The sequence below is a fragment of the Eumetopias jubatus genome, unplaced genomic scaffold (genome assembly GCF_037043125.1).
Source record: "Eumetopias jubatus isolate StellerSeaLion01/CBP00866 unplaced genomic scaffold, mEumJub1_p1.0 scaffold_5, whole genome shotgun sequence".
In the NCBI taxonomy this organism is placed as follows: domain Eukaryota; kingdom Metazoa; phylum Chordata; class Mammalia; order Carnivora; family Otariidae; genus Eumetopias; species Eumetopias jubatus.
The window spans coordinates 132449353-132737710 of NW_028274811.1; the positions used below are offsets into that span (position 1 = coordinate 132449353).

The 288358-nt window shown below is 34.1% G+C and overlaps 1 pseudogene; it reads left to right on the forward strand.

The window, feature by feature from the left end:
• Window positions 1-17301: 17301 nt before the first annotated feature.
• LOC114204804 (actin, cytoplasmic 2 pseudogene) lies at window positions 17302-19081 on the forward strand (annotated as a pseudogene).
• The last annotated feature ends 269277 nt before the right edge of the window (window positions 19082-288358 follow it).

The window sequence follows — 288358 nt, forward strand, 5'->3', positions numbered from 1 at the left end:
GAGATTGAAAATTATCCATTCAGAGCTTCTCTTTTTATGGGGAGAGCTTCATTTTAAATCGCCTCTATCATCAAGATATTCACTACCATGTCTTTGAAACAAAAGTAACCTGAGAGTCAAATTCACATATATCATAAGTCATCACTAATAATGTGGTCTATTTATAAAATAACATCCAGTAGTTTAATAAGCTATCCTAAGTAACCATAGGTTAAGTGCTTTGACTAAATTTGGAAGATGCAAATACCTCTCAAGGTATCCAGAGACATCCAAATTTATCTTGATTCTGATTTTAGGGGGACCGTCTCTTTTAACACTGTATGAATATGTGAGTCAAATTGGCAGCAGTATTGAGAATCAATTATGTTTCTGAAATACACATATTTCAGTGCTAGAAATCCAACTTGACACCATAAAATTGTGATAGGAAGGAAAAAAATATTTTGATTTGACTATTAAGAAATAATTTTCATAATTAAACAGAAAGTGATTAAAATGAAAAATAACTGAAATATTTACTGTAGTTTTTTTTTTTTAAATCACCATTGTTATATTTTAGTGAACAGAAGACTCAGTTTGATGGAGAAGGTAATAGTTTAAGAACCACTCATATCTGTAAACAATCAATTCCTAGCGATTGGGATTCCTTACTTGCCAAACTGGACTATGTCTGACTAGAACTAACTTGTACAATCTTGTCAACACAGCCTAACCTCTGTCATTTTGGCAAAGTCAGCAATTTGAAATAATGAAGATAACAAATACAAAACTATTAGAGTGTCACAATTAATAAATTAAATCCCATGGAGTATAAAGAAAAAGTAGAAAAATTGAAAAAAATGAGAGAGACATTTGACACTAGTTAGAAAAAATACTGTGGGGGTGCCTGGGTGTCTCAGTTGGTTAAGTGACTGCCTTCAGCTCAGGTCATGATCCTGGAGTCCCAGGATCGAGTCTGCTTCTCCCTCTGTTCCTCCCCCCCTCATACTCTCTCTCTCTCTCTCATTCTCTCTCTTTCAAATAAATAAATAAAATCTTTTAAAAAAAGAAAAATACTGTGAAGAGTCTTCTGCTATAATACAATAAGATCCAGGGAAAGATGCTTTAAATTATTTATGACTAGTAAGAAACTAAGAGGAAAAAGGAATTAGGTAAAACTGAAGAAATGCTATGCACTAAATTCTATCCTGCCAAAATTTATATGTTGAAGTCCTAACTCCTTTTAGCAGTATAGCATGCCTGCTTTTCAACTAAAAATTATAAGGCATAATAAGTGGCAAAAATACAATTTAAAGAGACTGAATAAGCATCAGAACCAGAGTCAGATATGGCAGAAATGGTGGATTTAACAAACTGGAAACTAAAACGAATAAGCAAGCAAAAAAAGTATGATTAATACCCTAGGGATTCCAAAGGAAAAAGTGGACAACATGCAAAAATAGATGGGTAATGTAAGTAGAGGTGGACATTCTAAGAAAGAACCAAACAAATAACAGAGTTCAAATACACTAAACATAAATGAGAATGTTTTTGGTGGGAAAATGCCTTTTGATGCCTTTAATAATAGACTAAATAGAATTAAGGAAAAAAATCTCTGAGCTTGAGGATATTTCAATAAAAATTTTCAAAATTGAAAGAGAAAACACACTAGAAAAAAAAAAAAAGAGAAGAGAATATACAAGCCCTGTGGGAGAACTACAAAAGGTAAAACTATATATAATAGGAATACCAGAAGAAGATGAAGGGAAAAGAAAAAATACATGAAGCAATAAAGACTATTTCTCCAAATTAATGCCAGACACCACAGATGCAGCAGCTCAGAGAAAAATGAATGGGATAGATGTAAAAATAACAAAACAAAACAAATCCAGACATGCAAAAATTATGTTGTATAAAGTAGTGATAAGCCTTATTAGATGTGAACATGTCAAATTTCAGACATACCAAGAATGTACTCATTAAAATCATTCTGCCATGAAGAGTGTTGGTGAATCTAAACTTATAGATAGACTTGACAGAACTTGCTTATACAAAGCTTTGCTTTCCCCATTGATATGGTGTCCTATTTCAGTGTTATATCAAGTTCCTATAAATGTGTCAATCTATAGATTAAATTCTAATTAATTGAGATGTCTATGTTTGTGCCATCCACATTATTTTTATTATCTAGCTTTATAGTAAAGCTTACTATCTAGAAATGAAGCAAGCCCCTTCCCATTCTGTCTCAATATTTTCTAGCTAATTATGTCTCCATTAATATGCTGTATAAACGTTTCAATTAGCTTATAAGTTTCAAGGATAAAGTCATTTAAATATATTTTTAAAGTTATTTTTAATTTACAGATTCAATTGAGTATATTGAAATTTTTATGGTATCTTAGGATTTATGTAAATGCTTTCTCTCTCAAATAATTCCTAATTTTCTTCAAGTTTTTGAAAATTTTAATACAACTTTGACATTTGTTAAGTATCTATGTCCCTATATTTTTGTTGCTATGTGCTACTGAAACTGTTAAAATTACATTTTCTAATTGGTTCACAGTAAATGTAAAACTTGTTGATTTTTTATGTTATCTTCTAACCAATAACATTACAATATTCTGTTAAAATGTTAGTTTGTTTACCTCTTGGGGTTTTATGGAAAAGAACATTATCATTCACATAACAAATCGTTAATTTTTTTTCTTAAAATATTATGATTAAATTGGTTTTTCTTAAGATATTGTGTTATTTGGCCCGGGATTTAACATATGTGTTCATACTATTTTTATATATTTTAAAATTTTAAAATAGCATGTATTTTTTTAGCAGATAGATCACAAAGAAAAGTGAAGGTCTTCCTTAATGAGAAATTATCTGAGCATGATTTCTGATGACATTTATATTTTTAAAATCTTCTTAAATATATTAAGAGGATAGATCATATGTCAAGTGCTCTTAACACACACACTTGCATGCACACAAAACAACACAAGGAAGTTTTTGGATGTGATGAATTTGTTTAATTCTTTGATTGATGACAGTTTCACACGTGTAGATATATGTCCAAACTCATCAAAATGTATGCATAAAATATGTACAATATTTTTGTATACAAATTACATTTTAATAAAGCTTAAAATAGGAACATTCAAATATCATATTCTCCAACAGAACTTTAAAAACCAAAACATAAAAAATATTATGTACTCTTTAATGCCAGTAAATCTTAAGATCTCATTATTTTCTTATACTGGAAATTACAAAAATTAACCTAAGAAAAAGGAATAGCTAAAATAAGTAATAAACTGAACAAATAATATTACCATACCCAAATTTTTAGAAGTTCCAAAAGTAGAGTTTAACAAGTGAGTTATCTCAAATGTCTAATAAATAGAAGTTACAGAGGAATATCTTTTAAAAAGAGACTAGTGTCAAAACACCCAAAACTTGGTACACATACAAAACAGTGAAAACTACAGACTGATCTTCCAGGCAAAATTTACATAATTACCAGCAAAATATTTTACTAAAATGTTAGTTAAATTATGTACTATTAGCAAGTAGAGTTTATTCTGGGAATAAAATAATAACACTTTACTTGACATAATGAACTGGACCATAAGTTACTAGTAAATATGGACCAAAATGGACTTATTTAGTATTACTTAAAAATAAGCTACTATTCTTTTTAAATCATGAAAAAAGTCAACTTAGTGTTATATTTAAATAGAAATTTTTATGAGTTGGTTATCTGTTTATCCATTAATTACTCTATCAACCTATCTATTCAATCATCATTGGGTTTCATATAAGAAATAACTAAAATAATTAAGTGTATCTTCTTTCCAAATTATACTTTTATTATGGTCAATAGCAGAATATGATTTTTTAAAAATCTGTGCAAAATCATTTTAGAGTTTATCAAGAAAAAAAGGCATTTAAATTAAAAAAAATAGAACACAAAAATAAACATCAACACACATACACATTTACACACACATACACCTACAACACAAATCATCAGCAACAACTGGACCTTTGAATAAACAGACCAATAATATTTTCTAGGAGGAAGGAAGTGTATCTATTGAATGACTTTAAGAAAACATCAAGGATAACTAATGACATATATAAATCCAGAACCTGTGAGTATGGTTTCCTAGATAATGACACATATGCTATTTTTTAAAAAGTGGGGCACCCGGGTGGCACAGTAGGTTAAGTGTTGGACTCTTGGTTTTGGCTTAGGTTGTGATCTCTGGGTTGTGGGATTAAGCCCCACACTGGGCTCTGTACTCAGCACAGAGTCTGCTTGAGATTCTCTCCCCTTCTCCCTGTGCCCCTCCCCCCACTCTCTAAATAAAGAATTAATGAATGAATAAATCTTAAAAAGAAAAACACTCTCTGGAATTAGAGTGGAGATGTTCCATAACTTAAATGCTCTCTGCATTGGAAGAGGTTATCCCATGAACTCCACTTAACAGACATCATGTGTGATTTTAGGTAGGAGGAACATACCTAGGTAAGGATCTGAGCAATAGCTCTTGATGATATTGTAAGATCTCTAATTTACATGTGTGTGATTTCACAGTCTGATCATAAGTGGTACTCATGTGAAAAGGTGTGGCATTATTTGTTTGTCCTGCTTGAGTTTTGTATTACTTTTTTTTGTTGAATCGGTTCAAATATTGTTTTATCCCTACCCTCTTTCTGTCTCCTATTACTCCAGTTATACACATATGAGGATGTTATGCCATGTTCCCCATGTTTCTTATATAGTTCACATGTATTTAATGTGTAGTTCACACATAATTCACTTGTAGTTCAAATGTAGCTCATTTTGTAGTTCACATCTTTTCTTTCCATGCTTCTATTTGACCAACATCTTTTAATATCTATTTCCCAGGTCACCAACACAGCTTTTAAGTAACTGTTAGCTATTAAACATATCTTAACGTCCTAAGATACAATATTCTAGAGAGTCTATATTCAGTATTCCATATTCTATAATAGTCAGCATTCTAGTATACATTCCATGTTTCTGGTGAAATTCTCCATTTGTCTTTTACCTCCTTTTGCATGTTAATCAACTCTTTCAGACTGTGTTCTTTTAACTTCAAAATAGGTATTCACTTTTGCTCTGTTCCTATTAACAATTAATTTTCTTCATTTTTTTCCTTGTCTCATGGAGCTGTTATCTTATTTTTTAATTGAACTTAATGTTAAGTATAAAAAATTATAAAGAAGTGCTGGCTGATAGATGCAGGTAATCTTGGTCCAGTCAGAGCCTGGGATGATTTGAGTCTGGGTTTTAGCTTTGTAAGGGCTGCTCTTTTCCCTGTTTGCTTTACTCTCAAGATATAGCATTTCAGAAGGCTCAACTGAAACCCTGGAGTGTTTAATATGGCCTCTCCTCTTTGCCTGTTTCTGAGTTCCAATTTTTATGTCACCAGCACAGTAAGATTGCCAATATTTCTGCTTAGATGTTTACTATCTCAGCTGATGCTTTCAGCATGATCTCTAGTCCTTTATTCCTAAAATCATATTTCTGTCTGGGTTCTTGGTTTCTGAAGTTTTGGCTGCTTTGGTTGCTCTTCAGTGCCCTGAAATTTCTTTTGTTTTATAGTAATTTATTTTTTTTAATTTATTATGTGGCTTTGGTAGTTGTCCACAGTAGAAATTTTGCTCTGACAAATCTAGTTCATAATAGCCAAACTGGAAGTATTTGTTTTTACCCAATTGTTTTCCCTTTTTAATCAATTAAAAAACCATTTTTTCATTTCCTTAAAATTAAAGAAATGTAATTGCATTCTTTATATTTGACGTTTGTGGTTATCATATACTTTTCTGTGAAGTTAAAGATTCTTGCAAACAAAACAAAACAAAACAAAAGCATAACTAAATAAAAATTTCCAGGCTAGTATTTGATTGTCTTAGAGTTGAGTTGGTTGAGGACTGAAAACTTGCTTACATTATGTTTTATATTGAAAAGATACTTAACAAAATACAATACCAATAATTTAAAACTTAAACCTCTCTAATATCTAAGAAAAATATAACTCTGTCCCAGTGATTGCTAATCCTTAGCAAGATGTTTTCCTTTCCTTGAACACACAGTTCAATTAGATCTCCCATCCCTCTTGCTAGCAAGTAGAACAATACAAATAAATTTTAGCCAAAGGAATGTGCACAGAATGAATATATGATCACTAAATATTACCCATACATATTTTCCACTGTCTTTCATGTGCGAGGTGATGATGTTGACCCTACAAAAGGAGCATAGACCCCTCTGTTACCACCTGTAGAGGATTCACTTCACCTGCACTGCAATATAGTATGAACAAAGTCATAAACTTGTATTGGATTCAAACACTGAGGGTTAGAAATACATTGCTATAACACTTAACATAATATATTAACCTATTTATATGATAAATACTAACTCTTCTAAATCAACTTACATAGATGCTAATATTTTTCTGTACCTCTTCAGAATTGCTGACCAGTCCCAAAACATTAATACTGAGATAACCATTTTAAGAAAAAGTGATGTCAAAATACAAAATTAAATTCATAAATGTGTTAATTAACAAAACAAATATTTATTAAACAGCTAGTATATAAGAGGTGCAAGGCAAAACACTAGAGATTTAGCATAAACAAATAAAATTTCTGTCACTCTGGAAATTACATATTATTTGGGGAAATTGAACAAGGGACTTTGAGAGTCATATATATTAGAAAACATGTTCCTGACTTAAAACATTATACAAATTCCATAAACAATCTGTTAAGTAAATAGTTTAAAAAAATTCTATTTATTTCTAGTCATCTACTTCAAAACAAACAACAAAATATTTTTTTAAGTTGTTGGTGAGTTTCAACATTTTATTTAACAAAAGATAAATGTTGTAAGTCTTCTTTTTGGTTATTTTGAGTATAAGGAGACATTAAAAATATAGTGGTGATATCACTCTTATTTTTGAGACCACCATAATCAGTGTCTCAACTGAAGTGCCTCTTTTCTCTGATTTGTTTTTGGAGAATAATTTTGGTTGAATTGAAAAAATTGGGGCTCAGATTCTAATCAAAGCTGTGTAATAAAAGACATGAATCATTCGCTAGTTTAGAGCTACATTTCCACTGCTGAATCGCTCACACTAGTGGGTTTTCTGATAGAGTATTAGTTGTTCAGGTACATTTCCCCAAATATCTAGCTTCTATATTCATGGGTTTCTCTAAGCCATATATACATTATTAAAAATATATGTTTTGCAAAGAAACAGAATAAGCGAATTATAACTTAATGTTACATTATCAGTGTTCAATGTGCAATCTTTACGAAGTAGTTTTTAGCTTTCTTTGTCATGGAAGACTTCCTCAGAAAATTTACCAGTGTAGGCTTTGCTTGAAAAGACAAAGTAACATTAATAGCAAGTCTCCTTCTTTTTTCTTCAAATGAAATCAAGTAAAAGTGAGAGAGAGAAACAAGAATATGTAACTAGGACTAGAAATAGGAGCAGAAAAAAGGAAAAAAGAAAGACTAGATTAGATAGGAGCAGGAAAAAAGGAAAGAAAGAGAAAGAAAGAAAGAAAGAAAGAAAGAAAGAAAGAAAGAAAGAAAGAAAGAGAGAGAGAGAGAGAGAGAGAGAAAGAAAGAAAGAAAGAAAGAAAGAAAGAAAGAAAGAAAGAAAGAAAGAAAGAAAGAAAGAAAGAAAGAGAAAGAAAGAAAGAAGAAAGAAAGGGGGAAAATGGCCATATGTAGACCAAACTGCTTTTCAACAAGATACATCTATAAGAAGTTTGGTTAACTGACATGCTTTCTTGGGACAGACCTTGGCCAATGACTGAGAAAGCAATAATAACAACCACCCTGCCTTTCTTGAGTGACCTTCAGACGATGACTGTGGCAAATCACTCATTCCAGGGCCTAACCATTCCACCCCAGGCAGGATTTTGCTCCATGATTTTCCTCCTTGGGGCTGGAAGAGACTGACAGGTCTATCTTGTGGTTTGAGGGATTCCCCATACATTCCTGTGTCTTGTGTATTGCATTGCTAGTACTACTCCCCAATATATTTTCTGTGCCACTAACTCTCTCCGTATCTACTTCCCCAAAAAAACACAACCTACAACAACCATCTTTTGAATTAGAAGGAAATTAAAGCCCACAAAAATAAAATTGATCTCAAAGTTTCATTGCAGGGATCAGAGTTTAAAAGGATTAACTTTCCTTATTATTATCTTCTGACATCAATACAACAGGTTGAAAGACTTGATTAGGTATGAGTTGCTATTATGTTTGTATCAATTTCAGTATTTTTAAATGGATTAAAAACAACACTAAAATTCCTGATGCCTGGTGAATCCGCTCCTAGCTTATCACTTGTGATGTTATTTTATTTTTCATATTCTTAATGTAACATTATTTATGAACTGATACTTTGTGACTACAAACTAAGTAAAATGGTATGCAAAAATTATATTGAGATAAATTTCCACTGTAAATAGACCAAGTGTTCAGGAAAAGAGAAAACATGCACACAAGTAAGACTAGAGAATTTTGATGTTTTTTAAAACTAAATACATAAACAGAAATAAAAGAAGCAACTCACACTTTATAATTTCGGAAAAATCTGACACATAATGCCAAATACCTCTTACTCTAGGCAGAAGACATAACTAATATTTATTAGCCAGTGTCTCTTTCTCAGAGGCACACAGTAAAAGACAAACTAATATCTAGGAAACACTAGAGACAAAGAATCTGGGACCTAGTTTTAAAGTAGAGAAGCCTGGGGCACCTGGGTGCCTCAGATGGTTAAGCATCTGCCTTCTGCTCAGGTCATGATCTTCAGGTCCTGGGATCCAGCCCCACATCAGGCTCCCAGCTCAGCAGGGAGTCTGCTTCTGCCTCTCCCCTTGCTTGTGCTCTGTCTCTCTCTCTCAAATAAATCTTTAAAAAAAATAAAATAAAATAGAGAATTCTAAGTCCTAAAGTACAATGATGAATGCTTCTCATGGCGCTGATAGATCCATATCGATAATATTTAGATTTCATCACACTTCTCCAGCTAGTGATTTGAAACATACTGATCACATTACATATTAGTTGTATAAAAATGCTGGAAATATCAGAGAAGGATTTTCAGTGGTTGCGATAGAAATAGCCTTATTTCACCCAGCACTAGATATGCTCTTTCACTGTACTACTGTAAAACTTCAGTAGCAGAGAAATAGACTTAAGGAATTAGTATTGATTCTCATACACAATCATCAAGTTATTGTCATGACAATGAACCATAGCTACAATTGTGTTCTCATTAGAAATGATACAGCAAAGCTCCTCACATCACACCACAAGCACAGCCGCTTACTCTTCTTACATGCAAAGCCGTAAGAGAAGGATGCAGTCAATAAAAGCTTTATATCTTGTCTGGATGCCAACTGCAAATTGGATATGGACTAGAAAATTGACCAAAGTGTTTGTCAGTCTTTATGACCTGTGCACAAATTGTCAAATTGATACATTCATCTTGGGCCAACTTCATTGAATTCTGTCCTGCACCCCCTAACACACAAACACTCTAGAAATCAAATGGATTATCCTAAGTGGTTGTAAAATGTCATGTGAGATTATTTGAGTAAAACAATGTGATTCTACTACAAGAATAATAATATAATGAATGCAATAAATTTCAACAGAGATTAAATCCATACACCAAAATACTGTAAACAAGATAATTCACATTTCTTCCATTTGTTCATACAAATAAATAAAAAAAGAACAACTTTTGGGGCACCTGGGTGGCTCATTTGGTTAAGCATCTGCCTTCCGCTCTTGTCATGATCTCAGGGTCCTGGGATTGAACTCTGCGATGGGCTCCCTGCTGAGCAGGGAGTCTTCTTCTCCTTCTCTGCCAGCCCCTTCCCCAGTTTGTGCTCTCTCTCTCTCCCCCTCCTCCTCTTTCTCTCTCAAATAAATAAATAAAATCTTAAAAAAAGACAAAGAACAACTGTTCTACAGTGGTTGCTAAAGTTTTGTAAACTTCCTAATAAAGGGGTGTGCACCTTATAATTGCACTTTCAATTATGCACAGGCTATTTGTAGATACAAAATTACTACCTTAAATGAATGTAAATATCATTTCCTTATCTTAGTGAGAGATACATTGACTTGCCTGATAACACCCAAGTCAAAGGAGCTTATTTTTTCAAAATTAATTATATTTTCAAAACCTAAAGTTAGAGGTTTACTTGTCCAATATTTCTGAATACTACTGTTTTAAAAATTCCATCTCTGACCAGGAAAACATTTCAGAGGTCCCTTAACATGAGCTGATTTTTGGTAAAGTGAACAGGATCACATTTAGCCTGTCAATAAAAGAAAATAAATGTTACGGCAGAGAATAACTCTGTGCTGAAAATTGTGAGTGGTAGTGCTGTTATTGAAAATAAAATAATGTGAAATCTGATTTCACTTGTGTGTCAACTGTGTTTCTATAGTTATATCACAGTATTTTTTTTTCCTAAGCCAATTTAAACTACTTTGGATTTCATTATATTGGAACTTCCTTATTTTTCACATTTCTAGTATCTTCCAAAGAAATAAATAATTCAGTTGAAGGTTGGAGTATGCATTTTAAAATGGTGTGTGAAATGGAAAGTGGGGTATATATGTATTTTGATTCATGAGTAAATGTCCAAATGCCATGTTATTTGAATTTTTGCCGAGATAATTTTGTTTTAATTATATAGTGAAGTTAAAGAGATACTTAAATGAAATAAATTTTTAACCTGTTTTCTCACTTTAGCTTAAGTTAAAAAATATATTGTTATCTGCTTATTAACTAGCTCTAATGGTAGATTAAAAGCATGCATAATTTTCCTTCATGATGGTTTTATTTAGTTTAAGGAGTATTTCCATTTCTTCTTTTTTTCTTTTTTTTTTTTTTTGATCTCCTTAAAGGGAAGAATAATAATTACCTGATTATATATGTATTTTAAAAGTTAATTAGAAGCACCTCCGTGGCTCAGTCATTAAGCATCTGTTTTCTGCTCAGGTCATGATCCCAGGGTCCTGGGATGGAGCTCAGCATCAGGCTCCCTGCTCGGTGGGAGGCCTGCTTCTCCCTCTCCCACTCCCCCTGCTTTTCTTTTTTTTTTTTTCTGCTTTTCTTTTTTAATGATCTCATATAGTTCCAAAAGAAAATCATGAGAGAGAAAGAAATTAAAACTCCCATATATTTAAATCTCACATGTTAGTAAATTCTTTTTAGATGGAAAAAATAACTTGATTTTTATAGACATGAACTGATGAAGAACACTGAAATGAAAAAATGGAAATGAACAGATTTGCTGCAAAAACTTTAGAACAAATGTTTTCCCTGTTGGGGGAAAAGAAAGATAGTATTCTTTATTTCCTAAACACAAATTTTTTCTTAATTATTTACCTGTCAAATTTGTATGTTGAAATATTTATTTCATTAGCTGGAAGAAATTAATTATTCGATCATAATACATCTTGATGCCTCCACTGAAGTAAGCATGAAATAATTTGTTTCTTTTTTTTTAAAGATTTTATTTATTTATTTGAGAGAGAGAGAATGAGAGATAGGGAGCACGAGAGGGAAGAGGGTCAGAGGGAGAAGCAGACTCCCCGCTGAGCAGGGAGCCCGATGCGGGACTCAATCCCAGGACTCCAGGATCATGACCTGAGTCGAAGGCAGTCGCTTAACCGACTCAGCCACCCAGGCGCCCCATCATTTGTTTCTTTAAACACAAACAGTGAATCCCTCTGTGAACCAAGTCAATTCTTCTTAGTAGATTACTGTAAATTACTTTTAATTGTGTGCATCTACTGAGTTATAAGGCAGTAATTCATAGAAAATGAGCATTTTAAAAAGTTTTACGATGTGTGTTACAAACATTTTCAGAATTCATCGTTTGGCATGATAAAATAAATTTTTACTGAAAATGTTATATCTTCCTATCAGTCTTTTAATTATAAAATAATTCCAGTGAGAAAAATAATTTAAAGCAGCTTATTTAATCAGAAAATACATTCCTTCTCAGTCCTGTGGCCTCAATGATCTTACTTTAGTACCTTCTATATGGAAACTTTTTTCTATTTATTTGCTTTATGTTGCCTCTCCCAGAAGAATGTAGGCATCTAAGTGTTAACAGGAAAGGTTCTTAATTCAACATTTTATTACCATCACCTTGTTAGGTTCCTAGAATACAGTGGGTAGTCAATAATGTGTTTCATTTTTTAAAAATGAATGAATGAGTTTATGACAATAGCTGTTGATAGTCCTTATGTCTAAGAAATTTAATAAGACTTCTCAACAAACATGAAATTAAGGGCTCAGAAATTAAGATTTTTGAGAGGAAGAGAGTTTCATTTGGTCTTATAATGAATATGCTTCCCTAATCTTAGTATTGTCAAGAGATATGTGCATATGGAATTATGAGCTACTTTCTTAGCCCATTTATGAAGTATATTTTTTATCTCATTTTCCTATATGTTACTGTGATACTTGCTCCAATCAGGAAAAAAAAAAACCTGATGGACAGAAGATCTGACTGTTATTTGCCTCAGTAAGTCTCTTGCCAATCCTCAACTCTTACCAACTTCAACTCTAAGGATTAGATGGTGACAGAAGGAGCTTCCCTGAATAGGTTTTCAGCAAAATTTGCATAATTTGTTCTGTCACTAAGCATTATTTTAAACCTCAGGTCCTGGTTTGTGAGTATAAAGGGGGATTGTTTCTCTTTCTGATTTTGAGACATGACCAATGCTAAAAGATTGGTTGGAGCAAAATGCCATTACCCCTGCCATGAAATGAAATGGTATATGGAAGCACTTCCTGATCCAGAAGAGCTTGCTGAGTGTTTTATGTCCTCTATAATTAATGTAAATACTTAAAATCCTTTCTTTAGAAAGAGTACAACTGGTACATGTTAGTAAAACAGTGATATCTCCAGTCTTAAACTGTCTTATACAGAAAAATGGGCCCAAAAATTCTCCTGCTGGAAAAATATAACCAAATCCCAAAGGTCTAATGGTCAGGCAAAAGTATAAGGTAAAATTAAAATATTTGCAATTGGGGGCGCCTGGGTGGCTCAGTCGTTAAGCGTCTGCCTTCGGCTCAGGTCGTGATCCCAGGGTCCTGGGATCGAGCCCCACATCGGGCTTCCTGCTCTGCGGGCAAGCCTACTTCTCCCTCTCCTACTCCCCCTGTTTGTGTTCCCTCTCTCGCTGTGTCTCTCTCTGTCAAATAAATAAAATCTTTAAAAAAATAAAATAAAATAAAATAAAATATTTTCAATTGTCTCACATGGAATAAACTGGAATCCCATGTTAAATATATCCAATAGATTTCACTCATGACATATTCATGAAGACAAAAAATCTAGTTAAAGAGTTATTCATTCATCCATTCAATTCACAGATGTTTTATTGAACTCCTCTCACATAGCACAGAGAAAGAATGTTGAATGAGATACACACATTTTTACCTCTCTTCAAACTTACAATCAAGCTGAGGAGACAGATAATTCATAGAGGGAAAAAAACACAAGGAATTTTCATGCAGTCATTAGTTCTATGTTGAAACTAAAAACATGGGATACATAACTGCAAGGTGTGGGAAGACTTCTCTTAGGTGGTGATATTTATCAGAGACCAACATACTAAAGAGTTATCCATGAAAATATGTGGGGAGGTACATTCCTAGATGAGGTTATAGTTAGTGCAAAAAACCCTATGGCAGAAATCAGTTGTTTTTTTTTTTTTTTCTGGGAGAGAAAGGAGTGAATATGCTAGAATCCACTAGTGAGTGAGAAGAAAAAGAGTAGAAGGTCTGGAGAAAGAAGTCTGGAAAAATAATCAGGGAGCAAATGGCTCTATGTATGACAAAAGCACTTCTAATAAATAACTCAGGAAGCCTAGCTGCTCAGTCCTGCCTGGAGTGAAAAACTGTTAGGCTTTCTTTACCTCTCATTTCAAGAAAAGCATGGCTTTCTGGGAGAATCTGACTGGGGAGTACTAGTTTGAGAACCAAGAGAAAGAAAATAATTACAGCTAATTTTCCTTATTCATACCATCTCTGAGGAGAGTGGTTGAGAACCAAACCTATGGTAAAATGGAGAGTCAGTCTGAGGTGGAATACTTCTGTATTCTGAGAATCATAACCTGGCAGGAATTTTGACATTTTTAGGAACTATCTTATTCCATAGTTGTAGGTAAAACTGGGGACTCCATACTCTTATGTTTTGTTTGAGTAATGAGTGCAAAATAAACAAGCATGTGTTTTAAGTTTGAATGCCAGAACTGTTCAATTTTTACAGCATACAAGGTCAGATAAAATTTCCCTCTGTCATTTGGTTATGAAAGAAAGCAGGATATGTCACTCCAATATTTGCCTCTTTGACATAAATCTTATTTTGAACTGAAAGCAATTAAGGAGTAAATGCAGAAAAAGCTCCTCCTTTTCTGCCTAAAGGCAGGAAATAAATTCTCCTGGAGACAGACTCTTATCAGCCCAAAGACTGCACCGGAGGAATCTCCAACAAACCTTGTTAGACTAACCCTTATCTTTCTAGTTACTTCACCATTTACTACCCCAGCCCAAACGTCTTTGTCTTGTCAATTCTTCAAAAATTTATTGCCTCTTTGTTTAAGAGGGATAAAAGCTTCCTGATCTGGTCATTTCTCCAGGTCTTCATTATCTTGTGATGTACATGTAAAAATTTAATAAAATTTGTATGCTTTTCTTCTGTAAATATGTCTTTGTCAGATTAATGTTCAGATGTAGTCAGGGACCTTAAGAGGGCTGAGGAAAACTTCTTCCTCCCCTACAGATACTGAGTCCTTTTATTGAATTCTGTACAAAACCTGATTGAATCCCTTTGCGATCTCACAAAGGGGCTAGTCCATAGAACACCAAAGCCAAATTGTACACCAATGAGAGAGACACATTTTTTCCCATAACTCCTATGTTAGTTTCTGAATAATTTGAGATAGGAAAGAATCCAGTAAAACGTTCTATATTTCCACCATTCTTTACTGAAATTCATGTAAATTAGTGTAACAATGTGCATTAAAATGTAGTCTGTAGTCAGGTTGGCTGAGAAGCAACCAAGAATAACCCCTTACTCTCTGTGTAAATTGGAACTTCAGTTTTCACCTCATGGCAGCAGCAGGGTAAATTAAATGAGTTAATATCTAAATATCTAAAATATTTAGACTATGTTCTATTACATAAAAAAATGTAAAATTTTTGTTTTGAAAATAGCATCAAATTGGAGAAACATCACTAAGTGAGTTATCAGAATACCATGTAGAAATTTCAAAGTAGGATTTCAAAGGCTTTTAATCTAAGGAGATAGTAAATGAATCAAGGTGTAGAGATTGAGAAAAGGTTTTGGAAGAAGGATATCTTTGGTGAAACACTGTGCTATGATTCCCAATCTATACGAGGAGGGAGTAATTACCTCTAATAAAGCACTGTCCTCCTTTTAGACTTAGTGAGTGGGGCATCAAAGACCACTAGAAAGAATCATTTATATCCCTCCTAAAATTTGGACATGTATCTCCCTTGAAATTTAGGAAGACAAGCTCTGGAGTGGTGTTTGATACATAGTTGACTTCTAACCAAGAGACAATCTAAAGTTGCCTATGATGGCATAACATAAGGGGCTTAGAATATGGGCTAGACTGCACAATTTTGAGAGCTGGTTAAGCAGTTAATGTAATACTCATTTTTGCAATAGTATCAGGCCTAGAGAGGAAAGGTACCAGAACAAACTGCAATGAGTGAGGACAAATAGAATGTTCATCGGTCTCTCATGACTTCTTTAATTTCTACATTATAAACTGGAGCTCCTCCCTACAAAACTTCAAAGAACTCCTGGCTCAGGATTTAAAGTTATTGAAGGAGGACATCTATTGGATGCTAAAGGAGCTCCATTTTGAGATGCTAGCCCAAGCCAACAGAGTTTCTAGACAAATGCAACAGAGGACAACAAATGCAAGTTGCAACAATGTCTGTTCTTACTTCAACCTTCACAGCATAATAATGGATGCTATTTCACCTCTGTCATCCAAATGTCAAGAAAATTTGTCTTGTAGTCCACCCCAACCCAGAATTATAGAGGGAAAGATATTTTGAAAATCGAATTTCAAGTTAATTATGTTGACATGGTACAAAGCCATCATAGGGCCTGCACTAATGCATAAGGCTGAACTCCCTTTTGATGGTTGGTCAGAGTGTTTGCATCTTGGAGTATTATCAGCTTTCTCATTTGCTTTGGTTTTTAGTGAAAATTTCCTAGCAAGGGAGGAATTACAGAGCTATAAGAAAATCTGCCACACTTCATTCCATGAAAGCAGATGAAAACATTTGAGCCATGTGCTATTTGGGAAATTGTGGGTGTCATGTTTTGAATGCAAATTGATGTCTTAATTATGAGATTGGACACATATAATTAGCAAATTGATGTTGTATGTTTGAACCATAATGTGATCATTATTATTAAAACATTATTATTACTTTAGAATAATGAAGAATTTATGGGGATGTCCAAATTTTTCATTAAACTACAGGGAAGTTAACATTCCCTCCTGAAAAAACCTTAAAGACAACATGAAGTCAAAAATAAGGCTTTTTCTGTATTATTTTAAATAAAGCATACTTAATGCAAACATTTTATCTGAATATAAATTAAATAATGTTAACATTATATTTTCTAGCTCACCTTTTGCTACTGATCAATATTTAGATTATCAATAACCATTCCAGGCTTTCAAACAATTTTAGAATGGATATTGAAGACTCAAAATTGCTTCCCTTACTCTAACCATTGGTGTAGAGTCTTCTTCACTTTTGACTGCTTTGGGAGGATTGGTAGAGAAGCTTCCAAAACCTACAGATTACCTGTTGCTAACAGAGGATACTTAAAATTCTATCTTCTGGGGCGCCTGGGTGGCTCAATCATTAAGCATCTGCCTTCGGCTCAGGTCATGATCCTAGAGTCCTGGGATTGAGCCCCGCATCGGGCTCCCTGCTCCCCGGGAAGCCTGCTTCTCCCTCTCCCACTCCCCCTGCTTGTGTTCCTTCTCTTGCTTTGTCTCTCTGTCAAATAAATAAATAAAATCTTTAAAAAAAAAAAAAAAGGTCTCACTCGCCGCAGCCGGGCCGCGCTCCACGTTCTCCCGCAGCTCGTCCTTCGCGTGCACTGCCGCACCTCCACCGACCGCAATGGAAGAGATCGCCGCGCTCGTCATCCACAGTGGCTCCGGCTTGCGCAAGGCGGGCTTTGCTGGGGATGACGCCCCCCGGGCCGTGTTCCCGTCCATCGTCGGGCGACCCAGACACCAGGGTGTGATGGTGGGCATGGGCCAGGAGGACTCCTACGTGGGCGACGAGGCCCAGAGCAAGCGGGGCATCCTGACCCTCAAGTACCCCCTTGAGCGCGGCATTGTCACCAACTGGGACGACATGGAGAAGATCTGGCACTACCCCTTTTACAACGAACCGCGAGTGGCCCCCGAGGAGCACCCCATGCTGCTGACCGAGGCCCCCATGAACCCCACGGCCAACCGCGAGAAGATGGCCCAGATCATGTTGGAGACCTTCAACACCCTGGCCAGGTACGTGGCCATCCAGGCTGTGTTGTCCCTGTAGCCCTCTGGCCGCACCACTGGTATTGTCATGGACTCTGGGGATGGGGTCACCCACACTGTGCCCTTCTACGAGGGGTACGCGCTGCCCCACGCCATCCTGCGTCTGGACCTGGCTGGCCGGGACCTGACGGACTACCTCATGAAGATCCTCACGGGGCGTGGCTACAGCTTCACCACCACAGCCGAGCGGGAAATCGTGCGTGACATCAAGGAGAAGCTGTGCTACGTCGCCCTGGCTTTCGAGCAGGAGATGGCCACGGCTGCGTCATCGTCCTCCCTGGAGAAGAGCTACAAGCTGCCCGACGGGCAGGTGATCACCATCGGCAACGAGCGGTTCCGCTGCCCGGAGGCTCTCTTCCAGCCTTCCTTCCTGGGTATGGAGTCCTGTGGCATCCACGAGACCACATTCAACTCCATCATGAAGTGTGACGTGGACATCCGGAAGGACCTCTATGCCAACACGGTGCCGTCTGGCGGGACCACCATGTACCCCGGCGTCGCCAACAGGATGGAGACAGAAGGAGATCACAGCTCTGGCGCCCAGCACGATGAAGATCAAGATCATTGCTCCTCCTGAATGCAAGTACTCCGTATGGATCGGGGGCTCCACCCGGGCCTCACTGTCCACCTTCCAGCAGATGTGGATCAGCAAGCAGGAGCATGACGAGTCAGGCCCCTCCATCGTCCGCCGCAAATGCTTCTAAATGGACTGTGAGCAGATGCGTAGCATTTGCTGCATGAGTGAATTCCGGAGTATAGGTTTGCCCTGGCAAATGTATACACCTCATGCTAGCCTCATGAAACTGGAATAAGCCTTTGAAAAGAAATTTGTCCTTGAAGCTTGTATCTAACATCAGCACCGGATTGTAGAACTTGTTGCTGATCTTGACCTTGTATCCAAGTTAACTGTTCCCTTGGTATATGTTTAATACCCTGTACATATCTTTGATTTAAACCCTTAGCACATGCGGCTCGGTCAGTTCGTGGCTGAGGTTGAGATCACGTTGATGGAAGAGAAATCCATTGATTGGAGAATCTGCAAGACCATGAGGCTCTTGATCTGTGCAGGGTATTAATGTCTAAGAGCTGCCTATTCCAGGATTTCTCTGGAGGCTGACAAGAGTCCTGAATGAGTTGTCATTTCTGTCTTGCCAGTCTAACAGGGTTGGGAAGGTCCGAGCCTTAAGACCCACTTTTCCTTTCTTACCCGATGTTTTCCTGCCAGAACACCGTGGGTTGTTAATTGCCTTGAGTTGGAAAACGGTTTGCATTTACAACTGTAAATTTATTCATCCTTTTAATTTATGTAAGGTTTTTGTACACAATTCTCAATTCTTTAAGAGATGACAACAGATTTTGGTTTTCTACTGTCATGTGAGAACATTAGGCCCCAGCAACGCGTCATTCATTGTGTGAAGAAATAAAAGTGCTGCAGTAAAAAAAAAATAAATAAATAAAATTAAAAAATAAAAATAAATAAATAAAATTCTATCTTCTGTTTTGATCCTCCTTAGCTGAGGTTATTACTGGATCCATAAGCAGTGAACTGCAGATAAAAGGAAGAATTTTTACATTAAGAAGATGACAAAATAGAACTTACTTTTCTAATACCTGGTTCATCAAGACTTGGTGGATATTTTTAAAATACTCTAAATTAATTAAGGACTAGTAAAATATCTAAAGCCTCATACAACTTAAAACATAGATTTTTTTTTAAGCACTTTGTAAAGTATATATCCAATAAAGTTCTGAGGTTAGAACTGTTATTCTGGCAATAAAGACTGATTGTGGAATAAAACTACTTGATAATTGAACCTGGAGAATTATGTTGTGAAGTTTCAGCTAATTACTGGGAAATGTATTTTTCCCTCTACAAAGCAAGTTTAACTGATTTTTTTAATTCCCAGATCTCTTTTTAACTGAGACCCAACATAGTCTCTCGTCCTCATAGTAGATATTAAAACTTACACTAAACAAATGCTTATAAGATATTAAGAAGAAACATGGAATAATGCAATCTCACCTTCATTGATATGATCTTCTTTATAACTGTTTAGAAGTAATAATTTATCCCATTATTTAAAAAGTTTAAGTCTTTTTTCTGCTAAATTTGTAACCATTTTTTATTGGATAATTCCTCCAAGATAACACAAAGTTTTGGGTTGTGAAATATAACTCAGTGTAAATAATAGATTTTACCCAGCACCAAATTCCAATAATGATTCAAGAAATCAAGGGATTTCTTGTAGGTTTTATAAGCAAACGCCATTTGAAGATGAAACTTTTTTCTCTTTCTTTGAGAAGTCCAAGCCTATCAGAAAAAAAGTTCATAAAATGCTTTTTCCTTGTACAACAGGATGCATTTGGGTTTTGGATTTACCTTATAAGTTTCTTTCTATAAAAATATGGGGATCACTAAAGAGCCATTTCAGTTATCAGGCATCTCTGATTTATAACCCATTTGTTATTTTGCAAGACTGGCCCCCATTCCCTGGCCAGCTATGTCCTCTATAATTCTGATTCCACATGTATTTAAATAAGCAGTCTTAACATGCTTTGGATGTATTGCTAAAAACATCATAAAGATAAGAATTTTCCATTCATTAATATCATTAGTAGTCTTACCAGGAGGTCTAGCAGTAGCATGTTTGTAAGGTTGTTTGATTAGATCTTTCATTTTTCTAAGGCATTCCATACTGCAAATTTTTGTCATTTTTTGTTTTTACTTGAATGAAAATTTGGTACCTTGCAAGTATCAGACATGCTTAAACATAGTTCTTCCAGCATAGACCTTATTTGTTTGTTTTATTATGGTAAAGTCACATAAGATAATATTTGCCATTTTAATAAATTTTAAGTGTATAGCTCAGTGGCATTAAGTATATTCTCATTACTGTGCAACCGATAACACCATCCATCTCTAGAACTCTTTTCATCTCTCAAAGCTGAAACTCTATGCATTAAACAATTACTCCCCATTGTTCCTGCTCTCCCTTTCTCCCCACCTCTGGCAAACACCATTCTACTTTCTGTCTCTGAGTTTGTCTATTCTGGTAGCCCAAATAAGTAGAATCATAAAACATTTTCCCTTTAGTGTTTGGCTTATTTCACTTAGCATTATGTCCTTAAGTTTCATCCATGTTTTAGCATGGATCAGAATTTCACTCCTTTTTAAGGCTGAATATTGTTCACCATATGCAAATACCACATTTTGCTTATTTATTCATATGTCTATGGACATCTGGGTTGTTTCCACATTTTGACTATTTTGAATAATGCTGCTATGAATTTGGGTGTACACATATCTGTTCAAGTCCCTGCTTTTAATTCTTTTGAGTATATACCCAGAAGTGGAACTGATGAAACATGATAATTTTATGTTTAATTTTTTTAAGGAATCACCACATTGTTTTCCTCAGTGGTTGCACTTTTATTTTCCACCTGCAGAGCAGAGTTTTAATTTCTTGCCATTTGTTAGTTTCTCAGTTTTTTTTTTGTTTGTTTGTTTTGCCTTTTTTTAAATAATTGCCATTCTAAGTAGTATCTCCATGTACTTTTGATTTATAATTTCCTAATGATTAGTGATGTTGAGCATCTTTTGATGTGTTTATTGGCAATTCATGTATCTTCTTTGAAGAAATATCTACTCAATACCTTTACCCATTTTTAACGGGGTACTTTCTTTATTGTTGAGTTATAGGAGTTCTTTACATATTTTAGATATGTAAAGATATTCTGGGTACTTAAAATCCTTCATCAGAAGTATGATTTGTAAATATTTTCTGCAGTGGGTTGCCTTTTTCTCTGATGCACAAAAGCTTTTAATTTTGATGTAATCCAATTTCTCTATTTTTCTCTTCTTGCCTGTGCTTTTGATATCACATCTTAGAAATCATTGCCAAATCCAATGTCATAAAGCTTTTAGACCACATTTTGGATAAGTTAACAGGAGTAACATATTCAGTTGTTTTTCAATATTTTTACATTTACATAAGCCATTGATTTTTTTAGGTAAGAATTGTTAATGAGCAAATTTTAATAGTGACTATACTTACAGACAGTGATGTCTATAATACCATCAGGAGAGGCAGTATTAAATAGTAATGGGCTCTTTTTAGATTGTTTTAAAGGGGTTATGTGGTAGCATAAGGATGTATTCTTTATTATCTTCAACAAACCTACATTTGTCTACCACACTTCTAAATTATTTGCTATAACAAGAACTATAACTCTAAATTATTTGCTAAATTTACATATGCCATGGCTTTGTTTCCTTGAACAGGAATTAACTTGAATAAAAAGTAATTACAGGGGCGCCTGGGTGGCTCAGTCGTTAAGCGTCTGCCTTCGGCTCAGGTCATGGTCCCAGGGTCCTGGGATCGAGCCCCGCATCGGGCTCCCTGCTCCACGGGAAGCCTGCTTCTCCCTCTCCTGCTCCCCCTGCTTGTGTTCCCTCTCTCGCTGTGTCTCTCTCTGTCAAATAAAGAAATAAAATCTTAAAAAAAAAAAAGTAATTACAAACTTAATTTGAGTGACATTCTACAAAATACATGGCCATTACACCTTAAATCTTTTAAGGTCATAAAAATCAAGTAATGTCTGCGAACCTCTCATGTACCAGATTAGACTAAGGAGACATGATAATTAATGTAATGTGATATTCTGCATGGAATCTTGGAATAGAAAAAAAAAATTGTGGAGAAAATAATGAAATCCAAATAAAATCTGGATTTCTGTTAATATTAATGTACCAAAGCTGGTTTCTTTGTTGTTGTGCACCATGATAATATTAGATGTTAAAAACAAGGGAAAATGAGTGAAGGGTATATGGGAACTCTCTCTATTATCTTTGCCACATTTCTGTAAATCTAAAACTATAATCAAAGTAAAGGTTTATTTTTTAAAACTTTACATACTTATATGCACTTTATTCATACATATATAATCATGAAAAATTAAGGATTTTAGTAAAATTATTATTGATTTTGGTAGAGTCTCTTCACCGTTGTCTGTTTGAAAATACCAGTCCATATAACTAGTTATTGCAATTGTTTAGCTTGGCATAGAGTACACAAATGGTTTATCTTGTAGAATACATAAGCAATATTATTTAAAGCTAGACATTCTAAAATATATTGTTGAAACTTTATTTTGAATGAGGAACATTTAGATTGAAAATTAGCTTGAACCTTTTTTCTATTATAAAGTGTAATGTTACTGGTGCTCTGTGATATGAGGCAAAGTTTTTGTGGCTTCTATGGTTGAATGTTTGCTTGCTCAAGCAGATCAAAGGCAATATATTCTGAGAAATCTTCTGAGTAAAGGAAGGATTGACTCCCTTATAGGCACATACATCTGTTAAACAACTCAACTTTAACAGAATGCTATCATTCCACCTTCACCAATTTCAGTTCTATAATTCATTCAAGGGTTCTTAACTGTCTTCAAGTAACAATACAGTATAGGTATACCAAGCCCAAAAGCTATCTGTACATCATTTTCTAGAGTAAATACTGATTAATCAAACTCTGATATGTAAACGCAGGACATACATCACATAGATAAACATATACGTAGACATTTTTTTTTCTATACAAGAGGTTGTATACCAAACAGAAGAATAAGATTATCTAGAGCTAAATTAAAAATAGAAGGGTATGGGTGTTGCTAAAACTTCAGTGGTGGAGGAAAAATCTCTATTTAGGGAGGAATGATTAAATGACCTACCATTTTTTCCCCATTTGTGTATGTATTGAGTTTGCTGCTGGTTTATGTCAGGTTAGCAGAGAAATACTCATGCAGGCTGACTGAATTTTACACCCAGCCCCTATATATGCATATCCCTAGCCTTCCAGTTTTCCTCTTTTGTTTTTGTTTTTGTTTTCTAAGTGGCATTTGATGCAATGTTTTTAACAATGAAAGTAACCACTACATATTTCATAAGAATTTTGTCAAAGATAGTTTTATCAATCAGGGTATTGTTTATGAATACTTGTACTTTTGTAATGTCTTTGTACTTATCCAAAGGTTATTACAATTGTGTATGTAGCTAAACAGGTTTGTTTTTGTTATTGTTTTGCAGCAACATCACATAAAGCTAAACTTGAGCCCATTCAATAAAATCACACTGTGCATTTTAATCCTTCTCCAATCTGCAGTTTATATCTCAACTTTACCTTTTCAACTTATTTCCTCTCATTTTTAATATTTGTTATCCTGTTTTGTATTTATTTTCCTGCTTAGAAATAACCCTAGGCTCAGTCTGAATCTTTTTTAAGAGAAATGCAGGTTTTTAATTAAGCTTAAACAATGTAAACTCTAGAGATCCGACATTTTCCCTCCTTGTGAAAGCATCTTTTCCCACATAGTTGTTAAAAGTCTTCTGTTATCTGAATAAATCAAGAAATCTATAGAGATTCATGAAATGTTTATGCAAACAAGAACATTTTATATAAGAAACTCACACAAAACTTTCAATGTTTTTCTTTCTTAAAAATAGCACCTTTTAACCTTTGAATGAGAGGTAATAATTTTAAGACTTTCTAAGCAGGTGAAGTCTAGTAAATATTGCCTCTTAAAGCAGAGGTAAATTTTTGGAGTATAGGGATGAACATAGAAATGTCTCTCCTTTGGTAAACTTTGGCCCTAGAGTTAGCACAAAGTCAGCTACCTAGCACCAGAGTTAGTAGCCTTCTTAAAGACAGAAAGCATGGATTCGATAGAATTGAGCTTTTCATAAGCCAATCAAAAATGTCTAGCCTTACTCATAGCCTAATTATTTTGTTTCTGTTTATTTGTTTTGTTGTTTTGTGTGTGTTGTGTTCTATGTTTATTCTGAGGTTGATATTGAAGAGCATGGCTAGATATTTTAAAAAATCCCTAAGATAATCTAAAACTCTGATTACAAGTACAGATGAGACTTTTTACCAAAGAGTTGTATGCTCTAATGCACTACTTCGTAATGTCAGAAAGAGGGATTAGTTTCAGATTGATCATTTCTATTGTTGGGCCTTGTGCAGAGATGGGGAATATTCTCAGATATTCACTTTGTTAATCCTCTGACTTTTGTCTTTAAGAGCTTTTTGTTATTTATATTGATCCTATAAATCTTTCTATGACCAATTCACTTAAAAAATACTCAAAATGAATTTATTGTTCTAACCTTGTACATTGCAGGGATTTAAAAGAGGTTCTCAACATTTCATTAAAACTGCTTACTACATACTGAGATCTGACATATTCATAATTTAAAATAATAAAAGAATACAATGTTAGCCATAAATACCATAAATTCTGGGGCACATCAGAAAAGGTGATTTTTTTTTCTAGATCATTTTGTCTGTGACTCTTGACATTTCACTTAAAATTCATTCTAGATAAAAGAAATGGTATGAAAGAAAACATGTTAACTCTAATTGAGAAATCATAACTGAATACTGTGGATCTGATTGGTTAGATAAGTGTTCATGGATTTACAGATGTGTCTGGTCTGGCTCTAGTAAGATATCTTATGTATACTCGGATAAAAAAGGAAAGGAGGCTAATTTCTATGAGAAGGGGAAAACTTTAAAAAAATATGGACACTACTAGAGATATTAAGTGAACTGCCTGATGAGGATAGAAGGTACCAGGCAGGCGAGATAACTCACCGTAAAACTTTATGCAAATGGACACTGCATGAAAAAGTTCACAAGGCTCACTACCTGGATTCTGACCTCAGGCTCCTCTCAGCCCTTTAGAATATATGTCAACATAAAAGGAGCATGAATATTAATTTCACATAGATTCCTTCAGGCCAGTTGACACAGAGCAAGAATAACATTACACGTTTTCTCCCAAGAAGCAGTGTTGAACTACTATTCATGCTATACTCAATATTAAATGTCCGGGTTGGAGAGAATACAAATATACAAAAATGTGATTGGAGAGGTAGTCAATATCTTTTCAGTTATTTAATTTGCTTTTATTTTACTTGACTATTTTCTTTCTTCTTCTTTTTTTTTAAAGATTTTATTTATTTGACAGAGACACAGCAAGAGAGGGAACACAAGCAGGGGAAGTGGGAGAGGGAGAAGCAGGCTTCCCGCTGAACAGCGAGCCCTATGCGGGGCTCGATCCCAGGACCCTGGGATCATGACCTGAGCGGAAGGCAGACACTTAACGACTGAGCCACCCAGGCATCCCTATTTTCTTTCTTCTGTAGATCACTTACAGAAATGAGTTAATTGTGATGAGCAAGAATTTGGGATGATTGTCAAAATGGAAACCTGGATGCTATAGCTCCTGAGGTTTTCTGATTTTTTCTTTCCTACTAATACTAATCCAAGTGTAAGTTTCTTTTGATATTTTATCTCCCCAAAGTTGATTTTCTTATATACTCTATATTTCTCTTAGCAAACTGTGTGGGACATAATTAGCCCTCAAACTCGCTGGTTCTTGCATCTCAGGATGTGCAATATTAACAATTTTTTGTCCTCTGATTTGGCTTCAACTCTAGAAAAAACAGGAGGGGCATCTGGGTCGCTCATTCAGTTAAGCGTCTGCCTTTGGCTCAGGTCATGATCCCAGGGTCCTGGGATCAAGCCCCACATCGGGCTCCCTGCTCAATTGGGAGCCTGCTTCTCCCTCTCCCTCAGCTGCTCCCCCTGCTTGTGCTCTCTCTCTCTGTCAAATAAACAAATAAAATCTTTAAAAAAAGAAAAAACAGGAAATATTCCATTTAGTAGCCTACAGTAATAGAAACATGGGAGGTAAAATGCAGAAATTTAAATGTAGTAACTATAACGGTTATATTTTGCTGGCTATTCAGCTATTTTTCTTGAAACATTGAGTTTTGAAAATCACTTGGAAAGTTCTCTAAAATAATATCCTGTTACAGTTTTATTGATATATATTTTTTTATTAATTAATTAATTTATTTGAGAGAGAGAGAGCTGATGGGAAGAGCAGAGGGGGAGGAGTAGAAAGATAAAGAATCCCAAGCAGACTCTGCACTGAGCATGGAGTCTCATGTGGGCCCCATCTCACAACCCTGAGACCATGACCTGAGCCAAGACCATGACCTAAGCCAAAACCAAGAGTCGATGCTTAACCAACTGCGCCACCCAGGCACCCTGACACATAATTTCTTAATCTAAAAATACTTTTTTGCCTTAAGATAATCTCATAAATGAATTATGAGATTTGATATTAAGTATGAATTCTTTACTGCTCTGTCCAAAAACAAAGTCTCTCTTTAGGCACAATAAAAACTAGATGAATTCAAGAATGAATGAGTGAATGAATGACCACCATCACATAGTGTGAAGGCTGCAGGAAGCAGATGAATAACTAGGCAAACGCAATTTTGTGTTACACATGTACAGACTTAGAAAGTTGAGGATTCTGTGGGAGTAAAAGAGGACAATTAATGCACACTATCAGATTAAAGAATATTATTGTTAGTAATACAGGTGAAAAGGGAGTGTGTTTGGGCGGACAGGTGCTTTCAAGACAGAGATCTTTGCAAAAGTCCTTAAGTGAGTTCATTTAAAGCATTTTCTAGAAACTGAGCATTGATAAAGAGAGCGTCAAAAAAAAAAAATAAAAAATAAACAGGATATAGGACATCATGACACTTTTCTATGCAGTCTTCACCAGCTCATTGAACATATGTTGATGTTACTTGAGAGTGATTAGAAGTTTATAGGAAAGCCAGAAGAACATGATGTCATGTTAAAAGATGGGATGCTGAGTACTTCTGAGTGGTGAATTAAGGACTGATGGTGATCATTATACATATCCACAGACTTTTAATAGCCTTCAAAATAATTTTCCAGTGTCATAGTGGTGTGCCATTAAGATGTCCACATTTATATGGTAGTGAGTTGAGATTAAGTATGTGGAAAGTAAGTGAAAACAGCTCATGCATGCATGTTTTAAAAAGTTTTAGTGGGACAAAGATAAAAGAATAAGCAGAGAACAGTGACAAACATAGGATAAAAAGAGAGCTATGTTGTTTTTCTATTAGTTGGTTTTACAAAAGAGATGTGAACTGCTCATGTTTAAAATAATATTGGAGATGGCAAATGGTACCATAAAACAAAGAGAGAGAAATAGAAGCAAGTAGGAACATGATCCAATTAAGAGTTATTTGGATTAGACTGAGGATTGGATTAGACTGAAAAAACCACCTGTTTTACTGTGAAAACAGTTTCAGTGAGAAATACCAAAAATGGACATGTAAGTTCATCAGTAAGTATGTTGGTAATAACAATGTGTATGCCTGTCTGTATCTGTGTTGCTTTTATATAGCTTCTCCTTTTGTTTTGAGGAAAAAATGCAGAGTTGCTGCTGAAAGATAAATATGGGGTAGGAGATGTTTGGGTGAAATAAAAGATGTACAATAAACCGTGTGGAGCATAAGAGAGATGAACACACTGAGAGAGGAAAAAGTTTTCCTGGTTTTTAAACTTTTGTTTGTGTTAGATATCCTGAATTTATAATGGAACCAATCTTAGTTCCTGAGTGATTTTCTCTAATAATTCTTTGCAGCTTGGGCACAGGTAAGGAAATGTGATAAGGAGTTAAGATCCAAAATACATAATGAACTTACACAACTCAACACCAAAAAAAATCTGATTAAAAATGGCCAGAGAACCTGAATAGACATTTTTCCAAAGAAGATATACAGATGGTCAACAAACAAATGAAAAGATGCTCAACACTACTCACCATCAGGGAAATGCAAATCAAAATCACAATGAAATATCACCTTAAACCTGTCAGAATAATGAAAATCAAAAAGACAAGAAATAACAAGTGTTGGCAAGGATGTGGCAAAGAAAGAACCCTTGTTCATTGTTGGTGGGAGTGCAAATTGCTACAGCCACTGTGGAAAACAGTATGAAGTTTCCTCAAAAAATTAAAAATAAAACTATCATATGATCTAATAATTCCACTACTAGGTATTTATCTAAAGAAAATGAAAATACTAATTAAAAGCTATATGCACTCTTGTGTTTATTGCAGGGACTATTTACAAGACCCAAGATATGGAAGGAACCCAAGTGTCATTCCATGGATGAATGAAGAAGTGGTATACATATACAATGACATATCATTCAGCCATAAAAAGGAATGAGATCTTACCAATTGCAACAAAGTAGGTAGATTTATAATTGGAATATTGCCAAAAAGGTAGGAAAACAGTGGTGCAAGTTGGTTTCAAGAAAGAGATTGGCTGAAATTTGGTTGGAAAATAATCTAATAGAGGAAAACAAAACTGTCAAGGAAAGGAGACTGGTAAAGGCAATTAAAAAATTGATGAAGTGCGTCAAATGAGAGGGTAAAAGTATGTGAGATTTCTGTGGAAGAGTTTATGTGGTAAAATTTAGTGTCTCTGAGGATAATGTATTGAGTTATCACACATATCAAAAATAATGAGGTTAAATATCAATTACCTATGTGGCTGCTGAAGGGACCCTGAGTTTGAGATACAGACAGTATGGTGTGTCATCTTTTAAAAGTTGTGGATGTATAAGGAAATAGTAGTAGAAGTCCAGCTAATGGGTGTAGGGAAAGTATAACCGCTATGGAGTGAGAGTTGGGAAGACATGTTTGACCAGGAAAAATTTTGGTTGGTCAGTGAACAAGAGACATACTGTAAGAGGATAGTCACAGTGGAGCTCTGATGAGGGTGGCCTCGTGTTTCTGCATTTTAAAGTTTAGTACTCAGAAAGGGAACCCTGTGATGTTCGCTCTGGACTCTATGGCTCTAGTCTTAAGCAGAGAGAATGAAAACCAACACTGTGTTTTCCATCTGGTCAGATAATGCTGGAGAGAACGATTTAAAGCCATGATGCCCTTAAAAATCAATGTTCTCTTAACATCAGTTTACATTCTGGGTTAACTCACTCAATATATGTATACATATGTTATACATATACAAACCTATATAACAAAAACAATAATAAACTTGGTATTCTGTATAGGAACAGTAATTAAACATTGACCTTGGGTAAGATACTAAAGATAAAGATGCTGAAGGCCTTGGATGTTCCAGTCTTTCATATGCTATTATTAGTGAATATACATCACAATATTATCATGCTATTTTTATCATTCCCATTTTAGAGATGAGGAAACAAAGGTGATGACTCAAACTTACTCAAATGAGTTACAGTTTGAACCAGAACAATCTGGCTCTTACATAAAGTACTATTTCTATTGTTCACAAGTCACCTTTCCAAAAGAAAGATGAAGCAGACACTATTCTTGCTTTCACGGATCTCACAATTCCATTTAGGCCGACTACATATTAAAATCTAGAGCATGGTTTTCATCCTGATAAATATTGCATAAAAGCATAAAGTTTCTGTGTATATTTCACAGTTCAGTATGGAAACAGAGTATAATGGATAAGGCTTAAAATTTAGACTCAGAGCACTGGCTAATCAACCAAGTATCTGTGTGACCTTGGGCAGGTTACTTATGTGCTCATATAAAAAGGAATATATAATTCATGCCTTGAAAAATTATTTAAAGATTGTAAAATAATGGGTATAAAACTTTTATTTTAGTGTCTTGGAAATAATAGGTATTGAATAAATGACAGTTCACTTTAATGGCAATTAAAGACTACTATGAAATGAACTCAATATTTAAATAGATTTCTTATATCAGTACATGTGTTCATTGACAATAGAAGGAACATCATGTAAAAAGTTTTTGAAATGTTTTATTATTTCAGAATTTATGTAAATGCCATGTCTCTCCTTTCCCTATATTGATCTTATGTATAATTATTATTTAGTTAAATGTCTTCATTATTTGATTTTAAGTCTAGTGTTATATAAATTTCAACTGAATCACATTGCTTGATATAAAACAAAAATCATAAAATTCGAATCAACCTTTGGAAATCCTAAGATAATATACATAACTTTTAATGTCAAAGTCTAATGGTATAAATTGGCTCAAATGGCCATTAATTAATATTTGTGTCAGTTTGTTAGATCCAACTGTCAAGAGGGTGAATAACTTTTACTTATGTGGAGCTATATCTTACACATATATGGATTGTATCCGTATAAATTTCTCAGTGTGCATTCAAAGGATTTCACATATCTAGGATGAGCAAGGAAAGAAAATCAAATAGAAATAATCATGAACATACTTAGTTTATAAGTCGAGAACAATCAGATTCACAGGTGAATTAAAAATGTTTTATATGAGCATCAAAATTTTAATTATTAAAGTATAATTAAAATTTTAAAATAAAAAAATAAATTATTAAACTAAACCAAAGTACACACTAATTATGGCTTGGAGATTTACTTGATTTTATCTTTACATCTTGTAGAGTGATTTCAAACAATAGGGAATGTGTCTTCTGAAAAACATTTTACTTAAATTCTTAATACTAAATACACTACTATGAAAGATACATTTTTAGGGTGCCTGGGTGGCTCAGTTGGTTAAGCAACTGCCTTTGGCTCAGGTCATGATCCTGGAGTCCTGGGATCGAGTCCCACATCGGGCTCCCTGCTCAGCAGGGAGTCTGCTTCTCCCTCTGACCCTCTTTACTCTCGTGCTCGCTATCTCCCATTCTCTCTCTCTCAAATAAATAATTAAAATCTTTAAAAAAAAAAGATATATTTTTAGAAAGGAAATAAGTGATAACTTTTTAAATTTTTATGCATAAAAATTTTTGCATAGTTAACTCTCCTCTGTATCACACAGTGTAGAATAGGAAGAAACGTTTGAAATACAAATAATGGTGTTGATCCCAATAAGGATTTTAGTATCTCACAGAGTAAACTAAAATAGCTGAATTTGGAGTAAAAGAGACATTAAGAAAAGATTGTTTCATCTACTCTTTCTCTACCAGGCATAAATCCAATTTAGAGTTCTTTGTTGTTGATGCCTAAAGTAATATGCCTGCTAGGTATCCTGGGAATCAATCAAAGTTTCTACTGTCCTTGGAAAGATAATGACCCAACTGTGAATATTTAAAAGATACTTTACCTGTCTTTAATTATTTTTCTTTTTAAATCTGAACAAAATTTTGTTCATACTTAGAGAAAAATTGGAAAATCTGAATGTAACATGTATAACATTCTAAATTCTAGCATATTTTTGCTTTCAAAATTTTGTACCAAACCAACTAATTGCTGGACAGGTGAAAACTGTATTTGGCAATGAAGAAAAATTTACACTTAAGAAGATATGTGTTTATGCTATCATTTGATGAACAATGCATTTTTATTTCCAGGGTTTGAATCACATTCACAGTACGTCCAAGTTTCTGTTTTGCATACTTTTTTTTTTTAAAGATTTTATTTATTTATTTGAGAGAGAGAGAGAATGAGAGATAGAGAGCACGAGAGGGAAGAGGGTCAGAGGGAGAAGCAGACTCCCTGCTGAGCAGGGATCCCGATGTGGGACTCGATCCCGGGACTCCAGGATCATGACCTGAGCCGAAGGCAGTCGCCTAACCAACTGAGCCACCCAGGCGCCCTGCATACTTTTTTTTTTAATCTAGAGAACATCTGGTATGTTTTCAAAAATAATTTTTTACTTTATCTTCAACCACTTAAACTAATGTGAGACACCTTATTCCTTTATTCATTTTGTGGAAACTGCTACATATTCCTAATCTATTGCTTTGCTCACCTGAACAAAAAAAATTATTAATATTGTAGAGAAAATTCTCTCCATTACATTCTATTGAATTATAGGAAACCATCAAATTATGAAAATATTGTGAAATTGAAAACTGTATTGATTTAGATTAAAATTCATAATCTAAAATAGCATGTATAAATATTTTAATAATGTATTATTCTTTCCAGTGTAGTGTTTTAATGTTTCATAAATAACAGTAAAATTTGGTTAAATCATGAGCATACAATTTTTTGACATCTTTAAATGTAGGGAATTACCTGCAGAAATTCATGTTTCTCTTATGTGAATAAAGCAAGATGGCTAGGTCAAAATGCCAGGTAAAATATAGTTTATTTGACCATATGAAAAGGCAGTTATATTTAGCTTTAGATATTATGCCAGTTGATTTTCTATGGCTGTGTTTTTCCCTTCAGCTGTGCATTTGTGGATTTAACAAGGGCAATTTGGAAGGGTAGGCGGTTAATGAAAAAAAGACAACCCACATATCTTATCTTTCTGAAGTTAAACTAGCAAACTGAATTTTTTTTCACTTTTGTTTTAACTCATATTATATAATAAAATATTTTGAATTCTCTGGCAAGAATCATGAAATGCACAGAAGCTTGATTTAGGGATACCACAAACACAGTGGCTGAGGTCTTTCCATGTCAGACAGGGGAAAGGTCTATACTTTCCTCTACTCTTTCAATCCATTTGGTATATATGCAGATTAACATGGAGATTAAAACATAAAGCTTCTATTAAGGATCTTGACCTTGTAAACTGAGTGGCAAACCTAGAAGATGGCATAGAGTAGAGCTGAAAGTGCAAACTCTGCACTTTGACACCCAGGCAGTTCCAACAGTTCTGAACTGAGAACCACGGGCATGTTATTTAACCACCTGGTACTTTATCTGTAAAATGGATGTAATTTTACTTGAACTTTTCTCAGAAAGGTGATATGAGGATGAAACAATTTATATGTTATTTATAACAGTACCTGACATATAAGAAGCTGTTGCTGACAGTGAATGATTATTATTTTCTTAATTAGCTAGCTTGATGTAGAAAGTAAAGTACCACTGTCAGGCCTCAATATGAATCAGAATCACATATGATTTCAGAACTACCATTTTTAGCTAACTGTAACTCATATTCACAGGAGGCTGAAGTGAACTCATCAATTAGATCAAATCAGGAAATCAGTAAATTCATTCAAAAGGGAAAAAATTAGTTGAAACTTACATGGTGCTCCAAAGTCATAAAAAAGTTACTTCACTCTCCTCTACTTCTTTTTGTTCTCTTTTTAGAGAGGGAGAGAGGGAGAGAGTCTTAAGCAGACTCTGCACTGAGCTTGATCTCACAAACCTGAGATCATGACCTAAGACAAAATCAAGAGCCGGACACTTAACCGAATGAGTCACTCAGACGCCCCTTTCCTCTACTTCTTGAAAGCTGTATAGACCCTTTGAAAAGAGATCCTAGGTCACCAAATTTTATTCATTTTTTAATCCCAAATAGGTAAAAAAAATGCAAATAATTTACAAGCTAACAGCACAGGCAGAAAAAAGTTCAATTTCAAAATATTACTTTCCTATCATTACAATACAGAATATTTCCTGAAAGTCCAAGATTAGAGACAAAAGAAGAAAAAAGATAAAATCATAAGTTCTTAATATTCTTGTGTAAACTATATGTCTGTGTGTGTATGAATTTGACATGTTTTACTAATATTTTCTATAAAAATAGCATATGTTCAATGAAATAAAAATAATTCCATTATAATGCTCATTCTATTTTAACAAGAATTTCAGGAAGCACATCACTGTACTCTGAAACTAATCCTCTCCTATATAACCTGGGATTCCCTTGCCTATATACAATCCCACTCAATATTTTCAATTTTCTCTTCACAAAATCTTTCATTCTATTTCTTTTCAAATATCTATAGGTGGGCTGTTTTAAAAAAAATCAGTGTGTGTGTGTGTGTGTGTGTGTGTGTGTGTGTGTGTGTGTGTGTGTGTTTAAATATATATACATTCACCTGTCTTTGGTAGCCCTTAGTTACCATTCTACTTATTTTTCATCGTTCAAAATCAAATTCCTGAGAGTGAGTAATCTATAACGGTTGCCTCTACTTCTCAAGAGCCTGTCAGTTTAACACCAGGAATCTATGATCACTAATCAGCAACTTTATGAACTCCAACAATATTTTATCAGTCTTTCCTTCCTCAACTCCTCATAGCACTTAACTTGATTATTTAGAATTCAGTATTTAAGAGCCTGACTTTGACAGACAACAGTCTTTAACTTACTCTCTGTGTAAACTTAGGAATGTTACACAATCTCTCAAGATACACATCCCTCATTATTAAGGAAAAAATAATTCATACCACATATATTTTAAGAAATAATGAAAATTTTCCAATTAAGGGAAAACATTAAATGCTTAATAAATTGAAGCCATTATAATTATTGTGGTTATTATTAATGTTATTATTGACCATATTATCTACCTTTGAAATTTTTCCTTTGGCTTTTTTGATGCTATTTTCCCCTCAACTCTTCTTTTAATTTATAGTTTTCTCAGAACAATCTTTATGCCTACCACACTATATCTGTGCTGGATATTTTCTTGTGATCTTTCCAGATTCTTTCTTGACTATTCTTGAATCAACTCTGTGGTCTGGAGCTCTGACTTTAATTGATAACCTCAATGGTCTCCCTGGCACCTGGCTATTAATTGGGTTTAAGTAAGTTAGGGTATTTATTCTCTTGCCTGCCCCAGGCAGATCACTACATGTTTACTGTGTCCCTCTACCAAAGGTCAAGGTTGATGGGCAGCCCTATTCCCAAAAAAACTTCTTCCCTTTTTTCTTCAGGTCTATGGTAGCAGAATTCCCTACTATTATTGTCCCTGGGGACTAACCTATTTCTTGCAGTTTTTATAGTTCTCCCTACACATTTAAATAGATCCTTTCTTAAGCAATCCTATTACCCATTTGAATGTGTTCTTTCCAATCAGAACTCTGACACATAGGGAAATTGATACCAGAATGACATAGAAAGATAGACCTCCATAGGAAGTGTTGGATCAGTTATCTGAGACTGCCATCTATAATCTACAGTTTGGCTGATTTCATGCCTAAATTCATGGCTGTCTGGAGTAAGGGAGGCTGAATGCTAGAATCATTTTGCTTTTTCTTAGAGAAAGAAATAAAAGACTTAGATAGATGAAAATGTTGGGGCATTTAGCTAGCTCAGTCAGTGACGTGTGCAACCCTTGATCTCAGAGTTGTGAGCTCAAGCCCCATGTTGGGTGTAGAGTTACCTTATAAGTAAAATCTTAAAAAAAAAAAAAGAAATGTTCAAATGAAACTATGATATTATTCCTATCCAGCTGCCTCCTAATATAACCTCCAGATGGTCTGGTGGTTATACCCTCTACTTTTTGTTAAGGAATCCATTGGAGAGGTGGCCACCAACTTTGCTGGAAAGATCTATGGTAGAAGGTGTTCTATAGGCAGAGATGAAGGTGGATGAAGCCACAGTAAGGTTGTATTCCCAATTTTAATGGAAATATTGGGATTGAGGTAGAAGACAGGTTTTATGCTTACCCAGCAAAGGTATGGGAATTAATTATAGCAAATGAGAGAATAAAAGTTGTTCTCATAGTGTTTTGACTAGCAGGGATCTGATAATGGCTATTTAATGATGTAGTCTGTATGAATGAAATGGACGGGCAGCCAAGATCCTGTCTGATATACATGATCAGAAAGTTTCTAAGTCTGGAGAGCAGAAAACTAATAAGATGTCATGCATTGGATATAATCTGACCTGTCCAATCATAAAGCTGAACATGTGGAGCATGTTCTATTATAAAATAGAACTGGCAAAAATTAAACCAGACTTGAAGACAAACTCTACGAGCAAATGTTAAAACCAGTAGTATAACTAGCGCCCCAGCTGGAGGTGGTGAGAAGCCCTAACTCTTAGTATTTGTTAATTTCCATAATAGAATACTTCCATTTGGTCAATACTTGGAGACAGTAAAGGATGTACCTAATTGTTTCATGGGAGCCTGTGCAAGGCAGCTCCAGCACATCACTTGATCAGACTCATATGATACATGCTAAACTTGGCCTCTTGGTAGTTTCCCATCACTAGTCAACAGGACTAGCTTACAGATTGATGAAATGTTTAATAATCAAATATATCAGGGGTTGGCGAACTATGGCCTGTGGACTAAATCTGCTATACCATCTGTTTGTGTAAATTAGGTTTTATTGGAACATGGCCACATTTGTTTAGATATCTTATGGCTGCTTTTGTGCTTAGACCCACAGAGATAAGTAGTTGCGATGGAGACCATATAAACCACAAAGCCAAAAATACTATCTGGCCCTTTACAGAAAAAATTTGCTAATTCCCAAAGTATGTTAAAAACAAAATGAAACAAAACAGAATTGTTTTAAAGTTTTGTAAAGATGCCATTCAGCCTTTTTATCCTGCTACTTCAGTCTTGATCAAAGTTTCTATGGACAAATTTGTCATCTTGGCAAAAATGGAGCTATGCATGTGTTGATCAAGATCTTCCTGAGTGTCCAGTTTCCCTAAAACATTGGCCAACACTTAGCCCCTCATATAATACTATTCCTAAAGGGCCTGGACAATAGATGGATTATGTTGGATCATAAACAGGGCAGCAGATTATCTTCCAAAAAACTCATGACTTTGGATGCAGATATGCCTGCCTTCCCTGCAGTGTGTCTGTCATCATCATCATCATTATTTTTGGAATTATAAAATACCAACCAAAGATATTCTTTATGGAGAAAGTAGTGGGACAATGTACTCAAGCATAAGGATTTAATTTTTCTAGTGTTCCATCACTATAAAGCAGTTGGTTTGATAGAAGAGCAGAACGTTCTACTAAAGGTTTTATATCATCTCACTTAAAAGACACCTGGAAAGCTTTCACTGTGTGCCTTAAACCAAAGGCCCGTATGTGTTGTCATATCTCCATGGGCAGATTGCACGGGTGTGAACCATGAAGTGAATTTGAGAGTGGCCCTCCTCATTATGACACCAAATAATCCACTGAATAAATGTTTGCTTCCTGCCCCACAGCTTTTGGTTCAGTAGATGTGAAGGTCTTATTATAAAAGGAGGAATGCAACTATTAGCCCATGCATATTGCCTTATTTTTCTGTTAAATTGGAACTTAACTCTGTTTTCTAACCTCAAACAACAAATAGAAAGTTTGTTACCAAAATGATAGATCCCAATTTCCAAGGAGAGTTTAACTGATCTCATATATAAAAGTAAGGAGGGCCAAGTCTAAAAGCCAGAATATTCAGTGAGAAACCAGTCCTAGTTAAAGTGTAGCTATCCAAGAAACACAGGATGCTAAAGTTTCAGATCTCACAGAAATAAAGGAGTAAGTCACAACTTCTCCTATTCTATTCTGCTAAAGAACTGGCAGAATTTAAGGAAAAATAGAAAAGAAGGAACTTAACATTATCAATTTATACTTTGTATCCAGATACAGAAATTGGTACCAAAAAAGCTCTTTTTTATTTATTTCTTTTTCTCTTTTGTCTCCAATGGCTCATGTGAACATCACTGGTGATTAACATTTTAAGACTGAAGACAGAGTATGAATTAATTGATTTTACAATGCAACAGTTGATGCATGATACAGTACATGCTCTGTATTAGGAAAAAATGTTTTACCTCATCACAACACAGTAATTGGTAGAAGTCACCTATGCTGGATTATTTCCATTTGAATCTTTATAATTATGCCTCGTTTTTTTTTTCCTCCAACTACCATGTCCAGTAAAGGTAACTTTTCTGGATTTCATCAATGAGTTTCCATGTCTCCTAGCTTCCACATGAATTTGCCCAATAGAATTACTGGCAGATCAAAAAGTGGAAAGAAAGTAAGACTGCTACCAGTCTGTTATGCATTGGAAAACCCAATTTTGTAATATTTCCAAATTCTTATAATTTCTCTCTCCCTGATTAGAGCTGACAGGATTCTGCTTTTGAGATTTTCTCAGTTCCCTTTAGTTACATAAGATATGTCAAGGGCTAGAAAAAAATTTTAGGTAAATTTAAAAAAGGAATATTTTAATATAAATTGTGTATCCCTACCTTGTTTCAGGTACTATGGAAATTCTTATGGTAGCCATGGTGACAAAATTTTCATAGTTCCTACCATTATTGATCTGACCAGCTAATGCACAAAACAGACCTTAAACAAGTCACAACCATTCTATGTGAGGAGCTGACCACATAGAATAAAAAATAGAGTCTAGAGACCTAGTTATGAGATCACTGCAACAGTCCCAGCAAGAATTGATGTGTAAAAAGACAAGCATACTTGCTAATACTGGTATTTTTTACAATGTCCTGGAAAGTGCAATAAGATAAAAGGTGTATAAATATTGAAAATGAGACAGAGTTATTATATTCAGTTGATATGCTTGGCTGCAAAGAAAATATTAAAATTGAATTCAGTAAGGAAGTCAGTTACTATCTGAATAACTTTCTTTTTTACAGAAAATAAAGAGGAACTACAGTTGCAATATACTAGTCACCAAACAAAGATGGATGCAGGACAAAGGAAAGGGAGCTCTGGTGAGGAGGCCTGGATAAGGCTGAAGCCTTTACAGAAACAGCTACTATGGTCTAAACTCTGTGAACTTGCTTAGAAAAAGCAGGAGTAAGGATTTTGTATGTTTTACTTAGAGACAATGGCTTATGTAGGAGAATCCCCTTGACTAAATGAAAACACACACACACACACAAAGTTCTTTGATTAGAATTTCCAGTATAAATGATTAATTCTTCTCAAATGATTTTGTAAGTGTAATCATATTTAGATCGAAATCTCTAACCCAGCTCAATCACTTTCCATAGTTATATTGATTTTGGTTAAAATATCAATTGAGCTATTTGCCCTGCGGCATTTGACTAAATTCTCTGATCCAATCTCCTACATGGTATCTAATCACCTTTTGTGGTGATTAGAAATTTATTTATTTATTTTTTTGTGTGGCGATTAGAAACTTAAAGTGTAAATAAGAGCACATATATAAAATAGCTAGTATAGTGTTAGAAACTCACAAAGTACTTTCTCTATGTTTATATTGTCTTTTCCTCCATAAGCTTCATGAATGAGAAAACTAACTGCCCATCAAAACCTGTGCTTTTCCTCACAGAGATGTCTACAGAATGCAGCTACTCAACCAAGAACTATGTTCCCCAGATCTTGCTGGAGCCTTGTTAGTGGTCCTTGCCAGTGGTATATCAACATACCACTGTACAGGAATGCTCTTCTGGACAGGAATGCTTAAAATCAGTATGCTGGACTTCCAGTTTTAGCTCCAGCATGGTGGATCTTGGAAGTTGTCATTCCTGGACTCATAACAACAACAACAGAAAAGATGAACAAACTCAAATCAATGACTTTTCTTGGATCCACTAGAGAATTGTGGTCACAAAGCACATGACAACCCTAAAATCTGGAGAGAAAGGTGAATTCAGATAATTGCAGCCAGATTATTCTTGCCAAGAGCAGAAGATGCTGGAGCCACAAACTAGTACAAATGCTTGAACAGTAACACTGATGAATTCTAGAAGTGAAATGTAGACTATTAGGAGAGTGGGGAGCTCTGGGCTCAGTTTTAAAGATTCCCACACTTCTGCAGATTTATCTTCAAGAACCCAACCAGATTATCAAAGTGAATCCCCAAGAAAAGCTCTGTAATTTCTGTCAGGGTGATGGGAAGGTAACTGCTTGGAATTGCCTAGAGCATTCTGTATAAAAAAGACCTACTCAGTAAGGAAAAACACTCAGAGGTTTATCTGAGTTAGCAAAAGAGAAATTACCCAACTCTGCTCCCTCTAAACTTTCTGTCTCACCCAAGGTAGGGAGGCAGGGTAAGTGCTTCTGAAGGTCACACACAGGAACAAAGCCCCACTAAAATACTGCAACTTAATCATAACATTGCAGAATGCTTCTATGTCCCCCACACCTTACTACCAAATCAACAGAGTTCAAGTTTAATAATGGCAATTGTAGATGAAAGAGATTCAAGACACTGACTTCATTTAAGGAGGAGTTCTTGGGGAAGCCCTAGACAAGAAAGGAGACAAACACAGGACGTTAGGGGAATTTTGAAACCTCTGGCATCTACAGCTAGAGCAAACATTAACCCCAGGCATACTCCTAGTCAGATAAACTTAAAACCTCATGCTAAAAAGCCTTTAACCTGAGTTGCTATTACCAAAATACATTATGTTCAACTTTAAACAAAAATTTACAAGGCATTACAAAAGACAAAAAAAAAAATCTAAGGAGAAAAGGAAATCACCAAAACCATATTCGTGTGTGACGTATATTTTGGGATTATTGGACAGGAAATTTTAGATAAATGAACATGTTAAGGATTCTAACGGAAAAATTATACAACATGTAAGAGTATGTGGATAATGTAAGCTGTTAAGGGAATGAAAAAAGGCACAGATTGGGAGGAAAATCATTAAAACACATATATAATAAAGGACTTGTATCCAAAACAAAGAACTCAAAACTCAACAATAAAACAAATAACAAACAAAAGCTTAAAGATCTGAAGAGGACACAGATTTAAAGAGTTATGAACCAAAGAAGATATGCAGATGGCAAATGAACATACAAAAAGATATATGATATTTTTCATTAGAAAAATACAAATTAGAATAACAACAGCGATACTACCACACACCTAACAGAAAGGCTGAAATAGAAAAGCCGACAATAGGAAATGCAAGTAAGTATGCAGAGCAATAGTAACTCTCATTTCCTGGTGGCAGGAATACAAAATGGTACATGCACTCTGGAAAGTAATTCAGTGATTTTTTTTTACAAAGTATATAGTGTTGCCATAGGATCCATCAGCCATAATGCTTGGCGTGAACCCAAGTGATTTTAAAAATTATGTCTATGCAAAATCCTGCACGTCAATATTTTCTAGCAGTTTATTCACAATTGCCAAAAGCTAAACACAATCATGGTGGAGGAACAAACTATGATTACATCCATGTGATGGAATATTTGTCAGTAAGAAAAGAACTGATTTATGAAGTCACATAAAGACATGGATGGACCCTAAATGTATATTGTTAGCTGAAAGAATTCAGTCTGAAAAGGCCACATACTATATTATTTCAATGATATGATACCTGGAAAAGGAAAAACTATAAACACAGTAAAAATGTGAGTGAAGAGAAGGAGGGAGTTGATTATGTGAAACACAGGGGATTTTTAGGATTGTGAAACTATTTTGTGTGATAATGTAATTGCAGATAAATTATACCACATGTTTGTCAAAGCTCTAGATCTTTATAACACAAAGTATAAACCTTAATAAGTGCACATAAAAATCATTCAGAATAGAAAGCCAAATAATCTAAGTCTATCACAAATATATAGAACAATCTCCTGAACAGAGTGGGAAAGAGGCAGGAAGGTGCTAACCAGCTGACCTAAGAAATTTGAAAAAGAATGAATTCTGTAAGACTGAAGAAAAATAAATAAATCAATAAAAATAAAAAAGTACATAAGCACTGTTCTTTTGTTGATAAAGTTGCTTCTCATCAGGGTACAGGTTAACAGATCTAGTACCGCTATACATGTGTCCTGAAACTGAACAGTTAAATAAATACATGGGAGCCAGATTTCTTACTGGAAGTTCCCAGACAAACATAAGAAGGAGACTTGGAGAATCAATGCGGTAATGGAGTAAAATTGAGAGACCGGTATACACTCATTTTTAGCTTACTTAGACACCGAAGTAGAAATATATTTTATATACGTTTTTATACGGAGGCCAAATGCATGTGTATTTCCTTGCTTTGTCAGTTTACAGAGTCTAAAAGCAAGATTCTAGTAGCAAACAGCACACCTAGAATTAAAATCTTGGTTTCTAATGCTATTCTCCAATTAAAAAAAACACTGCTCTTATGTTTGAATGACCGATGCTAAGACTGAGGCAGGAAATATACATGATGAACCTAAATATTTGGCACTACAAGTATTGCTTACAATGCCAGAAAGCAACACAGTGCTAAATAAATAAATAAACAAACATAAATAAATAAATACAAAACTTAATTGATGGAAATACATAAAAGGGACACAGCAGGAGCCTGCTCAAAGAACACCCAATGGCCAAAGCTGGAAATTTTGAGTAACAAAATTAATAAAGAAGTAATGGACTATAACCCAAAGGATAAGCTAGATATCCATTAGCTCATATTGATAAGTAAATAATTGAATAAATCTATGTGGGAGAACAGACAAATCTCTCTCATGTAGAAGAATTATAAATAATTTATGTGGAGATGCTGCCCTCGAGGAGAGAGAATATAAACCTCTATTCCATAAATGTGAGCTGCACTAAGTTACTTCCCTCCAAAGAGTAAAAATGGAAAAGGAAAAACAGGGTGACTTTACAGTGGAGAAACCTAGCAAATACTACCTCAGCCAGGTGATTAAGGTCAATATAAGCGGTGATAAATCATGATGATAGTAGATACTCTTGATAGGACATGATGAGATAGACTTTTTCCTCTCTGGTCTTCCACCTTAAAATCCATAACCCCAGTCTAATCAGAGGAAAAACATCATCTAAATTACCATAGAGTAATATTATAAAATACCTGATCAGTCAAGGTCATCAAACACAAGGATATTCTGAGATATGGTCACAGCCAAGAATAGCCTACAGAAAACTGCAAATAAATGCAATGTGGTATCCTGTGTGGGATTATGGAACAGAAAAAAGATATCTGATAACCTGAATAAGTATGACTTTGGTTTATAATAAGGTATCAGTATTGGTTCATTAGTTGTAACAAATCCTGTAGTAATATGAAGTGTTAGTAGAGGAAACTGGGTGCAGGGTATATGGGAACCCCCTGTACTATCTTCTCATTTTTTCTGTAAATCTAAAACTATTCTAAAAGTAAATGTATTTAAAACAACAACAGTGTGTCTAATGCTGTTAACCCTGTTAGTTAACAGAGATCTTTTGAAGGCCTATGAATCACAAAACAGAAGGAACCTCAGTCCCTGAATCACCATACAGGCATTCTAACAGGAATCTTGCTTGCAAACATTGCATTATTACATCAGCATGAAATAAGTGTCTATTGTGTTATGCCATGAAAATCTGGGAATTTATTTGTTCTAGCAGCTAAAATCACCGTATGAGATACAATCTTATTATGATGTTCGCTTTAATATATCTGGCTTCCTGTATGTCTGGTTTTAGACTGCAAATACTAAAAGGCAAGAATATATCCAATAACTGAGTAAATGTATCTGGATGTAAAAGATAAAAATATAAATTTGGGATTTATTTGATCTTTCAAAAAATAAAATTGAGCCAGTTTTATAAGTTTGGTAGGCACTGTGTGTTAGTCACTGGGGATATAGTGATGAACAGAGAAAATATCTGCTCTTATCATTAGTATAGCAAAGTCATCTGGAAAGAGGGAAAAGAATATGGATCTGAAGGGAAAGGAAAATAGGGAAAGGAGGAAAGAAGTGATGTTGGAAAAGAGAACAAGAGCCCCGGGGGTATCTTATCATGGGTAATTCTTGAACAAGAGAAAGTACAAAAGTAAAATCTAAAAGACCTTTTTCACGTATTTCTTCCACAAATTCCCTGTGTCAATTTCAAAATGCAAAAGCAATTATGTTCTGGGGCGCCTGAGTGGCTCAGTTGGTTAAGCAACTGCCTTCGGCTCAGGTCGTGATCCTGGAGTCCCAGGATCGAGTCCCGCATCAGGTTCCCAGCTCAGCGGGGAGTCTGCTTCTCCCTCTAACCCTCCCCGCTCTCATGTACTCTCTCTCTCTCTCTCATTCTCACTCTCTCAAAATAAATAAATAAATCTTTGAAGAAAAAAGCAATGATGTTCTGAAGTGGAAGAGCTTTAAATAGTGTCAAGAAATATTTAAATATTTATTTCCTTAAGATTTTTTGCACATGTTGGCGTATCTATAACTTCTAGAAGGAAGATATATTTTGAATGGTAGTATACAAGGGGAAAGGGGGAAAATAATAAGTCATCTTTAATTTACATATGTGGGTATCTCATAACATAGGCTTTAAATGCCTGTATTCAACAGACGAGTAGTGAAATACCTCCTAGAAAGAATATGATGTGTTTTTACAATCAATATAAGTAGGTACCTATCAGTGAAAGAAAATAGACATTATTTTCACACAGTTGTGGAGTTTTTTTCTACTAATAGGGAAAAAATGATTTCCTCTAACTAGAGCCATATTTCATATTAGGCAAACATGTAAAACAATTTGTCTGTAATATCTAATTAATTGATAAAGGTGAGTTTGTTTAAGGAAGTCACATTGTGACCAACAACTCACTTGAAAATTAAGTAAAATAGAATATATTACTGTATGAAGAAACCAAGATATGATAGGATGATTAAGCCACATGTGAAAAATTAACTTTAACCCCCTTCCTATATGAGCTTTTGTTTTTCATGACATGTGACTACATAAGAAAGGCTGTTTATAAAGACACATTTTTATGCATTCCTTGTTATACTTAATCTCTTAAGAGATAGTTTAAAAGTGGGAATCCTTATGTTAATGGAGACTATTCATGGAGCTCTTAAAGTGAAACAAGAAAAATACTACTGAAGTTCAGGTTTCTTAGGAACTTGTTCTAAGGAGAAAATAACTGAGTGAACTTTTTTTTTTGAAATTGCTTTCATGAGCCCTTCATACAGACAGTGTCTCTGAGTAAGTTCAGATAAATTTCCCAGAAAAAGAGAAGAATGACCTTACACAATCAAGAAAATGAATAATTTTAAAAATTTATAAGCTAAAATATGACAGTAATTTTCTCAAGCAGTCAGGCACATTGCCCTCTTATATTACCGGACCCAATGAATTATGAATGTTGGCTGAATAAAAAGCCGGAGGGTGACAACAGAGCCTAGTTTTGTCATTTGCACTTACAGAATGTCTACGGCCCTAGTAGGATTTCCGAATCTAATCATTATCACCGGCTGCTAAGGACACTGGGAAATACATGACGAGTTACTTAGGGGGTGGGGTAGATGAAATACTAATTGCTAACTATGATAATGAGTCTAAAACGTGTAGACAAGTTAGTTTTTTGAACATGAGCAGCCAAGCTCCTCAAACTCCCACTGTCCTAACCTATCTGAAAACAGAAGCAAAAATCAAAACGAAAATGCACTTTTTGGCATACATCTCAGCTGCAGGAATTATGAGTAGGAAGAACAGGTGTTCTGAGAGATTCTACAGTGCTTCTGTTGCTAAGGAGACCACTTTCATCAGTTCAGAAAGGCTGATAACCTGGACTTTGGCTGTCAAATTGATATCAACAAAGGTTGGAATTGATATAAACATGCATACACAAATGAAAAGGACATAGGTAGTTTTAAAAATAACTCAATGATAAGGTTGCATTGAGAGATAACTGGTAAAATAGTTGTATATTAAATGAGAATAGTTGCATAATTGCTAAATAATTTGAAGCAAATTAAACTGAGCACATAATTCCAAAACAAAAGTATAAAAATAAAGTTAATTTATGTCCGTGATCTCAGTGGAAACACTGTTAATGGAACTAATGACATGTATGTCTTAATAATTACACAATAAAACTCAAGTTATTTTTTACATGAAGTTAGTTATATAAAATAGAGAAATGTGAATACTAGATAACTTTATTAGACATTAATAAGTACTAATTCATAATTTCTTGTGCATGTGGAATATCAGACAAAGAAGCATCCATGAATGATGTGATATAACCGGTATTGTAAGGGGCAAATATGATTAATAAGGCATATGACTTCCACAAAGATTTTATGCAAATAAAATGTTTGTGGAGTATTACAATCATCTTTGTTAGACCATTGAACTATTGCTTGAATGATGCAGTATTGTATTTTTTTCTTCATAGCATCAAGCAATGTAAAGATACATCAGAAATTAGAAACAAATAGGAAGTAACAAGCAAGTATGACAGAAAAAAAATCTTTCCTCCTCAGGTTTGATTAGTGCAAGATTTACCTTTAAAATATCAAGGAATATTATCAAAATTTAATATTTGTAGTCTAATAGCAAAGTATGATTATATTGTATTATATTGGATTGTAATGTACTATATTCTATAATCTTTTTTGTACAGAGGCATTGCATTTTTTACTTTGTGCCATTTCATCATTTGTTTTAGAAATAGTTATATAACTTTGGCAAAGTTTGATAGAGCTGGCACATCTGCAGACAATGGTATGATTTGATATTTATAAAGTATCAAGTTTTCTAGAAATATATGTTTCTAGTTTCCATGGAAATTGAGTAATCACTAAAGCTGATTTTTATTTATCTTCTTTTACTGGAATCGAATAATGTTATTTATAAGGCTGTTTTTTAAAAGTCTGTGACAGTTAACTCTTTAATTAACCATTTTATAAAATTAAAAGCCCTTTGCACATTTATAAAGTCAACACATATATTTTAAACCTATACCTGCAAAAAATAAAAAATCCCATATTTAATTTAAATGCTCAAGTGGAGGGGCGCCTGGGTGGCTCAGTCGGTTAAGCATCTGCCTTTGGCTCAGGTTATGATCCCAGAGTCCTGGGATCGAGCCCCACATCTGACTCCCGGCTCAGCGGGAAGCCTTCTTCTCCCTCTCCCTAGGCCCCTCCCACTGCTTGGGTTCTCTTGTGCTCTCTCCCTCAAATAAATAAATAAAATCTTTAAAAATAAATAAACACATACATACATACATACATACTCAAGTGGAAATACTTAAACTGGTGTATTTTTTTTCTTTTTTCTTTTCTTTTCCTTTGTTTAATTTTGGTTTACTACTTGGCAAAATGAAAATATTAATGTAAACCACTTCATAAGTTTGTTGTAAGAATTAAATGAGTTTATACAAGTACTGTATTTATAAATGTGCCTTGTGTGTATTTAAGTGCTATGTAAACATTTTTTACTATAATGCAAGCTCTGTGAAGGAAGAGACTCCTAAGAATACCTGGCATATATTAGATAGTAAAATTTGTTAATTGACTATATTATGTAATCTTTTTTGTAGAAAGAGAAATTGCATTTTTTACTTTGTGCTGTTTTCATCATAAAGTCATATGTTTTAGAAATAGTTATAAAATTTTGGCAAAGTTTGACAAATTTTGAGTTTATCAATTATTTTTCTTCAATAAGAAGAAGTTTTTAAAATAGTAAGTATAAAATAGGAATGTCACATTTTCTACCAGTGGTCTTCAAACTGGGAAAGGTGCAACTCTGCATTTACAGAGACTTTCCAAGGTGTATGTAGGTAGGCATGGATAATCATAAAGAACGAATTTTCAAATAGCCAACTACAGTAACTATTCCACATTACAAAAAAATAAATCTGCCTACGGTGACTTGGAATTTTTCTATTTCCCTTTTACACAAAAAAGTCTTTATTTCTCTTATTCCTAATTAGTACCATGGCCTTTTCCCTTCATTTAAAATATATCCTTTGTATTATAAAAATGCCGACATTTTATTACTCAAATTGTTTCTGCCTTGGTCATTAGGAAATCCTTCAGTTTGGCTCCTAGGTTTCTTCAGTATGCTGTCTTCTTCCTTCTTCCCCTTTCCCTTTTCCCTCTTCCCCTTTCTTCCCATTCCTCCCCCCCTCCTCCTTTGCCAATACCCCACCCCTTCCTCTTCCTCTTCTTTCTAATCATGTTCTTACTTTCTGGAACCAAGAGATGTTCCAGACATCTCGTATTATGTATGTCTGCCTCAGCCTTAGAATCAACTACTTTGACAAGGAACCCTGGTTCCTTTTACTGCATAATGGTGCTCAGAAACCAATGTAATATATTTACAATTAGATGGAGAAAATTGAGGAATGTAAGTGAACTCTTTGTACAATTTTGCAATTTTTATAAGCCTAAATATTTTTAGTAAAGTTTTAAAACATTGATGTTGACTGCAAAGAACTATTCAAAACTTTAGACATAAAACAAGAGGATAACTGGATGAACTTTACAAAATCATACTGGGGTGTACAAACAGACACAGGCAAGAATAATTTGCTCCCTGGAAAAATCACACTGAAATCACTTGATAATTTTTAAATTATCTAATAGCAAATATAATCTGAAATGTTATGGTGTATTACAAATAATGCATTAGCAAGGTTTGTATCTATTAGCAAGTTCATTTTAGCATGGCTTTGACTGACTGATGATAAAGGCTACATCCTCAACTTCTGCTTTAGACAAGCTTCACTACCAAACTGATTCTCTAATAAATGAGTCCATTTTTGACATATGCTAATTCTATTTTTATTTTTATTAGACTCATGGTTTTAATTTTTTGAAAATTAGATCTTAATATAATAAATCTTTCATTAGTTAAGTCACTATAAACCCATTAAAGTCCTATCTCCTTTTTATACATATTTTGAATAAGGAAGAAATTATCATTGAAAATGCAATATTTCAGTCTTCATTAATATGTTACAAATTCAGATACCTTCAAAGTGGGGCAACAGGAGTGCTGAAATTTTAAAATTAATTTCTTGCCTCTTTCATTCCTCCTCAACTGTTGTCAAAGTATGAAATACACCTGATGGAGAGGTTTCTGTGAGCCAATAATAATGTCTGTAAGAAATATTGAAGAAAATGTGCTTTTATATCATACAGACCCAGTGTTGTGTCTATCTATTGTTGAAATAGATTTCAAAAGTACAATGGTCATCATGGGGATGCATATTAATACATTTATTTTAATTGAAACCTTATAAATATTTTCCCCCATATTTCCTCTCCTGAGAAACTATTACAACTCTGTCAAGGTGCTATGTATTCTCCCTTAGTGTAGTATGCCTAATAAACTTACTTTTATTTGCATATTGTATTTTCTGGTGGAGTTTTGGAGAGTCAATGCATGACATTCTCTGGAGGTCCCACTGAGATCCAGTCAAAATCTCCTTACTGCCATCATTTCAAAAGGACCTGTCATTCCTCAGCATGTGCAGGTGAAGTAGAATGAAAGCTACATATTGGGTTTAAGTTGCAATGTGGAATTCCAAAATGCTTAGTTCATTTTATCTCCTAGGACACAGAAACTTTTTAAATAATTATTTGATTCAATGAGAATATTTAAAAATTTTTATCCTGGGAAAAATCTGCCCTATTTCTAACAATACTACCATCTGTCTGTTTATTTTAATCATTACCTGTTAAGAGTTTAGGAGAAAAGAAATGGTAGGAGGATCAGCTGACAGTCTATCCTTGGACGATCCCAAAGCACTGATGGGATCCTAGTATCTCTTTGAATCAGTATTCTTTGTACAAACTTTGCTTTGAATCAACTTTTCAAAAACATATAGACACTTTTTTTAGTGGTATCACTTATTTCCATGAGAACTGCTTTATGTAGTTTCCCCCGCCCAGCTCCAGAGTTCACTGGACACTCAGTGTGTAATGACATCTTTAGCCAGATTCTGGAGACATAAGCTTGCACAAGCACACTTCTCTTTAATATATCACAGTTCTGGTATGTATACCTTTTGACAGGCATGATTCCATGAGGCAAAAATCTGAAAATGCAATGGATATTTGGGGGAACTTTTGATTGTTCATTTGAGAGATGATTTGGAAGAGAAAATGGGATAAAACTCTCTTAAGAAGATTCTCTTTCTTCACTCTAATAGAGAAACCACACTGATCAACATAATAAATGTCCTCTTTTGTTCATTTCTATACCTTGGAATACATTTCTGTACCTTTGTTTTCTGTTAATCATACAGCTAATAAAACTGTAAAGGCACATGCTATTGTTTAAACCAGCTATAATCTCTTTATCTCTCTCATATTTTAATTATTTGCCAATTTTATTTTTGCCAGCTTTATTGAGAAATAAATGAAATGTGATATAACTTTAAGGTGTGCAACATGTTGATTTTATATATTTGTGTATTGCAAAATGACTACCAACATAGCATTAGCTAACTCTTTCATCTCATCACATAATTACTAATTCTTTTTTTTGGATGAGAACATTTAAATCTACTCTGTTAGCAACTTTCAAGTATATAATACAGTATTGTTAGCTATAATTACCATGCTGTACATTAGACTTGTTAATATTATAACTGGAAATTGATATCCTTTGGCCAATATCTCCCCATGTATCCCTCAGTCCTTACTAAGCACTCAACTCTCAGTTTCTCTGATTTTGGCTTTTTTAGCTTCTACATGTAAGTGCTGTCATACAGTATTTGCCTTCATGACTTATTTCACTTAGCATAATGCCTTCAACTTTAATTCAGCTTGTTGCAAATGACAGGATTTCCTTCTCTCTCATGGCTAAATGTGTGTGTTATGTTTGTGTGTGTGTGTGTGTGTGTGTGTGTGTGTGTGTGTGGCAGGTTATTAATTCATCCATTGGCCGACACTTAGGATGTCACCATTGGCTATTGTAAATAATGCTACAACATGGGGATGCAGATACCTGTCTGAGATTCTGTTTTTATTTCCTTTGGATATACCAAAAAGTGGAATTACTGGGTCATATGGTAGTTGTATTTATAATTTTTTGGATGAGTCTCCATACTTTTTTCCATAATGGATGCAGTAATTTACATTCCCAACAGAAGGGTACAAGTTTCCTTTTTCTCCACACCCTCATCAACACTTGTTATCTCGTCATTTTGATGATAACCATTCTAATAGAAGTGATAGAAGTGAGGTGGCATCTCATTGTGGTTTTGATTTGCATGTCCCTGATGATTAGTGATGTTGAGTGCCGATTCATATATCTTTTATATGTCTTCTCTGGAAACATGTCTATTAAGTTTCATTGCCCATTTTTAATCAGGTTGTTGGGGGATTTTTGCTATTGAGTTGTATGAGTTCTTTACATATTTTAGATATTAACCCCTTATCAGATATATAATGTACAAATATTTTCCTCCATTCTATAAGTTGCCTTTTCATTTTGTTGATTATTTCTCTTGATGTATAGAAGCTTTTTAGTGTGATGTAGTCCCATTTATTTTTTTTTCTTTTATTGCTGTGTTTTTTATGTCATATCCAGGAAAACAATGCCAAGACCAATGTCAAGGAGTTTTCCTCCTATGTTCTCTTCTAGGAGTTTTACAGTTGCAGGTCTTATATTTAGTCTTTAATCCATTTCAATTTCATTTTTGTGAGTTGTATAAGATAGGAGTACAATTTAATTCTGCATATGGTTTTTTTTTTAAAGATTTTATTTATTTATTTGAGAGAGAATGAGAGATAGAGAGCACGAGAGGGAAGAGGGTCAGAGGGAGAAGCAGACTCCCTGCTGGGCCGGGAGCCCGATGTGGGACTCGATCCCGGGACTCCAGGATCATGACCTGAGCCGAAGGCAGTCGCTTAACCAACTGAGCCACCCAAGCGCCCTAATTCTGCATATGGTTATACATTTTTCCCAGCACCATTTATTGAAGATATTATATTTTCTTCATTGAGTATGTTTGACTCCCATTGTAGAATATCAGTTGACCAATATATGCAAGGGTTTATTTCCAGGCTCTTGATCTCTTCTATTAATCTATTTTATGCCAATACTATATTGTTTTGATTACTGTAGCTTTGTAATGTAGTTTGTAATCAGGAAGTATGATGCCTCCAGGTTTATCAGGGTTATTTTAGCTTTGAGATGTTTTGTGGCTCCATTAAAATTTTAGGATATTTTAGGATATTTTTTTCTATTTGTATAAAAAATGCCATTGGAATTTTGATAAGGATGGCATTGAATCTAAAAACGGCTTTGGGTAATATGGCTGTTTTAACAAAATTAATTCTTCTGATCCACTTCCAAACACACTTTATACCTCAGGGAACTAAAAGAAGAAAAGCAAACTAAGCCCCATCTTAGCAAAAGGAAAGAAATAACAAAGATAGGAGTAGAAATGAATGAAATAGAGATCAGAGACACAACAGAAAAGATCAATGAAACAAAGAACTAATTTTTTGAAAAGACTATCCAAATTGATAAACCTTTATTAGACTGATGAGAAAAAGGAGAGGACTCAAATAAATAAAATCAGAAATGAAGAGGAAATAGGAGACATCACACCTGATACCACAAAAATACAAAGGATCCTGAGAGACTACTATGAACAATTATATGCCAACAAACTGGGTAACCTAGAAGAAATGGAGAAATTTGTAGAAACATACAACCTACCAAGACTGGATCAGGAAGAAATAGAAAATCGAAACAGATAAACAAGTAAGAGGATAGATCGCTAATCAACAACCCTCCAACACAGCAAAGTCCAGATTTCACTAGTGAAGTCTACCAAACATCTAAAGAATTAATGGTAATCCTTTTCGAATTCCTGAAAAAAAAATGAAGATGAAGGAAAACTCCCAAAATCATTTTACAAGGTCAGCATTACCCTGATACCAAAGCCTGACAAGGACACTATTAGAAAAGAAAATTACAGGACAATATCCCTGATAAATATAGATGCAAAAATTGTCAACAGAATATTAGCAAACTGAATTGAACAGCACATTACAAGGATCATACATCATGATCAGTGGGATTTATCCACAAATCAATAAACGTGATACACCACATTAATAGAATGAAAGATAATTATATAGTCATCTAAATAGAGGCAGAAAAAGCATTTAACAAAATACAACATCCTTTTATGATTAAAAAGAAAAAAAAAACACTTAACAAATTGAGTGCAAAAGTAACATACCTCAACACAATAAAGGCCATATATGACAAACTCACAGCCAAAATCATACTCATACTCAATAGTGAAAGTTTAAAGCTTTTCCTCTAAGGTCAGTAACAAGACAAGGGTACCCATTCTCACCACTCCTATTCAGCACAATACTGGAAATCCTAGCCAGAGTAATAAAACAAGAAAATGGAATAAAATGCATCCAAATAGACAAGAAAGTAGTAAAATTTTCTTTGTTTGCAGATGATATGATCTCATATAGAGAAAATACAAAAGACTGCACAGAACTGCCAGAATAAATTAAGAAATTCAGTAAGGTGGTGGGGTACAAAATCAACACACAGAAAACTGTTGTTTTTCCATATATTAACAGCAAAACATCAGAAAAAGGAAAAACATTTATTGACTTATTTTGCTCAGCATAATACCCTCCAGTTTGATCCACGTTGTTGCAAATGGCAAGATTTCATGCCTTTTGATGGCTGCATAATAGTCCATTGTGTATGTGTATATATATACACCACATCTTCTTTACCCATTCTGAGAAAGACATGTATCATATGATCTCACTGATATGAGGAATTCTTAATCTCAGGAAACAAACTGAGGGTTGCTGGAGTGGTGGGGGGTGGGAGGGATGGGGTGGCTGGGTGATAGACATTGGGGAGGGTATGTGTTATGGTGAGTGCTGTGGATTGTGTAAGACTGTTGAATCACAGACCTGTACCTCTGAAACAAATAATACATTATATGTTAAAAGAAAAAAAAGAAGATAGCAGGAAGGGAAAAATGGAGGGGGGAAGTCAGAGGGGGAGATGAGCCATGAGAGACTATGGACTCTGAGAAACAGAGGTTTTGGGGGGGTGGGGTGATGGGTTAGCCCAGTGATGGGTATTAAAGAGGGCAGGTATTGAATGGAGCACTGGGTGTTATACGCAAACAATGAATCATGGAACACTACATCAAAAACTAATGATGTAATGTACGGTGATTAACATAATAAAATTAAAACAAAGGAAAAAGAAAAAAGAAAATAAACTCCTTCACTATAACATCAAAAACAATAATACTTGGACATTTAACCAAGAAAGTGAAAAATCTATTTCTCTCTTTCTGTGTTGTCAAAATGCATCTTTCTACAAAAAAGCCCTCTCCCTTGATTGCACAGGGAATTAGCTTTTCACAGTGATAATTTTATATATGTCTAAAGTAAATTCCAGACACTCTTCCTTGTCCTTTTGCAATTCTTTTCTTCTTATTTTGCCTTCTTTTGAGAAATTTTGGAGATTAGATAACATCAAAATATTTTTCCATCATATATATATATATATATATATATATATATATATACACATATACACTCTGGGAATATCCAATGCGAATAAACAATCTCTATTTTCTAAAAAGTTTAAAAAATAATTCTTCCATTATTTTCCCTTTTGGAACCATAATTTAGAAGAAAAATTTTAATAAAGAATTGGTAATGGGCTTTCTTCCTAGGTAAGAAGAAAAAGTAGACACAAAGAGCATTTGGTATGAATTAAAGAATTTTAAGAATTCTTGATAGAAAAATATGTAGTTTTATTTTTGTTGAATCCAGTTAGCATTTCTGATAAATAGACAATTTTTCCAACAAATTTGAATAATTTTATTTTAGTTTTAAAATATTTCATGTCTTCCAATAAATTGCACTGCCATTTAGAATTATTTTAGTTGATTTCACTGTATACACATATATTTCATAAAGCAGAAGCAAATATTTTAACTTATTTTATCTATTACAATCATAGTTACAGATCTGTGCACACCTAAACACACATACCACACCCACACACACACTGGCATGTTAAGATTAAACAGCATATTAAGATTAAGACAAAGACAATAAATAGTAAAAAATAATTTAAAAATACAAATTTGAGGGGCGCCTGGGTGGCTCAGCCATTAAGCATCTGACTTTGGCTCAGGTCATGATCTCAGGGTCCTGGAATCAAGCCCCGCATCGGGGTCCCTGCTCTGCGGGAAGCCTGCTTCTCCCTCTCCCACTCCCCTTGCTTATGTTCCCTCTCTCGCTGTCTCTCTCTCTGTGAAATAAATAAAATCTTAAAAAAAAAAATACAGGGGCGCCTGGGTGGCTCAGATGGTTAAGCGTCTGCCTTCGGCTCAGGTCGTGATCCCGGAGTCCTGGGATCGAGTCCCGCATCAGGCTCCCTGCTCCTTGGGAGCCTGCTTCTCTCTCTGCTTCTCTCTCTGTCTGTCTCTCATGAATAGATAAATAAAATCTTTAAAAAAAATTTAAAAATAAAAAATAAAAAAATACAAATTTGAAGTCACAATGCGAATTTTAAATGTTAGATAAAATCATCTATACTTGCCTAAGTTTATCTTCTTTCAAATAGTGGATTCAAGAGAAATAGTAAATTATCTTTTTAAAAATAAAATTAGTTTAATGTTAATGGATTTATTCACATAAAGAAAGTTTATGAATACTGCAAATTATTACATGGAAGAATCCAAAAAGTAAATTGAAAATGTGTATTGTTACAAATGATCAAGGTTTTTGTGCTCAAAAACAGCAATTTATTTTAAGCACTAAATTATTCTGTTAGTGCTCCAAACAAATGGCATACTCCTGATTTATTTAGACCAAATATTCCTTATTAAAAACCTTGCTAATTATTATTTTTGCTAGTTTCTGTTTATATTTAAAATTTGCCAGGAACTATTTCTTGCCCTTAGGTATGAAAAAATGAAGGAAATGTCCAGCTTTTAATGTTTGTAGGCCCTGTTCTTAGGCTCCCAGGGAAGCTATAGGTTAACATTTACCAAGGTCAAAATGACTCAGCAAAACCTAAAAGTATTGGCTCTATTTCTGACCTGGGCACAAATTGTACGAGTGCTTCGTTTAAAAAACAACCAAAAGGTGCCTTCCAAATACAAAGATAAGGAAAAGGAAAAACCTCCCTGGTTCCCATAGCATTAAAATCATTCAGCCCTGGGCGCCTGGGTGGCTCAGATGGTTAAGAGTCTGCCTTCGGCTCAGGTCATGATCCCGGAGTCTTGGGATGAGTCCCACATCAGGCTCCCTGCTCCTTGGGAGCCTGCTTCTCCCTCTGCCTCTCTCTCTCTCTCTCTCTCTCTCATGAATAAATAAATAAAATCTTTAAAAACAAACAAACAAAAAATCATTCAGCCCTGCAAATACTAGAAGCTTAAGATAAGGTTTGCAACTTTCTGAAATGTCCTAATGATTTGTACCTTTTTATGTTAAAATGTATATAACCATACACCAAATATTCTCTGCCTGAGCACTTTCTTCTTTGTGAAGATGGTGTGTCCTGGGCTGCTTTCCTAACCTGAGCTGGAATAAAACTTTCTTTGGGAAGTTGCGGTTTCTTCAGTTGGCATCCACAGGTACTGTGACATTTGTTCTGAACTTGTCTCCTCACAGGCCTTCTTCATTTTGCCTGTGACAAATTAAGTCCCTACATTTCGAATAATTAAATATTTATTGACTACTGATTCCAATCCAGATAGAATAAGCCCACTACTGCCCATCTTTCTTGTTGATTATAATTAAAATCTCTGGACAAAATTTAAATAAACTCCATGAAAACTTTAAAAAGTAAGCAAAAGTCAGCAGATGGGGAGTTGGATGAAAACTTAAAGTAACTCGTACAGAAGGAGCTCTCTGGTTTTAGTTTGTTTGTTTCCGCTTTGGTTTGGTTTTGTTACTTATTTTCCCAGCACTCTGTGGTAAGATCCCAGCAGGGCTGTTTTGCAACACAAAACCCAAAGGAAACATTCATTTTAGCCAGAGAACTAAGAAAAGTGCTGCTATGCCCTTGACAGTTTAATGGAGAATCTCCTTTTTTTTTCTGTTTAAATTTAAATCATGTTTGAATTTCCTGGAATTGTCACCAGTCTATATAAAGATAGATTCCTCACTTTTTGAAAGGAAAGATTAAAAAAGTAATTGTTCAGCATTCTCCAAATTTTAATTAACTCAAATTTAATGTGGTGTTCTTTCATTTTTCAAATTTAAGGAAAAAATTATCAATATATTTAAATGACTGTCATTTTTAGAAACACAGTCATATTCATGTACAAGAAGCAATACAAGGAGTTTACTTGGATGCCTGCAAAGCTTATCACTTCCAGTAAATTGTCTCAGTTGATGCCACTAAACCTAAAGTTACTGTGTCTTATCCCACAAACTCCTGAGGATAACGGCTTTGCTTTCAACAGTGACATCTTACTCACTTGGAAGTTTCCTTCATTGACAAACTTTAACCCAAAGGTAAATATGGGAGGGAATTCTGAGAAATGTAGTTCTCTGCTTATATGAAAGTGATTATGATTCTGTATTTTAATTTATTTAAACAATTAGAGTGATATAGCACATCAATATTTCAGCAGTGAAAGCCCTTTCATCAAAGATGATTTCCTATTAGTTGGAATTTACCATGAACAAGCTGATGACTTCCTAAAAAATAATTCAAGGCAATTAAATTTTTATGGTATTTTTATCCATTGTAGGTATATATTACACCAAAAAATGAAACTATTATGCAACAATTTCATACAATTGGTGAGCTAGAAATATGGTTGAACAAAACAAGCTATTTCTTTCTAAAAACAGATTAGTTCTTTACTCTTCTGTACTGTAATTCATTAAAACCACAACTATAACTTTAATAATTATATTGTTACTCAGAAACAGACTATAATTTAAGCATTTAAGAATTGCCACTGAAATATACATATATTACATTATATATGTATCTCTTCCAAAATGTATATGCATATATTATATACATATTACATATATACTACATAGTCCTCCAAATCCAGTCCTTAGGTCCAAGAATTGGTAAGCCTCCATAACTGGTTATTTTTCTTTTCCCTTTTATTTAAATGAGATATATATGTTTATTATATATATATAATATATAATCTTTGCACTTTTCAAAACAGTAATATAGTTTGACTATCTCTGTAAGTCAGTACATACAGACATACCAAAATTCTTTAATGTCAAAAACTATATTCAATATTCTATTATTAACATATTTGAATTAATGGAACGAATCCTTTTTTGGATAGGTATTGGGGTTGATTTTTTCTTTTTTTTAAATGTTACAGAGAAATATTGATAAACACATCTATATATATTTGGCTTAATTTAGATTACTAATGAATAAAACTTTTCATTGAATGGAGTATCAAATTAATGTAAAATTATGGAATTTAACTGTGAACACATTTTTAATAATTATATTCTTTACCTTGTACTCTATAAATGGAGAAACCAGGAATGTGAATGAATATAAGACTTGCCAAAGACAGAATAAAAATAAAAATAAAAACTAAGATCTAACATTTTTATTGTACTCACTCAATGACTAATATTCTCTAAGTGCTTACAACTTCTTTATACATATCAACTCAATGAATTCTCATAAGAAACCTATAAAATAGGCATGTTATTATTATCCTCAATTATAGAGGACAAAACCGAGGTACAGAGTAAAGTGGAACCAAGTACTAGTCATGGTAGTAATTAGTAATTACTAATAGTGCCAAATATGGCAGCAGCTGACAATTATACCATACTTATGTGCCAAGCATTGTTTTGATAACTTCACTCAGTTATTCAATAACAATCTGTTCAGGTAATCAGAATCATTGAGATAAAAATAATTATTATGATTATATTAGAGGGAAATAACTGAGGCCCCATCCTACACATGATTTTATGTGATTTCTACTAGGATATGGATCAGTTACCATGTACTACTCACATTATCAGCATTATCATTCAGAGAAGACATATATTCACTCATTTATTTAATAAATATTTCCTAAACACCTATGGTACATGTAACCATTTGTGCCTGGGAGTTTTGAACTACTTTCTCTTCATTCATTATAAAAAGTCTGTAAGAAGGTGTATTAAAATTTTATACCAATTTAATTATTTCTATGCAGATTATATACAACTCTAGAAGTCAACAAATTTTTTAAATTACCCATATTAATTTATTTTATTTATAGATATTTATATTAATTATGCATAGTGTTGTGCATATGTATATGCAGTTTATTGTGTAATATAAAAATCACAACTATCTATTAACATCAGTGCTATGGATTCCTTCTCTCTGAAATATAGAAGGCTATGAGAGATATCATTTTCTCAATTTCAGTTTTCTCTTTTATCAGACTTACAGAAATTCCTTATGAAGATATATACAATGTACCTTAGATTCTAATCCACTAATTTAATCTATTCTGGAAAAGAGGAAAATGGCTTGGTTATCTATGTTATGAATACATTAGAATATTTTTATCACTAGGTAAAGTCAAACTAAGGAAAATTCATAGTAAAATGAATTTTGTCAATTTCAATGGCAAATTATCTTACATAGGATTAGATTTTCTTAAAAGCAAGTGCTAAATTTGTTCAAAGAAATTAATTTATTTGAGAAGAAAAAGTCAAAGTATTTATGACATGAAAATGTGATAAAATAATAACAGATTGATATGTAAAAGAGAATTTAGGCATACACAGAAAATATCTTCAACCATATGTTTGTGTAATGAAGCCAGAATATCATTCAAATTGTTTTAGCTATGAGGAAGGTATTATATTTAAAATAGGTATTCCTTATTTCAGTTGAATTTAATTCAATAATCTTTTTATTACTATTTACCAAACATTATGAGTTACTTGGTGGATAAAAAAGTATACCTCTTTGAGATGCTTAAATCTAGAAAAAAATATAATCAGATGAGAAAATTATGAGATAATTTCAATGCAATTGTGTAAATTTTAAGAAAGTAAAGGGAATAAAATAGCTAAAGAAGATGTAACTCATCCAACTTGCTGTGTTGTTTTTATTTTCTTATTTTTTAATTTTAATTTCAGTAGAGTTAACTAATTTATTGCCTTGATTTCTTAATTTATCATACTTGACTCATTGAAGTTTAATAGGCAAAGTTTAGTTATTTATTATTTCAAGGTATTTCTTTAAGAAAGAAAAGAACTAGTAATAATTTATTGGTCCAAACTCAGACCAAAAAGTGTCTTTAATGCCTTCATCAGATGGTCTATCTGTGTTGGTATACACATTACATGGGAACTTCAAAATGCTCAAGTTTAGTTAAATATCAACAATGAATAATTTCGTAGCCGATGATCACCTTGCTAATTGTTCCCTTATAATTCCATCTAAATTATTCTGTTCTGAAAGAAATTATGTTGAATCAACTACTTGTAAATCTTGCTCTCATTTATGAATTTGTTTTGTTTTCTTATCATGGAATACAGTAAAGCTATGAAGTCATAGGTGTTTAATTTTAATATACATTAAAATTTTATAGCACATGATGGCATTCTTCTTATGAATTTTTACATTTCCCAGAAATGACTCAGTGGTATTCTTTTTAGTGTGCCCATAAATATCTAATGAACATTCAATGAACCATTAAGAAAAAAGTATTTATGCCCTACTACCCCTAATAGCTTTTTATCAAAAAATAATGAAATGAAAACTTCATAGTCGAATAGGAGTTTGATACAAAATTGGAATGCACATCACATTATCAATTCACCTAAAAAATAATAATTAATGTAAAATGCCACTACATGACAATTTGATTTCATTGATCCTATTCATATATAAGACTACTGTTCTAAAAGCCCAGAAATGATTGTTATGCTTTGTAAAAGGTGAATATATTCGAAGTCAACTCTCAGAACATGAAGAATTATCTTAGATCAATGTTGTACCATAGAAATTCTTTTGATGATAGAAATGTTCTATAATTCTGGATTGTCTTAACATGATAGTCAGTAGCTACAAATAGCTATTGAGCATTTAAAGTGTGATTATCATGCCTGAGGAACTGGCTTCTTAATTTGAATTAAGTAAAATTCAACTTTAAATAGTTATGTGTGTCTAGTGGCTTTTGTATTGAACAGAACAGTCTTAGACCGATAATAGGAGTTACTTCCACACTGGAAAATTATGCGTAGCGGGGATTATTAGTAACTGTGATGAGGGCCAAATTAATAGGATTTTTCATTTGACACAAGATCAATGATCTGATTCCGCATAAATTAAGCACCCAAGAGAAACTTGGAACATATTTTACAAAGATTTTTTACAAGTCTTTATAATTCATTCATATGATGAGAAATTTTCCTTTTTGAGAATGGTATTGAGAATTGAAATTACTTGCATTTAATATAATTGCCTAGCAATCTTAACTGAGAACTGAACTCACCCCTCCTACCATTTTGACTCCTCTTGACTTTTTCACTAGACATTCTTGGTCAAGAATTTAAGGCTAGAGACCAGTGATTAGATTTTGTATTTGATTCAGGGAAATCCTGTAAGCCAATATAATTTGCCTATTTTGGAAAATAGCTTTTGCAAAAGGAAAAATTTTGCTCATGTGAGCAAGCAGTTGATTATCAGAAAACTCAAGACCATTTCCTGTCTTTGCCTATAATCCTAAACTTTTATGTCAAAATGTTTCTAGCCCCAATTAGTATCTCACATTGAAAGACTTTTTGAGCCAGCTTGATGGGACACAGACTCTAAAAGTTCTGCAGATATCTTTCATTGTCCCACCCCTTCTGAGGTTTACTAAGCTTCTGTCAAGGCTTTGTTTATCATACCTGAATTGGACTAATAATTAGTTTGTTTGATCAAGAAACTTTCTGCTTACCTTTTTAGGGAGTCACCATTGCACAGAGATCTTCATAGGAATTCCTAGTTACTAGCAGTTAAAATTCACAACTTGTTCTTTCTGGAAAGGAATAGAGAGACGTTGGTAAAAGCCCAAATTCAAAGTTAGCTTCTTTTTATTTTGCTTTTCTTCTCTGTAAAATGACAATATTAATAGTACCAATACCACATCGTTGTTACAAGGTTTGAATTAATTGATTCATAAGATTCACTTAATTTCCTCCCATAAAAGTCCCCCTCAAGAGACATTGATCATTTTAATATTTATACCAAGAAAGAAATAGCTCATGAAATTTTAATATTCTCCCAATATAACAAAAATATCATTAAACGTTAAGATGAAGCAGGGTTTATATATTATTATATATTATAATATAAAATTATATAATATATAATAATATAATAATTATATTTATATAATATAAACTCAAAGTTAAATAGAACCTTTCTATTCCTAAGAAACTCCAATTTAGAAACTCCAATTTATATAAATTTCTAGGAATAGAAAGAGTACTTAATTCTGCATTTCAGCTGTGTGCTCCAGTCCAGATAATCAGAAAACTATGCATTTGTGATTTTAGACACTGACCCAGTACATAGTAATGGCCTCAGGAAATTCATGAGAAGAAAGGTAGGTGGAATAATGCAGGATTGAACAAGGCACTTCAGTGCCATAATGACAAAACTCTTCCCTTTTCAGAAAATTATTGCATGTACCATGGATCATAGTGTTCTTCCATCAGAGAAAAATCATATTGGCCAATATCACATTCAAATTCATATAAAGGTTATTAGTAAAATGTTGAAAATAAATGGGGAAAACTGTGGAATGAATATGCTAAAGACTGGAGATGATTATCTATACTGACAAATGAGAATACATTTCAATTAACATTTGCCAATTATGGGAAACCCAAATTCAACTTATTCAATACCTATATTAAGTCCTTTAGGCTTATAAATTAGTTCCCTGGGACACATAATTCTAAGAAAGTTTAACAGAGGCATTTATGATTGATGTGTTAGCAGTCTCAACAGTGTGCCAGAAAATGCATTTAAGGTGTCACTGGGCTGTTTCAGCACTACTGGCGATGAACAAATTAACCAGCTGCAGATCTTATGGAGTTTCACAAAAGAGTCTATTTTAAGTTTTCATATACTTTGAGAAGACTTAGGAAGAATGTATGAGATTTAGAACTTATAAAGATAATGGTAACAAATTTTATGATGCATGAAACACCATCACTTATTCAACTATTTTTGTCTATCAATATAAGCTCTTTATCACCATAGAAACTCATAATAACATTATGAAATCATTTCTAAGCTTAGCGTTTGCCTACATAATAACAGGTGTTAACAACAGAGTCTAACTCAAGTTAATATTGTTAGAGTGGCAAAATATTTAATTTTTCAGGAATATGTAGACTCTAGTTTGGATATAAACATAATGCAAATTAAAGATAAGCTACTATGGAAAGGTAAGTGAACCCAGAAGAAATCAACCTAAAATTTATGCATTTATACTTGCTTTTTCACCAATTAACATATATAAGCCTTATTATTGTTGTAGTACTGAAATATATTTATCATGGTCTAAAGAACAAATCTTACCTAGCTAATATGAACATGAAAACAATACAATTCTAACAATTACTATTAGAGGTGATTTTGCAAAGACATTGCTTCTGTTAGTTAATCTTTGGAAGTGACAAAGTATTTTTCAGAGATGAATAAATTTTTTTAAAAAATTGATTTACTGTATTTCCAGAAAGCATCAACCGCAAAAAAATATTGACAGTGTTTGAAGAAAAAGCAACAGAACAACAAAATAAAACTTGTATGTAAATTAAAATAGTTGAACCATAATCAATGAGGCATCTCAAAACCCTAAATATTGTATCTTCCATCCCTCTAATTATCCTATGAAATGTTGTAATAATTGGAAAATTTCAATATTTATTAAAAACTTTATTTTATCTCTGAATATTTTCATATTACTTTCAGGGAATAATCCCTAGAAATTTGTTTTACCAAATAAATATTTTTATAGAATGTTAAAAAAATTTTTAAATAAGTAGTAAACAAACATTTAATAAGTACAGACATTTTAATATATTAAATAACAATCAAACCTATTTGGGTGCCTTTGTTAGATGTCCACTTGGCTTGACCAAACTGCATTTCCCAGAAATCTTTTCCTTGCTAATTTCCCACTAGGATGGGCCATAGGGGAGATTCTCGTGCATGGTATTTGAAAGACAGAAGTGAAGCAACAAGCCACTTTGTTGATCAGATATATGGCTACTTATTTGACTTCTTTATCTTATTAGCATGACACAGTACTGGCGCTGCAAATATAACACCTTTCATAAGATCTGCTTTCAGTTTCTCTTGGTCCAGCTGTGTGTGTTCAGCTCTATGGTTGATGCAAGACCCCATAACACCAAGGCAAGATGCAATGAACTCACATCAGTGTCAGCTTGTTCCTATGGACTTCAGCTCATGTTTGTGGGCTCAAACTTGTTCTTGCTCTTATTTAGCATGGCCAGGGTTAGAATGTGGCAAATGAGGCACATAGGGCACACAATTTAAGGAGGGATTCACAGTCAGGGTCATGCAAGGGCAGGTGTAATATTTCAAATATTTCTTTCCAAATATGGTCTCTAATAAAAAATAAAATTTATCAAATTAAATAAAGCAGCATGTAACGCTGTGATGATAAACTGGGTGAAATAATAGACCACAATATAATAAAATATTGTCTAATTATTCTAGATTTGAAATGTTGAGAATGCTATTAACACTTGCTATTTGTTTTTAAATTCAACGTATTAATGATAGTAAGTGATCAGGGTATCATACCTAATAAATAAATCCAACTTTATGTTTTTATTAAATTATATCCATGGAAGGCCTCTGACCATTTGCATGAAAATTACTGCACTTTCTCAATAGTATTTTAATTTGTGCGGGGTAGGTAGTTTTATTTGACACTATTGTCAAAGCCCACCAATAAAATGCAATCAAGTGTTTGGGAAAGATCCCAATTTTGCTGTGAATTCTCAGATCCTGCAAGAGCCTAAATCACTTTACTGTTTGACATACTGCACAGGATTATTACAAGAGCTGGTGCAGGGAACAATGTTCTCTTATTTGTTTAATTCTTTCCACCAGGAGTCTCAGCCCTATTTTGCTTCAGAATTTGAAGAATACTGGGCACTTTTAGCTATAGACTTAGGTGAGTTAAGCTCCAGACCCCAAATTGTATTTGGAAATAGGGCCTGTGATCAGGTGCTAAAGGTTAAATGAGGTCATAAAATCGGTGCCCTTATAAGAAGAAAAGGGGACCCCAGAGCTCTCTCTCTTCACCATATGAAGACACAGTAAGAAAGCAGCCATTTGCATGCCAGGAAGAGGGTCTTCACCATGAAAAAACCTGTCAGTACTCTGATCTTGGGCCACCCAGTCTCCAGAATTGTGAAAAATAATTGTTTAAATCACCCAGTCTATGGTATTCTGTCATAGCAGCCTGAGCTGACTAAGACAGTCCCCTTATCTCCCTTTCCTTAAAACACTACTTAATGTTAACTTGTAATTGCACATTCCTCTTTAGCTCCTTTAAAATGTATATAACTCCCCTTAGAAGTCACTTGCCAGTTTTAAGGCCAGGGAATGTCTTTCTCAAGAACCTGGGAAACATCTCTTTGAAATGTATAGGAGATAGCTTCCTTATCTTCCAGTCTTCTTAGAAGGGCAGGAGTCTAACTTCAGTGTGCTAATTGCTCCTAGTTGTAAAACTACCTCCTGTTATGAAGATATTGAAAGTTTACTTTTCTGTTGGATAAGGGTCAATGAACAAACACAGTTTGTCTACAATTTCCCCCATCCTAGCTCTTAAAATTCTCCAGTTGTTTGTTTCAGTGGTGTTGAGTTCAGTCCCTCTCCCCTATTTCAATAATCTCTTGAGTAAAGTCTTTCTTGCCTGTCTGACTTTGTCAAGTGTTATTCCTAACAATATTGTTGGACAAGGTCATGGAGAGGACATATAACCACTAGATGACCCAAGAGCAGGACCCAGGCAATGGAAGGCTCCTCACTCCCTTCCTTGGAATGTCTGTTCTGCCCACAGTGGGAACTATTTTCTGAATGCAGCCTTAAGGGACCAAACATGTTTTGAGAGCATCTGGATGGTACCCATGAAGGAAGCCCATTAAAGTCTGTATAAAAAACTTTTAAATTCTGGTGGGCAGGTGTGAAGATCTACTCATCTTGCAGCTGCCCAAGACAAGCCTGGTGTGTAAGTTCTGTTGCTTTTTAAAATGGCCATCTACCAATCTGGAATGGCCTGCCTATATCTTCATCTTTATTGGCTCTCCATGTCCAGGGGCCAGTTTCAGATTTCACCTGGGGAAATCCTGAGATTTTAAACCAATGATTGTCTAAAAGTATTTTTCAGGTAATTTCTGAAGTCTCTAATGACTCCTGACTTCATTGTTTATAAGACTTAATTTAGGTCCAATTAGTATTTGAGACAAGATTTGTGAAATCTCCTTGAAAGTGTTTTGTCCTATCACATAGGCTATTTAAAGTCCATTCTCAGACCTGAGATACCCATGTAAGTTTCAGTCTTTCCTTGGATATTTCTTCCCCCAGTCATTGTCTCTATCCAAGTTTTGGCTATTAAATGACCGTCTAAATGATGTACTCAATTTTATAAATTCAGAAGACCAGGATCACAAGCTCCCAAAAGAATTCAGCATTCCTCTGATTTTTTTCCCCTTTAGTTTCATGAGTTTGAAAGTTTTTTTGACAATATATTTCCCAAATCTTCCTGCGACAATGTGTTAAAGTCAGCATACCATAGATCACTGACCTTAAAAACGTATGCTGGGGAATAGAAAGAGGATTATTATTTTGAATTAAAATTCCATCCTGGAGGTAGGAGTAAATGTGGGGGAAAAGCTGGTCCATAGAGATGGCAGTTTCTAAAAATAGAGCTGCCTGAAGTTTTTTTTTTGTTTGTTTTCATATGTTTCACTAGTCTGCACCAGAAAAAAGATCATTTAGAAAAGTCATTTTGGAGTCTAAATTAGGTTTTGATTTTTCCACATACCAATCAAAAAAGGCTGACTGTTAAATGTTAGATATTTTGTTGCCTTTTTGTTCTAAGGCATCTATTAGACAGTTTAAATCATATCAGAAGTTCCTCAAAATGGCATCACAGTGCTAAGTTATTGTTGGTAAAAGTGTGCAATTTCAAAAGATAGAAAAGCTATTTAGGATGATGATGAGACTATATGTATAAAGATGAGTTCGCCTGGGTAGGGGTGAGGACTCAACCAAGAAAACCCTGTGAGAACTGAGACAGTTGGGAAAAAATATGTTGCTTTTCTATCTCCAGTGTCTTATCCTAACCAAATGCCAGCTATCACCATCAGTGAGCCTTACTCACTGCCCCTTCAGAGTAGATGGAATAATCAAGTCAATTCTCAGGAAAACAACAGGAAGAAAGAAAAGAGTCCATATAAAGTCTTGAGTAGTGACCCAAAGTAAATGTGTCCAAGGCACACAAGTGTATTGAGACAGTCTCCATATTGGTGTTTGGGGCTATTTCACATTCTTAGGCTTATTAAGCATATTCTCCTACCAGTTGTCACCTTCCCATTTTAGCAACAATATAAAATTCACAAATATAAAAGGGAAACAATAATAGGAAATAAAGATATAGAGGTCAGATTTCATTAAGGGACAGAGGATATAGGAATACATAGGAATCTGATTAGATTTCTACATTATATGCTTAATCTTAGAATAAAAATAAACTACACAGGGTTTAAGGAAAAATTTTGAGCTTGTATTCAGCATCAGATTTCAGTTAAAAGCTAAGTGGTATCTAACAGCAGAAGGTAAAGGAGTCTCACATGTGAGTGCTATTATTAAGGTCATCAACAAAGGCCAAGGAAACACCTATGTTGCAACCAGAACTGAGTTTATCCTCAAGAGAAAGTACAGCACAAATGACCCTTAGGTGTGACTTCTATTTATTTGCTATCTATGAAGAGATATTTCTTGTGGTTGCGCTTCAGACAGAGGTCCATTATTGTTACTTAAAAAATAACATCTTGGCAATGCCTGAGTGGCTCAGTCGGTTAAGCAGCTATATTTGGCTCAGGTGATGATCCCAGAGTCCTGGGATCAAGTCCCTGGGATCAGGTTCCTTGCTCAGTAGGGAGCCCACTTCTTCCTCTGCTTGCCATGCCCCCCTGCTTGTGCTCTCTCTCTCTCTCTCTGACAAATAAATAAATAAAATCTTAAAAAAAAATTAACATCTTGGAGGAGGCCTGTTGATACTTTCTGACTATAGCAGGCTATGGATTTGTTGCACAAAATATCATAGAAAAAATGAAATATTTCACTCAGCATAATACCCTACAGTTCCATCCACGTCATTGCAAATGGCAAGATTTCATTCCTTTTGATGGCTGCATAATATTCCATTGCATATATATATATATATATATATATATATATATGGGGGGGCATTATGCTGAGCGAAATAAGTCAATCAGAGAAAGACATGTATCATATGATCTCACTGATATGAAGAATTCTTAATCTCAGGAAACAAACTGAGGGTTGCTGGAGTGGTGGGGGGTGGGAGGGATGGGGTGGCTGGGTGATAGACACTGGGGAGGGTATGTGCTATGGTGAGCGCTGTGAATTGTGTAAGACTGTTGAATCACAGACCTGTACCTCTGGAACAAATAATACATTATATGTTAAAAAGTAAAAAATAGAAGATAGCAGGAAGGGAAAAAATGGAGGGGTGGCGAAATCAGAGGGGGAGACGAACCATGAGAGACTATGGACTCTGAGAAACAAACTGAAGGTTCTAGAGGGGAGGGGTGTGGGGGGATGGGTTAGCCTGGTGATGGGTATTAAAGAGGGCACATAGTGAATGGAGCAGTGGGTGTTATATGCAAACAATGAATCAGAGAACGCTACATCAAAAACTAATGATGTGGGCGCCTGGGTGGCTCAGATGGTTAAGCGTCTGCCTTCGGCTCAGGTCATGATCCCAGGGTCCTGGGGATCGAGTCCCACGTCGGGCTCCCTGCTCCTTGGGAGCCTGCTCCTCTCTCTGCCTCTCTCTCTCTCTCTCTGTCTTTCATGAATAAATAAATAAAATCTTTAAAAAAAACTAATGATGTAATGTATGGTGATTAACATAACATAATAAAGTTAAAAAAAGAAAAAAATGAAATATAAGAAAAATCAGTGATTGTAATTTTACAACATTTAAAAGTTAACAAATTGGGGTTCTGTCAGTAGAGCATGCAACTCTTGATCTCAGGGTGGTGAGTTCGAGCCCCATGTTGGGTGTAGAGATTACTTAAAAATAAAATCTTAGGAAAAGAATTTTAAAAAGTGGTCAACAAATTTAATGATAATTTTGTTACATTTACTCTTTAACGGTAACTTACACCCACCAGTGGATCATTTAATCTTTGGCCGATTTTAAAAAGAATAATATATATCTTCCAAAATACGTTTGCCTAAAGCTTGGTCTAGAGCTGAAGTTTGAGCACACTTAGCTTGTCTTTTAATTCATGAGACAGTTGAAGAATTCCTAAAAATTCTTCACTACCCTTAGAACAGTATTTTCGTTACTGGATATAAAAGGAAATCTATAAAAATGAGGAAGCTGGATTTATATCTAATCTTCAGATATCTGGGCAGCCACATATCATGACTAGTATAAGACTGGGTGGGAACCAGTAGAAATGATGTGTAGATTGGGAACTTTCCTCATCCCATTTCTGGCAAACCTCAGTTACTGATTATTTCAACAAGGGAGAGGACAAATATTTTTCACTACAACGTGATTGTTTGTCTTTTAGAAATTGTGAATGCACTGTCATATTAATAAGTCCTCAGTTCAAGCAACATAGATTCCCAGCACTGCCTTGTATGATTTCCTGCTGTGTTATTTCCAACTATCACTAAGGATAAAAATCAGGGTGCCTGGATGGCTCAGTTGGTTAAGTGACTGCCTTCGGCTCAGGTCATGATCCTGGAGTCCCGGGATTGAGTCCCACATCAGGCTCCCCGCTCAGCAGGGAGTCTGCTTTTCCCTCTGACCCTCTTTCCTCTCATGCTCTCTATCTCTCTTTCTCTCTCTCTCAAATAAATAAATAAAATCTTTAAAAAAAAATCAAAGTAGGTAGCCAAAGTATACAAAATTTCACATCAAAAATCTCATTTTTACATTAATTTTGAGATAATCATAAATTACCTAAAATTAAAGAATGTGAAATTTTCTCTAGAAACAGTTTTTTTTGATATACCATCTAAACAAATTAAAATCATTGCCCTTTTTTATCTTCAGCACGTTTGATATCTTTAAGGAAAAATGATAACTTCAAAAATATTGTCTGCATTGATTACATAATTTGATAGACTTAAAAATATTGGAGATCTTCAGAGAAAACTTTTGCAGGCAGTTGTTACATGAAATACTTGGAATTTAATTTTGGGATTTTTGTTATTGTTGTCTTTTTTTTTCTTTGATTTTGGAAGCCAAACACAATCATATTAATAGTTATAGGTAGAGAGTTCTCTTAATGTAGTAATGTACAATTTTATTGTCCTTTTAATGATGTTTTTATACTTTATAATTTTAGAAAGTTTTGCATATTCATTAGTACTTAGCTTAAAATATACTAGCACCCTTTTATCTGCCCTTTCTGTTTCTGTTAATTCTGTAGTAGTAAATGATTCAGGAATAATACTTAAATTCATTATTTAGTTGTGAACAATTATTAGATAATATTGTTATTTTTACTATTGTTATTACTTACTATGTGAAAAATCATTCATTGGACAATAATTGTTAGGTATTTAAGTGTGAAACAATAAACATAAATAGATTGATTGGATTTAATAGCTTGAAGTGATATCCTAGAGAATGATAGTGTTAGAGTAAAAATGATTTTTAAAAGTTTCCATTAACTTATTATAGTTAAGCTTAACAACTTTAAATAAAATTGGTCTTTTAGTACTATCTAATATTTAAGGCATGCTAGATGGAAAGGTGCTATTGATTATTTTTCTCTGTGCCTAGGGAAATGTGATACACAGATCTGCTTAGGTGTGTGTTATGTATGTATATAGGGTTGGTCAAAGGGCTTGTGGACTTTGCTTGGCTTAAGCTTAAAATGGGTTTTAGGGCGCCTGGGTGGCTCAGATGGTTAAGCATCTGCCTTCGGCTCAGGTCATGATTCCAGGGTCCTGGGATCGAGTCCCGCATCGGGCTCCCTGCTCCTTGGGAGCCTGCTTCTCCCTCTGCCTCTCTCTCTCTCTCTCACTGTCTGTCTTTCATGAATAAATAAATAAAATCTTTAAAAAAAAAAAAAAAAAAGCTTAAAATGGGTTTTATTTTCCCCAAGTGCTAAAAACTGGTTATTTACAGTAAGACACTGCACTATCATCTCTATTTTATCATATATATATGATGAATATCATATATATGCGATATCTCTGTCTATATTTCCTCTTATGTATTTATCATCTATCTGTCGATTGATCCATCTACCATCAACTATCTATAGAGAAGAAAGTTCTAAATTGAGCTCTTAAAATAATTTCATTATTGATCATGGGGTTTATTCCTGAATTAATAAAATAAATCCACTTTTTTTCTGTTTCTTATTTTCCCGGTTAATTGTCAATTTGAACTGCTCTGTGCCTCTCCATTTTGTTCCCTAACATTTATTGCCAAGTTTACCATCTTTTTTTTTTAAGATTTTATTTATTTATTTGACAGAGAGAGAGACAGCGAGAGAGGGAACACAAGCAGGGGGAGTGGGAGAGGGAGCAGCAGGCTTCCCGCAGAGCAGGGAGCCCGATGCGGGGCTTGATCCCAGGACCCTGAGATCATGACCTGAGCCAAAGGCAGATGCTTAACGACTGAGCCACCCAGGTGCCCCCCAAGTTTACCATCTTAATTAAACCTCATCATCTTGAGTTTAGGCCCTTTTTCTAATCTGCTAACCAGTCAACTTGTAATACTCTTACCTTTAATCTATCTTTCACATTACCAATAAATATCGATTGTTGCATCATGTATCAATGATAAAGCTTAAAACTCTTACTGTGCTTACATGGATATATAATGTCGGCTCCCATTTGATCTACCTATTCAGTATGATTTTATATATGGCCTTAATTTCACATCTTATGCTCGAGTCACATTATTTATTTTTTGCTAATATAACATTTCTCTAAAGCCAGTGAATAATTTCAGCAGGGCCACACTAATTCTATTTTTAACGTGCTATGTAGTGTCACACTTGTGTGTCTTGGCTTATGCTATTTTCATGTGGCTGGAATAGCTTTATCCACTGGTGTTCCCTCAAACAAAATCCTATAAATTCAAGTTATGAAAATATTTGAATATCTTGACAATATTTGATCTTCTGTACATCCTATACACTGTGTTCTATTCCCAATTATGGCATTCCATACGCTTATATACTAAATACCCAAATATGTGTTTTCTAGAGTTAAAAATTTGACAATTATTGAACAAGAATACATTCATATACAAATTATTTCGCATAATCAAATATGATGCACCTTTTGGAATGTAACCCTTTTAAACAGTGTAGTTGATTACATAAAGTGTATCATTTTAGTTATACTTCTTTATATAAGGGCTTCGTATTTAACAGCAAGAGGGAAAGTGCTCCTTCCTACTTTCTGATTCTATATACAATATTTCGATAAATCCCCCTTCTCTCATTAAACTGTTTTAATAAACTATAAACTCACTGGCAGAAAGAAGAAATTGATCACCCATGTGACTATATATATCTTCATTTTCAAGAAGTTAATATTACTATGTTAAATCTTTTTTTCCACTCTTTAATATTGCTGAAATTGTCTAACAGTCAATGGCCTTTGAAACTGCTATCAGCCCAGCGTGTGCCAACCTAGCTGTTATTCTTGGTGGTGTGACTGCCCAACTATAAACCCCGAATAATTTAGTCATCAAACTGAGAAACAGTGAAAGCAGATACATTGGTCCTAGTTGCTGTGTGAAAACATTCACTTGCAGGAAACATGGATTAAGCTGAACAAGTATCAAAACATAAAAATGGATGTCAACAGCTTGGAAAAATATTGAAGACTTCTGGAAGAAAATCCTTAAACAGAAAACACTCCTTAAAAAAAAAAATCTGTATTCTCAGAACTTTTTATTGGAAAGCAATAATACTGAGTGGAAAAAATATGTATTATCTATTGCTTTGACTTAAAAAGTGATTCTGAAAATTTAGAAGTTTTAAGAAAACTTAACCAGTTTCTTTTCTTTTGTTATCCATATATTTCACTTTAAAATGATATATATATATATTTTTAAAGATTTTATTTATTTATTTGACAGAGAAAGACACAGTGAGAGAGGAACTACAAGCAGGGGGGGTATGAGAGGGAGAAGCGGACCTCCCATGGAATAGGGAGCCCGATGTGGGGCTCGATCCCAGGACTCTGGGATCATGACCTGAGCCTAAGGCAGATGCTTAATGACTGAGCCACCCAGGCGTCCCTAAAATGATATATTTTCAATACTTATATCTAAATAAACCCCAAATACCTTTTTAATATGAATAATTATTTTTATATGAATATTTGTTTAAATCAATGATATTTTGTGATGGATAATATATGGTGACAGTACCATAGCTTATTAAGCACTTATACTATTCATTTTGGCTATTGTCCCAACTATAATTGACACTACTAGTAGTTACTTAAGCTTAAAGTCACATATTTTTGTTGCTATAAACAATATATAAAACACACACTTGCACAAACCAACACACACACACGTATATATAATTAAACCTTATTTTGGAAAGGATTTGGTTGAGGATGAAATTTTTTAATTGCAATTTTCTACCTATCTCTTTGTTCTTTAATTTTTAGAATTAATATTTACCTTTAAAATTGTCCTTCAGACTCAATGTTTATTCTCATAATTGTCTTTCCAAATTCTAATGGCAAAATCAAATATTTTGTGTAGTTTGATTTTCATCTTTCCCAATTTTAATGACAGACACTTGACAGGTTTTGTGTATTTTTATTATTATTATTTTTTAAATCCCTATTGATTCCTATGGGTTTAGGAAGATTTTCTTTTTAATCAGAATCTAATGCATGATTTTTTTTCTGTTCACTTGGGTTAAAAATACTACCTCCAAAATTAAGGCACACACATACTATCAGGTAAATGCCATGATCATTTATGATATACTTTTTTGAGTATTTTCTGCTTCCTATGGCAGTTCATCTATTTAAATGTATTGGCAAATGTTTGTAAAATATGTCTATATTTGAATAAATATATCATAGAAAAATATATGCTTTATAGAAAATAAATGAGAACCTTCATTTTACAAGTGAGATATATTAAAATAGGAGCACCTGGGTGGCTCAGTCAGTTAAGTGTCTGCCTTTGGCTCAGGTCATGGTCCCAGGGTCTTGATCCCACATTGAACTCCCTGCTCAGTGGGGAGCCTGCTTCTCCCTCTCCCTCTGCCTGCCGCTCCCCCTGCTTGTGCTCTCTCTCTCTTTCTCTGTCAAATAAATAAAATCTTTTAAAAAATATTAATTTAAAATTTAATGTTTTATTGCATTATCTTTAGGTAATGCAGAATACCAGGCACACAGATTTCAGAGGAGATGCTCTGGTATTTTTTACCTCAGTTTTTTTTTTTTTTTTTTTTATTCCTTCAAAATTAGCACTGGTTCACTCCTCAGTTACAGCAGAGACTGCCTATTTTTCCTCCAACCCACTTTTTAAAACAACTTCTGGACAGAGTCAGATTTTATTTCCTTCTGTCTCTGCAAGTAGCTGTGGTCTGTGACTAGGTTGTGGCAAATAGACTGTTATCAGAATCTAAACAGGTCACTTCAAGCCTAGGCCTAAATACTTCCCATACACGATTTTCTACCTTTTTTGTTTTTGTTTTTGTTTTTTTACCCAACATACTGGCTGAATTCAGATGATTCAGAGTTCTAAAGCGGGTGGACCAAATTGGGGAAGGGGTCTGGGTCTCTGAATAGCCATTTGCAAAGCCATCCACTCACCAGGACTTTGGGACTTGACTTAAGTAAGAAGAAAAGAAACTGCTCTTGCACTAAGTCAACGGACTTAGGGGTTAATTTATTAAAAAAAAAAAAAACAGTATCTTTCTTACTAACATAAATAATACATTGTTATCCTAAATTTTTCATCCTCACAGAATTATGTATCCCTTTGATTTTCCGTTTGTTACTTGGAGCTCACCAAACATATGGCATAGAAATAAGCTAATCCAGTTTGGACTCATTCAACAGGGACTCTAAGAGCCAACTAAAGGAACAACAAATCTAAAATAAATTTAAAATGCAATACTTAAAATTATGCTACTTTATTAAACTTTAAAATATATGACATTTACAGGTTAACCCTAGACTCCTTAGCTGGTGTAATTTGCCAATCACATGGGTAGTTCTATGTAACATGAATAGTTAAGTCTATGTAACAATGTCATTCAATCACGGTCAAACTAAAGTCAAGTAGCACTGTTTTTTTTATATAGTAGTATTGTCACTGTCTCCAAGAACATCCTTTCTTGTCTTCTCTTTGACCATAAGGACATTACTGATTTTTCTTCTGGTTCATGGTTGAACTGTATTTCTGTTTAGCCACTGACATTCTTTGCTGAATTATTTTCTTACCTTCTTCACAATTGACTCCAGCTATGGTCATACTACATTTTACATGACCTTGAGATTCTTGCCCTAGATTTTTAAATGTGACCTGAATATTATAACTGAAGTGATTATAGCATTTTTATATTAAGCAGAAAGCTTACATATGCCATGTAAATGCAATAATGGGCACATCGTGATGGCTAATTTTATGTGTCAAACTGGACCAGAAATTTGGTTAAATATTACTCTGGATGTTTCTGTAAGGGTGTTTTGGATGTGATTAACACTCAAATTGGCATATTAAAGCGACTTGCTCTCCATAATATGGATGGCCTTATCTAATCAGTTGAAGGTCTGAATCAAAAAACAAACAAAAAACCCGACCTTCCCCTAAGAAGGGATGCCTTTTCCTGCCTAACAGCCTTCAAACTGGGCCCGCAGCTTTTTTCTTCACTTCAAATTTGAACTGAAATATTGTCTCTTCCTGTATCTTGAGTCTGTCGCTCTTTGGACTAGAAATACACCATTAGCTTTCCTAGTTTTCTGGCCTTCCGTCTTGGTTAGAACTACACTATCAGTCTTCCTGGATCTTCAGCTTGCTAACTTACTCCACAAATCTCAGGATTTGCCAGTTTTCATATTCATGTGAGCCAATTCCTTCAATTCCTTATAATATACCTCTCTCTCTCTTTCTGCACACACACACACACACACACACACACACACACACATTCTATTTGTTCTGTTTCTCTGAAGAATCCCTAGTGATAAACTGTTATAACACAGTATTCCTTGGAAGAACAACTAGAAAACATAAATTGCAAAAAGCAAATAACTTTTTGTAAAGGCAGCTATTTATTTATTTATTTATTAATATTTTATTTATTTATTTGACAGAGAGAGAGACACACAGCAAGAGAGGGAACACAAGCAGGGGGAGTGGGAGAGGGAGAAGCAGGCTCCCCGTTGAGCAGGGAGCCTGATGCGGGGCTCGATCCCAGGACCCAGGGATCATGACCTGAGCCGAAGGCAGACGCTTAATGACTGAATGACTGAGCCACCCAGGCGCCCCAAGGCAGCTGTTTATAGAAACAGATTATTTGAATTCTATCAACAGAATAATAAGGAAGATAATAAAGTTTTCTTACTACTAAAATATTAAAATTGTGAGGATCTAAGAGATTTTTGGCTAGTGGGAAAAATCAGGCACTTCACTAATTAGTCATAAGCAAAGAAAAGTATTAGTAAAAAAAAAAGTAAAATACTTTAAAAAAAATCATTGATTGCCATATGCTGCTTAATTTTTTATTTCAAAATGTCACCAAGTTAAATGTGAAACTCACCTGAAAAATCCATCCCTGCATAAAATAAATCTGTTTATTTTTATTCAACTATTTGACAAGTATTAATTTAGTGTCTAGTAAATGCTGGATACTGAGATTATAACAATGTATAAAACACAGGACCTGGCTTCAAGAGTACTTAATATCTGGTGAAGTAAAGTCATACAAGTTTTCCCTTGCTATCCAAAAGAGGAGTGTTCTCTGAAAAGTTTCCTAAGCAGAAATGGAGTAAAGCAAAGAGTACCCCCCACTTTTCAAAAGTCCACATTACACAATTTCACTTTAAAAAAAAGATTTATTTATTTTTAGAGAAAGAGAGAACATGAGTGGGAGGAGCAGAGGGAGAGGGAGAGAATCTAGAGCAGACTCCTCACAGAGCCTGGAACCAAGAACCCCAATTCCAGTCTCCACCCCATGACCCTGAGATCATGACTTGAGCCAAAATCTAGAGTTGGAAGTTCAACTGGCTGAGCCACCCAGGCACCCCTACAATATTTCACTTTGTTTTAGAAGACTTTATTTATTTATCTGACAGAGAGAGAGAGAGATAGAGCACAATCAGGGGAAGCTGCAGAGGGAGAGGGAGAAGCAGGCTCCCCACTGAGCAGGGAGCCAGACATGGGGCTCAATCCCAGGACCCTGGGATCATGACCTGAGCTGAAGACAGACGCTCAACCAACTGAGCCACCCAGACGCCCCTACAATACTTCACTTTTGTTAAAGATCTACATTAGTTTGGTAATGGCTTTTTTCATAAAAGCAAAATTCCTTTTTGGATTTCTTTTAGTTAGTGAAAACAGGTACTAATGTAGGTCTTTTGTAAAAGTGAAATGGTGTAATGTGAACTTTTCAAAAAGCGAGGGATCCTCGTATTTTAAAAACTTAATAGCGAAAGTGCGGGTAAAGTATTATAGATGGTGCAATTGCAAAACATCACGCTAATATAAAAATAAAGAGGTAAACTCTACTAGTCTTGGAAAAGAGATTAAGAGAGGTTAAGGAGGAGTCCCTGAGAGGCAAATGTACCCGAGTGAAGTTGATTAGAATAAATCATCTTTGGCTTGGTATACCAAGTGTCAGAGTATAGGGGATCAGAAAAACAGCAACATAAAAAAATACAGAGACTTTAAAAACCACATTATGTTTGGGAGATAATACGTTGTGCAAAATAGTGTAGTTTTGAAAGAGATGTTAGTTACAGGGGACAATGTCAAAATGTAGGCATCATTTAAGTTTTTTTATTTTATTTTTTACCTATCCATCCACTCTGATCTTTTGTTCTCCCTGAATACAATGTTGTTCTGGTCAACAAACTGAAATCATAGACCACGGGATGGCTGGTTTCTTCCTTATGTATAAGAATGTGTTCCATTTCTTCGGGTTTAGGCATTCGTATGGATTACTATATTGGCCAATCATATTTTTAAAAAGATTTTATTTATTTATTTGACAGAAAGAGAGAGCACAAGCAGGGGGAGCAAGAGAGGGAGAAGCAGATTCCCTGCCGAGTAAGGAGCCTGAGGCTGGGCTTGATCGCAGGACCCTGGTATCATGACCTGAGCCGAAGGCAGATGCTTAACTGACTGAGCCACACAGGTGCCCCTGGACAATCATATTTGATGGTAAGTAAACCAAGGAAGTTATAGGAGGGCTTATCTTCCTTTTAACAAAAAGAAACTAAAATGATTGGCTTATCCAACATTGCCTGAATTTCTGGACCCTTTTTATTCCTTTAAATTTTGTATCCTTTTGATAAAAGTTTAAAATGATTTTGGATAGTATGTTTGGTTTTCCAACCTATTCACTGAAACTCACTTTCTAAACTGTTGCTGCACATTTAGTTGCTTTGTAACAATAACGTAGGCCTGGTTCCTGATACCAGTATTCTGATTTAGCAAGCATAGTTTATGCTGCAGAAATACCAACAATGACAACAAAATTCTCAATAGATTTATAAAGCAGAAAGGTTTTGTTTTGTTTTGTTTATTCATACATCATGTCAAATGTAAGTTGGCAGGGGACTCTGGCAAATCTATCCTCTTGGGACACTGGATGATAGAGCATTTACTAGCTTTTTACTGTATCACATGGGACATAACAACCTCCCCTATATAGAAGTAGAGGAAGAGTGGACTGGTTAATGAATTAAGATTTCCCTGACTATTTTGTAGTTGAAAAACATTATTTCTGCCTATATATATATATATTGGCCAGAACCTTTCATATGGCCTAGGTAATTTAGAGCAGGAGAGGATCCATATTTCTGTTTTAATAGGAATCTTGTATATTTTATTGAAAAATAAAATGATTTTGTTGCTTTTTTATATTTTTATTTGTTGATGAATTTAAATATTATCTTCATTTCTGCATATCTAAGAATTTCCCCCATTGACTTATTGTATTTCTTTTAATTTCTGTGCTATGCTAGATGCATATTTCATTATCTCCTAATTATAAATTTGTGTTTCCTTTCAAAGCATTATATGTTTTATTTTATTTTATTTTTTTTAGTATCTAAGAATACTGGTTAGGATCCAGAAATTAAGGTTATAGTGGCAATTCATCTTTCTTCTTTGAAATTGTCAGTTTTATACTATTTTATCCACTCAAAGTATTTCCTTTCGGAGTGCATATATCCACACAAAGATATCTGTTCCAACTTCCAACCTTATGGTTGATTCTTGTATTTCCAGTCCATGCCTAATTCGAATTAAAAAATGTAGACCACAGGGATCAGCAAAAACCCAGAGGGAAATGATACTTTCAATGATAATTATGTCTCTAGACTAGTCATTTTCTTTATGGCACTTTTTGACATTATAGGGATAGCCTTGTTTTTTATTTTCTTATCATTGAAGTTTGATTTGTTTTTTTTAATTCTGAATATAATCCATAGACAGGAGTGTAATTTTCAAATATATTCTCTTATCCTGTGAGACATAGTTTTTGTTTTGTTTTGTTTTGTTTTGTTTTAAGTATGCTCCATGCCCAGCTTGAACTCACATCCCTGAGATCAAGACCTGAGCTGAGGGGGCACCTGGGTGGTTCAGAGAGTTAAGCATCTGACTCCTGATTTCAGCTCAGGTCATGATCTCAGGGTTGTGAGACTGAGCCCCTGCTTTGCATGCTAGGCATGGAGAAAGATGTGAATTGAGATCAAGAATCAAGAGTCAGATGCTTAACCAACTGAGCCACCCAGGCACCCCTATGACTCTTAATTTTTATAATGCTTTTTGAAAAGCAAACTATTTTAATATTGATAAAGTCTAATTTGTTATGATTCTTTAAATTGTGTTTTCAGTGTCATATCTAAATATTTTTCAACTATCCTCAGGGCACAGATGTTTTCTTCCCATGTTTATTCTAGAAAATTTGTGGTTTTAACTGTTACATTTAGGAGAATGAGTTATTTTTAGTTATTTTTTGTATAGTTCTGGTTTTTTTATTTGAATATTCAGAATATTCCAACACCATTTGTTAAAAAAAAACTATCTTTAATTTTCTGTCTAGTTGAATTCCATTGAATTTTAATCAATTGACAAATATGGGTAGTGTTATTTCTGGGCTTTCTGCTCTTTTATTGGTTTATATGCCTATACTTTTTCCAACCACATTATTGTGATCAATGAAACTTTAATGTAAGTCTGGGCATCAGATAATTGCAGTGTGAAATTTCCAACTCTGTTCTTTTCCAATATTGTTTTGGCTAAAGTAATTCATTGTCACTCCCAGAAATTTTAGGTTTTTGTTGTGAAGGAAGAGATGAGGAGAATAATTTGGGTTCATTCCCTTACCATGGTGGCCACGATTCACCCTGCCCCCAAAGCCTGCACAAAGAGTGACAATTTCTCAGGACTCTTGCAATATTGTGTGTGTGTGTGTGTGTGTGTGATATCACCTGATATTGTCACCTGATATTGTCCCACCTGAGAGAGATTGGAAATTTTCCCAGTGTATAGGGCATTAAAGTATTGTGTAATATTTTTCTGGGTACTCTTACTGATTAATTAAATATTTTTCCAGAATTCTTACTGGTGTTTGGTCGTCTTGTGACCTCAGTTCTTTGACGGATAATGAAAATTTAAATTTTCCAAATGACGGTGTTCCTAGTCTTTCTCTCCCTCTGTGTGTATATGTGTGTGTGTGTGTGTGTGTGTGTGTCGGTTTGCTTTTGTTGCTGTTCTTGTAAGAGTGAGAGTGATGCTTTTTAAGTTTTTACATCCTGCATGGAAGCCAAAAGTCACACACATAGCTCTTTACCCATATTTTGAAGATTTTCAGCATACTGCTATGCTTCCAAAATTCAGCTCGGTTCTCCTTCTGGTTTAGCTAAATGGTATAAACCTCCACCCAACACATGTCTCCTTCTTATTTGAGCTGATTTTCTCAAGACTCCTTATAAGACTAATAATAAAAATTCTATTGGGAGGCATGGCACTAGGGGCAGAAATGTTTGTAATGAGCCCAGATAAGAAAAAGTTAATCTTAATGAAAAATACAGCAATATGGATGGAAAGAAATGTTGGGTTCAAGAGGCAGAAGGGAATTAATTTAATGGTTTATTTATTTCTGAAATATTTAAGAAGTAGACAGTGAGAAATGTGCTCATGTTTTTTCTGTGTGTGACTATGAAGAGTGTGAAAATCTTACATATGGCAAGTTATACATGTCAGGGAATAAGTTCTGGAAAGACAGTAAATAATAAACATCATTTGAGCTCTTTTTTATGCACTATTGTTTTTCAAATATTTTAGTTAATCTTTACAATTCTCCTTTAAGATATATATAATTTTGATATACTTTCATGCATGAGGAAATTCAGTCTTGATGAAATTGAGTAATGTGGAGACTATGTGGCAGAGCAGAGAACATACTGTAACCCAGGGTTTCTAAACTTTGACCCTATGAACATTAGAAGGCCAGATAATTCTTGTGAGGAGCTGTCCTGTGCAGTGTAGGATTCCTGGCTTCTACTCATTAGATGATAGTAGCAACTCTACCCTTCCCACTCAGTTGTGACAACTAAAGGTATCTGTAAATATTGTTAAAAGTTCCCCTGGGAAGGAAAGATTTGCCCCATTTTGAGAACTATCCATCTAATTTCCCTAACTTCAAATCTTGTGTGTTAACCAGCATCATATAATGCCTCCTAGAGTTCAGTATGAATTGATTTTGACATTAATCAATTACAAATCTTATAATGACACTAACTCTAAATGAAGACAATAGGGCAAAATAACATCATTATTATCAGAATTTACGGAAAATAAGTGAAATTTTCTTGGTCTGATGGTGATTTTAATATCTCTAGCATATGCTTAATTAGTGAAGGTAAAGAATTTCACCTAACCCATTTTGTTTCATATTAGATTTTACTGGCACAATTAAGCTGCTCTTTAAAACCCATAAAAGTCCATCCGTTTGTAGTCTAGAGGCAGGCACATCTTTTTCAAGGTCATTTTATGAATTGATAATTAACCTTCTAAATATAGATACTTCATTCCGAAGGTCTTTTGCCATATCTAATTAAATGAAAACAGCCACGTTTATATCTCCCGCAAGAAATGTCACTTATGTTTATATTAACGTTATGATTAAAATGATGTTTCCTCGGTTTTCTGCAAAATAAAATGGTGGATGGGAACAACATCTATTATGATGCTAACAAGAGTATTTTTACCTATATTTTTAATAAGCCTTTATTAAGCATAAAATTGGTCTGGATCAGAGATCTATAGGTTCCAAAAGAGATCACAGAGAAAAATATTGAATTGGAAAGACAAAAGCAAACAAATGCTAAAGATGAAAACATGAAAAGGAAGTCACTGGCTTATTGATAACAGGGAATCTTAAGTTGGTTTAACATTGAGAAATTGGAACACTAATATTATATACTATTGAGAAAAAAGCCAACGTTAAAGAAAGGCACACATTAAAGAGAAATTAATTGGGATGCCTGTGGAAATCTTGTTAATTGAGCAGCATAGTGAAATAGATTACCATGCAGGAATTAAAATGAAGATATTAAGTAATAAATGTGTTACTGTTTGGCTGTTAAGTAATAAAGCAAGGGTCCAGTTACTGGAGAATTGAAAGAATATAGTGAAATATGATGGGCCACAATACAAAGAATACACTGTATTCTTTTGAAGTTTTAAAGTTGAACTGCCTTTATATTCAGGTGGCTCTATGTATTCTAATTTAAAGCTCAAAAAATTGATAACCCTAGGAACTTGAAGGGCTTAAACTAGAGTTTCCTCATTGATAAATTGTGATGTCCGTATCAATCTTGCAGGATTTCTATGAGGATTAAAAAGATTTATTGTCCTTACTTAAGGCCAGTTTTGGCCTTAGTTTGGTGGGGGTGGGGGGTTGGGGAAAATGATGAGTCTAGTTGCAATAATTATAAGTGTTCAAGACAAAGGATATAAGTAATGCATTATATTTTCTTGACTACTGGGTGTAGGATGGGTAAATGTAAATTATTAAGTATATGTTAACAATATAATTTATACTCTAAACTAGGAAACATTTTAAATTCTTTTAAGAAAAATAATTAAATAAATAAAATGTAGAAAGAATATTATAATTCACCAACAATTATTAATGCATGTCCAGTTTGCTTCATCTATATTCCTACCTAATTCCCCTTCCCTGTCCCCAAATTAAAGTAAAACAAATACAAGTGGGAGAATTATTATATTTATGTATCTCTAAGAACAAAATGTAGCCTTAATAAAATTATCACATCAAAAAAATAAACACTTCAATATAAGCAATTATAGAGTCATTGTCCAAATGACACAGATTGTATTATAAATCCATTTTTAAATTTTTTTAAACAGTTTGAAGACAAATCTGAGATCTGTACATATAATTAGATTATATGTCTCTCAAGGGTTTCTTTTATGGACATTTTCGTTTTCTCTCATTCTTACCTCTACCTGACTCTTGATTATCACTTATCCAAACACGTACATTTTCTTATTTTTTTCAAGTCAATTTTCGTGTGATTTTGAGAAGTCTTATAGATGTTAACATTCACTTTAAATTGATTTTTTTCTAGATTTACTTACAGTCCTTTCTAGTCATGTTTTAAAACTGTTTTTTATTGTAATTCGGGATTTTCTCTATAATTCTATCTTTTAATATGTTTTTGTTTGCGTACATTTAAACTATCAGTTTTATGATGTTTATTTCATTACTATTACTTTAGTAAGTTTTCTTATTTTTCATGGTGGTTTTTCCTTGACTTACTGAGACTATCACATCATCTATAGTATTTATTCTTTTCTCTCAAATTCTATGGATTTTTTGTCTTGCCTAACTGCATTGACAAATGTTTCCCACATTGTTTTAAAGAGCGGTGAAAAACAGGGGGAGTTATATATGTGACTTTAGCAGAAAAGGTTTTTATGTTTCTCCATTAAATAGATCTTTAGCTGAAACCATATTATTCTATCAATTATTATTTTATTTAATACTTTTACCGTAAATGGGTACTTTTAATTTCTATAATTTATGAAGATTATCATGCTATTCATCTTATATTATTATGATTGATTACATTAAAACAGCTAATATTTTTGAAACCCTTGGATCTCTTACATGGTGAAAACTCCATTTGGTCATTATTTTTAATTTTCTTACTCTTTCAACATACTATCAATTTATGTTTGCTATTTTTATTTAATTTTTCTGAACTTATATTCATAAATGATCATTTGTACATGGCTTTTATTTATTTATTTATTTATTTGCTTTATTATTATTATGGCTTTTTTTGGAGTAGTTTTTAACAATTTGGGGAAAGAATTTTATCATTTCATAAAACTAATTTGGAAATTTCCCTTGTTTCTCTGTACTTTGAAATAGATAAAGTCACATTGGAATTAACAATTTTGTAAAGGTTTTTGTAATACTTCAGGGAACTAATTTGGGCGCAACTAATAATTATGTCAGTTCTGTAACACAGTAACCAAGACATATGATGAAAGTAATAATATGCAAATATAAAATGCTATGATTCAGTTTGTAATGAACTGATCATATTTATATACATCCTTGAATATAATTTTCTTCAAAATGACCACTTTGGAAATATATAAGTGCTGTTTTATAATTTCTTGTTAAGGTGTTATTTAAGGGGTGCTTGGATAGCTCAGTGGGTTAAGCATCTGCCTTCGGCTCAGGTCATAATCCCAGGGTCCTGGGATCGAGCCCCAGTTGAGACCCACATTGGTCTCTGCTCAGCAGGTAGCCTGTTTCTCCCTCTCCCTCTGCCTGCCATTCCCCCTGCTTGTGCTCTCTCTCTCTCTGTCAAATAAATAAATAAAATCTTAAAAAAAAATAAAAAATATAGTGCCGGGGCGCCTGGGTGGTTCAGTTGGTTAAGCGACTGCCTTCGGCTGAGGTCATGATCCTGGAGTCCCGGGATCGAGTCTCACATCGGGCTCCCTGCTCAGCAGGGAGTCTGCTTCTCCCTCTGACCCTCTTCCCTCTCGTGCTCTCTATCTCCCATTCTCTCTCTCTCAAATAAATAAATAAATAAATAAAATCTTTATAAAATAAAAAAATAGTGCCATTTAAGTAATTTTAGAATTGCTTGGAAAATGTTTTATGTTATTTTAAAAATATGCCCACTTTTTATATATATTATACATTTAAGTTAATGGATTTCTCTAAATTAATTATAACTAATTCCATTATTTCATTCATTTATTCATGGATGTTTACGTTAAATCTACACACTTTTTACTAGGATTATGTTATGGTCATGTGATAAGCACAGTTAGGATATTTAATGAAATTTATATTTTCTTTTTCCTGCTTTGAAGAAACTAAAAGTAGCATGATACAAATTTAAGGGCAACTCTACAGCTCCTAACAGTTGGTGAAAAACATAATGATACTATGTTTCAAGTATCATATATTAATGAAATGATCCTCAGAAATGTTAATAATTTAAGCCTTATGGGATGTTCTGCTGACACCAAGTTCAATACTTTGGGAAAGCATAATACTATATCTTTTAGATTTTTAGCATGAAATTGAATATGTATAAAACCTTCTTATTTTCAAATAATATATTGGAAGAATACTCTCAAGGTATTTAAATGGGATTGCAAAATCAGGAGTGATGAAATCATGATTCTTAAATTTAGTTGACTTGGGTTATAATAAAAGCTTCATCAGTCTTAATTACTCTAAAGACTTTGGCCAAGATACTTAACCTTTTCAAACTTCTGATTTCCAATCATGAAAAAGGTGATCCTCCCTAGTGAAAACTAGCTTATAGAGCTGGTGTAAGAAATAAATGTTCCTACTCCTTAGTAAGCAGTCAAGTGTTTGCTGTATTTTTCCTTAATAAAAAAAAGGCAAATAGCTGATAAAATTTAAGCTCCGTGTTCTAAGACCTAGCAAAACCCAACGATTTTTTTTTTCCTTCAGGTGAATTCTACAAATTCAGTTGATATTTACCAAATTGTCAACAACAGATTTTTACCTTGGGCACGTTTCCTAGCTCAGCACCCTCAGATGGCCCATTTGAAACAATTCTCTGAGGCAGATATTTAAGGGGAAGATCTAAAAAAATACACTTTGAAAGTGTACAGCCCTAGTCATATCTGAGTTTGTGATAAATATCTGGAGTGGATACAAACCATGCCTTTTTCTCTCCTTTCCTGATTTTTAAGATAAATGAGGCAGGAAAAAACAAGTTTTTCTGTCCAGCTATAGAAGAAATATGGTGATATTTTTATTCCCATTTGAATAATATATTGATTAAATGAACTTATAATTAATCAGAATTCATTAGGGAGGAGTAATATTTAATTAGGTTCCCCTGGAACTCCTACAGTGTAGAAATTAATTAAATAACAAATTAAAAACTGCTTTTTCACATTTTCAAGGTGGTATTACTACTTTGTAATTTTTCAGTAAATTACTCACTTCTTCAGTAAATTATTATTGCTTCTGTAACATAGTTGGTGTAGAACTGAACATCTCCACTCCCAATTTCTAAATACCTCTTAATTTAATCTCCATTACAGACAAAAATACTTATTTCCCACAGGACATGAGTTGCTTTTCCTCTCAGATTTACATATTGAATATTTTTAATGATTGCTCTAACTTTAATAAATTTAAGTTTGTGTTTTCTCTCATTTTAGAAGCTAATATTTAAGAAGTATGTCTGCTAGTTATTTTGCATAGTAGCAAAATTTGTACTATAGCACATATATGTACGACATACAGATTATTATAGTACACATACAGATTTAATTGATATTAAACAATTATGATAAGAGATTCATCATGTGTAAAAAAAAAGAGAATGTGGGCTATGGACTTAGAACAACATACATTTCCAACTCTGCTCTGTCACTGACTATACAGATTTATGAAGAACGATCACCAGGTCTTCATACAACTACTTCTACTTTGATTCCCTAGGGTCAGTAATCATTACTTAATGGTCTGCTGACACCATGTGTGTCTGTCTTGAGATAACAATGTATCCCGGGGACTCCTGGGTGGCTCAGGTCATGATCCTGGGGTCCTGGGATCGAGCCCCACATCGGGCTCCCTGCTCGGTGGGAAGCCTGCTTCTCCCTCTGCCCCTCCCCACTGCTTGTGCTCTCTCTTGCTTTCTATCTCTCTCTTCCCCAAAATAAATAAATAAATAAATAAGTAAAATCTTATGAAAAAGAAAGAACACCATATCCTGTCATAGAATTTCAATATTTTAAATCGTCAAAATTGAATATCTGCTTTTTTTTCGATAATGAAAATAAAAATCTATCATGGGAACACTTTTGAGCAGTGTAATCTAGGATCATTTTATACCAACATGTGTAGCATTTTGTCTGTGTAGAAATTAGTTTGTAATTGGATTTGAGGGAACCATTTTGTTCTCTACATAAATTACCTAAAAATACAGAATACATAAATTATAAGAAAATAATAGATTAAAGACAATATCTCCTAAAAATCTATCATTTCACCATATAGGGATCAGACTACAAATTGAAATACGAAACAAAACTTCTTGATTTAACATTAGATAAGCTCCTTCCAGACTGTAGGCCCCTGACCTAGCTTTTCTTAGAGCACAGGGCAGTATGAGGCCACGATTTAACATGCGGGTGGGGACGACTTGGGTGTGAGGGAGGCACAGAGTAACCCAGGCACAAAGTTAGTTTCAGATACTAGTTAATAAATCTATTTTTCTTCATTTTCTTTTATTGCACAGAAGCTGGTGATCTAGGACCTACGTGTGAACAACTTTATATGAATATTTTTTGTACTTGGTTTACTTGGGTTGGTATGATACATTATATTTAAGTTCCTTGAACACAGTGGATTCCCCTAATGTGTATGAATGACTGAGGCTTTGTAAATTAAGGGATGTTTGTGTGAATAAAGTTATTTGATGGGAGAAAAAAAACAAGTTGGAAATTCATTCTTTGCCCCTTTGAGACGTAAATCTTTTTGAAAACTTATTGCCACTTCTACAGTCCAGAACTGTCTTTTTTAAGGACCTGGGTGCTATCCCTTTGAAATATAGTCATCAAGGAAAATAATGCACCCCCTCCAACCCCCCAGGATTTTTCTTTTCTACACATCTATGATACCCAGGAAGGAAGGAAAAAATGTTCACCAGCCAGAAGCTAGATGACTCTCACACTTCATGTCCTGAATACAAAAATTCCAAATGGCAGACTTTTTATATGTTGGTAAAAGCTAAAATTTATGTTTTAAATAGTTTATTGTCAAGCAAGAAATTAGAGCCTAGTGACATCAAGTACAAGAGAACAAACTTTGGGGCACCTCAATGGCTCAGTCGATTAAGCGTCTGACTCCTGATTTCGGCTCAGATCATGATCTCATGGTTGTGAGATCAACTCCGTGTCAGGCTTCCATGCTGGGCATGGAGCCTGATTAAGATTCTCTCTCCATCTCCATGTGCCCCTCTCCCCCTCTCAAAAAAGAAGAAAAAAGAGAGCAAACCTTATACTCTGCAGGAGTGGGGGAGATGATCTTTAAATCTTAATTTATCTAACTATAAAAAGCCATTTGAAAATCTTGTTAAAAACCCATCAGTTATTTAAAAGGGTGAATTAGTCTAGTAAAATATTAAGTATACATTATATTTAGACTTTTTTTTTCCTAAATAGAGACATTCAGCATTGGAGGGGCTCAATTCTTGATTAGTAAACATTTACCATGTCTCTAGAGCAAAAAATATTACTCCAGATAAGCAAATTAAACCATTATTTCTATTAATCAGTACAACATGGATATAGTAGGCAATAAAATTTAAAATGTGCTCAAATTTCTAAAACAAATCAAACAACTTCAAAGAATCTTTGAGTCTATAGAGCACTTATTTATGTTTTTGGGAGTACAATTTCACCTTCCTCTTCCATTAGCTGGAAATTAATACATTAGTTTATTCAATAAATATATACTGAGTGCATTTAATTTGACACAATGAACATGGTCTTGACTCTCCAATGGCAAACAAAATATATACTTTTGATGCTCTTGGTCCTTGTAATTTAGTGGAGACCAAGAATAATTTATTGATTATACACATAAATATTTTCAAATAGTAAGCTTAGGAAAGAAATGAACGTAGGGACTGTGATAAAAAGTAAAGAGAGCAATGGAGTTAATCTATGTAGATAAAGTGAGTAGGTAAACATTACAGGTTTGTCTATCACACTCTGCAGTGTCAACTTCCTGTTCTTTTATCATTTCTCTTCCACATTGATTTAGTTCCTTTTTGGATTCTCCTTGCCTGGAAAATCACTTTAGATAATTTTTTTTTCCAGAAATGTATATAGCTCTAATGATACCTGAGGCCTTTAATATGCAAGAATATCTTTCTATCTTCATTGTAAGAATGACAGCAAAAATACCAACTACAAGAAAAACTGTTTTTACTTATGTGCTGGGAATAAAATTATAAAACTCTAATAAAAATAACATTTTACAAACAAAACAGAATGGAAACTCTCCCATTCTTTTGTTATTTATTATTGTTTATGAGTCTGAGGCCAACAAATTTTGAACTGACTGAAGAAAATCTCCTCCTTCACTGAATAGTTACAGGATATATTCTTCATCCTTATAGTTTAACACTTTACCCTCATAATGTTCAGACTATATTGGACTCCTTTTGGATACCACTTAAATTCTGTCAGCACCACTAGCCAATTTTAAGTTGACTGATTCAGAGCCGATTTCGCCTGTTTCACAGGGTCACCCCAGCAGCGTCTGGCCTCTGTACCTCTTGCTTCCAGACCTAGGGCCTTTCCATATGGTACAACAGCCGTTTACACATGAACCCTCTAAATGCCACACTTGGCCAGTGATGGGTGCTGGACAAGGAAAACTGTTCCCCTTTATGAGGCCCACCCCTGCTCAAAGTTTTGTGATTCACTTCTGAAGGCTCCACAGTATGTCTCACGGGATTAAACAACAGTTGTCAAGTTGGAGACCAACTTCTTAAACCATCCTCCATACCGAATTCTTGAATTTATCTTTCTATTTTTGCTCTCTGCCCCACTTCTGTATCTCTCATTCCTGCTCCTTAATACCATTGGGAAATAAGCTAACTTAACCTTTGATTCAAGTTCTACCTTGAGGGAAGGAAGGGCAGTCATTGGCCACAATAAGTTCTCACTTTAGAAAAGCCTTTTAAATGCAAAAACACCAAAAATTTTCCCTAAGAACTTTTGATCAGTTATATTTTATGATTGTTTCTCTTCAATTGTTTTGGAGACTCCTTTGCCACCATCATTGGTTAGCATCCTGCATCTTGATAAATTTCACTCATCGCTATATAAGGCAACATCTGTTCAGACCAAGGTTTACCTACAAACAAAATGAATTACACTTTTTAGTCTACTGGCTTGCTAGGTGAATGGCCCTTCAAATTTAAAAAGGAAGGCAAAGTAGTGTGAGCATTCTCTTCTTATTCCTCCTCTCTGCTAGTTTTTCTCCTTTGTAATCGTGCTTTATTTAAAGTAATCCTACCTTCTAGCCTTGTAACATTTCTCTGATACTATGATCACTATGGTTCAAGAGGAACTACAGTGTAGCTGATGTATTGAACCATCTTATCTTGTCATTGCTAATAGGCTTAGAACTGCAAGATCTGTTTGTTTGTGGAAACTGTATCTTCCATATTCTATTGGAATTTTACTATCGTTTTTCCTATTTTCATACCTAGCTACTTTTTAGCAACTAGAATATCTCTGAGGTTGCTGAGCAAGGTTGTTATCACTTGGATCAAAGAATTATTGCAGAACAAGGGTCAGAGAGGCACAGTGCCCATCTCACTAATTAGGATAGGCCCAGGACTTTGGATCTCTCCATATTTGCTGAGCACTGCTCTAAGTCCTTTGCATGCATAATTCTTGCACCAAATAATAATATTAGCTTCATTTACACATGAGGAAACTGAGTCACAATAAACTTAAATCACGTGCCTCCATGTCACATAGCAATGAAAATTGGATCCTTCAATTGAACAACACAGTCTGAATTCTGCATTCAAATACACTCTGATTCTAGAGCTTATCTTCACTACCACTTCAATATCTTTCCTCATGATCATACTGGTCACTTATTGGGGGCTTTTTGTGTTCCAGCCACAATTTATAACAAATAAGACAATTTATAACAAAATAATTAATACAAAATTGCTGATGTCTTCTCTGTACCAGGAAATACAAGAGACACTGAGGAAGATGGGGTGAATGTCTCTACACTAATGTTCACTCAGGAATTATGTAACTATTCAGTTCACTCCTGACCACCTCCACCATCACTACTTCAGCCCATTATCAACTGTCATTCATTTTATTGATACAGTAAGCTAACCAGACTACATGCTTCCATGTGCCACCTCTTTGATTAATTCTCCAAATTGCAAAGACATTTTTATCAAGTGTAAATACACACAATTTTATTAGTCCCCTGAAATTACGCAATGCCTTCTCATTTATGTTTGTCTTTAGAATAAAGTCAGATTTTCTTAACATGGCTAATAAGGCCTTCAATATAGATCCCAATTTCTCTCTTTAAAGTAATGTATCAACATTCTTAATCTCAGGTTCTACCTTTTACCAAGTAAACTTATTCAAATTCTGTTTCATGCTCTGCCAAATCCTGGGTCCTTGGCACATACTTTTCCTTTAGTAGGCTGTGAACTTTATCAGAGCAGGGGCTAGGTATATATATTTTTTTAAGATTTTATTTATTTATTTGAGAGAGAGAGAGAATGAGAGATAGAGAGCACGAGAGAGAAGAGGGTCAGAGGGAGAAGCAGACTCCCCGCTGAGCAGGGAGCCCGATGCAGGACTCGATCCGGGGACTCCAGGATCATGACCCGTGCCGAAGGCAGTCGCTTAACAAACTGAGCCACCCAGGCGCCCTGGGCTAGGTATATTTTTAAAACAATGTACTTTGATGCCGGACACATATTAGGTACTTGTGAATATTTATTACCTGAGAGAATAAATGCCCAACAGCTAAACTCTCCCTTGTCTTTCCTTTGTTCAGGTTTTAGCTTATATGTCACTTACTCCAGAAAGCTTTAAATCTCTTGCCCTAGGAGAGTCACACATACCTACAAAGGCCTTGTATTCAAGAAAACCTATTATTTTATTCTGGTTCTTTTTTTTCTTTGTGTAGTTTTTACTTTTTAATATATAAAGTATATTTTAACTGGCTGGATAGCAAATGAAAATGTCAACTATAGACCCCAGTGTCAATATGTAAACATAGGACAGTAGGATGTATAAATCCAGGCTGTTGTGTCCCTTGTCTATAAGGGGTGACCTTTGTCAGGCCTATGGACCAGTGCTACATGGGTGTTTGCTCAATATTGTCACGTCTTGCAGCTTTTCAAAGCAGGCTGGGAATACAGATGTTCTCTTTAATAACAATTTTTAAATGTTGACCATTTGTTCAAATTTTAAATAATTTAGGCCAGTTTCCCAGTTTATAACTTCCAATGAAATTTTACTAGATGCCTGAATATTCCTACACATTTGATCCCCGTTGTTCCCTTAAGTAGTTACAGCATGTGGAATATTTCCTAGTGTTAAATTTTCCCTTTTTTCCTCCTGCTAGACTGAAAGCTCTACGAAGTCAGGGGGATGTATAGACAGGTATCGGTGACATAGATAATAGATGTAGATGCAGATAGTTAAAAATGAAGATATAGTCACAACTTTAGATTCAGTGCATAGCCAACAGCCTAGAAATAGTAGATCCTTGATAAAGGACTCAAAAAATTAGTTAAAAATTATATTCTAGCCCATCAATCCTAAATACATTATAAATTGATTATATGTAAAGTATTGGTAGAAGGCCTTGAAATCTAGTAAACTGAATAATATTTATTGCCAATTCTATAAAATACATACTTTCCACACAAAATGCAATAGTTCTAATAATATTTACAACTGTCAATGTGTAATCTACTATTCTCTTTAGGCTATGCAAGAATAAAAGATTACAAAAGCTACTCATCCTCTCTCCCCTACTCTTAAATGAATGAATCACTTTGAATCTTTTTTTTTAAGAATTTATTTATTTATTTGAGAGAGAGAGTGAGAGACACAGAGGGGCAGAGGGACAAGCAGAGTCCTCACTGAGTGCAGAGCCGGACTCAGGGCTCCATCCCAGGACCCCAAGATCATGACCTGAGCTAAAGTCAGACACTAAACCGACTGAGCCACCCAGGTGCCCCTACCCACTTTGAATCTTTAGTTTATTTATTTTGGTCTAATTTTTGCAAGAGTTAAATTTATAATTTTTAATTATAAACCTTGTTCTAACATTATTGAAATATTACAAATATCGGGGAAAATGCAAAAGATCAGTAAAACAAAATTGTGAATTATAAAAGGGCTGTTTTCTCATGATTTTTTTAAAGGACTTGTTTATTTTAGGGAGAGATAGAGAGGGCAGTGGGGAGGGGCAGAGGGAGAGAGAGTCCCAAGCAGACTCTGCACTAAGCGCAGAGCCTGACACGGGCCTGGATCTCATGACACTGAGATCATGACCTGAGGTGAAACCAAGAGTTGGTTGCTGAAACAACTGAGCCACCCAGGCACCCCTGTTTTCTCATGATTTAAGTCATCTCTTTTACATGCACGTTAAGTATCTCCTCCTAACCAGTATTCCAGCTTCTTGGTTCTCCTTGCTTAAACAGGTGTTTCATTAGCTGCTACTGGGAGGAGGGAAATTCACTCTTTTATACCATACAGTGTCATTATATCTTCATTTCTGTCTAAAGAAACCTTTACCTCTTCAGCTCTAATCAGTAAAAAATTCTTCCCAGGCAAAGATGTTGAGAATCTCTTCTATTGCACTCCCTATTGCAGAGCACATAATAAAAGAGGTCTACCTACCTCCACAGAAGACACTGACAGGATTTTACTAGGATAATTTTGACTAGTTGATGTAGGATAATCTGAAAATAATATATTTCCTGATTCAAGGGCACGACTCTCTCTATACAGAACACAGTGGAGTTAAGAATGACTTAGGACATCAAACTAGATGGTCAAATTCACTTGAAAGAAAGAAGGAAATTTATCATGGGCTAAAATGGAAGCTGTCTGGCCATGTTGCTTAATTGCTCCATTGTTTTCTCTTTATAGGAAATGCAAACATTTATAAGTGAATTTCACCATGTTTTATTTATAATAATGTTATTTGCATGTTAATATAAAAGAATCTTAAATATTACTCATATCATCAAATAATTCCAGGCATCTCACACATTTTAATCTAAATGTCCAAGATATAGAATTCCAACCCCAAACAGATACTATATTATCTGTGTGTACAGAGGCTCCCACTTTTAAAAAATCTTTCAAGAAATTGATCCTGTTCTGTTAAAGGCAAGGGCTAGTTCACAACTTGTTATCAAATGGTAAAAGTTAAAACCATTACGTAGTTTAAGGAAGAAAGAAGATATTATTCAGTAAAATCATCAGAGGGGTTTAACATGGACAGCAACTCCTGTAATTACTTTTAAGACTTTTGGATAGAAAATCAAAAGTATCTTTGCTATTATAACATCTGTGTCCAGGTTAGTTTTATAAAGTTAAAGACCTCTGGATTATATTTTATTGGAAAGGCAATATAGTTTCAAGAGCAATAACCACTATTAATAATAATACTTTCTCTAGAGGTTTGTATAGAACCATAATAGCAAAAGCAATACAACATATTTTGATGTATTTTTTCCCATTAGGGTTTCTTGCATTGACAGTAAAAAGCTGATATGTAAGAATTTAGGATTTATTTACTTATGTTTTGTATTTTATAATGAAACCACTTTCTCTTTGAATGCAATAATTGCTCATTTATCCATTAAGGATAAGAATAGATCTCTTACAATAATAGATCTCTGACATCTTGACATAGCAGGGAATAAACTATCTCTAGGCAGCATCATAAAGTTGAAAATGTTTTCAAAGTCTTTTCTTATGTTTAAAAACTGAAGATGTTAAATTCTGTATTAAGGCAGTTAGCAAAATATAATTGTGATATTAATATAATCTGGAACCATTTTAATTTAATTAACAATTTTAATACATATCTTCATATTAAGCAATTATTTGTATAGGGGAGATGCAAGGCAAATCAGTTTTACCTGAAAGTGTTTATAAATGTACATGTTGGCCTCATCCCAATATGAAAATTGACCATCTGAATATAACCTGGTCCTTCCTACTATGGCACCCTTCTTAATGAAATGTTTTTTTAGACAATACCATCAGATTTTTCAAATGGATATGGGTAAAGAATAAGGTACGTGTGTGATAGTACTATCTGTTTTATTCTACAATATTTAATTTTTCTACTCGTGCAAATTTACACAATAGAAGCATTTTAAACATGTTGAAGTTCATGGGAATATGAAGTAGAATTTAGTTAAAAACATGGCAAATAAAATTCATCAATTTAATAATTTCACCCAATTAGTGTAGTGTCATGTAGCCATCTCAAAACTTTAGTCTTCTCTTATTTTTGACGAGACCAACTTTGTCCCACTTTGAAATAGTGACATTAACTTGTACTTCCCAGAGACAATAAAAGACACTGGATGAGAACAGAACTATTTTCTGGCCATTAGGCTTATTATACATTTTCTTGAATCCCCTTGGTCTATAACACATCTATCTGGATTATGATTCTCAAATATTCCTGCCTTCTCAGAGTGAGATGCCCCTTTTTTGAATCATCAACTGTCTGCTACCACTAGATCCTTCCCATAAAGAGCTAATTATGCACGTCTCTTCATCTTCAAATAATACTTTGTACATACATCCCCTCTCTGTACTATTGGTTTTCATTTCTTACTTTTACTGGTAGACCCATTGAGAAAATTGTCTTCATCTTATTGTGTCCTAATCCCATTCAGCCTTAAACTGTGAATTTTAGCCACTGCTTCCAAAATGAAATAAAACAGACTTAGCAATTATCTTGGTGTAGAATTTAATAGACTCTTTATGTGAATTGTTCCTATGCATTATTTGAGTCTGTGGACCATGTCCTCACACTTCAAGCATTCTCATCCCTTGCATTTCATGATATCAAATTCCCTGGGTTTTGTCCAAAACCTTTTTTTTTTTTTATTTTCTTTGCAGGCTCTATTTTCTTCTTGTTTTGTTTTTATATTTAAATGTCTTAAGAATCTTATTTTCTTTCTCCCCAGTCCTCTCTTCAAGCAAGCTCATTCAATAGCATGCTTCCAGTTGTCAACCATAGAGAAGATGATTGACATCAGTTAAGCTTCAATTTAGATTGCTCCCCTAAGCTGCATGCCCTCACATATTACAGTTATCTGGACATTTTCACTTATATGTCCAACAAGTATCTAAAATCAGGTTGTTCACAACTTCCAAAATTTAAAATTTCCTTGCTTTTTGTGTTTCCTTTCTTAAAAAAAAAGGCACAATTCACCTCATTTTCTAAAGCATAAAATGAGATTCTTCCATGACTCTTTTGTCAATGCTTCACTTATTAACCACATCCAATCATTTAAAAGGTACCATAAATTATATGTCTATAATACCCTTTCAAACTATGTATATTCCCACCATTCTCCAAGTTCCTAGACTTTGCTGCCATTATCTCTTCCCTGATCAACGGGATTACTCTGTCTTCCAATTATTCTTTTCTGTTTTTAAACAAATGTTCTCCAATCCATTTACATACAGTAGCCAGACAAGCTTACAACTCACCATTTCTTACTGAGCCATTATTTAAATTTCCTCTACTCATTCATTTGAACAAATATTTACTGAGCATTTACTACATGCCAGTCTTATTCCTACCTGCTGATTATATGGTGAGCAACAAAATAAATAAGGTAAATTACACTGAGCTTCCAAATGAGACCTGGCTGAAAGTAAAATATTGAAGTTGAGAATTGAAGGTGCCAGCAAAAAGATGAGGATTGAGGATACATGATAAATAAATTCGAAGTTGCTTACATAAGAAAGATCGTCTTGACTCTGAGTAATTGAAAGATCACTGTGGTTGAAATATAATAAGTTGACTAGTGTAAAGAGATGAAGCTTGGAAAAAAGACAGGGTTCAAATTGCCATTCATATTGATAAAACTGTAAAGTACTAGATGAATTTAAGCAGGTAACTATTAGCATATAGTTTATATATTTTCAAAAAGCTCATACTTTTTGCTGTGTAGGAGAAAGAGAAATCAAGAACCAGTTAGGAAGTTATTGCAGTACACCAGACAAGGAAGAGATCATTTGTCATAGATGACAGAAGTGACAGTTATGTTTTACATGTATTTTTGAGAGAACAGCCTGATCTCTTTCCATCTCTTCACTCTCTAGCCACCCAATTTTTCCTGCAGTCATATACGTTTATTCAAGTCCTGGAAAGTACTCTTTTCTTTCACTTGTCACATTTTTTCTTTACTTGGACACTTAAAACTATCCACTTAGATCATACTTCCTCTGGGAAGCACCCTCTGTTTCTGTAATATCTTGTGCTCACAATAAGATAGCCTTAATCACCCTTCATCACATTGCCTGTAGACCTCTTCACTTTATAGTAAGTTCTATATAGGTGACCCAATGACCATGATGAATTTGTTCCATCTGGTATCTCTAGCATTTAATAGATTCCCTAGCACAAGGCAGATATGCAATAAATATTTGTTGAGTAGTGTTTTTTTTTTTAAAGATTTTATTTATTTATTTGAGAGAGAGAGAGAATGAGAGATAGAGAGCACGAGAGGGAAGAGGGTCAGAGGGAGAAGCAGACTCCCTGCTGAGCAGGGAGCCCGATGTGGGACTCGATCCCAGGCCTCCAGGATCATGACCTGAGCCGAAGGCAGTTGCTTAACCAACTGAGCCACCCAGGCGCCCTGTTGAGTAGTGTTAATAAAGTTCTCCTTTACTCTCCTACCCTCAATAAACCTATCAACTCACCTATTTGATTTAATAGCATGTAATGTTCATCATTTAAAGTCAAAATATTGTCTGGAACTAGAGATGATTTTTTTCTTTCCTTTTAAGTAATACTTTTAAGACAAAGTACAATGGATATTTTAATGGTAAAAACTTACTTTAATTTGATGCCTGAGGTAAACTGAAGTAATTTACACCAAAAGTAAATTAGAGAAAATTATTTGTCTTTAAAAAGAAGTATTTTTAGATGAATCAAGTAATAAATGGCTTATGTATCAAAAACTGTGCTATTCATTATGAAAAAATGAAGAATACATCACAACTTTTGCTCTCAATTAGTTTTAAAACTATTTGGGGAACCAAAATTAAGGACAAAATAGTAAATAGAAGATAATTATTAAGCAGATCCTGAATTAAATGCTACCCTGGTGAAAAGATAGATAATCACAGGAATACTTATAAAATGGAAGAATTTCTTTTACAGGTGACAGAGAAGGCTTTATTTTTTGTCTTGACCAAGGCATTCATAATTGGAACAGAAGAAGAATGGAAGGTGGGAAAGAGGTAAATTGTTGTTTGGGGACAAAAATGGATAATTAAATTAGCATGCTCTCTGAAGCACTGTTTAAAAACAATGGCTGGAGTTAAATGGACTTTTTGATGTGAATCAAAATATGTTTTGATAAACACAAAAGAGCACTATCATAGTGTGTCTAGCTGATGGAGAGCACTTTAGATTTTATACCAGAGGCAATGAAGTACCATAAGTTTCATCAGGGACATTTATTTTTTTTTTTTTTTCTGCTGGAGGATGGGTAGATACTGGGTAGAGTAGGAAAGAAACAAGAAATACCCATCATGGATCATAATAAAGGATAGGAAAATAATAAATAAATAAATAAATAAATAAACTATTTTATGATGAAAGTGTACAAAACATTTAATGAAATATAGTACATTCAAGTACATATAATGAAACTACATTGAACATTTTGCTCCTACAATCAAGGCTTCAGGAATGTGGCATATTTTATCTTTAGTTTTCTTGGGAGGAAATACAAAAATGCATCCCAGGTTTAAAAGTGACGATCAGCACATGCAGAAGAATGAAACTGGACCATTTGCTTATACCATATGCAAAAATAGACTCAAAATGGATGCAAGACCTAAATGTGAGACAGGAATCCATCAAAATCCTAGAGGAGAACACAGGCAGCAACCTCTTCAACCTTGGCTGCAACTTCTTGCTAGACACATCTCCAAAGGCAAGGGAAACAAAGGCAAAAATGAACTATTGGGACTTCATCAAGACAAAAAGCCTTTGCACACCAAAGGCAACAGTCGACAAAACCAAAAGACAACCGACAGAATGGGAGAAGATATTTGCAAAAGTCTTATTATATAACGGGCCAGTATCCAAAATCTACAAAGAACTTATCAAATTCAATACCCAAAGAACAAATAATCCAATCAAGAAATGGACAGAAGACATGAACAGACATTTCTCCAAAGAAGACATCCAAATGGCCAACAGACACACGAAAAAATGCCCAACATCACTCAGCATCAGGGAAATATAAATCAAAACCACAATGAGATACCACCTCACAACAGTCAGAATGGCTAAAATTAAACAAGTCAGGAAAGGACAGATGTTGGCAAGGATGTGGAGAAAGGGGAATCCTCCTACACTGTTGGTGGGAATGCAAGCTGGTGCAGCCATTCTGGAAAACAGTATGGAAGTTACTCAAAAAGTTGAAAATAGAGCTACCGTACGACCCAGCAATTGCACTACTGGGTGTTTACCCCAAAGACACAGATGTAGTGATCCAAAAGGGCACATGCATCCCAATGTTTATAGCACCAATATCCACAATAGCCAAACTATGAAAAGAGCCCAGATGTCCATTGACAGATGAATGGATAAAGAAGATGTTGTATACACAGACACGGACACACACACACACACACACACACACATACACACACACACACACACACAATGGAATACTACTCAGCCATCAAAAAATTGAAATCTTGCCATTTGCAATGGCATGGATGGAACTAGAGGGTATTATGCTAAGCAAAATAAGTCAATCAGAGAAAGACAATTATATGATCTCACTCAATGTGGGATATAATAAACATAACAGAGGATCATAGGGGAAGGGAGGGAAAAATAAAAACAGATGAAATCAGAAAGGGAGACAAAACCTAAGAGACTCTTAACCATTTGAAACAAACTGAGGATTGCTAGAAGGGAGCTGGGTGGGGGATGAGGTAACTGGGTGATGGACATTAACGAGGGTATCTGATGTAATGAGCATTGAGTATTATGTAAGACTAATGAATCACTGACCTCTACCTCAGAAACAAATAATATACTATATGTTAATTAATTTAATTTAAATTAAAAAAGAAGTGATGCTCAGACGAACAAAAAGAGGAACATTTAAATATATGTTATTGTTATTGTTTATTTGAGCATTCTTTTATTTTCATGCCTGGTAATTGGTCTATTTTCAATTTACGTATTGGGATAACTTCTTTTGATTTTTCTAATGTTTCTATACTTTATTTTTTAAAATTACATATGCTTATCAGGAAGTTTTCAAACAATATGCAAAGCATAAAGAAAAAGAAAAACACAACCAAAAAATGTGAGAGTAATATCTAAACTAATACCATCTATATATAACTCATAAAATTCAGTGACATTTTTCTAGATTGCTCTTGATGTATGTACACAGATGGATGTATGAATGAGTGGAAATAATCTGGAAAAATTATATTCTCCATGTTATTCTTTTAATTGATTGTTTTCATTTTTTTCATTTAATTTAATTTTATTATGTTACTCACCATACAATACACCATTAGTTTTTGATGTAGTGATCCATGATTCATACACATAACATAAAATTTATCATTTAACCATTTTTAAGCATATCATTCAGTGGTATTAAGTACATTCACATTGTTGTGCAACCATTACCACCATCCATCTCAGAACCCTTCATCTTGCAAAACTGAAACTCATACACATTAAACAATAGCTCTTCATTCTCCCTTCCTCCCAACTGCTAGCAACTTCTATTCTACTTTCTGTTTCTATAAATTCGACTACTCTAGCTATCTCATATAACTGGAATCATACAGCATTTGTTCTTTTGCAACTGGTTTATTTCACTTGACATGATAGCTTCAAGTTTCACCCATGTAGCATGTATTGGAATTTCCTTCCTTTTTAAGTTTGAATAATATGTCATTGTATATAAACACTACATTTGTTTATCCATTCATCAATGGATGAATACTTGAGTTGCTTTTGGCTATTGTGAATAATGCTGTTATGAATATGAGTGTACAAATAACTTTCAATTTTCGGGGGTATATACACAGAAGTGAAATTGCTGGATTATATGGTGATTATTTAATGATTTGTCAGTTGCATATAACACCCAGTGCTCATAACATCAAGTGCCTTCCTTAATGTCCATCACCCAATTACCTTATCCCTTCACCCAGCTCCCCTCCAGAGATCCTCAGTTTGTTCCCTATAATTAAGAGTCTCTTATGGTTTGCCTGCCTCCCTGCTTTTATCTTATTTTATTTTTTCTTTCCTTCTCCTGTGTTCATTTGTTCTGTTTCTTAAATCTCACATATGGGTGAAATCATATGGTATTTGTCATTCTTGGACTGACTTATTTTGCTTTGCATAATACCCTTTAGTTCCATCTATGTCATTGCAAATGGCACGATTTCATTCTTTCTGATGGCCGAGTAATATATATGAGTGTGTGTGTGTGTGTGTGTGTATAATGGAATATATATTTTATTTATTTATTTGAGAGAAAGAGAGAGAGCACACATGAGCAGGCAGAGGGACAGAGGGAGAAGCAGACTCCCCACTGAACAGGGAGTCCAAGGCAGGGCTCAATCCCAAGACCCTGGAATCATGACCTGAGCCGAAGGCAGATGCTTAGCCAACTGAGCTACCCAATTGGGTATACCACTTTATCCATTCATCAGTCAATGGACATCTCGGCTCTTCTCATATTTTGGCTATAATGGACATTGCTACTCTAAACATTGGGGTGCATGTGCCCCTTTGAATCACTATTTTTGTATCCTTTGGATAAATGTCTAGTAGTGCAATTGCTGGGTAGTAGGGTGGTTCTATTTTTACCCTTTTGAGGAACATCTATACTGTTTTCCAGAGTGACTGCTCTAGTTTGCATTCCCACCAGCAGTATAAGAGGCTTCCCCTTTCCCACATCCTCACCATCATTTGTTGGTTCTATTTTTAATTTGGAGGCAGGGTGGTAGGGGGACTGCCATACAGTTCTCCTTAGCAGCTGAACCATTTTACATTCCCACCAGCAGTCCAGCAGTATCGATTTCTCCATATCCTTGCCTATACTTATTTTCTGTTTTGCTTTGTTTTGTTATAGTACACATTCTAATGGGCAAGGAGTGCAAAGTGATATTCCCAGGTGTTTTTTTTTTTTAATATCTCCCAGTTCTTTCGAGATTTTCAAGTGTACTCCATACAGATCAGAAATGACAGAAGGTAGAACAACAGATGTAGACATTGCAAATTATAAGAACACCCCCACTTTGACATTTACAAACCTCATGGCTATTTTCTTCACTAGGTTTCCTCTGTTTCTGTTTTTATCTAAATTAGCTTTCATTTTGATAATTTCTTCTATATTTCTTATTTTATCAATTTTTGCTTTTTTGTGGTAAAATATGCATAACATAAAACATTATCATTTTAATTATTTTATGGGCAATGCTACAGAACTGTAGCATTAAGTACATTCACATTTCTGTGCAAGTATTATTTTCAATATTATTAAAAAACAATGCAATAGAGCTTAAAAATAATGTAATTATAAAATGAAAACTAATCATCCTACTACCTCCACCACTCCTTTCCCTTCATGCATCTTAGCCCTAATCCTCTTTTTCCACCATATTTAAGAATTTATATTTCAATATCTTTTAGTGGCTAGGTAACATTATAACCAAAGTTCTATTTCACAAATCCCTATTAGTTCTTCATTAAAAAACAGAATTATTATGAAAAAATCATGAAAATCTAATCAGTTCAGTTTTTCCCTAAGAAAAATTATTTTTAATGCTTTGTTACTTCCTTTTCTCTCATCATATGTGTCTGTGTTTGTATTTTTAATATTTATATTGTCATACTCTTTTGAGTATGATAACTCCATTGTGCGGTGGGAAGGTGTTCAGAGGGGCTTCCCAACACCAACAAACAATTCTTGGGACACCAGCAGAGTGTCAGATTCAACTCAATTCTGACACTATCTACCCAGAGACTACATCTGAATTCACAAGTTAAAGGTTCAGTCCCACAAGACCATCCCCACACAGTTTATAGGCCAGTCACAAGCCCAGGTTATTAATTGTACTTCAGACCCAGCTGGTTATAGGTTCCCAGAACCCCTGTCTTGGGTTTGATGAATTTGCTAAAGCAGCTTATAGAACTCAGAGGAACACTTTACTAATTAGATCACTGGTTCATTATAAAAGGTTATAACCCAAGAACATCCAGAGGAAAGAGATGCATAGGGCAAAGTATGGGGAAAAGAACATGGAGTTTCCATGACTTCTTTACGGGTTCCACTCTCTCCCAGGTCTTTGCATGTTCACCAAACCAGTAGCTCTCTGAACCCCATCCTTTTAAGTTTTACGGAGGCTTCATTACACAGGCACGGTTGATTAATTGCCATTGGCAAATGATTCAATTTCCAGCCCCTTTGCTCCCCAGAAATCAGGGGATGGGTCTGAAAGTTCCAGCCCTGTAATCTCATGGTTGGGGGACTGGCAACAATGGGCCCTCATCCTTTGGTCCAAAAGCTACCTCATTAATATAACAAAAGATCTACTAGGTCTCCTCAGGAAATTCCAAGGGTTTTAGGAGCTCTGTACCAGAAATGGGAGGAAGACCATTTCTTATTAAACTCACAATATCAAAACACTATCCTCACTTGCTTTTCTTTTACTTAATTATTTAAAATAACTCCATATTTTTAGAGTAAAATAAACAATAATTAATTGTGCTCACATTAGGAGATGCAAAAATGTTTGCAATTTTTTCAATAAAAGATACAAAAAAGATATCTTTGCACATACACTACCCTGGGCATTTTGTTTTTTACTTTAAAGGGACAGTGTAATGAAATGGTGAAGAATTTATATGCTCTGAGTCTAATCTATTTGCTACTGATTAGCTCTGTGAACCTATATAGGTAAACTGTTTAATCTCTCTGTATCTGTTTTTTCATTCATAGAATAAAGCAAGGCTAGTAAATATTTCATGGTATAATTCTGAGAGTTAAATACTTTGTAAAGGCACATACCTCAGATTAGTTTTGGCCCAGAGTAAATACCCAATTAATGATGGTTGTTATTATTATTGTTACTTCTATAGATTTCTGTAAGTAAAATTGAGAGATTAAGTGGAAAATTATGTGAAATGTTAATTTACAAATATTTCTAAAACATTTCTCTAATTTATACCACTATACACTACCATACAAATTATAAAATAAAAATTCTCATTTTCTTGCACTGTGTATCAGGACTCTTGTTATTTTTTTGCCAAGCTTATGAGAAAAAGTGACGTTTCATTTTGATTTGAGTTGCAACTTCCTGTTCGCCAATGATGATGGGAATCTTTTTTTTTTGACACTTTAAAGTGATTTTATAGATTTCCTGTTTATAGATTTGGGAGATGGTTTTGTTTTTTTTCTATATCAAACAGGTTCGTAAGAACTTTTTTTCTTATTCCTGCTTATTTCCAATTATTCTTTTAAGTAGGTTGCACATGTCCCCCTCCCCATTTTGTCATTCTTTTTAAACTTAGTCTACTGTGTCTTATTTATATTTTATTGTAACTTTCAGGTTTGTGTCCCCCATAATGATCTTGCTGACTGTTTACCATCACCATTTTCAACCACCTTCTTTCTTTCTGTTCCCGATTTTAAAGATGGTGAAGCTAGATGGCTTCAGTTGCTTTTCTGGCACCTTGAATAAGGCTGTGATGTCTGCACTTGCAGCAGCTAATGACTATATGATGCAGGAGGCATAAGGAAACTGTCACAAAAACCAAAGATGTTCTGGTTCTAGGTTCTGAAACAATTCTAACAACTGCTTCCTGCAGTCGTATCATTATGTGATAAAAATTTATCACTCATCTTTTTTTTTTTTTAGATTTTATTTATTTACTTAGAGAGAGAGAGAGAGAGAGAGCACAAGCAGGGGGAGCAGCAGAGAGAAGGAAAAGCAGGCTCCGTGCTGAGCAGGGAGCCCGATTTGCGGCTCAATCCCAGGACCCTGGGATCATGACCTGAGCCAAATGCAGATGTTTAACTGACTGAGCCATCCAGTTACCCTTATCACTCATCTTTGAAGAATTGAAATTTTCACTCCTATTTACTTGAGTTTAAAATGATTCCAAACAATTTAACTTGAAATATTTTCTTTTAACAATGCTTTCTCTGTATTATAAAAATTTCTGCTAAAATTTTTTCTAATAAAGTTTTTTTATTTGATTTTTTGATAATTTGGTCATGCTTCTCTCTTTTTTTTAGAGACAAATAAGCCAAGCAGAAAATAGAAAATGGAGTAAAAACAGAAAGCAGATCTTGAACAATCTTATTGTACTAGGAAACAAAAATTGGAATTCAAGAACCTCCAATCAATAGGGGTCATGGTATACACTCTAGATTTTTAGTTGACAGGCCTAAAAGGATATACCCCTAAACTATAGACAAACTAGAGTTAGAACTACCTCCAGAAGATTGAAACCCTTCTCTAAGATGTCCCAAACCATGATTAGACCAAAGTGAACGGCCTTATTCCACTTTATTCTAGTTGCTGGCAGGGTTAAAAGAAAAAAAAATATTCAGACACTTGTTAAAAACTGCAAGGCAGTTTTTATTCAAAAAGACAACAATGGGATTTTGTAGTATGAAAAAGAGATTGAGTTCTGAGTACAATAAGGAAAATGTGGGAATTTACAGCCAAAAAGCAGCATAAGAAGAGATCATTGGATGGAAAATTAATAAAAGGGAACAACAAGGTAAGGGAGGATTATGGCGAAACTGATTTGACAGGATTCTTGCTAAAATTGGACTCTAGAAGACAGAGATAGAAGCCCAAGGTTGGGACTAGTCAAGTAGAAAACTCAGAGGACCCTGACTAAAGTTGGTCAAGGAGAAAATCTTTGTCACCAGAAAATGGGGTAACTATTTTCTAGAAAGAGATAAATTCATATAGAGCCTCAACTTTGCTATTGTACATAGTACAAAAGTTAACAAATGAAACCAGTGAGAAAAATTAAAAAGAAAAAGACAAAAATTGGAAAGTAGACACAGAACCAAGGCAATTTCAGATATTGTTGTTATGTCAAAAACTTTAAATCACAGTGATTTATATTCTCAAAAAAGAGATGACAAAAAAAACCTTTAAAATATGAAAATAAATAAAAAGAAATGGAAATATTAGATTTGAAAATTATAATTAAAATTAAGAATTCAACATATCAATTAAATACAGTCAGAAAGATTAGTGGCCTGGATGGCACATTAGTAGAAAGCATCCATACCGAAACACAGACAACCAGAAATGGATGGAAAATACAGAAAAAGAAGTGAGAGACATATAGAATATTGTGAAAGTTCTGATGTATATAGCATTGCCATTTCCAAAGGATAAGAGAGAGAGAATGGAGAAAATGTGTTTGAAAAAATACTGGCTGAGACATTTTCAAAATTAGGAAAACACATTAATCTTCAGGTTTAAGAAGCTCTGCATGCCTTTCAGAATATGAATTCCCAGGAAATCTTAACTAGAGACATTATCATTAGATTGTAGAATGCGAAAAACAAAAGTAAAACTCAAAGACAGTGGAAACCACAACAAAGACTACTTTTAAAGAGTCAGTAATGAGACAGGCAAATGACTTAGACAAAACCTTGAAAACTAAACAAACAAACAAAAAATCTCTAATGAGCAGTAAGAACAGAAGAGCTAATTTAGATTTCTGTTTTCAGCTAATATGATTTATAATGAAGGGCAAAAACTGTGCTAATATAAACAAAACCTGATAGATGTTCTGATTCTGAGCCTCATTCTAAGAATATAAATTTGCAAACTAAAAAAAAAATACTCTAACGTTTTTATGTATATTATTATTAACAGTCCAAATCCAGATTCAACCCATATTTTCATCAATAGTATAGCAGCTACATGGAGGATGGTTGTACAATGTCATCATCTGTGCTTCCTCTGATTGTGGCTGAGTTCAGCTGGAGTGGTATCTCTGCTTTACATTTTTCAAATCTTTCTTCTCCAAGATAGCTTATGCAGGTATGTTTTTCTCATCTCAGTGGAAGACTACATGAAAGTGCTTTTCAAACCATTATGTCAGGGCCACTAACATGGCCAAAGTAAGTAATATGCCTGACTCAAAGCCTCTTTGGTAAGAGCAACTACAAAGACTCCTATTGGAGGGGATGATACAAACGGGGTTAAATGGAGTCCGTAAAATAATCTGGTTTTACATAATTCACTTTTTTCTTTTATTTATAAAACTATAATTCCCTTATTAGCTGTAGGTATGGAAAAATTGTGGTTATAACGAATGTAGATAAATTCAAATCTGTATCTTTTTGTAAAACATTACAAAATATTTTATAGTCTTACCCATGATCTTCACAACTTTATCCTCATTACTGACTTCAGTAATAAAGTATGATGTGAAAATTCCTTAAACACTTAAATCTCAGATATTTAAACACCATGACCACCATTTCCCCTGTCTTACTGGAAAAATGACAGATTCCTAATCTTATCTACATCCAGTCTCAATTTATCTGTTTGAATTTGTTTTTACCTAGCTTTATAAATTATTCAGTCTATTGATTATACACTCTTTTGTATATTAAAAAATTTTACTAAACTTTGTGCATCCACATAGAAACATCAAATTTTTTTCTCTCTTATTTGTGTGTCTTTGTGTTTGTGTGAATGGGAGGGTGTATTTGTTCATATATCTCCAGTCCAGAACCTTGTTAACATTTACAGATGTTAGATCCAATCATATATTGAAAACGCAAGGTGAAGGTCCCTCCAGCTCCTAAAGAACTCTGTCTACAAAACTCAGTTCAGTGTCTATTACCACATACTTGCTATTGCTATTTTTTAAATCTTGTTAAACAGTATCACCATCAAATATCTTAAGTTAGAGAACTTAAATTAATTATTGGCTCCTTCTTCTCCTCATGCAATTAATTATTGAAACCTATCAGTTTAATTGACAAGAATTAAGAAAAAGTACCCATTCTTTCCTGTTAACCTTTTGTTCAATTAATGATCTTATCACCAAGCCTGCTACTTGCTATCTCAATGCATTCTTCAAATTGATTCCAATGTGATCTTTCCAAGATACCGTGTTTGTCATATTTTTGAAGTCTAAGCTCTATTAATATAAAGAAATCCATTATCTAGACTCTGCAGTCACTTAACAGCTTTCCTATCTTACTACCTCTAAGTAATACTGATTCCGAATTGTTTGATTAGGTGGCACTCTTTGCACCCACATTACCTATAAAATAACCCTATCTGCCTAAATTCATAATTACCCAGCTGTTGTCTGTTGTCTATTTGGCACCTTCACCATTGTCTTTTTAAGTCACTTCTGCATTCCCAAGGGGAATATAGTAATTCCATCTTCCAGAATTTCTATCACTTGTTTCCAGGTTAAAGAAGAGAAACTCTTGCAGGATTGTAAAGGAAAAACTGTTATTCTCTGAAGTAATCATTCCTAGATATGGGGACATATTTAAGTTCACCAAACACTTTGCAGGTTAAACACTTTGAGTACTTCCCATTTTCTTGCTGGAAACAAACACTCAGTGAGAGCTTTCTCAAAAATTCTTGAGAACTGCATCATTTTCTGAAAAAAAATACGTTAGGCTGTGATTTTCAGAGTCTGGTTCTTTGAACCATAGAACCATAGCTGCCACTTCCTTGACTTTCCTTGATGTATGACTTGACATATTTCCTTCACACATGTCTTCTCTAAACTGTACATTAATTTTTGCAAAGTTTTTATTAACCACTATTCCTATACTATAGAACAAATGGAGGATTGAGTTTTTCTTTTTGAGCTTAACTGGTACAAATAGTTTCTCAAATAAATTATTTTCCATTGAACTAAACTATCCTGATCTTATCAAATTTTTGGAATTATCGTATTTGGTGTTAATGCATGATTAATCCAGAGATGGTTAAGATCTTAAGGTATATATGCATGTGTATGTGGATAGCGTTTTAGATTAGATAGATGGATAGATGACAGCTAGATACATGATAGATAGATGATAGATAGATGGATAGGTTATTTTAAATTTTATTCCTGATTGGACACTAAAAACAATAATTTAAATTATTTTAGTCCATAGATAGCTAAATTGAAAAACTGATAAAAAAATCACATAGTAATTAATAATTATTTAATAGTTATTGCCATTTTATATTTAGATGTTGTAACTCCATAATTTATAATGAATATAACACTGCACAACTTTTTTATTAAGTATAAACTTCCAGCAAGTAGTATATTACAAAGTATAATAAAATTTAACATATTAGCTTGGTAATTCCTGAAGTTTTATATTTTGAGCACCTCAATTTTACTATCACTATGACTATTTGCTGGACACTTATTCATTCACACTTTATTACCAATAATCCTTCTTCAGATATAGCTAAGCATAATGGGCAGAATAATGACCCCACCCCTCCACAATGATGTTCATATCTTTTTTGTGTGTGTGTGTTTTTTTTTGGGGGGGGGTTTTCGTTTTTTGTGTGTGTGTGTGTTTTTAATCTCTGGAACCAGTAAATATGTTAGGTTACATGACAAAAAGAATTAAAGTTGTAGATGGAATTACGGTTGTTAATCAGCTGACCTGGAAATGATGGAATTATCTTGAATTATTGAAGTGGTCCTAATGTAAGCACAAGGAGCCTTATAAATGCACAGGAGATATAGGAAAGAGAGAGAGAGTTAAAGAGATGGCAGCATGAGAAAGACTTGATCTGATTTTGCTGGGTTTGAATACAGAAGAATGGAACCACAAACCACAAATTGCATGGGCTCCTAAAATCTGGAAAATAAACCTACAGGATTTTCCATAGGAGCATCCACAGGGAATACGGCACTCTCTAAACCTTGAGTTTAACCCAGTTAGACTTTTTTGACACTTTTGGCTTCCAGAACTTTAGGTAATCTATTTGTGTTGTTTTAAACTATGAAGTTTGTTGTAACTTATTACAGTAGGAATAGGAAACTAATAAGATGAGATTTATTCAGAGTGCATAAAATCATATACAGGTGACACCAATAACATTGAAATGCTTTCTAAAATCACTAAGTATTCAAGACACATAAGATACTGGTCAATGAAAGGCATAATAAAGCCTAATATGTGGCCTTTTACATTAAACATTTTTCCTAATGTGCATAGATTGTTAAAATAATGTATAGGTGGCTAATATTGCAAGATGAAATTGGGTTTAGTATGGGTGGAAAAGACATTTGACTTTAAAATTGTATATACTTCTACTTTGGTATATTGCCAGAAAAATAAAATAGCACTCACATCTTTAAACGTCACATATCGTTTACAAAACTAAGTAAAAATAGTTATTTTAAATAGATTAATTTCTTTTTTTATGTGCCCCAAATTAACACATCTTATTACTAAAATTGATACATATTTCACTAAATTATTGAGATACTATCATTACATTCCCATTTTCATCATGTTATATGTGTGTATTTAACAAAATTGAGACATAATTGTAGAAACTAATCTCTGTCCATTTCCAAACATTTGATTACATAATTAAATTAGTAATTATAGAAAAAAGCATACGAATAAAAGAAATAGTATATGATTATAGGTGCATTCAGCCTGGAAACACAAAGTTGTGGAAAGCAATACCATACATTTGCATTATAATGGAGTTTTATTTTTTTTCCTTTGCTCAGGTTATTTCATTACAGCAGTATAAGTACCGTAGTACATTAGAGGCAAATTCATTTCATTAGACCATGCCAATAATGATAAAAATAAAAATAGAGAGCCAAATGGAAATAAGGTTCTATATAACTTAAAAAGAAATGTCCCCACAATTTTATCTTGTAAATTTCTAATTTAACCAATTTACAGGATCTGTAAAAAAATGCATCCATGAATTTACAGGAAAAAAAAGGTCTAACCTCTGTATTAACCTTAAAAATACCACTTTTATTATTATTGTTGCAATTGTTATATCTATTGCTATTAAATACTATCAATTAAAATATAGCTTCTTTGCAATATGTGATTTTGTAAAGCATACCACACAAAATTCATTTGGACATAGCCTCAGAGTTCTGAAATAATACATTTCCTAGATAAATGGTATCTCAAAACATACCTTTCTTAGGTTTGATTTTGTCCTCTCATATATTTCTTAGGCAAGCAATTTCATGAAAACATTCCATTTTGGTACTCCTGAAACTATTGTGAACAAAATGCACTCTTTAATTTAAGGCCCATTGACCTCTTTATCTAAGCTCTCACCAGTCTCCCTTCTCAAACTCTGCACTTCAACCAAAAGTTATGGGAACCCCAATGTATGTCTTTTTTTTTTACCTCTTACTTTATGTACATGCCATTCCTTTTGCCTATTAAATGACTGAACATCACTTTCATGTATTCTTAATCTGAATCTGCTTAAATCAAATTTCCTCTTGGCACTGTATTCATGATTCTATTTTTTCTTATGTCTTTATGTTTAGTTACAACAAAGTCTATTAATTCTAACTCTGTCTTAAATCTGGTAGGGAATCGTACCCCTGATCCTAGGGATGCAATCCCTAATTTCAATGTAGTCTTCCTTAAAACTGAACCAAAATATTGGCATTACTTTAATTTATGACTGAGTATTTTGGATCAAAAAGAGCATATACATTTTATTTATTTGATATTCTCAATAAAATTTATTTTCACAAAGTTATGAAAGAGTGTTTGCAGATATGCCATTAATGCTTTGAATATTTAAAATTCTACTTTAAAGAAATTTTCAGAAATTTCTGCCTTGATCTGGCCTTAATCATATGTTTTCTCATGCAAAGAAAGATGTATTAGGATTGAAACAAGACCATGTATAATTTTCTAAGACACATATTTTATCTTACTACTTTATCTAACTAAAGCAATATTATCTGTACTTACAACTTTCCTAATATGTTCTACAGTATAAGCAAATTCTTGCAGGATACTGAAGCATAGGACACATGCTTAAAAGGTGAATAAAAGAATTGGGTGAATTTATCCTTGCTAGACAAGACTGAGGGAAATTTAATGAGTAGCTAGGGAGGATCAGACTGAGTTCCATTTTTATTCTATCACATATCAGAAATTTTTTGTATTAAAACTTAGAGACTATTTCTATCTAGATTTTCCACCTTATTTATTTTAGCCTCCATGATTTCTTCATAATTAGCATTAAGAAAATGCTTAAATAAAACGAAAACAATAAACAAAGAAATAATGGCATCAACAAAATCTAACCATCAGAAAATGCCAAATGAATGGTATTTTATCTCAGGGGCAAGAGAGAAGACAAGAAAATAGGTGACTATCATTTTACACCACTTTTGTCAAGGATGGAAGGTGATCCTCCTAATTCCTTTCTTCCTCTCTTCCTCCCTTCCTTCCCTCCTTCCTTCCTTCCATACTTCCTACCTTCCTTTTTCCCTCCTACACTTAAACATCTGTTGAATTAGAAAAATGTTTTGAAATATCAGTGGAGCAGAGTGGTAAGGCCAAAAGGATCAAGTAAGCAAGCAGAATTATGCATTAAGGAAGTCCCAACAGAAGAGTCAAACCACAGGAAGAGGTACCACACGAGAAGACTGTTATAGTAAAACAGGAATCTGCATGAGACAGAACTTCCTAGGAGCTTGTTTTGGAATAAGACACTCTTTACTTGGACATGGAAATTTAAGCAGAGAATCTAAGATGGGAGGACAGAATCCATAATTGAAAAATTTTGTTCCTCCTAAAGCATTGTTTAATTTCATGGATGATTGAAATTTTTCATTTCAAAATACATTCAATTCTCCAAGAAATTTACTTGTCTGTAAAATATCCAGGTCTGTTAACATGAACAAATAGAGATCCACAAAGGTTGGTTACATATATAATTATTAAAACAAAGGTAATTTTAGTTTGCTTAAAGATGGATGATTCCATTTATGAGAATCTGAACACACTTGAGAAAAAAGCAATATGTATTTCTGATAATCCTAAGGGCATTTTAATAAGATTTGTTTCACTTCATTAACATTAGCATTTTTACTTAAAGCTGAAATTGAATAAAAGAATTCATAATACCTTTTGTTTCATATACATGTATAATGTGATTAACCATACATTCAAAATATTACCCAATTTTACTGAACTTTTATTCCAATACTTTATGTTTATCATGTAATGATCACTTCATAGATGGGAATGATTAAAATTGTTAGTATTGTATAATAGAATTATGATTTTTGTTGTATTTTCCCACTATTTTAGGTACTAGACAGGAAACACATACAGTCCTTCGGGGATATATAAAAGAATTTGACTTGCAGGAAGTATGTTGTATTTAGTTATGTGTCTCTTCATTTTCTTGTTTTAGGTAAAATTTTAGTTGAACTAAAATATGCATTAAGAAGTACACAAATCTTGGGGTGCCTGGGTGGCTCAGTCACTTAAGTGTTTGGCTCTTGATATCGGCTCAGGTCATGATTTCGGGGTCTTGAGATGGAGCCCTGAATCTAGTGCCACACTCAGGGAGAAGTCAGCTTGAGATTCTTTCCCTCTGCCCTTCCCCGCTTCACACAAGAGCGCATGCCACGCTCTCTCTCTCCCTCTAAAATAAATAAATAAATCTTTTAAAAAGCACATAAATCTTATGTGCAGAGACTAATGAACTGTCACAAAGTAAACACACACAATGTTACTATTATCTAGATTAAAAAAATTAGAATATTACCAGAACCACAAAAACACCTTGGAAGGTTTCTCTAAACACCACCCTAACTCTGGGTAACAAGTGTTCTTCTGATTTTTATCACCACAGATTACTTTTGCCCTTTTCACTTTACATAAATGGAGTCATGTATACTTTTATGTATCTAACAGTTTTTATACAATTCTATGACCTGAAATATTTTTTCATTAGCTCATTTTTTATTGCTGAATATCAATTGTTTGGCCACCAAATAATTTATCTATAAACCTAATGATAAGCATTTAGTTGCTTCTAGGTTTTGTTTATTAAAAATAATGATGCCAAGGTCTTTAATCCTTATCTCTTTAAATGCATATATGTACACATTTTTGTTGAATATATTTCTAAAAGTTAAATCGCTAGAACTTAGAGTATGCATGTACTCAACTTTAGTATATGTTGCTGAAGAGTTTTCTGAGGTGTTTCTACCAATATAGGCTCTCATCTCCTGTGTATAATATTTCCTGTTATTCTACTTCTTCAACAGCAGTTGTGAGTTTCCATCTTTGGAAATAGTAACCATTTTGATAGGAGCATTTCTCTTTGGCTTTAATTTGCTTAACCTTTATACAAATAAGATGTGCAATTTACCTTATCCTTACTGGTTATTTGAATATGACTGTGAAGTGCTCATATACATCTTTTTTTCCCTCACATTTTCCTTTGGCTGTGTTTTTTTACTGTGATTTGAAGAAGTCCTGTATAAACTTAAAACACTAGAGCCTTGTTGGTTATTTGCACATTGAATATTATCTCTAACACCAGTATATACATTTTCATTCCCCTGATGATTCCTTTAGATTAATAAATATTCTTAATTTAATGTAATCCAATCTGTCAATCTTTTATATTATGATTCAAGGCATTTTGAGCCCTGTTTCACAAAATTTTGACTTATACTAAGTCATAACAATATTTTTCTCTCTTAACTTTTATAGTTTCATTTTCCACATTTAGCTATACAGTATATATTGAATTCATTTTTATATATAGTTTGAGATAGAAGTCAAGTTTAATGTTTTTCTTCATTTATATATCCAATTGATCTCATACCAGTTATTGAAAACTCTATCCGCTCCTGAAAATTTTAATGTTACCTGTCACAAATTCAGTGAACATATATGAAGGAGATAGTTCTAAACCATCTGTTGTTTCATTGTTTTTATCCTTGTGCCTACATGGTGTTGTTAAATTTATATTTGCCTCATAATGATTTTTATTGCTGATCATGTTATTCTTCCAAATTTGTTCTTCCTAAGTGGTTTTCCTATTCTCATGTTTTTTTTTGACATACAGTATTTTATTTATTTATTTATTTATTTATTTATTTATTTATTTATTTATTTAAAATTTTATTTATTTATTTGACAGAGAGAGAGACACAGCGAGAGAGGGAACACAAGCTGGGGGAGTGGGAGAGGGGGAAGCAGGCTTTCTGCTGAGCAGGAAGCCCAATGCGGGGCTCGATCCCAGGACCCTGGGATGATGACCTGAGCCGAAGGCAGACGCTTCACTGACTGAGCCACCCACGCACCCCTACATAGAGTCTTTTAAAATCAGATCACCAATTAACACACATACACACCCACACATAAACACACATCTGCTGGATGGTGATTGCATTTGCTCTGTCTAGTATAAATAGAGCAATAATTAACATACTCAGATTATTGAGTCTTCCAATACATAAGCACAATATATTCCTATTTATACAGTTCTTATATTTCTCTCAACAATTTTTTGTGTGCATGTGTATGTGTGTAGATGTCTTACAGTGCTACACTTATTTAATTTTGTGTATAACATCGTGAATGGTATTATTTATAACATTTTTACTTTCTGTTTACTGCTTTCATGTGGACAAATAATTGGTGTTTGCATATCAGTTTTGCAACATGCTGAATTCTCTCATCAACTGCAAGAGTTTATCCAGAGATTCCTGGGTCTTCTTTTCTAAAGATTTTATTTATTTATTTGTTAGAAAGAGAGAGCACAAGCAGGGGGAGCGGCAGGCAGAGGGAGAGGGAGAAGCAGGCTCCCCATTGAGCAAGGAGTCCAATGCAGGGCTTAATCCCAGGACCCTGGCATCATGGCCTGAGCCGAAGGTAGATGCTTAACTGACTGAGCCACCCAGGAATCCCTTGGGTCTTCCAAATACACAGTTATCTTCCCTGCAAATAATGATAATTTTATTTCTTTATTCATTTCCAATAATTTATATTTCTTATTATTTCTTTATTACATTGGCTAAGTTCTCCAGTACAATTGGGAAGAGAGATGGCTCTGTGGTAATAGAGAGTATGCCAGTCTCACTCTGGAATGAGAATATGGTTCTGACTTTTTGCTGTGCATTTTCAATATCACTGGATACTTCAGTCAGTTTTTTCACATTTTTAAATGTATAAGACTAGGAGGCACTTTAGAATTTATATGGTAGAAAGAAATGTAGGGAATTATTGCCATATAATATGTCTTAATATATAACTTACTCTGAAAAAATATTCCACACCATTATATATATATGTTGATATAGAAAAAAAGTTTAATCAGTACTGTAAAAGGATTTTAATCCTAATCTCTTGAAATTAGAGATTTCTGTGGTAGGGACAAAAAAATTGATTTAGTATTAAGACTTCAAGTTAGCCATCTTTTAAACTTATGGTTGATTTAACTAATGAGAAACATTCTTAAAGAGAATTGGGGATTATGAGAGATATTATTCCTCTGGTGGAAAGATGAATAAAGCTAACAATCTGTTACTGATTATTTCAACTTTAAAAAAAAAATCAATGTAACAACTTAAAACTTGTGCCTGCTTAAAGGAAAAGTATCTTTTAACTGTTTTGTTACCCAGCTGTTTAATATTCCAATTTCTCCAAAGTGGAAACATTTTTATGCAAATGAGTTTTCTATGATTAAATAAAAATATCACATACACACACTTTCTTCCTCTTAATAGTCAAGTTCTACAATCTTCTCAGCGCTTGCTGTTGTTATTGCTGTTAATGTGTTGATTTGAAAATTGTAAACCCACCTTGATTTCTTGGAATAAATGTAAATTGTGTTTTTGAGGGGTAAGTGAGGAGCAAGGCATCCATGAACATTGGGGTTTGCCTGATGGGTGGTGTGACCCAAATTCCTTACAGAGGAGTCTGGGGAGAGAGGAAGGGCCTCGGCACCCAGGGCACCCAGGCGTTTCTCATCCCAGGACTCTCTTGCCTTCCCTGAACCCTGTAGAATTCAAGATTCTGGGAGATGGGCTCCGTCTGGGAAGAGTGACTGCAGCATCTCGGCCTGATTCCTACGGTTCTCTGAGCTGCCCCTGGTCTCTGATGCTCAGCTCATCCCAGCTCACACTCTCCTTGCCCCTCCATCAGGACCACTTGGGAGACAGGCTTCAGTATTTTACCATTAATTGTGATGTTGCTATAGGCTACTTGATAGACGACCCTTTATCTGATTAGGACATTACTCCTTTATTCCTTCTTTACCTAAAGGTTTTCCTTAAATTATGCATGCCTGTTAAACTTTATCAAATAATTTTTCTTCACCTGTTGATATTAGACTGTACACCTTCACCCTCTACTTTGTTGTTGTTAATGTGGTGAATTTAAAACTGGAAATACACCTTGATTTTCTGAATAAATATGAGTTGCTCCTTTTGTAGTATGATTTTTATATATTACTATATTTGAATTGCTGATATTTTTTGAGTACTTTGTTTCAAATTTTAGTTTCTTGGAATACCCTGTCAGTTTTTGATATCAAAGTTATGTCTGTTTCATGTATTAAGTTGGGAAGAGTACCTTATATTTCTGCTCAATTGTGTAAAATCAGTATAATTTATTCTTTTAAAATTTGGAAAAATTTAATGGGAGCTGGATTTTCTTTGAGGGGAAGTTTTCAATCTAAATATAGGACTATGCAGATTTGTTTTTATTGTAGTATAATACCATAATGGAATGTTTGCCATTTTAACTATTTTAAAATGTACAATTCAGTGGCAGTAAGTATATTTTCAATGTTTTATAACCATCTCGACTATTTCATTTAATCACCCCAAAAGGAAACCCTGTAATCCATTAAGCAGTCCCTCCCCATGCAATTCCTCCCTAGCCTCTGTCAGCCACTAATATGTTTTTGTCTCTATGGGTTTGCTTATTATGGATATAAATGGGTTTCACTGTACAATATGTCACCTTTTGTTACTGGCATATACCACTTGACATGTTTTTAAAGATCATCAGTGTTGTAGTATGTATAAGTACATAATTTCTTTTTTAAGCCTGAATGCTATTGGATTATATGGTTAAAAGGCATTTGGTTTATCTATTCATCAATTGATGAATATTTAAGCTCCTCTACCTTTACCTTTTGTGAATAGTGCTTCTATAAATTTTCACGTACACATTTGTGTTTGACTAACTGATTTCAGTTCTTTTGGATATATACATACAGTGAAATTGCTATGACATATGGTAATTCTATGTTAATCTTACTGAGGATTCTCGTCTGAACTGTTTTATTATATTCCCATTAGCAACATGAAAGGGTTCCTATATGTCACATTTTTGCCGGAATTTGTAATTTTCCTTTTTGCTTTTCATTTTTTTATTATAGTTGTCCCAATAGGTGTGAAATGGTACGTAAATGTTGTTTTAATTTGCATTGCCCTAAAAACTAATGACATTAAGGATCTTTCCATGTGCATATTGGCCATTTGTATATCTTCTTGGAGAACTGTTCAGTCCTTTACCATTTTTTTTGTAAATTGTGGTTTGTCTTTTTGCTTTTGAGTTATAAGAATTTGTTTAGATTCTTGGATGTAAAGATTCACATTTTTCATCAGATTTATGTGTGTCTTCATTATCTCCCACTATCTTGTGGGAATTTATCATCGTATTAATATTTTCAAAGATCTAAATTTTGGCTTTGTTGAGATTTAGTGTGCTTTACAAGCTTTAATGTTTTGTATTTTTACTATTACTTAGTTAATATATTTTAGTAATACCCTTGAGATTTTTTCTTTGACCTGGTGGTTGTTTAGAAGTGTAGTGTTTAATTATCCAACAATGGATTTTTAGCTTTATTCTATTTTTATAAGAGGAGATACTTTATGTCTCCTCTTTATATTTTATTTTATGATCAATCCTTAAAGAGTGCTTTTCCATACCTTCAATTTGGGTAAATGTGAGATAATAGAAAAATATATAATGGTCTCTGCCCCCAATTCCTGACACAGAACTCGTAAAATCCTCAGAAATTCTTGGGTGATAAGAGCTCTATGACCATCTTTTATTCTATTGTTTGGTTCTTGACATAGGGCTTCTGAAAATCTTATAATTTCCTGGGTGATAGGAGTGTTTTTGTTCTAGCAAGGCAACTCTGGGTGAGTCCCTGGATGGCTCCTGGAAGAGGACTGGTTGCCAGGAAAAGTCATAATTAGAAGGTTAAAATTTTTAGCCCTGGTTTTCATTCTCTTGGGAAGAGAGAAGGGCTGAAAATGGAGTTAATGATCCATCATTCCCACATGATGAAGCCCTCATACAACTCTAAAAGTAAGGGGTTTGGAGAGTTTCTAGGTGGGGAAACATACCCTTACCCGGAGGGGGATGTGCCCCAACTCCAAAGGGCAGAGGCCCCTATGCTCCGGACCCTCCCCGAACTTGCCCTAGTATCTCTTCATCTGGCTGTTTATTGCATCCTTTATCATATCTTTTAATAAACTGGTAAATGTTGCTGTTTCAACCAGTGTTTCTCTGCCGTTTCTTCATTATTACTCCCTCCAAGTCTTTTTTGGCCCTTTTAGTCCTAATCAACACCCTATAAAATTTGAATACCACAGTTACAATGCATCCCTGTTTATGTATTGTTTATATATACCCATGCTTCATACATAGAGAAAATAAGATTTTTGCCATCAAGAACAAATTTTCACCAAGAACGTATGGTCTAAACAATGAAAGGTTTACAATCTTAAACTTTTTTTTTTGAGGGTAAGTAGGGAGAAGAAATATTTTAGCACTTAGATACATAGATTATTTCCAAAATAGTTTTACCTTCAACCACCTAGTTTTATCAAAATTAATTTTCCCTGTAGTAGGCACTGTCCCCAGCTACAGGCAGTCCTTGCCTTGTACAACTGTGTTGGACCATAAAAATGGCCATTCAAAGCAGTCTTAATAATTGGTGGGGAGGGGTGCCTGGGTGACTTGGTCAGTTAAGCTTCTGACTCATTTTTAGTTTTGTTTTAAGATTTTATTTATTTATTTGAGAGAGAGAGTGAGTGGTGGGGGTTGGTGCAGAAGGAGAGGGAGAAGCAGATTCCCTGCTGAGCAAGCAGCCTGACATGAGGCTCGATCCCAGGACCCTGAGATCATGACCTGAGTTGGAGACAGATGCCTAAGGGACTGAGCCACCTAGATGCCCCAAGTGTCTGACCCTTGATCTCAGCTCAGGTCTTGATCTCAGCGTTGTGAATTCAAGCCCCCCATTGGACTCCTTCCTGGGTATGGAGCCCACTTAAAAAAAAGAGAGAGTATTTAATAATCGATGGGAAAATGATTGTTGTGTGACCTTTAAAAATCTGTCAAAATATTAAAAACTCTCACTGCCAGTTATAAATGTAAAATAAAATGAAAAAATTGTAAAAAGTAAAAAAACAAAAACTGGTAAATGTAACAAATGTTTCCCTGAGTTGTGTGAGCTGCTTTACAAATTAATAGAACTTGAAGAAGGTCTAGTGGGAACCACCAATTTAAACCTAAATTGAACAGATGTTGCAGGCAACCTAGGGACCCACTACTTGCAATTGGCCTCTGAAGTGTGGTGGGGAGCAGTCTTGTGAGACTGAGCCCTTAATCTGTGGGATCCGACTCTATCGGCAAGTAAATAGTATCAGAATTGAGTTAAATTATGGGATACCCAGCTGTATCATGGAAAATTCCTTGGTGTGGGGACAAACCTCAACACATTTGGTGACCAGAATTGAAGTGTTGTGTGTAAAGGTAAAGGAGACACACAGCAGGGAAACACAGTAGGGAAGAACTACTTTTTGTTTGTTTGTTTTGTTTTCTCCTAACTTAGGAAAGGAGAAACCTGAGTTTTTTCAATGGCTATTCAATGTGTCCTTCAATTTAATGTATAATCTGTAGGTGCTGAGTATGCTATAAAATATTATGTAAATTAAAAGATGCTGTCTATATATTGCTATGGACTGAATGCTTGTATTCTTCCCAAATCCATATGTTGAAACTTTAACTCCCAATGTATTTGTATCGAGGTAAACCTTTGGAAGGTCATTAGGTTTAGATGAGGTCATGAGGGTGGTGCCCTCACCATGGATTGGTGACCTTATAGGAAGAAACCAGAAGGCTCTCTTTCTTTTCTTCCTTCCTCCTTCCCTCCCTCCCTTCTTCCTTCCTACTTCATTCCTTCCTTCTTTTTCTGTCTTTCCTTCTTTATCTCTCTCTCTCCCTCTCTACACTAGGTGAGGATACAGGAAGAAGGCAGCCATCTGTAAGAGAGTTCTTAGCAGGAACCAAATCATCAGGCACTTCCCAGCCTATCCAACTATGAAAGATAATTTTTTTTGTATAAGCCACCAGCCTATGCTATTCTGTTCAGGCATCCCAAACCAAGACAAATATTTCATATTCTTAAAGACTTTTTTGATGCTTCTTTTCAGTTAATAAGATCTGCCTATTTGTTATTTTATGATCATTTTAGGCTGTATGAATTTAGAACCGATATTTCCAAGTGTATCCAAATTAATATTTTTAATTGAACCTAAATTGTAAAGGCTATGATTTGCTCCCACTCTCCGATTTCATCATTACTGATCGATTCTCACTCAAACTCTTCATCTTGTTACTACAAGAAAAGTTTGATCAATTGAATTTGCTGTTAACAGGGTAACAGATGCATTCTGTGTGATAAAAGGATATTCTCTAATCTCAGCTTTAAAGAAAGATTTCTTAAATGATGTGATACTATTATATTAAAAACGATCTGCATGTAATAAAGCTATAGAGAAAACATAAATATCTGATATTCATATGAAATACTTTAAAGACTAAAGAAATAGATTAAAAGGCACCTGGTATACTCATTTTATCATTACAACTGAGTAGGACAGCAAAAAGCTGCTATAAATGTGAAGTTTCTCCCTGATTTTTTTTTTATATTATTACCAATGTTTAACTATTTCCATATAATTATCCCATATGGCACTTAGATTTGTACCTATTTTTGATGTAGCATGCGTAACGTTTTACATTAGATAAAAAAAGTATTTTAAAAGAAGAAAGATTTTTCGTTGCTAAATGCTCTGTAGGCACTTTTATTTTATTTTATTATTAATGGCTGAGGTAGCTATATAATTGCACTTGACTTAAAACTCACTTAGTTAAAAAAGATGTGACTATGCTATATATAAAAGGGTTTTGAATACTTGGTCTGCCATCCGTCCATACAACATGGTGGATTAGAAACTATGCTCAAGAGATCTTTACCCTGCCTATAGGCATTCATTCAAGTAGCCACTCAACCAATGTCAGATAGCCTTTCATTCAGGCACACATCCTGGCTAGACGATTCAATTTCCACAAGAGAAGGTCAACTCTATTCCAAGCTTCACTGTCTGTTAGCTCATATAGGTCAATATTTATCTGGCGGCATAGAATTGCTTTATTCCAATTACTTGCCAGGGAATACAATTTCAAATTCCCTTCTGCCCGATATCTATCAAAGGCCCTTCTGAGAGAAGACTATTTGTAGAGCGTTCCTTCAAGGCTGTTCTGTTTATCAGTTTTTGCACATAATCTGAAATCTAGTGTTCAGACATTCACAAAAGTAAGTAATTGCATGATGCCATATTTTTCTGATTCCTCCCCAAATAATCACAGTTATTGAATTATGCATTTGTGTATATCCATTGCCATTAAGATAAACAACCATTCATGTTATTTATAGATAGGATTCAATAAGGGATATTTTCTTGGAAGAAAGTTCTTTCTTGCCTTTTTTTTTTTTTAATTAGGATTGCTTGTATTTCTGAGCAAGTAGATTTGCTTTGATCTTATGCACTCTGTGTATTGCTACACAGACCTGGTTTCTCATTTCTGTCTTGCTGTTAGAAAACTAAGGATTTCACTGAAACTTATCCTTGGCAAGTATATAACCATTTTATATACACATTTTATGTTACCCTATTCTTCAAATCATTTAACATGCTTCTTTGTTTTACTCTTTCTTTTCTCAACGAACTCAAATATATGTTATATACCACCAAACGTTACTTTAAATTATTTCTGGAAGAAAACTGTAACAGAAACAAATTCATAAATAAATAGAATAAGTAAATATTATAACAAATGATATTTCAGTTTTACCTGAAAATGACTCTATAGGTTTATTTTGTGCTAGTAATATTTGTAAAAAATTTTGTTCAAGATTTGAGTCTTGAAAATCTTTTATTATATTAAGACTAAATCATAACAGAAGAAAGTGATTCATAATACTATAAAGCCCTTGTTTCAAAACACATTTGTTTTTTCTTCTCATGATCCAATAATTTGAGATACATTATCTGAGGCAGACAGGAAATTTAACCAGATATATTTTTTGCCAGATTCCATTAAGAAGGAGAGCACTACTCTGAAGATCTCTTTTGTGAATTCACCATTTGGTTTTATAGCTAAATATATCCTGAATAGTAACCACTGGTTGATAATATTTCTATTTTGAAGTTGCTGTAGCATAATTCTTTATATAGACTTTAAATATCCCTTTATTTTAGTTAAGAGATGATAATTTTTTATATTAGCTATTATGTCCTGAGTTTGTCAGTTTGGTGAATGTGATATTTGAAAATCATAAAAGATGGGTAATGATATTCAACATGGATTTTTTAATCATTTCTAAAACTAAGATTATCTAAGAATTTTGCAAAATTCCCATACAACTCTTTTCCAAATCTTATCCACATCTTTGATAGCTATATTTATATTTCACTTTAAATATATATTTTAATTTAAATATATATTAAGAATATGTATATACATGTACATATGTTGTATATGCATATCCATATACATAAATCAATAATACAGAAATATAACTAGTACGGAGTTATAAAATATGTGAAAAAAGACTAGGAACAGTGAGAGAAGCATTTAAATATTAAATGACAAATAGCATTCCCTACCTTCATAATTCTGTCAACAGTGAGACCCAATAACTTCACTACAACTTTATATGTACATATGCTTATATGTATGCTTCCATACATATTATATATAGTATATTTGTATATATACATATATACACACACATATATACACATACACAGATATTCATATGCACATACATACTTCTAAAGTATTTTAAAAATGTATGTTAATTCTATTAATACACCCTCTTCATTTGTATTACAAAATCTTACACTGGATGACCTTTGATTTCAATTTATTAGTATTCGAATCCATAAGATTTATCTAGTGAGGCATGGCATAGCATTGTAACCTTTTAATGGCATAAAATTAAAGACAAAATCATTGAATATTTTAGAATCATTAGTGACTTCTGATTTCTCATACATTATACTTACATTTCATACTTGATTTTCAACAAATGGTTATACACTGTGTATTTTCTGGCATGATTTAAATGATGAAATAAGGCCAATCTGTATAAATTTTTCTCCATTTTTTGTTTGAAAGAACTCTGAGAGAAAAAAAAAAAACACAGTTTAAAACTAGTATCCTTTCCAAGAAGGAATTGGAAAGTCTTTCATTAATCTATGATTATTTTTTTAGAGCATATCTGGTTTTGAAAATCCCTCATCAGATAGATTATTACATGTCAAGCAAAAACAAGAATACTCAAGAAAATGTCTGGTTTGTAAAATATATTTGGGATATTAATTTGGAAATATTATATGAGTATTTTATGAAACTATTCTGGGTCAGCATAATCATTCAGTTACAATGCATGAGGAGAGAACAGAGAAAAAATGCCACCTTCTATGATAAAAAGCATATTTTCAGGTTAAAAATAAACAATGGCTCTGAAAATGTCTTCTCTACAAAGTAGGAAAACCCACTTGGAACTAGACAACACAGTGACCCTTACGGTATTAAACTGCCAATGGTTGCAATACTAAAACTGCAGGAAAATGCACTGTCAAAGTGTAGCCCTTTGCTGATGGCAAGAGCTGATTTAACTACTAAATTCTGCGTTTGGCCACTTTATTTCCAGCTGAGTGAGAGTGAGTTTTAAAATTTACCATCAATTTCTTTCTGTTAAAAAAAATAATAAGGATCTCAACAGCTGGTACGGCTCTGTGAGATCGGGAGAAGGCATACAAATCCTAAAAACATCTCTTTGAAGCAGCAGGGAGAGATGTAGGACTTGCCAACCACGCCTGAGCACCTCAGGTCACTGCCCTACAGAAAAGGAGCCAGTGGTTCTCAGCACCAGAACAGCCTCCTTGATGCCTACTAGTTCTCCATGATGGGCTCTTCAGCTCATTGAGTTAAAAAAAATACAGGTGTACCTCAGACTTTTATTAAGGGAAATATTAACAAAGCAATATTCTAAACATAGAAATCTCAAGAGGATAAAGAAGATATTTTGATGTCATTAACTTATCAATTTATTGATAAATTTATGATAAAAAGGTGATAACTGCCTAGCTATATAAATGGATACAAAAATACATATATAAATAGATTTGTAACAATTCTTGTTCTTGGAGATAAAGAACCAAATAATTACTGAGAAATGAATGATTGAAAAATATCACTTGGTAAGCAAATCCACAGGTTTTATTCCTAAAAGAGACTAAATATTTCTTAGAGTAACTTTGTGGTCTCAGCTGTTTACAAATTTACTTACTCTATACAGGAGTCAGAATGGTTACAAAAATATGCAGCCTATGAGTAAGCACACTTCTCCCTAACATTTGGGGAAACTAGAACAAAAGTACAAATGGAAGCCAATATACATATGCATTAATATTTAAAAGTTATGAATTAAACTTTGTTCAACCTCTAAATATAGCAGCATGAAGAGAGCCAGACATCAGACTCTCGGCCAACACAACTTCTGTTCCTACTCATGGCTCCGTTCTGCACCAGCAGGGGCTTCACACATATGTGATGAACACCCTCAACCTCACGTCCAGTCTCTGTCCAACCCTCTCCAAGGAGCTGCTCCTTGTCAGCCCCTTGGGTCTAATGATGCAAACACTGTTTGGAAAATGTGTATCTCACAAGATGGACTCAGGGTAAAGTGTGCACAGGCCCTGAAAATGGACTTGAGATCATTTGGGAAGGAAATCCCTAGTTCTGGGTACTTGGAAAGTGGATAAAAAGGCATATGTGAGCCATGGATAGTCATATCCCCTCCGTTCTGTGGATTTCTCGCCTTGAACGGAAGAGATGACCCCAACAGTGCTCTTTAAAGAGCAAGACCCAGGACACACGTGCTTGGGTCTAAGGTTGATATTGGAAATAAGGCAAAGGAAAAAATATAACTGAACAAATCAGGAAAAACAGCATAAACAGAAATAAAGAGTAGAAAACATGATGAAGCCAGAGGTGATATTAGTGAAAAACTTAGAAATTTGGGATTAAAGTTCTAGAAAGGAAGGAAAATGTAAGATGTATATTATGCATTGTTCGTAGATATAATTTTTTTATATAAAATGGGACAACGGAATAATAGGAGTAGGGATTTTTTTTCTCTTGGTTCCTCATAAATGAGATGCGATGAAACATGGTGAACAATATTTGTAACAACAGTCTTACAGTGAGTACTACAATTATATTCACATTTTTTCTAATTAATACCTTTCAGATTTGCTCATCTATGGCAAAAAAATCGGAATAATGCAATTCAGATTCAAAGACTTCTGGTTACATTTTTTTCTCTAATTCTCCCTTACAAATCAGCCATTACCTGCTGCATGCAGCACAGTGAGACTCTACTAGAGTTCAGTGAACCCCACGGGCCCAGGGGAATTGTGGTGGTAAGGATCAGATCTAAGCCCAAAATTCTTTTATATTTGTGCTTTGCCCTAACTCTGCTGTTTATGTAGGCATAGCCCCAACAGTTCCTCCACACATAAATAATAAGCTTCTTTCTAAACATTTTTTGCCACTGACATCCATAATGATTTTGGGGAACTAAAGAAGACTCTTCAGAAAAATTAGCTATATGAAAATAAATATTATTTGAAGGTCTTAATTATACCTAATATTTTTTCCCTGCTAGGGACAGAAATATTTTTAAAATATATTTAATGCAATTTTTTGGTTCTTTTAGACCATAAAATCCAGTTGAAACAGCAATATTGGTGCTGTTGAAACTGAACACAAATGCTCCTAATATAGAATAGTGATTACACTCAGACACAGAACAGTTACTGTTACTGTTAGTAACTGTCCAACACTGGACAACTTGTGGCCCTCTCCATTCTTAAACATTAATATCTGTAACAAAGGGATTTAAAATGATATCTACTTTATAGGGTTGTATTACTTAGAATAGTTCCAGGCATGCATTAAGCAGTACATGAATAATGACTTCATATTTTAGTATTGTCTAATGACAAAGCAGTAGTGAGCAATGATAAAAGCAACAGTATTACAGTAATAAAAAAAATGAACCTTATGAAATTTAGAAATGAAACCAGGATTATAAAGAACGACAACAAAATCTGTTTTGATATAGTTCTAAAACTATGCAGGCATTTCTCCAGTATAAGCAATTTAGATATGAACATTCAGTATTATGAGTCCATCCCAACAATTTATTGTGCTGTTTTAGTTATAAAGACTGATTTTGCCCTATGTGTTGTAACATTGGGTTGAATAGTGGTCCCAAACAGTATATCCGAGTCCTAACCCCCGCTACCTGTATATGTGACTTTATTTGGAAATAAGGTATTTGCAGATGTAATTAAGCTAAAGATCTTTAGATCCTAAGTCCAATGATAGTGTACTTATAAAATACAGAAAAAGACACAAGGACACACAAGAGGAAAGTCATGTTAAGACAGAGGCAGAGATTGGAGTGATGTGTCTATAAGCCACCAGATTTTTGGCAGTCACCAAAAGCTAGGAGCAAGGCATGGAACGGATTCTCCCTCAGAGCCTCTGGAAAGAACCAACACTACTAACACCTTGAATTCAGACTTTTGGCCACCAGAACCATGAGAAAATAAATTTCGGTTGTTTTAAGCCATCAAGTTTGTCATAATCTGTTATGGTAGCCCTAAGAAACTAAGAGAGCTCTCTTCTATATTTGCTATTTTGATGTCTCTTTTCATCTTAAAATTTCAATCCTGTGTATGTAATTGTCAACTATTTACTTACATTAATAACTCTTTACAAAATTGCCTTTTTAAGGGTGAAGTCAGTGTCTCTGAGGCACTTTGATCAAATTATAGTAACCGAGTGCTAAAAACTTTTCACTCTACAAAATGATGGTCTTCTTTCCTGAATTGTTTCTTAAGAAGCATATCATCTGTCATGATTTCTATCACAAAATAGTATCTATCACGACTCTTGTCATGAAATGAATTAGCTGGATGCGGACCTTTATTTGGTGGAAGCATACAGAAATAGGTATTTTTCTTAATCAGTGTCAGAATATCCTAAGGAGGAGAAATGCTGATGCTGTCTTCTTATTTCCCTACAGTCAGTCTCTTTGACTCTAATTAGGTGAAAACACACACAATTAACCACTTTAGTTGGTTTCATGGGGGAAAAGAATTACAAAGGAAATTCAAATTCTGCTAATTTTCATCAAGTCATTCCTCAGGTGAACTTCTAAGAGACTCGTGATTACAATTATTTTATAAATGAAAACTCAACAATAAACTGTTTTTAAGAAGGCTTTTGTTTCAATCTCATCTTCAACTATGATCCTGTTAGAATAAATAGTATAATATGGATTTCCCACAGAAACATGTAATGGATTAGCTTTTGAGTAACTAGTATTATTTTGGCTTTTCGTTTGGCTTTTTGTGTTTTTGTTTTGTTGTTGTTGTTTTTGGCAGAGGATACATATCTAAGAACTTCACATTTGTATCATTTCCCTTAAAAATAAATTACACAATTCAGTGCTAAATCACTAGAAATACTCACTTAGTTATGAAAATCATCATAATGAAGTATGTGTATTCTAAAGGATTTCTTTTTTGCCAAGTTTTCTTAAAGCAAACTATGCTTGCATTTATTTCTTAACTTGTTCTATTTGCCCACTGAAAGATGCACAAGGTATGGTTTATTAATGACTGTTGCATACAATTATTTGTACATACTGGGATGGTTCACACAAAGTATGCGTTACTGGAAGTATGTGCATTTTATAATCCAATATCCTTCTTTTCCCTATAATAAGTAAAATAAGTTGATAATATGCATACCCAGAAATATCATATACACATTAGGACATATATCAATAACTCTCTCAGAAAATAAAGCTATATTGTATAGCAAATTATCAATATAGCACCTCTGCTCGACTTCTTCCTTTTCATTTTTTTCTTACCTGCTTTGGGGCATGTGTCATGGGGGAGATATTTTGGAATTTCAACTAAGTAGATCATGAAATGAGATTCTATCAATAGTCCCAATCTATTTTATCCTATATGATAAAAGTGATTCTCAGCTTAAATGGAGAACAATGCTTACATATGACCAGTACTGAGAATCTCAGCCACCTTAAGCATAGACAGAATGGTATGAATAGAATAAAATATCTTTAGTTAATTTGCCCTTTTTGAAAGCTAGAAGAAATCTGACCCAAATTTAGTAGAGACAAGTTTCCAAGACATCAGTTCAAATAGAAGTCTTCAACTCATTGTAGTCCTATTCACACTTTTAAAAGGCTGTGGGGATAACAGCAAACCACAGGCAGTATGCTTTCACACAGTTGGCAGGGAAAGGTCTGAAAGAACACATGCTGTCCCCATCTCGCCCACTAGATTTCTGCTGCAGCTTGGTGTAAGTTCTCTGGTCATTCAGCATTGATTTCACTCTGAGTTTTGTCACAGAGAAGCCAATCAGGAGTGATTGTTAAATTGTCTCACTTCTAAAACAGACAGTGAGCCTGAAATAAGTCCAATGTCCACTCAATCTTTCACCTTGAAAGTGTGGAAAGAAAGGGTCAAAAGAAATAGCAAATCTTTTTAGTCGATTGGAGCACATAGCCACATTTGAAATATCTGAAACCTTTGAGATTAGTTTATTAGGAAAAAAAAAGATTAGCTTAAAATATTTTTAGAGTGGTCTCAATCCAACCATTACTGTGTTTCTTCTCGCTCATACTATGTAGTTAGGTTATATGATAATGCCAGGCTACACTAAAAAAAAAAAAACAACAAAACTTGTATATGTGTAAATTACTGATCTTCTATTCCTAGATAACAATCAATTTATCTTAAACAATTTACTTATGTCATGCCAAGGTAATTCCAGATTGTATCTGATAAAAGTTTATTTATTTCATGTATGCATTTTTACATATAATCATTATTTTGACTTTTTAATAAGTCAAGAAAAGTATGAACAATTTTGTCGATATTTATTTCAGGGTCAGATTACATCTGGACCCCATAAAAATAAATGTAAAGGTGATTTCTTTCTTACATGGTACGGAAGTTACTTGAGAAGTTGTGGCTATTTCAATAAATAATTTGTGTGGTGTTTGTTAAGCAGGCTTTGTCACGATTATGGAAGAAGATGCCAAGATTCTCTTCCCATTGACACCTTGCTGACATCTTTTAAAGACAGAATCATCCCGGGAACCTAGGATACCTAAGCTATAGACTGACTGTTTGTGCACACAAATAATCACCACCCCTCCCCTTCCCCCCAAATTTATATGTTCGATCCTAATTCCAAATGTGGTGCTATCTGGATGTTTGGTCTTTGTGATTAGGTTATAAGGATGGATGCCTCATGAATGAGATCCATGCCCTTATAAAAGATAAGCTGAGAAAGCTTCCTTGCCCCTCTACCATGTGAAGATACAGTGAAAAGAACCAGGATACAGGCCCTCACCATATACCAAATTCTACCTGTGCCTTGACCTTGGACTTCCCAGACCCAGAACTGTGAAAAATAAATTTCTGTTGTTTGTAAGTCACTCAGTCTATAATATTCCTTTAAGGCAGCCCAAACATGTTAAGACAATATCATACTCCTTCCACTATGGTTCCACACCCTTAGACTCTAGTGCCATATACGTTCTCCAGAGCTGGGGCAATGTAAATTGGCAAAATCTTGTATTTTCTTTCCCTGTGTGTACCAATTCTTCACCAATTACACTTTGTACTTTACCTGTGTGTCCAGCTGAGACTTCAGTCTGATGATAGATCTAAGAACAATGAGAGATGGTAGGAGTCGGTTCTCAGAAGCATCAGCAGTTCTTTGCAGGGCAGTGATCTCAGGGCACCTATTACAGATTCTTCAGAAAAGGGAAGATCAGTGTCCTCAGAAAGAGAGAAGACTGCTCTATTGACAAAGAAAGTTTTGGGGGTTCTAGGGTCTCAAGGTTTGGATTCATTAGAATCTTCCCCGATGGCCCCTTATATATGTATAACAGAACAGGAAGATGTAAGGGGAGAGAGAAGAAATGTTCAGACCCACATTGGCGTAGCTAGGAAAGTATGATAAGACAGGACAATGAAGAGATTCAAGGAGGAGAGAGTTGAGAAGTTGTGGCAACAATGTTCCACTGCTGCATAAGGGCTACTACCACAAGAACTCCCTGCCCAGGGTCCATTCTGCTCCATTTTAAAGCTCCCCAGTACGCCCACCTTCCTCATTACCCCAGTCACTCTCCTCTGAATGCCTTCCAATTCTCTGTGACCTTCCTAAATCATGCCACACAGAAGTAGATGTAGCTCTATGTCACTGTATGTGATGATATAAATTAAACAAGGAGAAAAAGATTATTAGTGGTGAGATCAAGAGCAAGACACAAACTTGCTGAGATGCAGTTCACTCATCTGTAAAGAGTGTTAATAATTTCTAACAGTATATTGAAGATTATTTCAGGAAATACATGTAAAATTCAATCTTTTAAAAATACAAACATCAAAATATAAACTACTGCTATTATTATGCTAAAAGGAATAGAAATTATCTTTGTGTAGCCACAGCACATTGATGACTCATATTTAGCACAATGTTTACTAAAACCAGTCTGTCTTTCTTAGTCTTCAGTTAACTCACAGCTTAATGTCTTTGGTACTTTCAAAGTTGTTTCTTTAAAGAATTTCAGACACTAAAGTATTTTCTATGTGACTGGTAATAAGATTTGGTATCATCATAATCATGTTATGTAGATTACTGACAAAAACCAATCTCAATGTGCTATGGTGAGCACTGAGAATTGTGTAAGACTGTTGAATCACAGACCTGTACCTCTGAAACAAATAATACATTATATGTCAAAAAAAAAAAAAAAGAATATAGCAGGAAGGGAAAAATGAAGGGGGGGAGAATCGGAGGGGGAGATGAACCATGAGAGACTCTGGACTCTGAGAAACAAACAGAGTCCTAGAGGGGATGGAGTGGGGAGATGGGTTAGCCTGGCGATGGGTATTAAAGAGGGCATGTACTGCATGGAGCACTGGGTGTTATAACCAAACAATGAATCATGGAACACTACATCAAAAACTGATGATATAATGTATGGTGATTAACATAACATGATAAAATAAAAACAATTCAAAAACAAAACAAAAAACAACAGAAAAAACAGTCTCAATCTTGTAGAAACCACTCCCCCATATTAACATCAATGCCTCATCCCTACTAGTAGTGTAAAATCCAGCAGGTATAATTATATTTGACTTTTCTATCATTCAACTAAATATCTGCATTGTTTGTTCAAGGAAGTAAGATAATTTACAAAACATATTTAGGAAAATACATTATATGCAGATAATTTTTACCGACTCATTTGGTAATTTTTTTTTTTTTTGTATTGGAAAAAGGAAAGGGTGGAGTGTTTATTTGACTGTAAAATGTATTTCAATGTGGAATTAAGAATTATTTGCATAAAGTTGCAATGCTTTGATAATTGATTTCTTGTTGAAAAGAAACATAAGAAAAAGACAAGAAATTATTCTAAGTACTAAGGTTATTTGTAAAGTATGTAAGAAGATGACAAAAGAACATATAAAGGAGTTAAGAAGTGGATTTTTTTAGGGAAATAAAAAGAAGCAAAACTTACATTCTATTTACTTTCAAGTTATACAAAGTAGCAAGCTGAAAATATTTTGAAGAATGGGAAATAACTATGTGTTTGTGTGTATGTATGTGTATATGTTTGTGTGTGTGTGTGTGTTTGAAATTAGTTATTTTTTTTATAATAAAGAATTGTGGGATTTTTTTTAAATAATAAAAAGTTTCTTTCTGCTGCTTGTAAATACTTCCTTTCCATGTAAGCCTTATCTTGGTTTAAATTTGCCCATATATCAATCCTAGGTTTATCCCTTGTCTGTCTTAATTTATCATAATTGATGGATACTGAAGACTTTAGGAGGAAATTATTTAACTGTGATTGACTGGCAACATTTAACTTTATTGAAAAGAAACAGCAGGAGGAAAATGGAGGAAACAGTAAATGTGCTCATTTGTAAGAAAAAGACTTCAGACACAGTTTGGCTCCTTGTGCTGAATAAAGGCTTATGGAGATTAAGTTGACATAATTAATTAAATAGAAATTTTACATCCTTTCTTGTAAAATGGAATTAGAAATGAAGATCTTCTTTGAAATTTAATAAGACATGAATGTGTTCAGAGACTCCATAATGAAATACACACAAATGGAATAAAATCAGCAAGATAATCATTTTAAAGTCATTTCAGAAATATTTACTTCTGAGACATATTACCTTTGAAAGACTTAATCTATAGAGTAGACATTACATATTATGTACTTCATATATATAAGTATAGTCAGAGAAGATCTCATAACCTTTCACTAATAAGAACCTTCAGGTTCAAAGAAATGAAATCATAGCATTAGCAAATGGCTGGTCTGCCAGTTCACCCAGCTCTTCACACTTTAGATCCTGTTTTATTGTTGTTGTTTTTCTCCAACATTTCTTTTCCATTATGCTCCTTTTGCTCTCCTCAAAATATAAGACAAGTGCTGATTCTTCTGATAACAACTTATGAACAGGCTATTGAAAATGTAGGGGAGGAAAAATAATTTTCCCTCTACCCTTCTAGGTTTTTGGCTGAAACCCACTGCCCCTTGTAGTAAAAGATCAACAGGAGAAAAACAAACAGAATTTTAATAATATGTATACCCTCTATATACATGGAAAAATACACAGGAAAACCAAGTAACTCCCCAAAGTGGCCCAAGCTGCCATCTTAAATACCATCTTTAGCTAAAGACAGAAAAAGATGTTGGGGTGGGAAGTCAGTTATAGGAGGTTACCAGAAAAAGCAAAAGGGTAAAGGAAAAAGGCGTAAGGTTGTTATGCAGATTTAAATCCATATTTAAATTGTTGCCCTCTCCACTGAGACGAGTTTCTAGAGATTTAGTCATCCTTCTCTCCTGGTTAGAGACACCCTTACAAACAGGATTTCCTGTAGAAATGTAAATGTCTCCCACTAAAGGGAAACTTTTACTTGGTTTTCAGAGCTTCTCCTTGTCTGCTATTTCTTAACAATAACCAGCTCAAGATAATCTTTATGCAAAAAAAAAAAAAAAGACATATTTTGGGGTGGCAAATTCTGCTTCCCTTCGAAAGTAATGAGCCAACAGTTAAATCCCTGATAAAAAAAAAATACTTATATAAGAATTGAAATAAAGATACCTTTTCACAACCTTGTTGGTAGATAAACAAAATTTGGGAGAAAAAGGCAGATTGCATGTATTTATATTTTATGTCTGTTTGAATAGCTAATTTAAATTAGTTTGGAGATATCCCCATTCCCAACCCTTTAAAATAACAGTTATAGCAATTTCTATCAAAATTCACTTAAAATATCAGATATTGAAGGGAAGCTAATATTGTCTGAATGTGGTTGTTGATAATGTTAAAAAAGAAACAGGCCCAAAATGGAGTCTCTTATTAACAAAGCCCCACTGAGACTTAATACCTAACCTAATTGGAGTTTTAGTCTCTCCCGGGAGTGGAATTTTTTATTTTATTTTATTTTATTTTATTTTATTTTAAATATTTTATTTATTTATTTGACAGAGAAAAACACAGTGAGAGAGGGAACACAAGCAGGGGGAGTGGGAGAGGGAGAAGCAGGCTTCCCGCTGAGCAGGGAGCCCCCTGAGCCTTGATCCCAGGACGCTGGGACCATGATCTGAGCCAAAGACAGACGCTTAACCAACTGAGCCACCCAGGCGCCCCCCAAGAGTGGAATTTTAAAGCAGTGGAACGTCCTGATCAGTACATTCACACAAATTGACAGTCTTTTAGAATCTCCAGAAGTAAAAAAGAGAGTTTTATTTGAGCCCACATTAGGACACCTGCCTGGAAAACATGCTCTTCACGGGGAAGAAAGTGTTCCAGAGCATGAACAGTTTTACAGGGTTATATAGTTTTCTACATCTTGGGAAAGCTCAAAAGATTATAGATTAGCATATAGGCAGGAATCACAAATTTCATAGTGAAGAAATGCAGGGAGTAGGAGCATTGAATCGATATCTCAAGGACAAGATGGTTTTCCTTTAGGCACTCATTCACAAAGCAGATGTACAATACATGCATGGCAAGCCATAAACTAAGCTTTTGGCTTGAACGAAGTTCATATAGGCATGTTGACTCAGAAATCTAAAATGTTTTCCCTTGTATACGAGGCCTTTGGAGAATTTTTATCTCATCAAGCATTAGTGAGAGAATCTACAGGTAAGATCCCCTGCCTTTCCCTCTAAGAGAAAATGTGACCTTGCCTGAAACAATCCTTTCTTTTCTTTTGCTAGTAACTTCCTTTCTTGCCAAGTTTCTGTCTATAAAAGCCTTTCATTCTGTACAGCTCCTCCAAAAACCTTTCTATTTGTTTGGAGGGATGATGGGATGCTGCCCAATTATCTGTTGAATAAAGCCAATGAGATCTTTAAATTTACTCAGTTGAATTTTTTTAACTCTGAGTTCATTAATTACAATATGTATGTTTATAAAATTGCAAAGAAAAAAATCTTAAAAGTTTTCATTACTTACTAGCTAGATCATAAGTTACAAATCTTGATTATAGTGAGAAGCTGAAGACCCAGAGAAAACACAATAGGCAAAGGGGGAAGGACCAACATGAAGATTGTTTGAATACATCATTTAATCATTTCCTTATCTTCAAATATACAGTCTCTTTGTTCTTTCATATTTTAATTTTCTAAATCTCTTCTTAGGTTTGAAGCCCTTGTTGATTATCACCCTTAAATTTTTCCTTAATTAGTCTTTTTTCCAGACAGCTCATTCATTCCAGTATTTCTGCAAACAATGCCAATGTTAATCTCCTGTAAGTAGGAAAAAATGCAACCATGTTGTAGGGATACCGTTAGCCCACAGAGTTCATAATACATTTAATACGGTTACATAGAAGTTATGAATACAATCGCACACCAGCATGGCAGGGTTATGTATTGGTATATATGATGAAAAGAATTACACAAATACCAGTGTTAGCATCAAATAAGGAAATAAATTAAGAGTAGAAGGTTTTAGGACTGAACACACTGACAGTTTTGCATTCATGAGCAATCCTGGTTTGCTTTCCCAGTATCATCACTCACCAGAGTCTGTAAATGTGGCATTTTGATGAAGGTTGTCTTTATGTGATTGGTTGCTTTCATTTCTTAATGTTTGAAACAGTCTAAGAAACAAAATAATATATCAAGCGGTGCAAGGGAAAATGAATTCAGGAATTTTATGCATAGTATTTTGAATGATGAAGGCAAACTTACAAAAAACAAAATTATGCTGGCTAATATATAGTCAGCTAATAAGAAAGAAATAATTCCCCAAATCAAAGTGATATTTAAAGACATAAAGTAATATTAATATATGCATCTTTTGGTCAATGAATGTTAGTTTTTATTACCTTGTCTCCTAAAAGAGAATCTTATTCACCAAGGCATATGTTTTTTCTCCATGCAGTACACACTTAGCAAAATCTTTGGCAAACAAAAAATGTTAAATATTATCAGACCTTGAATAATTTTTGAAGTAGCCATTTGTAACAATTGTGTGCACATGTTTAGTAATGTTTGCTATCTGAACTGAGTTACATAATCTGGTTTTTAGTATAAATCAAATGGATAACACTGTTATTTTAATGCGTCTTTCTTGAAATAGTCTCAGAATTATTCTTCCAAATTTGTAATTTTGATGAAGGTGTATAAAAACTTCTGATTGTCAAAATCTTACTGTAATTTTAAGATCAAAAAAGATCTTGAATGTCATGTGGTAGCACTATTTTCTAGATGATGAAATTAGTGAGTAGCAAAAAAATAGGTGACTCTCTTACTATCCCATAGTTTGTAGTATAAATATCTGTTCAAAATAAGGAGGGAAATCTACTTTGTCAGCTATCAAGACAAAATGAGAAAGAAGTTGTCGTCTCTTGAAAGTCTTATTTGCACAAACAGATCCTTATTCTCTTTGTAGGCCCAAAGAGTGTTGAAATTTTGCAAATTGAAAAATGCACGATCCTTGCCTCATCCTCAGGTAAAAAGTGATTAATTTGTAACTTATTGGCTAAAATTTATTAAATTTACCATAAAATGGATAAAATTAAATGAACGGTAATTTTAGTATGCTTTGAAATCATTTGGATTTCTTACATTGAAGAGTGTCAGTCAGGCCATTGTATTTGGAAAGCTCCAAGTGTACAGATGATGTCTGTCTTTGTTTATAGATGTTATATTGATTGCCTTTAAATTTTTCCAGTTTTCATTGAAGAATATCCATTTCATAATTATATGTGAAATTTTAACCTAATTGTGTATTTCATAATATGTAAGGCACACCTATAAAATATCTGAAAAACAAAATGGAAATTTTTAAGTGTGCAAACAGAAAATTCAATCCATGTCTTTTACTCTTACATACATCTACCAACAAACTACAGAGTAGAATGGTGGTTGTCAGGAGCTGAGAGAAGGGGGTACTGGGGAGATGCTGGTGGAAGGGTACAAACTTCAAGTTATAAGATGAGTAAATTCTAGGGATCTGATTGCAACATGGTAATTACAGTTAATGAAACTTGATTGTGTACTTGAAATTTGCCCAGAGAGTAAACCTTAAGTCTTCTCACCACATGCATGCGCATGCACACACACACGCAGTCACTATGTGAAGAGATGAATGTGTTAACTAACTTAATTGTAAGTCACCATTTCACAATGAACACTTACATTAAATCATAACATTGTATACCTTAAAGTAAAACATTATGTTGTACAACAGTATGTACAATACATATATATGTAATTTTAATTTGTCAATCATACTTCAGTAGAGCTGGAGAAAAAAGTAAAACACACACAAAACTTTTCTGAGAAAATCAAGTACAATAACATGTGTAAAGAGTTGGTTTAGCAATGCAAACATCTGTTATGTTAGCTAAGAAACTCATCATAATTTAACCAAATCCTTAGCAAACCTCACCTATGGTCCTATATCACTCGGGTCTCTTTAATACCTGCCCTATTCATTGTGTACAATTAGCCAAGGAGGAAAGACATGTGAAGCACGTGTCTTAGGAAAGGATCACAAGCCCTAATTTTCTCTAATTTCTGAACCCTAGAATCAAGGCAGAACATTTTAAAGGTGTGTGAGTTTTCTCTTGGCAAACACTGGTGGCCAATGACTACAAAAAGGTGACACAAGCGATCACATTTGACTGCAGTTTGCACCATGATTGTTTAACTGAGGAAATCAAGGGAATATTCATTGCACCCACAAGCATGACATGCACCAGAGCAGTCCTACCAAGCTGAGTTTTTTTTCTTGTAGTGGCCAGGCCTTCTGAAAGGGAAATTTACTTCTTACTGGTTGATACTTTAAAAAGGAGTTGACTGCATTTTTATATGACTTTCTTAAAAATTCTGAATTTGGTTGCTACTGGTGTGACTGACTTTTTCATTAAAAAAGAAAATGGTAAGGCTATACATCATAGCATTTTTTTAGCCATATGTTGATATCTGCCAAACAAAATCAAACAACAGCAAACAAACACAAAACCTCTAAGTTACTTTTTAGCCAATCTAAATTAAAACAAATTTGAAGTGGATTTAATTATATTTTTTGCCCAAATGAAATATGCAAAAACATACTCCAGTAAATGCTTTATGGGCGTTTAAAATATATGTATATGTTTTATATCTAGTCCCACACCTTTAAACACAAACACATCTGTGTGTGTTTGTAATTTGTACTTTCCCAACATTTATTCAGATTATTTCTTTTCCAAAAGATTTCCTAAAGTTTGACTTGAGCTTGGTTTGTAAGTAATCGTTCCAGAAAAAAACACTTATTTATATCCTTCTTGATAGAAAGTACACTATGTAAAGTAACTAAACTAAGCATTTGATAGAAACAACTGTAGAGGGAGTGAGTGAGAGAGAATGTTAGAGAGTTATTTCCATAGTAAGAGCTACGGAAAAATTTGAAACCCTAATGGTTTAAATCAATAGAGTGATATTAATCTCTATGGCCCGCGGATTGGCTTCCAATTAACTGTGTTAGGCTGACCTCCAGTCTCTGGCCTTCAGTTTCAGGCTGCAGACTCAGTTCCAGTTTACTTTTGGGACCAGCAACAGTAGCAGGTACTGCAGGCCTGCACCATGGTCTCCACATCTCATTCTGAGGCCCAGGCTGAGACATGTATGCCCTTCTTATGGCAGGTCACTGGAATATAATACAGCAAGTGCAACGCTGCAGATGTATTTTATATTTCTCTTATTATTTACTGTAGTTTCAAGGGTATATATTCCAGTTTAACTTTTCCGAGTAAGAAATTTGGATTCCTGGGTCCGTTAGAAAATAATATATTCTTTTGTTTCTTCTTATACTTTTCTAACATTTTAGCTGTGAGGGTGACTTTTCAAGATTTAATATGAGAAGGCAAGATGCAACCTTTTTTTTCCCCCTGTGAAATGAGGATAATGTTTAAGAGAGAAACCTTGCCTAAACTATGCTTTTTTATTGAATACTTTTAAGCCAAGCTAAAATAACAAACACTCTCTAAGTGAGAGTTTGTTATTCACCAGTAGATGTACAACAAATTTCGCAAAATAACAAACATGGAGGATGTCTATTTAGAATGTAATTAATTTGACTTTACAGAATTGGAGAAACGTCTCAATTCCAAGTTTGTGTAAGGTACACACACACACACACACAAACATACATATTTAAGATTTAACTGGAGAAAGAATTACTTACACTTGACAGTTTTTGACACTTATTTGAGTCTTCGAGAATATTTTGCTGTTGTGAGAGGTTCTTACCAGAGAATGCCCCAATCTCTTCCTTCTCTTACCTTACCTGAGCAGTGCCCTTATTAACTGATCTTTACTGACCACATCCTTTCAAATCAAATTGTAAGAGGACATTTACACAACTGTGCTTAGCAACTTTAATGCAGTTTTGCCACTTCCTTAATAAGAATGTTCATGTAATATCTAAGTTACTTAATATCTAAGTATTAAGCTCTCTTTAGTTTGAAATAAGAAAGTATTTTACTTCTCTATAAGAACCAATTAAATTTAGCAAATATAAAGTACAAAAGTCTCAGTGAAGCACATGTCTTGGGAAAGGACCACAAGACTATATTATACTTTATGGTTTATAAGCTTGGCTGCCAATAAGAATCACTTGGGAAGTTTGTTAATAATGCAGATTCCCAAGATGCAGCCCAGAATTAATGAAGCAGAATCTCCAGAGAAGGAGCATGGGAATTCGGTTTTTTAATAAGTGTCTCAAATGAGTGTCTCAAATGATTATGTCTGAAACTCAAGTTCAAAGCTAGATGTGCAGCATGACTAACAATAATAAACAGAAATCTTCCAGTTGTGCTAAGATATTGCGTTTTCACAGTAGATGAAGAATCATTGATATATTTTAATTATGAATAAATGAGCAAACTTGTATCAGGAAGATAACTCTGACAGCAATGAGATAAATGGCAGTTGAGGCAATAAATGACATTTATGACTACGATGTCCAGTGAGGAGGACATATAATAGGATTGACTGTGGCACTTACAAAAGAAGGGGAGGCTTTAAAAGATATGAGGAAGTTGTCTTAATCCAATTTACTGATTAAATATTAGCGTTAAGAGTAATTTATTGTAGTATTTTGCTCAGGCTGCCATAACAAAATACCACGCACTGGGTGACTTAAACCACAGAAACTTTTCTCATGGTTTTAGAGGCTAGAAGTCCAAGATCAAGGTGTCTGCAAATTTGGCTTCTCTCTCTCTCTCTCTCTCTCTCTTTATGTCATTTATCTTGAGGCTTCTCTTCTTGGTTTGCAGATGGCCATCTCCTTGCAGTCTCCTCCCATGATGTTTCCTCTGTGCACTCACATAACCCTGGGGTCTCTTTGTGTGTCCAAAGTTCTTCTTATAAGAACACTGGTTACATTGAACAAGGACCCATCCAAAGGGCCTTATTTTAATGTAATCACATACTAAAAGTCTTGATCTCCAAATACAGTCACAATCTGGAGTACTGAAGATTCAGACTTCAACATACGAATTTTGGAAGATATAATTGAGCCCATAACATACAGGAATCTCAGTATGATGATTCTGACAACTGAGTAGGTGCTGATGCCCTCTTTAAGATAAGGAATACATATAAATGCAAGCAGTATGGATAGTAATGTCTATTTGAACATGCCATGTTTGAAATGCTTATGGTAAATTAATGCAAAATGCAGATAGACAACGTATGTATGCACGTGGAGCAGGAATGTGTGTGTGTGTGTGATGTGTGTTCATACAGGTTGGCTATATGTAATCATGTTACCAAATTTGAAAATGTATTGTAAATTATGGGAAAATTGGATAACAAATAGTTCTTACAGTTTTACTTCAGAATATCCGAAATTATTTTAATGGATTAACTTAAAACTAATTCCTTTTTCCCTCCTCCATCCATATTAGTTGTGCAACCAACAACTTTAAACCCTGATCGCCTTGGTGAGAAAGTCTTCACTGCATGCTTCATTAGTTTAAGCTTAGGCATTACTTAGCTTTTCTGATTCTCTGCTTTGTGCTGTTCCTTATGTGTAGCTGGATGAAAAATTGAGTGGTTAGGTATTTCTGAACTAGTTCAGTCTCCATTGTCTTGTCTTTTCTGCAGAGAAACTGATATCTGAGGTATTTGACACATTTCAAAATTTCTACCTTTTTTTTGTAATAAATCCTCTTTTATGTGATTTAGTAAGATTAATTATTTCATTCAACTAGAATGTTCAATTAGAACATGAAAGACCATGTGTTACAAACAGCTTTTCAATATGATTTACTGTTACAAATGCATGCTTACATGAGACAATGAGATGTCAATAAAAAAATAAATGACTCAAAAATATTTTAGACCTCAATCTACAACAGAATCATACAAAGCAATATTAAACAGAAAGAATTCAGGAAAATCTCTTAAGAGAAATCATGTTCAGTGATTTTTTTCTTCCTAGATGCATGAAAAATTCATCAGGATTTTATGAGTCCCCAGTTTGTAGAGGAATCCCAGAAATGCAAATCTGTGCATTAAAGTTATACTATTTTAAAAGAATATCTCCTTACACATGCATACTAATTTATTTATAGAAGCAGTCTATTGTCTTCAATTTACTATGCTTTATGTTTTTGGTGAAAACTAACACAATAACAGTAAGTGATCTTTAGAAGAAAACTTTTAGTAAAAGACAGTGAAATACCTCTTGTCTAAGGATTTTACATTATTCCTCATTTTCTTTTCTTGAAAAGAAATATCAGTAATAGTATCTACATTATTACACCAAAAAATCTAATACATTACTCAGTTTATGTAAAGTTAGATGGAAAAATATATCTATATCTCACATATATATTCGCTATTACATATGTTTAATATTATGTGTGTGTATTATTTCCTTTGAAAATACTCTTTCCACAAACGTAAAATTCCAGTTTTATTTATTAAGAATACTTTATTTTTGTTGACATAGACTTTTGGACAAGAGCAATTCAAATAAGTATAACAACATTATAAAGATTTGTTATGCTATTAATGGAAATATTAATTGAATATTCATATCCATATTTTTTCCATGAAGGAGCTTAACAATTAATTATCAAAATGGGGGGAAGCTCTAACTTCAAGGTACCCTACACATGTTTTGTCATGATTCATCCTAGACCATCTGCATGATGACAATAATTCAGTAAAAAATAAGCTCATGTGTTTCTTCAATTCCGTCCACCTCTTCCCCCAAACTGTTTTTCACTTCCCACTGATGGTGATTATATTTATTTACATAAATGTGGTAGAAAAGATCATTGTGTCTTTCCAGTTGTAGTTACCTGGAAACCGGTCCTCAATTACAGCTCTCATTGGTTTAGGGCCACCTTCATATGTCTAGTGAGCCAGGTCTCCATATCCTTTTGAATAAAGTTGCAGAATATATTTTTTTCTTTTTCTTTTCTTTCTTTCTTTCTTTCTTTCTTTCTTTCTTTCTTTCTTTCTTTCTTTCTTTCTTTCTTCCTTTCTTTCTTTCTTTCTTCCTTTCTTTCTTTCTTCTTCTTTCTTTCTTTTTTGTTTCTTTGTTTTGAAGTATAGTTGACACAATGTTGTGTTCATTTCAGGTGTACAACAAAATATTTTTTTCTTACTGTTTAGTTAGTATTCTCCCTCATTCTTACAAAAGAGAAGACCCATACATAGAGTGTAATCTTAAGCAGTAGCACACATGCACATGCTTGAGCCACTGAGTTGCCCAGCACCTGGACAAACTGTTTATCTGATTGTCTCCAAGATGTTGCTACATTCTAACTGGAAACAAACTCATGCATTTTAGATATTCTAGTGTAGGTTTTTTTTTTTTCAGGGTCTTTTTGCGTTCACATTTAGAGGAGCAAAATGTAAGCTGCTTATACTAAAAATATATATATCAGGTTTAATAGTTTTTGTTTTATTCAATGTTAGATGTGCACACACAAATTGATGTTCAGAAAGCCTCAGTAATATGGTCAAAGTTGTTGTGTCAGAGTTAAAAAATATACTTACTTATCTTTCTTTCATGATTCCTTTTCTCAGTATACCACAATGCCCCTAATAAAGGCAAAGTTTCTTTGCTGACAGAAGTTAATATGATCCAGAATCTTATTTTTAGTAGTCTGGGGTTGTCATTTAATGATATTTATGCATTGATTATTTTGAGCATTATGTTATTTGGGATGACTCTATTAATTCTAGGCCAGACCTACACTTAGGCTGTCTTTAAAACTAATCTTTTTTTTTTTAATAAGATTCCATATATGTTCCAAAATTTCAATAAACATAAACTATGTATATTAACTTTATATAGATCCAATCCAATTTAATTTAATTGGAAACTAATTTTTGTGTTAATTTACAAAATGTTTCATAGTTATTCGCTATTTATTTCTAATTTGTAGGGTACTATAATTACTTTTGTTCTCTAAAAATCTGATGATAATAAGGGTTTATCTTATTTTTTACCTACTTTTACCTACTGGATATTGACCAAAACATTCTCTTTTCTCTCTCTCTCTCTTTTTTTTTTACTTTTAGTTTTTATTTAATTTGAATATGTACTAACAATTCCCAAATAAATTCCTACAAGTCTGACCTTGTCTGATTTCCAGACTCATATAGTGAATTGGCTTTTTGATATCTCTACCCATGTATCTACAATGCATTTTCAACTTAACATGCATAAGATCGAAATCCTCTTTTTACCATCACCACTTTATTACTGTAGGGGAAAAATAATAATAATAATTTCTTCTACCCTTCTAGGTTTCTTGACTGAGACCCGCCGTAATGAAAGACAGAAATTTAATAACATGTATAGCTCCTGCATACATGGGAGATAACCAAGAAAACTGAGTAATTCTCCCAAATGGCCATAGCTGCTACCTTAAATACCATCTCCATCTAAAGAAAAAAGATGTTGGGGGCAGGCTAATTTGGGAGCGGAAAGCAGAGCAAAGAAGGATGAAGTTATTATGCAGATTTAGGTCATTGCCTTCTCCACTGATTAAGAGTTTCTAGACATCCTTTAGGGTGCAAGCACTGCGCCCTTTCATCACTGAACAGGCTCTTCTCCTCCGCTTCAACAAATTGGTAAATGGCAACATTATTCACCCACTTGTTCAAGCCAAACCTTGGGATTCACCTTTGATTTCTTTTCCCCACACAACTCACTTCTCATTATGTATAAATCCTATCTGCTTTAAATCCAAATAAATCCAAAATTTGACCACTTGTGCTCTGTCATAGACACATCAATATTTTTATGCTTTGATAATGAGATCTTTTATTTTTCTCATTATGTTTTTCACCATAAGGACAAGTCTGGACTACGCTGCTGGAGTTTCAGAGTTTACTTGTAGCATAACTAAGACCTAGCGTGGGCAAGACCACTCTAGACTAGCCAGCCTATCAACTAACTACACAAATCCAGCTGAGATCCGTGAGCTTGTACCAGTTAATAACAACATCTCAGACAACCCACAGACTTGTAGGGGAAAGTTTATTAATTTTTGCCATGACATTGTGTTTTTGTTTTTGTTTTTCCACAGTGATGCAAGATGATTTAATGTGAGCAGAGCTATTCTACAAATTTTAACAGATCCTTAAATTAATGCTTGATTAAAGGACAGTAAGTGATTATCATATTGATTATACATTTTAGATATTTGAAAACTAAGATTTTTTATAACACACTTTGGTGTGAAATTATAAATAGCATATCTTTTTTTAGTCCAATTTTTAAGAATTCTTTGTGAAACTTCAATAACCCACTTTTGGCCATTTAAATAATAACACAGTGTTAAAGCTTATTGTTTTGAAAAAAGTAACTGTTAGTTTCAGAAGTAATGTTCCAAAAATTGAATTAATATATATCCAATTGATGGCTTTTGAAGTAAAATCCATTTAAAGTGTTTCAAATGTAAATATCTTTCTTGGTAAGTGGATTATGCACCTCATCACTTAGTCCCCAACCATCAATTCTGCTTTCATCCTTGAACAGTAATGTCATTTATGACATATAAGCAAGCTTGAATTTGGTTAGTAAGCGGGATGAGAGTCATCTATATTTACTGTCAAAAGGAGCAGCAGAACTCTTGCATCTGTAGAAATAAATTCACTTCCAATATGAATCTATAAATCTCTCCAAAATAGGCTTTTACAAAAGAATGAAAAAGCAGTCCAACATCATATTGCTATGTTAATTATGACAGTAGTAATAATTGGTCCAACTCCACATGGTTAAGGGCCATCTGGGTATAGTCTGGGTAGATTTTGACTATAGTATAACAAAAGTAGAAACTGATATTTTGACAAGAAAGAAGCAGGCAAACAGGAAGAGAGTCAAAGTACTAGTTTACTAGTACTAGTACTAAACAATTTGACTGTCAAAGAGACATAATGATTCTCCGAAATACCGCGTTGGGTTAAATATACTAGGGTAGAAGGAATAGCATGGTAGTTAAACTCAAACTTAAATACTTATTAATGCAATAATTTCCAGGAGCATTGGAAACAAAATATGGAACCAAAATTACTAGAAGAAATACACAGGATTTTAGTTGAAGTGACTCTGGAAGTTTATACACCAAGTGACCTACTTAGTGATATAAGCAAGTTGTTTTGTATCCTGAAAAGGCAATATAAAATCTCTATAAAAGGAGAAGATGAAATTGCTTGAAATATATCTATTTGCCCCTTTAGATTTTTTATGAGAATAAAATCCTTCAAGCAGGCCTGGAAAAAAAGATTTCTGGAAAGACTGAAGTGAGATTTTTGTCATATAGTGAAGGGAATTCAAAAGACATTTAAGGAAAGGTGAATGGAGAAATATTATTGTACACAGGACTCAACAAAAAGAGTGTTGATGAGAATAGAAAGAAAGGGGAAATGTCGTGGTAATTAGAGTATGGCCCTCTATGATTTGCTTTTTACAGGGAAGCAAGGGGTATGCTTTTAAAACATGAATCAGATCAAGACACTCAACTATTCTAAACTTTTCAATGTGCTCCCGCTTTCACTTAATAGTAAAAGACAAAAGCATTACCTTTAATGACATTTCTGATTTCATTGTCAGCTAGCCTGCTCATCACTTATCTTTTTCCAGCCACCCTGGTTTTTTTGATCTTCCTCAAACCCACTCAGCACTGTCTGTTGTGGGACCTTCACATTCTTTCTCTCCTTTGCCTGAAAGGCTCTTAATGCATCTTCAGGACCTACTCCCTTCTTCCAGTCCTTGCTCAAACTTTACCCTCTTGATGAGTCCAGTTCTGACCACCTCAATTCAAACTGCATCCCACAAATGCTTCCTTTCTAATACTCCTTAATCTGCTCTATTTATTTCCACAGCACATACCTCCTTTCAAAATATGCTTACATGTACTAGCATTGTCGAACAGAAAGAATGCAAGGCTAAGTGGTCATAGTGGTGGGAATAAATACAGATTTATCAAAGGAATAAAGAACACCTCATTCAATGGAAGACTAGCAAAGATATGACAGAGGTATAAAAAAAATCATATTACCTTACTAATGCATCCCACAAAAAATATCACATTGAAGATGGTTAGTGATAATCTTTCACAGAATATAAAATGTGATCTAACCTGAGTATTTCTGCTTGGAAGATGATATATTTTGGGGCACAGGTGGGAATTTACAGGGACTAGCTTAGAAAGCTATTTATGCCAATCATGAGCTATTGCCTAGTGGTACATATTATACTGGTGAAAAAAATAATACAGTTAAAAGGAACCAACTGTTCAACTTTAGAGAATGAATATTTAGGTAGGAATTACAGGGTTTTATATCATGTTCATGTTCATGTATATGTGTATTCAGCGACTGTGTGTTTGAGTATTTGTATATACATATGCATATGTATGTCTGAATGTAATACACAAATAAAAGAACTACACAAAAGGTGGCAAATGAGGGGCTCCTGGATGGCTCAGTCCATATAGCATGTAACTCTTGATCTCTGGGGTTGTAAGTTTGAGCCCCATATTGGAGTGTAGAGATTACTTAAAAATAAAATCTTAAAAAAAAAAAAGATGGCAAATGGTAGATTTGGAAAAATTTTTAAATGGGAAAATAACATGAGGTTGAGTTTATAGAGAACATGCAAAAATATCCTGAAGATACAATTTTGACCTGATGAAAAACAAGTAAAAGTGAAATTTGAAGGCAGGGATGTTGTTAAGCCAGGTAACAGGTGGGTGTGAAAACAACACTTGGGCTTTTTAACTTCATGAATGAGTAATAAAATTTGAGTTACAAATTAAACCCCAATGCAATATTATAGATAAGACAAAGACCTCATGGAACACAATAATAACTAGAAAATAATAATAGGGCAGTATTCTATATTTTCAAGAAATATATTTAATAAGATGCAAAATAAAGCTAAGTGATAGTTTTAAAACTAAGTATATCATTATATAAATCAACCTATGTGTATCTGGCTACCATAAACGAAGGAAGGTGACGCTAAGTGTCTAAATAAGAGAGTTATGGCACACAATTTATTGTAAGTCTAAGACTAGATGTATTTCTCTGAAGCTTCTAGATTCCTAAGGAGCTCATATTTTAATGTTCCTGCAATTATCTCTAGTTGTCACTAGATTCTCATTAGTAGTGTGAACTTTTGTGCAGGGTTCTAGATTCCAGAACTACATGTGGCAAGACAATTTTATTTTTATTTTATTTTTGATTTTTCCTATTTATTTATTTGTCAGAGAGAGCACAAGCAGGGGGCATGGCAGACAGAGGGAGAAGCAGGCTCCCCGCTGAGCAGGGAGCCCGACACGGGGATCCATCCCAGGACCCTGGTATCATGACCTGAGTTGAAGGCAGATGCTTAACAACTGAACTACCCAGGCATCCCATAGCAAGACAATTTTAAAGATGCATTCAGTACTTTTTTTCTTAATGAATTCTTCCATGCCTTCATTAATACAATCTCAATTGTTTACTTTTTATTCATTGGCTATCTCCAGAAACTTGATCTATAATGCAATTTTTCAAATCATTTGCCATATTATGTGTATAATGATTTATAAATTAATCATTTCCCACTATAAATGAATAATACCTTTTGCAGTAAAACCATAAAAAGAAAATAAGAAATATTATAACTTATTTGTAAATTATTCCATTTAGGCAAAACTTTGGTAAGGACTGAAGGATTTTAGAAACTACATCATCATGAAGGTAATGATAGATTCATTTGTTCTTTGCTACAGAATAAAATTCTACATGCATGTGAAAAAGTGATTTGTTAATTTAAAGATAACTTTTAAATCACTTTTAATCCACTCAACTAAGTCACTTTATTTCTCATGTAATATACTCAAAGCTTTTTGAGGTAGTTAGTATTATATATATATATTTTTAAAGATTTTATTTATTTATTTGACAGAGCGAGATAACGAGAGTAGGAACACAAGCAGGGGGAGTGGAAGAGGGAGAAGCAGGCTTCCTGCTGAACAGGGAGCCCGATGCGGGGCTCGATCCCAGAACCCTGGGATCATGACCTGAGCTGAAGGCAGACAGTTAATGACTGAGCCACCCAGGCACCCCATTATATTTTTAATATTAAACATAGCCTATATGATGTAAAAGATATTTCTAATAAATATATTATGTTAATATCCAGTGTTTCAGCTTTTCCTAATATGTCTATGATAAAATCAGGCATATAAAAGTAACAAAAAAACACATGAAGAAAAGGTCTACAGCCTCATTAGTTAATGATTAGACAAAAGCCCCAGACATACAAAAATACAACATGAAGAAAGCAGCTAAGAAAATATTTCAATAATTTTGGCATTCAATATTTGGGCTGTACTGAAGTATACTACCATGATATTCTTATGCCAATAAATCCTGAGAGAAACATTTAAATTGTATTTAATTCACCAATAAAGAATACAAATACTCAAAATTATTAAGAAATCAGAAGTCTCGGGAAGAAAATAAACATACAAAATCAGTCTTTTAAAAAAAAATCTCAAAATACTTATTGTTCTGTTAATCTAATAACATTTAACAACTCACCTAAATATTTAAGTGTTTTCTACTAAAGAAAAAATAAATTTTCAACTGCATTATAGAAGTCTCTTTACATTGAATGTCGCAAGTTCATGTCTAATGCCGTATGTGCACCATTCTGTCCTGATGGCATTGGAATCCTCCATGCCCAATTTTCAAATACAAACCGTCTACTGTGGACTTCTGTGCAATTTCACCACCAAACATCTTCCAGCTCTTTATTCCTTATAATGTCCTATTTCCTTTTGGAGACTCACCTTCTTCTTTCCAATTTTTGTAACCTGTTGGGAAAGTAAATCCCAACACCTTCAATGAGCAAAGGAAGGCAAAGTACCACATGATTTCATCCCCAGATCCTGGAAAAAGACTGAGAAGAAATAAGGTAAGAAGAACCAGTTGTCTATTATAATACAATACACAACCAGATCGTTACTGTTATCAGAGGATTTTTGCTTCTATAGTCCTGATCCCCTGGAATTTCCTCAGTTCCATTCTCAGACCTGTTTCCCAGGCTCCCATCAACCCACTTAACTCCTAACATCCTTTGGGTAAATATAACTTTACTTACTTTAGCCAGCATAGATAGCTACCAGTTATCTTCAAATAACTAGGGTAGTCTAGGCTATACTGTGATAAAATGTGATAGAATGTACTACAAAATGTCAAAAATTTTTATGTCTGGCTCATATTATATGTCCAAGGCAGTGCAGGGCTTCTGCTCATGACAGAGGAGCCCAGGCTGATGGAAACTTGACTTTCTTAAAATGTCACCATTTCGACACGAGGCTCCAAGGGATGTCCCAGCAGGGCAAAAAGCTTCCTGAATAAAATGCTTCAGAAAATTTCCTGTGTCACTCAGGGCCCACTGGTCAGAACGAGTGGCCCTTCCCTCAAAGGGGCTAAATATGGACTCACAAGTGCCTGGAAGGAAAGAGGAACCAGGTAAATCTGAGAACTGGAAATCGTTACCACACATTCCTAAACAGCACACCATAATTTAACTGCACTAATGAATAATCATGATGAAGACCCAACAAACATGGCCCAGATTTTTATGAACTCTCCAGTTTTACACATAAAGCCTAGTGCCTATACCACATTATTATTTATTTACTAATTTTTTAAATAGTAAAAATAATATTGATGCATTCTACCTGAAAAAAATTAAATACACTAGATGCCTGTTGGCCTGCCACCCCATTCTAAGTCTCCAGCCCAAGGGTAAGTCTGTTTTCATTTAAGCTTGATCTGCCAAAGTGCTGGGGAACAGAGGTCAAGTAGCAGCATCAACTCTTAGTGGCTCTATGTGCATGCTTTTCACATAGGCAGTATGGCCATAGTAGTAAACTCATGGTTTGAATTAAAGAGTGGCTGGGCTCAGTTACACACGTCTCTATAATTCAAATATACAGAAAACCCACAAAAATTCTACCTCCTATGTATAACAATATCAAAAGCAAAAATTAAGTGGAGGCTAGATTGAGCTGGATAATAGGAAGTAACAGTCCCATGCCTAACATTATATGACTTCAGTAAATCTAGAAGATAGAGAGCACTTTGAGTGACCAGAATGCTAATTTCCTGGTGTTTAATATGGAAACTATAGAAAGTACAAATATCCTATGCATTGAGGGATTGGTGGATACTAACCCTGAACTAAAGTTAATTCGTGAAGAGGAGTATCGCCAGGGCTCTCTGGTCAAAGGGGAATCTTGCAGCTTTTGGACAATCAACGTGATTGCTGCTTTGAGTCTACTTAATTTAGACTTGGTGTTAGTTTGCACAGATATTCAAGCACAAAAGAAATCCTGGCATTAGGTCTCAAAAAATACATTTAAGAAAAGAAACTATTATAGTAGGAAAGAAGGGTAAAGACCCTCGAGCTGCACAGCATTCTAAAAATATAAATAAAAAAGGAAACACGTCTTCAAGGAAGACCACAGAGATCACTGTCATCCTCAATGATTTGAAAATATATTATGGTGAATCCTATAATATCCACATTTAACTCACCTGCTTGTAAAGATAGACCTTAGAGAATTATAGTTAGTTAGGAACGTCAATTGATGCCATTGTCCCATATATGGTCTTTTCCTAGAATACACATAAATCTTCCACTCTCTTGTGCTCTTGTGTAGTTGTTGATTTGTCAAAGATTTCTTCTTTTCTGTCTCCATAAAAGCTGTATACCACAAGTGAAATTAACCTGTGGAAGGTTAATTGCCTTGTCCAGCTCTATGCCGCAAAACAGTCTGCAAGGTGCTTGACTATCTCAACATCCTATAGGACATCACACTGATCTAGCATGCCAATGTCAATAAGCTGATGAATACTGGGCATCAGGAAGTAGCAGTCATCCAAGATAATCTGGTGAGTGCTATTTCTATCATGGGATGAGAGATAAAGTTTATGAAGATACAAAGGCTCTATCCTTAAGGTAGTTTCTGGTGGTACATTTGATTGGAAGCATATTAAAATATTCCCTGCAAAATAAAGCCCAGATTGTTGTGCCTTGCATTTATTAATGTCTAAGAAAAATGTGAAATACTTTGTGAGCTTCATCAGATATTGGGGAAATAAATACTAAATGTGTCTGTGCTATTCTGTCCAGGCTCTACGTTTTGAGTAAACCTCAGAGCAAAGGAGTGTTTTTCTAATTCATTCAGGCTTCAGAACAAGTAATAGCTTGATCATCATGTGTGAGTGGTTCCAATGATTTTCAAAGCGTCTATAACAGATTGTTACATTTAACAAAGTCATAGAAAGCCATGAACAGAGGTCCTTGGGTGTTTTCAATCAAAATCATGTCTGTAGCAATTTTGGGTGGATTGCATGTACTTAGCATCTGATAGAAGCCTCATCATGGCTCCCTAAAAGCTGGAGCATGATTATTATTATATAGTTAAATGGGAGTCCCTGAAACTGCTTCCTCATTTCTAGTCAAGAAAGCAAATCAAAATCAGAAGTGCTACTGCTTACATGAGGAACTGCAGAGATAAGCCCCAGTATCACATATTTGAAGAATGCCATGGGATGGTCTTACTATATGCTTTCAATTCACTTTGTCAGTCCTTTGCAGAAACCAGAAGGGACATGACTTATAACAGTGCACTGATATATATTTAATCCCTGTCCCAATTGCAGCCACTGTTCTAAATATGATATCCTTAGAGGATTAGATTAACTTAGCTTCTAGTACTTGGTATGTGCCCATGATAATATGAATAATTTCTTCTCAATCTGCATCAGTAGATAAAATCAAAAGCATATCTTCTTTGCATGAGGAAGACAGTTACAGTTCTACACATTTTCTATGTTGTCTGATGACTCTGTAAACTCTACATGCAGATTAGACCTGATAATCAGTGTTTGGCAAGTGATATGCATGTCTTATAAAACAAATACAGACTGGAGGATGGAAGATAAGTCCCATGAACACTCAGGGCACTTTAATGTAAAATTAATCTTAAAGATCCAATGATTTGTAGTTATGAGCATCCCACTATTAGGAAAGGGGCATATTATTTCATCTTAGACTTCCTCCACTAATAAAAAGTTAATACATTCAGTATAGCTACATGAAATTTAGGGGCAGACTATAGAGCATTTAGAGAAATGGCTTCCCTACCAAATACCAGATATCTTGTACAGCTGAGTTTTTTCTCCATCCAGAGCATGAGTTTTTGGCAGGGGAAGTCTGAAGTGGAAACTGTTCTACCACTAGGTCTATAAGACCCACTGCATAAGATGGGGTTGGAGGTAACAGTGATGGATAAAGGTGTCTGTGGTGTTTCTAGCAAGCCAAACTGGCATTTGAGCAAAGACTCCTCTAGGGCTGTGCTGTAAGATCATGCCATTGAGATCAGAGAAATTTACTCTGCATAGGAAAAGAAAAGCCATTTGCTGGTTTGTTATTGAGCCTTGATAAAGACAGAATGTCTGTGAAGGGTCCTCATGTGACTGTGTAACGTGCGTGGCCTGAGTCAAATGGTGTGGCTTATGTAAATGCAAACCATTTTATAATGGGAGCATAATATCAGGATAAGCTAGAGCAGGTCCAGAAGAAATGAGACAATGTATGAACATTTGTTCTAGACTATCATGTTGTCCACCTCTTTCGCAAAACTGCCTGTAACTCAATCCATATTTAGAGACTCACGGCATTTTCTAAAAAGGGGAAAAAAGTTGGGCCTGATATATCGTAGAATCAGTATGATATGATGGCACCAGTCTAAAATAAACAGCTGACTCTACTGGTTTCCACTTGGCATATAAAAATAAGGAAAGACGATAACTCCCTCATCACCAGGCTAACAAATTTCAAGTGTAAATGCTAGTGGAATACTGCTGAGAGAATTAAAGCACCATGGAGAAAAACATTCTTAGGTATGATACATAGAGAAGACCCAAAACTGAAGGGGGGGCAGACATTTATAAATCCCCTCTGGCAAGCCAATTTCCACCCTAAACACAAAGTTGGAAATTCAAAGCCTGTAGTACACTGAGGGTAAGCCTAGCAACAACAGAACCCAAATGAATTCAACTACTGAATAAATTGACTTTAAACTCCACATTCAAACCTAGTAGGAGGAAAGATGTGCAAAATGTCACACAGAAAATCTACTTACTTCAGTATCTACTGCCCTAAAAAAGATGTCAAACTTCAAGGCATATGAAAAAGCAAAGAGTAAAACAAAAACATATTGCTAAGAGACAAAGCAATCAACAGAAGAGGAGTAATAAAAAACATAAATACTATAACATTTAAAGTAACTGTGAATGTTGTGTTAAAGGTTCTAATAGAAAAGGTGGACACCATATAAAATAAAATGGGTAATGGTGGCAGAAAATGAAAATTATAAAGAAAATTTGAAAGAAAAGTTAGAAATGAAAAACAGGAGGACAGAAATAAAAAATGCTTTTAATGGATTAAGGAAAGAAAGGATTAATAAACTGAAAAATAGAAAGTATTCCATCTGAAACCCGAATTTTTAAAAAAGTGATAAAAACAGAACAATGAATGCATCCATGAACTTGGTGGTGGGTGGGGGGTGCAGCATGGGGAGCAAATGATATAATAGATATGTAATTAGAATCCTAGGAGAAAAACAGAAAAAACAAAATCAATACTTGAAGAAATAGGAATTTCCCAATATTAATGGCAGACACCATTCACAAAGCTCAGAGAACACCAACTGAAATAAATACACAAATGTGTGCACACACGCATACATATATCATATTGAAAATGCTGAAAACCAAAGAATTAAAAAAATAATTTGAAGGCAGCCAGAGTGAAAAAAGAATCATTGCATACAGATATACAGCAGAACCAAAAAAATAATTACACAAAGTCCATAGACTATGGACTCTGAGAAACAAACTGAGGGTTCTAGAGGGGAGGGGGGTGGGAGGAAGGGTTAGCCTGGTGATGGGTATTAAAGAGGGCACGTTCTGCGTAGAGCACTGGGTGTTATATGCAAACAATGAATCATGGAACACTACATCAAAAACTAATTATGTAATGTATAGTTATTAACATAACATAATAAAATAAAATTTAAAAAAATAATAATTACACAAGATTTTCACCAGAAACCATGCAAGCTAGATCAGATGTGACCTATCAGACAATAAAATAATACCTTTAAACTGCTCAAAGTATAAAAAATACTCTGCTAATGCAGGAATCTATACCCAGTGAAAATATCTTTCAAAAGTGAGGAAGATGTAAATGCTTTTTCAGAGGGGTGCCTGGGTTGCTTAGTTGGTTGAGCCATTGTTGAAGTTAAGGCTAAATTTTATCTCTTTATTTATTTATTTTTTTAAATGAATTTTTTTTAAAGATTTTATTTATTTAATTGACAGAGAGAGACAGAGAGACAGAGAGCTTGTGTTCCACAAGCAGGGGGAGTGGGAGAGGGAGAAGCAGGCTTCCCGCCGAGCAGGGAGCCCGATGTGGGACTCGATCCCAGGACCCTGGGATCATGACCTGAGCCGAAGTCAGATGCTTAACGACTGAGCCACCCAGGGGGCCCTAAATTTTATCTCTTTAATCCATGTAAGTCTTTTTGCATATTTGATTGGTAAAGTTGTTTAGGGAAGGAGTAAATGATCTCTGGATGGCACAAGCACAGGAATAAAAATCATCAAATGATTTTGTTGTTGGATACGCAGGACATAAGTAATCACTCTTCGTATGTATTCATACATATGCAATTTAGTAAGAAACATTGGTGCACACATAGCAATTATTCTTTGTAACAACAATTAATTCACTCATAACATTGTAGTCTGTATTGTCCCTTGAAGTCTTTGTTTCCTCCATGCCATGTTAAAGAACCTCATTTACCTTTTAAGTAGAGTTAACTCAAGGCTCAGTAGTATTCTGGTGTTCATATCCGGCCCCTCTGCTCACCCATTGGAACCCATCCTGAACCTCTCGAGCTACTCTGACATCAGTACTTGTGCCATTCACATAATAGTGTGTAAATAATAACAATGCACTGAAACTAGTTTTGCTGTTGAGTGGTTGTGGGTGGCGGAGAAATTATGTGCAGTCTGTCAGTTTTATAGGTTTAAAAAATGCTGTTCAGAGTTACTAAACATCCTTTTGCCAAAAACTCTCAGTGAAATGATTTGGGGAAGAAAACTGTTAACACTATCAAAAGCATCGCCATGTCCTAACATTAAAGGAGAATATAATTTAGTTGGAAAATGGAAAAGGCTCAAAGTATTTTTTTCTGAAGGTGATGTTGACCTTTTTGAAAGGTGATGTTGTTGTGGCCCAGAATTTGTATGGTTCCCATATAGAATCCGTATGGCTCACCTGGTACCATGTTATTGTTTTAGTATACAAATCATACCCACATAATGAAGCCATCAGTGGTCAGCGGTAGGTGAGGGTACACCAGAGTATTTTCAAGTATTCCCCGGCGAACTTCAGTCTGGATGTGGCTGCTCAGTTGCCTTCTGGTAATGCTCTCTGTGCATGTAGTTCATATTTGGAGCTTGGATGTGAGCCCTGCCAACAATAGCATCCCTACCCTTAATCACTCAGGAACTTGGTTGTGACCACCTGCCCAACAACATCCAGTCATGTCCAGGCTTTCAGGCATACAGTTTTGGGGAAATATATAAGGAGATTTCTCAAAAATAATACAGAAGACTGGTAGAATAATATATTGTGTTGTAAGAAATATCATTGTGATGGCCTGTGTTTCATTATAGCTGCACGCTTAGGGAAGCAAAGAAATATAAATTCCATGAATCATTTGATGCATGTCCTGTTTAAATGAGAGAAACTATAAATATCTATATGTCTGTGATTTTTATCGTGAAGTGTTTAAGAAAAATGTAATATATTTCAATTCTGAAACCATTTTCAATAAAAAGAAGGAAAATAGTTTGAAGCCTATTAATTCCATAACAGAAGCTTTATTTATCTAGAGCACAGCCTTCCTTCACTTGCAAAAATTTTTTAGTGAGTTACATTGAAGAAACATGATGATTTCATTTTCCTTTTTTACATAATTCATTGATTTTGGCTTATACTGAGACCTACAATTATATTATGTTTCTTAGGAACATTTTCTATTTCTTACCACTGCCTTATAAATTAAATTCCAAGTGATAAAAGGCCACTAACTTTAGTGCACTTTTCATCTGTGTGTGTTCTAGTATTTTATTTCACAAGCTTTTATTAGGCACAATGACATGTATTTGTGAGACTGACTGTCATCTGTGATGGGAGAACAAAGTGGAGCCGGTGGATAATAGTTCATGTAGGACCCAGCAAGATGAGAGGATACCTAGGGCTAAATTATTTGTTAGGAATCTGTCTCTGTTGTTTATAGCAGATGGAAGCAGTGTGTGTGCTCTGAAATTCCCCCAATCAACCATAAAATTCCAAAATATATATATGAGATGTTCTGGATTGTAAACAGCATTTGGTTTTATTCATTTCACCTGTCATGGCAATAGGAACCTGCGGTTCAATGAACATAGCTGTCAAATATACATTTTATTTCACACAAATGCTAAAATATTCATAATGCAAAGTGGGTTTTGTTTTGTTTGTTTGTTTGTTTGTCCGGTGTTTTGGCTTTGCTGAAGCATATGGTCCAATGTGTGTGATGTGATTACTTGGGTGAAGTAAACTATAAAGCACAATGGGATTCGTTTCTATCAAGAACCTTTTGACATCAAGTACCATGCTAGCCTATAGAAAATAAAGCAGGGCTCTACCTCAAACAAACCCAAACAAACAAAACAAAATAAAAATAATGTAAAACCCAAAGTCCAAAACCTCAGCAGATGCTCTTTCACATCTCATATTCCCATCCTGCTATGATTTACATTTGAATTAAATTTTTAATTTTACTGAGTGACATGAAATCTAATGAGATCTTCCCCCTACCAAGGAACTGTCGGTTTCAGTAACACTATGACTTTATCTAAGGTTTCCAGAAGAGTATACAATTGTGAATAACATAATTATGTTTCATTTTTAATACAAAAATATGTTTACTTTTGAAAATATAATATATAAACAACTGGATCATCTTGGAGTAACATTATTAAAACTATAGTATATTGGGGTGCCTGGGTGGTTCAGTTGGTTAAGCAGCTGCCTTCAGCTCAGGTTATGATCCCAGGTTCCTGGGATCAAGCCCCACATCAGGCTCCATGCTCAGCGGAGAGCCTGCTTCTCCCTCTCCCTCTCCCTCTGCCTGCCGCTCGGCCTACTTGTGCTCTCTCTCTATCTTTCTGTCAAATAAATAAAAACCTTAAAAAAATTAAAAAAAAACACTATAGTATATTATTTCATCAAGTTGCAAAAAAACATTTAGTGTGGAAAAAGGAGATAAAACATTTTATGAAAACATAAAGCAATCTGATCTTTAACGTCATGAGAATGATTGTCCATTAGCTTTGATTAAAAAAACTTATATAGTAAAACCACATTACATGACAGCTTTAGAAACTATTTTAATAAAATTTAGCTAATGTTTATTTAAACAAATAAGTATGTTTGAAGACATAATTAAAAGAGTACTAGTGATTCTGAAAAGACAGTGAAAGCAGAGGCATAGACCTTCACACAAAAACAGACAGAAGACCCCCATGGATAATGTGATCAACAAAACTAGGGGACAAGAAATCCCATAAGCCCCATAATAACACCAAGTTGTGACAAATCACCAGCAGCTATAACATGTCTGTATTAGAATATCTACTGCTTTAGCAAAAGAATAAATTTGGTTTAAAGATCAATCTGGATTTTCTTTATTTTTTTAAATAAACTTTTTATTTTAGAACAAGTTTCAACTTCTAGAAAAACTGTGAAGATTGTACTAAGAGTTACACATACCCCATTCCTGTGCTTTCTCTTACTAACATCTTACCTTAGTATGGTACATTTGGTAGAGTTAATTAGTGGATGTAATTCTTATCAAAAACAAAACATCTTGACCAATAGTAAACAGTCATCAAATCTTTCTCTATTTCTTCTAAAATGAGTTTTTTTAACTTAGAAATAACTCAGAATGTGATATCTTTTCTTCTTCTTCTTCTTCTTCTTCTTCTTCTTCTTCTTCTTCTTCTTCTTCTTCTTCTTTTTCTTCTTCTAGGTCTATTGTTTCCTTCCTTTTCTGTAGCAGTAATTTTCTCTGAAAGAATGAGGAAGGAGAGTCTAAGGAGTGCAGAGTTATACTCCACCTTGTTGAAGGCAGGGTATTGGCACAACTTAACGATTTCTCTACCTCCTCCACTTATTGCTTTATTCAATAATTTATTCATATCAGTATGGACTCATGGATATTTACTTCAGCTTTAAGTTATATTTCAAGACTAATTTATTTATTTTGTTTCTCAAATTCTTCCTCTTTTGCCACTGGAAGCTCTTTCCATTGGTGGATCCTGTGTCTGTTTGACATAAGCAATCTTTTTTTTTCTTTTTTCTTTTCTTTTCTTTTTTTTTGGGGGGGAGGTGAATTTCCTTAATGTCTGGCACCACAACATGTTCCAGTTATATCTTGTATATTTCCTGCCCCAGGTGTATAATTAGTCATTTCTCCAAAACCCCTGGTGAGTTTTACTGGAGAATAGTATTAGAAATCAACCCCGGGTTCTAGTTATATTATTGCTATTCAGATGTCATTGTTTCCAGGCTCTCCCAGCTCAAAGAGCAGGGAAACACATGTGTTCTTAAAAAACTAAGCTGTGGCATACCAACATTTTTAAGAGTTTATTTGAACAAAAATCAATTCCAATCAGGCAACACCAACCACAGTGGTTAGGTGGGAGGGACTTTTATAGAAAAAAGTTCCAAGGCAAAGTAAGGAAACTATCGGTTGGTTATAGCTTAAAGCCTAGTTGGCTGTTTGTGAATGGTTGTCCTTAGGTTTCAACTTCTTAACCTTGAGGCATCTGCAGGCTTTGATTCTGACTTGCTTTGTAAGCCATCAAGACGTGAGAGCAACTCAGTCTAGTGACCTCCTTGTTTAATTGATTTAACAGTGTGTATACTAAGTCATGTATATACACATATGCATAAATACTTCTATATGCAATTATCTGCATCTGTATTAAACTAAATATGATTTCATACCAGTGTCTCCAACTCCGATCCCTTATCATCAGGATCAGTCTAGCCTCCTCCCTTTGTTTACCTGTAAGGTCCCTCTCACCAGCGAGAACATGGGATCCCACCATTGTCCGGCCATTTAATTAATTGTTCTGTTCCACCATGCATGCATAGCAGTATCAGAATTGGTAACCTAGACCCCATGGGAAACTATTAACAAATATAGTGCTTATGCAGTTTGTGTTATTTTTATTCTTACAAAATCCATTCTTTATCAAAGTTATTTAGGTCAGCATCTCCTCTCTCCCCATGCCAGATGATACACTTCTGTGGGGTTGTTTCACACAATACAGTTCAATTGTTTTATCACAGTCTCCATTTCATAGTTTGCCCAACTTCCTAAACGGTCTTTTAAAAATCTGTATAAACAAAGGCTCACTCTTTGTGCTTTAAGATTCTGTGGGTTTTAATGCATACACAGTGCCTTCCTATTTCTTTCTCTTTCTCTCTCCTTTCCTTCCTTCCTTCCATTCCTTTCCTTCCTTCCTTCCGTTCCTCTCCTTCCTTCCTTCTGTTCCTTTCCTTCCTTCCTTCCTCTCTTCCTGTTTCCTTCTATTCCTCTCCCTGTTTTTTGCTGTAATGCTAATTTTCTAGGTTATATGCTAACAGTCTGTCAGGTTATTGAGTTAGTGCTATTATTACTATTATGAAGGTCACACTGTAAATATTTGGGGCCTTTTGTTATTTATTCTCAACAATTTCTTTGTTACCATTAAATTCACCTTCCTCATTCTTTCAGAGGAAATTACTGTTAAGAGAAAAGGAAGGAGACAATAGACATAAAAGGAAAAAAAGATATCACATTCTGAGTTTTTTGGGAAAAAAACTTACTTTAGGAAAAATAGAGAACAATTCAGTGAAAGTTTACTGTTGGGCAAGTTATTTTGTTTTTGTTCATTATCCCTTCCCAATTTCATAGTAGATAAGGTCCTTCAGGTTGTTGGTTGTCAAAAAAAATGATGAGATCATATGAGGAGAAAGCATGAGTTTTTGGTGGGAGTGACCTTCAGAAAATGCTAACATGCCCTGAAATCCCATATATACTATAAGACATCTTCATAGTGGAGGGACAAAGTGATGGAATCCAAAAGAAAATCTGGATTCTGGAATCATGAATGCTTCGTGTCCAATTACCTTGCTAACCAGCCAACCCTACAGAGATCTTTGGCCTCTAAAGAACAGGAGACCATAGTATTGGCTGAGTTGGGATAAGATCTGGTACTATCTAAGACATATCTTAGTTCACAAATGGGGCGTGAGGAATTTTATATATAACATAATGTTGCAAATCCTGTAGACTGGAATATATAACTGAACAGGGCAGAATATAAATGGCTGAACTCAAGGCAGCAATGTGGAACAGAACTCTGTGGATGGCAGTGTTGAGGGAAGCCAATGGCTGAGGACCCACAGAATTGTATACTTCAGTGAAATTGTATGGAACCTGGACAGGATTGCCTGACGGAAGAACCAAGTGGCACTCGGAGATCTTGGAGGCTAGGAGCTTTATTTAACACTGGGAGAGAAGAACCAAGCGGCACTTGGAGATCCTGGAGGCTAGGAGGTTTATTTAATAGTGGCGGGCTCAGAGAAGAATGATGTCCAAAGGTCTGAGCCCCGAGCACAAACAAAGGGGGTAACTTACACACTTCTACTTCTGCTTACTTGGTACTTTTGGCATGCGCAGGAAGTGGAGCATGGAGAGGAACCCAGATTGGCGCGTGCAGGAAGCAGAGCAGGGAGAACAACCTGGAAGAGCCCCAGGCCAGGGGCTGGGTCTCCTTTGCTGGCTCTTTCAGCCATCTTAAGACACAGATTTCCCTTTTCAAAATGAGCATAGGACCAAATGTACCCTCCAGACAGGCACTCACTCTCGTTGGCATATCACAAGCTCAGGCCAAATTAATTAAATGTCTTAGAGTAAGGATCAATTTGAGAAAGAATAAGAGAGAGATTGAAAGTACAAAATCCTCAAATTCACTGTTTAATACTTTAAAATAATTGAATTTGACAGAGTCTACATGGAATTGATTAAAATTTCTATTATGTAGAAATGAGGGCTTGTGATACAAATTAAGTCCTGTTCTATGAAAATAATGTTACATGTTTGCAATCCGAATTTGAGGTTTGTGAAAGTCATATCTCTACCCACCTTGTACTCTGCCTTTGATAATGAAATTGTTCAATGTTTGCTTTAGGTTTACTATATAAATTCATTTTTATGGTGAGTTGGCTTTTCTTCTGTATGCTTTGTGAAATGCTGACTGGATGTTTTTTCCATTTAACCTTAGAAAAGCTTATCTCTCCAACTTGAGTGTCCTTTGTGTGTCTAGGTGTTATGCAGTGATATTTCTCTGTCACATTGTGGCCAAGAGGACTAAATCACATTATCTCTGACAGAGAGATTCACTTCCTTATTGAGGTTAGATCTGAAAATGGATCTCTTATGGTGCAGCCAGGGTGCCTCCCCAAACAGAAACAAATTGCTCTTTAACCATTTCATACTCATTCTTGAAGCTGTCAACAATCCGATTTAGCAGATAATTGAGCAAACTTTCTATTTGTCTTGATGACTAACAAGGTTGATTTCCACATTGTAAATTGAACTGAAGTTATGTTTTAAAAGAAGAGAACTATTCAGATAAGCTGCTCTCTGTCTCATATTTATATAACATTTTGCTAAGTTGCCCCCCCAAAAGAAGTGTCAAGAGAATGCGGTATCTAAATATTTTAAATTTACAACACATGACTTTTAACTTATAAAAATTAAAAACATGTCTCTTTATGATTGAAAGGCAGAATTTGTAAATAAAATTTGTAAATTTTGTCAGTTTGTAGATAAAAATTATAGAAGAAAAATTACACAAAGAATATCAATTTAAGAAGTCCATGAGTTATATAATCTCATCAAAATGCTAATTAAAATGTAGAAAATCTGAAAATCTAGAAAAATAATTTACAATATCTGTCAGCCTGCAATAATGTTCCAAATAAAGACTATGTTAAATCTAAAAAGTGGAGTGACAGTATCATTTAAACAGTTTTGTAGAATAATTATAAATAATATATAAACAGACCAGTGTGTCATCCTAACTTAGGCTTTAAAAGAATGAGTCTTGATTGGCTTTATTGTTAAAAATTTGGACCCACACATTCTCATCTATATCTTTGATATGAATGAGAACATATATTCTATGTTTATTACAATATCAGAGCCTTTTATTCATGCCACCAGCCTATTGCCTCTTCTGTCATTAAAACAACACTTTATGGGCCTCAGGAATTGGCTATGAGAACGGAGACACTGATCTTTGCTTTCCAGTGTGTTACAAAATGTGCTGTGATATTGTGATTTATTATAAGAAATATATATGCCCTCTTCATTGCCATTTCTGGCACAGAGCTCCTAAAACCCTTGGAAATTCCCAGGATGAGAGCTAGTGTATCTCTTGTTATGTTAATGAGGTAATTTCTGGAGCATATCTAAGTGTGGGAGCTGGTGTCAGAAGAAACAACCAAGTGATTAGAGGATTGGAACTTCTAGTCCCATCCCCCTGACCTCTGGGGAGAGGTGGGGGGGTGGGTAATTGGATCAATCAGCAATGGCCAATGATTTGATCCATCAGGCCTATGTAATAAGGCCTTCATAAAAACTCAGCAGCACTGGGTTTGGAGAGCTTTCAGGTTGGTGAACACGTGGAGACTTGGGGAGAGTGGGGTGCCTAGAGAAGCTCCATGCCCTTTCCCCATACATTGTCCTATGCATCTCTCTCATCTCTCTTATGTAAATGGTTAAAGAGCAATTTGTTTCTGTTTGGGGAGGCACCCTGGCTGCACCATAAGAGATACATTTTCAGATCTAACCTCAATAAGGAAGTGAATCTCTCTGTCAGAGATAATGTGATTTAGTCCTTCTCTTGGCCACAATGTGACAGAGAAATATCACTGCATAACACCTAGACACACAAAGGACACTCAAGTTGGAGAGAGAAGCTTTTCTAAGGTTAAATGGAAATTCTGAGTTATATCCACTTATAACAAACTGACAATTTAGTGAGTAAATTGGCTTCCTGAGCTTCTCCAGCAAATTAACCAAACACAAGGAAGAGGTCATGGGAACTTCTGATTTACAGACAGTCAGTCAGAAGTACAGGTAATGATCTGGGCTTGTGACTGGCACCTGAGGGGTTTGGGGGCAGTCTTGTGAGACTGAGCTCTCAACCTGTGGAATTTGATGCTATCACCTGGTAGATAGTGTCAGAATTGAGTTGGGGACACCCAGCTAGTGCTGGAGCATTTCTTGCTTAATGGTATAGGGGTAACCCCCCCAAACCACACACATAAGGAATTGAGTGCAGAACCAAAAAGTTGTGAGACATTTCTTTCCTATACAAGATAATAAGGACTATACTTGGACCTTTAGTAAAGACTCAATTATAATACAAAATGAAGTACAATACAAAAAAAAATGATAATTTTAAAATTACCACAAAGCTTAAAAGAAGAAGAAGATAGCAGGAAGGGAAGAATGAAGGGGAGTAAGTCGGACGGGGAGACGAAACATGAGAGACGATGGACACTGAAAAACAAACTGAGGGTTCTAGAGGGGAGGGGGTGGGGGTATGGCTTAGCCTGGTGATGGGTATTAAAGAGGCCACATTCTGCGTGGAGCACTGGGTGTTATGCACAAACAATGAATCATGGAACACTACATCAAAAACTAATGATGTAATGTATGGTGATTAACATAACAATAAAAAATATTTAAAAAAATTACCACAAAGCTTACAGAATTCTAGTATCCTTTGCAAGGTACCTCACTTGTAAATCTCACCCTGCATTTAAAAGAACAAAGTCAGCTTGGCACCCACCTATGTTACATGTGAAGAGGAACAGATTATACCACCCCAAAATATGCTATTTTGGCATATTGATCATTTTGAATTAAAAGTATTTGAGCAAGAGATGGTGCAAGAAGGACACTCTGACCCTCCTTTGTACCTTGAAGGAGAAAATAAACTCCCATGCAAAAGGTACCCTCCCTATAACAGGAGGATAAAACCATTCTTATCACCAGAAATAAGGCATTTAGGGTCAAGAAGGCAGTCTAAACAAGTCTTGTGGGTTGCCTGAGTGGCTCAGTCTGTTAAGTGCCTGCCTTCAGCTCTGGCCATGATCCCTGGGTCTTGAGATCGAGCCCCACATCAGGCTCCCTGCTCCCTCTGCCTCTGCTCCTCCCCCTGCTTGTGTTCTCTCTCTCTCACATAAATAAATGAAATCTTTTTAAAAAATAAAATAAACAAGCCTTCTTACTTCACTAATTTCCTACCCCAAGCTCAAACTTCCTTGTCTTGTCAACTTTTCACAAATTTATTTCTTTGTGTAAAAGACACAAAAGTACCTTGCTATGGCCATTTCTTTGAGTCTCATATTTTTATGGGCTCCCATATAGACAAAATTAAACTTGTTTTTCTCCTGTCAATCTGCCTTATGCCACTTTAATTATTAGGCCAGCTAAAGAAACTATAAGGGGAAAAAGGATGTTTTTTTTTTCTCCCCAACATCAAAATTAGAAGTAATCTGAGTAAACATGTGCGTTTTCTCCCCAATTTTATTGAGATATTGTTGACATATAACATCATGTAAGTTTAAAGTATACAACTTGATGATTTGATACATATATATATTTCAAAGTGCTTACCACAATAAGACTAGTTAATATATCCATCGCCTCACAAAATTACACTTTTGTTTTGTGATGAGAACAAGCATGTGCCATGGGCACTGGACCAAAATGCCCTAGGTCCTAGGGAAACAGATTTTCTGTCACCCTTGTTTCAAAGGTTCCCCAGGATTCACCATGTCCCACACAGCTGACAGTGTGATCATCCATGTCTTCCAGGGAAAGCTGATATACACTTAATGAATTTGCCTATATGGTGCCAACAATATGGTTCTACCACAGTTTGATATCAGAACATTTTCTACAATTGGAATAATGAATCCTAAACAATACCAAAGTCTGTCATCAAGTGTTTAAATCAATTAGGTCTGCACAGAGCTCAATCCAGCTTCTTTTAGGTTTCTTCTCAAAAAAAGTATAAAAAAATTTGGTATCATGCTTGCCACATGGCCCAGTTCTTATACAATGGAAAGATATCTGGTTTTACTTTCAGGCAGGATGCAAAAGTAGAAGTTAATATGCAAAATTAAACTAATGCATATTACTGAAATATAGACTGCATTGTTTTGATATAATATACTCAACACTCTGAAAATTTATTCTCATTTTTTGTGATTAATCATGACCCATCTTGCCAAAAGTGAAAATGTAGCAATAAATAACTATCTGCAAAATTCTGCCAAATAGTGGACTATATTTTTAACATGATGACTATTAGACTATCTAGAAAAGTTGGCAGCTTGTTCTAATAAGGCATTGGAAACCAAACTCTGTTCAAGTGATTTAATAATTTACTGATGTGGTCTTTGGATGTGGTAAATGATAACCCAGTCGACATTCCCTGAGGCCATTTTTTTTAAAAGAAGTATTGTTGGATAGAAGGGATCATTGCTGTTGCTATAATTTTACTATAACATTCTCTTCATGTCCTCAGGCAAACATAACTTACCTAGTTACTGATTTCAAAATTTTTCTTTTTTTTCTTTTTTTTAATAAAATTCATTGATCACTCTTTGGAAGATATACTAAATCACTCTAACCTATGTTAACATCCACTGATCCTTGGGAAAAAGTACAGTGATGTTGCTCAAAGTCGAGTCTATATTTTTTGTAATTAAAATTTTGCTCAATCACTTAATATTGACTCATGATTTGCCAACCTACCACTTTTTTAAAGCTGCCTTTTTCATTGTGAACAAATTTGGGTTTTCTCATACTTTCTTTCTCAATTCTGAAGAAGACCTTAATTTAATAGTGTGCTGTTAAAAGTCAGGGCTGAATTAACTTCACTCCCCTGGACTGGCAATTAGAAGTAAAATAAATGTAATCCTAATTTCTGGTTGGCTTTAAATATTAAGGCAACTTCTGGTAGGAAATCTATTTCTTTTTTAAAATATAAAATCCTTTGAGAAATCAAGTTTCCCTCTGTGGCTTCCCACTAAATGTAATTTTCATTTTTATTGCTCTAACAAAAAAAAAAATGCATTCTTATCTTTTCTGCTCAAAATTTAAACAATTACACCCACTATAACTACTCAGCACACACTCATAAGATTGTATGGATCTTTTGGTTTATTTTGCTTTGTTTTACCTGTATAGTTTACATTTTTTCCAACTGGTTCCCACTTTTGACAACAAACATCTTTAGAAACCAAATAACTGTTGGTTATTTCAATACTCCTATTGATATACAGGAAAAATGAAAATGATATTTTTATAGTTTAACACTAGAGATCTTGTAATCAGTTTAAAATCTAGCTAAATTACAGTAACATCTTAACTATTACTTTAACATCTCTTTTAGTCTAATCCAAACTCTTTTTTTTTTTAATACTTGTGGTAATTTGTCAAGCAGCAATAGAAAGCAAATACAACATGTTCTCTCATTCCTGCATTGTTCTCTACCACTAAATCTGTGTAACAAAATACATTTTTAAAGGTCCGGTTCAACTGTCGTATGTTTGATCTTTCCATTCTGATGAATTATTGTTCCCATATTACCAGTCCTGTGTGTTTTCATAACCAGTTTATGCATACTTGTATTTCTCACTAAATTTTGACATTAGAGATGGTTCTATAATCGCTTATTTATTTCACATAACTGTCACCTGTGGTGGCTAGTACAGTGTCTGGTACCTTATAGACTTTCCATATATATAAATATATATGTGTGTATATATATATTTTTTTCAACTATATATATATATTTCAACTATATATATATATATATATATAGCTGTATTGAGAATATTGAGAATATAGTTGAAATGAGCTCATATATTTATCCCTTCAGTCCCTCCTTTTCTTCCATATTTTCTAGAAATCTTCTATTTCATTCACTAATCTTTATTGAGGGCCCATTACCAGACTATGTTCAAGAGGGGAAGCCTATAAACAGCACATTTTTTTGCCCTGATTAGAATTCTGGTAAGTTCCTGTTGAGAAGATCAAATTACCAAATAAATTAACATTATAATTTTAGACAGGGATGATCAATCAGGTGATTAAATATGGGGGCAGGGGGAGACTTTGGGGGCAGGGGAGCAGGACCTTGTCCTTGTCCAAGGGTATGACCTTGAAGTTGAGACCAGAATGGTTTTAAGGAGCCAACATGTGAAGGACTGATCCGAGACTACTCCAGACTCAGGAAATAATAATTGTAAAATGAAGATGAGAATAAGCCTGAAATGCCTGAAGAGAGAAAGACTTCTTTCATAGTATGCAAGCCTTATGCCAGCAAGAAGATAGTGCAGCCTTTCTCAATAGATTTTAAAGGGACTCATTGTCTCTGGTTTATCTCTGTGCTAACAAAGCCTAACATAGAGATGAGGACCTAGATTACATACTTAAACTAATTTAATTGGAAAAATAAAAAATAAAATAATTTAATTTAATTCTACATAGAACCCAAACCCAAACACAAGAGCCAAAAATAGCATATCTGTTTGGCAATATCATACTCCCATCAGAGTTTTGTGATATAAACACAGAACCCAGGATTTTGTTTTACATATAAAGTTTCTGTTGCATTTTTTCCAATTATTGAGAAAAAAAGATTAATAAGTCCTAATCAATATGCTATCTCCAAAATTGCCATATAATCACATTTTTTAAAGAAAGTATGCCTCTACATATAATTGTAAAAACATATTCGAATGTATTACATTAGGATAATTAAAGTGAAGTATTCTAGAATGTGACACTAAGTAGTTTTGTACTGACCATGCCTTCAATTTCCTCAACTACAGATCATGGGAGTCGAAGAAAGTACTCTCTGATTTTTCAGCTCTACAAATGTGTGCCTCTTTAACCATATTTTAGCACAAAACTATGTTTTAACTAGACACATATGTACTTATGTACACATGTTAATATAAAAAATGCTGCATTCTTTGAAGACTCTTTTCTTAAAAAGAGCTACAATGGAGTGTTTAAAAGGAAATTGAGAATCACAGATTTCAACCATTCAGCCGTATTGAGAATTTAAACCTTTTTGAGTTATCTGTGTATTCAAAGCTATAGGTCTATGAATACTTGACAAAATAGATGATTTGAGAAGCTCACCTTTAGCTCGTGTTTGACTATTCAAAATTACAACAGTTCCATCAAAAAAATTATCATATTAATTATGTGGTCTGAAGGAGCCAATCATAAGACATTAAGGTAGTTATTGTAGACTTTAGGACATCCACATATTTTCCTCCCTTATCTACATTTGTCTTCCTCCAAATTTATTCATATATTCTGCCTTAAAATTTCCTTTTACTACAAAACGTAAAACTTTTGACTTTCGTGACAGAAACCTCCAGGGAAGAGGAATACAGTGTCTCAAAAACTTAAACTAAGGAGATCATTTCATACCCTGACTTTGTGGCTGTCACATTTTCCTCTTGGAGATAGACCACGTAACTTTTTACAAAATGAACTATTTCTGGATTCTTACTCTCGTTATCATTTAGTCCTCTTTTCCATTTGAAATTCTTGGAATAGTTAAAAGGAAAACACGCCCACAGTCCAAACCTCACCGACTTACAATTGCTGTAATTCTGCTACTGTGAAAAACTTTGTCTAAGTTTCAAATATCCCCTCTTCAGTTTCTGGTGGGTTGATGTACAACAATTTGTTCACCGCATGCTGAATACCAAGACTTTTCTTGATCTTTTTGCTAATTGGAGAGACATGGCATTTCACCCTCATCCTGGACTCAAGGCTCCATTTCATTTCTCATACATTTTTTGCCTAAGCATTAAAAACTGCTTCAAATCAATAATTATATATAATATTATAATATATATTATATATGGATCATACAGCTAAACAGCAAGGCATTCATTTTCAGGTCTTTTTTCCCTCCCTCCCTCCCTCCCTCCCTCCCTCCCTCCCTCCCTCCCTCCCTTCCTTCCTTCCTCCCTCCCTCCCTTCCTTCCTTCCTTCCTTCCTTCCTTCCTTCCTTCCTTCCTTCCTCCCTCCCTTCCCTCTCTCTGTCTCCCCCGCCTAGTTTTTATGAACAAAATGTAAGACCTAACTTTTTAATTTTTAATTTTAATTTTCCCAGAAAACATCTGCTATTTATTTTCCTATTTCCTCTCAGAAAAATTATCATCATCCTTTTATTCTTAGCATAAGTGTAAGTTTCATGCAATATTTTATTTTTCAATATTGTCTTTTAAAGATTTCACAGGTGGATTGAGTCTGTTAATGTATGACTATTAAACTCGAGTTTTCGGCTCCCAGAAAATAGACCACATGTGAAAACTGGTACTCAAGAATAGTAAGAACAGAATCACCACTGTTAATATGTGTCAACAAATTTTTCTAATATAAAACCTAGGGTGTGCCTTTAGTTACAGCTCCAGACCTGAAGCTTAGTGGAATGAATAATTTGGAAAATATTTTTGAAAGGCATTTATAAACAATAGCAATGAAATAACACCAGCTGCGCGGTTAACAACTTAGTTTTATTGTACAACCAGTTGTGCCCTGGTTAAGAACAAGGACTCTGGAACCTGGAGTTGAAATCTCAGTTTCAGGACCTAAAGCTAGAGGGACACTACTGTACCAAGTAGAAAGCTTCTCATTGTTTCCGCTTCTGCTTTTGGTAAATGGAGTTTTATCACTAATTATAATTATAATTTATCACTATAACATTAATTATACATATATACTTTATACACATACACATATATAGTGAATAGGAGGTGTTCAGTGTGTGTGCGGGGTGGGGAGGGATTTCCTCAACACTGGGCAGATGAGACCAACAGCAGTTTGTTAGCCACAGATAGTCACGGCCTGGGGGAGAAAGATACTGCTCTTCCTTACAAGGCCATTCATGGGTGCACCAAAACATGTCCTTTCTTGTGGGGTGAGCTGGATGGTGCAACTCAGTCCAGTTCAGTCCACTCCTTACATCACTTGGAATCACAGTATACATTTGGCACCAGCTCCTTTGAGATTCCACTAAGCCTCTCTTCCTAGGGAAAACCTAGGAGAAGTACTTTAGTGTGACGGTGTCTCCTAGCTTCTGCGGCTCTCAGTAGGGCCTCACCTGATACTCATCACCTACCTCCCTTCCTACGCTTCTTCAGATTTTCTTCTCCCAGTGTTTCCACTTCTGATTGGCTGGTGACTTATCTATGACCATTTACTCACCCCTAATTATTATTGCTACCATTAAACCAAATTAAAAGGTATGGAGATGAGAAAGAACATGTTATTTTTTAAAGAAATGATCCACAAACATCTATACATTTATTTACTAGAGTTCAAAGGTTTACTCAGCATTAAAAAAAATGGGAAAATGGAAAAGTAATTTTAAAGCAAGAAAGGAAGGGTAGAAGGAAAGGAAAAAAAAAAAAGGATCATCAGTTTTCTTAGGCCTTCAAGAGTGTTAATGTATTGCAGCTTAACATGTTTAGTTGTTGAGTTTCTTTCCTACCAGTAAGAATTGCTTGAACAATATACATGACACAAAGGCATTATGTCACATACAGTTGTTGGGTTTCTTTCCTACCAGTAAGAATTGCCTGAACAATATACATGACACAAAGGCATTATGTTACATACTCATGAAAAGGTTTGGCATATTCTATATAGGTACTTTATAAAACAGACTAAATATGTAAGTGGAACTACAAAGTGACACTTAACCTTTTTGATCTGGGCATTAAATTCTCGGGAAAAGTGATTTAGTTTTCTTAATAGAAGTCTGCTCATTACATAAGACCAAGCTGAGAAGGGTTGGTGTATTTTTTTTCGTCCTTAGTGCTATATTGCGGCAGTCCACTGATATTAAGTAAAGTATCTCCTGCTGTGACAAGTATTGATCTTATTTTTCCTTTGAGACTCTTAACAAGCCAAACTGTAGCTACCTAAAATATTCAGCTGGAGAACTGGTTTGTCAGAACTATAAGTTAACAAGAAATTTACTTTTATTCTCCCATGGAAAAATAAAACACAATTAGTATTCTCCATGTATCTACTGATTACATAATTGCTTTATCAGCTAAATGACTGAGTGATCCAAGAATTGAAGCCAAGACTCTTTTTCATTTTATTTAAGTAAGTGTGTGTTTTTGTTTAGAGAGAAGAATAACATGTTCATACATGATAAAATAAAACTAGGAAAAGGAGCAAAATTGAGAAAATTACATAGCTCTCTAAATCTATCATGAAATGATATTTTAATGCATAGTTTTAAAGTTATTCTTACACATATATATGAAATTAAAAAGTCTGCCTAAATAATAAGAAAACCAGAAAATATGTTTAAATGTCTTTATTTTACTCATGCCATGCTTTTATGAAAATCATGTTAACACAATGATTAAAAGCAGAGAAGATACAATGTTTTTTGACCTGAAATTTAGCTAAGATATAATGTAATACAAGTTTACAGATAATAATAGTGATAGTTTTTTAAAATGCAATTATTAATGACATTTTGTCTGAGTCATTGTTATAAAAAGAAGATATGCAAATACGCATGTACAAGAATATGCAAATGCAAGTCAAAACCATGAGATATTGCCTCACACCTGTCAGAAAAATTAGAAACACAAGAAACAACAAGCATTGGTGAGGCTGTAGAGAAAAAAGAACCCTCATGCACTATTGTGGGAATGCAAACTGGTGCAGCCACTGTGGAAAATAGTATGGAAGTTCTGCAGAAATTAAAAACAGAATTACCATATGATCCAGTAATACCACTACTGGGTATTTGCCCAAAGAAAATGAAAATACTAATTTAAAAATATATATGCACTCCTATGTTTCCTGCTTCATTGTTTACAACAGCCAAGATATGGAAGCAACAGAAGTATCCATCCATAGATGACTGGATGAAGAAAATGTAGCATATATATATATATATATATATATATATATATATATATATATATAAAATGGAATATTAGTCATAAGAAAAAAATGGGATCTTGCCATTTGCAACAACATGAATAGGCCCATAGGGTATAATGCCAAGTGAAAAAAATCAGTCAGAGAATGACAAATACCATATGATTTTGCTCATTTGAGAATTTAAGAAACAAAACAATAAAAGAAAGACAAAAAAACTCTTGGGGCCAGAGGAGCAAGATGGCGGAGGAGTAGGAGACCTAAATTTCATCTGGTCCCAGGAATTCAGCTAGATAGGGATCAAACCATTCTGAACACCTATGAACTCAACAGGAGATCGAAGAAAAGAACAGCAGCAACTCTGAACAGAAAAGTGACCACTTTCTGGAAGGTAGGACGTGCAGAGAAATGAATCCGACGCGGTATTTGGGAGGATAGACGGTGGTGGAGGGGGCCTCTGTCAGCCGCTACCGGCAAGTGATAGAAAAGCCGAGCACAAAATCAGAACTTTTCGAAGTCAGCTCCACTGAGGGACGTCACGCCAGTGGCTAAGCGGGGGGTGGAACCCTCGCTGGGACAGTGTGGTCTCAGGACCCTCGGAGTCACAGAAAGACCAGGGGGTGCCTGAGTGTGGCAGAGCTCCCAGGTATCAGAACAGGGAAGCTGGCTGCAGAGACGGAGCAGAGGGGCGGGCTCTCAGCTCGGGGTTGCCGTAAACCATGATTCTCGGCACAGTCAGGCCACTGCTCCTCCAGCAGGGACACAACAAGAGGCAGATCTGGGGAGATTCCCCTTCCTCCCCCGGGAGGAGCGGCGTGGGAGGACACTGCAGGGATCTGCTGGGTTTGGAGACTCCACATGGGGTCGTGTGCCAGAGATAGAAATGCTCGGTCACAGGCCGGGTGAGCATGGAGTGCGGCCGGAGACTGGGGAGACGGGAGTGACTGACTGCTTTTCTCTGGGGGCAAACTGAGGAGTGCAACCCCGAGTTCTCGGCTCCTCCGGGGTGGAGACTTAGAGGCCATTTTCACTTTCATCCTCCAAAGGTATACAGAAAGCATGCAAGGAACAAAAGCTACGAGAGCAAACCCGAGAAGATTACGTAGCCCGGCCCGGCAAGGGCAGGGCAATTCCGCCTCCAGCAAAGACATTTGGGAAGCACAGCAACAGGCCCCTCCCTTAGAAGATCAGCACGAACAGCTGGCCAAGACTGAGTTTACTGATCAATGAGAACAATCAATGAGAATGGCAAAACTCCAGCACTAGGGGAATACAGCACACAGAATTCATGGCTTTTTTCCCCCATGATTCTTTAGTCTTTCAAAGTTAATTTTTTTTAATTTTCTTTTTTCTAAATCTTTTAGAATTTTTCTTTTTCCCTTTTTCAACCAACATCTTATCAATCCCTTTTTTAAAACTCTTTTTTATTTTTCATTTTTAGAGTCATATTTTATCCTTTCATTGTAGTTAACCTTATTTTTGGTATATATATAAGTTGTCTCTCTTTAAAATTTTGGGATACAGTTTCTTCTAACAGACCAAAATATACCCTAAATTTCTAGTGTATGGCTTTGTTCTAGTCTCCTGCCTGATCACATTCTCTCTCTTTTTTTTTTTTTTAATTTCTCTCCTTTCTTTTTTCAACCAACTACTTATCAATTCCTTCTATAAAATGTTTTATAATTTTCATCTTTACAGTCATATTCCATCCCTTCATCCTATTTACCCTTATTTTGGTTCATATAAAAGTTTTTTTTTTCTTTAAAATTTTGTGAGACAGTTTCTTCTAACAGACCAAAATATGCTCCAAATTTAGTGTGTGACACTGATCTATTCACCACCCTGACCATATTTGATCATATTCTCTTTTTTTTTCTTTTTTCTTTCTTTCCATTTCTTTTCCTCCTGGTTTTGGGTCCCCTCTGATTTGTTTAGAGTATTTTCCTTGGGTCGTTGTTACCCTGTAAGCATTTTGTTCTCTCATTCATCTATTCTCCTCTGGACAAAATGACAAAGTGGAAAAACTCACCTCAAAAAAAAGAACAAGAGGCAGTACTGACTGCCAGGGACCTAATCCATATGGACATTAGTAAGATGTCAGAACTAGAGTTCAGAATGATGATTATAAAGATACTAGCTGGGCTTGAAAAAAGCATGGAAGATACTAGAGAACCCCTTTCTGGAGAAAAAAGAGAACTAAAATCTAACCAAGTTGAAATTAAAAGGCTATTAATGAGGTGCAATAAAAAATAGAGGCTCTAACTGCTAAGATAAATGAGGCAGAGAGAATTAGTGATATAGAATACCAAATGATGGAGAATAAAGAAGCTGAGAAAAAGAGAGATAAACAACTACTGAATCACTAGGGCAGAATTTGAGAGATTAAGTGATACCATAAGACAAAACAATATTACAATAATTGGGATCCCATGGGAAGGAAACAGGCATCAAAATCCATGAGGCATTGAGAACCCCTCTCAAAATCAATAAAAATAGGTCAACACCCCGACATCTAATAGTAAAACTTACAAGTCTCAAAGACAAAGACAAAATCCTGAAAGCAGCGAGGGACAAGAAGTCTGTAACCTACAATGGTAGAAACATTAGATTGGCAACAGACCTATCCACAGAGACCTGGCAGGCCAGAAAGGACTGGCATGATATATTCAGAGCACTAAATGGGAAAAATATGCACCCAAGAATACTGTATCCAACTAGGCTGTCATTGAAAATAGAAGGAGAGATAAAAAGCTTCCAGGACAAACAAAAACTAAAAGAATTTGCAAACACGAAACCAGCCCTACAAGAAATATTGAAAGGGGTCCTCTAAGCAAAGAGAGAGCCAAAGTAACATAGACCAGAAAGGAACAGAGACAATATACAGTAACAGTCACCTTACAGGCAATACAATGGCACTAAATTCATATCTTTCAATAGTTACCCTGAATATAAATGGGCTAAATGCCCTAATCAAAAGACACAGAGTATCAGATTGGATTAAAAAAAAAAAGACCCATCAATATGCATATGCTGTCTGCAAAAGACTCATTTTAGACCCAAAGACAACCCCAGATTGAAAGTGATGGGGTGGAAAACAATTTACCATGTAAATGGACAGGAAGAGAAAGCTGGGGTGGCAATCTTTATATCAGACAAATTAGACTTTAAGCCAATGACTATAATAAGAGATGAGGAAGGACACTATATCCTACCTAAAAGGTCTATCCAACAAGAAGATCTAACAATTGTAAATATCTATGCTCCTAATATGGGAGCAGCCAATTATGTAAGCCAATTAATAACAAAAGCAAAGAAACACATCAACAACAATACAATAAGAGTAGGGGACACCCCCCTCACTGAAATGGACAGATCATCTAAGCAAAAGATCAACAAGGAAATAAAGACTTTAAATGACACACTGGACCAAATGGACTTCACAGATGTATTCAGAACATTCCATCCCAAAGCAACAGAATACACATTCTTCTTTAGTGCCCATGGAACATTCTCCAAAATAGATCCCATCCTAGGTCACAAATCAGGTCTCAACCAGTACCAAAAGACTGGGATCATCCCCTGCATATTTTTGGACCACAATGCTTTGAAACTAGAATTCAGGCACAAGATGAAAGTCAGAAAGAACTCAAATACACGGAGGCTAAAAAGCATCCTACTAAAGAATGAATGGGTCAACCAAGAAATTAAAGAAAATTTAAAAAATTCATGGAAACAAATGAAAGTGAAAACACAACTGTCAAAATCTTTGGGATGCAGCAAAGGCAGTTCTAAGAGGAAAGTATAAAGCAATGCAAGCCTTTCTCAAGAAACAAGAAAGGTCTCAAATACACAACCTAACCCTACACCTAAAGGATCTGGAGAGAGAACAGCAAATAAAGCCTAAACCCAGCAGAAGAAGAGAAATAATACAGATCAGAGCAGAATTCAATGAACTAGAAACCAAAAGAACAGTAGAACAGATCAGCGAAACTAGGAGCTGGTTCTTTGAAAGAATTAATAAGATTGATAGACCCCTGGCCAGACTTATCAAAAAGAAAAGAGAAAGGATCCAAATAAATAAGCCATGAATGAAAGAGGAGAGATCACAACCAGCATCAAAGAAATACAAGCAATTATAAGAACATATTATGAGCAACTATATGCCAGCAAATTAGATAATCTGGAAGAAATGGATGCATTCCTAGAGATGTATCAACTACCAAAATTGAACCAGGAAGAAATAGAAAACCTGAACAGACCCATAATCACTAAGGAAATTGAAGCAATAATCAAAAATCTCCCAACAAACAAGAGCCCAGGGCCAGATGGCTTCCCAGGGGAATTCTACCAAACATTTAAAGAAGCATTAATACCTATTTTTCTGAAACTGTTCCAAAAAATAGAAATGGAAGGAAAACTTCAAAACTCATTTTATGAAGCATTATCTTGATCATAAAACCAGACAAAGACCCCATCAAAAAGAATTACGGACCAATATCCTTGATGAACATGGATACAGAAATTTTCACCAAAATACTAGCCAATAGGATCCAACAGTACATTAAAAGGATTATTCACCACGACCAAGTGGGATTTATTCCTGGACTGCAAGTTTGGTTCAACATCTGCAAATCAATCAATGTGATACAATACATTAATAAAAGAAAGAACAAGAACCATATGATCCTCTCAATAGATGCAGAAAAAGCATTTGACAAATTACAGCATCATTTCTTGATCAAAACTCTTCAGAGTATAGGGATAGAGGGCACCTACCTCAATATCATAAGAGCCATCTATAATAAACCCACAGTGAATATCATTTTCAATGGGGAAAAAACTGAGAGCTTTCCCCCTAAGGTCAGGAACACGGCAGAGATGTCCACTATCACACTGCTATCCAACATAGTACTAGAAGTCCTAGCCACAGCAATTAGACAACAAAAAGAAATAAAAGGCATCCGAATTGGCAAAGAAGTCAAACTCTCACTTTTTGCAGATGATATACTTTATGTGGAAAATCCAAAAGCCTCCACCCCGAAACTGCTAGAACTCATACAGGAATTCAGTAAAGTGGCAGCATATAAAAAAATGCACTGAAATCAGTGGCCTTCCTATATACCAACAACAAGACAGAAGAAAGAGAAATTAAGGAGTCAAGCCCATTTACAGCTGCACCCAAAACCATAAGATACCTAGGAAAAAATCTTACCAAAGAGGCAAAGAATCTATACTCAGAAAACTATAAAATACTCACGAAAGAAATTGAGGAAGACACAAAGAAATGGAAAAACGTTCCACGCTCATGGATTAGAAGAACAAATATTGTGAAGATGTCAGTGCTACCTAGAGCAATCTACACATTCAATGCAATCCCTATCAAAATACCATCAACTTTTTCAAAGAAATGGAACAAATAATCCTAAAATTTGTATGGAACCAGGAAAGACCACGAATAGCCAGAGGAATGTTGAAAAAGAAAAGCAAAGCTGGTGGCATCACAATTCCGGACTTCAAGCTCTATTACAAAGCTGTCATCATCAAGACGGTATGGTACTTGCACAAAAACAGACACAAAGGTCAATGGAACAGAATAGAGAGCCCAGAAATGGACCCTCAACTCTATGGTCAACTCATCTTTGACAAAGCAGGAAAGAATGTCCAATGGAAAAAAAACAGTCTCTTCAACAAATGGTGTTGGGAAAATTGAACAGTCACATGCAGAAGAATGAAACTGGACCATTTCCTTACACCACACACAAAAATAGACTCAAAATGGATGCAAGACCTAAATGTGAGACAAGAGTCCATCAAAATCCTAGAGGAGAACACAGGCAGCAACCTCTTCGACCTTGGCTGCAGCAACTTCTTGCTAGACACATATCCAAAGGCAAGGGAAACAAAGGCAAAAATGAATTATTCGGACTTCATCAAGATAAAAAGCTTTTGCACAGCAAAGGAAACAGTCAACAAAACCAAAAGACAACCAACAGAATGGGAGAAGATGTTTGCAAATGACCTATCAGATAAAGGGCTAGTATCCAAAATCTATGAAGAACTTATCAAACTCAAAACCCAAAGAACAAATGATCCAATCAAGAAATGGGCAGAAGACATGAGCAGACATTTTTCCAAAGAAGACATTGAAATGGTCAACAGACACATGAAAAAGTGTTCAACTTTGCCTGGCATCAGGGAAATCCAAATCAAAACCTCAATGAGATACCACCTCACACCAGTCAGAATGGCTAAAATTAACAAGTCAGGAAATGACAGATGTTGGCCAGAATGTGGAGAAAGGGGAACCCTCCTACACCGTTGGTAGGAATGCAAGCTGGTGCAGCTACTCTAGAAAACATTATGGACGTTCCTCAAAAAGTTGAAAATAGAGCTATTGTATGACCCAGCAATTGCACTACTGCGTATTTACCCCAAAGATACATATGTAGTGATCCGAAGGGGTACGTACACCCCAATGTTTATAGCAGCAATATCCACAATAGCCAAACTTTGGAAAGAGCCAAGATGTCCATCGACAGATAAATGGATAAAGAAGATGTGGTGTATATATATATATATATATATATATGTATATATATATATATATACAATGGAATATTATGCAGCCTCAAATAAACATGAAATCTTGCCATTTGCAATGACGTGGATGGAACTAGAGGGTATTATGCTAAGCAAAATAAGTCAATCAGAGAAAGATATGTATCATATGATCTCACTGACATGAGAAATTCTTAATCTCAGGAAGCAAACTGAGGGTTGCTGGAGTGGTGGGGCGTGGGAGGGATGGGGTGGCTGGGTGATAGACATTGGGGAGGGTATGTGCTATGGTGAGCACCGTGAATTGTGTAACACTGATGAATCACAGACCTGTACCTCTGAAACAAATAATACATTATATGTTAAAAAAAAAAGAAGAAGAAGAAGAAGAAGATAGTAGGAAGGGAATAATGAAGGGGGGAAATCAGAGGGGCAGATGAACCATGAGAGACTATGGACTCTGAGAAACAAACTGAGGGTTCTAGAGGGGAGGTAGGTGGGGGGATGGGTTAGCCTGGTGATGGGTATTAAAGAGGGCACGTTCTGCATGGAGCACTGGGTGTTATACGCAAACCATGAATCATGGAACAGTACATTAAAAACTAATGATGTAATGTATGGCGATTAACATAACATAATAAAATTAAATTAAAACAAAACAAAACAAAAAACCTCTTGGACAGAGTAGATGGCAGAAACGAAGGATCCTCAGTTCACCTTGTCTCATGGACACATCTAGATAACAGCCGTATCAGTGCAATTGATGCAGAAAAAGACACAAGGACTAGAAGAACGACTTTCCACACTTAATGGTAGCGATGAGGCCACATCTGGAAGGGCAGGAAAGGCTTAGCCTTGCTCAGGAACCAAACTCCTGGTGAGACTAACCACAAATGGGAGGGACACCACAAACATGGAGGAGGGACAGGAGCAGACCCGACATCAGGCTCCCCAGACTTGAGGGACCTGCACTGGGGAGATGAGTCCCTCTAACATTTGGCTTTTAAAGCCCTGAGACTTAACTTTGCAAGTTTTTACAATTGCGGAGCTTAACTCCAGTTACTTCAAAAAATCGTAGATTTAGCTCTGGAAGAGCTAGGGAGTGGGGAATAGGAAACTGAGTCCCTGCCCTAAAGAGACATAACAACAACAACAACAACAAAAAGACAAAACAAAGAATACAAATGTTCAGAGCTCCAAAAATTATCGCATTAAATAACAAGTAAATAAATAAATGAAGTGTTTAAGAAAATTTCAAACTTTGCAATGGAAACCCATTCTAGAATGACATATTTCAATTTTCCTCAAACTATAATAATATTGTACATTTTCATATTCATATTTGAGAACATACCAGCATTAACTATCCCTTGAAACTACGTATGTAACTAAATCTATTCAATTTGTATTTCTCAATAAGTTATTCAGTGGTTATGGAAGTAAATACAGAAATGAAGTAAATTAAACAGATTAGTTAATCCTTTCATTCAGACTTAGAAAGTATCATTTAAAATCATATTAGAAAGAAAGCCTACATTTAAAAGCAACTCAAGAATAAGAAAGGAAAACGTTTCCATGATATAAGTAACCACAACCAACATCTAAAATGTATCATGGGTCATCAAACCTTCTATTTACTTTTAAACTATTTTCTTCTGACCCTTTTGTGAAAATGCTGTTCTCTGCCTTATACTCACAGAATACAGGCTCTAAATCAACTTCTCTTTTATTGGAATCCATATGTTCCACCTTAAATTTCTATCCTTTGAAGAAAAACTTCCCATTGCATTGTCACATTTGCTTTAGAGACATTAGTAACACCACACACTGAATTGTCTTCATTCAATCGGAAAAGTCTCAGGACTAGCAAGAATATATTCATTTAGTTGAGCACTGAAAACGCCCCAAATATTTATGCATTAGAATAAACATACTTTCCTTTATAATATAAGGGCTTGTAATTCCAACTTTGACTCCATAAGAATGAAATAAAACTGTATCCATTTTAACAAAGAAAGAAAAATAAGAAAATCAATTTTTCCCTTTCTCAAGAGTTCATAAGAAGAGAAACTTCCTTGCCAATCACCTAAACAGGTGTTTGGTACAAGAAATAGCGGATCGACCCATGTGACTGGGAATTAGTGTCCCTTGTGAATTTTTTGTTGTTGTTGTTTTGGCAAATAAATATCAAAAATAAATCATGAACTAAATATCCCCTACCCTGACTATAAAAATTCCGAACAGCCTAAATCCCACAGAAGGAAGAAAAGATTTATGCAATCTATTCATGGAAAAAGCTATAGTTCCTGTTTCAGAGTAGATCAGAAGCTTTTGACAGTTTAGTTCCAAGAGTTGCATGAAATTGTAACTAACATAAATTTAACATAATGTCTCATCTACAAAGTCACATATAATGCTTTAGACATCTTGTTTGTTGCATGTGGGTAAATTGGAAACACTATTTTCAACTGTCGTATGGCTGATTTTTCTAGTAATTGTTTATGGGTGTTCGCATTTCTTATGTGGTGGGATTCCTAAATACAATTTATGGCTTTTGGAGTATTTCTATCTTAACACAAAATCTTCTTGTAAGATTAAGAAAATTTCAACATTGTCTAGATTAAAAAACAAAAGTATTAATTTTTTATTTTAAGAAGAGAATAGCAGCATCAAGTTTTGTAATGATTATTTTTCCCATTTTATAGAGTCTATGCTGAGGGTTATTTGATTTATGCAATCTGTATTCCATGATTTTTCTTTTGGTATGTGTATCCATGTATATGTATTTATATATACATACACACAAATACATATATGCATACATACATACATATATAGATATATAAAACTGACCTAAAATTTTATGTAAAGAATTTTTTTCTCCAATTATACATTAGAAAATGTCTAGTACCATTTGCAGATAAAAGTATGTATTGAAATATTACATTGAGTTGATGCATATCTTTGAAGTCCATTTATATAATAAATAATTAACTTAGCACATGCTATTACATAGGTGTGATTATATAATATACAGCCCATAATTTACTTTTTTTTTTATTTTACTCTTTTTAAAGATTTTATTTATTGGAGAAAGAGAGAGTGGGGGTGGGAGATGGGGAGAGGCAGAGCAAGACAGGAGAAAGAGTCTCAAGCAGACTCTGCACTGAGCATGGAGCCTGACATGCATGGGGCTTGATCTCCTGACCCTGAGATCACGACCTTGAGATCTCAACCTCAGCCAAAATCAAGAGTCAGATGCATAACCAGCTGCGCCACCAAGGTGCCCCTGTTTTGTCTCTTTTAATTCACTTCAGTGTAGTGTAAAAAAGATTAAATGAATGCAATAATGCAATATTCTAATTAAAGAAATAAGATATATTTCCCAATATCTTATTATCAACAGTTCAATTCAAAATAAGAATTTCACTTAAACTTAGTTACTAATTATAGATAATTTTTTATATAGTCTTATCAAAGTCACTTCTTTAAAAGCAAGAATAACCACAGCACAAATATTGAATGTCTCATATTCGCAAGTTTTCCAGTTATGCTAATTTCATTTTATTTTTCAAACTAAAAAGAAGAAGATAATGTTTAAAAATAGTAGTTCAATCAATTGCTAATCATGTGGCATTCATCATTCAATTACTTTACTTTCGATGTAAAAAAAAGTCACTCTCAGTTGTTTCAAGCTATATTTACAACTAGTTTTGTTTCATGAAATTAAATGATTTAAAAAATATAAATTCTGATATGGAAAGGAAAGTCCAAAGACAGCATAAGGTAGATATTTATCTCCTTTGGCTTAACATAGCTAAATTAACTCTCTCTACTCACACTTTTCTCTAAACCATTCCCAAATATTTCTGCCTGTTTACCCTCCTTCATGTTACTCTCTCAACAGTTACTTTCCTGGAGGTGTTTGCAAAGAAATCTGTTAAGCAACTCCATCTGAAAGCAAGATTGACAACCACCATTCAGAGTAGACTGGTAATATTAGTCTACCCTTAGATATTATTTTTAAGGGATATCATTCAACTCATTTTAATTGAGAATGCATATGAAACATAAAAAAAACATGCTGAAACATGTTTTGCTTTTACTCAATGGGCTAATTATCAGCATCTGAAGGCTGACTGAACAGAAAGTCCTGTAATCGGATTGAATTATTTCCACACATTAAATAGAAAATTAAGGCATTACTTTTATCTATATTTTTGTCTAAATTATGGACCAAAAACAGACAAAATTCATTCTTTTTTTCTTTTTTCTTTATATTCAATTAATTAACATATAATGTATTATTTGTTTCAGGGGTACAGGTCTGTAATTCATCAGTCTTATATAATACCCAGTGCTCATTACAACACATACCCTCCCCACTGTCCATCACCCAGTTACCCCATCCCTCCATCCCCCTCCTCTCCCGCGACCTTCAGTTTGTTTCCTATGATTAAGAGTGTCTTATGGTTTATCTCCCTCTCTGGTTTCCTCTTGTTTCATTCATTCTTATCACAACTCTTGTAAATGAGAAGTTTTATGAAAGCCAATATTCAACAAATGCAATATGGTGGATTCCTTATAGTTATCAGTGCATGTCTTGGCTAATAATAATGATTTTACTAACATTTTTTAGAGATTACTAAATCTAGACAATGGGCTAAATATTTTACCTGTATTATTTATTTTTTATCACAATTGTATGGAAAGTAAGATGAATACCCTTGTCTGGAGCAAGAAGTATAATATGATATGTTAATAGATAAATTTGCAAAGTTCTAAGAAGTTATTATTTCATCTGTGTCATAATAGTTGTCATAAATACATATAAAATATTATGACCAATTTTCCAAGATTCCTAATTTTGAAGTATGCGGTTAAATGGAATTTGAAAATAAAGGAGAGTCCAAGGTAGCTATACAAATTTTAAATATTCTCTTGATATACCCAAATATTTTAGTTTCTCTCTTCCATTGGAGTTAAGGTAAACATTACAAACCAAACCAAGGAGATGACAGAATGAGGGTGAGGGTGAGAGAGAGAGAGAGAGAACAGGATTGGATTATCAGTGAATAAGTAAACTTAAATAAAAACAAGGACAAAAGAAAAGCAAAGGGTAACTCTACATTGTTATAACTCTATTTCATTTAATATGGAATAAATAGTGGAAGCCCTTACTTTGTGGGTAGCATTACCCAAAATAAATCTAGAAGTTTCAATTTGCTACACATCAAATTTGTCAAATTCACTTAATGTTTTCTACAAATAATATTGCACAAAATCTGTATGTCAATTCTATTTTACTTTATTTTTGTTAACATCTCTAGCAATCTTTAAAGACACTTAAAATGTGTTTACATGTAAGTTGTGGAAAATAAAACACTGCAGATCAGCTGAATTAATATTCATTTATTAGAAAGTCATCACTATAAAGCATGCAAAATGACCAAAATAAATGTGTATGTAGAAACTGATCTCTAAATGGCTTACATTTATTTTCCTTTAAAAAAGTGAAAACTGACAAACCATGAGTCAAAACGTATCTGAAGGATATATATACATTGTAGTGGTTGAGCAACAAATTCTTGAATTGTCCTATCTAAATTTGAATTTGGCTCCCTCAACTGATGGCTCTGTTAACTCAGCAAGTTGGGAAAATTCTCTGTCTCATTTTCTTCACCTATAGAAATCAGATGATAATAGTGTTTACTTTATAGGGATGTTCTGAGAATGAAATGGGATAACGTATGGAAAGTATTTAAAACATAGCCTAGCATGAAATAGTTTTTGCTCTTATTATATAAATGACAATAGGAAAAATAATAATGTTTACCTAAATATTATATTTTGATTATAACATGACTTGATTTAAATTTTTAAAAGATTTTCAAAAATATGTTTAGGATTCCAGGTAAAACTGATATTCCTAATTCATAATGCTACCAAAGACTTACATGTTTCTTACTAGTACAGGGAGAGTTTTTATCCTACTGTAAAATCTAAAATATAAAATGAAACCATATTATCTTCCAATATGTTCACTTATTATATGATATTTTGATTTTTCATCCAAAACATCATATTAACTATTACATCATTGTTGAAATGTATTTAGGTTTTATTTTTAAGCTTCAATAAAATTACAGATCCTTACATACTTGCACACATATAAATACATGTATATATGTATATATATATTTAACTTATTTTTATTTTTTATATGTATATAAGACTCAAATTCAAATGTTAGAATTGTATTAACATAAGATACAGCATTTTTCAATCTTCTCAATGCTATTTTTCAGCCAGCATTGTTTATAAAAAACAAAACAAAACCAAAAATTCTTCAAAATGCTCTGCTATAACATTCATTTATATAGCTCACTCCTTGTACTTTCGCTTGTCTACATTCATATTTATTAACCTGTTCATCTTTGTCTATGACATTAGATTCTATTTCTGACCAATTTTCACCCAACCACTTTGTAGTTGAAGTTTTCCTCTATAAGAATTTCCAAAATTTAACCCCAACAACTTTTTATTTTGTTACCTCAGTACCTGACACTGAAACAGGAAGGTCCAATTAGAGTTTCAATATGCTATTGAGTTCTACCTAAAAATTCATTTTTCTATTTATGTTATATAAGTATCATAAGTCTGGTTCTGCCTTGTGATTATTAGTCAAACAATGAAATCAGAATCTCATAGTCTATTGTAGGCTGATACAGAATTCATGTTTATAATCCAAAGTCAGATTTGTTAGTTGTTTATTTTTTTTCCCAGAAAGGGCAGTTCCCCCACAAACCCATTTTTACACATACTCTTTAGGTTTTTAAATTACTGAGATGACATTTTCACATATTCTATTCTCTGCACAATCTTCCACTATCCTCCTAACTAAAACTTTCCTGACAAACTGGAAGGAGTTACATAGAAATACTTGTGTTATCACTGCCAGTCAGGAGTCCTCAAAACTGTCAAGAAGATGAAAAAACAAGTGAAGTCTGAGATACTGTCACAGCCAAAGAGGAGCCTAACACATGGCAGCAAAATGCAATGTGATATTCTCAATGACATCATGGAACAGAAAAAGCACATGAGGCTAAAACTAAGGAAACCTGGGGGGAAAATGGACTTAATTATGTGTCAATATTAATTTATTTGAAAATAAATTAAATAAAATACTGAGTGATGACTCTCTCTTTCTATGAATTAAACAAAACTACAATTGCGACATTGGTTTCTCAATAGTAGTCAAAATGGTTGAATATGTCTTCTCCTGCTTAGCTTCTGTGATACTCTTTTTTTGTGTGAGATTACATCCTTGGCTATTTACATTCGGTTTGCTTTCTGGCTTCACCTCCTTTCCCAAATAAATAACTAATAGTTGGTTTCCTCAGGGGTTCATCGTGGATTTTCTACTTTTCTGTCTTTGCCTTATCTCCTTAAAATATATCACTAACACAATTTAAATAGCATATGTCTTCTTTTGACACAAAAATTATACATCCAACTCAAACCACTTTTTTGCCTCAAAAATCACATATAAGTGTCTATATGCATGACCTACATACAATATAGTAATGTGTTCAAAACAGAACTGTCAATTTGCTCTCCAAAATCTTCCCCTCTTCTAACATATTTGCCTAATCAGAATGAATTTGATATCAGCAGCTACTTAAGTTACTTCCACTGGAAAGATTCAAGTGATCTTCAATAAACCTCTTTCCCTCACCACCCAACACATCCAGTCTGTCAACAAAATATGACATTTTATGTCCACAATGTAATTCTGTTCCACCTATATCTTTCCCTCTCGCTTGATGTAATCTTATCTCAGACACTGTCATTTCTCTTCTTCATTATGTCAACAATCTCATAAGAGGTTTCTGTTTGTTTGTTTTTCTCCAATGTTGGATCTTCCTATCCATTTTTTAAATAAATGTTTTAATTTAGAATAATTTTAGTTTTACAGAAGAGTTGTGAGGATATTAGAGAGAGTCCCACGTGCCCTCACCCATTTTTCCCTATTATTAACATCTTACTTTAGTGTGATGTATTTCTCAAAATTAATGAACCAATATTGAAATGTTACTAACTGAAGTCCAATCATTATTCAATTTCCTTAATTTTCACCTAATGGCCTTTTTTAAGTTACAGGATCCCATATGGGATATCCTATTACACTATATAGTCATGTCTCCTTGGGTTCCTCTTAGTTGTGACAGTGATTTCTCAGACTTGTTTTTTGATAAACTTGACAGTTGTGAAGTGTACTGGTCAGGTATTTTATAGAATGTCTTTCAATTGGCATAATCCAGTACTTTTTTCATGATTTACTGGGGCTATGGGTTTGGGGAGGGGATCACAGTGCAATTCTCATCACATCACATCAAGGATTCACACTTTCAATGTGACTTAGGATTGTTGATATTAATCTTGGGCACCTGGATGAAAAAGTGTTTCTCAGGTTTCTTCATTATAAGATATTCACACCCCACCCCACTCCTCATGGAAGAAAGTCAGTATGCACAGCCCACGTTTAAGGAATAGAAAATTATGTTTCTTCTCTTTGAAGGCAGAATGTCTCCATAAATTATTTGGGATTTTTCTGCATAGGATATCAGTCAATTATCCCTCATTCATTCATTCGTTCATTCAATCATTTATTTACAGCAATATGGATTCCTACCCATTTTTGCACTTAGTTTCAAAAATTATTTTTTAAATGCAGATAGGGCAATAACTTCTCTCTTCCCAGCATGAAATATTTTATAATTCTCAATGGAACCCATTATTTATCATGCACTGCTCTCTCTTTCTTCTTTTTTAAAGATTTTATTTATTTGAGAGACAGCAAGCATGCACACAAGCAAGGGAGAGGGGCAGAGAGAGAGAAGCCTACTCCCCACTGAGCAGAGAGCCTGACATGAGGTTCCATCCCAGGACCCTGAGATCATGACCTGAACTGAAGGCACACACTTAACAGACTGAGCCACCCAGGCACCCTTACACTGAACCTAACTACTGACCAGGTTGAAAACTAACACTTTTTTATCTTTCTAGTAGCATTTTCTTTTCCTAATGACTTTTGCATGTTATTAGCTTTGCATGAATACTGTTCAAACCATTTTCTCTATAGCCTCTAAATACTGTCTTAAACATCATTTTTCTGGGAATTATTCCCTGACCTATGTATGTCAGTTACCCCTTTTATGTGTCAAAATTTCTATGACAAGTGTAAATTATTTTCTCTGTTACACAATCACATACTATTTTCTTTTGAAAGCTCATACAAAATGCAATTAAAAGAACTGACTAGTTAATTTAATTTTAAGTCTAGAATTCATTTATTTTTATTTTTAAGACTATTCTCATATCATAACATATATTATATGTAAAGAAATTGTAGTCTCAAGTATGTCATAAATATCAATACTGACTGTTTTGCATACAAAAGAAAGTCACTTGTGGAATTTAAGAATTTTTAATTGATGTATCTTTCTTTTTCTGGAAAATGTTGTCATATAATGATATGCCTTGTTAATCGACGAGCCGTTTAAGACATTGATGGTCTCAAGTTTCCTTTCAAAGTAAAAATAAAGTTTCGATACACCTCATGTTCCTATTGAACAATACTGTCAATGAAAGCAATATTCTTAAAATGGGTATTTCACATTAAAATGTCAAAAGCTTCAAGTAAGCTTTCTTTACAAAGTTTACAGAATAAACATAAGAGAAAGAACAATATTTTGATTGAAATGAAATCTCAACTTTCATACCTAATATGTGTGCGTACGTAAAATATTTTATAATTTTTTCTGGAAGCAAGCAAATTAAAAGGCTTGCATGTGCCATGGCTGTGACACAATTTGTTTGAATCCTTATGGTTTTAACTTTCTTCTGTGTGGTAAAAGCACAACAAGGGAATTTATGTTTCTTTCTTCCTCCCTTCCCCTTCTCCTTCCTCTCTCACTTCCTTGTTTTGTCCTTCATTCTTGCCAGATGGCCTTTCTTTCAAGAAAGACCATTGTTAGTGGAGATTTAAGATAGTTTGGAAGCCTAAATATTCAGTTCCAACTTAATACAAATTGTTCTTGGTGTTTTATCTGATACATTTTTAATAAAATTACGAGTATACGAAATTTTTAAAAAATGAAAATACGGTGCAGGGATTTTACTGTGGCCTCACTCTAGGTATCACACTAAGGAAATTTAAAGTTATTTTAAAGTATCAAAACTAAAAACACTTCCTGTAAATTCAGCCCAGATGTAGAATGACCTTGATTTAGTTAGAATGAATCTTTTTTTTTTTTTTAATAAGTTAAAGGAAGCATCAGTACTCTTTGACCAATTAGGATAAGTGTTTGAGGCTGTGGTCATTAATATCTAAATTCAAGAGGCTTACATAGGTAGATAGGTAGATAGATAGACGATAGATAGACGGATGTGAAATCCAGGAGTACTGAAACTTGAAACACAGAGGAATCAATTAGCTATGCAGAAGATAAAATAGAAAACACCATGAAAAATTGTACAGAAAACCTCAGCTGGCAATTTATACACACTCAAACTTATAACCCTATCACAACCTCAGACTTAGGGAAATTTTGCTAATGTATCTTGATAACTCAAGGCATTTTGGTGTGCTAGAATCCAAGATCTCTCTCTCTTAACATTTTTTTACAAGAAATATTATACAATTACACAAGTACAGTTTTCACTTCATAGTAGTCGAATTTCTTTTATCTTTCTTCCTCTGTGTTTCTCCTCTCTCTTTGCCTACATAGTTATTCACTTTTTACATATTTGTGATGTTTTCTGTTATGCCCTATTATTTGCCGCCATTTTATTTCAAAAGCTAAGCTATAACTTGGCCAGAAGGAACAAGAAGCAGAAGGATCAATGTCAGGAGAATAATGTGGGATAAGGTGAAGACATCATGTGGAACTGAGTGAATCCAACAGACCTTCTACAATAAGTGCAGTAGTGTAGTTAATTGACACAGGCTTTCAGCCTCAAAGTATATCCTAATAATCCACATTGAAGTATCTAAAGCAATGATGCATGAACAACACCTACAGCTCAGCTATGGGTTGAAGAGTAAATACAGAATGATTTCTTTAGATTTATATAAAAGAAATGGCTTATAATAATGCTTGAAGAATATCCACCTACCTCTTAAAGACAAAGGATATTTTGTTATTATTTATCATTTAAAAGGATATGTCATTTTAAATAATGTTTTGATAATAACAATAATGTTGATAATTAATCAGAGGGTTTATTTAACTGGCAAATTTTAGTAATGGATCTTCATCTAGTGCTTAGGAAAACAGGATAACCTGTACATCCTTGTAATATTAATTGAGTATATTTAATGATTTCTTGCTCTGCACTGTTATTATGGCCTCATATCTTCTTAATACCTTAATGTAGTTATTTCGCGAGTATTTTATAAATGAAGGATCTGTAAGGGTTAAATGATAGCAAAAGATCATGCAATTAGAAACTGCTTAAGCTTTCATGCAGACCGACTTTCATTAAAATGCAACTGTAGAATTGTTGATTATTAACTTAATATACATGAAAATATCTACATTTCAATTGGACATTTTATTAAGGTAATATTTCAGGCATACATTAACAGATAATGATGGCTAAAGTGTCCAAAATAATTTTTAAAATGATGACATAATGTGCTATTTTCATAGTGAAAAATAGAAACTAAGATGCAAAAATCATCTTTAGGCACGCATCCACCTTTGGGATACAGGCTTAATTTTCAAATGTTAGCTAAATATAATATTTTGGTCCTGTGATTTTCCTACTTACTAGATAAACTGAGCTCCAGCACAAAGCCAAAGTTGGAAAGGGAATTGAACAATCCAAACTCCATGTTTTACCTACAGATTAGGTGTCAATTGCTTTTATTTTATTTTAATTTTTTTAAAGATTTTATTTATTTATTTGACAGAGAGAGACACAGCGAGAGAGGGAACACAAGCAGGGGGAGTGGGAGAGGGAGAAGCAGGCTTCCCGCGGAGCAGGGAGCCCTATGTGGGGATCCATCCCAGGACCCTGGGATCATGACCTGAGCCAAAGGCAGATGCTTAACGACTGAGCCACCCAGGTGCCCCTATTTTATTTTATTTTTTTAAGATTATTTATTTACTTATTTGACAGAGAGAGACACAGCGAGAGAGGGAACGCAAGCAGCGGGAGTGGGAGAGGGAGAAGCAGGCTTCCCGCTGAGCAGGGAGACCAGTGTGGGGCTCGATCCCAGGATCCTGGGATCATGACCTGAGCCAAAGGCACACGCCCAATGACTGAGCCACCCAGGTGCCCAGGTGTCAATTGCTTTTATGATGATAGAACATAGCACCAGACTTAAATAAAATCAGGCAACAATAGAAACAGAAAAGAGATCATTCAAATGAACCATACACCTAAATTGAAACAAGAACATTGCTAAACAAGGGATTGAGAGACATACATGGAAAATTTAAATCAAAAAGTAGTAGAAGTAGGGAGAGGTACAAAGTCAAGGAATGTTCTGGGAAAACAGAAGGTTGATTTTGCAGATTTTTTAATTGCTTAACCATCCCAAACCATCACTATACAAAGATCTCAACTTCTGTTTTCATGGTGTCCATGTCCTCACCACTTGCAGGTAGAAATTGATAGAGTACTCTGGAGTACATCTTTTTGACAAAATGGTTGCATGAAACTGTACTGTAAAAGGTAGATTTCCCTGGTTCAGAAATTTGAACTGGGCACATTACCACTCTTACAATCCATTACAATCCAGACTTTAGTGGATGCATCCCTGCCTCATGACATCTACTTAAACTACACTGACTGTGAGAATTCTGTAAGCTACTGTGGGTGTTCAACCTCAGATTTCTGCAATCCCTTACAGTATGTGGACTTCCATTTTCATTGCCTCCTGGATTTTCTGAGCTGTTGATTTTATCTACCATTACACACTTCATTGATCTGAACTTAAATCTCAGCTTCATTTCCAATTTCAGACAAAAAATAAAAATCACTCAAGAATTGTACATTTAGTAGATTCCAGTATTTTGCCAAAGGAACTCTATTTTTCTGTCAATATTCAGAACAATTACATTCTTCCTGACTTCAGCTCAAGGAAGAAAAGAAGAAGGTCATCTATTTAACAGGAATATCTTCTGAAGACCACTCTGATGGTAGATGTTTATACATCCAGATTTGCTAAGGATGGTCTTGTTGATTCCCAAGTAAAAGGGTATATGAGAGAACAAGGAAAGATAGGGAAATAGGACATGCTAATGTTCAACTTACATCAAAGAGTTTAAGGTACCTGTCTTTTCAAGTTCTAGCATATCTGTGTTTAACGCATCTAAAAAAAGAGCCAGACTGTGATCCCTGCTAAGATATACTTATCCCAGGTAGAGTTCCATTCAGCTTACTTCTTGTGCTTAGAACACTAATATGGCATCTTGTAAGTTCTAATAAGTGTCTCAGAGCCTTCCTGGGAATTAATAAACTGCTAGTATATCAAATATAGTATTGCATACATAAATACATTGGGGATAAAAGATGAAGTTTTTTATTAAAGGGAATGACCTGGATGAAGATGCACAGTGGATTATAAGTAAATAGAAGGATGGTAAGTTGAATGAACAGTGTTTTTAATAGGAGAAGAAAAACTGGGAAAAGTCATTGGCTTTTTAGTTTAATTTATATTATTTAGAATATTTATTCACCAATAGACAGCTTGCAAATAGTAGGCACTCATAAACAATTTTAAATTTAACTGTTGCTGTTTTAAACATTTGATGATTGTGCTCACTTCGGCAGCACATATACTAAACAGTTGATGATAAATGGGTGCAAAAGACAGGGAGTGTATAGTGATGGTTTGGGATGGTTAAGCAATTAAAAAATCTGCAAAATCAACCTTCTGTTTTCCCAGAACATTCCTTGACTTTGCACCTCTCCCTACTTCTACTACTTTTTGATTTAAATTTTCCATGTATGTCTCTCAATCCCTTGTTTAGCAATGTTCTTGTTTCAATTTAGGTGTATGGTTCATTTGAATGATCTCTTTTCTGTTTCTATTGTTGCCTGATTTTATTTAACTCTGGTGCTATGTTCTATCTCTGGCTTCACAGGTGAAGGCATACAAGGAGTTGTCATATTAAATATGAAGCCGCCAAAAGCCAATATGGATCTCTTTAATGTTTTCAGTGTTCACAATAGATTGTTTAGGATGTGTTCTAGTGCAAATATATTTTGATGTGCACTTAGATAGTTGGACCACCCATTGTGAAGTATCAGAATTCTACACAGACCAACACCGCCTCTAGACGTGTTAACATCAGATGGGAACTATCTGGTGTAAATATGCTTGTATTTTTCTTCATATTGTAAATAAGGTTAGAGACACTAAGAACTCAGGTTTGATTATTTTAAGGGGGTTGTCCCACTTGATTCATTATCTCACATTCTGGTCTAAACGAGAAGTTGCCTGTCTGTGGATTTTTCTGCCGGTAACCGGAGATGGTTTAATGTCTTAAGTGTGCTCACTCCCGGATAGAAACAAGGGTATACATTTGAGTCTGCCACTGTCTATGCCAGGTATTTTCTATGAAGTCTAAGTAATCTGGACAGATGTGAAGACACTTGGGATGCTGAAATTTTCAGAAGTGAGTCATCTGTTTCATCTTGGGTAATCGGATTTTAGAGATAAGCTATTCAACTGGAGTATTTAACTGTCTAGTACTAGCCATGCAGGTTTTTGAGACATGTCAGCTGTCCAAAGGTATGATTGCTGATGCATCAACTATGGGATGGTGGAACTTTTCAAAGTAGTTCCTATAAACCTCAAAACTGACATGCATGAAATAGTTCTCATTCTCAAAATATATATGTGATTTACAAAATGATTATTGTCCTAGATCTGCAGATTACTGGGTGAAATTTTTGAAGCTGCTACTGACAGAGCACAGAAACTCCAAAGGATTGATAGGTTTTCATGAGTACTTACATCAAGTCAGAAAGCCTTAAGATATCATGAGTGCTTCTTCATCTTCTCTTCCACACATAATTTTTATACTTCATGGCCCAGAATAAAGGTCTTTTTTTTTTTTGCATGAAATACTCCCCAAAAACCCAAGTCGAAATTCATCAACCTCTCCTCTACAATTCACTCTCTATATGCCACGTGCTTATACTGTTCTCATAGTTCTTATCACATTCTTATTGGTATATTTATTTGATATATTGGCCTCCTTCTTCCCTCCCATTAATATAACAGGAATTTACTAAATAATAAACAACCACAAACCATTACTTTCCCAGTTCTAGTAATATTGCAATCTGGTTTCAAACTGCTTCTAATTTAAAGGGGCAAATGTATTGTTTAGATGTAATACACATCTAAAAATGAAATTAAACAGTTATAACTCAATTGCAAGATATGGAAATGTCATGATTTCTACAAAATCATATGTGTAGTAGATGCTATTAAACTGAACTGCCAATAATCTTCCTGGTAAATGATAATATAGATTGCCCTTGATTTTGGCAGTCTTTGGCTTTCGATATACAGCTGAAGTGTTCTAATCTTAGTTGATATCCATTCAATAATTTTTAAAGAAGGAAAAGGAAGTTCTGAAAGCAATAGCATGTCAAGGAATTACATAGATTTCTTCATAAATAATAAAAATCATAGACAATGAGAGAATATAACTAATTACCTATACCTAGGCTACAAAGAGGATTTAGGCTTCACCTAACATTGTTTAAATGAAAAGATGAAGGAGAAAGAAGAGCTGGAGGAGGAGAAACAAAGCAAACACTTCTACTTCCAAATATTATATAATTTACATTTATATAACTTTTAATAAATGAGAATGACATCCTGTGGTTTTATATGGTGTAAATTATAAAGGCATGCTATATATCAACATTGTACTTGCTGCCAATAAACATGCTGCAGTGTAAGTCATATCTGTTCTAAGTGAGGAGGTCTGCTAATGACCCTGGGGGACAAGAAAGCAGTACACTCAAGGTCATTTTTAGAACATATTAAACTGTCAGGTAGGTCAGCAGAACAGTTATAATACACTTAAAAATATTACAGAGATTGAAAGTTGATAAAACATAATAAAAAAGGAGTTCGTTCAGGGAAAATGCAAAGTGATGCATCTGTGAAAAGTGGTCATTTAATCAATAAGATCTGGAACATGTTGCTTCTGATGGTGATAATGATTAGCAAACTCATGAAGTTTGCAATATTCTATGCAATGTAACTTTGGGTTGCATATAATACTATCTTCTTTGAAAAGCTCCATGTGTGTTATTCCATCATAGCATTAAATTTTAAATTCTCTTGTGAAATAAATATAGAATGCTAGTTTGTTAGATTAAAAGCAGTTATGTGATTTACCTGTGCCTGGAGTAGCAAATTGGTGTTTCAAGTTCTACAGGCACAGGTAAGTCATGTAAATATATTTAAAATTATATTATAAAGTATTAAAAATGAATGTACAAAGGAATACTTTAAGCAATGGAGTAAGAATAGAAATAATAGAATCAAATTGCAGTTTAATAATATCTACACTCTAGTTATCTTCATTAGCATACACTATTAAAATTCTCCTTTAGAATTTACAAACTTTAGAACTACTGCAAAAAACTAAACACTTTATATTCACACTCCAGAACGAAAATTGTTTTGGAATATTTGTTTAGACCAAAGTTTGGTGACTCATACATTTAACTAAATAGACAAAGTCACAACTATAACATTAATAGTTTTAAATCTTCTTTTCAAATTATCTTTACCTTTTCTTTTTTGTGTGTATTGCAACCATCAACATTTCCGAGATGGTGTAAAATAATGATATGATGATGCTATTTAGATCCCATTTTGTTTCTGATTATAATGTTAATTATAATGTTATATGTTACAGATGATTCTAAAAAGATGTAGAGGTTGGCTTCTTCTATTGCTAAGTTTTATAATTATTTTTATTTTTGGTGTTTCATTTTACTTAAAATCTATTTCAGCATCATTTTAGATTTGTTTCAGCTGTTCTCTTCATAGTGAGCTTTCACATAATTTTTTCTATGATTTAAAAAAATCACCATTAATAGAGGCTGATTCAAATAGTAGTTATTTAAAAATTAAATTAAGAATCTATTCAATATTTTCCAGTCACACTGACCTCTATAAGTTCCACAAAATTATTAAAATCATGAAGATATGCCCTACTTCACGACTTCATTAATTTTGCATGTGCTGTTCTGTTTCTGATGTGCTTCTCCAACTCTCAATTCACTTACATTTTTTTCATTTGATGGCTCTTCCTCCTTCTTAAGGACACACATAATGTAATTCTCTAAGAAAGGACCCACTCAGCTTGCTTCTTTGTTGTCCATAGCACACTGCTTGGTTATTTATAGAATAATATATAGCATGCATCATAATATTAAAATACAGATTTATTTGCCTAATGCATTACTTTCTGCATGTGTTAAAGTTCATTACAATGAGAATCCATGTTTGACTATCATGATGATTGCATACAGAGGAAGTAAAGGATGAGTAAATAGCCAAGTCACAGTTACCACATATTTCTTTAAAATGACAAGACCTTAAAAAATAAATAAATAAAATAAAATAAAATAAAATAATAAAATAAAACGATGGCACCTTTTTGCAATTGATAACAGAATCAATTTCAATGGAAAAATTAATAAATATAAATTAAAAATATGTATATAAAAAGTTTCATTTGAATTCTTATAGTCTAAGATAAATATTAAAAAGATTTTAGCAAAAGCGAATCTTCACAAATTCCTCTGCTAAAACTACAGAATGAACACCACGATTGATAAATAATAAATTTTATCTAGACTGAAACTGAAAGATAGTCCTAAATTTATAAAACTGGTTTCTGCATTTAGTTTCCTGGTATCATATAATGGATCTCAAATTACTCTAATAGCTCCACTATGAGTTATAACACTGCTGTGTGATAAGAGAGGACTTTATTTAGGGGATATGGGAGACAAAAGTAGAAGAAAAACAACTTTTGCTAAAGAGGAAGGGAAGGGAAATGAAAGATAACTTATACAAATAGTTTAAATGCACAACTGAACCTGGAAAATCATAAGCAAAATCACTAGGCATTAAAATCTTAAAAAATGGAAGCATGGTAGGCTTTGGGGGGAGTTTGTCAAACTTGATAACTGTGAAGATAGGGTTTTAACTGGGAAATAATGCCGCTTAGATTGTTGGACTTCTGAACCCAGGAAAAGGTAGAATTCTCAAAATAATAAACCAAGAGTAAAAATGTGGACTAGAAAATCAATTAATGTCTATCAAAGGTTAAAAACATAGAAACTTGTCTTGAGGCTAGACATTCAGGGAAATCAGCCAAATATTCTCCCTTAATAACTGGTTATCTGCAACCTACCCACAGATGAAATGGAAGATACAAATTTTCATTTTTTTCTGTGGTCTAGTAAATTCTAAGCCAATCATTATATATATATATAAAAAAAATGTCCTTGGGTGGTAAGGCCCTGTGTCACCAGGCAGATACAGACAGAAATACTTTCTGAAGGAATCAACCTTTAACTAAGACCTCAGAGCTTCCTCCTGAATAAATCCTTACACAGGGAAATGAACTGACAATCCAGAATTACACCACACAGAATAAAACCCACTATGGAAAATCATAGTCGGAAAAAAAGCATATGATTTAGATCCACAGAGAATTCAAATGAATAATGATAAAAAAAAGAACATAAAATGTATGATTTAACACAGGGAAAATAAAGAGAAAGAAAAATCATGAATTCAGTCAGAGAGATAATCAGTTGATTTACAAAGGCTATAGACTTCCTGATAGTAAATATCTCTTACTTTTAATTAAATGATAGTGTTCCCAAGTATTATATACTTAATATAAATTTTTGATGTTATAAAATGAATAGATTTTAGGTTTACAACTCAATCATATGCCCATGATTCCAACACACAAAGATATATATCATTTTTGTCATCCCCCAGAAGTTCCCTAGGTATATAAGTCCCACACACACACAGAGGGGCAAGTCATAGCCAAAGAGTTATACCAAAAATAAAGAGGAAATATATTAAAGGGAATATATTAAAATTAAGAAAATATAGGAAAAGTAACCAGCAGCAGCTGGAGGGAGGAAAAACACATTCCATACCATGCAAAAATGACATGAATGACAGCTATTTCACAATGGAAACAAAGGAACAACATTTTAAAAATTCTGAAAAAAAATAAAATCTCTATCAACTTGGAATTCTATATTCCCCAATTATTTCTTTAAGAGTAAAAATATTATAAACATACATTTGGATAAAGGAAAACAGAGAATTTGTTGACAGCAGACTTACTCTATAAGAAATGCAAAGGGGAGGGGCTCCTGGGTGGTTCAGTCAATGGGGCGACCACATCTTGATTTCGGCTCAGATCATGATCTCGGGGTATTGGAATAGAGATCTGCACCCGGTCCATGCTCAGCAGGGAGTCTGCTTGGGATTCTCTTTCTCCCTTTCCTTCTGCCCTCCTCCTCGCACTCTGTCTCATTGTCAAATAAATTGTTTAAAAAATTGAATAAAAAAAAAAGAAAGAAAAAAAATATTAACGGACGCCTGGATGACAAAGTCGGTTGAGCCTTCTACTCTTGGTTTCCACTCAGGTCGTGATCTTGCCCCCGCCCCATGCTGCTTAAGACTCTCTCTCCCTCTCTCCCTCTGCCCTTCCCCCTGCTCTCACCCCTACCGCCCCACCCCCCGTCCGGCACGTGGGTGTTCTTTCTCTGTTTCTAAAAATAAGTAAAATCTTAAAAAAAAAAAAAAAAAAAAGGAATGCTAAAAGAAGTTCTTCAGGCTGAATAGAAAATATATCAGATGGAATCTTGGATCTACAAAAGGAATGAACAGTATTAAAAATGATAAATATGTGGGTTAATATAAAAGACTTTTTTCCTCATTTCTTCTTTTTTTTTTAGATTTTATTTATTCACCTGACAGATAAAGACATAGCAAGAGAGGGAACATAAGCAGGGGGAGTGGGAGAGGGAGAAGCAGGCTTCCCGCCGAGCAGGGAGCCCGATGTGGGGCTCAATCCCAGGACCCTGACATCATGACCTGAGCCGAAGGCAGATGCTTAAGGACTGAGTCACCCAGGCGCCCCTTTTTCCTAATGTCTTTAAAGATACCTCATTAAAGCAAAAATAATAATGCTACATGATGTGTTTATAACTATGTATAAGTAAAACATGACACCAATACTACAGTACTAGCAATACTAAAATACTATAAGAATTGTACTGTTGTAAATTATAACATTTTACGTGAACTGGAACAATATACATCAAAGCAAAATATGATAACATAATGGCATATATTACAACCACCAGAATTATCAGTAAATAGCAACTCATACACACCTAAGCATTGATATTCAACAGAGAGAATAGAATAGTAAATAGATTTCCTGAATTTCAGAGTGACATAAAAAGAAGAAATGAAAAACAATAAATGCACTATTTTTGATTAAGATATAGAATATTAGAATACCTTCATGCTTATTTTCACACATATCTAATCTACCTTCTATTTAATAAGTTAACATCTAAAAATGAAAAAGTGATAATATTGATGATATTAAAGAGAAAAACACATTAAAATAAGTTGAAATAAAAGGTAATTAAATTTATAAAATACAGATAGAATTAAAATTATGAAAATTATAAGAAACTAAAATTGCATATAGTAAGCATTGTGAATTGTGAAAAAAATAAAATCTTTCATCTCTCTTGGAGATTAATAATCATTTTCTAAGGGAAAGTGATATTAGTGATCTCTAAAATAGCACTACATGGTTTTAGAAAATCTGGGCTCTGGAATTATTGTATTTGAAAAAATTTGGAAATAACTTGAAGTGCTGTATTTTGTTATAGTCCATCAGATAATATTTAATTAACACCCAAAACCAATTAAGAACCAATTCAAAGAAAGTTTTAGTTTCTGCAAGCCCTAGCCTATTTCTGGTCAAATCCACTCTGAGGCTGTGGCTCATCCAGATTCCCCCAAGTAGCCAAGAATGTTCACCAGACTCCCTCTTCAATAAAAATAGTAAATTCTTAATTTGGACTTTTGCCTTGCAATTCTTTTTAGCTTTCCTCAGCTTTATAGGTTCTCTAACTGTTTTCAGTATGGTGCTGGTATCAGGTTCACCTCTCTGGACCTGCCTTTTTTTTCCTCAATTTTATTGCCATAAATTATAATTGGCTTGGAAGCAACACTCTAATGCCTTCTATCAGATTTTTAATTTACATTTATCTTTTCCCTGTGCATGTTCACAGGATAAGTGTCTCCACTTGTAAGAAACAGATCCTAAACAGATTTTTTTACTGAAAAAAAAAATGTACAAGGGAATTCAATTTCAATTGGCGAACAAGAGGAAGGAGGCTTTTCTTGTAATCACTAACGTCCAATTGTTTTACTGATGATTATAAAGTGTCAAAGTTTTAAAACACTTGTGAAATTTAAAATAATTTTATATGATAAATGAAGACAGAAATTCATCATGGGTGGAAAATACTATTGGTTTCAAGGAAGAAAGAGCAATATTTTATTTATCAAAAAATCAGTGAGTTTCTACTGTTTGCAAAAATCAGAGACATTAGTTCCAGTTGTGTTCTGCTTCTCATGGTGTAATCATAGTTGACCACAAAGAAAAACGTGAAAAATGTGACAAAAGAAGTAATCAAAGTGTCAGCTCCCTTGGAGAGTAAGTGAAACCTTTGCTCAAAGAAAATAATTACATAATTTTTATAACTCTTTCTTCGGGAATATTTCTATTACAAATACTGTGGTGAAAAGGCAAATTATGTGAGCTTGTTAAACTAAAAGTTATCCACAAAATATTCCACATCGTGTTCTTGATTCATTGCAAATTATTCATCACTCTCTTTATAGTTTCAACTCCCTGTCAGGGCAAGTTAAAAACAACAGTAATTATTATGACAACAACATGAACATGTAAATAGAATTTTCTTATATCAACAAACTGGTTTTCATTTTGCTGTCTACAAATTAGAACTGACAGGGAGCAGGAAGGAGGGAAATTAATGTTCAGTTTGTTCTTTATTTACAAATTTTTGCTAATTAAAAATTCAAGCAATTTTCCAAGGCAAGTCCAAATATCTTATCTAACTGACACCTGGTACAAACAGTAGAGCTCACCATTATCAGCTTACTGGGAACTCATCACTAAGAACTGATGAGAAACCAATGTAGAAAGTTAAAGCTGACTTTTCTAGGTCAGAAGAGAGTTTTGGAGACCAGAGTCTTTAAATCCAGTTCACTGGATTCCAGAGCTCACCCTCCCTTCTGCCATAGAGTACTGCTCTAGAGATCACTACTACTATTCATCTTAGCTTTTTCAGAAATTATCTTCCTGGAGAGCATTTATTTTGTTTATAACTTGTTCCTACTTGTGCAATAGAGTTTTCCCATTTTATATCACTTGATTTCCGAAGTTGTTATTCTGAATTTTATATCTTAGCTTTTATTTATTTCAGAATATTTCATTTTATTTTTTTCTCTTTATATTGTTAAATAGATTCACTTTCCATCCTCTTTTAATGTTAACATTTTACATGGGAGCCAAGTGATCAAGTTCAGGAAAAATAAGTGTGAATCCACATTTTAGGCAAGGGAGAATAACAGCTTCTTCATTCCAATGGTTTGACAGCAGCTCTTGATAAAGTTCTGTATTTTGCCAGTTGTGGAGCCCTTCAAAACTACTAAACCAAGGGACTCAGGGGTATGGGATCAGAATCTCTACCAGAGGATAACAGCAGTGCTTTGTTTAAATCTCCAATAGTGTCAGGAATTATATATTCTAAAATGTATGGTATTTATTATCTGTTCCTCCACTCCTAAATCAAGTGGTCCAGTTGAGCCTTTAATAAGAAATACAGGTTGGGGGGTGGGAGGGATGGGGTGGCTGGGTGATAGACATTGGGGAGTGTATGTGCTATGGTGGGCACTGTGAATTGTGTAAGACTGTTGAATCACAGACCTGTACCTCTGAAACAAATAATGTATTATATGTTAAAAAAAAAAAGAAGATAGTACGAAGGGAAAAATGAGGGGGGTGGAATCGGAGGGAGAGACGAACCATGAGAGACTATGGACTCAGAAACAGACTGATGGTTCTGGAGGGGAGAAGGGTGGGGGGATGGGTTAGCCTGGTGATGGGTATTAAAGAGGGCACGTATTGAATGGAGCACTGAGTGTTATATGCAAACAATGAATCATGGAACACTGCATCAAAAACTAATGATGTAATGTATGGTGATTAACATAACATAATAAAAGAAAAGAAAAGAAATACAGGTAAGCATAATCATAAATTCAGGATATTCTTCACAACATAATCCCTCATGTCTAGTTTTAAAAAGCCCACATATTTGTCCAATATATAGCCATAGTTATTGGTGCTGCCTTTTTCATATACTAAAATATTAAAATATTTTAATATGAAGGTGAATGATTTATTTGTAAATGTCTAAGATCTTGATCTTGTAAGAAACAGTTCTAATCAATGTAATCATTCAGATAATGAATTATATGTATCATTAGAAGTCAGAAAATATTTATCACTAATAATCTAACTCTGATTCCTAACTTTACAAACATAACTAGTTCACAATGGTTCATGATACCAAGATTCCTGTTTATAATTTATCTTTTTGTCTTATTAAGGATCTAGCAAAGTATCAAGTTTTCATTAGAAAATCAAACTGATTTTATAGTTTACACTAGATATGGCTTGCTAAATCAGCTTTTTCTAAAAAGGTTCTCTTAATTTGGTTTTTCATAAACACACACACACACACACACACACACACACACACACACACACATAAAACTATAATGATGGGATCCATAGGGTCTATAAAAGCCAGAAATTTTTCTGGAAGAAGATGCGCTGGGGAATTTACAAAAAGCTCCCTTCCCAAAACACACACCCTGTACAAAACCCCAGCTAATCACCACTGCCACCACAACCAATGACAAAAGCTATAAAAATCTGTTTGAAATCTAAACACTCTAATAATCCAAGTATAAAAGATTCCCAGTGTTTATAGCAACTTCAATTTTCTCTCATTCATTATGCAAAATCCTGGCTTCTCATCTGTGATGCTGCAAAATTCTCTCTCTCAATAGCTGTGGTAGAATCTTTCATGTATATTCCATTTGATTTAACAATGCATTTATTTTGTCTCTTTTTGGATGATGGGAGGTTTTAGAGTTCCAGTTAGTACAAAGAATCACCACCTGCTTGAGATTCAAACTTGGAAGCAAGATCCCCTTGCAGAGCTCCAAGCTCACGTCTATTTAGGAGAGTCAAACCTCTCTGGTTGCAGTGGTGTTTGTCCGCTAGGGGAGAAAAGTCCACTTAAACTCAGAGCACTCATGCTTTATATGATGGAGTGGGAAGAACCATCTGGGGAGAAGCAAGACACCTGGGCTTTTGCACTGTTCTACTAGTGACTTACTGTGCAAACATTTCTTTGAATGGCACCTTCCCAGTTTACAAATATGATATTTGGAAAAGGTGAGTGGTACTGTAGGATCTTTGCCATTTATTAAAAATAAATTTCTTCTGAAATTTTCCAATTCATTAAGTATCTATTTAGATGTGCTTAAACCAATATACTGAGTTTTCATTTTAATTTTATTTAGTGATTTTTTTTTCCTTTAGGAACTTCTCATTAAATTATTTGTATTTTTCTAGCTCTCTGCTCACATTTTCTATATTTAGAAAATTTCTTGGACCTATCAAGACATATTTGTAGTCTTAATCTACTATCTTATTTTTCTCCAAGTTTTGAGTCAGATCTTATAAAACCCAATTATTGTTTATTAAATTTTTACCATTTTATGTGACAATTTCAAAATCTTGGTACTTAAACCAATTTCATGAAAGAATGTATTTTACTTGTGTTTATTTATAGATAAACAAGTAGGCAGGTAGATACATATATACATATATACATACATACATACATAGACATAAGACATGGATGGAAACAGATATTTTCCAGAGAAGAAATGTATAGTATCACTTAAATAACACATGCCCTTCAAATCTGTGATGAGGATACTGCTTCTATTTGTTAGATGTGTGGCTTTTATGCAAGTCCAGTCAGCGATCAAACCAATTTCTACCCAGGCAAAATGGAAACAATACATTACTACCCTAATTTGAGCATCAAAAAGCTATTTTAAACTATTTAGTACATCTTGATAATTTTAAGTGTTCAGTGCCTAATCGTTAGTAATAATAATGAAAACCTTAAGCAATTCCCTCGAATCTGGGTCATACTATTATCTTCTTCAATACCAAACACAATTGAAAGTTAAAAAGATTTTGAATGTTACTTTAACCAAAGAATTATCTGCTAGGTTCAAATATTTGTTCTACAATTTTACTAAGTTATTTGCCATTATAAGTTTCCATAGTCATTCCCCCGATCCTCTCTTCCTTTTTTTTTTTCCCCCTCAAATGTAAAGTGATCCTCAAAGCAGCCTCTCTGGGAGACTCATCTGGCCTTTTTTTTTATATATATATTAAAAACTTTTAATGAAGCAGATGGGTTAGCTTTCCTTCAAATCATTAACAGTGACTTTTAAGCCTCATTGCATTTTGACGGGCTTATTATTTTCTTTTGCCCACTAAAACTACTATTTTATTTCTCACCTCATTTTACTTGGTCTCCTTTCTGCCTGGCCTATTGACTTCTGACTCAAATTCCTTTTCAATATGGTATAGAAAGGCGCTTTGGATTACACATTTGTGAGTATGGCAGGATAGTGTATATGAGCTTGTGGGGAGATGCTTAGCTAAATAATTAGTAAATCACCATTGACAGAAAAAAAATGAGTAAAAAGCTCGAGATATTCGATATTCTGTATTGCTTTGCCCAAGGCATTTTCTTCAAGAAAAATGGAATTGTTAAGACTGAGCAAGGTAAATTCCTTTTTGAGTATTGGATACAATCCTTATCTCTGTAGCAGTAGTTCTAGTGTTTTCCAAATGACCTTCTTTTCCTTTAATGCCCCAGTACTTCCTACCTAAAGTCCCCATACCTGATAGGTGTGTGGTATTTCTTCACTCTTAATACCTCTTTTATTTGACATTTAGGCTTTGGCCCTATACATCTCCCACTACCTTGAATACTGTGATGCCAATTATGCCTAAATGTTTTCTTTTTTTTTTAAAGATTTTATTTATTTATTTGAGAGAGAGAATGAGAGAGAGCATGAGAGGGGAGAGGGTCAGAGGGAGAAGCAGACTCCCTGCTGAGCAGGGAGCCCAATGTGGGACTCGATCCCGGGACTCCAGGATCATGACCTGAGCCGAAGGCAGTCGCTTAACCAACTGAGCCACCCAGGCGCCCCTGCCTAAATGTTTTCTTAATAGTAGCATGGCTCCTTGAAGCGTCTAGATGACATCTCTATATTTTGCCTTAATGTACATAGATCAAATTTAGTGTCTAGCTGATGTTTTTATATCTTTTGGTTTTTGTATGATTATATTTTTTAGTACTCTGAAGCTATATTAAAATGCAAGTGCAAAGAGCTTAAAGACAACAGTACAAGTATTTCATTAAAAATATGTTTATACTATCAATTTTTGTATGTGTCTCTTCCCACAAAGCTTCTCTCTTAGTGCACTTTACCTGTTAGAGAATTGCATTCTTTTCTTTGTTTTTAAATCATAATAACATATAACATTTATTGAGTGCTTTCATGGTAGGAGAAATATATTAAGAAATGTTATAAGCATTTTTTCTGATTATCTTCAAAATGAGCGTATGAGTATATGGAAGTTTGTTTCACAAACATGGTGGAGCTGAGCTAGGTTAGGAAGTTTACCCAACATTTCAAAGCTCCTCAAAAATGAAAATGAAATTTACATTTAGAAAATATGAAGACTTGAATACATATTCTAAGCTACTGTACCTGTTACCTCTTTGGTAATAGCTACTGCAGAATATACAGGCTAGAGTAATATGATTATAACACTTGTCTTAGGCACTAAATTTAAAGTGGGACCACAGATTCCAATAATGAAGATTAAAATATTTTAATTCATTATTTTAAGTAATCAATGTTAATATCAAATATTCCATGATAAACAAAATATCAATATTTTGAATAAAAACAGTATCAGTATAAAAAACAAGCAAACAAACAAAGCAGTATTAGTATTACTTATTTCCCCTTATGCTACAGACTCAAAAATAACTATATATTGATTCCATCTTTATTTAAAATTTGGATATTTGTTCATCATGGTTTTTTGCACTACTTTTGAGTTGTTTTTAAAACATTGCATCCCCCCCATAAATAAAACATTGCATCCCAATATTATTTATTTCACTTACTGAATTTTTGGTGCCTCCCTAAGTTTTGCACTTAAGGTGAGTGCCTTATTCACCTCACCCTCGTACTAGCACTGGGTATGAGGCTGAATTGTTCATTCTCGGTGGTGGTCATTAGAACACGTGTTGGAGTCTTCATCTTGAGAGCGTTTGTCAAGTTGTACCTCTCTACTCCCTTGAGGTTAGCTTGTCCACATGACCTGCTTCAGCCAATAAAATGTGAGCAGGATTAGCATATGTCATCTTTTGTTGGAAGCTTTTACAAGTCAGTGCAGTTGTGTGTTTTTTGTTTGTTTGTTTGTTATGTTTTTTTTTATTCCAGATGGTGGAGTCTTTGTCAGCCTGTGTTCAGATAAAGATGAGACAGAGCAGAGTTGCTGGTCAGTATGCAATGGACTTCAAATGAGAATTTAATCTTTTTGGTTTTTCATTGTTGCTGCAGAATAGCTTAGCCTATTTTCACTAATATACTCCCTCAATAACTTTAAATCTTTGCTAAATGTTATTTTCTCAGTGACTTTTATCCTAAATTCCTATTAGAAATTGCCATCTACACAAATATATCTTCCTCTATTCTTCTGACTCTTCATTACCCTGCTCAATATTTTCAATAGCACATACCATTTTTTTGACTATGCTCTATTAGTAACTTACATATTATATTTTACGTCTATATAATATTTAAAGCTAAGCTTACAGGCTTATCATCTCATGAGCCATAGTGCAAAATTGTAGTCTCCAAAGCCAACAGACAAAACAGTCAATAATTGAAGTTGCAATTTTGGATTCACAGGAGAGAGCAAATAGGAGAAACACAAAGCCCTGCTCATTCAGCAACTTCCTGATCAAGTATACCTTTGGATTCTAAAACTCACTAATGATATGCCAAGAATCCTGGGCTACTAGATGATTTCTAAAGTGGAGGACTTATTGAGTTTCAAAATACTTCTTAGTAATGCTGTTCTAAAGTTAAATGTTGATTGAATATTTTTTTTATCAGCATAGATACAATTAAGGGCCCCCCATGTGGATGCTTCATACACTCTTCTGAGTTAGAAATTGGCTAAAGCCATGCTAACTTTCCACAATTTGCTTTAAAACTCACTTGAAGTTTTGGAAGTTTAGAGGAGGAGAAACTATTAACAAACCCTCATGTAACTGACTTGGATTAAACTATTCTGACTAAAGAACCTATTAAGGTGTCTACTCTTGAAGTCACCTGTTGGGGGTTAATGTAGAGCATGAAATCAGCCATAATACCTGGCTTCCTAAAATGTAACATGGAGGCCGCTGAGGGCAGGGAAGGTTTCAGAGAAGGGCGTAGGCCTTTGGAATGTGGAGGCCTGCGTGACCACTCTGCCCTTGGGATGCTGCGGGGAGTTACCTTCCCTGAAGCTCTCTTAGCGCAAACAGCCAGCCACTCTGTGATCTAAGAGATGTATGCATTGTCCCTTAGGCTATGTTTAGCAGAACTCTTAGAACACACAGATTAACATATCGTATCTTTCCCGAAAACAGATCCTCCTAGTTTCAGTAAAACCACTTGTCACACATCACGTGCTTGAGAAACAATGATAAGGGTTTGTGATTATCCTGAAAGACCAATAAAGGTGGGAGCAAAGAAGAGCAAAGGGTCTTCCCCTCTGATGTTGACCCCCTTGCTTTCTCCTCTCTCTCACATCAAAATCTGGAGTAATCTTTCATCCCACCATACAGGGATTGCTGGCCATTCCGGACAGTCACCCACCCACCCACTAGCTTACTCATCAAGAGTCAGTATTGAGGAGCAAGTGTTTTTCTACCTGTATTTGCTATTTAATTTAACTCAACTATTGTATCATCAGAGTGTGTAAAATAATGAAAAATAAATGTAATATGTGTAAAATAAATTTGTTTCTCCTTATTGTAATTACTTAAAAAGGACTGATAAAAGCAAATAGCCACAAAAATGTTTTCAATTAGTTATTGGACGTATACAATTGCTATTGGAAGGCATATAAAATATTGGAGGAAATGTAAAAATCTCAGAAATGAATCTGTCGTGAAATTGCTTCAACAGTGTCTTTTTTAAGGTGTCTAACATGTTTATTTGATACATTTATATATTGTAATATGATTGCCATTACTAGTTAGTGCCTCTATCAACTGTCTTTAAATTATCTTTCCACTTTAACACTGCATTGTGGGCGCCTGGGTGGCTCAGTCGTTAAACGTCTGCCTTCGGCTCAGGCTGTGGTCCTGGGGTCCTGGGATCGAGCCCCGCATCGGGCTCCCCGCTTCGCGGGAAGCCTGCTTCTCCTTCTCCCACTTCCCCTGCTTGTGTTCCCTCTCTTGCTGTCTCTCTCTGTCAAAAAAATTAAAAAATTAAAAAAAAAAACACTGCATTGTGGGTGTGATTTATGAAAGAAAAAATAAGCCAACCCACACTGAAAAGTTCTTTGCAACACAAAATATTTTTAAATTAATGTACATGCATATGGTTTAAAATAAATTATATAAATTGGGAATGTGTCATTTTTATGCATCATCATTTTAAACAAACTTCAATTAACTTATCCACTATGTGCCATAATGATATCAGATAAAAGGGTTTCAAGTGTATAAATTGTTTGAACCGTGAGTAATTTTAGAAGTCATCTATTCCTACCATCTTTACTCCTGAACTATTTTTTAAGTTTAAGAAATATATTATCAAAACCTTTAAATGGCTCGAAAAAATTGCATAGCAGATTAGTGGGGGAAAAAAAAGCTAGACATTTCTTCCAATTTCTAGCCTAGATATTATTTTGTTACATAATGTGGCTTCCCATTTTTCCCCTTTCTCTTTTAATTGCCTTGACAAAACAAAACAAAACAAAACAAAACTTCTTCTGTGGTACACAAACTCTCTTTGGTATGTACACTCTCTTAGTTGGGTTCTCCCAAAAGCAGATCGTAAGACAAAGACTTGTGTGTCGGTAGTTTGTTTAGAGGTGACCTCAGGAAGAGGATGAGTAGGAGGGAGGGGAGCTAATCCAATAAAATGTATCAATAAATGGATTACTGTTGTAAGTAACTTGGATATAATCTCCTTAGGAACATTCTGAAAAATTATATGGGACACACTTCAGAATATTCTCATTGTAAAATAAGGAGATTGGGAGGTTTATCCAATGCTTCTTCTCTCCCACTGACTGAGGGTTGCCCCTGGAGAATGACTTCCCCAAGTCCTCCAACTCCCACTTGCCCACCACCAGCTACTCTGTTGCCAGAGAAAATACACAGGAAGAAAACAAAGAAGAGCAGTACTGAACCTGTGCTGCCTGTCTTCTAGAATATGCATAAAACACCTGCAGGTGAACCGAGACATGGAATGAAGTGATTGCATCAGTAATATCCACTACAATCCCACTGGACCCATAAATAAGTGGGCCAACAATGTACTTGCTAGAGGATAGTACCTGGTATTCTTTATTATCCTGTTACTTATAACTATGAATTTATAACTATGCTGGACTCACTTTCCCAATATGATTATGTGGCACCCATATTTTTAAAATTGACTGAGCTATTTCAACTTTAGTATACCATTTTGTCTAAAATCATTATTAAATTATCGATATCCCCAAAGAAACTGATTCATTAACTCTTTTAGACAATTTAAGCACTCAAACAACACTTTTAAGCTTTGTGTAATTACATAATAGGTGCTAATACAATTTTGTTGAAATAATAAATACATTGCTATCTCAGATTAAAACATATTAGGATCTTCCTCAAGAACATTTTAAGTCTCACTATACTGTCCCTGAATTATTATTTACATTATTTATATACAGATTATTGTTTATAAATCAAACTCATGATTGAGCAGTAGTTTTCATGTCATTCTTTCATACATAGTTTAATATTTCAAAATTTTCACCTTTTTTGTTTTATTTTTGGAGATTCTATCACCATTAGGGCATAAAATTCTCAGGAACCATTCTTGACCTGTATAAAGCACCAGTAGAGTAGGCAGCAAAAGCAGACAAGTGCCAAACTTTCAAGATAACACATTTAAGATTTAAGATGAAAATTGAAATCTACAAATTAGAAAGTCAAATATATTTTTTAAAGTTTTTATTTAAACTCCAGTTGACATTCAGTGTAATATTAGTTTCAGGTGTACAATATAGTGATTCAACAGCTCCATATAACACCGGTGCTCATCACAGCAAGGGCACTCCTTTTTCTTTTTTTCCCCAAAGATTTATTTATTCATTTGAGAGAGAGAGAGTGTGTTCATGCTCTCATTTAGGTCTTTAATCCATTTTGGATTTATCTTTGTGTATGATGTATGAAAGTGGTCCAGTTTCATTCTTTTGCATGTGGCTGTCCAGTTTTCCCAATACCATTTGTTGAAAGGATTGTCTTTTTCCAACTGGATATTCTTTCCTGCTTTGTCAAAAATTGACCATATAGCTGTGGGTTCATTTCTGGGTTTTCTATTCTGTTCTACTGATTTATGAGTCTGTTTTTGTGCCAATACCATACAGTTTTCATCACCACAGCTTTGTAATGTAACTTGAAATCTGGAATTGTGATACCTCCAGCTTTATTTTTCTTTTTCAAAGTTGCTTTGGCTATTTGGGGCCTTTTGTGATTTCCTACAAATTTTAGGATTGTTTGTTCTAGCTCTGTGAAAAATGCTATTGGCATTTTGATAGGGATTGTATAAATGTATAGATTGCTTTGGGTAGTTTAGATGTTTTAACAATATTTGTTCCCCCAATCCATGAGCATGGAATGTTTTTCCATTTCTTTGTGTCATCAATTTCTTTCATAAGTGTTTTATACTTTTCAGAGTACAGGTCTTTCACCTCTTTGGTTAGGTTTATTCCTAGGTATCTTATTGGTTTTGGTGCAATTGTACATGGAATTTATTCCTTAACTTCTCTTTCTGTTGCTTCATTATTGGTGTATAGAAATGCAATAGATTTCTGTACATTGATTTTATATCTTGCAACTTCACTGAATTCGTTTATAAGTTCTAGCAGTTTTTGGTGGTCTTTCGAGTTTTCTATATAGAGTATCATGTCATCTGCAAATAGTGAAAGTTTTACTTCTTTGCCAATTTGTATGCCTTTTATTTCTTTTTTGTTCTCTGATTGCTGTGGTGGAATTCCAGTATATGTTAAATAATAGTTGTGAGAGTGGTAGGCTTACCTCAAGAAGCAAGAAAGAGTGCCTGGATGGCTCAGTCAGTTAAGTGACCAACTCTTGATTTTGGCTTAGGTCATGATCTCTTCTGGGCTGTGAGATCGAGCCCCCACGTCAAGCTCTGTGCTGGGTGTGGAGCCTGCTTAAGATTTTCTCTCCCTCTGCTCCTCCCCCCACCCTGCTCACTCTCTCTCTCTCTCTCTCTCTCGAAACAAACAAGAAAAATCTCAAATAAACAACCTAATCTTACATCTAAAGTGGCTAAAGAAGCACAACAAATGAAGCCTGAAACCAGCAGAAGGAAGGAAATGATAAATATTAGAGCAGAAATAAATGATATAGAAATTAAAAAGACAATAGTACAGATCAATGAAACCAGGAACTGGTTCTTTGAAAAAAATTTAAAAAATTGATAAATCTTTAGCCAAATTATCAAAAGGAAAAGAGAGAAAAAGGAACCAAATAAATAAAATCACAAATAAGAGAGGAAAATAACAACCAACACCACAGAATACAAACAATTATGAGAATATTATGAAAACCTATAACCAACAAAATTGGACAACCTGGAAGAAATGGACAAATTCCAAGAAATATATAAACTATTAAAACTACCAAAACTGAGACAGGAAAAATAGAAAAATTGAAAAGACTGATAACTAGCATAGAAATTGAATCAGTAATCAGAAAACGCCCAACAAACAAAAGTCCAGGACCAGATGACTTCACAGGTGAATTCTACCAAACATTTAAAGAAGAGTTAATTTAAAGAAGAGTTAAACAGTTAAAGAAGAATTAATATCTATTCTTCTCCTCTTATTTCAAAAAATAGAAAAGGAAGGAGAACTTTCAAATTCATTCTATGAGACCAGCATCACCCTAACACCAAAACCAGAAAAAGACTCCACTAAAAAAGAGAACTAGAGGCCAATATCCCTGATGAATATGGATGCAAAAATTCTCAATAAAGTACTAGCAAACTGAATCCAACAATATATTAGAAAATCATTAATCATGATCGAGTGGGATTTATTCCTGATTTATGAGGGTGGTTCAATATTCACAAATCAATGTGTTATGTTACATTAATAAAAGAAAGGATAAGAAACATTTCAATATATGCAGAAAAAGCATTTGACAAAGAACAACATCAATTAATGAGAAAAACTCTCAACAAAGTAGGTTTAGAGGGAACATACCTCAACATAATAAAGGCCATTTATGAAAAACCTACAGGTGATATCCTCTATGGGGAAAAACTGAGAGCTTTTCCTCACAGGCAGTCAAATATAATTATAATGCTCCTGAAATTGTTATAATATTCTTGTTGTTGCTATTATTTGCCTATTTTTCTCTTTCCCTCCCAGGTTTAAATTTTATCAAAGCTATGGTGTTCCTAGGATATTTAATAAGTAATAAACATTTGTTAAATATTCTCCAGTTTATCAAAGTAAAAATGGATACTTCAACTTGAGGTATCAGATCAAAATAAATGTTCTCGAATTCAAAGCTAGTCTAGGATTTTGTGTAATTCAGTGGTTAAAAATAGCAGTATGACTCAAAACCTGATATCCAAAGTCACAGTAGTTGACAGCTGACTGATTCTTAGCTTTTCTTTTTCCTTTGCATTTCCAGAGGTAGGCACTTTCAGGCATTATTGGATTTTTGCTGATTGATAGTTTACATTTTACAAGTTTTACTAGGATATTTTTTTCATTTTAATTACTATTGGGTATACATTAGTAGTTATCTTATGGAAACATAGAGGTTTTTCTTTTATTAGTTTTGGTTCCAGCTAGAATCCTAATTTGATACAGAAAGCAGGAAACCATCACTGTAATAATGAGCTTTGTATATAATGTTCCTTCATTTCAGACAATATCATAGACAATATCAAGCATCAAATGTTGTAATTCGTTTCCAGGCAACATCCTCTGCTCAACACAGTAGCAGTTGTCAGATCACAAAACAAAATTCTGATTTTGGTAAACTTAGTTTACCCAGAGTTAATGCATTATGTGTGTATTGCACTATCAGTCATGTAGCTAATTATAGATGATACAAATAGTCATCAAAAGGATAATCTATTTTGCTGCTTTATTTTCTTATTAAGTGGCTTACTTCTTTTTTATAGTTTATATCTTGCAATGTTGAATTAAATGTTCGATTTCATCACAGCAAACATCTGAATTACCAGTGAATAAAAAACAAAATGTCAGACAAGTTGCTGAAAAGGCAGAAAGTTGCACACGATTCACCTCGTGGTGATAAAATTTTAGTGCTGGAAGGAACTCTCTCTTATTATAGATGAAGAAATTTACATACAGATCTATTAAGTGACTGTGCAAGGGCACACGAAGATTGAGTGTTAGATTGTGCCCAGAATTCCTATTTCAGCAAAGAAATTCACTGTTGGCTTTCATGGTTTCAAAACCAAAATGGCTAACTACATGTCCATGGATACAGCCCATCTGGCTATGAAAATGTTCCGAATGAAGGATTTTAAGTAAATAATATTTATAAATATATAAATCATCTTTCATTTCAAACCACTATGGACAAATATAGAAAAAACGAGGGGCTGACAGGCAAACAGCTGTGGAAAACCACTGGCACAGTAGCCTTCCCACAGTATTTTCTCCAAGAAGCACAGAAGTAATGGAACTTAATAGACCTGAGACTTTATGTCATAAACACTCATTCTTTCTCAATGGAAGTTTAGTATAAATGTCCCTTCTCACTTTCAACAAACTGACTCTACCAGGTATCCATCAGGATGCCACTTAACCCCCAAGTACACCTAATTCTGATTTGTTGGACTAGTCAATTTTTTTTTTTCTCATTCCTCAAATGGCAACCATGAACTGTGGACAGATATGGGTCAAATACTCCCTCCCTCTACCAAAGTATCAAGGATTCTCCTGGAAATGTCATTAATAATTTAAACGGCAACTCTATAGTTTCAACAAGAAACTGTTGCTCTGAATGGCTCTTTAGAGCAAATCAAAGTGGACCCTAGGATGAGAATAAATTGGTGCTAATGAAAAAAAAATATATTTTGTTTTTTTTTCTTTTTTAAATCAAATTTGAAAGATCTAAGCAGGTATCCTGAGTTCCAATATTTAAATGTTCACTGAAGAAGGTTTATGTATGTTACGGTAACATAAGGTGTTACTGTAACAATCTATCATTATAATTCATTTAATTTTAAATTTAAATTTAACTTTAAATTTAAATTTAACGATGGATCACCTCAAACTCATGTATCTAAATATATGAGTGTGTTTTGCACAGTTATGCTAGGGTGTGTATATATGTGTGTGCCTGTGTATGTGTGTAAAATTGAGAAAGAGGCAAAAGAGAATGTAACAAACCAAAAACCACATGTGGATGTGTTTTAATGTGAATTTTTATGATCATTTTGTTTAATGGAATATTTGCATTAGAACACATCTAAACTATAAGAAAGGAATATCTATTTTAGAAATATAAAGCTAATTGTATTCATACAAATGAATTCAGTGTTTAATATACAAATCTGGAAAATTCTGCTTTCCTCATGTTTTCAAAATTGATATTATATATTTTCTTCCTATATAGCCTGCAACTATCCTATTGTCTCATTCTGTGACGCCTATGTCTCTTATATACTTTTCTCTAATTTCCAAACTTCTGTCTTTCTATGATTCAGGACAGGTCTTTTCTTCTGAAATTTTCCAATTCATTAAGTATCTATTTAGATGTGCTTAAACCAATATACTGAGTTTTTATTTTAATTTTATTTAGTGATTTTTTTTTCCTTTAGGAACTTCTCATTAAATTATTTGTATTTTTCTAGCTTTCTGCTCACATTTTCTATATTTAGAAAATTTCTTGGACCTATCAAGACATATTTGTAGTCTTAATCTACTACTATCTTATTTTTCTCCAAGTTTTGAGTCAGATCTTTTAAAACCCAATTATTGTTTATTAAATTTTTACCATTTTAGGTGACAATTTCAAAATCTTGGTACTTAAACCAATTTCATGAAAGAATGTATTTTACTTGTGTTTAGCAATAAAGCTAGAAGCCAGTTACATTAATGCAATGAGAGCATGACATGATTTGAGTCCCTGTTTCTGGTTCCATGCACACCTATAAACTGCCTCCAAAGCCAATTAAAGCTTATTTATTTTATCAGGGTTCTTCTTTTTTGCAGCCTCTGAACTTCAATTTTAGTCCTTCTAGCTTTCTGAAACTCAATTTTCCAGGCTCTCATCCTCCATTTGCAGACTCAGTAAAGAAGAATATAGGCATCAGACGGTGGGCTCACATTTCTAGTCTTTGCTTTCCTCTGGGAATATAGCCTTTCAGGTCCTCCCTGCTTTTTGAATCTTCTCATGCTTTTAAACAGATATAAAACATATATTTTCCTCCATATTTTCTAAATTTTCTGGAGGAAGTTTGGTCTGAACAAGCTGGTCCACAATTACATAGAACAGACTTTCTTAGGTTTTTGAATTGTTTGATCTCTCCAATATAAATGCATACCAGTTTGAAGTTTAGGATTAATCTCCAAATTTCTTTTCAGTCTTGAAAATGTATGAGTGCAGGCATAAAAAGTTATCAGCTTATACCCATTTGAATTACATCTAAGTCTTCTATAGAGATGTTCAATTAGATGCATATTTCATAGCACGTCACTATAAATCAGATTATGTTGAGATACAAAAAATAAAATATAGTTCTCAGTAAAACTGACCATGATTTGTAAATGTAGGCATCTGATGGTACTGTAAACCATGCGCATCTGAAGCCAAAAATTATGTACAATTGAAATGGAGATAATTGTCCTTAACATTTTTTGATGCACAGCAAAATGTTAATTCATACAGATGATTAATGACCAGTTTAGGATGCCAAGAATAGTGAAAGAAGTTTCAGTCTTTAGTATAGCTGCTTATTGCCACAGTAAAAACTGAACACTTATTGATATAAAAATTACATCATTTGACAAAAGAGCACACAAATGCATATATTTAATGTAGCCACTGAACTAGCTCTATGTAGAATAGACACAATTGCTCCAGTGTGATGTAAAAGGAACTAAATACATCCCTAAATAAAATATCTCCCTTGCTGGAACATTTGAAGGTGTGCAATTACCCTTCTTAAGGATTCTCATATTTTAAGTCTATTGTGCTTTGCAAGTTAATATTGTTGGAGAAATACTTATCAACAATGTAGTTATTCACTTTTTATGTGGTAATAACAGTAACGGTGTCTACCATTTGTTAAATGCTTGCTTTGTGCACAAGATGATATACATTGTGTCAGGGACTATATACATATAACCACTGCATATTATCACGTGTGGGCACACACGTGCGTGTGTGTATGTATGTCTGTGTGTGTGTTCCAGTTTCTTTAGGATTATAGCCTTTCAGGTTTGTGTTGTCATAAATATATACATATATGTGTATATATGTATATATTTACACTCTCTCCCGGGGGCGCGGTTAAGCGGGGATATAGATATATATATATATAGTAACCCCACCTAGAAATCTTAAAACTTTAGTTACTATTTTCTACATTTTGCAAAGGAAGGGCAAGAGACTTAAAATATTAAGTAATTTACATACTATAACATAACTAAGAAATGGCAGAGTTCAAATCCACATCAAAGTTTGATAGGTATGTGGGAGAGGTCAGTGTGTCTCAAACCAAGTCCACCAGTCACCAGCTGTCAGAAAACAGAACTTCAGATGGAATTATCTGTGAGTTGTATGAAGTTTTTCATCTTATATTTTCATTTTAATGCAATACAAAATAACCTCATATCAATGGCTGACATAATGTCTTAACCCATTGTGGAACTATTTGTCTTTAATTAATAATTGAGTTGCATGTAAGTTACTACTACATTACTCGAGTTAGTGGGGAAAGAAACCAGAGTAGAATCAATTAATGAATTACGACCAACATGACGGAAAATCTTAGAAATGTGTGAGTCATTGTCTGGCATAGTCTGTATAGATATGCCAAACTTAACTTTTCTGTATAAGTCAACATCACATTAATATTAAAGAAGCAATTAATTTCAGAAATACTCAGAAATTTCTTCTGTACTTGAAATTAATATTAATTGGAATTATATTTGGTTTTGCAATATCTTTGCAGTTAAATGTCATTTTTTTATTTTGTAGGAACTATTAGCATAGTTTATACTTAGAAATGCAAACAATTTAAGCTAATCACAGGGCCAATGAGAGTTATTTTCTTTTAAAATGGATTGTTATATTACTTTTGTTTAGAAACACTGGCACAAGAATACTTAAGTTCTGATAAAATAAGGATTTTGTGTGTAAGTTACTCAGGCAGGTGGGGAATCAGCATGTGAAAAAGCACAAGATCTCATGCATTTATCTTAAGAAGCCTTCGGCTAATTCAGGATCAACTAGATAGTTTGGGAAACAAAGTATATAAATTTACCACCTTTGTATTTTTTTTTAAGGTCTGAACTGAGCAACAGATTTCTTCATAGTGTGATAACAAGGCAAAGTCAAATGCTATTCTTCTTTAGGGTTATTGACTTTTTACAATATTATCTGTTATGGAAACATACGCTGAAATTTTAGATGCTTTTCTTATAAAAACAATGACCTGTAAGTATAAACTAATCAGGAAAAACCAAATACATATTTATAAAAATAGAGAAAACCAGATATCAGAACCAAATAAAAATAAATATACTTGGAAAAACCAAATACATATTTATAAAAATAGAGAAAACCAGATATCAAAACCAAATAAAAATAAATATACTTGCCCAAAATATGTTTATTTTTCAATGCATCTGAAAATTATTATAAATTTAAACTATTGAATTCTAAAGAAGTAACAAAGAGGTCACTTTGCAAGTCATTTTGCATTTATGGTACATAGGAATAAAATTTTAGTGTTGAAATACATCATCTTCTAGCCCTCTTTTTAACTGCCCTCTAAATGGCAATACCTTCATCATTTTAAGTAGGCATTCAATATGAAATATAAAATTTCACATGTTATTGATCAAGACAAATAAATCTAATCTTTATTTAGTATATTTGAGAAATGAATATTAAACTTTTTCTGTTTGATGAAAAAGCTTATTTCTTTTATTAGAGTCATTCAAACAAGAATTTTCCTTCACAGGGATTTGTACTTCTAAAAGTTCAGATGAACTTTAAGTCTCAGCCTATGAATAAAGAATTCCCCTGTTAAGGTCAAGATAAGATTGACTTGCATGGAAACTGCCTGCTTAACTGGTGGCAGATGGGGTGAAGCTGAGGAAGATGGATCAGAAAGTCTTTTGCTAATTGGGTGACTTGCATTTCATTAACCTACCAAAACTAGAGAGAAGCTCCCCGGTATATTTATGTTACATAAAATATTCACACAATAGATACTAAATTCAGTGGATAGTACCCATTTCCTGAAGCAACACAAAATACTGTATAATTTCTAAACATGTGAAGAAAAAAATATTAGGACAAAGAAACTCAATTAACCCAATAAAATTAGGGAAGAAAATAGAGTCAACAGGTTTGCATCCTTGGGGGTGAAAGAGACTGAAAGAGTTTGAGAGAGAGAGAAAGAGTGGAGGGAAATGTCTATGCACATCAGTAAATGCAAGCATTGTGAGTGAGCTAAACTCAACATTAGAAAGGAACTCAGATTTATTAGAAACATAAAAATTTCAAAAGTAAATGAAATGTTAGTAAATACATTTTTATAGTGTGTATATGGCAAACATTTGATAATCATTTAAGCATTAAAACTTTTATAAGTGCTGTTTTACATGTAATAAACTTATTTAATTATACTACCTTCTGAAATAGGTGACATTTGATCCATTTTTTAAAGATGAGGAAACTGACATATGCAAAGAAGTCACTTAGTCAAGGTCACATCGCTAATTATCAGTGGAGCTAAAAGTCAGATCTGTGTATTTTTACCTTTAGAATTCATGCTTTTAGTGACTAAGCTATAAACAATTTTTACAAAAATAGGTGAAAATATAAAATTAAGTAATAAGAAAGATATTAATACCAAACAAAAAATAAATATATTTCTAATAATAATAGTTTAAACATAACTTACATTGAAAACTTGAAAAGGTGGTTATTTTATACTGCTGCATTAAACAAAATAATGAATGTTATTATTTGAATGTCCATCCAAAAAAACTTCAAAGTACATGGAATAAAAATTTATAATCCCACAAATATAATGGATTCCTTTAATATAAAACCCCTAGAAATCATCTTACTTAAAAAATAAAAATAAGATTTAGGGGACCTGGGGGGCTCAGTCGTTAAGTGTCTGCCTCCGGCTCCTGTCATGATCCCAGGGTCCTGGGATGGAGCCCTGCATCGGGCTCCCTGTTTGGCAAGAAGCCTGCTTCTCCCTCTCCCACTTCCCCTTCTTGTGTTCCCTCTCTCGCTGTGTCTCTCTCTGTCAGATAAATAAATAAAATCTTTAAAATAAATAAATCAATAAAATAAAAATAAGATTTAAATAATAACAATATGTTTGAGCATATTAATATACTTAATAGTATGTGTATATACTATAAAGCATATCATATTCATTTTATGTAATTTTCCTGATACATTTAAAATGAATAACTAAAAGCCAACTTTTCCATTTCTTTATAAATTATTTATAATTCTGGGGGTATGCTGAATAATGATCTCAGAACCAAAGATGTCCAGGTCCTGAACCTTAGTACCTGTGAATATGAAACCCAAAGGCATTTTCCAGATTTAATTAAGATTAGGTATTTTAAAATAGGGAAGTGATCCTGGTTTATCTGGACAGGTTGATCTACTCACAGCAGCCCTTAAAAGCAGAGTACATTCTCCAGCTGGAGACTTAAGTGCATCAGTAGAAGGGATATTGAGGAGATTCAAAGTGTGGGGACTGTCATATTGCTGGCTTGGAAGATGGAGGGGTAATGGGACAAGGAATGTACGTGGCCTTAAGAAGCTGAGAGAGGATCCTCCTGGCAACCTGTAAGGAAACAGGAAACTCAGGACTGCAACCACAAGTCACTTAATCCAGCTACAACCTTAATGAATCTTTTTTTTTTTTCCCAAGAAAGAAACAGCCTTGCTGTCACTTTCCTTCCAGCTTTGAGTAACACTAAGCGGAGGACTTACACTTCTGACTTACAGGACTGTGAGAAAATAAATGACACTACATTTGTGGCGCTGTATAAGGGCAGCATTAGAAAATACAATTATTGGGGCACCTGGGTGGCTCAGTTGGTTAAGCATCTGCCTTAGGCTCAGGCCATGATCCCAGGGTTCTGGGATCAAGCCCCACATTGGGCTTCCTGCTCAGTGGGGAGTCTACCTCTCTCTCTCCCTCTGCTGCTGCCCCTGCTTGTGCTCTCTCTCTCTCTGTCAAATGGATAAATAAAATCTTGGAAAAAATAAGAAAATATAATTATTTGATGTTTTTAAAAAATAAAAGAAAAAACATTTTTATTTGTATTTTTTTAAAGATTTTATTTATTTGAGAGAGAGTGAGAGAGAGAGAGCACAAGTGGGAGGAGGGGCAGAGGAAAAGGGAGAAGCAGACTCCCCGCTGAGCAGGAAGCCCTATGTGGAGCTCCATCCCAGGACCCTGACATCATGACCTGAGCTGAAGGCAGACGCTTAACTGACTGAGACTCCTAGGTGCCCCAAGAAAAAGCATTTTTAAACGAAAGCAAAGGAAAACACTTCATAAATTCAATTCCTATCCAAACTTCATGTTTATTTTTATTGAAATATAATACACATGCCAAAAAATTCATCACTTTAAAGGGTACAGTTTTGTAGGTTTTAGTATATTCAGTTATGTAACTATCACCACTGCCTAATTCCAGAACATTTTCATCACCTCAAAAGAAACCCCATACCAGTGGCAGTAACTCCACAACTCGGTGTAAAAATTATTTCCAATCAGAGTTTAAAGATGGATATCTATTTAATTTCTGACCTTTATATGAAGATTTGTGCAGGCTTTTTATCTTTTCTAATCCTGTCATTAACCAAAAAGTTACAGCAAGTAAACTGATAATGACCAAATTGATTAAAGCCTAAGTAAATTGTCCCTCAGGATAATTGCCAGTTGCATTCAATTTTGAGATTAAATTCGTAATAAATTTAATGCCAGCAACATTTAAAATACAGTTATTAAGTTACATTAAAGAATGGCCCCTGGCCTCCAAATTTTAAACATCAAATGTTTTTATGTCTCCAACAAGAACTAAAAAAAAAAAAAGAAGAAGAAGACAACCTCAGAAAAAGTTATTATCATTTAGCCATTCATATTTTTTTCAGTAGCCATCATTTTAATTATAGGTTCTCCTGTGCTTCATAAAACTCCAAAATGATGTTTAACATGGTGTTTTCACGAGAGCTAAAATAAGGGAGGAGTATTTATATATCTTCAATTCCATTTTGTTTTTAGGTCTTTTTACATCTGTCCCCTCTATTTCTGAGCAAACAACAAAGGGATTTGTTTATTTACACTTTACATTGTTCCAATACCAACAAGTAAGAAGTAGTAAAACTGCTCTTTGTGTAAATCAATTTTGTTTAATGAAGTGTGATATGACATAAAGTGAATCTATTCTGATGTGCAAGCCTACTTTAAATACTTAATCCAAGTTTTGTTAGACATCAGTTATATCTGAGTTTGTTGATATACAGGCTCCTCATTTGTGTCATAGTAATAATTTTGCCTACCTTCTTGTTAAGAGAATGGAAGAAATTGTCTCTTCTTAAATGCATCTAAGACTAAATCTGACACAATAGTTGTCAAAGAAATGTTTGTTCACACAGGCTTCTTAAGATCTCGGATGAATTTCAGTTATTTTCCTATATTGCCACATTTCATAATGCATGGGTTCAGCAACTACCAATTCCACTTCATGAAGGAAACACCCAAGGGATGTAAGACCCAATATGGAGACAAGTGTGTGCCATGATACTAGACTTTTAAAGAGGTCCTACCATGAACATCAATTTCTTTGTCATTATGTCCTACCTTGCAAATTCTCCCTACCCCAGAGTGCTAGATCTGACACCAAAACTCACTTATGTAAAATACTTACTGAATGTCTAGAAAGTTAGTTGTTTTGTTGCAGAGGAGTGTAATCCAACAGAGACTAAATATATCATCTGGGTTTGTTTTCTTACAAATAATAGAAAGCCTCATACAAACTGGATTAAAAATAAAGACAACTGAATGACCTATAATTTGAAAGCACACACACATACACACACACACACACACACACACAAAGAAGAAAACACAAAGCAGAATAAAGGTAAGCCTTGATCTATCAACTCAACAATGTCATCAAGGACCCCCTCTTTCCCCTTTCTCAACTCCCTTCTTCTGATTGTGTCAACTCCATCTTAAGGCTGGCCCCTCTCCTAGATATTAAGATAGCTTCTGATAACAATAAGGGATATATGTTTCTTTATCTTTATCCAACTGAAAAAGGAAGTCCTTTGCACCAGTATTAGAGTGTCTCATGGATTATTTTAGCCCCAGTAGAGATTATTAGCACTAATTTAATGGCTCAGCTTAAGAAGTTTATCTCTATCCCAACCACTGTTGGCAGGGATATGAAATTAATTGGTCAGCTTAAGCATGCATGGGTCATATGTTTTGTACAGGTCCCGTGAGTAAAGTCCAGTTTTCCCAAAATCAAATAGATCCTTGTATGTCAGGAATAGGAATGAATGCTAGGAAGATAAAAAAAAACCTCTGTACTAACATAAAAAAGGAAAACAACAAAACAAAATAAAACAGAAATTACCCCCCCAAATCTTGAGATATAAAGTTATCTCAAGGATCAAATAAATAATAGAAATAACGGAGATGTAGGAATTCATTAAAAACAGCTGAATTGTTGAACACTACATCAAAAACTAATGATGTACTCTATGCTGGCTAACTGAACATAATAATAAAAAAAAAGTTAAAAAAAAACAGCTGAGGGCGCCTGGGTGGCTCAGTTGGTTAAGCAACTGCCTTCAGCTCAAGTCATGATGATCCTGGAGTCCCGGAATCGAGTCCTGCATCAGGCTCCCTGCTCAGCAGGGAGTCTGCTTCTCCCTCTGACCCTCCCCCCTCTCATGCTCTCTCTCTCTATCTCATTCTTTCTCTCAAATAAATAAATAAATAAATCTTAAAAAAAAAAAACAGCTGAAATGAGAGATTCAAATACCAATTAGAATATCTGATTTTCTTTTCATCTTCTGTTAACTTGTTTCCATTTTCTCAGTTATGACCAGAATTTTCCACATGGCATTATACTTAGCCATTCAAAACTTCCAACTTAAAAAAAAAAACAGTAAACAAACTTTACAATATTAGTCATATGAGTGAGATTATCTAGAGCTTTCTTTAGTCACAACATCTAATACTTTAGAGATGGACTCATTAATTCACATTATAACTGACAGTGTCCCTGTTTCAATCAAGTGTGGCCATGGGAATTGAGACACATAAAACAATACAGCTCCAAAAAGAACCTAGTGATCAGACATAAAATAAGCCAGTAGCTAGAAGAGATGTTACTGTGTAGAAAATCCAAAATATGTCTATTCTAATTTGATATTAATTGTAGATAACTGCCTTATGCCTCCATTTAAAAGAATTCTATCTGCAGTCTCACCAGTATTACCCATGCCCTACTTTCCTTTCCACTGTGGATTGATACACTAACAACAGTTATATTAAGACTCAGAAATGCTTGGGCTCCTGGGTGGCTCAGTTGGTTGGGCGACTGCCTTCGGCTCAGGTCATGATCCTGGAGTCCCGGGATCGAGTCCCACATTGGACTCCCTGCTCAGCAGGGAGTCTGCTTCTCCCTCTGACCCTCCACCCTCTCATGTGCTCTCTCTCTCATTCTCTCTCTCAAATAAATAAATAAAATCTTTTTTAAAAAAAGACTCAGAAATGTTTGTCATATATCCATTTTTCTTTCATAGAATATTGCTTTACATACACTTTAACTCAATTAGTTATGACATTAACCAATATGGCAGGAATTCTGTCATCTTTATATATATTTGCAATGTTTATTAGAGATGAAATAAATTAACCTTTTAATTTTGGTATTTTTTCAAAGATAAACTATTATTCTTATCAAATTCTATGTATCTGACACTTGTAATAGTTACTCCTCAGTGTAAATCTTACATCTGCCAGGGTTTTACATGAAAATTATAAATATATAACAATGAATGTTTGTTACTTTTTCACTCTTTGCATATCCATTTCGTTAACCTAGATACATTCTGGAGATTCTGGTTCTTCTTTTCTCATGATTCATTCTGTCCATTTCCTCTCTATGCTCCTGGACTTCATAGCACAGCCTTACTCTCTGAAATCTGAATAACTATATAGATGTATTCTTTAAGGTTTCTTGAAAATAATTTAGCACATAATTTTTGACATGCAGCTGCTCTTTTCTCTTTGTCTGCCTTGAGTGATTTCTTCAACTTTTTCTACTGTTGTCCTTCCTGAGTGTTTTCATTTATAACTGAGAGATGTACTCTTTATATTTTTGACTAATACTAGGGGAGAAAAAATTCAGGACATATCACATTCAAAATCACCCATTCTTTTTGTCCGTTCTTTTTATTGCTGATTTTCGGTCTTTCTAGGTTCTGCCTGGCTGATTCTCTTCCAAGCTTTTGGTCTGAGTGTTTGAATCGCTATTACATCTCCCGGAGGCACTCACTTTTCTCCAGTGAGACTCATTTGTTTCTTTCAACTATCCTCAGAGGTAGACAAGGTAGGCATTATTAATCTCAAGTGAATTCTGAAGTATTTGTTGGAGATGTTGAGGTACTGAAAGTTCATGTGGAATAGGCAGAGGAAATGTTACAAGCATGTTTCCAAGCCTCATTTTTAAGTGACACTGAATAGCAAGCAAGGAATAATCTCTGATAAAAATCTGGCAACCAATGACCAAATGGGTTTACATGAGAGAAAAGACTGAACAGCCTGTTAGTGTAAGAATTCAAATCCAGCTCATTTTAAATCCAAACACATGCTCTTTTCACGACATGACACTGTTTCTACAGTTAGATGCTCTTGGCAGACATAGAAATAAATGTATCTTGACACACACTAATCATGATTTGATACAGGAGGGATTGAAGCAGCAGGGAATCATGGTTCATTAAAATCCTAAAATCATCCGGAATATTTCACAAACACTGCCAGAACATTTTGTTAATTCTGCATGCCCGGTGAAAATGAAAAATTGTTAAGGTCTATCTCATTCAATCCTTTACATGATTGTCACTTTTATTGGATTTTTAAAATAAATACTCAAGTTAAAAACATCATCCTGAGTTCTGTGCTTGTGTATGTTGATGTGTTTGAATATGACTAAAGCCAGGGAGAATGCCTATGATACCAACTTCTCCGATACGTTTATTTATTTTTAAGGTCTTTTTTTATTATTATAATAGAGATTTTGCTTTGTGGATGAGACATTAACTCTGGTAGCATGCTATAGACTCAGGGGCAGGAAAACGATGATATTTAATCAATTTCATTTCCTCCTTCATATTTCCTTACCTCCTACATTTTATATCATATGGAGTATCTTTGATTTCTTGTTATTTATTAAAATGCTACATTATAGTTTGGAAATCATATCTTTAGTTAAATATGTTCTTCACTGGCAATCTAAGTGTTCCAGTGCACCCTTATCTAATTTCTCATGGACCTAGTTTGAGATACACTGGCATGAGGCTCAGAACAAAAGGTAAGCTCCACATTGATTTTCAAAACACTGGCTGATGATCCATCTTTCTCCAAGAGTCTGAGTCTATGTTAGACAAAGAGTGATTCAGAGCTGAGCCTGCACAAAACCACACAAACATAGACAAGTACCAACAGAAGACATTAAGCAGTAGTCACAAGGCAAAAACAGTCATGAGCAAATAGTAACCGCTTTAACAGATAAAATTACTCTGTTCAAAAAACTGAATATAAGCCTACGTATGCAGTAGTATCAAAGACAGTGATTAAGATTTCATGAAGGTAGAACCAGAGTAAGGAACAAAGTATATCTACTTTTGGGGAGACAAGTTAAGCATGAGAAGAGTATTATATATCAACTGGGGACATAATCTCCCTGTGTCAGAACCCTGCAGCCTCAAATTTCCTATTCTTTGTCATTTCCATGAGGAGACAATATATTATCTGGCACTAACTGATATGATCAGACTCTTTTTCTTCCCAGTGGCCTTCATGAGCTCAAGCAGTACAATAAAATACCTAAGAAAATGTATGCACATGAAGGAAACCAGAAGTTTTTTTGTCAAATGGTATTTCAATCTCTAAAGCCATGCAGATTGCATTGTCTAAAAGAAGAAATCTAAAATACCAAAGTGAAAATGGATTTTACATTATCTGACGTGTTTCCAGTGACTTTGGTTTTGTCTAGAATGTTCATACAACATTGACAGCAAGCAGAAAGTGTTAATACTTAGAGGAACTGAGCATGAAATGTAGATTCAGTATTACAGTGTTGCATTCAGCAATATGGACATACTCAAAGAAAAATCAAAGTCCTAGTTGAATGAACATGCTCACAGGACTCGGCTTTTTAAATGATGTGACACAAGAAAAAAATCGTCCATGACAAAAGATTTACAATTTGTGTTAACCTACTCTAAATATTCCCAATTAATATACAACTAGCACATGTTTTCTAAGATAGTTATCCTTTAGTCTTTGAAATAGGTAAAAAGCAATTGTACACAAACGTGTTGTAGAAGTAAGTATAATGTCATCAACAAAATTCTGTATTTAGAAATAAATATATTAACATGATTACAGATTGATTAGCACACATAACTCAGCAGAAGTATATCGGGGGCACCTGGATGGCTCAGTCCGTTAAGCCTCTGACTGTTGGCGTCGGCTCAGATCATGCTCTCAGGGTCTTGAGATTGAGACCTACACTGGGCTCCGTGCTTATCAGGGAGTCTGCTTCTCTGCCTCTGTGTCCCTCTCCCTCTGCCCCTCGCCCTGCTCTCTCTCTCTCTCCCTCTCTGTCTTTCTAAAATAAATAAATATAAATAAATAAATAAATAAATAAATAAATAAATAAATCTTTAAAAAAATAAAAGAGGTATATCAGGATATTTTATGAGTTATGTATGTCCTGAAATAGAACTAAAATGCATTTTTCTCAAATTAGTATCTAAAACACATTACTATATACACTCTACCAAGAAAAGAAATAAATATTTGAATACAAAATAATTGGGGAAATATATTCATTTTAATATATATTATAAATAGCATAAATATGAACTAACTTCCATTGATATATGCTTAGTTAAAATTAAAAATATACTGAAAGAAACGTTTTTCCATGTGGAAGAAAGTAGCTTTCTGTTTCCATTTATGAATTAATAGCAAGACTATCAAACTTTGTTTTTGTTTGTTTGTTTTACATTTTCCGGCTATTAGAATATCTGTTGATATTAGTATTTCTTTATTTTGGTGCAAGGGTAAATATCTTACTAAGTTGGTGTTACTAATTGTCACTTGAATATCATAAATTCACAGGTAAATTAGAAGTCACTTATGCTATAAATATAAGCCGTGAAAAAATCAATTATAGAGTTTTTTCAAAGCTTTACATTTATCTATAGCATATTTATTGTATAGTTAGGAGGATGATTAACATTTCTAAAATACTTCAGTAATAGCTGAACAAATTTCCCAGACTTATTAGCCGAGCATTCTGCTCTGAGTTTGGCACATTTGCTCCAGCAGCTGTTCAACTGGAAAAGCCCTACATTCTTCAACATACAGCCTTTAAAACAATAGTTATACAAACAAGGATCTTAAGCTTCTTAGCATTGTCTAAGCATTGTTTTCCATATTTGCTAAGTCTCACTAGCATAATTCTATAGATATGCAACTTTTGTTGTTACTGCTGTTTTTGTTACTAAGTATAAGACTTGAATTTATTCTTCTACGTATCATTCAACAAGCCTAAATCCTTCCTGAATCTCCATTCTGTAAACCTGCGATTCCCAAACTTAAGACTGCATCAGAATCACTTCAAAAGCTTCTTATGACAGGTTAATGTACCTGCCCCCAGAATTTCAAATTCAATAGGGGCTCAAGAATTTGCATTTTTAAGAAGTTCCCATATGATGCTGCTGCTGCTGGTCTCGGATGTCTATTAAAATATTCAAAAGAGTTAAACTAAAAGCTACTCGAAAGTTTAATACTTTGGTCTAACTGGTGAACTTGTTTCTAATCCACATAGCTGTTCTTGTATGCAAGCAATCTATTCTATTCTGAAATGACATAAATATATTTAACAGTGTTTCTTAGAAATTTAAATAGAACACCTTATCAAAACCTTTCTTTATTTGTGCATTTTTAAATACTACTGATTGATAAATGCAGAAATATGACCATTACCTACTTATTACATCATTTTATACATTTATAATAACACCAGTATTTTGATTAGTATAATTCAGATGTAGGGGAGACTGGGTCGCGGATTCCTTTAGGCATCTTACTTTTGGTTTCAGCTCAGGTACTGATCTCAGGGTCAAGGGATGGAGCCTTGCCTTGGGCTCCACACTGGGAGTCTGCCTGAGTTTTTCTCTCCCTCTTCCTCTGCCCCTCCCCCCCCAACTCGCACACTTGCATGGGCTCTTGCTCTCTCTCTCAAATAAGTATATAAATCTTTAAAAATATATATATATAATTCAGATGTAAAATGAGTTTAAGGACACTTTTTGTCATGTTTGTTTTCACTAAGAAATGTGTTAAAAAGGACAGAAGTAAAAACATGTTCAAATTATAAGCTTTTAGCATTTTTATATTTGTCTTGTTATAAAATATCAAGAATAAAAATACGCATCAAAGTAACATGGCCTAGCTTTAACTCCATATATCAGTTTCAATCTATGTCCCAAATCATTTCCTAATTATATCCTTTCATACGATTTCTAGTGATCAACTACAATAAATATAATTAGTCTTCAAGTCTTACCAATACTTCATAACTTCTCCCAAGTATAAATCCTCTTTTGACTTTAGTTCTTCGAAATATGCCAAGTATAGTTAGCTTTGCTGTAAAAATTAAAATGCATATTATTCAAAGTGGAGTTTGCCTTTCTTTAACCGCTGCAACATTATCTTAGGTGGAACTGGTTGTCATAAATCAATGAAACATCCATTTAGAGGTGAAAGCTTCCTACTGGAGAAATGTTGCTAAATTTTTCAAGTGCAAAAATTGAGTATTTCTCCATAATCCCAAGAGTCAGATCTCATTGTAGTATTGTCTGACATAAATAGTATGTGTATGTGTGTGTGTACTTCCCAGGGAAACATTTTATATGGTGAATGTTAAATAAATTCAGATGCTTATTGCCTTACTCAATTAAAGCAGCTGTTGAGTGAATTTTCAAAAAGGTTGTTGCTATGCCAATATCAGTTCTTACATTTAAAACTCAATGCTATTTTTATCACATAGTGATATCAATTTTAAAGAGACATTGTTCCACCATAAATTGTGTATTCAGTACTCACCTGGTGTCAGGTACTACATTAGGGATGAGTGGATGAACAAAGGGTTCTTTCTGGCACAAATTACAGCTTTTTGGCCATTTCCCTATATTCTTTTTTTTTTTTATCTTTTTTAAAACTGTAACCAAGCAATTGCTGAGTCTTATTAGGACTTATTAAAAACATTCAGAGGCCTAAATAAAATTCATCTGAATAAAATTCATCTAAAAAATAGGTCTTTTCTGGAAATGTTTTAGAGTTGTGACACTTGATTCTGGATATTCTAAAAATGCAGGAAAATTTCTTTTTTGATTTATAGCAGATACTTCCTTTTTAGAGGCCATCCCTTCTCCTCATTCATACTACTTGCTTAACAATGAATGCCTTTTGGCACAGCTGGGTTTGATGTGATTAGACTGGACACTTTACCAAGTAAATCAATCAAACACCTTTCCCTTGGAATTCTGATTCAGAAAACTGTTGAGAAATAGATAATAATGATCACCTGAACTATAAGTTTAAGAGCACATAAAATCATGGATGGAATTAATCAGGAAAGTATTAAGACAGCTGGTCTTGTTTACCAAGCAAAGGAGGGGAATAGAGCAGGTGCACATGAGAAAGGACGTAGCTCTATGAGGAATCCAGGAACCTCTAGGATGCTGATATTCTGAGTCCAGACACCCTCTCGTGACTTAAGCCAGTTATGTTTTCCTTGAAATTAAAAGTTTCTTGATTATAACAAAAGTAATTTTGTTTCCTGAAAACAGCTGCAAATAATGTGAAACAAATCTATTGAAGACCTATTTAGTAATCAAACTGTTTATGGTCCAAATAATCTATCAGGTTATAGATTGAGAAATCTTTTATAACCCCAGGTACAGTATGTTGAAAATTGCTGTCATTAAGTTGAATAAAAAGAAGTTAGAATACAAACTATTTTAATGATTCTTTTTTAAATTTCTAAACAGAAAAAGGAGTTGCAATATACTGTGAGAAATGGCTTTGTTATTAAAATAAGTGCACATGTCTCTGAGAGTAAGAAAAACTCATTCTCATATTTTAGAATGCTTTTTAAACCAAACCAACTTATTTGACTAAAGATCTGTTCCTATATGCAGTCTCACAGGCTTTTGGTCTTACCCAATTTCCGTTCTTAATTATGAGTAACCCAAAATTAAGAACAAACATATTATGCTCTAAAATGTATCAGTAAAATTCTATTTCAAATTGAATGACATTCACCATGAAGTTTTTCATGGGAAGAAATGTTTATAATCTTTTTCAAAAGAATATATTAAAAGTTGCTGAGTTTCCACCACCTGTTCTTGACAGCTATTTCAGTGTAAGTAATACATCACAGGGGTGATGGCAATCTGATGATGTATTGGAACTATACATCATTGTGGTGACGGCGCTTTAATGACAGATGAGTAATACATCTTCAGGTAAAGCTCTCAAATTTAAGCCTGCCTGGAAAATAGAGTTTCTGGAAGAAGAAAACATCTTATAACTTTATAAAAGAATGTATGTTTGCTATATCAGAAGGTTATAATTTTGGATGCAGAAATGAGATGTTATTAATATCCATAACTTTTTTCTTAACATGTTTATTAAAAGTCAAATGTCTTTTGCATTAAAAAGTATTCCTGCTTATTTTTGTCTTCTTTACACTTCATTTATCCATCACTGCAACATGTATCATTGTGTATTACTTCTCCATTTTTTTCGTTGGAACTGGAAGAAATTTCTTTTTGGCTAAGAATCTTTAAAGCCAGTGACACTCTTCTTGCTAATAAAAATATCCTAACTCTGTATGGGTGGAGACATTACTTGTCAATTTATTTCTGCTTTTTCCATCTTGAATAAACTATTCAAAAAACATTTTCTTGGTGATTTTAATTCCCTTAACAGCTTAATATTTTTTTATCCTTACATGGATATGAAAAGCAGTAATCTTTTGTCTATTATACTCATTAAGAAGAATAATCAAAAGATATCCTTGGAACAGACTAGCAATACTCTGCATTATAAAGGAAGATTATTATCTTCTACCTACATTTAAAAATAAAACCACTTTCATATTACACACTCTTAAAAATTATTGAACTGTTAGAAACTATTAAGGTACATATTTAATTTTGAAAGTTAGAGGAAAAATTGTAAAGGATGCATTTTATATATGTAAATTACAATTATAATAACAGAAATCCCTGACAGTACTTAACATAACTTGATAAAGGTGGTAAAACATGTTTTTATAAACCAAAATATTACAATCAGTCTGGCTATAAGAGGAAAAATGACAATTATAATGTGTGTCATATGCCTAGATCGCTGGGTGACATGTTGGAAATAGTTACTATCTCACATTGTAAATCTTACCCCAGGTTTGCCTCTGTAATTATTAACACAGGAAATTATCTAAAAGGAAAACTAAGATAATTCTGTTATCCTGTTATTAGAAAAAAATTCTATTATCTAGTTCTGAAATTTAAGAAGGAATTTATTTGGCTTTTCCTTTATTCTAAATTAGATCCAAGTATTATACATAATTTTTTCCTCTCTCTTTATTTAGTAAATTGCTCCTGAAGAGGAGAATATATAGCCAACGGATATGGGGAAACTAAAACAGTGTCAGCTAAGCTGTCTTAAATTAAGACAGTGGTTACATGGGAGTGAATCTCGATGAGATGATGGGGAAATCAGAACTATGGTCTTTTGTGGCAATCAGACCTGGATTTGACATCTTAGCTGGGGGATTAAGGCATGACAGTTAACTCTTTAAGTCTCCAGCTGATCTTCCATTAAACATGTAGATATCATACATCTCTAGATGGGATATTATGAGAATTAAATTAGAAAATGTATGTTAAAGAGAAGGCCTGGCACATTTTAGGCCTTCAATAAATAGCAATTATAGATTTAGAATTAAATAAACAGATACATTTTTATTTTTTTTAAAGATTGGTTGATTGTTTTGAGAGAGAGAAACCGAGGACACGGAGGGAGAAGAGGAAGCAGACTCTCCACTGAGCGGGGAGCCCGATGCGGGTCTCTATCCCAGGACCCTGGGATCATGACCTAAGCCAAAGGCAGACACTTAACCAACTGAGCCATACAGGAGCCCCAAACAGATAAATTTTTAAAACAAACTCTTTTTTTTTGAGTTAAAAATATATATTAAGGGAAGGGAGGGAAATCCAAAGTGGGAGAAATCAGAGAACCATGAGAGTCTATAGACCCTGAGAAACAATCTGGGGGTTTAAGAGGGGAGGAGGCTGGGGGGGAGGGGGTAACAGGGTGATGGGTATTGAGAAGGACATTGCTGTGATGAGCACTGGGTGTTATACTTAATTAATGAATCACTGAATGCTACATCAAAAACTAATTATGTACTATACAGTGGCTAACTGAACATAATAAAAAAATGTATTTTTCAACCACTTAAAAATAGCAAGAAGAATAGTTACTGTGTTAGAACTTAACCAAAACAGTAACAAAAAAAATCTAATATATATGAATCTCAAAATGCATGTCTTTTTATTTCTTTGAGAATCAGGCACTTGCTCTATTGAATTAGGCTACTGAGCCATCAATTTCAACTTTCTAAAATGCAAGTTTTTTGTTTTTTGGGTTTTTTTTTGAGGTGGAGATTATATTTCTTTTTATCATATCCCTAAAATGTGTGAATGTATTTCAACAAATATTCTTGTGGTTACAGGATGAGAGGGTTCAGAAAAAGTCTTCCCACTATATACCACTTTGGCATGTAGACTATTTTGAGTTGAAGGCAGTCAAGACCAAGCAGATTCAAGATAAACTTTTATATCTCCCTTAAACTACCTAAAAGAATTTAGATAGGCATCTGGCCCAAAAAGAGAACTATTACAGAGATAACTTTTTATCTGAATGATCTATCTGTATTGCAGGAAAAACATCTAATTACCAAACATCTGGTCTTCTTATTGTCCTGTGAATCACTCTCCTCCCCTTTTAAAGCCCCTGGTCCCTATCCCATCCCTCAGCTCAAGATGGAATATAAACCTCAGTTGACCCGCTCTCCCTAGGTCTCATAGTCCTTGAGGGAGCCCCACACATATGTAATTAAGTTTTTCTCCTGTTAATCTCTCTTATGTTAATTTGATTATTAGACCAGCAAAAGAACCTAGAAGGGTAGAAGGAAGAAGTTTTTTTCTTCCCCAACAAAGATAATGCATCTTGTAAAAAACAGGTTCTAACAAGTATAAGTTGCTTCATGATGAGCTGAAATAAACTGAAGAAGTGAGAAATAGTGACCTTAACTGCATTGCTAGAGCTGCATGTTTCTGCATGTCTTTGTTTTATTCATATGAGAAACAGACTTCTCTGCATCCCTGAACACCTAGTAGAAGATGGCCATCTCAAAGCATTTCAAATGGGACCTGCAGAGAGAGACTGGTTGGTGCCTTTACTTTTCAATTTGAGATTCCTTGAGAGAGAATTTCATTGACCCAGCTTGAGTCAGTGTGAACCTTTCACCCATCCACACCACCTTTGTGCTGGTACTGCCTTGTATAGAGTTGTCGAAGCCAATACACCGTAAGGGAGGAAAAACAGTTAACCCTCTACCCTTCTAGGTTCTTGGCTGAACTCTTCATCTAATAAAAAAGATTAATAGGAAACAAAAAACAAAAAGCAACAGAAAGTTTAATAACATGTATATCTCTTGTACACATGGGAGATAACCATAAAAACTGAGTAACTTCTTGAAATGGCCTAAACCACTGCCTTAAACACTATCTCCAGCTAAAGACAAGAAAAAGATGTTGGGGATGGAGAAGCCAGTTATAGGAGGTTATTAGGAAAAGCACTATTAATGAAGGGTATGACTGTTATGCAGATTTAAGTCTGCTGCCTTCTACATTGGTAAGAATTTCTAGAGATTTAGTCATTCTTCTCTCCCTGGTTCAAAGAGGGATAAACCCTTACAAATGGAGATTTCCCTTATAAATGTATATGTCTCTTACAAAACGGTAACGTCTACTAGGTTTTCAGAGCTTCTCCTGTGTCTGCTGTTTCTTAAAAATAACCAACTCAAGATAATTCTTATGCCAAAGAGATATATTTTGGGGGAGCAAATTCTGCTCCTCCTCTATCCAAACTTAAGGAATGTTGGTAGGTAAGAGTTCACAGGTGTGGTTAATTTATCAATTGTTTCAATGCACTAGCATTGCACATTTTCTTAAATAAGAGTCACTCTGTAGTGCTTACAATCTGAATTGTTGAGTGATCCAAAGGAACACAATGTTATGATACATTAATATTTAAAGAGTTCACATAATCTAAGCTATGATCATGCTAATCAAAAAAACAACTGTCTTGATGTTGCCAACCTTCTACAAAGTGTAAGAAAGAACTGGTATATAATAAGTCCACTCTTAGAGCCATTGTAGCTAGATGAACTTATAACGCATAAGATATACAAATTATAAATAAACACTTCAGGGGAAATAAATATTTCCCCTGAAGTGTCTAAAGGTAGAATAATTAACAAAGAAAAGGTACCATTTGTTGACAGAAAAAAGGAAGTAATAATGTATAACTTAGAATGCTTTCTGCAAAATACAAAAATGCAGGAATCACTAACAAAGGAAAATAAAAATTGATAGAGCAACTCATTTTGCCTAAGTTTAATTTAAATAATTTAATACTTAAACTCCAAAAGACTTTAAAATTGTGACATGTGGCCAAAAGATAAAAATTTGTGCATGTATCTATATACTCTTTGGACCTTGATTTCATTTGATCTCAGTAAATTTTTGCCTTGCCTTTAAATTTTTAAGAACAACAACAAAAATATGTAATACATATGTATTTGCAGTTTTGGAATACAATTCAAATCTATAGTAACTTGAGAAAAAATACTAAGACAACACAACTTTATTTGTAAGATGGTAAATTAATAAAGAGAATCTTTGAGTGTGATAGTATTTTTTACTGCTATTAAACAAAAATTTGATATTTTAAGTCATTATGAAATAAAGACAGTTGTATATTTACTCAATTGTCTGATATTTTCTCAAGATTCCAGAATGCATCATAAAGTATTGTAAATTTAATATCATATATGTGCATATATATATATAATTAAGGCTAATGCATTGTTATAGAAATGCAAAAATCCTTCATGTAAGTGCTATCATTTAGCAATATAAAATATAATAAAATTCAAAGAACATACTTAGTAATTAAAGAGTTAAAATCAATAATAAGAAGGACCTTGTAATAAAATTCATTATGAAAGAAATTAATTTTGAAAAAATTTGCATATTACTAAGGGTGAAAAATGCACCTTAAATAAAATAAGTACTCTACCACCATATTCTTCAAGCTTCTTTTTTAAATTAATGAATGGCAAACATATTAAATTTTTAGTTCTTTTTTACCATTAAATTCTTGATCAATTTTTTCAGTGCTATGCTATGCTGAGTAATGGCCCCATAAAAGATGTCCACATTCTAATCTCTAGAACCTGTGTATGTTATTTTATATGGCAATGTCTTTGCCAATGTTACATTAAGGATCTTGATATGAGAAAATTATACTCGATTATTTGATTGGCCCAAAGTACAATCACCAGTATCCTCAAAAGAAAGAGGCAGAACAAAATTTCCCACATAAGAGTAGAAGGCAATGTGATCAGGAAGGCAGAAATTGGAGTTATGCAGTACAAACTAAAGAATGCTGGCAGCCACCTGAAGCTGCAGGAAGCAAAGGATAGATTCTCCTCTAGAGCCTCCAAAGGGATGTGACCCTGCTGGAAACTTGCTTCTTGATATCAGCCCTGTGATACTTTTGGACTTTTCGGACTTTCGGACTTTTTATATATACAGTGCACTTAACACAGTATAATTGATTTATATTCTATCACAAAATCCTTATCTCATTTTAGACTCCAAACCATAGCCCATAGACTACACTCTAGGAATACATGTTAAGCTCATCTGTCCCTTCTCTCAACATAAATACAGTCTCATATTTGTTTCTTTAGTTTATTTTCATCACTTGGCATTTCTTTATTCTCAAAGAAATAAGTGTCATTTAAAATCTACAAACTTAAAAGCTTCTCACTACCTCTTTTAAATTACTTTAAAAAAAAATCTAAAAAAGAATAACCCTAGAAACAATTTCATTTCTTATAGTTTTATGTTCAAAAATAATTAATTTAATCCTCTATGCTACTGATTATTTTTATTTTTTATTTTTTTATTTTTAATTTTTTAAAAGATTTTATTTATTTGACAGAGAGAGAGAGAGAGAGTGGCAGCCAGAGGTAGAGGGAGAAGCAGTCTCCCCACCGAGCAGAGAGCCCAGCGTGGGGCTCAAACCCAGGACCCTAAGATCACGAACTGAGCTGAAATCAAGAGCTGGATGTTTAGCCCACTGAGCCACCCAGGCACCCCTGCTATTGATTACTTTTATATGATTCCCTAAACATGGAGAAAATTTTCATTGCCATTCTACAGTTATTCTTTTGCAAAGAGCTTATTTTAGTGGTTAGATGAAAGTCAACCTATAAATAAATTAAAACATATGCATTGCTTAGTAGTCAGCTTCTCTATGTTCAATAGATTAACATATTTTGAAACATTATTTTCAAATACTTTTATAAATAAATATTTTGTTTAATATAATAAGCACCTCTAAACTAAACTAATATGCTGTGGACACACATTCAATTTATTATCAAAGGTACTTGAAAAATAGATCTAAACCTCTGAGCTAGAATATTAGTATTAAACATGAGAAATAGCAAACATCGCCCTATTAATGGAATGAAAAACTATAGATAGTTGTAAATTAAAAAAAAAGCCAATGAGTGTTGTTTTTTTATAATAATATGAATTGAAATGAAATGTGGTGCATTTACCTTGAAAGGATGTTACACACTTATTTTCAAAAGATGTGGTATATTTATTGTCAAAGTTGATGTTTCCTTTACCAAATATTTATTTTAAATTCATGTGTATGAGAATGGTTTTTGTGTACCTACTGTGTGTATAAGAGGTAAGAGGAATCAGTAACCTTGAAATAAGCCGAAGTAAAAGATGCTTATTTAGAGTCAATTGTAATTTAAGTAGTCTGCTATGATTCTTAATACAGCCATTGTGATTCTTCTTTTCTATAAACTACCAATGGGATTATTATTTCCCTACAATAAATCAATTTTAATGTTTATCAGACACTTCTTCAGCGATTTCAGATCAGATCCCCACCCCAACCCCCCTTTACAAGCACCTTTATCCAAAGGAAATTGCTACTGGCATTTATCATTTGTGAAAGAAAAGATCTTATTGTTTTTTTCTTAGAAATAATCAGTTTTAGAGACTATGGTTATATGCACAAAACAGTCAATTGTTTAGACTAACATAATTTGCTTTTAAAAATTATTAAATCTACAATATAGATAAGTTTAATCCATATGCAGGGATAGAGAAAAAAGTTAACTATCTCAGTGAGACCTGTAGAATAGGAAGAGAATTCTTTGAACACAGTTTCTACTCTATACAGTCTTCCCTGTTTTACAAATATTGTATTAATTATTTTAATATTTTGCCAAACAATATCCTTCAGAAAATATAGCTGGAGGTACTACATAAACCTTCTAATCCACCAGTAGATTTATTAGAAAAGATTTCTTTAGGAAGGAATGTACTTGAGTTCTTTCTTCTCCAAGTGTTGGGTGTTATTTTAAATTTCAAATCAATGACTTTTCTTTTCTTACTATGTACAAACTAGGAAACAGAGCATGGCATAATATATTTCAATTTATATATGTGGTTCAAGAAATCTTTCTTTTTTATGTATATTTTATGTATATTTAAATTTACTTAAAATTGTTTATCTATAGTTACATCTCCTTGATTTATTCTAGATTATACTACTTGATACCCCCTATTGTAAATAGGAAATGATAGTAACCAAACAACTTTTAGTAAAACTTAATGTTTATACTTGAATTCTCCAACATAGTAGTCACAAGCTACATGTGGCTATTGAGCATTTGAAATGTGACTAATCATAATTGAGATGTTCTGTGAGTATAAAATACACACTGGATGGCATACACTATGTATGAAAAATAAGGACATAAAATATCTCTGGAATATCTTTTTAAATTGTTGACATATTGAAATGATAATGTTTGAGATATTTTGGGTTAAATAAAACATTAAAATTAATTTCCCCTGTTTCTTTAAAAAAAAATTTTTATTATGTTCAATTAGCCAGCATATAATACATCATTAGTTTTTGATGTCGTGTTCAACGATTCATTAGTTGCATATAACACCCAGTGCTCATCACCACACGTGCCCTTCTTAATACCCATCACCCAGTTATCCCATCCCCCCACCAACCTCCCTTCTCTAACCCTCAGTTTGTTTCCCAGAGTCCAGAGTCTCTCATTGTTTGTCTCCCTCTCTGAATTCTTCCCATTCCCTTTTCCCTCCCTTCCTCTGTGGTCCTCTGTGCTATACCTGTTTCTTTTTATTTCATTTTGTTTAGCTACCAGAAACTTAAAAGTATCACACTCATATTTCTATTGAAAGGAGCTATTTTATATCATTAAGCAATTTACAAAATATATGCAAAGAAAATGTCCCATTTCATCATCAATAAATAAGGAAATCAAAATTCAGTGAGGTTAACTGGCTTGGGTAGCTCAACTAATTCAATAGTAAAGAGATCTTCTGCCTCTGAGTTCTTTCTTTATTTACCCTAACCATTTGCAATGTGCTTAGCATGAACATTGCTTGGGCAACACATGGTAACAGTTGAAGTCCTGATAACTGTTTTTTTTTTTTAACTTAAAAAAATTACATTTTCACAAATTGAAGTATTAATTGCAATCTGGTTTACTAATAAATCAATTCATAAAAGCTAAATTAAAAACTTATTTTTTATTGATCTTGCTTCTGGTAACATGGGTATTTTTTCACTTTATGAAAACTTTATCAAGCCATTTGCGTTTTTTGCTTTGGTCTCTGTTTTTGTATGCTTTTTGGAGGGTCTGCTAAAATATTAATGGTCATATTTTCAGAATCAAAAAAACTAAAAAAATTTTCATCAAGATATTCCTTTAATGAAGTTTTATGTTTTCCCAATGATGTATTAAAAAGGTAATGCAAGGTAATCTGATGCATGTGTCAACAATAACTGGTAAATATGAAAAATTCTAATTGTGGTGCAAAGTCACTATACTCCTTAAGATATTTTAGGAAGGTATAGCAAAAACATAGTATAAAATGTCAGTGCAAAATATCAGTTGACAAAAGTCTACAGAAATTGATTCAGTAAAATTGCAAAAACTAAATAGTAGTAAAAAATATATTGAAATTATATATCTCCAATTTATTATTTTCTTACTAAATGTGATCATGCATGTTTATTTAAAGTACACATTATAATTTATATTAAATTTATTTTATGCTTGTATGTCAATTTGAAATTTGATTAAATTCCTTAGAAAAACAAGATCAAATTTCAATAACTAATTGAAAAGTTAATGCATGTGATTCTACTGATAGCATTTTATGTCATCATCTGCTAATTATCATCATTGTAAAAGTGTGTTGGATTAATGCAAAATCATAGATTTTGAATACAGTCTTAAATTATCTAATTTCGATCATTGTGCTCATTGGTTCACCAATTTATTGACATCAATTGACAATCAATTGATAGTCTGGAGAAAATTATATAAACAGTGATACATCTTTTTGTATTGAGATGGAGGCAATGAAGAATGAATTATAAAATTAAAGCACTTTTCCTTTCCTGAGTCACACTTAGTATAGAGATTTTAGAATCTATCAGAGTATTATCCAGTCTAAGATGCTAAATACAGTAGCTAATCCAAACTAATCTATTATTTCTTCACCAATATTCTCTATTAATGAACAGAATTCAGAATTTGACTTGAGAGATTAGATTAAAATATAATGTCTTCATTTTCATTTAGGTATTTGGTCATTAATAACAAAATATAGAGAATAATAAATGAGTTTTGAGTTTTCATATAGGTAGTAAAATTAATTTTTAAAATTTGCATTTTTATTGGTAAGTAATGCTAGGTAATTGAATTTTTACTCTCTGTTCAAGATCCATTTTATATACCAATGTAGAAAAAAATATATATATCTATATATAAAACTCATCTTTCCTCAGATCAGCATTTTAAAATACTCTAAAGGCATTCCTTATTACTAGACAAAAGGCCACTGAAATTGGTATATGGAATGGAGATACAGATTTCCGTGGTGGTTCTCCAGAGGATGCTTCTATTTAAGCCATTGGGGAAGGCAGAGACACAGCTTTTCATTAAGAGGGAGGGGGAAGAAATGATTTCTAGAAGGTAAAGTTTTTGTAAGCCTCATCCTCAGATATCAATATGGTAGACAAAATCTTTTAGGAATCATTTAATAGGAAGGCAGATACTGCAAAAAAAGGGATCTTAATATCTTTGTCTATTTAAGGCTTTATGTTCATATTTGTTAGTTTTGACTTTCTTTGTTTCTCCTTAATAACTTGAAGATAAACACTAAAAATGCAAAGAGTTTTGTATTTTCACTAAGGAACTGTGGAAACCTTGGGAGATCACATACACTTCACAGTCAATTGAGGAAGAAAAAAAAGCTGTTGAAATGAAAAAATGATGATAGTTTGTAACATTATTCAAATTGTGGGGTAATTTATTATTTAAAAAAATAAAATTGCTATCAATAGGTAATATATCCATGGTTGTGGAAGTTATCTCTTATTTATACCTTATGTTGAGTTAATTAGCATTTGAGGTACCTTTGTAATGTCTGAACATTCTAGAAAGTGATTGTTTAAACATGAAATCCTATTGAAAAAAATCTAAATGCAAGAGTTTGTTAATTAACATAATTGACCTTAGGGATCTCTTGTCATTGGTGAAATAGGTGGGGCTTAAAATAGAAGGTGAAGATTATTCAGGTCCCACCATTGTTAAATGGATGAGATACATAATAGCAGATAAGCTCAGTTGTCGAATACGATGGGATAGTAATCAAGGTTAAGAGTACCATAGGTTCTGCCAGTGTCATTTCAGAGAGGACCTTGTTGCTTAGAGTAACAATACAGTTGTATCTGCCTATTCATATCCTGCAATGGTGAAGGTTAGTGCTACAGATTTTAGAGAATGGGGCTTCCCAAAACAAAGGAAGAGTTTGATGGATTGTTTCTTTGCCAGTTTGTTTATATAATAAATGTCCACTTTGGGGCAGAATTTGGATCTAAGACTTCCTTTCCTTACAACTTAACATTTTCTGAATACATAAATCAGTTAAGGTCATTTTGTGAAATACTATCTTGGGTTACATGCTGAGCAAGAGAAGGTAAACAGGTATAGTACTTATCCTTTAGAAGTTTACCATTCAGCCTAAATGGCTGAATATTACTTTCTTTTTTAAAAAAATAACCTTCTATACATAGACTTAGAAACCCTCACCCACTATGCAAGCTACAGGATAAATGGAAGGGAAAAAGGAAGGAAGGAAGGAAAGAAGGAAGGAAGGAAGGAAGGAGAGATAAAATAAAAAAAGAAAAGTTAAAAGCATTTGCCTAGGAACTGAGTTAAATTTTGCAGTCGAGGGCAGCTTTTGTTGAGCCTAATGTCCTAGTCTTTATACTATTCATTGTTGATTCCTATTTGATTTAGTTGATCTTCTTGAACTCAAAACTCTTACCTGCTGAAGATTATAATAGCTTTCATAAATCAAAGGTTTAGTGGAAGATCTGATGCGTTCCTCTTGATGATTCATTAATACTGTATCTTGATATGAAAAATAGTTGGGTTTGCTCAATCCCTATCATACATTCTCTGGTCTTCCTTAACAAAAAAGAGTTGGCAGCAGGAGAGATAAGAACAACTAAAATAACATAAAATAACTATATGAGGTAATTATCAATATTTCATTACAAAGGATAATTTTGAAATAGTTTCCAATACATCATTTCATTGTAATTATCAAAACAATTTCAATAATTTTGAGATGAGTAACATGAAGCTCAGAAGTTCTAAGTGCCTAAATACATACACTGCTAGCAATGGACAAATCTAGGACTGAAGAGCAGGTTTCCCACCCCCCAAATTATTTATTTTATATATCACCGTGTGACCAAAAGCTGACTTTCTGGTGTGATCCAGAGCATTATTCAGTGAAATTATGATCATTATTATACAAAAAATTCTCTCATGAAAGGATTTATATAAAGAAACAAAGACCCATTACACATTTATATTTTACCCCTTTTATGTATATCACCAGTCTGGCTAGTACAGAAATTTATAGGATTTCTTTTTATAGGAAAGACAAATGTAGGATTGTTTCATAAAAATAAAATGCAGTTAAATTTCATTTTTTTTTCCTTAGGAGATAATGTAAGTGGCTAAATATAAGCTTAGGCATTCCTTCCAACAGGACCTCATTAAAGCATTCATGTAAACATACTGTAGGATAAGTATTACTGTTCCCTGTACTAAATCTCCCTTCACCCAACTCTTTCCTTCACATGATCAAATTTTTACTTAAAGTCAATTATATGCCTGGTGTTATAAGCAGATGCTGGAGTTATCTTGATGAATATTCTAGACAAGATACACCTTTACTTTTAGTAATGAACTCATATATTGGATTACTTTAAGGAAATACACATCCATAATATCTCTGAGAATTATTCACGACAAAATCTCATATCCGTAATGTGGTATCTTCAGAGCAAGCAGTATAGATATTTAGTGTTAATTATAGTAATTTATTACATTAGTATCACAAACAATAAAAAGTGCATTAATTTCAGAAATGTATAAATTTTGATCCTCCAAACTAGACATTGTACTTGATATTCAAATCTTTAATACTTACAAGTACTTAGAAAAATTAAATATGAATAAGAGACTTTGAGGTTTTATTTCCTATTAGAGCCTTTTTTTTCCCTCCTAAATCACCATGAACAAGTGCATTAACTTCTGTAATGTGCATTATTTCTCTTTGTGAAATGGCAAATGACATTGAGATACCACCTTTTGGTTGCCAGATGTTATGTTAACTCCCTCACTAGAACATTTATATATCTTGTTTTAAAAAGTGTGTATATATTGGGGTGCTTGGGTGGCTCAGTTGGCTAAACATCTGACTCTTGATTTTGGCCCAGGTCAAGATCTCAAGGTTGTGAGATAAAGCCGCCGCCCTCAACCTCGTGAGCCTCGTGTAGAGTGGAGCCCCATGTGGAGGCCATGCCAGGTGTGGAGCCTTCTTAGGATTCTCTCTCCCTCTCCCTCTGTCCCTCCCCTCCCCACAAATATAAATAAATAAATAAATAAATACATAAATACATAAATACATAAATAAATGTATATATTAAGAAGTGAGCATATAACAGATAGCTTATAAAATGAACACTGATTCAAAGAAGCTAGAGAAAAGATCAGTCTGAATTAGTGGAATGCCTAAAATATAGGTTTATGATTTTCAAATAGAATAAATGAAAGGCTACATAAAAGAAAAGAAGGTAGTTAAATAAATATTTTTAATTAACATTTCAACAAGTGGAATGTAAAAAGGGGGTTTTGAGTGTTATGTGTGCCGGCAGAGTTTGGTGTCTGATTTAACACCATCTCCTTTAACAATCTTGTTTGCAAATATGTGTTTCTTGAACAGCTTGACTTCATTAGATAATGATGCTATTTTTCCCCTTTGCTATTTCCCACTTAAATATGAAAATCTGCCTAGTTTTGCATTAGTTTACTTTTTATTATACACTTCTTTTTGTAACTCTTACTTAATGTATCCCAATATATTTTCTGACTATAAAAATAAGTTACATCCCAGGGTAGGATGTGGCTGTTCACTCAAAAAAGGATTAAGGAACTCAAACCATTAGCCCTCTATCTGAATGTGTTACCTTTATGCATATGGAAGTTCATACAGAGTCAAATTGAACTCCTGGAAATGTCATGCTATTATCTTAGTGACACTACGTGCAGCAAGATGGGGTTTTTGATTGGAAAAAAAGACAAGTGCCATTTCTGGTGACATTTCTAGGATTGCTTCCAATTGATTCTCAGGATGACTTTAACTGATCTTATGTCCATCCCAAAGATGAACTGCAGGAAGTAAAGCTTTGCATCACCTCTTCAGACTTGTGTCCCTTTACCCTATTTTATTTATTGTGGGTTGGAGTTACCTTAAAATAATTAAGAAATATGTATGTATTATCAGAAATGTTATAATAGTACACAATTACCTTTAACAAATTGTCAGTCTGAAAGAATGAACCCATGAAGAATTTACCAAAACTAATTGATGAAATGAACTGGATCAAAATAATAATAATAGTCAATAATAGCATAATGTCATTGGATTGCTTGGTTTCAAGTAAATCTCCCTTCACCCAACTCTTTCCTTCACTGGGGCCATGAAGAGTGGCCCATTATGTACTTTCAAGTTGGGAGGGAGTTAGGAATAGCACAAGCCTCCAAGTATTTTGAGAACAAGGCTTCTGGGACTTTAGGGGGCTAGCTATTATTAGGAAAAAGTCATTTATTACTGTCTAATAAAACCTTAGCCAGGAGACCCTTCAGATGTATATCTGTGGGCCATATGCTTGAGGGATAATTGCCAACATATATCTTGGGGAGAAGAGATAAAGTAAGTTTCCAAAGAAATGTTTATATGTTAAAGTAGACTTACAGGATCCTGGGGGCCACTCTAAGATTGGCTTTTGCCCTGAACAAAGTGTCAACATCCAGGCAGTTCAGTCCCTAAAGGAATGTCACTTTGCCTGTTTCAAGGACTTGCCAACGGGCTGTAAGTAGTAAGGAAATTTAATAATTTTTCTTCTGCCTTTGTTTCCCACATCATTATTATATAAAACTAGAAACTGACTTTTTCTATGGTTTTAATGTTTTATCTTTGCAATTTCATATTGGAGTTATTTTGATATTCTCTGTTATTCCTTACATTAAGAACTCACTAGAATCACTTTTCAAGTTATATTCTAACAAAATTTTGCTCCTGTGTAATTTGGTCCTAAAATGGGACTTGATTTACAGATCTGTTATTTTATGTCTATTTATAATGTTTAAATTTCTAATTTGTTAGTTATTCAAATTCTATTTTTACTTTCTAAATGAAAATGATGTCAGTTAATTATATTTTTATTTATTAATTGTATTGAATGGTTTTCTATCTATAGTATGTTTATAATTTAGAATATGTTAGATATAGTATAGTATTTGCTTTTTTCTATTGTTTTCATTGTTAACATGTCATTTTGTTTCTAGAATTACCTGTTTTTTAATCAGATAATTTAGTTACTTTATATTAAATGATTAACAATATATTTGGATATATGTATGTATATTGTACTTTATTTTTTGCTTACTATAAAACGCAAATGTTCTGTCTTATTTGGATTAAGTATTCTTTATTTCATTTTTTTCCTTTATTTCTTTCACACAGGGATGGTAAAATTTTTATTTAAAGGGTAAAATAGTAAATATTTTAGGCTTTTGGGGTCACATGTAAACTTTGTTATATACATTTCCTTTTATTTTTTTTTTCTTTACCACCCTTTTAAGTTGTAAAAATTATTGTTCACTTGTTGGACATAGTTTGTTAACCCCAGCATCCCATGTCTATTTTTCTAGTGTTTACTGTTAAATTTTAATATTTAGTCTTAAACATTTCTCTTCCAAAATATATAGTTAAAAATTCTCTCTTTCTTCTTTACAAAAATCTAAGAACTTTTCCACCTTTACTATTTTCCATACCTCCCTCTACTTTTCCAAATTCCATTTGAGATCATCTAGGGATTTAGGGTCCTGACTGTTGTAAATTAAAAATTAAAGTATATTTTCCTATGGGTATTAACTTATTCATTTTCATAATAATAGGTAGATATGCTTGCTTGACTGCCATTTTACAAATGAGTAAAATTGAGAGTATGTGCTCTTAACCATTTAGACTTCACTATAAATATTTTCGGTTTTCTTGCTTATCACTATCTAAATCCATTGAGATTGCCCCCCCACCTATTTCTTTTTAACCATCCATCTTCTTTTAATTTATTTAGAGAAGATACGTAGTAAATGTCTCTATATTTTCAATTCTTATCCTATTGTCATTGACTCTTGAATTGAGTGACATTTGGGCAAAAAGACTACGCACAATTTTCATTCCTCCCCCCTAAACCACTGAAGTTAACACTGAAGTATCTTCTAGCATGAATTGCTCCTGCTGGAAAAATTAATGTGATGTAGTTCTTTTTAATTTAAAATTTTCTGTGGCAAAAGCAGTTAACATAGGTCTGTTCTCCTAAATGTTTTAAGTGTACAATGCAGTATTGTTGAGTATAGGTACAGTGTTACACACAGATCTCTAGGGCTTATTCATTTTGCTTAACTGAAACTCTATGCCCATTGATTACTAACATAGTTACTCTTGGATTTCTTTGTGATGTGTGTGTGTGTGTGTGTGTGTGTAAATGTGTTGTCATTATTTTACTTCTGGAAACATTTTTGAATTTCTCTTGAATCATGTTTTCATAGGATGTGGCAACAATGGGCCTTCAGGTTTGAATGCAGAAGTATTATTTTGTTTTGTTTTGTTTAAAGATATGAGAATTTTCTTTTTGTTTAATTTCAATTTTATTTTATTCTGATTTATCATAGTAATGCTTTCTTTTTTGCATTTAAAAATATTAATTGGTGTACTTTTATACTTTTTTGAGTTGAATATTTAGTTGTTTCTTTTTGTTTATTTCTTTCTCCAATGAATGCACTTAAGATATTCATTGTCCCTCTACATAGAGATTTGGCTGCATTCCACTGTCTATTTTACTCTTCCCTGACAATAAAACAAAATATATATATTGGTAAATTGATACAGATAAAAAGCAGGGCTATATTGAATAAGCATAGTAATGCATGCAAATATTGTCCTAATTTTCAATATAAAATAAGAGTGGAACTTAAAATTTATAGGCCCAAACTGCTGGTGGATCCGTAGCAAAAGTAGAGAAATATTTATCTTCCCAGTAAGAATATTATATTTTACCATTGGACATATTTACTTTTTATATTTCCCTTACTGTGGCTTATCTTGTAGGATTCAGCCAATAACGTAATATTTCAAAATTTGTCTTAATAATATGGAAAAAACTTAAAAAATCTGAAAAAGGTGAATATAAATGGGAGCAGGGATAAGGACATTTGATGTCTACACTTATTTCAAGTTTATACTGGCAATGTAATCTTGGTCAGCTGTGTATATTTTTAACATTTTCACAGTTGAAAGTAAAAGTGTTTAATTATTTAATTGCTAGGCTTTGTTTCTCAGATGTTGAAGTTTAGGTTGAGAAAGATTTATTTCCTTTGTTATGTAGAAGCTTTCTAGTTTGAGGCAATCTCATTTGTCTATTTTTACTTTTGCTGCCCACACTTCCGGTGTTATATCCAAGAAGCTTTCCCATGTTTTCTTCCAGGAGTTTTACAGCTTCAAGTCTTATATTTAAGCCTTTAATCCACTTTGAGTTGCTTTTGTATCTAGTGTGAGATAAGGGTCCACATACATTTTTCTGCATGTATATATACGGTGTTCCTAACATCATTTATCGAACAGACCATCCTTTCCCTATTGGGTGTTCTTTAGACCCTTGTTGAAGATCTGTTGTCTGTAGATGTGTGGGTTTATTTCTGGCTTCTCTATCCTGTTTCATTGGTCTATATGTCTGTTTTTATTTAGCTTGATTATGGTAATCATCCCATGATTTACACATATGTCAAAGCATCATGTTGTACACCTTTAATATACAGGTTTGGAAAAAAGAACTTAATAATAAAATGGCTTGTACTGATTGTGTTTTTAAAAACTTAGATATACTATGTTATGGAACATAAAATCCAAGATAAACACCAGAAATTACAAAATGCTTAAGGGACCAAAAGGCATACTCAAGAGGAAGACAACATGACCTTGAAATAAAGGAAAGCCTTAGGTTGATCTAGGTGAAAGACGGGCTAAGCAGAAAACAGACACTCAAGAAGCAGAATAAACATGGTAGGGAATAAATTAGAGAATGATACTTTCAGGGATTGGAAGTAATGCAGAGTTGCCAGAATTTACAAGAAAGTTGAAAAAAAATGAGAGATGAGATAGAATAAGAGATGATAATTGAACAGTCCTGGGAGAAGAGTTTAGGTTATAATAATTTAAGAGAACATGAAAGGCAATAAGAAAAGTTTTAAGTGGGAAAGAGGTAGAATTCATAAGGGAAAAATAAATAACAAAACAGAAATTCACAATAGTAATCATAGTAAACAAAATATTAGTTTTAAGCATTATAACCCAAAATTACTTTTTTTCCTCCAGTGGCAATACTTGATCTAGTGAAGCTACATTGTAATTATTTACATCCCCCACATATAAATATTTGAAAGCTGTTTTAGCATCAAACAGAATCACATATACCTATAATTCATTTTGAGAAGATATTTTAAAACATACCTTACTTTTGGCAACTCCCAAAATGAACTTTTTGTAAGGATTATTAAAATGGCACATTTTATTTAGATAATTGAATGAAGAAAAAAATATAGAAGATCCCATACTATTAAAAACAGGAAAGAAAGCACAGTGCAGATTTGAATATATATGTGTATGTATTGATTTAATAAACCATTGTTGTTGGGGAGGTAGTTTGCCCAGGGCTTCCTACATTCCTACACGTGTGAGTATGTTGATATTGCAAGGCTCTGACCACTGTTTTATCCAGGTCATTTTTTTTCTCTGGATATTTGTGCACCTAGAAATGTTAAAAAGCTGAGATAATGTCTCGTTCTGGACAAAAATGATAAACATAAAAATGAAGGATCCCTTAAACTCAAGATCCCTCTGTGTGGGTTTATCCTGGCTGCCCATGTAACCTCCTGCGATATGAGAGCAAAGGAAACTTGCACAAGTTTCTGCCATTCCTAGTATTGGCAGTATAATAAAGTCACTTGTTTCTGACCCAGGAGTTTCACGTCTTCTGTCAGTATCCCTGGAATTGTGACAGACCAAGTCATTAACTTGTATGAAGGGTGAAATCCCTCTCCTCATAATTGTACCAAATAATACAATTAGATTTGAAAGCATAAATAAAATGCTTAATATTCTAGAAAATGCTAAACCCACTCATAGAATTTAAGATATGAATAAATTATTGCGTTCTATAGAAATTAAATAAGTTATCAGAAAATTATCCTGACAAATACCTCAGACACTGAACATTTTGGAGAATTCTTAAGATTAAAGAATCTTAATGGCAAACTCTTTTCATGAGGGAAAAAAAGATTAAGAAAAAGCATGGCAATTTAATCTATTATAACACTGTAAGTATGAGAAGGAATAAACTATGATCAATTCATAGTCTCAGTTATGAACATGATTACAAAAATACAAACAATTACCAGTTTAGTATATGAATCAAATAATGATGTATGATACATGTGCCCTCAGGTATCAATTTATAAAACTCCAACAGTATTCAAACAACTAATAATTTGAGTATTTGATTTGGCTGGAGATATAGCAGAGATAACTCTGGATTGGGATCTGAGACCATGAATTACTATTCATTATTTTTTTATATATTTATTAGTTTGAAAATTCAGCTCTAGATTTTACCAAAAATGTATTTGGCTCATTTTCCTTATATTGACAGTGCCTAGTATAATGTCGGACATTTGGAAAATTATTAGCATTTAATATTAACAATAAATAAGCTTTTTTGAAAGTCTACTATGGGCCTTGTGTTTTATTGAATGCATTATGCATATGTAGTTTTATATTCACTGCAGGAGACATGGAAAGTGAAGCTCAGAGAGGTTATATACACTTGACTTCCTCATTTATAGTAGGAAGAGTTTATATTGTTATTTTCAGTTTTGCAATGCAAATGTTATCATATAAAGATGTTAATTATCTCAAATAAGTCCATGAGTCCAAAGAAATTCCATTAAAATTCTCATTAGGGATTTCTAAGATGATAACACTTAGGTTAAAGAGTAAAAATGTAAGAATATCCAATTATATGTTGAAAAAATAAAAAGGAGAAATTAGAGAAGAAAGAAGAGATGGAGGGGAAGGATTGGGGAAAATAGGGAGCAGGAAGAAATGGGGACTGACGCTGATTGATATAAAAATTAAAATTAAAATAAACCCAGTGAACTGGTTAAAATGTTTTTAGTGAGTTAAGTCAGAGTCCAGTGTACCTAGAAAATAAAGGAGTGTTTTAGGAAATAATATTGTATGCAAAAAAAATACAAGTTTTATGTGGAAGTTGGTGTAACATAAAACACATGTTTTGGAGAAGATCATTCCATCTGTAGTAAGTCAGTAAGTTGAAGAGGAAAAAAAGGACCTGGGGGAAATCAATTATTAGGCTATTGTGGTAGTATAGATGAATAAACTAGAATTCCTTCAGGTTAATCTACGCAGTCTTTCTAGGCTTTTCTGACTGAATAAGGTCATTGGAGCTTTCTTTTTTTTTTGATATTGTATTTATTTATTTCAGAGAGAGAGAGAATGAGAGATAGAGAGCACGAGAGGGAAGAGGGTCAGAAGAAGCAGACTCCCTGCTGAGCAGGGAGCCCGATGAGGGACTCGATCCCGGGACTCCAGGATCATGACTTGAGCCGAAGGCAGTCGCTTAACCAACTGAGCCACCGAGGCGCCTGGTCATTGGAGCTTTCTGGCATATGGTATTGAATGAATGCGTTTCCAGTATGCTATTTTCACACCAATTTACCTCGGCCCAAGACTCATTAACCAGTATGTTTCATTTCTTTTGATACCACTCACTCAGGAAAAAAAAAAAATTGACATAGTCAGCAAAAGGCACTAAGATGACAATTAAATCTAGTGATAATTTGATATCAGCCGAGAACCTAGTATTCATGATTATGCTTATTTCTATTATTAACCAAAAATAAAGTTATAAAGCTTATTGAATATGCACACTTGTCCATAGAGATTATTATTTTAGGATATTCTGTTAGGTGTATATATTAAAGAAAGAATAAACACTTAAACTACTTACACTTACTGTGATTGAATGAGAACTATTTCTAGGGATTAATCAGATTTCATCAATTTGGGAAGTCCAGTGAATCTTTCACAGCATGGCTTTCAGTCGATATTTAAAAAGTCAAATAAATGCATAAGCAGGATCAGGGATATAAATTTGTAGATAGATGCAACTACAATATAGTCTTAAGGCTAGATAGGGTTCTTTCGATAGAGGATATTATAAAAAGAAAATTATGGATGGTAGAAGCAAAAAAATAGCAAGATCAGGAGAAATTAGCTTATACGTGACAGTCTTAGTTCCTTAAATTTACTCTAAGTTTCACATGTAAACCTGCACTGGGAGAGTTATAGCACCTGTATTTATAATCATTGAAAACTGGAAGCAACAAAGAGGTCCGATAACTGAATGGATAAACAAACTATGGTATATCCATATAATGGAATGTTATCCCATGATAAAAAACAAATGAGCTACAGAAAATCGTGGAGGAAACTGAAGTGCAAAAATCTGTATAAAAATCTGAAAATTCTGTATTGTATGACTCCAACCATATACATTCAGGAAAAGGCAAAACTAAGGGTAGAGTAAAATGATCAATGATTACCAAGGGGTTTGGGATGGGGAGGCTGAAAGAAGAACAGGTGAAGCAAAGGGGATTTGGAGGGCGGTGAAACTATCCTATATGATACCCTAATGGATTTATGGTGGATCCATGGCATCACACATTTTATACTATTCATAGACATGTACAACACAAAGAGTAAAGTGATGTAAATTATGGATTTTAGTTAATAATATATCAGCGTTGATTTATTAATTGCAACAAGTGTACCACATTAATATAAGATGTTAATAGTAGAAGAAACTATGTGTTGGGGTAAGGGGTATATGAGAACTCTATTATTTACTCAATTTCCTGTAAATCTAAACCTTTCAGTGGCCCCTGGGTGGTTCAGTCGTTAAGCGTCTGCTTTTGGCTCAGGTCATGATCCCAGGGTCCTGGGATCGAGCCCCGCATTGGGCTCCCTGCTCAGTGGAGAGCCTGCTTCTCCCTCTCCCACTCCCCCTGCTTGTGTTCCCTCTCTCGCTGTCTCTCTCTCTCTCTCTGTCAAATAAAGAAATAAAATCTTTAAAAAAAATGAAGTCTATTAATGTAAAAATAAATAAAACCAAAATTTAAAAATTGCTCTAAAGAGAGAATTGACTGTGTAATATGATGTATATTTAAGCTGGGTAAAGCAAGAGCTTGTTATTCATAGCTAAGAAATTCAGAGGCAGGGATTTAAGTGGTCCATGTCTATCATTTCCTTCTCGTACATTGTAAATAAAAGCAATTGAGTAATATATGAACAGGCCCAGTGATTGTTCAAATACATTTAGTTGTGAGGAAATGCTGTAGTTACATGTGTGCATGTGTTCACACACAGATGTGTTTTCATGGGTGTACGTTTGTACAATACAACAGAGGTATGTGTATATCATACCAAGTAAGACTATCACAGATTAAATATTTACTATATTCTTAGTTCTATATATCTCTTTCAACGAGTCTGCAAAAAACTAGTAAAATCCCTTTATGCCTTCTGCAGCGTTCAAGAAAAAGACATTTGTTGTGTGTCCTGTTTTCTATTTTCACAAAAACTCACCTGTCTAAAGATTCAGTACCAAAATATCACACAAGTACACACACACACACATACATACCCCATATTCAAAATCTAGCAAGTATTTATATTTCTCCATCTCTTTCTATGTTAGTCTCTAAGCTTGTTACAAAAATGGAAATGAGTTTTTTTAACAATTTTGCAATATCTAATGGTCATGTATCTTATTTCTATATGTATGAATATCCCTCCATGCCCAATAACCATCATGAAAAAAGAATGTTTTACCCAAAAGATGAACAGATTTGTTACTTAGGGATGGAAGCTACTTATTGTTCCTAGGTGTTCAATTATAGGTGATGGAAGACATAACCAATATTATAGCTTGTGAAGCCACATAGTTTGAAAAAAACATAAAATTTCCTCAGCCAAGTTTTCTAATCCCTGTGGTGACATGTAATGAGGAAACACATCATGCTGCCACCAACTTCAGTCACTTACATGTACCACTGAGGCTGGCTTTAAGATAGATCCTTTCTTCCCATATGAAAAAACAAATGAGCAAACAAAAACAAACAACCCACGCCCCCCCCCCAAAAAAAACAAACAAAACCAAAATCAAAACTTGTTTTCCATCACATTAATTTTTTTGGCAAGGGGAAAACTAAAGATGAGAAAAAGGGTTGTACATGGGAATAAAACACTCATTCTTGCATTCCAAGCTCAGTATCATGAAGAGTGACTCAGTGTAAAACATCCCCTTACTAGCAGAATTCTGGAGTGAAAAAGGCCACTGGGAATAAGGTCAGATCAATTTAGTACTAATATTTCCATCCTAGAAATTAGGATGGGTCTCCAGACAACCATTCCCAAATCCATGTTCTCCCCAACACAGTCTGCCCTTAATCCATAGAATCAACCCCATTATATCCTTCATCCTTGTATGCAGTAACCACAAGAACTTTGAGACTCAGCCATGCTTCATCTCCCCAAATCCAATCTTTTTTAAAACTCTGTAATTCCTTGTTCTTCTGCTTATTCTACCTTCTGAGTTCCTGACACCCTTATACAGTGTCCATGGAATTATTTTACATTCTGAGATAAAATTCTTCTTTGACCATTCCTTTCAAATTATTTTTTCTGACGGAAACATGGATCTAAGACACAGCCTCCACCACTGGCTTCTCAATGACATATTATTTTGTTCCCACAGCTCTTGTACCAGTGAACCTGGATATTTTCTTTAGATTTTATTCCTGGTTTCAGGTCATTTTCCCTTTCTTCTCCCTAAAGACTTTTGGTTTTGATTCTCACACATACTATCAAATCCTTTGACTCACTAACCCCCATTGCTGCTTACATATACGAACTCCTGGTTCAATTCCCATAGTCCCCTTAATAGCTAAAAAATTTTAGCACTGGTTCCATTACTACTCCTGCCTTAATTATCTGTGATTACAATAAATACATAGATGATCCGTTCAAACCCGACACTTCAGCTCCTTGAACTCCATTTCTCTAATTTTTTGTCTTCATCTCAGCGATAATCTTTCATGGTTTTACTCATAGTCTAGATCTTTTGGTTACCAGCAATTATAAAACTCCATAATTTAAGTTTCTTGGATCTTATTCTTTGACCACCCCCTCTTCTCCCTAATTCACTAAATCATCCTGACCTGAACAAAACTTTGTATCCATTAAAACCTCCATTACATTGACCTTACCAACTTTTCAGTTTTTCTTTTACTTGATATCTTATACTCCTCATTCCTCAGATTTAATTCCATGACCATTAATTAACTCATCAGACATTCACTATGTGTTAGGCACTATTTTAAGTTCTTCAGACAAATTAGTAGACAAAAATGAAAAGACCTCTGCTTTCATGAATCTTAAATTATAAGCATTCTCTTGCATATATATTCCAGTGTATCAGTCATCTTGGGCTAAATTATCCTGTGATAACAAATAACACCCAAATATTTGTGACTTCTTAAAACAAAGCCTTAAATCATATCTATATTTTTGTATATTGAGTTGGCTTAGGTTTTCCTTCATCAAACCAGGATCAGGCTATATCTCAAACTTGTCAATCACAGTAGAGAGAGAGGAAATATGGCACATTGATGTGATAGTTCTGAAAGTTCCTACTTCTAAGTGGAATATGATACTTCCACTAAAATGTTATTGACCCAAATGAATAATGGAGCCACAGTTGGAAGGATAACACACTTAAGGATGAGGACCACAAGAAAGGGCCTGGTAGACTTTTTTTCCTTTCTCAGTGGTTAACCTTACTTGGTAAAACTGCAGACTTAACTAATTCCAACTATCTCTGCTTACTTTCATCTGCACCCATACAGCTGAATATGGCTTGAGAAAGGAAAAAAAAAAAAAAAGTATACCAACTCATGAACTGGCTAAATTTTAAGTGGATGACCATAAATATCAAATGGGTTATTAATGATGCCAAGAAATACAACCATAGATCTCTGTTACGGGATAAATCTGTCCCCACCAACGTTCATAATGCTGAAATCACAAACCCTAGAATTTCAGAATGTGACCTAATTTGGAGACAGGATCTTTATACGGTATTTAAGTTAAAATGGGGTTACTAGGTTGACCCTAATCCAATATGACTGGTATCCTTATCAAAAGGAACACTTGGGCACAGAGACACACATAGAGGGAAGATGCCACATGAACACACAGGGTGAAGACAGCCATCTATGAGCCATGTGGGGAGGTATGGAAAAGACTCTTCACCGGGCCCCAGAAGGAATCAGCTATGTTGACACCTTGATTTGGGGCTTACAGCATCCAGAACTGTGAGATAATAAATTTCTCTTTTTTAAGCCACCTAGTTCATTGAAATTTGTTTATGACAGCCATAGCAAACTAATACAATCACTAAGATATTCACTTGCTTATTCTCCCATCTCACACTACCCCTCTTCCTAAACCACCAATAACACATCCACCATCATCGGCCTGAAGCTGACTCAGTGACCTGATAACTTCACTTCCTACTACTCTGACAATTGAAGTCATCAGAAAATATCCGAAGGAGCCCTCTTCAGGCTGTCTCTACAAAATACCCTCACCTAACGCCTGCATTAACATACTCTGCATTATTGCCAAATGCCATAGATGGAATAACCTTGTTTCTATGTAAAATCAATCTCTTCACTTACCTCCTTTCATCTATTCGAGGGTGTCACTTTGGCAATTCTCTCTCCCTTCTACATAATCAATTTTCCCTGTCTATTGCATTATTTTCATTGCCACACAGCCTCTCATCAAAAAAAGTTAATAATATTTTTATCTCACTTTCCTTATCAGATACAACCCTATTTCCTTGTTTGTTTTTGCAGCAAAACTACTGACATTATTGACAATCCCCATTGTTTCCAATTCCTCTTTCATTTTATTTTAAATTTGCTCATATCAGGCCTCGTTACCTAAATCTACTGAAACTGCTCTCTTTGTGGTGGACGCTAAATTAAAGAGACCCTCATGATCCCTGCCTCCTCATACATCCTTGTGTAATGTCTTCCCCTTCAGTGTGCATAGGAATTGTGACTGGCTTTAAATCATTACATTGTGGCAAAGGCGATGGGTTGTACATAATTATATCCAAGTGAATATGTACCAATCTCAGGTGAACCTCTTGCTGAGAGGCTTCCTTGATGGCTCTGATGAAACAAGTGACCATGTTAAAGAGGTTCATGTGTCGTGGAACTGATGGACAGCTTCCAGCTAACAAAAACGGAGGGCAGCCTCTGGCCAACAGCAAATAGAGAAGCTCTCAGTTTAATAGTGCATGAGGAATTGACTTCTGCCAACAACATGAACTTGGAAAATGATCCTTTCACAGTTGAGATGGGACCCAACTGGAACCTTGACTGTGTCTGTCAGATAATGTCATATAGCAGAGAACCTAGGAAAGTCATCATAGACTCCTGAATTGCTCTCTGTTTCTGGTCTCTGTAGCCTGGCTTACTGCCTTACTGCATCTCCACCCCCAACAGCCACCTCACCAGCTCTGAGATCACTTTCTCCTCCCAACTTCAGTGCCAGATATGCATGTTTTCTTCCCCCAGAATCTGTGTAAAAAGCTTAAAAGGGCTGAGATAGTCTTTTCCTTGATGCTGGCAAGAGGAGGAAAACATGACTTTAGCCATGGGTAAAAAGAAGCTTCATGCAGGAGGAGTTGTATTTTGGAAAATTAAAAAAAAAAAAGGAGAAAAGGGTAAATACCATCATACAATAGTAAATTCTACTAATATTTAGCTTTTCTCATCAGTGAATTGCTTAGTTTTGAAATATGCTTCCTGAAATCTAGAATAATACTAATAACAATAAAAATAATAATCATTAGCTTATTTTATCTCACTACATGTCATGAACTCTGTAAACATTTTGTAGGCATCTCATATGATCTGAAGGAATCCTTAAAAGATAGAGATACTATTATTATTCTCATTAGCACATGAAGTCCAGGCATCTTTAGGAATTTTCCAAAGCTACATCTTTTATTAATAATTAGAGCTGAGGTTGAAATATAGACTGCCTGACTCCAAACTCATGTGTTATGTATACTAAACTCTCCAAAAGCATGCATATGATGATGTCTGTTTCTTTGTTTATGAGAGCAGGTGCCTCCTGGCAATTAAAGCATGGGCTTTGACGTCAAATAGTTCTGGGTTTTGAAATGAATTTTATGATTCTTAATCATGTAACCTAGTCAACTTTGTTCAACCTCTTCTGTGCACCTTATTTCTCAATAGGATAACTGGGTAATGGATCAAGACTGCCTAAATAATGATAAATTTAAAAAGTTAATGTACGTGCAGGCTTTCTTGGCACGTAAAGTATTCACTATTAACAATTATTATTGTGAACATTAAGATGTCAGAGTCACTTTCTCCCAAGCAGGTGCATTTCATGTTCTCAATCTGTTTTTTTCTTAAAAAATAGAATTAATTTTTAATCTTTGTTGTAAGTATGGACTTGCCTGACTGAATTTTGAGGAAAGTACAACTGAATTAACACAGGCTGACACAGAAAACTGAGGAAGCAAAGAGGTTAATAGCTACTTACCCGAATACTGTGAACCAGTTATTTCAAGTCACTCAGACTGCATTCCATATCTCAATTTGGCACCCACTTGAAACTATTACCTATGCCTTTGACCTCACAGTATCTTATACTAAGTGATGAAGTTACTTTCCCTTCCCCTGACTTTGGGTTCAACCATGAGGCCCAATCTGGTTAATAGAATAACACAGAAATTATGATAGGCCATCCTGACCCATGGTCTCAACTTTTACTACTTTCCCTTTTATGTCACTGTTGTTTTCTATGAGAGAAACATGTCAAGGAGAGTTCACTTGATCCAAAAGGTGGATAAGATACACTTGGAACAAAATCACACGGAACCCCAGTAGGGTTAATAAGCTTAATTAAGATCGATGGACCTCCTAGCTAAGCCCAATCAAGTTCTGTCAACAGTCAACAAATCTATAGGTCCATAACAATAAATTCTACTTACTTTAAGCAGCTACTTTTGAGGTGGCATGTTGTATTTCATTTCTATGACAATTAGCATTGGCTAAAACTTTCCTAGATAGATGATAGATAGATGATAGATAGATGATAGATAGATAGATAGATAGATAGATAGATAGATAGACACAAATATAGAGATCTATAGATATACACATATTTATAAAATCAATGCATAGAAATATATGTTTCTATGAGACAGAGAGAGAGAATAGGGGTATATATTATATATTATATGGTATGACTAGTTACATAAAGTCACATCAAAAGCAATGTACACCCCACTTTATAGCTCTGGCTGGCTCTCTAATTGAAGGTTTCTTCCTGGTTTGGACTGGGAATCTTCATAATATGGTAGACCTTATACCCAACTGACCAACAGCCATAACCATTACATTATTAAAAATTATCTCTTTCATATTCAACCTCGATCAATAATAAAGAACTTTGTCCATTAAATTATTGAATTTTGTTCAAACATTAAAACTCTGTTGTAGAAAGTCACTGCACATGAAATTTAGTTTAAAAGTTTAAAGTAGTATTTTAACTAAATTCCACTGGGGCTTTATAATCTCTTTTTGCACTCTTTTTGTGACTGAACTAATCTAGTTCAAGTAACCATATTTTAAAAGATTCATATGGGTTTAAGACCATCATCTTTGCCCCTTAAGAACGGTATGGGAGAATGGGATGATTTGACTAATTCATTACATTTACAAGTCAGTAGTGATGGAGTGAATTATAGATTGATGATAATGTCTTTAAGCAGAACACATTTTATTTAATTCTTTCATCGGTCTGTACTGGCTAATTATGTGTGAGGAGTATTATTCTTTTATTTCAAAGGCTTGTCAATGTGTGGGATGAAAGTACAGAGAAAGAAAGCAGTTCTTTCTAATTGCTCCCAGCACTGAACGCTCGTTTGTGCATAGTTGGAATCCGAAATAATTTGATCCTCATTGCTTCCATCTAAACAAATGTAGACAATGAAATGAAGATATATAAACAAATATACAAATACACCAATGTTTTAACATGATTCCCATTAATCCAGTAAGGTAGGCACTAAAATAAAAACATAGATATAGATGAGTTGGTTCAAATAATTGTTGGAGAAGAGACTGAAAACTTTTGCTGAAATATTTCTTTGATTCTTATAAGTATAGTAACTCAAATGCAAAAGCCTGCTATGTAAATAAGATCTAGTCAATTTAGAGTTAAAAAATAGATGTTGATACCCATAGTAAATACTTCATATGATTAATTTTATCATCCTCCAAATATATTTTCTGCTTATACATTCTTATTTTAAAGTAGTCATCTAAAAATCAAACTATAAAAATATTCAATAATTTGAGTTATTTTTTAAACTAAAGAAAGTTAAGTAATCTATGTAGGTATATATACAGACATGTTTTCAGTCATTTATTGAAATGGTTTGTACAGTAAATATTCTGTGCATTAAATGAATTTTAATTTAAAATAACTATAATTTTCCCCCAAGAGGACTGTAATTTCCTAGACATCTGTGTATCGATGTAAAGAACAAACAAATAAAAGCTATACTAAAACTCAACTTCTATTGAAATATTTTCTCCAAGATAGGAAAATCAGTTTATTTTTAAAAAAGCTTAAGATGTACTCAAATATTGCATATCTCACAATTGACTCTAAAATGACAAAAGACCAAATATATTTGATTTCAGTTTTGCCCTTACTAGTTCTGGATACAGCTCTTTGTGTCATCCTCATTCTTATGGCTTCTTGGCATCAGGCTATGTAAGTGTTTGGTCACTATTTTTATCTATTTTTTGGAGCAATTTTTCTCTCTGATACTTCTTACTCACTTAGCAACTGAACAGTAGCAGCCCACTCCAGGTTGATGCCAGATCCAGTCTCAGCAATGTAAGTAGATGAATTAATAGCCCACAACTCTATGTCTTCAGTTATCTAGGATTCTCAATCATTCCAGTTGGATGTAACCTTACAGATTAATAAAGGATCCATTTAATAGGAAATAGGTGGTTTGGAAATTCATATATAGCAAAACAACACAAGTAAAACTATATATCCAAATCTCCATTAGTATATGTATGTATATGTGTCCAAAGCTGTGTATCACGTTGCATCTTGTGATTTTTGTTCTGGTTTGTGAGCAATTGTTTACTTTCTTCTGTGTTCTGTTTTGTAGGCTTTACTAATCATTTGTGTTTGTTTGCACGTGTGCATTTATTTAAAATTGGTAACTTTTTTTAAGAGTTATTTATGAATTTATTAATTGTTATGTATTTTAGTTTTTAAAATTTCATTTACCGTAATTTAACAAAATAAGACAAATCTTCACTGAGTTAAATATACAATTATTGGGAAATTTAACAGTAATTTGATTTACATGACGGTTGACATGATTTATAGAAAAATTTCCATCAAAATGATAGTAATTTTAAAATGTGGATTTATTTATCTTTCTTTAACTTTTTATTTAAATTCCAGGTACTTAACATATAGTGTAAAATTAGTTTCAGGAATAGAATTTAGTGATTCATCACTTACGTATAATACCCAGTGCTCATCACCACAAGTGCCCTCCTTAATATCCATCATTCATTTAACCCATCCTCCCACCCACTGCCCCTCCGGCAATCCTCAGTTTCCTCTCTGTAGTTAAGAGTCTGTTTATGGTTTGCCTCTCTCTTCCCCCCGCCATGTTCATCTGTTTTGTTTCTTAAATTCCACATATGAGTGAAATCATATGGTATTTGGCTTTCTCCGACTATTTCACTAAGCATAATAACTCCATCAATGTCATTGCAAATGGAAAGATTTCATTCTTTTTTTATGGCTGAGTAATATTTTATTGTGTGTGGTATACACACACCTCCTCTTTATGTATTTTTTTAATTTTATTATGTTATGTTAATCACCATACATTACATCATTAGTTTTTGGTGCAGTGTTCCATGATTCATTGTTTGTTCATAACACCCAGTACTCCATGCAGAACGTGCCCTCCTCAATACCCATCACCAGGCTAACCCATCCCCCCACCCCCTCCCCTCTAGAACCCTGAGTTTGTTTCTCAGAGTCCATAGTCTCTCATGGTTTGTCTCCCCCTCTGATTCCCCCCCCCTTCATTTTTCCCTTCCTACTATCTTCTTTTTTTTAACATATAATATATTATTTGTTTCAGAGGTACAGGTCTGCGATTCAACAGTCTTACACAATTCACTAAAATTGGTAACTTTTATAGAAAAAGCTATATTCAGAAATAATTTTTGAAACGTAATTTTGAGTTTTGACTGTCATATCAAAAACCTTAATATTTAAAATTTGTTGATTGGCTCCCTAAAGTAATTGTTTTCATGAGCTATGATTTAGCTTTATGACTATAATTTAGAAATGGGCCACACAATTTTTATTATTTCATTCAGGATGATTTTACATGCAAGTAAACACAAAATCTGGCTCAAAGTGGCTGAATCAGTACGGGAGTTGATTGACTTACGCTAATATTTTAGGGAGGAATTCACGGTCATTTTGAGGGAGCATTACCATTAACGATCTTTACTTTTTTCTGCCTTGCCTTTAGCTTCAAACTAGATCTTTGTGGTTGCATGAAGATTGTATATAATTTCAGGACCACAAGATAAATCATTCAAGACTAGAAGAAAAAAACATTTCCCATCTAAAAGTTGAAGAAAGTCCCCGCAATTACTTTGCTCACCTGTTTCTCTATTCAACCTGGCAGCTATTGCTGTCATGGCTCAGCTAGGATTATGCTGATGGGCTATTCCAAGCAGACTTATCCCTGAAGGGCTGGATGTGATCCACCATAAGCCCATAGTAAGTAGGGAGGTATGACATCTCTCTATATATAAAATATATATATGACGTCTCTTACATATAATTTATAATCTTATGTATTACTTTTCCTGATAAACAATAAAAACATCCTATATATAAGATATATGTAAGAATTCTGTAAGATAAACAATAAAAATTCATTTAATTGACTAAATTTTCTATTGCAAGAAGCTCAGGACCAAATTTGGTGTTAAATGTTAATAACCATGTGTGACCCTAGTGCCTATATATTAATAATGTAATTTTCCTTCAGTTTCAATCATCCATTAAGATGATATTTGAGAGTGGCAACAACCTGATTAAAAATTTGTTTCTTATCCTTCTGAAATAAAGATAAAACCAACAAGAGCAACAAATACCAAGAGACAGAGTACAACACAACTCTAGATAATCTTTAAATAGAAGAAGTTGGGGGAAAAAATCCCAACTGAACATCAACCATCATTTTATGTCTGTTCTCAGCCCATGGGTAGAGAAGGCTTAAAAGAGGGTGTTGAAAGACTCCATGACAAAGAGCAGCGAGGAGCAGAGGACTTAGAAGAAACATACAGTGTCATTCTCAGAAAGATGAAGTGAAATAATAAACATAAACCTACTGAACACAAGCTGGGAATTTGGTTAGTTCATAGTATTCATAGAGCTGGTTGTGGAATCCTAGCAACAGCTTTAGAGAAGCTCTACTTTTGGAATAGAATCAGAGAAGAGATGGCATGCTTTGGAGATGAGGTAGTGGACAAAATGAAGAAAATGGGGGGGGCAGGAATTAAGTAACATGCAGAAATGAAAGAAAAAAACACCAAATTTTCCTTTCTCATAACCATAAAATAAAATACACAGGATTGGGCAGAGCTGACAGAAGAAAAAACTCATGAATAGGAACCCTGGACTCTCAATAGGAATAGAAAAAAGAAAACATCAATATAAAACTTCTGTACATGTGTTGTAAAATACAGATTTTCTGCTGGTAGAAAACCTCAACAATAAATATACCATGAAGCTGAAGAAAACTCACACCACATTGCAAGATGAACAAAATGTCATAAAAAAATTAGAAATATGAAATATAAGCCTGAATAAGAAATACAAAGTGTAAGAACAGATATATAAAAAGCTTAAAGAAAATAAAAGGGAAGTTGAAATCAAGAAAGAAATATATATAAAAGACAAAAACATACCAGAAATGTAGGCAAAATTACAAACTGTCCAAGAAAAAATAGATATGAATGAACCCTTGATAAAGAATGTTGAATCGGGGCAGAAAATAATCAAGATAGTAAATCTGAGATTTAAAAAAGAGGTACCATGAACCAGAACAAAAGTGGATGAGATGGAAAATAGCCAAAGAAGGTAGAACTTTTGTATTATTGGTTTACCTGAAGAAAAATGTCAAAATAATGGATCAAAACTAATATTTCAAACTATAATCCAGAAAGAATTCAAGAAATAAAAGTAGATGATATTTGCAGTCTGTCCTGTTATATTTGGATATTGCTATGCTATTCCTTCTGACCAATGGACTGTGCATGGAAGTATTTTGGTAGACTTTGGGGAAAAAAATCACTTAATATTTTTGTGATTTTTCATGACTTTTCCTCCTGCCCCAATGATCTTGAAACCCCATATTTGGATAGAAGTGAAAGAGATCAATGCCTCTTGGAATACCAAACCACCACATGGAGGAGATTGAAGAGAGATTTGCTAAGACTCACTTGGAACTTCTAAGGAAAATAACTGTTTTACATACCATTGAAAATTTGATGGTTCTTGTGGCAGCACACCTGAACCTACTCTGCCTGATACAATTATTCATATTAAAAAATATGAAACCCCCCCAAAATGTAACTGAGATATGATTTTGTGAAATAATACATGTAAATAATTGTAAAATAAATGTTAAACTCTAAAACTGCTGAACTCTGGCCTGTAACATCAAAATACCTTTGAGCAAAGCCTAGGCATTGTTATTTTTAAAAGCTTTTCCAAGTTCATAGCTATAGCTGAAGACTGCCTTTAGTGAAATGAAGTCAGTACATAATTATGAAATGTTTCGGTGAAAATCTGTTTCAAAACAAAATACATGGAAAATTTATCATTACAGAAATCGTTACTTTTCCTCTCTAGAAGATAATTATTTCAATGTGATTCCATATCATCATGTATGATTTGCACCTGTTGATGTTTTGCAAAATTCTCCGTTTCTAAGATGATTGCTTTGTGTAGTTTGCACTTCTGCTATTTGAATTTGCATCATCCTCTGAAAAACTACTTGTTTCTGAACTAGGGTTCTCATTAAAGTTTTCATGGCTGATTGCAGTTGAAGTGTACTGTATAATCACAAAGCTTAGTCACATAGCTTGGAACAAGTATGGCATCTAGTCTTTCTTAGAAAGTAATTAGGTAAAATTTAACATCTTTAAAACTAAAATCGCCTTTTCTTTAAAATAAAGCTCTTTTCCACCTGTCTTCAATTTCATTTTCATGTCACATTTTAGCTTTTTTTAAATCCCCTTAATGACTTTTCTTTCTATGTTTTTCTATTTTTATTTGTTTTGACTCAGCATTCTCAGTAACTTCTGCATCTTTTGAAAAATATTATATTTTATCATTTCCTTTGGAAAAATAATTTTAATGGATTATGATCTAAAAATCTATCTTTATTGTCCATCTTCTCTGTCATGAGAATTCTTCTCATTAATAATATTGTCATTTAAATATAATCTTCCTTATAGTAGCTTTGAATAATATTATTTTTCATCCATTATCTCATCCCATGTAAGATCTGGTTCCTTCTTTAAGGAAGATTTCCTTTCCATTCATTTATAAACAAGAAATATACAAGCCTACTATGGGCCTTGTATGTTGACAAACAATTCAAAAGTTTGCTATTGATACTATGCAAAGGAAGTATTCAAAAAAGCCTGAGTGGGCTTGGAAAAGTTGAGGACCTGGACAGGGCACTTTTAAGGGTCGTAAAGAAGAAAACATTACTAAAAGTAATCCATGTCCTACACTATCCAGCATGCAATTTCATGTCATTACTAGTATTTTCTAAGTCCATTGCCTTCTTTTTTTTTTTTTAGAGAGGGAGGGGGGAAGGAGCAGAGAGAGAGGGAGAGAGGGAATTTCAAGCAGGCTCTACACCCAGCATGGAGCCAAGGTGGAGCTCGATCCCACAACCCTGAGATCATGACCTGAGCTGAAATCAAGAGTCAGACACTTAACCAACTGAGCCCAGGAGCCCTGTCCATTGTTTTCTTAATAATATATTCAATGGGAAATTCCACATGTTGAATTGTTAATCTCCTGAAGATGTCTATTATGGTTAGAAGTTATAAATTTTGCAAAGTGTTATTAATAAGCCAGTTGTTATGGATTCAATTGTGTCTCCCACATGATATGATGAACTACTAATACCCACTACCACAGAATGTGATCTTATTTGGAACTAAGGTCATTGCATATGTAATTAGTTAAGATGAGGTCATTCTGAATTAGGTTGGGCCCTGAGTCCAATATGACTGGTGTCCTTATAAGAAGAGAAGACAAAGAGAATGCCATGTGATGATGGAGGCTGAGACTGGAGTTGCACACCTGCAAGACAAGTAATGCCAAAGATTCCCCACACCAGAAACCAAGAGCAATCAGATTCTTCCCTGACCCTGCAGAAACTTCAGAGAGAATACTGCCTTATGAACAACTTGATTTTGGACTGTTAGCCTTCACAACAGTGAGAGAATAAATTTCTTTTCTTTTTTTTTTTTAAAGATTTTATTTATTTATTTGACAGAGGGAGAGACAGTAAGAGAGGGAACACAAGCAGGGGGAGCGGGAGAAGGAGAAGCAGGCTTCCCCCAGAGCAGGGAGCCCGATGTGGGGCTCGATCCCAGGACCCTGAGATCATGACCTGAGCCGAAGACAGATGCTTAATGACTGAGCCACCCAGGTGCCCCAAGAGAATAAATTTCTATTGTTTTAGGCCACACACATTGCTACAGTAGCCCTAGGAAAATGATACACCAGTTAACAATAATATTCCATCTAGTTTGAGTCACATCTTGCTGGGAGTTTGGGGGGCTATAGTCCCCCAAAATATCATAAATCCGTTGGTATGCAGTTTATCCTATTTTGCTTTTTGCTCTTGTTTTGGGTGTATCATAACAATATGTTAGTAATATAGCAATTATATTTACCTTCATAAGCATCAATTTTGAAAAATTATTTATGGATAAATAAAATGTGATATACATACACAGTGGAATATTACTCAGCCATAAAAAATGAGATCTAAGTTGCAATGACACAGTTGGACCTAGAGAGTATAATACTAAGTGAAATAAGTCAGGGAAAGACAAATACCATATGATTTCACTCATATGTGCAATTTAAGAAAAAAAACAAACAAAGATAAAAAGAAACCAACAAAAAAGCAAACTCTTAAACACAGAGAACAAACTGGTGGTTGCTAGGGAGGAGGTGAGTAGGGGTGGTAGTGAAATAGGTGGTGAGTATTAAGAGTACACTAACCTTGATGAGCACTGAGTAAGATAGAATTGTTGTACACTTGAAACTAATATAACATTGTATGTTAACTACACTTCAATAAAAAAAGAAAAATTAAACAAACGTGTAGAAAACTCAGACAATGCATCGCGATATAACTGACTAAGTGGTGCCCATTATGTTTCATTGAGCAACTATTCTAATTGGCCAATGCTTATTTCACACCTGTCTTTAAATATTTTGACGAGCACTCTTGGAACACATCATTAAACTTGTCATTTTTGAAAGTTAAGAATAATGCTAGATAGTTAATTGACCCTAAAATATTAAAGAAAAAATGGACTTGACAAAAACAGAAATAAAAACACAAAACAAGGGGCGCCTGGGTGGCTTAGGCAGTTAAGCATCTGCCTTTGGCTCAGGTCATGGTCGCAGGGTCCTGGGATAGAGCCCTGCATCGGGCTCCCTGCTCGGTGGGGAGTCTGCTTCTCCCTCTGCCCCTCACCCTGCTCATGATCTCTCTCGCTCTCTCTCTCATTCTCAAATAAATAAATAAATTTAAAAACCCCACAAAACAATAATTTAAAAACCAAACTGCTGGAGTGGAGTTTCAAGTAATATCACACCAACCTGAAGCATAACATTAACTGGAATGTGACTATGAATACTGGAAATGCTATTGAGTTTTTTATTAATAATTATTAATAAAAACAACTAAATTAATTTTATTAATTTATTAAGTTTTCTGCATCAGCAGAAAAACTTATATCCTCTACAAAGCATAACATCCATGACTACAAAGTATTGAAGAAATGATTTCAATCCAGGTCTTGATGAGAGGTGCAAATGAACCACAACAGAATAGTCAATTCGTAGTTGAAATACATCCTTGACATGAGAGGAGTAAGTCGTTTTAACACAGTCTGTTTTATTTTATTGAAAGTCATTTTTAGCTCTTTTAAATTTATTTAAAATTGATTTGGATTTCCTAGAAATGTTTGGAATTATGAGTTTACTCACAACATAAAGAAGTTTGGATTCTTAATTTTAAATGTCAGGGAAATTCTTTTTTGAGTCTTCTCACCCCTGTTATTTTTCTCGTGATTATGGCAGTTAGCCGTGCGCTAGGATGACTATCCTGCTGCGGTGTTAATCAGATGAGAGAAGATCCTGCTGGGAGTTGTGGTAATTACACTGGGATAGTTCATCTCTTTTTGAACTCTCTCTAGGTCTTCATTTTTCCTAAGAGCAACAGTGATACTAATTAAAAATGGATGTTAATTATAAAAGTTTAAAATATCCTTCCTTTACAAGTTAGTATAATCTTCTCCACCAATGAGAGATATAAGTTTTTACATTCTTGTGGCACTTTTGTCTAGCTTTTTAAAATGAATAAAAGAAGTTTTCATAAATGATAAATGCTACTTTATACAGGGTCATATTTTTCATCCTGTTTAGGCATATTTTAGTCCCTAAACCCTTTTCATTTATTAATAAGTAAACCTTCTATTAAACTTTATGGCTTATAAAATTGGCATCCTGCTTACAAAGAGTAGAATGTTTATTGAGGCTTTGAAAATCAATCTTTATTTATAGAGGGTTACTGAACATCAAATAGCTGATTTTTTTTTCAAGAATGACAAATGCAAATAGAATTTGATGTTAATGTATGTATATATCCATTGAGGTGTTTCATCTAAACCTGTTTTTTCATTGAGATTCAATTCATATAACCTGGTATTGCAAATAAATGTGAATAATATTTATTAATAAACTATGTCTCTGAAAATAATAAAATCAGTCTAAAAAATCACAAGGGTATGAGTAATGTATGTTGGTCATAGATAATGGAGAAAATTGGTAGTAAAATTGTGTTAAGAGGATATGGATAGGGATATTATTATAAAAAATCTCAGGCATTTGTATGCTTAATTTAAACATAAAACAGTAATTCAAAAATTGGAACTATTAGTTGGTTTCAATTTAAATTTATTTTTACTTTGCATAGAAAGTATTAAAATGTCCAGAAAACATCCTCTAAAAGAATAAATGCTTCTGACTCATAAGCACCAGATAAAGTTCTAGCAATTATTGTATGAAATCTGGGACAAAGAAGCTAATTGAGTGTATTATTATAAAACTCTACAGGGAGAAACAACAAGTTCAGCAGAACTGTCAAAGGTTTAGAATATCTCTACTCTTTATAGGATTAATCTCTGTGGAAGCACAAGATCTGAGGCAAATTATGAAAGAAGCAATCACATTTTAAGTGATTATGTGACTGAAGAGACTGTCATTTTATGGATAACTAGAGTGTCTTTAAATATGAGATACTCAAAAAAAGTTAGGGTTTTCAATTTAATCCTCCATCAAATTCCTCGAAAACACACTTACATATTAAATAAGTTAGATATTAATATATTGTTTTAAAATAAATCTTATTTCACAAATTTTGTATAAATACTGCCCATACAGTATAATTTTTTAGAAATTTTTGATATTTAAATTTATTTAACGCTATGATGCTTTTTGCTGATTCTCAGATACTTTAATTTTAAAATTCAGAATATATAGTTCAGGTTAAGAATACATATTTACTCTGTAAACATTTTCCTAACAATGAACCACTTGTGAAGGCCTGATCTTCTAATTCTCTACCAGACTTCCAAAAATGGTTTTGACAGCCATGAACTCTATGTGGCACCAAAAAATCTCAATCAGTACAATTTGAAAAGCCTAAATATATGGGCCTTGTACTGCAGAAGTAATACAATATATAGAAAGTAGAAGGACAAAGTTAAAAGCTTGATTTATTTAACTGTATGACTTTTAGGAAGTTAATTAATATATTTGAGTCATAATCTCCTCATCTAATTTGTTATGGGAATTTAATGATGTAATTGTATTAGGGATGCAATGCATTTATGTAGTCTAAAATAACATGTAGGAATCCTATAGATGGCTTTCATCATTCTGATTTATTAAATATTTCTTTTTTTAAAGATTTTATTTATTTATTTGAGAGAGAGAGAGAGAATGAGCAGTGGTGAGGAGCAGAGAGAGAGAGAGAAGCAGACTTCCCGTGGAGCAAGGAGCCCGATATGGGGCTCAATCCCAGGACCTGGAAATCATGACCTGAGCTGAAGGCAGATGCTTAACCAACTGAGCCACCCAGGTGCCCTGATTTATTAAATATTTCAATATTTGATGTACTCATGGGAAATTTGAAGCTTCTTTGGAAAAAATAAATCAATAATATGGTTGCATTGGAAAATATATTGAAGAAATTATTTGGTAACTTGTGGCCTAAATCTATATGAACATGTTACAATGGAGCTTTCTTAGAGCACCTCTTGACTAACTGAATTTACAAAATTTCAGTTATAAAAATCACCCCACTTTTGCAAATGAAATTATATTTATGGATTGCACCATTACAAAGTCATTGGTAATATACAATTGCAAAACTGTTGCCTATACATGTTCAAAGTAAATGAATACTCCTAATATTGATGAAGCAACTCAATCTCTTAATTTTGCTCATATTAATAAGAAATATTGCAGCATTCTCCTCACTGTTGCCATAATGGATAGGAAAATTTTACTAGAGAAAGGTCCACATTGAAAGTGTATGATAAACAATATGTGTTATAAATCCTGGAACTTTACCAGCTGGGAAAGTTGATCCTCATTATTCACGGATTCTGTATTTGTGAATTTACTAACTTGCTAATAGTTTGTAACCCCAAAATCAATATTCATGGCACTTTTGTGACCATTTTCAGACATGCACATGCAGTGAAAAACTTGAGTCACTGAATGCCCACAGTCCCAGCTGAGATGGAACAAAGTGGCACTCTGGCTTCTTGTCTCAGCTCTCATACTGTAAACAGTGTTCTTTTTGCAGTTTATCTAGTATCACATTATAAAACTTTTGTGGTTTTTTTTAATGGTGATTTCAGTTTAAAATGGCTCCCAAACTTAGTGCTGAGGTACTGTGTAGTGCCTAGCCACAAGTAGACTGTAATTTGACTTATAGAGAAAATATGTACATCAGATAGGCTTCATTTACACATGGTTATAGTACTGTTGAATGTGAGCCCAACACTGATGAATCAACCATATATGTGTGTGTGTGTATATGTGTGTGTGTGTATGTAGTATTTATATACAGAAACACACATAACAAAAGGTTATGTATTGATTGGTTGGCAAAATGTTGTGACCAGAGGATCTAATCCTGTATTTCCCCTAAGAGCAATGATTCAGTATTCATTAATTCTGTGTTCTCCGAGACTTTAAAGAATACAACTCCTGTGAATAATTAGAATTGGCCATATTTCCTTACCTTGATATTTTTATTTTTAGTAATATATTAATTTATTACCTGATATAAAATTTGATTAGTTCTATCAATCACATTTCTTGGTATTTATTTAAATGAGTTTAAAATTTACATCTGCACAAAAACCTGCCCATAGCAGCTTTAGTTATAATTGTCAAAGCTTGGAAGCAACAAGCTGTCCCTCAATATTAAATGGATAAGCAAACTGGTACATGCAGACAATGGAATATTATTCAACAAAATGAAGAAATGAGCTATCAAGCCGTGGAAAGACATAGACAGACCTTAAATACATACTGCTAATGAAAAAGTCAGTCTGAAAATGTTACATATAATATGATTTCAACTATATAACATTCAGGAAAAGAAAGATAAGACTGAGGAGACAGTCAGTGGTTGATGGGCTCGAGAGAAGGGAGAGAGGAATGAACAGATGGAGCACAGAGGATTTTGGGTAGTGAAACTACTCTCTATGACACTCTAATGTTGGAAACATGTCATACCTCTGTCAAAACTCATAGAATGTACAATACAAAGATTGAACCTCAATGTAACCTATGAACTTGAGTTAGTACCAGTGTATCAATATTGGTTCCTCAATTATAATAAATGTACCACACTAATTCAACATGTTAATAACAAAGCTGACTGTGGTGGGGGTGGTGGTATTGAGGAGGTTATGAGAACTCTGTACTTTCTGTTCCAATTTTCCATAAACCTAAAATTGCTCAAATAATAGTCTATTCTTTTGAAATAGAAAAAAAATGGATCAGCTAAGCTTCTCAGATTCAAGTAAGATAAGCCAAGTTTCACTCATTTAGCAGAAATAAAATGGGGATTTGAGACACCTGGGTGGCTCAGTCGTTAAGCGTCTGTCTTCGGCTCAGGTCATGATCCCAGGGTCCTGGGATCGAGCCCTGCATCGGGTTCCTCTCCCTGCCTTCCCCTTGCTTGTGCTCTCCCTCTTTCTTTCTCTCGTCAAATAAATAAATAAAATCTTTATTTAAAAAAGAAATAAAATGGGGATTTAAAAGAAATAGGAGTTCAGGAGAAATAGGCTTTGAGGTACCTTAAAAAAGACTGGAAATTATAATACAGAATTATTGCAGCCTCCACAGGTACAAATACTGCTCTTTCTGCTGTCAACGCAGTTGCCATTGGATACTGAATGCTATAACAAACATCAACCTTAGTGCTATTCCTGCAAACTTGAATTTGTGGCCACAGATACTACTACCCACGAATAAATTTTTCTGCTGTGATTTCTTTTTTGGTGTCACTATCTCCTGAGTGAAAGTTCGTGGCCTTTTAGACAACAAACTGAGTGTTGGTCTAGTGCTTGCACTCTAGTGTTTAAGGGAACTCTGCCTTCAACTGAGATGTTTAAGAGAAGAAATCTCCATGCATAGAAAAGAAGTTCAGATTCTGAGAAGCCAAAAAGAATATTAACTGTTCACTGCAATAACATAATGTATTAATAGAAGAGGTAATATAAAGATATTGTCAACACAGCACTTCTATTCACTGTAAAAATTTAGTTGAGAAACTAGCAAGGAACTGTCATGCTTTTGAAAACTCAGACTCCAAATCAGCGTTTGATATACATTTACTATTTTTTTTAGATGACAACCTAAAGCCTGACTGATGCTTTTAAAGCTACACTTCCATTCTTTTTTTATTTCTCTAATACCAATCTGGGCAATTTCCTGTTTTACTCTCTATTTTTACAAGCAAATTACTTCAAAGAACATTTTACCCATGCTAGACTTCAACCGCTGCGTTTAGTTTTCTGTTCCTATAACTTTGCTGCAGTTGATCTTACTAAGTTAGCAATGCCCTCTAAAATTTTTCTGTTTTAAATTTTATTACACTAATAAAATTGCAACTACATATACTGTTGAGGACTGCCATCTTGAAACACTCTACCTCTTCTCTTTCATGAAATCATGACCTCTCTGTTTCCACCTATTTCTTTGACTGCTTCTTAGCAATTTATTTAAGAACACCTAAAACCTAGAGGGTCATGAAGTTTCCTTATATACTCTCCCCTGGATGAACTCACCCAAATCTATTGCTTTAAGCACTACTCATATACTATTAATTCTCCCACTTAATTTCTATATTTCCACTTTTCTTTGATATAGACCCAAATTTCCCCAGTGTATCTAGGAGCGTCCTCCAATATCTCATGATCCTCTCTAAGTTGGCACACCTTACAAGACTAAAATCCCTACCTACAATCCTTTTCTAAATTAAATATTACTGCCACACAGGTGTTAAAACTTCCACATTGTCCTAAAATTTGCCTTCTCTCTTGGTTGTCACAGCCAACCTGTTTCATTGTTCTATACTTTCTGCCACCTAAAAAGCATGGCTCTTCTTCTCTTTATTTCTATTTCCAATATTTAGTTAAACCCCTACTTTTTTCTACCCAGAGCCATGACACTTTATATGTTCCTAATGGTATTACACTCTCAATCTCTTCCCTGACTAGTCCCTTTCCCACAGTGTGTATAGTGAGATTTAACACAAATAAATCTTCAAATTCTTCACTGGTGTGACACAGTCTATAAAACAGTATCTGTGCCTTCACTTGGCGGTCACAGCCTTCACAGTGTGCTTCCAACTACCTGCTCTTAACTCTGGGCTTTGCAATGTAAGCAAACACTGACTCAACTGTTCACATTTGCCTGTGTATGTCATCTTCTTTTACAATTCTGTGGCAAGTTGAGAGGTAGAATGATGCATAGTAAAGACATATGGCTAGGATTTAGATAAATCTGAGTATAATCCAGGCTCTGCACCTTACCTATACCTTGAGCAATGTAATTTCTCTGGGCTTCACCTACCTGATTTGTAAAGTGGAAATACATATCTGATAAAATTGTGATGAGTTATAAACAATTTACCATAGCTCAAGAGTTTGGAACCCAGCATAGGCCTCTTGTAATCCACCATTTTATGCATTCAGTAATCAATTTTTGAGTACTTGCTATGTGCCAGACAATACTCTAAGAATGAAAGGTGTGCATGTTTCTGTGAACAAAATAACCATATTTCCTTTGATTTTCCTTGTCCCTTTCTCTTTTTACTTTTGATACTTCTAGTCCATATATTTTTCTGGTCTTTGATCTTACTTGTCTGATAAACTACATTTGCAGACACACTGAGGAATTTTATTTTATTTTATTTTTATTTTTTTAAAGGTTTTATTTATCTGACAGAGAGAGACACAGTGAGAGAGGGAACACAAGCAGAGGGAGTGGAAGAGGGAGAAGCAGGCTTCCCGCTGAGCAGGGAGTCCAATGCAGGGCTCGATCCCAGGACCCTGGGACCATGACCTGAGCCTAAGGCAGAGGCTTAAGACTGATCCACCCAGGTGGTGCCCCCACACTGAGGAATTTTAGGTGTATTTCTTCCCTCCCCAACTTGTGAGATTTAGCGCAGCTTGTATGCACATCCATTACGATATTCATTACTTGATTTCAATTTATTATTTGTTCTTACTATTGGTCAATAGCCAATTGTAGTGCAGAATCCACATCTCATTATTTAAGTAGCTATCCATGAAAAGTAGCATATAGTGAATAAAAAAACCCTATTCTCAGATGTTTTAAAGTAGGTGTTTACAGTTCTCTAAATATATCTTTAAAGCTGTATGTCAAGCATTATGTTAAAACGGTTGGAGATAAAAAAAAGTGTAGAAATTATTGCTAAAAATTAATTTGAGCAGAAAACACACATCCACAAAGAAAAAAAAAAAGGTTAAATTGCAGCATAATGCTCATAGTTTTTTGACTAATTAGTAGCTCAGGTAATAAGTTCCATAGGAGTTCAGGGTAGAGAAACATCACTGAGGATTACTCCAGTTAAGTGAATTTTCCATGGAGAGTTCAACTTTAATGAGAGAAGAGAAAAGGCAAGGACATTCCAGGTGGTAGGAATGAAGTAAGCAATGGAACAGAGCCAGGGATTTGCGGCATATTTTATAGGGAAAATATTAAATCAATTTTCTAAAGTAAAGAATTCACAGAGGGAGGTAGTGAGTGATGAATCTGGAGACACACACACAGACTGGCTCTGAGAGATTTGAAGGCCAGAGCTTTAGTGGGGCTATATGATTTAGGTAGAGAAGAATTATGACAGTCGATTCAGAGATGGAAGCAGAAAACATTGTTTTAGAACATTTGGTCTGTCTCTGAGATACTAGATGGTTTGCCTTCAGGGTGTCTTCAGATTTGGAGAGGTAGTTAAAAGCCAATGCTGATCATTTTTATGTGAATTAATTACAGCCATGGCTACCATTTGTGTACACTCTTTAGTCTTCTAGTGAATTTAATTCATTCTTGATGTCAAAGTGACTGCAACATTTCCAAATAAAATATGACAAGTTCTTCTGAAATGCATAGTTCCCATAACTGTTTTCAATTTTATTTATTTCCAAAGGATACTTAAAATAGATTGTCTTAAAATCATATGGATTCTGGGGTCATATATTATTTTAATAATAATTGAGATGAATAATATGTGTATTTTCTTCTTATTCATTGAACACTTGAGTTATTACACTGTAGAAGAGAGAAAATAAATGGAATAATTTCTGCTTTCACAATGTTTACAATCTATTATGGAGACAGTTGAATTCATCAATATGATATAAAAAATAATGAGTTGTAGATATAGTAAGGGTTTATAAAAAACAAAAAGTCTCATGGAAGCACAATTCTGGCAGAAATAATTAGAGCAGATGTCACTGAAAGGGTTGCACATAAGCTCTGTTTCGAAGTATATGTGGAATTTTGAGCCACAGAGATGGATGAGTAAGGACACGAGGGTAAGAGTGTCAAATAAATAGACACAAGAACATGTGTATGACATATTTGGAAATTGGCAGGAAGTCCACTGTGGTGTGAACAAAGGACAAAAAGAATAGTATCCTAAGATATAAAGAAAGTATGATTGACAACATTCATGGCACAGGGGTGTGTGTGTCTGCATGCATGTCCATGAATATGTGCATGCTTGAGAAGCAGGGCTTTAAATATTATTATATTAATTTTTATGTTATTTTTGATAAGGTAGAGAACCATGGGTGAGGCAGACGGAGGAGAAAACAAGAGACTAAAACTGATGTGCTGGGCCATATCACAGACATAGGAAGGAGTTTGGGCTCCGATGCAGGCATCAACAAATCACTGGAGATTTGTGAGTAGAATAATGACACAGTTCATTAGATATCTGGTTTAGGGAAGTAGCTCTGTCAGTAAAATGTGAGAATTTAGAAACGTGAGGTTATGAAAAACACAGAGACCATTTAAAAGATTTCTGGAAAAGCTCAAATAAGATGTAAAGGTGCCCTGAAACTCTGCTTTCTATCTAACACCAAGCAAACATGTGTAGGGAAAAATAAACTGTATTCTAATAAGTAAAATCTATGCATACAATCCATAATCAAATACTGTAATATCTATTTGGGTACAACTAAATTTTATAATAACAATAATTTTTCAGGCACAGAAAAAGCTAATTAGATACACAATCAACATATAAAAAGAGACTTTTTTAATTTTGCCAAAAGCATAAAAACTTCTAGAAACAGTTATAGCAAAACATTTCTATTTAAAAGCTATATTCACTAATAAATCAGTGTAAAATTTTGATTTTTGGTATTTACAAAACATAACTTTAGAGATATTGGATTATTTCAAAACTCTTAGAAGATGAAGTACTATAGTCAGGTGACTGACTGGGTGGCTCAGTCGGTTAAGCATCTAACTTTGGCTCAGGTCATGGTTCCAGGGTCCTGGGATTGAGTCCCATGTCAGGCTCCCGGCTCAGTGGGGATCCTGTTTCTCCTTTTCCCTCTGCCCTACCCTGCTCATGCTCTCTCTCTCACTCTCTCTCTATCTCAAATAAATAAAATCTTAAAAAGAAGAAGTACTATAGTCAAGCACATACAAGGTCAAGTTATTCCTTGTAAAGATATATTCCTCTTGTGTAAATATAATCTCTTATTGGCAATGTATTGTCTTCAGTTCAACTACAGGAGATGTTATAAGAAGTATATTTTGTTTTTTATATGCGTACAAGAATTTTGAATTCTGAGCAAATTCAAAAAGCTAAAATCCTCAACACAGAACTAGCAGTTTGTATATTAGAAGTGGTGATACCTTTATAAATAATACATTCAGCTGAAGTAGGGATGGGACATAACAGGTGTGGGTTGCAACAGCTCTTACCGATCTGCTACTCTTTCTGATGATAGGGCTGTAGTGGTCAAATAAGATTCCCTTGCCACTTAACCGATGGTGGAACCAGGACCATATCCTAGGACTTAATTCATTCTAGGTTTCCTTTCTTCTTACATTGAGCTCTTATAATTTAGAGTGCCATGCTATCACCTCTATTTATATACTATAACTTTAAGTTGAAGAATTATTAAACCTTAAAACAATGTTTTTTCCAGGTTTCCTCATTAAAAATAGTGTATGTATCATAACTTAGTACATATTCTTAATATTAATATGATATTTTAATTGGAAAGCTTTATTTTACCAGCACTTAAAAGAGTTTAAAAATTTACAAAGTATAGATTCAACTAATTTTATCTGTCATAAAATCAAATGTTGTGAAATGTGCTTTATAATCTTGACAGTGTCTTCATTTTGCCAGTTACCTAATTTTAACTGTCTTGTGAGATATTCCAGAGATGTCACCCTTCCTAGTATTTATTTTTCTTATAATTAAGAGTTTTATTTTTTAATATAGTTTTCAAAATGCTTTGCAAAAATATATGTATGTCTTTCCTATATTTAGAATACTTAACACATAAAATTAACTCCCATAGACTTAATGCTATTCAAGAAATCTTCAACAATATTTTATGTATCTTTCTCCCTCCTGTGTGGAATATATGCAGGGATTTATAATCCTAGACTTCTCCAGGAATCCTATCAGGACAACTATAATTTTTCATTTGAATTTAGTTCTTTGATTATTTTCTAAAATGTACATTGTCTTAATAATATTAAGTTACTAAATTACAAATGAATCTTCACAGAAATATTTGTACAATTTTGATTAATAAAATAATTGACAGGAACCTTCTTCAATCCCTTCTCTGAGTTCCAAAGACTATAAATACCTTAGAGTTTAAAGTTTCAAAAGGAATATGGCAGAGGTTAGAATCTCAAAAGTTGCATGAAAACTACTAATAACCTTATTCAGAGTAGCGGGTGTTTAAAATTGTATTCTGGTTTTCATCACCTTTTTAACTGATTTTAGTGTTCATAAGTCATTTTGTGTACTTTCTCTTTTGGGAACTACACTGCATTAGCTCAGAGCCGACTTCGGGTGGGTCAGATAATTGACTTCTTTCAGGAAGCCTGTGTTAATTCTGTTGGGTTTTGTTGTTGTTTTGTTTGTTTTGTTTTGTTTTGTTTTAAATAAATGGAGGCAGATGATTCCTTTTCTGACTTCATTATTGAACTTATTCCATTTCCTCTGTCTCATCCTTCTACTTTTCCTACTCGGAATTTTTGTTTTTAAAGAAAGTTTTGTCATGGTTGTTGTGGTTTCCCCTCCTCCTCCCCCTACCTCCACACAGTTTTCTTTAGAAGAGAAAAATCATGGAATTCCAGATTGATTTATATCTTGAATGTCTTATCTAATGTCAAGAGGGGAAAATAAAATGGTCATTACAGTTGAATTGATGATAAACAATGTCTCAGGAATCTTATTTCCTATTTTTGTACTATGACAAAGAAAACGATCATATTCTTAGAGTAAAACAGTGCAGGAGAACAAGGGCATCCACATCAGGAGGGTGAGGTCCTGGGTGAGACAGGAGTAATTTCTAGAGAAAGAAATATGCCAGCTCCACTCTCTGACATGAGGTTATGGACAAGGGACCAGGAGCCAGCTCATTACAGCCAGAAGCCATAAAGTGGGACAAGTAAGTAAGAAAAGACAACACCCTTCTCAATTATAAGGCTTGGGCTAGGGGTTTGGGCTAGATATATGAATATATTTAATGGAATATATTTAATGGAAAGTGTGTGTGTGTGTGTGTGTGTGTATACTGGTTATATACATATATTATAACAATTAATAATTATACCTATATATATGTATATATATATATCTCTCTCCAATAGAGAAGAACAAGGGTAAGTTTTATACCCTCCCTATCTTCTCATCCTGAAAATTGAACAAAATACCATTCCCGTTCCTGTTCCTGAAATCTTGCCTTCAGATAGTGTTGCCTGACTGATGAACTGCTGGTGGAGTTGCATACTCAAGGGGATGAAGACAGTGGACATAAATTATGTCAGTTATGTTCTTGAAAGCATGCATAAATGCAAACCACAGCTCTGCATGTGCATACCTACTTTTTCTTTTTAATGATAAAAACAAAAGCTTATAAAGGTGAATATTTTTTAACCAAGGGTAAAATGAGAATAAGAATTTGGAGAGTTGAGAGTCAAGCCCAATCTGTGGGGTTTCAAAATTAGTTTTCTTTTCTGTCTTTCTACTGTTACCCTGACCCTGAAAATGAAAATTATCTGAACATAGTGAGGTATAATATTTAAGAATGTCTTATCTGTTTTTCAAATCAGAAGGTGTTATGCATTTGCTAGGGCTTCCATAACAAAATACCACAGACTGTAGGGCTTGAACAACAGAAATTTATTTTTTCTCATAGTTCTAGAAGCTGTAAATCTAAAATCAAGGGGTGAGCAGGTTTCGTCTCCTTCCAGGGCCCCTCTCTTTGACTTAAAGATGGCTTCTTTACACTGTGTCCTCATGTGGTCTTTCCTTACTCTGCAAACATCTCTGAGGTGTCTTTGTGAATATAATTTTTTTGGTTTTGTTTTTTGGGACTACAAATTTATTCTTCTTATAAGGACACCAGTCAGATTGGATTAGGTTCCACCCTAACAGCCTCCTTTGACTTAATTTCCTCTCTCGACCGGCCATATGTCAAAACACAGTCACATTCTGAGGTACTGGGGTTTAGGGCTTCAACATATCAATTTGATGGGGACAAAATTCAGCCCGTAACTCAGCTCATTCAGAATGTGATTAAGGGTTAAGTCAAAGAGCATTAAACTTGAAGTCAGAAAATCCGTATTAAAAAGGTTTCATGACATTTAATAAACAACTCAACACCTCTGAAAACCAGTTTGTCGTTATATGAGAATAATAATACCCATCTCAAGGTAATTATTCTATGAAAACACATATAGAAAACCTGCCATATTGCTTGATCCATATTCATAATACATTTACTGAATGTGTATATTGTATCAATGTCACCATACATTTTTGTACAATATAAGATAAGGGGGTAATATAATAGAAATGCTGAAATTTAAATAGTGTTTTCATTTTGCCTTTGTAAGCAACACAAATTTGAAGAACAAATTTGAGCATAATATATTAAATGTGTCCTCAAATTATAACATTTTTGAACTGCTCAAATTTAAACACTTTATTTCTATTTAGTCCTCCATAAAGCTTTTTTTCATGCATCCTTGATTTATAGACATTTGTCACAAACAAGATAGGCCCAATGTTAAAAGCACTTGCCATTTTTTTTGTGTGATTGCCTTCAATCAGATTCAACAGATTAATGATTGTAATAATCAGCCATCCTGATTTTCAACTACGTGGTCTTAACTATTCTATTTCAAGTTTGTCCCTTTATCTAAATCATTAAACTCTTTAGGATTTATTAAAGCCTCTTTTTAGGCATATTGATCTGCATTTGATTTGTACCTCTTTTGTAATGCCCTTTTCTAGCATGAATTTTCATAGCAAAGTATTCTTGTTGATTGATGAGTCAGTGTGTGTTACATTGCTTCACCTTAAATACTTTTTTTTCTCACCAAATCTCCTTGAGCCCACTATTTTAAATGCTTTAACCTCTTATATGTCTTTGTAATGTCCTTCCATGTAAGATCAGGTACAGTGGGCTGACTGTATTTTCTAGTGCAAATTAAAAACCCATTTGTTCAGCTTGACTTATGCTTAGTGACAGCTCTGTGTATTTTTATACTTAGTGACAGCTCTGTGTATTCACATGTGATATGAATACATGAAGGACACAGCATAGAAACTCAGTGCATTATATTCCATCTGCATTGTGAGGTAAATGTGGAGTAATTACGACTGTCTAACTTTTTATTCATTTTTTCATTAAAGCTGTTATCATGCCAGGGACGACGATAAATAATCCCAAATACCTGGCTTTTATTAGTTTCTGTCTTTGTTAAATGTGAATGACATGAATGGCGATAAGTAAGGCTGTAAAAAATCATAAATAAAACATTAGCACATTTTTTAATAGTGCAGGTGTAAATGTCACTAATGAAGTAAGAATAAATATGTTATGTTAATTACACTGGCTTGCCTAAGTGTAAAATGTGAAAGGAAATGTAGTGCTTGACAAGAATGAAAACAGGAAAATCAATTTTTTTTTTTTTTACCATAGGAAATACTCATTTGTTTTAATACTCGCCATACAAGAGTAGGTTATATTACAGATTTGGCCAAGTGTTAGACCTGTTTAATAGAGTGATATTCTAAGCACAGTAAGTCACGTATGGCTATTATACTTTCACCAGCTGGCCACAAACTAACACCTACATAGATAGACTGTGTTCTAGAGTATGTTTTTCTCTCTGTTTCTTCAGAGTCAAAGAGCACCTAGTACTTGCTCGTTCAATGCTTCATACCCTTCTCTTCTGCAAATCCCTTCCTGCTATATAACCATTATTCTTTTTTCTAGTATGCAAAGACACAGGAAAGCCGAGTCCAGCTTTCACTTCTCATAACTCCTTTTCCCCTGATCACGACATCCATATATCACTTTGTCCTGACATGTCATACCTTTTATATATATTCTCTTGATATTTCACCTTCATATCCGAACCTTGAAAATAGGCACATTCAGAATAGCTGATAGGTATATTTGTAATACATTTGAGTGTCTTATTAACAGATAGATGTACTTTTACCCAGTCATCCCTGCAATATGTACTTCAATCACTGAAATAGGTCTTTTATTTAAATCAAGAATATTTAGATTTTTGTTTTGTTTTCTTTTTTTTTCAAAAGAATGCAATTTTTATTTCTGAAATGTGATTGATCTATCTATAGCTATATAAATATAATGTAGATAAAAATAGAAATATAGCTATAGATTTATCAATCTATCTCACATTTATTTTATTTTTTTCTGTATTTTTTATTTTTTATTTCTTATTTTTTATATTATGTTATGTTAATCTTACATCCATTCACATTCATTCATCACCATGGATATCATTGATTCCTGCAGAAGACTTTCCTCCTCTCTTTCACAGCTGCCCAGATACTGCAGTGGGTTCCTAACAGTTCTCCATAGACATCATCTTATCTCCCTTCAATCATTTCTTCACAGTGCAGTTGAATGACTTAAGGCCTGCCATACCACTTTTCTCTTATTCTATAACACTTTTCTCCTTACTGTGGTTCAACCACTCCAGATTTCTTTAAGTTTCTCAAATAAACCCCACTGACTCCTGCCACAGTGCCTTTGCATATGTTGTCCTACCTGGAGAGGTGTTTGCCACCAAAACTTTACTTAGCCCTTGCCTGCATCTATTCATCTTTCTTATTCAAGTTCAAATACGATTTGCTTAAAATATCATTAACTGAGCTTCAGATTAATATAACCTCCATTTTGCATTGTCACACAATGAAAAGGTCCTGTTTTATAGCATTTTGTTTATAATTGAATATTTACTTGTGTTATTATTTAATGCTTACCTACTTTCTGTCCTAATACAGTTTATGAAGAAAATGAACATGTCTTATTTTTGTCATTTTTATATTCAAGGGGTCTAGCACAGTGCCCAGGACAAATTATATAATAATTAAAAACATGTTGAAGTACTAAAGTCATGTTTTATGCTAAAGTTAATGTTTTATTTTATACTACAATGTTATCTAATGATGTAAAAATATCAAGGTAGAAATATCATCTATTTTCAATGGCTTATTGTGAAAAATTTCTCCTTGAATAAATTTTGAAGGGATTCTGTGGACATCAGTATAATTCTCACTAAATTTCATTATATTTTTTAACTTTTGGGCATACTTGCTTCATCTAGCTTTCTTTCTCATTCTTTTGTTTTCTTTTCTGAATCACTTGAAAGAAAGCTGTACACAGCATAGCATGATACCTTACTCCTATTACTTGAACATGCTTTTTTTCTTTTAATTTAATTTAATTTAATTTATTATTTATTTAAAGAGCACAAGCAGGGGAGGAGGGGGCAGAGAGAGAGAGAATCTTAAGCAGGCTCCATGTCCAGCATGGAGCCTGACATGAGGCTCCAACTCACAATCCCAAGATCATGACCTGAGCAGAAATCAAGAGTCAGACACCTAAGCAACTGAGCCACCCAGGCAGCCCTTGAACATGTGTTTCTTTTTTCTTTTTTCTTTTTTTAAGATTTTATGTATTTATTTGAGAGAGAGAGAGAGTACATGAGTGGGCGGGGAGGGGCGGTGGGGGGTAAGCAGACTCCCTGATGAGCAGGGTACCTGACATCTTAGGACCCTGGGATCATGACCTGAGCCAAGGGCAGACGTTTAACTGACTGACACACCCAGCCATCCCAAACATGTGTTTCTTAAGAACAAAAACATCCTTATTTAAATTCTATATACCATTATCACATTCAAGATATATAAAAACAGAAGATTATAATGTCTTGGAGGTTATAATAAAAGAATTCAAATATGCTTTGGATTTTATAATAAATCTGTTATATAAGATATATAAAATGTGTAGCATTATCTATATTACAAAATGCTAGAAAATGAATTTGACAGTTTAGCTTTCTACAAAGAGACTAAGTGTCAAAAGAGGATTCCAACTGAGGTCTACTCAGCTCCAAAGCACATTATTATTATACCATATCATTAAGAATCAGGATGTTATTGACATTGTTTCTAGGATTAACTGGAAATTAGGCAATATTTTGAGAGTTTAAATAAAAATGCAGTGGGGCGGGTGCCTGGGTGGTTCAGTTGGTTAAATACCTGCCTTCAGCTCAGGTTATGATACTGGGGTCCTGGGATCAGGTCCTGCATCTGGCTCCCTGCTCAGTGGGGAGTCTGCTTCTCCCTCTAGTGCTCTCTCTTAAGTGCTCTCTTTCTTTCATTCTCTCTCTCTCTCTCTCAAATAAACAAATAAAATCTTTAAAAAAAAAAGAAAATGCAGTAGGAAGGCTTACTATGGACATTTGAAGGCCTAGTGTATAGTAGGAGACATTCCCAGTTTATTAAGATATTTTCTTCTCTCAAACTGGCTGTTACTATATGTGAATATATGATATTATTCTGAGCCCACTATGGTATAACAATCACTGAGAGTGTCTATAGTTAGTAGGGGAATATTAAAATTTGTGAGAGTAACACATAATTCAAGGAAGGAAGGAAGGAAGGAAGGAAGGAAGGAAGGAAAGAAGGAAGGAAGGAAGGAAGGAAGGAAGGAAGGAAGGAAGGAAGGAAGGAAGAAAGAAAGAAAGAAAGAAAGAAAGAAAGAAAGAAAGAAAGAAAGAAAGAGAAAGAAAGAAAAAAGAAAGAAAGAAAGAAAGAAAGAAAGAAAGAAAGAAAGAAAGAAAGAAAGAAAGAAAGAAAGAAAGAAAGGGTGGAAATTAAAGGGACTAAAAAACCAGAAAAGATCAATAAAACTAAGAGTTTGTTCTTTGAAAAGATAAACAAAATTGGTAAATCTTTATTTAGCCAGTCTCACCAAGAAAAAAAAAAGAGAGGACT